The 277,848-nt window shown below is 39.2% G+C and overlaps 5 protein-coding genes, 1 long non-coding RNA gene and 1 pseudogene across 18 annotated transcripts; 4 read left to right on the forward strand and 3 right to left on the reverse strand.

The window, feature by feature from the left end:
- The first annotated feature begins 10,379 nt into the window (after positions 1 to 10,379).
- On the forward strand, positions 10,380 to 26,021 carry LOC127440831 (gastrula zinc finger protein XlCGF8.2DB-like). Its single transcript, XM_051697783.1, has 3 exons — positions 10,380 to 10,435; positions 24,319 to 24,453; positions 24,738 to 26,021. Exons 2-3 carry the CDS (start codon positions 24,369 to 24,371, stop codon positions 25,745 to 25,747), a joined length of 1,095 nt encoding a protein of 364 aa, XP_051553743.1. The 5' UTR covers positions 10,380 to 10,435; positions 24,319 to 24,368; the 3' UTR covers positions 25,748 to 26,021.
- Positions 26,022 to 32,391: 6,370 nt separating this feature from the next.
- Positions 32,392 to 113,040, reverse strand: LOC127440768 (gastrula zinc finger protein XlCGF57.1-like). Of its 10 annotated transcripts, XM_051697628.1 has the most exons (4): positions 69,923 to 69,964; positions 68,930 to 69,175; positions 47,203 to 47,371; positions 32,392 to 39,145 (listed from the first exon to the last, which is right to left on the reverse strand). In XM_051697628.1, the coding sequence occupies exons 3-4, from the start codon at positions 47,285 to 47,287 to the stop codon at positions 37,656 to 37,658; spliced, it is 1,575 nt and encodes a 524-aa protein (XP_051553588.1). In that variant the 5' UTR covers positions 47,288 to 47,371; positions 68,930 to 69,175; positions 69,923 to 69,964; the 3' UTR covers positions 32,392 to 37,655. The 10 variants fall into 10 exon arrangements, 8 of the variants coding, with proteins under 8 accessions (XP_051553588.1, XP_051553587.1, XP_051553589.1 ...); XM_051697627.1 differs by lacking the exons at positions 68,930 to 69,175; positions 69,923 to 69,964 and adding an exon at positions 112,946 to 113,028; XM_051697629.1 differs by lacking the exon at positions 47,203 to 47,371.
- Positions 113,041 to 124,615: 11,575 nt separating this feature from the next.
- Positions 124,616 to 153,756, reverse strand: LOC127440736 (oocyte zinc finger protein XlCOF6-like). Of its 2 annotated transcripts, none has more exons than XM_051697540.1 (3): positions 153,692 to 153,756; positions 148,374 to 148,619; positions 124,616 to 127,812 (listed from the first exon to the last, which is right to left on the reverse strand). In XM_051697540.1, the coding sequence occupies exons 2-3, from the start codon at positions 148,456 to 148,458 to the stop codon at positions 125,849 to 125,851; spliced, it is 2,049 nt and encodes a 682-aa protein (XP_051553500.1). In that variant the 5' UTR covers positions 148,459 to 148,619; positions 153,692 to 153,756; the 3' UTR covers positions 124,616 to 125,848. The 2 variants fall into 2 exon arrangements, with proteins under 2 accessions (XP_051553500.1, XP_051553501.1); XM_051697541.1 differs by having other exon boundaries at positions 153,603 to 153,740.
- A 5,270-nt stretch (positions 153,757 to 159,026) lies between these two features.
- On the reverse strand, positions 159,027 to 164,002 carry LOC127440729 (oocyte zinc finger protein XlCOF6-like; annotated as a pseudogene).
- A 27,911-nt stretch (positions 164,003 to 191,913) lies between these two features.
- LOC127440929 (uncharacterized) lies at positions 191,914 to 192,570 on the forward strand. The gene is made up of 3 exons (XR_007897239.1): positions 191,914 to 191,995; positions 192,149 to 192,216; positions 192,317 to 192,570. It is a non-coding gene; the product is annotated as an uncharacterized LOC127440929 (long non-coding RNA).
- Positions 192,571 to 220,015: 27,445 nt separating this feature from the next.
- LOC127440905 (gastrula zinc finger protein XlCGF49.1-like) lies at positions 220,016 to 223,060 on the forward strand. The gene is made up of 3 exons (XM_051698002.1): positions 220,016 to 220,088; positions 220,660 to 220,818; positions 221,083 to 223,060. Exons 2-3 carry the CDS (start codon positions 220,728 to 220,730, stop codon positions 221,667 to 221,669), a joined length of 678 nt encoding a protein of 225 aa, XP_051553962.1. The 5' UTR covers positions 220,016 to 220,088; positions 220,660 to 220,727; the 3' UTR covers positions 221,670 to 223,060.
- A 15,038-nt stretch (positions 223,061 to 238,098) lies between these two features.
- Positions 238,099 to 254,662, forward strand: LOC127440787 (gastrula zinc finger protein XlCGF57.1-like). 3 transcript variants are annotated; one of them, XM_051697686.1, is made up of 5 exons: positions 238,099 to 238,237; positions 240,157 to 240,349; positions 245,017 to 245,100; positions 247,297 to 247,465; positions 248,068 to 254,662. In XM_051697686.1, exons 4-5 carry the CDS (start codon positions 247,381 to 247,383, stop codon positions 249,357 to 249,359), a joined length of 1,377 nt encoding a protein of 458 aa, XP_051553646.1. In that variant the 5' UTR covers positions 238,099 to 238,237; positions 240,157 to 240,349; positions 245,017 to 245,100; positions 247,297 to 247,380; the 3' UTR covers positions 249,360 to 254,662. The 3 variants fall into 3 exon arrangements, with proteins under 3 accessions (XP_051553646.1, XP_051553645.1, XP_051553644.1); XM_051697685.1 differs by lacking the exon at positions 240,157 to 240,349 and having other exon boundaries at positions 238,108 to 238,237; XM_051697684.1 differs by lacking the exon at positions 238,099 to 238,237 and having other exon boundaries at positions 239,525 to 240,349; positions 245,020 to 245,100.
- Positions 254,663 to 277,848: the final 23,186 nt, after the last annotated feature.

The raw sequence follows: 277,848 nt of genomic DNA on the forward strand, positions 1-277,848 counted from the left end.
TACGTTTCAGCGTCTCATGGACCGAATCCTCAGGCCGCATTCAGCTTACGCCGCTGCCTATTTAGATGACATCATCATTTATAGCAATGATTGGCAACGGCATGTGCAACATCTGAGGGCGGTTCTGAGATCGCTGCATCGAGCGGGACTCACAGCGAACCCGAAGAAGTGCGCGATTGGACGGGTGGAGGTACGGTATCTGGGGTTCCACTTGGGCCACGGGCAGGTGTGTCCCCAAATTGACAAGACAGCAGCAATTGCAACCTGCCCAAGACCCAAGACCAAAAAGGGGGTGAGACAGTTCCTGGGGCTGGCTGGCTATTATAGAAGGTTTGTGCCTAATTATTCGGACGTCACCAGCCCGCTGACTGATCTCACTAAAAAGGGAGCTCCAGATCCGGTCCAGTGGACGGAGCAGTGTCAACGGGCGTTCACGCAAGTTAAAGCCGCACTTTGCGGGGGGCCGCTGTTACATTCACCTGACTTCTCTCTCCCTTTTGTTTTACAGACAGATGCTTCAGACAGGGGGCTGGGGGCCGTACTCTTGCAGGTGGTGGAGGGGGAGGAGCGCCCGGTGGTGTACATTAGCCGTAAGCTCTCGTTAAGGGAAACTAAGTACAGCACCGTGGAAAAGGAATGTCTCGCCATCAAGTGGGCGGTTCTCACTCTCCGATACTACCTGCTGGGGCGGGCCTTCACCCTCTGCTCGGATCACGCCCCACTCCAGTGGCTCCACCGCATGAAAGATACTAACACCCGGATCACCCGTTGGTATCTGGCTCTTCAGCCGTTTAAGTTCAAGGTGGTCCACAGACCGGGGGCGCAGATGGCTGTCGCCGACTTCCTTTCCAGGAATGGGGGGGGGAGTGGTAGGCAGGCCGGATGTCGCCCCGGCCTGAGTCGGGCGGTGGGGATATGTGGCAGCGGGGGCGTGGTCAAGCATCTCTCCGGAGAGAGAAAGCGGTAAGGGCGCTTACACCTGAGCTAAATTATGTCTAACACCTGTCTCTAATTTCAGTGAGCACGGGGAGAGCGGCATAAATAGAGCGACACAACACTCAGTCGAGAGAGAGACTGGATACAACAGAGCCGAGCCAGAGCAAGGATTTTTCTAGTAGTGAAAGTTTATTTATGAAAGCTGTGTGTGTTAGTGTCAGTTTAGTGTGTGAAGGTAAACTGTAAAGTGGTGTCGCCAAGAGGGGAAAATAAAGCCTCACCTGAAGAAGGAAAAACTGCTCCTCGCCTCATCTTTTACACCCTACTTGTATTAGAGGTATTATTCTCCAATAAAACTGATCATGGATAATTGCACATTATTATTTTTTTTCTTCCTGTGAGGGCTTCTGAGGAAGTTCATATAATACATCTTATAGATGAAGAGGCTTCAGGGAGTTCCACCAGTGCATCTGAGGCTTCAGGGAGTTTCATCAGTGCATCTCAGGCTTCAGGGAGTTTCATCAGTGCATGTCAAACTTCAGGGAGTTTCATCAGTGCATCTCAGGCTTTGTAACGTTGGGTATCTAGGAGTGGAAGAGGAAGAGAGGAGACGCAGGAGTAGATTCTTTAAATCCTTTAATAGCAATAGTTGGAGTAGGACAAATGCTGGAGTGGAAACAAACGCTGGATCTTGACATCAAAACTAAACACAAAGTATCATTTCAATAACTCAACATTACACTTCCAGGACTGACAAAGGAGTCTGGTAAAACTAGAGGATATTTATACAAAAGGAACTAATGAGGGAATGGAATACAGGTGAGGATAATAAGAAACAGATGGAAGTGATAAGGGCAGTGCACTATGGGAAATTAAGTCCAGGGGGAAACTTCAAAATAAGAGTCATTGAAGAATATGATGGAGACAGACTGTGACAGGCTTCAGGGAGTTTCATCAGTGCATCTCATGCTTCAGGGACAGGGAGGCAGATAGAGTTCAGGCATAGAAAATTGTTTCATAGAGTCAAAGTGGAGGCACATCTGAGATGGCTTCAGATACTGTTGAGGAGTTGGGATTATTTAATTTTATTGTTTGATATAGTAACTTGATATAAGTGGTTCTAATGCAGTTTAGCATTTTTCAGCATGGAAAATGGAACCAGATCCATTGGAAGCTGTGAAGTGTTTTAGAGAACATACCCTACACATGTACGAAACAGGAAAACCCCTTAGACTTCACATGGATGTCATAGATACAGAAGAGGATCGTGAGAAGTCACTTCTGTCCTTTTACAAAATTCCCATCAGGGAATGGGCTTGTCCTCTCGAGTGCTCACTTGAAGGTAAAGTGTGCAGTGTATTTTTTTTTTTTCCCTGATCAAATGGAGTGATGTTGGAGTGTTCCTTTTTTTTTTTTTTTTTGATTTTGAGTGTTACCTGTCTGATGAACAAAGTTTTTCTATTTCCCTTGTTTTATAGGTGATCCTGCAGTAGGTGAAGGAGTGAAAAGGCATTTCTTCACAACTATGTCTAAACTTCAGCATGGATTTCAACTGAATCTCTAAGTTCTACAACAGCTTTTGACACTTTATTGATCATTTTTATTAACTTTTCATTGACAAGTCCAAAGATGTAAACTATTACTACAAAATGTGAAAAGATTAAGGATCCCATGAAATAGTCTGATAAGTGTTCTCTCGTGTTTCAATGTGAACGCAAACTTGGGGCAGAGCTTATCAAACGATAAAAATAGCCTTTAGTTTTCCTCAGCCTGGCAAACCCAAACTTGACAGCTTATTCTATAATAAACTAAATTTTAAAATATTTCTATTTTTAATTTGAAAATAAATACAAAAACAAATAAAGACAGTTGAAGAGGATTTCGAGGCACAACCTTCATGCGTGCAGACCTGCCAGAATCAGAGGGTGATGAAAAAGAAAACAAAGTTGTATTTTTGGTCGATTCATTGTATTTAATTATATTAGTAATATGCATTAAATTCCCCCTCAATTACTTCCTGGAGGCTTCCTCTTTGAGGGTGAAGAGGGACATCTAGTCCCATCAACATCTTTGTTCCTCTTAGAAAGTGACCTGTTTGTTGTGGCCGGACGCATGATCGGCCACTCGTTCCTCCATGGTGGACCATGTTTAACTGGACTGAGTCCAGCTATTATACATGTGTTGTTTGGAGGTTCACCAGAGAATCCACAATTGATATTAAGGACTGTGTAGATAGTGATGTCCGAGAGACCATTCAGCTGGTCAGCTTTTATATTGTGCACAAGAATATTTTTTTTAAAACAATTGATGCATTTGCTACATTTTAGATGGTGTCTTTGTTGATATTTAGCTGCAAGGCACTGCTGAACTGATGGAGGAGGAGGAGAGAACCATCACACAACTGGCTGTCTTGGGATCTGCCAGGAGTGACTCGGGAAAACAGACAGAGGTTGATGGAAAAGATGCTTCTCCATGCTGTGATTCTCTTCTTTTTTTTCCCCCAACAGTGCCACATCTGTGTAAATTTAATTCTAATTAATGTATATGGTAATTGCTGTATTGGTTAGGTCATAGGAAGAACAGCCAAACCACTGAAGCAGCTGCGGCATGGTTTGAAAGAAACCCTCATTTGGCCTTTGTTTATTCCCCTGCTTTTTCCCAGATGCTCAGACATGCTGTGCACTCCAAAAGTATGTGTGTGTAAATGTATATATTTGCATATCTTTAATACATTTATTACAATAAATACATTAAGAAATTACTCTTTTCCCATTTTAGTAGATAAACATTTCATAAATGTTCTGAATGTCAACTTTGCTACACTTGTCTGCCTTGATGTAAGTGATGGCAGTTTTGTTTAAGATGATTCTGGACAAAATAGTCTGGCTGTCATTTGATGATTTGGATGATGACGAGGATGTCTCGCTTTAAGACATTTGTCAGACTGTCGGCTTCCTTCGTGATTACACAGGAAATGGAATGCATGAATGTGTTTTTGTTTTGTTTTTAATATGGAGCACATTATTTGTAATTGATTAAATGTCATTCTTTATAGCCCCTTCCAAAACTTTGGGACAGTTACTCAAATTCTGCACTAGGTGGGAAGTACCACCAAAATCCCTAGACATTGTAGTCGAGAGTGAAGCTGACTTGCCTAAAGCATCAACATGCTTCTGTCTCCTGAAGCTGCCCAAACAATACTATGAATATCAAAGATTTGAAGAAGACATGACCATGGCTATAGGCATGACTGATGCGGGGTTTGGGCTAATTTAAAGGCTATTTACAACAGACTACATTTGTTTTGGTGGTGTTTTCATGAGTTTTGTCACTTTGTTTTACAAAATAGTGGCTTTGTTTAAAGTATTTAAAATCTTGAAACAATGTTGTAGAAATGGCTATGCAGTTACATGTCATTAACTTCAACACTGTTTTTCAGGGTTTTTATTGTTTTAATGTTGTACAATGCTTCTGAGATGCTTCTGGGTTCAGCAACCTCTCAATTTCTCTTCTGTCAATGGCCGTTGAAGTTGCACTTCAGGGATGAGGACACCTTGTTGATGAGGACTGTATGGACCTGCCCAGTCAATGCCATAGACAGGGTCAACCTAATGGAACAAAAATTAAAAATATTACTGTATAAAATTGGGGCTCATGTCAGGCAGTGTGGTGAGTGGCTGATACAGTAAAAGAGGTGATTGGCAATTACAGTTCACTATAGCATGTCTGCCATACAGTATTTGTTGACATATAGATAATATAACAGTTTCCACTCCTTGCCCTTTAGTTTTAGATATCTATGCTGTAAGCAGATGTAGTAAGTACACAAGACAAGCTGTAGACAGACCCAAACATGAAATTGTTAATTCAAGTATATAAAAAAAACAATATTAGTAATGTAAACTGGAGAAAGGTCTTCCGCCAGTCGATGACGTGTACAGAGTTGGTAAGGTGATTGATTGCCCTCCGTTGATTTGAAGAAGTATAGGTGTCTCCGTATGTGTGGAAGAAAGCTCCAGTGCAATGCATACAGGTGAACTTCATCATCTGGGTGTAGTAGGCTCTCATGCTCCAGGTTGTAAAATGTGGTCTAGAAAAGATCAAGCACCCCTCCAAAAACATCTCTCCACAACCTCTCTATCCTGAAAAGAAGTATATTGAATACCTTTGGTTATGTACGCTTCTGCCAGTAATGTGGGAATTTCTGTTGGCCCCTCTGTTGTTCACCATATAGGTTGCCACCTCAATGCTTTCCCCTCCTTTGTCTGACCTGACTCGAGATGGCAACCCATAGAGAGTAACTGCTTCTCTAAAGCTGGTCAACACTGTTGAGGCACGGTTGTTGGTAGCAGCATTTAGGTAAACAATAAGACAGCTAAAGCCATCAATACCACCATGCACAACGATTCGCCATCTGTAACAAATGCATACATTTTACATTAGTTACCAAAATGATAGAAACAACATTGGTTCATTAATCGAAACTCAAACTCAAATTTCACTTTTTTTTTTTTTTTATTCAACCAGGAAGGATCATTTAGAGATGTTTGTTTCTAGTGATGGACTGGTTAGATGCAACTGGCTTCCTGAGATAAGGATAGGTAGCAGTAGTGCTGGGTAAGAGAAGCCATCAATAATTGGATTCTAACACACCAAGTAAATGAAGCAACAAATATTAACAAATTCACTTCTAATAGAAAGTGAACAAAGCTTATCACAAGAGGCCAGTGAACACATGACAAACATTTAAGCATAAATAGGCACAAAAACAGTATTAAAACTCTGAAGCAATATGTATTGTGAAAAGCACTATTTAATAAAACTGACTTGTGTGATCAAAGCAGTTTTACAGAAAACTGTGCCTTAAAGCAAGCAAGCAAGGAAATAAAATATATAGATGTTTAGGTAGGAGAGGGAGAAACAAAACTTTAAATTACTGACAGAAGTTCACAGTTTAAGAGCAAGGAACCCATTTAATTGTGACAATAACTAAAGGCATATATGCATGGTGTACATAATATAAATAAATGCAAATAATGTGCATTTGAAAAAATTAATTCAATGTAATTTGTTATTTTGCCTTTTATCTATCATTGTTTCTGAAACGCCAAAACCAATATCTGTATGTCCTAATATGCTGAGAAAGACTATGGTGCAGAGTCGGAACCAGGATGAATGACTTATTACTTAATGTTACATATGTATAACTATAAAAATAGACCAAACAGACCCAACGGTCTATTAACGATCAAAATAATTTCTAAAACTTTATATAATATTAGTAAATTGAATGAAATAAAATAATCATTCAATCAATTAAAACCAGAGAGATGAGATGCATTTTAAATTCAACTATAAAAACTGTTTGCAGCTGGTATGGAGTATCGTCTGTGCTTTGTTGTCTGCAACAAGACTGAGTGCACTGCAACACCATCCGGATCAACACGCTGCATCGATTCCTGCGCATGTTGTACTTTATATAAAGCTGAAACAACTGATTAAAATTTAGTTTTAAAGTTGTTGTTTTTTTGTTTTTGTTTTTAAATATGACTGAGATTGTGTTTAGTATGTCTCATTAGACATTAGATCAGGAGTTCTCACCCAGGGGTCCGAAACCCCCTAGGGGCCCCAGCAAACTTTCAAGGGGTTAAGTCTTAAAATTATTAAAAAATGTTTTGTTTTTTTTTTTTTTTTTTACATAATCTTAATTAAAATGCAAAAAACAAAAAAAAAACAACAACAACAAAAAAAAAAAAAACACTAAAAATAAAGATCTACAACATTAAACTCACATCATATTTGTAATTGTATTTATTTTCATTACAACAGAAGTACCAGAGGTACACGTCAGCCTACATAGGAGGGCCTTCCAATATTGTCTTGGACAAAGGGGGGTATAAATTCTCATCCTCTGAATCTGAATGCCTTGAGCATTGAGATGTCCCATCATCATTTTGTACCCAGTGTTTGGGTGTTGTCGTAGAATCCCTGTCACTATGGCATCTAACTCCTCATTGTCCATGGTTGTGCACAGGTCTGACACTCTGAAATATAACAAAGATGTCAGTATGATTATGATTTAACAAGAGAAGGTTGTTGCAGTGTTTGGTCCATGTATGTTCTGGCCATTCAATTTTCTTTCAGAAACAATATGTATTATAAAATGATTGCAATAAAGATAAAACAGAAACATAAAATAATCAGAGAATGTTCCCAAGACAGGGCCATACAACTCAAGCATACCAGCCTATATTTACAACCTTGATTTGTACCTTGCATTTGGAGATAAATGTCCTCAGTGGGTGGACACTATGTAAGTGTACTCTTGAGTGTGTTAATGTGAAAATAAATATGGAATTTTATTTTACAACATTAACATTTATATCAACCTGACATGAAAGTTTACAAAGTTTATTCATTACCACTGACAATGTGCTACTTGGGTGTATATGGATGCTGTTTTCTTTTCCCTACACAGTATACTCAACACTACAAAGGGGTAAACTCGTTAATATGTAGACAACAAAGACACAAAACTTGTTAATATCAAGTACTGTAAAGGGGCTCAACTTTAACTTATACCATTCTGTGCCATTCTATAACTAATTGTCCTCTCGCAAACTCCAAATAACTCAGCGATTTCAGGTGATGTTAAACCCGATAATAAATAAGACTCGATTGCACTTATGGGAACAGGGGCTAAAGCATGTCCAGTTACACCTCTGTTGACACCTGTATGTCTTATAAGTAGAGCAACATGTTCCAACTTTTCGAGGACAAATGGATCTACATCCACGTCAAATGTAGCTGCTAGCTGACCTAAGTCGTCTATACATGCATCCACTCTGAAGAGTATATAAACAGCAGATAATGTACTTCTATTTTCAACAGTGTTGGCGAGCCTTTGCAGGTCTCTGGTAATTACTAGCCTGACTTCGTCCATCTGTCCTAACGTTAATGCACAGGCGCAGGGCAGGCAAACAAGAATGAGCAGCACTTTTACAACGATCAGCCATAAATTCCGCCTACTGATGTTTGATTCACATCCTCTCATTAGCATGATGCATGAAGGAAAAATAAATACAGAAGTACATTCAGAAAGAAATGAACAATTAAGGGAAAAAGTCAACTTTCAGTTTTTTGATAAATGTACCTAATATTCTTACTCTCTTAAACTGTAATGGCTCTTATGGCTGCTCATCATCATCTTAAATTCTGGAAACTTGCACTGTAATATTCAATGTAGTGCTCACTGCCCACTTTATGTACACATTGTTGTTATAATTATTAACCCTTGTGCGACCTTCGGGACATTTTTGTCTTGTTCATTTTTGTTTTTTCGATCATTTTGGCTGTGGTAATGCCAATGGCATACATTTTGCCACGGGTGTGTATTTTTGGGGGGAATTTTGATATTTCAACCTCAGTTCCTACAATACATCTATAATACACTGTGTACACAAAATAGTTACTCTCAGGACCTTCAGGACAAAAATGCCCCCATTGAAACCCATTAAAACGGCAATATTTGATCCCAGTACCATAAAAGCATAAAATCATGAATTTATGATATTATACTTTCATTCCGGAGCACTGGCTTCAAAATTTTTTTTTTTTTTATATTTTCCACCAGATTGTTTTTTTTTTTTTCTATTTTCTGTTTGCTCTATTATAGAGCACTGCAGGCCAACTGAATACATGATGCAGCTAAAATTGTGTGGGTGTGTTGGTATGGATGTCAGAGTGTGTTTTGTATGTGTGTATTGAGAAATTTGTGTGTGTGTGTGTGTGTGTGTGTGTGTGTGTGGGCAGGTTTAAGTGGTTTACGAGGACTTTTTTTACAAACTGGTAATTACAAGGGTATTATGCTATAAATGTGGTTTATGAGGACATTTCTAGTATCCCCATGATTCAAATCGCTTAAAAAACATACTAAACGATGTTTTAATGAAAATGTAAAAATGCAGAAAGTTTTTTGTGAGGGTTAGGTTTAGGGGTAGGGTTAGGGTTAGGGGATAGAATCTATAGTTTGTACAGTATAAAAATCATTATGTCTATAGAGAGTCCTCATAATGATAGCTGTACCAAATATGCTGGGAGTATTTATACTTTTTATAATTTATTTTCTGTGATACGGTGATAAAAGGAGGAAAATAGTTGAATGAATAGATATGCTGAGACAGGGGCTGGTGAAGAAATCATCGCAGCACTACATTTGACCACATAAACTCAAAAGAGACTGCGGCCTGAATAGCCAAATCAGTTGGGAAAAGATTAATAATATTTTCTGTGTATATTATGTTGTGACTTGTTGGGAAACAGACTATACAGGGAAGGTAAGAAGCATACGGAAGCTCTGAACCACACGGTGGAAAAAAAAAAAAAGTCTTAATTTTTTTTCTCTCTTCCTAAATTTTTTTTTCTCTCTTCAAATGTTTTTTTTTTCTCTCTTGAAATTTTTTTTTTCTCTCTTCAAAACAATGCATGCGGTACCAACCTTGGCCACCAGGTGCCACTATCAGTACACATGTAATCTTATGTATGGGATGAGCATTTTACATTGGCCTAACTGTCTAGCTCATGTTTAGACAGACCAACAATATTTGGATATTTATTTGACATTCTTCTTCTGGAACTCTTCACTTCTGCAGTAGACAGTGTGTTTCAAAAGCATAGACAACTTGTTATATTAAAATATATTATTATAATTAAATTCCACCATGAGAGTCTGCACATGACATCCCCATTCAGGCGCGAGGATTTAATTTATAAATTATTTTTCGTTTAGAAATGAGATTACTTACAACAGTATTAACATGGTTTAGAAAGACCAACAATTTCAAACAAAAAAAAAAAAATAAAAATAACTCCAGTTGTTACAGTACAACGAATGCCATATCAAACATATGTAACCTGCTTTTGTCTTGATTAAGGTTTGCAAACCCTTAAATAAATAATAAATGTGTTATTCAGCTATATAGCAACAGAGAAAGCACCTGGTGGCCAAGGTTGGTACCGCAGTTTTTGAAGAGAGAAAAAATTATTTTTTTTGAAGAGAGAAAAAAAAATTATTATTTTTTTTAAGAGAGAAAGAAAAAAATTTTTTTTGAAGAGAGAAAAAATAATTTATTTTTTTGAAGCGAGAAAAAAAAATTTTGATGAGAGAAAAACATTTAAGACTTAGGCTCAGGAAGGAACTGAGACACTATTTTAATTTTTTTACCTTTTTTTTTAATTTCACCTTGCGGTTCAGAGCTTCCGTAGAAGCATAATTAGTGGCGAATGTAAACTAAAGCAATAGCTGCAAACCCGTAGCTGAAGTAGCTTTACCCCGCGGTGACGTAGTTTCCGCTTCTCCCCTCAACGTCAATACTCCATACTCCCCAGTAGGTGGCGGAAATAAACCAACCGCAACAAAGAATTCAAGAAGAAGAACTGTCACCGAGGAGAGTCGAGCCGGTGTCGTGTCGCTCTCGTCCGTTTTTCTTTCGTTTTACAGGTATGCCCTACACAAATAATGTGCAAAACATATCATATTATCTATGTAAATGTATGAAAGGGTGTAACTGATTTAATTGCAACACAAATTGGAAATATGCCGATTCCCTGTTGTTCTTAAGTGTTCAAATGTAATAACTGAAGACTCCAGTTTTCCCAAATATTATTTGTAATGCTGTTGCCTATTAAGTTCATTGTAATGTGAGGACGTGTTTATAAACAACTTATTTACCATATTGTCGCGTTTTAACCGTTGCATTATTTGGCATTCAAATGCTTCTCATTTTATCATGAGATGCTGAATGTATAATAGCCTACAAATGTGTTCAATATTGTGTAATATAACATTCCTGTAACGTTAGCATATGGTTCTCTTTTGGTTATTTTTTATTGGGAACCAGTTGCTAACGCTCTGGGAACGTTCTCTTTAGGTTCTATTTTTAAAAACATAAACATTCCCAGAATATTTTTGGGAGGTTTTTGTGTGACAACCTTAAAATAACTTATACAGAACGTTCTCTGATGGTTATTTTTGGTTGCATTTTCCCTTAACATTTTCTATATATTTTTATACTTGTATATTTTTCATAAACATACATTGCAGAGAGGTCGATAAACAACAATGACTGAAAGCAGTACAGCATACATTTTATAATGTAGAACATGCGGTTTGAACACATAAAAATGAACAGATGAGAAAAGCATACAAGGAACGTAGACCTCACCTTAATATCTAATAGGCTATACCTGCCTGCATCTGATCCAATACAAATAATATCTTAAATACAATTGTAAATAAAAATATAATAATAATAATAATAATTGAAAAATAAACCATGACATTTATTAGTTTAACCACTGATGTGTGTGTGTGTATATATATATATATATATATATAAAACTGGATTGCTCATGACGTCATAACAGTGAAGCCACTGTGCCGCCATGTTGCTATGCCCAAACATTCCAAATCTCTCTTGACTTAATAGAAAATCATCTAATTTCAGCGAGTAAACATTAGTCATTCAATCACAGATTTTATATCTGAAATCTGCATGTACATCCCTACAATGCAAACATCCTACACAAGTAATTATTTATTTATTTAAAGTCGGGAATTTGTCCTGTTTCTAGATATCCGAGCGAGTTATGTGTATCTATATCAAACAGTATCCATCAGGGAACAGATCAGCTGAATGTAAACAAGTTCACTGAAACTGAGGTATGATACAAACATACATTTACAGACTTGTTTATTGTGAACATCGAAGTGTGTGTTCAGAGTTACTTGTTTTACGTTTTCATCAAAAAGTGCCTTTTTCTCGCGGTCACTTGAATAAGAGCGCGCGCACTCTATCACACGTGCTGCTGGCGCTGAGATTGAAGGAGACAAGCAAAGCTGGTTAAGATTAAACTGATATGGGTTCGACTGGAGGACAATGAATTAAACTGACCACAGAGAGCACTTCAGTATGAAAACAAGCAAATCCAGAGTATTTAAGGTGATTTAGAAATCCCGATCTGACCTTTTAAAGTTATTTTCGGGGGTAAGGACGTATTGTTAACATAAGCAGATAATACAGCTTTTCCTACTTGCATTACAACTTGTGGACAGTTTTCCCGCTTCCTTCAGTGATTGTTGTGCTACACTGATAGACTGAACACGGGGGCAGGTGGATGCTCTGACATCGCGATCTGCATATATCTTCTCCCTCGTAACGAATATTATCCATAACAAGCTAATTAAACATGATTGTCACTAGAGGGCCAAATGCAACTGTCGTATCCGCAGGTCGGAGATGGTGAAATGGGGGTGTTTTCTCCTGTCAGTCATTGATGCTCTCTGAGAGGTTGGGCAAACTAAGATGGCCGCTCAAACACTTCCGGTGGCAGTTTAACATTGCATCAGTGATCCAGTTCTATTTATATATCAGTGGTCTGATCGCTGCAGTATGTGAATGCACATTTGATCCGCACACGCTCTATTTAGCCACAGAAATTCGTGCTCTTGCGCTATTTAAAAATGAATGGTCATTCTGGGACCGAATCACTGACATTCTTTTATCACTTTCTTGAATAAATAATTACTTCTAAATGCGAGATTAAATATAAATGTTATTGATTTGATAAAGATTTGACTCGTATAATCAAAAAGAACATGATGTGTAAGATTCACTGGGAAGTATTTTGTTTATTGACTACAAATGAAGAGAGAAAGAGATGTCTCCACTAAACTGTACAGTGGTAAGAAATTAATTAAATGTTAGATTAATTGAATGTTTTTTCAATTTTTAATATCTGTCAATAAAATTCTGATTAATAAAAACCTTGACAGTGTTGAAGTCATTGGTTATTTGAAATAATTTTCTTCAATATCTACATATTAATGTTCGCTGTACTTACGCATGTGTTTTGGGAAATGGAAAAACATAGGCTCAGTTTTTTTTAGTGAGGTATTGACTTACAGCAGGGTTACAGAAAGGATATATTAGTCTTGATAAATGTGTTGTGGCTGATTGTAATGATGGTTGTGGTTTATAGGTTATCTGAGATTCCGTAGCCTTTCTGTCAGCTCGAACCAGCCTGGTCATTCTCAGTTGACCTCTCACATCAACAAGGCATTTCTGTCCGCAGAACTGCCGCTCATTGGATGTTTTTTGTTTTTGGCACCATTCTCTATCCACCTTATTTTTCAGCGAAACTAGGGCACTGCTATTATCAGCCATGAATGTGGACCACTTCCGGTATCAGCTTTTCCAGCTAATTTAGCTATACAAAAATACTACATTATGCTGCTTTATATTACAGGCTGGTGATATGTGTCGTCATATTATTATTATCATTAATTATGATTTTCATAAACTCATTTGTTTGAACGCATATAGTTTTACCGTATATCGCATTTTGCCATTGTTTTATCACACTGTTGCACAGGCAGAATGAATGAAATCAGGCACTGACACAGACAGTCCTCCACGCCATCCTCCACAAACTTTAGAGAAGAAAGCTGCTGGGCAAATACTACTTTAACTTTCTATGCACCAAAATTGCATCTTGTTTCATCTTGGCAAATTAATAAACGCATTTTACTCTCCGTTCTTGTCAGAGAGCATTCTCTCGTATAGTAAACAGACACGCAGATCAAGTTTTCAGCATGGCTTATGAAACATTGCCTTTGGAAATAAACAAAGCATCATCGGAGGTTATGCAGGTACATATGAAGGGAGGTTTACACGGAGACAAGAAAGACTGCATCGTCACTATCTCGGTAAAGTAAGAAGCAGATTTTATTACCGTCTCTTCAATGCAACACACAGCAACAAGTGAATGATTTACTTACTCTTTTACTATAAATGCTGAAGTTAGATAATTATCCGACATTAGGCCCTCATTCTGCTGGACATCCTGTGGTTGTGTGATAGTTTATTAATTTATATCACTAAGTTCTGGTATTATTATCCTTCTATTTATTTACATTGTGGTCAATAACAGCAGAACTTGGCCACTGCTTACTTCCGCATTGCAAAATATGGTGGATACACTAGATACTGTTGTGTGTGAAAATCCCAGGAGATCAGCAGTTAATACTCAAACCAGCCCATCTGGCACCAACAATCATGCCACTGTCGAAATCACTGAGATCACATTTTTTCCCCATTCCGATGGTTGATGTGAACATTAACTGAAGCTTATGACCCGTATCTGCTGATTTTATGCATTGCACTGCTGCCACACGATTGGCTGATTAGATAATCGCATGAATAAGAAGGTGTACTGGTGTACTTAATAAAGTGCTCAGTGAGTGTAGATTATTTTACTCATTACCACAGTAATGAAGAGGCATCCATGGTCTTGTGGTTATGACATTTCAAATGTCATAAGAATTACGGTTAGTATAAAGGCAAGTAAATGTAGAATAAAAGGCTTTAAGGTCTGGACCTCTAAAATTATATGTTCTGATCTATGTAATATGTTATGAGTTTTGATACTGGGAAACAAACTGATCATGTCTGCCTTCTGATAGTCATAGAAACAACTTAAATCATTAAGATCCCATTGAAAAGAATGAATATCTGTTAAGGAGTAGGAACAGACATTTTTCACTAAAGCACAGTCTCCCCTCATAAAGGTGTTTATATTCATGTACAGTCAGATTATAACTAGACCTTTAAAAATAAGGAATTAAATTAGGTTAGTCTAGTTTGATTTCCAATAGCACATTGAAGTAAAAAAGTCATTCAAAATTCTTAAATGATCAAAGATAACTTGTATATTCAATGTATACATAAAATCCAACTACGTACATAATTACGTTAAATATTAATTAATTGCAAATCAACTTAGCGCATGTGGGTGACCATGTACGTCAGCCACCCCCAAAGACCATTTTTGACGCAGGAAAAACCCTGGATAGGCTTATAAATTGTAGACCACATAAGAAACACAACCAGATACAGTACACTTTTACAAGATTTGTAATGACTCATTAGGTTTATAGGTAGATGTTACTGTATGTTATGTTTGTGCTTTCTATTACATGTGTTGCAAACAGATTTAATAGCTGTGACAGGCCAGCTTTGTTTTCCATCGTCCTGAATAATACATTTCTCTGTTTTTCTTCTAAATATTTCTTTTATTTATAGCTGGTAGAAATCATGACAGTATCATGGGCAGAGCTTATGACTGTCAGCATCAAAGTTATCCAGCTTGATGAGATCTTCACTTGCAGCCAAAAGTTTGGAATAATGTACAAATTTTGCTCTTATGGAAAGAAATTGGTACTTTTATTCACCAAAGTGGCATTCAACTGATCACAATGTATAGTCAGATCATTAGTAACGTGAAAAATTACTATTACAATTTGAAAATACTTAAACTACTTTAAAGTGTTCTTATAAAATAATCCTCCACGTGCAGCAATGACAGCTTTGCAGATCCTTGGCATTCTAGCTGTCAGTTTGTCCAGATACTCGGGTGACATTTCACCCCACACTTCCTGTAGCATTTGCCATAGATGTGGCTGTCATGTCGGACACTTCTCATGCACCTTACAGTCTTGCTGATACCACAAAAGCTCAATGGGGTTAAAATCCATAACACTCTTTTCCAATTATCTGTTGTCCTGTTACAGACACAAGTCTGTTACCTGTTTGTATTCAGGCTGTAATACTATTCCACACCGCTAGGGGTGTTAGAGTGCCATAAAGTTTGTATAAAGCTAGGTGTGGAGTAGAGGAAGTTAGCATGGCTAGAGTTGTGGAAGCATGTCTCACCTGCACTGTGCTACAAACAAAAGTCCTTGAGTCCTTGTTGAAAAATTTGCTGTTTCAAGTTCAACTAAGGACTTTCTTTGTGTTCGCACTATATACTTAATACAACACTACGTTGACATTGTGGATCCTGTGTGTATAAGTCACAAGATGGATGTATGGATGTAACTTTATGAATGCTGGATTACTACACTCATGTGAAAGAGCACTTACCTGGAATTCACCTTAAATGGAACTATTAGAAGTTTGTTCAACGTGCAAAGGTTGACCTTTGAAAATGGTATGATATCTGTTAATGCAGCATTATGGAATTAAGATTGAAATCGCAATGTAGCCTTGCATGCCATATCTGCATTAAAAAACGGCCTGTGTTGACAGCTTCAGTTAGTACTTACATGTGCAGGAAAACACTGAGATGACAGCATCATTATGAGATGATCAAAGTCAGTCCACTGTCGGCCATCTTTTGAATGCTCTTGGGAGGCTATTTCCAGTCATGCCAGTGCAGCTCCTATCTACTTGGGGAAAAAAATCGGTTGGTCAAGATTACGATCAAATAACATATTTCAAATCAGCAATGTAATCTGACAATACTGGAATCATAAATGGTTATTCTTAACCTCATATTACACTAAAAAAACACAATTTTCCTGGCTTGTATAGTTAATGTGCATGTGCATTCTAGCGTTGATTGACAAGTGATGTCTGTATCTAAAAGGTGATTGGTCTTTTAACTGTAAGGCGGGACTTCCTTTCTACATCCGTTGACTGTTGGGCGCTCAGAGCTCCTTGGTTGAGCGTTCCAATTTCTCCCATTAATTTTAATAGAAGTGCCCCATCTCTGCTAAATAATCTCTGGAGATGATCCAATGTTTATCATATTACAATCCAAATTGCGAAGCTTGTCAAAATTATCCCTTCGCAAATGTTGGCTGTAGATTTCCTAACTTCTGCGCTCTGTTTGGGTGGTTTTGTGTTGATCAACTAATTCTATTTGTTAACATTAGGTATCATGAACTTACAATTAATGACTTCTTTTTATTTTTACAGCATTTATTAAATTTGTTAATGTTGGCTGGGTGATATGTAAAATCGTCAACCCCCTGCCGAGGGTCGGTTAATTTTTTTGCTTTGATTTTGCTTTAAAAATGTAAAAAAAAAATAAAAAACATTTCTCCCTCCACTGTCCCACACTAGGACCTCTCCAAATGAGACAAATAACTGCCCCATTTTCTGCCATAAATCGACAGGTTCCCCAGCCTTCTGGAAGTCATCTCCTCGAAAGCTGCCACTTTACCCAACTCGGTGCACCACTCACGAAATGAGGGTGCATCAGTTGACTTCCATCCCCTAAGGATTAGCTGTCAGCCAATCATCACGCTGGTTAGGACCCAGCTTTTCATGTATTTATCTCCTATATTCAGGACACCTCCATCACCAAAATACAAATTCTGGGGCAAAATGAAAACTGAGTGTCCAGTACGTCACACACAAATTGCTGGATCCTCAACCAAAATTCCTAAATCTTAATACAACCCCAAAAAACATGGGTTTTGACTGACTGGCATCGCCAGCAGGTGGGTGAGTCTTTAAGACCAAGCCTATACAATCTAGAGGGGGTCCAGTAGAACCGATGCAAAATCTTAAATTGCATCAGATGGATCCTTGCATCTCTAGATGCAGACCTGATGCTTTTTAGGATCCTAGCCCACTCTCCCTCCTAAAATACCAAGTTTAAGTCTTTCTCCCATAATCTCTTGAGAGAAGACGAAGCTCCATCCCCAAGACTCTGAATTAACAGAGTAATACACAGAAGCTTCATGGCCTTTCCCATAAGCAGTAATCACCATTTCCAAAGTATCTGCCGCTTTAGGGGGGTTTACACCACTCCCAAAAACAGTACAGAGCAGGTGGCGTGCTGTAAAAACCTAAAGAACTGGGATCTAGGAATCTTAAAATGTTGAACCAAATTATCAAAAGATCTCCGTACTCCACTCTCATATAGGTCACCGAGTGTAGTAACCCCTCTCCCAATCCACTCTGACCAACAGAAAAGGGACTTATTAATATGTAATTTAGGGTTCAGCCATATGCTTTAGGCAACATTTAAATAAATGTCCGAATTAAACACTCTGGACACTTTAGTCCAAACCATGTGCAAATGCGAAATAACAGGGTGTGACTTAACTTCTCCGGTTAGTTTGATCGAAAGGCTTTGCAATGGCAAAATAGGGGCAAGAACTTCTTGTTCAATAAGAAACCAGCGAGGGGCCCACTCAGGTGGAAGTAACCAATGAGCCAAATGTCTAAGACCGAACGCATAATAATAAAACAAAATCTTGGGTAGGCCTAGCCCACCCTTGTCAATCGGCCTATGTAACTTATTGAAATGTAACCTGGGACGTTTTCCATTCCAAATAAAGGACTTCGCTATGCTATCAAATTGTTTGAAATTAGAGAGGGGGACATCTACAGGGAGAGACTGTAGCAGGTAGTTGAATTTTTATAACATTTTAGTAACATTAACCTTCCCAATCATCAATAAATGTAATGAAGCCCACCTGCCCACATCGCTCGAAAACCTTTTAATGAAAGGGTCAAAATTAACTCTAACTAAATCATATAAATTTGCTGGGAATAAAATGCCCAAATACTTAATGCCCTGTTTGGGCCAATGAAAGTTGCCCAGTTGAAAAGCCATTACTGGACAGTACGCTGTCAGCGCCAAAGCTTCAGATTTAGACCAATTAACTGTGTATCCTGAAAATGTAGAAAAGGAATTAATAATTCTGTGGAGGCAAGGCATAGATCTAGTAGGGTCGGAGACGAATAATAAAATATCATCTACGTAAAGCAGAAGCTTATGTGCCACACCTGCCACCACCCCTGGAAAATCATCCTCCTTTCTTATCGTGGCTGCTAATGGTTCCAGGGCAAGACAGAACAATAATGGGGAAAGAGGGCAACCCTGCCGGGTGCCCCTATCCAGAGTAAAATAATCTGAAATTAATCCATTTGTTTGTACCACTGCTACAGGGTGTTTATAAAGTAACTTAATCCAACCAATAAATGTATTCCCGAACCCATATATTTCCAAAATTTTAAAAAGATAATCCCATTCTACCATATCAAATGTCTTTTCGTCATCAAGTGAGATGGCAGCGACCGGAGACTGATCATTCACTACTGACCACATGATATTGATTAGACGCCTGATGTTATCAGAAGAGCTGCGGGCCTGAATAAACCCCACCTGATCTATATGTATAAGAGATGTCATAACTTTACTTAATCGGTTAGCCAGAATTTTTGACAAAATTTTTACATCTAACTGGATCAGGGAAATTGGACGGTAACTCTTACACTTGCTTGGATCTTTGTCCTTTTTAAGAATCAGACTGATCCGGGCTTGTGTATGGTTGGGGGAAGCTTTCCATTCTTTAATGATTCTGGTATAAGCTTTTAGCATAAGTGGAGCCAATTCTGTAGCATAAGATCTAAAAAATTCAGCGGCAAAGCCATCTGTCCCCGGAGCCTTGCCTGTAGGTAAGGCCTTAATTACCTCGTCAATCTCCTCCAAGGTTATTTCAGAATCAAGAGAGTTTTTTTGCTCATTCATCAGTTTAGGGAGTTCTAATGGTTCCACAAAGTTTCTAATATCTTCATCAGTAGACGAAGACGTGGAACTATAGAGAGCAAGATAGAATTCTTTAAAAGCATTATTACTATCAGTGGCCGAAGTAAATATTTCACCACCAGCAGATTTCACTGAGGGAATGGTAGAAAAAGACTCTCTCTGTTTTATATATCTAGCTAAATGTTTTCCTGCTTTGTCCCCCGACTCAAAATATGACTGTCTTGCCCTGAATAACCAAAACTCAACTTTCTACAACAAAATAGTATTATATCTGTATTTCAAACGGGTCAGTTCTCTGAGGCCATTAGATGACATTTGCTGCTTCAGCTCTGCCTCGACACTTTTAATATTCTCTTCCAATTCCACGAGTTCTTGTGCTTTGGATTTTTTTATGAATGAGGCATACTTTAAGACCCATAAGAACCGCCTTAAGTGCCTCCCAAGCCATGCCTACAGAGGATACTGAGGACCAGTTGGTCTCCATATAAACATTGATTTCAGCCTTTAACATTTGTTAAAAATCAGGATTTTGCAAAAGGGATACATTAAAGCCGCAACTATATGATTTCTATTTCTCCGTATGTGGCAACACCTCTAAACTCACTAGGGTGTGATCTGAGACTAAAATGTTTCCAATTGAGCAATCAACAACAGATTAAATAAAAAAATCTATTCTAGAATAAATCTTATGGACTGATGAAAAAAAAATGTATAGTCCCTCCCAGATGGGTTCAAAGGTCTCCAAATATCTGTAAGACCAAGATTTTTACACATTCTGTGAAGCATCAATGTTGCTCTAGGGGGTTTACACACTTTTGCTTCACTATGATCAAGGACTGAGTCCATCAATAGATTAAAATCTCCTCCCAATATTATATCATGAGGGGTGCCAGCGGCTTGCAACATCCCTTCAAGATCTATAAAAAAGCCCTGATCATCAGCGTTAGGTGTGTAAATATTAGCCAAAATCAAACTTTGCCCCTGAATTTCTGCTAAAACAATATTGACTTTTCCTGATTTATCTTTAATCAGTTTGAGAAATTTGAATTGTAGATGTTTATCAATATAATGACCCCCCTGCTCTTACTTGAGCCAGCGCTAAAGTAATTTTTCAGCTTCCTGTGGGGAAAGATGCATTTCCTGAAGAAACACTATATCATATTTCTTACGTTTAAGAAAAGAAATAACTTTCCTTCTTTTTATGGGGTGCCCCAACCCATTCACATTCCATGTGGTGAGAGACAATCCACTCATATTAACATTTGACATTTTGATATAATAGAAAAAATAAATTGTGTCAAAAAAATCAAAAACAAAATTATACAGACCACATTCCAACATTATTGCAACAATCAAACCCCAAACTTCCCCCCGAACAAAACAAACAGAGAAAAGAAAAACGTGCGCATTAACCCCACGCACGACAGCACCAACTGGCGTCGATCCCTCTAAACTCAAAAGGTCCAAGTACGCCTACAAGAACCCCCGCAACAACTTTGCCGTCGGATTATTCAAGTCCGGTGCTTCTGCACAAATTTTGTAAGGCAACACCACATAACAGAAAATACTTTGTAAAACAGACCCCAGCCAATAGGCAGAATAAACACAAAGAACATGTAGATTAATTCACAGAACTGTCTCAAAGGTGTGTTCCTCCACATAATAAACTCCAGCTGATATAAAGCTGTTCAGTTTCCTCAGACAGACAGACAGACAGACAGACAGACAAGTGTTCAGTGAGCCAGCTGTTATGAGTTCAGCAGATGATGAAATCATTCTAATGTCCCTTAAAATTACTCCACATAACAAACTCCAGCCAACAGGAGGCATAACCACAAAGAACGCACAGATTAATCCACAACTGTCCTGAAAGAGTGTTATTCCACAGAACAAGCTCCAGCCGCCAGGCGGAACCAACACAAAAAAAACCACAAAAAACAAAAACAGACGCCCCGGTTTCTCGAATGGTCAAGTGTGTATTGAGCAAGTCAAATTCACTCGGAGGCTGCATAAAAAATAAAAAATAAAATTTTTTTAAAAAATACACCATGACTTACTCAGTCCGTCAACTTTATAAAAAACATCCTTTGTGTAGACATGAAAATATTTTGCAGTCATTCTTAGTCCATTCCATTTTCAATCTGGCCGGGAACTTCAGTGTAAAAGCGATCATCCGTCCATGCAAAAGTTTCTTGAAGGAGTCATTCCACAAAACAAACTCCAGCCGCTAGACGGAGCCAGCGCAAAAAGAAACAAAAATGCCGCCTAGCTTCCTCAGACAGCCAAGCGTGTTAATCCACTCTGGAGCTACATGAAACCAACACCAAATGGCTTACTCACCCATTGTTTTTATAAAAGACAGTGCTTGCTTTGGACACGTAAATACCCTGCGACCATCTTTTGTTTCTATTCTCAGTTTGGCCGGAAACATCAGTGCAAAAGCGATCTTCCATCGATGTAAGAGTTTCTTACATTCCTTGAATCGATCGCATTTCCCTCGTCGCATTCGCAAAGTCCAGGAACAAGAAAATATTGTGATTCTTCCAAGAAAGCTTTCCTTTGCTCCTCGCCTGGTGCAACACAAGATCTTTATCGGATGATCACAGAAATTTGGCCAGAATTGATCGGGGCCTGTCTCCCTCAGCAGATCTGCGAGCCGGGACTCCGTGAGCTCGCTCGATTTCCAGTTTATGGCCTGTTATGTTGAGCAGACTCGGGAAGAGCTCGTCAAGGAATTTCTCCATATCTCTGCCCTCTTCATGCTCAGGAATTCCAACAGTTCGTATGTTATTCCTCGGCTCCTATTTTCCAAATCTTCAAGTTTTTCCCAAAAATTTTCCACGACTATTTTGGATGTGGGCGGATTAGTGGATAATTCCCTTTCCGATAATTCCAGATAATCGATCCGTTTCTCAACTTCTGTCACTCTTGTGACCAACTCAGAAAATGTTGTTTCCATTGCCGTAATCGATCGACGTATTACAGCGAGATCCTCCAAGTCAGCAACAACCTTCGTCAGCATCGCCAAGATGTTGGACAGTTGACGCTGGATTTCTTCTCCCGTCACGCTTTCCAAATTGAGTCCCCAGTCTGCAGGCCCAGAGGTTTCATCTTGAGCACGTAAGTGTCTTTTAATACCTCCAGAGCCTGAGGATTTTGACTTCTTTGCCATGTTTACCTCAAAGAACAAATATGTACTGGGTGTATCGAATCTCACCAGATTATAACATGAAAATAATAAAAAAACAGCAAAGTGCGCAGAGCTCGTGATTCACATGTCTGCTTCTCGCATGGTGTCACGTGATCCCAAATCTGTGTTCTTATCGAATTTGTGTTTGTACTGTGTTTTGGTAATACAGTTAATGCTGTCTAAAGAAAATAAAATAGAACTCAATTTTAGGTTCAAGGTGAACGTGTCTTGCATTCTCACATTCTCATATTTTTCTTGCAAACAGTTTTCAGATGAATGAAACGGATAAAAAAAGAGTGAAAACTCTTTCCATTCACTTGTTCCAGGAGACAGGCTCATGTTGCACGCCTCTGAACAAACAGTGAATCAGACACAAGCATTGACGGCTTTTGTCTGTTCTTAAAAATATAATAAAGTGTGGTTCTTCAAGCACATGTTTTTGTCACTAACTGTATTTCTTGTTATGTGTCACTCAGAGACGTCTTAAAGGTTGCCCGCCTGTTGCGGCTAAATGAAAAAATTACCCATGCATGAAATACATTTGGTCGAGGAGCTTGCGAACTGGTTTCAGCCTCGTCATATTTAGCAGGTCACAACCTGGCCACTGTTTAATAGATTTGGCAACTTCCCAAATCTATGGTTTGCCATTTCTCGATATTGTCGATCATCATCTGTTCACAATCGGCATCAGGATCTTTGTAAGACATCGTCGATATCCGATTACATCATCATATCTCCCAGCCCTACTGTAGAAGTAGTTTTAACTGTTAGTTCATGTTAACTAATGTTGATAACTGATTGGGGGTACTGATCACTGTCCCCCACTTTGCTCGATACATATTCCTGCTTTTTTGTGCTTAGCCGATCACATGCCTGATTGGAGTGATACCAAGACCAGGGAGCTGCTCGTATCCATGCAGATGACAACGTCAATATGTGGTGCATTTGTTTACAAGATGATGAAAGAGTGTGGCTTCTTGAGACAGAAGACACAGGTTATCAGTTGGCTTAGGATTGATGCCTTTTTCATGCATCGATAATAAGAACATTTTCCAGATGATTATCGATATATATATCTGCATTTTTTTCAGATATAAATTGGGCTGTGTTGCACAATAGTCATTGTCTCTTCAAACATATTTCTCAACAAAACTTTGGTAAAGTGTGAGTGGCAGGGTAAATTAAAGGGGGCCGTGAACTGGATGTGTCTGGCAGACAACATGGTGAGTTCTAAAATTAGAAACAATTATTTTCTACGAGGGTACGCACACTGGTGCTCGTGATCTCCGGAGGGTGCTCAAAAATGTGCATTATTTGTATATTTCATAAACACAATGTATTTTCAGTTACACAAATGTCTTTTTGTGGTTTGACAGCTGGAATGAAACACCTTCAAGCCTAAATACAAAGAAATTGCATAATAATTTCTAATCATTCAGTTTGCGCAGTTAGATCAGTTTCATACACTAACCTGCAAACTCATCAATGTCACTTTTAATTGTGCTATTTTTCATTTGATTATAGTTTTAATGAATTCATTTATTTAGACGATAAACTGTTGATATGGAATTCAGAAAAAAAAAAACAGGTATCATATCGGCAAGTACCGAAAAGTAAGTATCGGTACTCGTACTCGCTCTCAAAAAAAATTTATTGGGACGCCCCTACTTAAAATAATTTTTACCGGGATCTATATGTGAAAGAGGGTAGTGATTCAATTATAAATGCTGGAAATATCCCCATCATCCAACAGGTGAAGTAAGAATAATAAGGTGTTGTGTAAATAGGAACAACTCCAAGCAAACCACTGAAGCCCACTACATACTATTGGGAAAAAATGATGTCTGCTAAAGAAGAGAGTGAAGACTTCAGTTATCCAGAGACATGGATAATGACATATGAAGATACTGAGGAACAAAGAGGTTTGTATCCATTCTTGATACTTTATAATGTCTGCTGAGGAACATTAAGGTAATGCTTCACACAGTTCACTGATAGCTGTAGTTGGCAGATGGCAGCTGTAGTTAGAAAATCATAGAAGCCGTAAAATTACAGTTAAATACCAGAATCTGCATGAGAATGACAGAAATAACCTTCACCATATCAAAGATAAAAATAGTAAACCTTTGCTGCTTACTGCCATTTATGTAGGGTATAATTGTATTTCTTGTTTTACATTTGTCTCAATTTACTATGTATGTTTTAGATTTGATGGAGGTAAAAGAGGAGAGTCAAGAACTGAAGGACTTTGAGGAGATACATCAGTATGATATATCTGATAATCTCAGAACTGTACAAAAATCCAGTTGCTCTCAGACTGAAAATGATTTCTCACAGAAAAGAACTCAAACAACAAAAGACCAAAATGATTTTGCCTGCTCTTTGTGCGGAAAGAGTTTCACACAAAAACAAAACCTTAACACTCACTTAAAACTTCACTCAGGAGAGAAGCTTGTCACCTGCCACCAATGTGGAAAGAGTTTCACAAAGAAACGATACCTTAGGTGTCACATGAGAATTCACACTGGAGAGAAGTCTTTCATCTGCCATCAGTGTGGAAAGAGTTTCACACTGAAAGGAGGTCTTGAGAAGCACCTGATAATTCACACTGGAGAGAAGCCTTTCACATGCCCTCAATGTGGAAAGAGTTTCACACAAAAAGGAAGCCTTAATAGGCACCTAAGTCTTCACTCTGGACAGAAGCCTTTCACATGCCATCAGTGTGGTAAGAGTTACATGAATAGAGGACTGCTTGAGGTTCACATGAGAATCCACACTGGAGAGAAGCCTTTTACATGCCATCAGTGTGGTAAGAGATTCACACAAGAAGTAAACCTTAAGAGTCACATGAGGATTCATACTGGAGACAGGCCTTTCACATGTCTTCAGTGTGGAAAGAGTTTCATCCAAGCAAGCCATCTCACAACTCATCTGCGGTTTCACTCTGGATTAAGGCCATTTAACTGTGATCAGTGTGGCAAAACATTTGTATTGGCATCATATCTAAAAGCACACCTTACAATTCATGCAAATGAGAAGACATACGTGTGTTCTTTGTGTGGAAAGAGTTTCATTAGTCAAGGAAACCTGAAAAGCCACGAGAGAGTGCATACTAGAGAAAAGCCACACCACTGCATATCATGTGGAAAGAGTTTCACCCGGTCAATCGGTTTACAGATGCATTTAGAAAAGCATTGTCCAAAGCTGTCAAAGTGAGCATAGTTTATCTTTAAGGTCATCACTTATTAAATGCAACACAACACTGTTTTAATGTAACATCTTGACAGCCTGATAACGGTTGTAGTTAAATCATAAAATCTAATATATATATATATAATTTTTTTTTATTTATAATATATGTATAACAATTGCCTACCAGACTTGATTGAATTGAACTTTAGCACTGGAGCAGATGCAGCTCACTGAACAAGTGGGAGGACAGAAGTGTGAAAGTGTAGGTGCATAGATTTTACTGATTGGTTAGCTATCCGATCATGAAAAGATGAATTTGAGATAGATATGAATCTGATCCTAGCTGTAGAGGTGGTTTGAGATGTATTACAGGTGAAACTCGGTCATGTACGGGTACAATTAGTGCAAAATGCTTTACATGAACAAGGTCTTCAAGTCATATTACTCCAGTTTTAGCCTCTTTGCACTGGTTACCTATCCTCTTTAGGGTTCATTTTTAAGATTTTATTAATTACATACTACACTACCGGTCAATAGTTTTGAAACACACTCATTCTTTATTATAATTTTTTTTCTTCACATTTTAGAATAATAGTAAAGTCATCAAAACTATGGAATAATATAAATGGAACTATGGGAATTATGTTGTGACTAAACAAAATCCAAAATAAATCAAAACTGTGTTATATTTTAGCATCTTCAAAGTAGTCACCCTTTGCCTAGAATTTGCAGACATGTACTCTTGACATTTTCTCAACCAACTTCTTGAGGTATCACCCTGGGATGCTTTTTAAACAGTATTGAACTCATCTATGTTGGGCACTTATTGGCTGCTTTTCTTTATTATTTGGTCCAAGTCATCAATTAAAAAAAAAACAACAAAAAACATTTTTTTTATTACATTTTAGTTTTATAATGAAATAAATGAATATGTTGGCACAATTATATTTTTGTCTACAAAACTAATTTCAAACATTTAAGCATACGCCTTCAGATCTAAAGATTTTTAAGATCATGAGAAACATTTCAGTCAAGTGTTTCAAAACTTTTGACCGGTAGTGTATAGAAAGCATTACATAACTTGGCACCTGAATATTTAGCAGAACTATTAAAACCTTACAAAAGAGTTAGACCTCTTAGATCTTGTCATGAACTGTTGGCTGTTCCAAGATCCAGATGTAAAACTAAAGGTGATAGAGCTTTTGTAGTGAAGGCCCTACGATTATGGGACAGACTGCCCTGGGATATTAGATCTGCTGAATCTGTGTCTGTTTTTACTGTAAGTTTAGTTTAAAAACTTATCTGGACAGACTTGCTATTACTATATATGTTAATATATACTATACTATTACACTACTACTACTACTATGAAAATGTATGTTTGTTTTATTATGTGTTTTTGATTTTATTTTATATTGTGAAGCAGTTTGTGCTAAGTTGCTAAAAGGTGCTATACAAATGAAGTTATTAATTATTATTAGGGCCCAAGCACTGTAAGTGCGGAAGTGTGGCACTTTTAACAGACTTTGAAATATCTCTCTTATGTTTACCTGAATTGCCTCAAATTTATTTACAATAATGTCAAGACAGTGCAGATTTAAAATTCTGAAGGGATTCTTGATATCTTGAATAGTGTTGCCATGGCAACGCATTAAATGTCATTATTCCTTTTTATGTATATTTGCGTGTTTTTAAGGTACTTGGCGTGCTTGAATTTTCATGATATTTTGCAAACACAGAGTTGTCGGCCATTAGGCCTGGGCAAAAAGTTAACACATGGGCATGGCTGGGGAGCTCTATAGCGCTACCTTTTGACAAAAGTGGTGGGGTCAGATTCTTCTACGGTCACCAGACTTGCTTCAAAATTACAGTCATTAGCTATGTCAGAATTCTTTAGAATAATGTCACGACACTGTTGATGTAAAATTGTAAAGGGATATTTGATATCTTAAATACTGTTGCCATGGCAGATTATTGTGCAAGTGAAAGTTGTTTTTAAAGTGAAAAAAGGTATATTTTATATAGTTTGTTTATTGTAATGAAAATGTACTGCACAAACTTTTTTTATATATAAATAAAATATAATAAAAATATAAACTGAAATTTAAAAATTCTACAAAATCAAAGCCATGTTTAACCCAGTTTTGTTCCAAATGTTAGCAGTACCAGAAATGCCCAATAGAGGACAGCCAAGCTCCATTGGTGAATGATTCCCAAAAGACCACATCTCATTCCCTCCAGAATTTTGCGATAGCAAGAATACTTGGAAATTCAATTATTTGCGGTAGCTTGCCATTTTTTAGAATTCCCGCAAATTTTCTGCAAAAAACGTAAATCTGAGGGAATCCCATCACTTCATGTAGACAGCGGCAATACAAATGCTTGAAAAGCTTGAAGCAGTCACGTCACATCCAAATGCACAGCTGCCATTGTATCATCTCCATAGTAACAGTGTAAGCGTCTCCGCATCATCTCCTCCACGTTGAGCGTTCACTATCAAAATCCTTGTCTAAACTTTAACGGGACCGCAGGCAGCACACATACATCATCACCCTGAGTGCTGCGAATGAGACGCAGAAACATTCGTTTATACAAATAATCCATAACATTCACTTAAAATCTCCATTAGTTGTGAAATATGTTATTAGTATTCGAAGTGCTTAATACAGTAGGCTACAAATCTGAAAATGGCAATTTATGCTGAACACTTATATGCTGAAAGTAAATGTTCATAAATGTTTTTACTGATGTTAAAAGGTCACATATGACAAAAATGGCAGTTTTCATGTAGCCTGTGTAACATATTTTTTTTGTATGTGTACATAAATGCTCAAATATATGAAGTCTAATTGTATTTGTTCTTATATGGCCATATAGCCTACCAGATTTAAATATCAGACAATGTAAAAATGGCAACAGGCCTAATTATTGAATCCTCATTTGTGTTTTTAGTTTACAGATTTATTGTACATATATTTTAACCTTAGATAAGTTTTCTTGCATTACCTAACTGCACCATAATTTTATGACCAAACTTTCATCATGGCAACATAACCGATTACGTTGTGACAACCGGAAAAGTGAAATTCCTGGATTTGTAGCAACAACGTAACTTTGGAACGGTAACAGTCAGTGATATACCACATGAGGGAGGAGGATTTCTTCCCTGTAACGCACAGCATTGAGATTGCCTGCAATGACAACAAGCTTAGTCCGATGATGCGGTGACACAGTGTCCCAGACCATGACCCTCATGCACCCTCCACCTCCAAATCGATCCCGCTCCAGAGTACAGGCCTCTGTATAATGCTTATTCCTTCGACGATAAACTCGAGTCCGACTATCACCCCTGGTGTGACAAAACCACAACTCGTCAGTGAAGAGCACTTTTTGCCAGTCCTGCCTGGTCCAGCGAAAGTGGGTTTGTGCCCATAGGCAACGTTGTTGCCGGTGATGTCTGGTAAGGACCTGCCTTACAACAAGGCCTACAAGCCCACAGTTCAGCCTCTCTCAGCTTATTGCGGACAGTCTGAGCACTGATGGAGGGAATATGCGTTCCTGGTGTAACTCGGGCAGTTGTTGTTGCCATCCTGTACCTGTCCCGCAGGTGTGATATTCGGATGTACAGATCCTGTGCAGGTGTTGTTACACGTGGTCTGCCACTGCGAGGACGATTAGCTGTCCTTCCTGTCTCCCTGCAGCGCTGTCTTAGGCATCTCACAGTATGGAAATTGCAATTTATTGCCCTGGCCACATCTGCAGTCCTCATGCCTCCATGCAGCATGCCTAAGGCACGTTCACGCAGATGAGCAGGGACCCTGGGCATCTTTCTCTTGGAGTCAGTAGAAAGGTCTCTTTAGTGTCCTAAGTTTTTATAACCGTGACCTTAATTGCAAACCGTCTGTAAGCTGTTAGTGTCTTAACGACCGTTCCACAGGTGTATGTTCATTAATTATGGTTGATTGAACAAGCATGGAAAACATTGTTTAAACCCTTTACAATAAAGATATGTAAAGTTATTTGGATTTTTACAAAATTATCTTTAAAATACAGTGTCCTGAAAAAGGGATGTTTCTTTTTTGCTGAGTTTATATACATGTATGTGACAGACTTTTGCCTTCCCTATGGAGGAGGAACTGGGAGCCAGGTGAACAATCCACGTAAGACTTTAATGCCACACTTTTCAGTGTACATCAAAACATAAACGTGCTTTTTAGCACAATAAACAAACACATACAACAACATGCAACAGCCTTGCTTTTCAAAAGTCACTGTGACACAGACACACACACAGCTTCAGGCATCTCTGTCTCCCTGTCTGCCGCAGTCTCCTCTCCTTAAATACTCTTGCCGCTCCTCCCTGGAACGCGAGACCGGTGTGGTGCACAGGTGGAACTCGTTTACCACTTATCTCTCCGGCCTTGCTCTGCCCCGACGCAGCTCGTCTATGCCCTGCTGGCCACATACCTCCATTGCCAAACTCAGGCCAGGGAGTTACCAGGCCTGTGATTTACCCCCCCCCCCCCATTTCTAGAGAGGGAGCGTTGGTGCCTCGGCCACAATAAACAAACACATTCAACAACACGCAACAGCCTTACTTTTCAGCAGTCACACACACAGCTCCATGCATCTCTCTCTCCCCGTCTGCCACTGTCTCCTCTCCTTAATACTCCCACCGCTCCTCCCTGGAATGTGAGACCGGTGTTCTCTGACCCGACTCTGCTTGGCCACACCTTGCATGCCACACACACACACACACACACACACACACACACACACACACACGAGAGAGAGAGAGACAGAGACAGACAGACAGACACACACACAGACAGAGAGAGAGAGACAGATTCAGACCTGAAGTGATGATTTCACGTTGGAGCTCGTCTATCAGTATTTTAAAGTTGACCACATTTATGTCCAAATCAGTGATTAAGGAAATTATCTGGTTAAGATTTTATTCCGAAAGAAAAGTTAAAATGCTCCATAAAGGTTTAAATGCTCCATAGAGTATTCAGTAGTCAGGTTGAAGGAATGGAGACTTCATCCTCAGACAGTTTAGAGAATTTGGGAGGTGTTCAAAAAATCGAAGGAGGACCTGTTTGCCTCCCTGGATATGACACACTGTCACCTCTGGTTATCAATGATGCAGGCTACGCTAGGCTTTTATTAAATGACATCAATCAATGAGTCAATGTTTCTACATTACAAGATATTAAAGCTTGTTAAACAAACGTTTGCAGAGACTGGTGTACAAAACACAGTCAATTAAACTCTCTTTTGATAATCATACACATGTAGCACAAATGCTAGTGTAGCAGCATTTTGTTTATCAGTTGGGTTGCTAGGAAACAGTCCAACCCTTGTTATGCTGATGGAAGTGTTGCAGTTTTGGTTGTTTAAACGTCACTTTCCAAGCACCTGGCAATGGAATTCCTTTATGGTCGGAGTTCGGAGAATTCAAATAGGAATATCCCACATCCAATTTGAAGGAAACACAGCACGAGTGTCTCGCTAAACTCCTCTTGTGAATTTGAATGCACCTCAATTCCCAGTTGACCTTCTTTGGCCCAAGGGTAATCGGCAGGCCAATGGCCTTGGCCCGACAATGGAAACACGGCTCATGACTCCTTGGTCTGTATCAGTTGGATGCCCCTCAGGGTGAGGAACCAGTGCATTGCCCTGTGCATATGGTGCTTCACTTCTTACAAGAGCATTTGACTGCAAGACTCACTTCATCCACACTTGGTGTATATCACTGCTAAAGTGGTAGACCATACCCGCTTGGGTGGTTTGTCTGTGGCCAAATATCTTTTGGTCATTACATTCTTGCATCGAGCGAGACGGCTTCTCGTGAGACTGACAGAGCAGCTCTTTGTTTGCTTTGAAGGCCATTCAAAGAGTTTCCTCCCTCTCTTCCCAGGTATTTGTTGTGGAGGAGGGTTGATTTCTCAACGTCCATTGTGTACTGCTTGATCTGACGACTGTGCCTTCCTCTTCTGTTAAAGAGTACTGTTTATTGTTCTACTACCCTGTTGGCTAGTGACATTATTTCCTTGTAGGTCTATGACTGTTTTGAATTTTCTCCCCATTGAGGTGTGGATATGTAAATATGCGATTATGTGCAATGTCTTACTAATCTATAGACTAATGTCACTGTTAGTTTCTAAGCCACACGTTGTTTTTGGTTCTCCTTCCTTACTCAATATGAAGAGGGGAATGTGTTTGCACTCTTACTACCCTTACGACTAGTGGGCGCACTAATTAGATGTTTAGTATAGATCAAACTTTATAAAGTGCGTAATTGAACACGGAATATAAATTAAATCTTTTGTAAAATACAAAATACAAAACAACAATAATAACAATAAAAAATAAAAATAGCTTGCATTGGTTTAAATGTCTATGTTATTGCACTTCTCTTTCAGTTACATGTAGCTAAATATCAACTGGTCAATAATTAAATGGTTCAGTCCTACATTGGCTGAAAACTTTTCAATTTTTAGATGTTATAAATTTTATAAAAAATTTTTTTTAAAAAAAATACATAATAAAAACCACCACCACCACCCAACAACTAAATTGTCCAGTTTGAGAGAACATCACTGGGGTTATGATGTTTCCAGCCACACTGAATACACGTTCTGTCAATGAAATTACTGACAAACATATGAGGTGTTTTTTTTATTTTTTATTCCATTAACAAAGACAACATGGAAATATGCATCATGAAGTAATTAAACAATTATACTTAAAACATAGGCTGCTGTTGACAAAAATATGATGATAAATATGTAACACTGCAAGATAATGCACTAACGAGGTTTCAGAAGAAAAATCGTATTAAATAAAACCTTGTCAAACGATACAGTCATAGTATATTGAGAATTGCCCCATCTGAGCTGCAGGAGCTGTAAGAACTTAACATGATAAACTGAAGCACTTAGCATGTTACTCACCTTTTTTTTTAAACACACCCTATATGTATGACATTAATCAGCTATAACAAAATTAATATAAGATTTCCACATACATCTGCACAGATAATGGAGTGCAGAGCGGAACTTGAACAAGTTCAAACAGTATAGGTGCTGCTGGCCTTGATTAACATACAGAATGCAAAGCAAGTGGAAAAGGACACATCCCTGTGGCGAATCTCTAATTGTTCAATTGTTTTGAGATATCTGAAAACTGCTGTTTCCTCCCATTTCTGTAATATAAAACATTCGCCCAAGTTAAAATTCACTGATTCTTTAGATAAGGGACAAAACATGTTTAAAATCTTATTTTTTAATTCTAAATTGAAATGTATATATTTGTAGACAAATGTGCAATGTGACGCAAGTGCTGTTCCCAGGAGTCACTAACAACGACATCATCCAAATAAACAGCCACTGCCTCTAACCCAAAACAACTCTGTTCATTAGCAGCTGAAATGTTGCAGGGACCTTGTGTAAATCAAAACTCATAACACTGTATGAAAAAGTATGAAAATAATCCTGTAGAAATATCTTGTGCACATGATGTTAAAGGGACTTTTAATTACATATACCCTTCAGTAGATCAAATTTACTTAGAATTTGGTAGCCCCAACTAGGTCGACACAATCCTCCAAGCGAGGAAGGGGAAAAGAGTCAGGTTTAGTAACTCTATTCACCTTTCTATATTCAGTACAAAAACAGGCACAAAAAAGTGCCTTCAGATTTATTCACCAACAAGCAGGGTGACGCCCAGCTTGAGACAAACGGCTGTGCAATACCATGGACACGCATATACTGAATTTCAGCATCAAGAAGCTTACATTTTTCTGGGAAAACACAATATAAATGCTGGCGGATTAGCTCAGCATCGCCAATGTCAATATCATGTTCCACCCAGTGTGTAGAAGATGGTACAGTGGCAAACAAAACAGAACACCGTTTAATAAGGCTAATCAGATCAGCACATCTTGCATCAGTCAAATGGGCTAAAAAAGCATCCAATAGTCTCAGAATTTTTTAAACACAGCCTCATCTGGAGGTGAAACTCGCTCATCCACTTCAAAGAAGTAGTGCATGAGACAATCTCAGCTACCAGAGCAGGTTTAACTTCAGTAGTCCCCTCATCCCAGATGAATGGCTGTAATACGGTTTTAACAAATTAATGAAAATCAATTGCGTATACTTCCTCCGCTTAGGAGTAACGATCAGATAATTCAAATCAGAAATCTTTTTCACTACAGTAAATGGGCCAGAATACTGGGCTTGAAAATGTGAACTATTAAGAGAAAAAGAGACTTCATTTTTTACTGAGATGTAAGCAGCTTTTCTTTTTCTAACTTACGCTTCATAAAGTCTGCACCTGAAATCATTCACATAGTTCATCAAATTTTGAAGAGGCACAGTCTCCGTCCAGTTGTGCTGCAACATTGTTAATGGACCACGAAAAGTATGCCCAAACACTAGGTCATTCGGACTGAAACCAGTGCTCTTCTGACAAACTTCTTGTGCCGCCAACATCAGCCACGGTAATCCCTCTTCCCAATCCATTTCAGTACAATAAGCATGCAGCAAGGAGTTTAACGTTTGTTAAAAACATTCCAAAATGCCTTGGCTTTGGGGATGATAGGTACTCACTTTATTATGCTTAATCCGCAATTGCAGCAACACCTGTGAAAACACATGTGAGGTGAAGTTAGACCCCTGATCACTCTGTATAATCTTTGGAATACCAAAGATTGATATAAACTGGGTCAAAGCTTTCACCGTTGATCTTGCCGTAATAGTACGGAGAGGATATGCTGCAGGGTACCGTGTAGAGGCACAGATAACAGTTAGCAGGTAAATACTGCCAGACTTCAATCAGGGCAGTGTGCCCACACAGTCAACCATCAAGTGCTCAAATGGTTGACTTGTCAGAGGAATAGGGGACAGTGAAGCATGTTTGGATTCGGTTTTCCAGGTAATTGACAATGACAAGTATGACATGTTTTGATGTACTGAGGATCATCCTTTTTTAGTTTCTGCCAAAAGAAATGTAAGATGTTGTCATAGGTTTTTTTAACATTCAAATGTCCAGAAGTAACATTATGGGAGGTCTGCAGTACTAAAGAACGAAACTTGGCTGGAACCACTTCCTGCATAATAGGGTCACCTGCAAAAATGCTACCATGAGGAATTCATTGCTTCATCAATAACCTGGCATGCAAAAAATAACCATGAACAACATCTCAAGCTTCGTCTAAATGTAAGGCCCCTTCAAATAAATCAGTCCATGTAACATCAGCTCGCTGTTCCTGAATCAAATCAGAGCAATGAACAGAGAAAGTCAGGCGAAGAAAACTTTTGTTCTTCAGTTTACCAGAACTGTATACAAGGGAAGAATCACGCTGCCTAGAACTCATGGCTCTAGTCACAGCACAAGCTGTAAATACCTCTGGGTACTTCTCAGCAAGCTCCCCAGATGACAATGGAACAGATGATACCACAAGAGGTGGAGGAACATCAGGCTAAACCAAGAGCCCTGCAGGCTTCACACGCATAGAAGTATTTTAAGATTTACCTTTAGCCTTCAGCACAGGACAATTATTTTTCCAATGTCCTTTACCATGGCAGTAGTTGAAAACAAATCAGCATTCTTCTGTGTCATACGATAAGTTTTAGTACTAGACAGCTCCTTGCTCTTACGAGACTCTCCAAAACTAAGCTTCAAAAGTCAAAGCATATTCATCAGCAAGCACAGCAGCTTCTGCAGCTGTGTTGACTTTATGCTTACTTATAGACTTGTACATGGCAATTCGAGCCGGTATGGAATTTTTAAATTGTTCAAGCACAACTAAATCACAAAAAGTGCTCAACTGTTTGTACTTCAGATGCAACATACCAGCGATTGAAAAGGGTGGTGAGCTCTCTGGCAACCTCAAAGTAAGCTCATTCACCTCTTTTGTCCCTATGCTTCTGGTACCAGTTCGTTAGCTTTTAGAACAGTGTCTTTACCCAGAGCGTAACTTCCACTCTCTGATACCAGCAGAGCGAAGTGAACCTTTTGAGACTTACCAGTAGAAACACATTGTAAAAGCAGTGTTCACTCTTTATCAGGCCAACTTTTTTCCATCAGCCACAGCTCATTGCACATTGCAGGGCAATGGAGAAAAATGGAATTTTGTATTTTAATATATCAGGATCTCCTTCTTGAAATTTTGGTAACAACTGCTCATTTCTGCTGATTACTGGTGTACTCAGCTTGTATTAGCACAGTACGAGGTTAAGCAATGTTTAGTATCTGCTTCTTACGAAGGCAACCTCACACTAGAGTCTGTTTCAGGATGAATGAGCACAGAAGCTGTATGAAGCCATAGTAATGAGTAAATTAAGTGAACAAAGGCGTTTACTGTTAGAAACACAGCAAAGAAAACCACATTAAACCACATTTAAACCACATAAAAACATAACAGCTTTTAACAGAGCTCTATTCAAAGTGGACTACTATCTCAATCTGACCACAATAAAACCTCAATAAAACAACAAAGCATTATAGTTTAATAAACATAGATGTCAAACATTTGCTTCTGTGCATGAAAAAAGCCTGAGGTTCATTCTAAAAATAAATCACTCATCATGCTGTCTGCTCACACATTCTTTAACTTATGTAACAACACTTCAATTCCTTTTGACTTCAAAGCTACAGGATGGGATTTGCAAATCTTTACATTTCAAACATCAATGCTTTAGTGTTTGGCATATACAGAGGCTGCTCCGTCAGTGGGGGGTTGTATGTGCGCGCTTCTCCATCGGAGGGGCGCCGCAGCAAAGAGGCAGAGCAATCTCTGTTGGAGGCTAAGGGGCACAGCGATCTCCCTCTGAGGGGCACCTCAGAAAAAGGGCAGGGGCTCGATACAGAGTCATATTGTTGATGAGCTGTGAGATGGCTTGCTTGAGTGAAACTCTTTTCACACCTAAGACATGTAAAAGGCTACTCTCCAGTGTGAATTCTGATGTGAACCTCAAGCTGTTCTTTCTCTGTGCAATTCTTTCTACACTGATCACATGTGAACAGGCTTCTCTCCAGTGTGAAGACTTTGGTGGCTCTTAAGGTGTTTGAGTGAAACTCTTTCCACACAGAGTGCATGTGAAAGGCTTCTCTCCAGTGTGAATTCTCAGGTGCTTCTCAAAATCTCCTTTTTGTGTGAAACTCTTTCCACACTGATGGCAGAGGAAAGAGTTCTCTCCATTGTGGATTCTCATGTGAGCCTCAAGCTGTTTTCTCTCTGTGTAACTCTTCTCACACTGAAGGCATGTGAATGGCTTCTCTCCAATGTGAAGTATCATGCGACTCTTTAGGTTTCCTTTAAGTCTGAAACTCATTCTGCATTGCCATATGAAAGAATTCTCTCCAGAGTGAAGTTTTAAGTGAGTCTTAAGGTTTCCTTTTTGTGTGAAACTCTTTCCACACTGAGGGCATCTGAAAGGCTTCTCTCCGGTGTGAGTTCTCAGGTGCCTCTCAAAATCTTGTTTTACTGCAAAACTCTTTCCACATTCAGGGCAGGTGAAAGGCTTCTCTCCAGTGTGAAGTATCATGTGATTCTTCAGGTTTCCTTTAAGAGAGAACTCTTTCCACATTTGGCATATGAAAGGCTTCTTTCCAGAGTGAAGCTTTAAGTGAGTGTTTATGGTTTCTTATGAAAAGGTTCTCTTCAGCGTGGATTCTCATGTGAACCTCAAGCTGTTTTCTTTCTGAGTAACTCTTTCCACACTGATGGCACAGCGATCTCCCTCTGAGGGGCACCTCAGAAGAGGGGCACGGGCTCGATACAGAGTGATACTGTTGATGAGCTGTGAGATGGCTTGCTTGAGTGAAACTTTTTCCACACCTAAGATATGTAAAAGGCTACTCTCCAGTGTGAATTCTCATGTGAACCTCAAGTTGTTCTCACTCTGTGTAATTCTTTCTACATTGCTCAAATGTGAACAGGCTTCTCTCCAGTGTGAAGACTTTGGTGGCTCTTAAGGTGTGTTTTTTGAGTGAAACTCTTTCCACACTGAGTGCATGTGAAAGGTTTCTCTCCAGTGTGAATTCTCAGGTGCTTTTCAAGATCTCCTTTTTGTGTGAAACTCTTTCCACACTGATGGCAGAGGAAAAGGTTCTCTCCAGTGTGGATTCTCATATGAACATCAAGCTGTCCTCTCTCTGTGTAATTCTTTCCACACTGAAAGCATGTGAAAGGCTTCTCTCCAGAGTGAAGGCTTAGGTGTCTCTTAAGGTGTCCTTTTTGAGTGAAACTCTTTCCACACTGAGGGCATGTGAAAGGCTTCTCTCCAGTGTGAATTCTCAGGTGTCTCTCAAGATCTCCTTTTTGTGTGAAACTCTTTTCACAATGATGGCAGGTAAAAGGGTTCTCTCCATTGTGGATTCTCATGTGAGCCTCAAGCTGTTTTCTCTCTGTGTAACTCTTTTCACACTGAAGGCATGTGAATGGCTTCTCTCCAGTGTGAAGTGTCATGTGACTCTTAAGGTTTCCTTTAAGTCTGAAACTCTTTCCGCATTGGCATATGAAAGGCTTCTCTCCAGAGTGAAGTTTTAAGTGAGTCTTAAGGTTTCCTTTTTGTGTGAAACTCTTTCCACACTGAGGGCATGTGAAAGGTTTCTCTCCGGTGTGAGTTCTCAGGTGCCTCTCAAGATGTGGTTTTATTGCAAAACTCTTTCCACATTCAGGGCAGGAGAAAGGCTTCTCTCCAGTGTGAAGTATCATGTGGTTCTTCAGGTTTCCTTTAAGTGAGAAACTCTTTCCACACTGGCATATGAAAGGCTTCTTTCCAGAATGAAGCTTTAAGTGAGTGTTAAGGTTTCCTTGTTGTGTGAAACTCTTTCCACACTGATGGCAGGTGAAAAGGTTCTCTCCAGTGTGGATTCTCATGTGAACCTCAAGCTGTTTTCTTTCTGTGTAACTCTTTCCACACTGATGGCATGTGCACGGCTTCTCTCCAGAGTGAAGACTCAGGTGCCTCTTGAGGCTTTCTTTTTGTGTGAAACTCTTTCCACACTGAGGGCATGTGAAAGGTTTCTCTCCGGTGTGAGTTCTCAGGTGCCTCTCAAGATCTTGTTTTAATGCAAAACTCTTTCCACATTCAGGGCAGGTAAAAGCCTTCTCTCCAGTGTGAAGTATCATGTGACTCTTTAGGTTTCCTTTAAGTGAGAAACTCTTTCCACATTGGCATATGAAAGGCTTCTTTCCAGTGTGAAGTTTTAAGTGAGTGTTAAGGTTTCCTTTTTTTGTAAAACTCTTTCCACACTGAGGGCATCTGAAGGTTTTTCTGGCTCTTGTTTTTCGAGTTCTTTTCCGTGAGCAACTAGAAGATTTTTCACTTGTCATGAAATTATCAGATTTATCATTCTGATGTTTCTCCTCGTCATTCAGTTCTTGAGTTTCCTTTTTCTCTTCCATTAAGTCTAAAATAAACAAATTGTGACAAATGTGAAACAAGAAATACAACAGAACCTCAATGTAATCAATTTAATCAATGTAATTTTAGGCAAAGTGTTTTTTTATTTTTTATTCTGATATGCTGAAGGTTAGATCTGTTATTGAGTACATTTACATGGGCAGTTATAATCGAGCTTCTGCACGTTTTTGCATTGTTGAGCTACAGTCTTCATTTCTCTGTCGAAGTATAAATGACACTGTGCGCAATCAAATAGGTGAAGAAAGGGCTTTAGCTGAGGATGTTACGTAGACGTTTTCCAGTTGACCTTTTACGTCATAGAAGCGTGCCTTTTCACACTCCGGGGTTTTGGAACACAGAAGTAAATGATTGCAGGCTAAACTTCGATAATGGTGAATGGGAGACCACGGCAAATATACATTTTGCTTTCCTATTTTCTCCAATATCAAAAGAAAAACACCACTATTACGTTTCCACAACTAGTGTTGTCACAGTACCAACATTTCAGTAGTCGGTACAGATACTAGTGAAATATCACAGATTTCTATACCAATTGTGGTACCACAGCATAAATATGCTAATATGACAATGTGCTATTGAATGTTTAGCCTATTTAAAAAGTTACATTTCAACGTAAATAATAAATTAAAAGAAATACATGTTTCCTTCAAGTGTTTCTCAAAGTGTTTTAAGTAGCACGCTACTGAAATCTGTTTTATTCTTTACCAAATCATATTTTCCTTTTGTTATTATTATTTTCCAGAACTCCATGTTTTAGAGTTTCATTTAATTTAATCATCAAAATGGTGTCTAATCAATTTCTTCTTAAACCTTATAACAAGTGAAAATAGAACATTTCAACATGTCATTGCATTTTTATTCAGCAGCAGTCCTGCTTGTGGTATATTGCTTTATTATTATTATTTATTATCATTACTATAAATAACTATAAATTATATTTTGAAGCATGCTTTTATTATGACGTGTACTTTTTTCCTTTTTGTGACTTTTATTTTTAAATTACTTACACATCATAGCGCATTTCCATATGTGCCATGTATTTTTTTCCTGAAGCTTCACTTTCCGAATAAACAGTTTGTGACACAGAGACTTTTAAGTCATGTCTGAAATCTCATCTCTTTACACTGGCCTTTGAGTCTGAGTGACAAATTAAATGTAGGACACAGTTTTGGAGTGTTTGCATTTTAGATTACTGGTGTTTGTGTGTGTGGTAATTTTTAAATGTTATGTTTTAAATGTTATTACTGTAAAACACTTTGGTGTAAATAAAGTTGAGAGATTAAAGCGCAAATGCTGTGATTTAATTATATAATACATAGTTTACATGTGCTGCGTGGTTCACAGTATATTAGTGCTCTGCTCTGTCATCTGATACAACGTGTCGTGAATGAGAATGTCTGTGGTATTTCCAGTGTTTGAGCGGTCATTTTTATACATTCATTCAAAGTACGCAGCTCTTCCACACTAAGATTGCAGCCTTTAGCGGTTTAATAAATCACACTAGGACATGTCACTGTTTTGATTTGATTAATTGTTCATTTCAGCGTAAGGTGTAACAGAGCACACGCTCAAAATGAGCATTTTAAAGCAGTCGTGTCTCAGTCATATTGCACGCTGGTACCGGATTGAATCGGTGCTCGGTACTACCGGTACTGCATAAACACTGGTATCGTTACATCATTTAGTATCAAGTACCGGTACTTTTGACAACACTATCCACAAATTTCCAAATGAAAGTTTGGAAAACAGAAGAGAGTGGTGGACTACAACTTAAAAAGAGAGATGTCAAATTTACGGTCACTCAGCACTGTATTAGAAACATCATTGCATCTGTGGTAACTGGTTCTTTTAAAACTAATTCCATGATAATATAATGCAAAGTATAATGTTATAAACTGACACTAAATAATTAAAAATTGCACATATAAAAACATTTGCTAGATTTATGCTACTAAATAAGGTGGAAATGTCGTCAGACTGTGAAAAGGGTCTACTGTATTGCTATTGACACGCAAGTGTCAGCTTTGCAGGTTTGAATTATCACTGTCAAATTTCAATCATGTTCTATTTCTATCAGTCATATTAGTTTAACCCTTATGCTGTGTTCCTCATTGGCTACCACTCCTTGTGTTCCTGGGTCAAAAATGACCGACCCATTTAAATGGTTTATGAATCTCGCATAATCAGAATAAGCTTTATTGCCAAGTATGCTTACACATACAAGGAATTTGTCTTGGTGACAAGAGCTTCCAGTGCACAACAATACAAAAACAGCAATAAGACAGATAATAAATTCTTAAAAAATAAAAATAGAATGAAATAAAAATTGAATAGAAAATAAAGTATATATATAGAATACACAATAAGACTATATGATACATTACAACAAGCATTAAAGAAAATCTTCATAAATATATTTACTTTATACTTTGTCTAAAAGAATTTGCAAGAAATTTGTTAGTCATCATTTATTTTAATTAAATATGTACATGTTAAAATGTACTTTTTTTTTGCAGACAGAGTTAATTAGACTCATTTTTACATGTATTAATCTTACAAGTATATGTATACATGCCATCAAATCAGTGGGCATGTTGTAATTACTATTTGGGCAAAATCTTCTGCTGTTTTCCAGTGGACTTTTTTTTAATAATAGGATCAAATGGGCAGATTAAATTCATATCAAACTTTATTGTCAAGAGAAACTAAAGTGTACATTGCCAATGCATTTTTAGACACTATACATATTTAAAACATTGAATGCTGAAGTTTAAAATCTCAAAACAATTATTTTCTCTGTTTGCCGTTCAGTCCCTACAACTCGCGACTCCAGGGGTGGTAGTCAGCACCAATACTCGGAGAGCTACTCAGGAGGAATTTAGTCTTTTGCCCTCTGGGAGATGATATAATTTCCCTATTAGTAGGACAAATCGTTTTAGGAATTCTTTTGTGCCTACCTCAATCTCAAACCAAAGACTTTTAAATAAGATCATTTGAAACTTATATTTGAATAATTTTTATATTTTATTTATATTGTATTGGGACATTGTTACTATTTAATATTTGTGTGGGTGTCTTAATTTGTGTGTGTGTTATGGCTGTGGTGTATTTGAGCATCTAAGGCTGAGTAGCCTGCCAGGAACAACTCAGGTTGCCTTTCTCTTATTGTGTGAATTTTCGGAAAGAAAAAAAAAAACCGGATACTGCATTAATTGTGTCTGAGCACACACACGCTCACCCACACATTCCCACATGCCCTTTGAATTCCCAGGCAACCTCTGAATCTTTGCCGCATTGGTAAAATTCCTACAAAATACCAGATCCTGCCTAGGAAACCAAAGGATGTGTGTGTGTGTGTGTGTATATGTACACATGTGTGCTCATCAGATGGTTGGACAGGTTCCTGAACACTCATTTTTCTTTTTCTTTTAGCCCTGACCATTAATTTCCAACGGCTGGTCATTTTTGACTGGGAACACAACAGGTATACCAAAGTTAAATAAAACGAAAAAAATGTAAAGAAAATACTCATATTGTTTTTTTTTTTTTGAGATACCGTATGTGAAAAAAATCAAGGATTTTTTTCCAATTGGATAAAAAAAAAACATAATGGTTAAATTTCCCATATATTCAGTATACTTGATATTCAATATTTTCAGTTAAAAATAACAATGCGTGGCAAGCGTGAGTGTGATGAAACAGGTGGTATATTTAATAATTCGCAGATTTGGGGAATGTACTTTAAAAATGTGTACTTGCGTTATTGATGTTTCTGGGTGAGAGTGACAGAGTCTGCCAGTCTTTTTCGCATGCACACGCAAACAGTGCGCAAAGAAGAGGAGTAGGCGAGCGAGCGAAAGTGAGTGGGTAAAAATAGTACTTTAAAAGCGTGTACGCTCTAAGCCACTCTCAGACAGAATAATCACATAAGGACATGTATACGCAGTATCAAATATACAGAATGTGTGATAGTCCTAACTAAAGAGAGCACATAAATATGAAGACAAAGCCAAATCCCAGACATTTGTAACCAATTTTAAAATCCGTCCGGATTTGTGATGTCACAATGGGTACTCACGAGCATGTGAGCGAAGCGGTGTGACACTCCATTCAATAACCCACTCCATGTGCTCCGCTCAACCACTCACTGCCCAAGCGAACGCTCCGCTCAAGTACCGCTCACGCTCAAATTTGTTTGCTCAAATTCCGCTCCGACATGAAATTTCTCTGTAGTATACTTGTTTCCAGTAACGAGAGAGAGAGAGAGAGAGAGAGAGAGAGAGAGAGAGAGAGCAAACCGTGTGGCCTAGTGTGGTCTAACTATTTCTAAACACCAAATGGGACCCATCTGGACTATTTTAAATTATTTTTGTATATAAACATGGACTACACAGATGTCTTTGACTGTTGTCATGTCTCTGGCTCCACCTTTAAAAGACCCGGTGTAAAACTGAAACTCCGTTTTAAGCCATTAGATTAGATTCAGCTGCTGCCACTTGTTGTGTGCACAAACTGCTCAACATACAGTTCTTTTGCCCATCTGTGCTTTATTTAATTGTTGGTGTATTTAAACACACACTAAATGGATGTCTTTAACTGTTCAGATGCATATCTGAAATGTGCACCTCAGTAGGGCTGTCTATTGGGCAGAGAAACTAAATTCAAATTTTTAACTTAAATATTTTCAAAATTTGAATAATCTTCGAATTTTACTCAACTGATTTTTAAATTGTTGTTTCCTTAGTCCACAAGAGGGCGCATTAAATACATAAACCATTCAGCACTGTTATATTATTGCAAAGAACATTCTTGGCTGTTAAAAAAAGAGCATTACATTTTTAACTAATCACAGATGGTATTCGGCTGAACTCGGTGATGAAGCGGCTCAAACTACAAGCACAGGCCAGGGGCTGTTCAAACAGATGGAACACAACAGACTGGAACCAAACGCAAGGATCTCGAGACACATTTCAAAGTTGAACATCCTTCCTGACAAAGCATTTAAAAAAACTCACTGTTTAATCTGAGAAATGCTTATAAGAGAGCAAGACACAACGGCCACAGACCTCCACCTACTGTAAGGGGCTGTTCACACCGAACAATTTTGCAACCATCCATTTGTTTTTCTATGTAAACACGTGCTAGACGAACGTCTTTGTTTCACTTTGTTTTTGTTTATTCAGCGTCTCGTGCAGGAGAGCTGTTTTTTAGATGCTGTGTCTAATTAAAAAAACTTTAAAAAGCATCTTGAGACACCTGCTTTCTGTTAAATTGTATTTGTTGCGCTGTGTCTAGCCTTTTTTAGCACAAGAATGCGATCAATCTTAAGTCATCATCAGTGCTTAGCACACATCCAAAATTCGAATGTACAGTTTTAGCATTCGAATGTGCATTTTTTTTTTTTCTTAAATTAGAAGAATATTAGAAATTCGAATTTTTATTTGACAGCCCTACACCTCAGTACAGGATGATTCTGGAAACTGGATGAATGTGTCTTCATTGTGCTTTGGACTATGTATGTGCATCATGTGGATGTGTCTTCAGCATATTTCAGCACGGATTGCTTGTGAACCATTCATAAAACGATTCAAGCTTTGCAAAGGAATTGTCATTGAAAGATGGGCAGTTAAAATCACAGTTGGACCCGACCAAAAATTTAAGTAAACAGTTTCATTCATGAATATTTGAAATGTCATGACTGTCTGATGGTTTATGGTGCTGACTAGGGATGTAATTGTATGAAATGTTCACGGTACGATAACCTTCACAAAAAAGTACCCTGGTATCATGGTATTAAGGTGCTTTGCTAAAATTATTAGAAAAATACTGCAACGAGTCGTCTGACTGGATGATGGCCCAGGATGTGATGTTGTGGCATTTTTCTGGATGAATAAATAAAAACATCTGAAATATTTATAGTTTGTTGATGCCTTCCCTAACTGATTTTTTCAAATGCAGGCAACATTATAAATTATAATACATAGACCTGTATTAAAATATTTTTCCCCAGGTATTTCCCATTAGGTGCATCTTGCGAATGAAGGAAAAACAATGCAACGTGAAATGGATAAAATTATGCATAATGTTTTATTTTTTGCTGTTTTGAAATATTATAATAATGGTAAGATTGGAAAAAATCCCCAATCATCTTGAACAAGAATCATCTTGTTCTCCCCCTTTATGATAACATTAAAACCACTTGTTTTTCTACTGTTTTGCACCTACATCTCTATGCTCTTTGCATATTTTCACAATATAAAGATTTTCATTCAAGATAAAAAAAATGAATTTCTATCATTTTCTGGAAAAGCCATTTGTCTCGCGCATCCACACGTGTCTGACTGACTTGTGTCTGACTGGCAAGTTTCTAAAAACTTTAGATGCAGTAGACCTACCACTTCACTGGTGTTCGTGTTTCATGCCGTTGTTGCAATCATTGGTGATCTTGTTGAGCTATGATGGTTATTAAATTCCACCTTACAAAGAGTGCAAAAGACATGTCATGTCCCGTGCGTCCACACACGCGTGCAACGAAGGCGGGAACTGGCTGAACAGTAAACAAACTTTAATGGTAAACTTAAAATCAACAAACAAACGTGCAGCGCGGCCGCCTGCATCTCTCTGATGCATCTGAAATGGCGTCTCCGGCCGCCCCTTTACCTCGCTCTCTCGCTGATCAGCTGATTCAGCGCCGGCCGTGCTCCATCACGGCCCAGCCACACACTCCTCCTCATCACACTCATCTCCCGCCCGATTCAGGCCGGGGCGCCACCGGTCTGACAAACTCCTCGGTTCAGTGAAACAGGAGATGTCCGTCGCAATTTAGAGATTTATTTTATCAGTTTATCTGATGCGGTGTAAATGTAGATGATTCTCTCTTAAATTAACTGACATTTCCAATGGAAACTTTCATTCCTTTACTCAGATTTTAAGTAATACCGTGAATGCAATACCATGAATTATAGATGTCAACAGTTTGATAACCGTCTCTTTTTAAAAACGTTTTATAACGTGAAACTGTGACACCGTTACATCCCTAGTGCTGACACACTGTCTACACTGGGCGACGGCTTCAGGCGGTCTACACCGGGCGCATTGACACAAACTTTCTAAACTGTTTATTCGTGTTGTTGTTGGCAGTAGTAGCACCAGCGCGTGCAGCACACAATGGAAACTGAGATCTGTTTACTGCAGCGGACACTTCCATGGTAGACCGCATCATTGATTATAATGGGTTCTATGGCTTTTGACGTGACGCGCCTCTTGCGTCCAGTTGTGCTTGAGATGAACAGTTTAAAAAATTTGGATGCAATGTGTTGGATCTGTGTTGTGTAAACCCTAAAATGTAGTTGTATAATATTGTGGGGATGTTCATTCTCTTCCGATTGAATTTCAAATATGGCTATGTTTGAGGGGCCACACGATGTTAGCCAATCAGAACAGTGGGCATTTACATTGATGTTTAAAGGAGGAGCTGAGGCCAAAATGGAGCGTTTAGTCAGAGGCCCGAAACAGGGTGGAAAACGATCATATATTACTAAATTATGACGTTTTGGTGAAAAAAAAAAAAAACATTCACCAGCATTATCAGTGGACCTCATTGAAGATAATAAAACTATTAAAAAAAGAGCATTTCATGACGCCATTAATGAAACGCACACGTGGTGGTGGTTTTGTCTTCTCTGCTTTATTGCATTTGACTTTTGGGTTAAATATACGTCACGCAGCACCGTCTCTGAGCATGTGCATAATGCAGAGGCCTATTGAGGTCTGACTGGAACTGATCAACAAACGCATTATCTAGGTCTGTTAGTTCGGTTTTTACACGACATGCTAAAAAACAAATTATTACTTTAATCTGATTTATATCAAACAAAAGTGCATGTAATTAGAATTTAGAAAATTCAAATTTGAACATTTAGAAAACTGTAATTTTATTGCTTTTATGGTTTGTAACTAAAGCTGCCACATCTGTTCGTTTCAATCTTTGTTACCTTAATGTTCCTCAAAAATAATTTTGAAGAATCAAGAATGGACACCAACCTCTTTGGTCCTCAGTATCTTCATTTTTATTAAGCTGCAGTTCTGGATCACTCAAGTCTCCACTCTTCTCTTTTACAGACTTCATTTTAGCAAGAGTATGTCAGTAGACTTCAGTGGTTTCAGTCAGAGTTGTTCCTCTTTATATACCACTTTATTCCTCTTTCTTCACCTGTAGGATGATGGGAATATTCACCGCATTTATAAGTAAAATTCAGTGGAAGCTGCTTCTCTTAAGATACAAATTGTGATTGCTCTGTGGATGTGAATAGGTGATGTTGTAGGTTTATTTAAAAAAAAAATGTCTTCTTTACTTTTTGTTCCCCTGTAAGCAACAAATAGGCTATCCATATCACATTAAGACTATTTTCTCATTAGCAGTTCGTACATTTACCTTGTTATTTAGATGAACTGTTTCAATTTTGGTTTACAAAATTGGTTGATTTTTTTTTAATATTTACATTTAAAACTGTATATTTTACTGTCCTCACAATGTGTTGCTTGGAAAAAATAGACAGCAAGCATTTTGAACGGGATTATTCCAGTAATCTCACAAGATGTGAATTAAATTTACTTAGAGTTATCATTCTTTGTTTTACTGCAAATACAGAACAAACCAAAATATACTAATAAATCTACATGCATTAACAACATGCTGCACTCAAATAAGACATCATTTGCAGACAGGCATTTTCTTCACAAAATAATACTTTTAAAATACTATAATGTTCATGCTCAAAGTTAAAACAAATTATCAACTTTATATTACTTACAGACAAACAGTATCTCAGGAGATACATGAAAGAAAATATTTGAGGCACAATAAGCAGCCCTGTGATCAGCACGCTACTTCCTGCTGGAACTGAACAAAATGGCGGCAAAACCGGTTAATAAAATGATTTCAAAATAAGAGTCCGCAAGCTAGCGAAAGCAGCACAGATATCAGGGGCTGTATGTATAAAGCTGCTTAGAGTAAAATTGTAGTCTTAAGTGTGTCGAAATTCTAAGAATTACGTAATTTTACTTTTATTCCTAGACTTAAGAATAAGTGTTAATACTCAAGCTCCTAAATTGTTTAAAGAGGTATACTAACCTAGTTAGGATGAGTAGCACAATGACTGTTCCACAGAGACAACAAACTCAGCAACAAAGATACAATGTGTTGGACTTATGAAAGTGGAATTTGGGCAAATGTGTTTTTGTAGTTGAGCAAAATGAAATCCATCAATATAATTTTTTAATTGCAGAACATTTTTTCATTTAATGAATAGGCCTACATTGAAACACATTGTTGTGAATTAAGCATTTGAAAAATGTGATGGGCTACATGCCTAAGCTTTCAGAGGGTTGCAACAAATTAATAAAATCTAAATATCACTAAACTTATAAAAATCAATGATGAAAATAATCAACAATGATTTCAGTTATGATTAGTTGAATCTTATCTTTACACTAGCACTGCAACCTCCATCAGAGATGCCACTTTACAGTAGAGAAAACTTGTTTCTATGGGGGGCCCAACCCAAACATATACAACGTTTAAAAAGCTCATAGTTTTGTGTGGGGTGTCAGATGCTTTGACAGATTTCTGAGAGCTTGAGAGATGTTTAATCTCAGCTCAGTTTAATCTCAAATGACATTTTACTGATTTATTCATATTTGTGCAACTTAAAAAAATAAAATAAATAAATAATAGGCTTACTTCATGAAGTAACCAAACAGCATGCCACAATAAAATAATGTTGAAATGTTGAACGTCAAATTTATGACTAAATTGAACTGTGTTTAACAGAAAACGTATATGTAACTGTAATTGAATTTTAGCAGTTTGGATTATTATCATTCATTTCGTGATCTATATTATTTTTTGTAGCCTTCAATTTGCACATTGTTTGAGGACAACATTTGGCAAGATGTGGAATGTTTTAAAATAAAATTTGGCTTTCTCCTTTGATTAATCGAAGAATGAATCAACAGAAAATAACCTATTATCAAAATATTGTTTTATAATGTGTTGTATTAAATCATGAGTGATTTACTGATGACATACCAGCTGGAACATATTACCTTTGCAGCCTCACTATTGACATCATTGTAGTCCTTATTTCACAACGCTTAAGCATCACCTCCATCAGCACATATCAATCAGTCTTAGACTTTGCTGAAAGTTGTTTTTAGCATCTTTATAAAAAGCTCCTACTCTTACACAAGTCCTACTCTTTGCTTTTTTTTCCCCCTCCCTTTTTACTCCCCAATTTGGAATGCCCAATTCCCAATGCGCTCTAGGTCCTCGTGGTGCCGTATTGACTCGCCTAAATCCGGATGTCGGAGGACGAATCTCGGTTGCCTTCACGTCTGAGACCGTCAACCCATGCATCGTGTGGCTGGTTGAGCGTGTTACCGTGGAGACATAGCGCGTGAGGAGGCTTCACGCTATTCTCCGCGGCATCCACGCACAACTCACCACGCGCCTTACCGAGAGCGAACCACATTATAACGACCACGAGGAGGTTACCCCATGTGACTCTACCCTCCCTAGCAACTGGGCCAATTTGGCTGCTTAGGAGACCTAGCTGGAGTCACACAGCATGCCCTGATTCGAACTCGCGACTCCAGGGGTGGTAGTCAGCGTCTTTACTCGCTGAGCTACCCAGACCCCCCAGGAGCTTTTTTAACAGAGATGGCCCTATTGTTTCTGTCAAGCAATTGAGTGGACTGACTGAAGTAAATTAAGTAAGAATAAGATTCTGAAATACAACAAAATAAATAAGTGAAGCTTTACACATTTAATCTTTAAGATAGCGTTGAGGAAAGTGACTTATTTCTCTGTTTGTTACTTGTAGACCAATAGTTGTTCTCACTCTGTGATTTTTTTTTTAAACACGATTAATTCATTTAACTATTTTCAGAAATATGCTTGTCATTTTGTTCTGTGTAGGCCTAATTGTTGAAAACAATGGGATCCTTGCAAGAACACCTGGGTGTCTGCTCAACACACATTTACATGATCTTAATGAAGACATAATGAAGACATAACATAGACTTTTATTTTTTTATATAAAGTTAATAACAAGGGCTACTGATTTACCTAATGCATAGTCTTACCTCTAAAGTAAAACCTTTTTTTAATATATATATATATATATATATATATATATATATATATATATATATATATATATATATATATATATATATATATACAGGTGCTGGTCATATAATTAGAATATCATCAAAAAGTTGATTTATTTCACTAATTCCATTCAAAAAGTGAAACTTGTATATTATATTCATTCATTACACACAGACTGATATATTTCAAATGTTTATTTCTTTTAATTTTGATGATTATAACTGACAACTAAGGAAAATCCCAAATTCAGTATCTCAGAAAATTAGAATATTGTGAAAAGGTTCAATATTGAAGACACCTGGTGCCACACTCTAATCAGCTAATTAACTCAAAACACCTGCAAAGGCCTTTAAATGGTCTCTCAGTCTAGTTCTGTACGCTACACAATCATGGGGAAGACTGCTGACTTGACAGTTGTCCAAAAGACGACCATTGACACGTTGCACAAGGAGGGCAAGACACAAAAGGTCATTGCAAAAGAGGCTGGCTGTTCACAGAGCTCTGTGTCCAAGCACATTAATAGAGAGGCGAAGGGAAGGAAAAGATGTGGTAGAAAAAAGTGTACAAGCAATAGGGATAACTGCACCCTGGAGAGGATTGTGAAACAAAACCCATTCAAAAATGTGGGGGAGAACCACTACGCACAGACGTATGCAAGACATGGGTTTCAGCTGTCGCATTCCTTGTGTCAAGCCACTCTTGAACAACAGACAGCGTCTGAAGCGTCTCGCCTGGGCTAAAGACAAAAAGGACTGGACTGCTGCTGAGTGGTCCAAAGTTATGTTCTCTGATGAAAGTAAATTTTGCATTTCCTTTGGAAATCAAGGTCCCGGAGTCTGGAGGAAGAGAGGAGAGGCACACAATCCACGTTGCTTGAGGTCCAGTGTAAAGTTTCCACAGTCAGTGATGGTTTGGGGTGCCATGTCATCTGCTGGTGTTGGTCCACTGTGTTTTCTGAGGTCCAAGGTCAACGCAGCCGTATACCAGGAAGTTTTAGAGCACTTCATGCTTCCTGCTGCTGACCAACTTTATGGAGATGCAGATTTCATTTTCCAACAGGACTTGGCACCTGCACACAGTGCCAAAGCAACCAGTATCTGGTTTAAGGACCATGGTATCCCTGTTCTTAATTGGCCAGCAAACTCGCCTGACCTTAACCCCATAGAAAATCTATGGAGTATTGTGAAGAGGAAGATGCGATATGCCAGACCCAACAATGCAGAAGAGCTGAAGGCCACTATCAGAGCAACCTGAGCTCTCATAACACCTGAGCAGTGCCACAGACTGATCGACTCCATGCCACGCCGCATTGCTGCAGTAATTCAGGCAAAAGGAGCCCCAACTAAGTATTGAGTGCTGTACATGCTCATACTTTTCATGTTCATACTTTTCAGTTGGCCAAGATTTCTAAAAATCCTTTCTTTGTATTGGTCTTAAGTAATATTCTAATTTTCTGAGATACTGAATTTGGGATTTTCCTTAGTTGTCAGTTATAATCATCAAAATTAAAAGAAATAAACATTTGAAATATATCAGTCTGTGTGTAATGAATGAATATAATATACAAGTTTCACTTTTTGAATGGAATTAGTGAAATAAATAAACTTTTTGATGATATTCTAATTATATGACCAGCACCTGTATATATATATATATAAAACTAAAAGTTATATAAAGTATAAGTTTTTACTTTATGAATCAGTTTACTTCATTACTTTTTATTATTATTGAAGAAAAAATGGAATATGGGAAAAATTGATTATTATATTTATTATATCGATTGTATGTATGGATTACATTTATGATGGCTTTATGTACTTTTTAGAGCTTCATTCACCCATTCACTTGCATTTTATGGACCAAAAGAGCTTAAATATTTTCTAAAAAATTGTCATTTGTGTTCTGCAGAACACAGTCATACACATCTGGGATGGGTAAGTAAATTATGAGAGATTTTTCATTTTTGGGTGAACTATTCCTTTAATGCCTTGCTGACACAATCTTTGTTTTATCTCCAATCTTAGTGTTTTGTACTTTTAATGTATGTGTTAGTATTTTACAGTATGTTGGACAAATGTCTTTAGTGGATGTGTTAACAGAGTGTACAATATAACAACTGGTGATCCTGCGGTGTGCCTGTGAATGCCAGTGAAATACTTTATGTGGCAATTTACACAAAAGCTTAAGCACCATAACGAAATGGGTGAAAACAGGAAACTGTTGGCATGAAATAAAGAGGCTTTTCAGCAGCTCTATTAACAGTGATCTTCAAGTTATATCGGTCATTGACATTAATGAAACAAGCCTTTCAGGGCAATCAGTTTGACATCAATCACTGGGGAGGGTCATTTATGTATAACGTATCCTTATTGCAACCATGAATATTGAATTTATGTAATACAATGGTTAATTGTATTGCATTTATAATCAATGAGATTAATAAAACTTTCAATGGCATCACATTTATTTAACTAATTTGACATTATTATGGTTTCATTAGACTTTAAACAATTTTTGCTTTAACCAATACTAAACTTTAAAATAATAAAATGAATAAAAATTATGTTATAATTTAATCATTCATTAAGCATTTCATTTTTAATTTGTTTGCAGCCAGAGCAGCAACTACCACACTGTTTTTAAAATTTAAAACTTCCACCTTGTAACAACTCATTATGTAATAACAAAGAATAATGTAATAATTTAAATGTAATAAATGTTCATAATGTAATAATTTCTTCAAACCGTAATACAATTGTGAGCGCGTAATGTAATTAAGTTTTTTTTTATGTAATAGGTTATTACATTACAATAAAAAGAACTCACCAAAAACATTTTGATGAAAAATGAAATCATTTTTTTCATATTATAATAATTTTCAAAACAAAATTGTCCTTTTTTAAGGCAATACATTTTTTAAAATCTAAATCTAGTCCTAAACTACCAACAAAATTCACTAAATTGAAATACTGATATATTTATACTATTATTATAGACTACAGGATACGAATACACAGTATTTCCTAGCATATACAACATAATTATAATAATCATACGTTATCTATTTATGTTTGTATTTATACATGAGCCAAAGAAACTTGTAGTCTTCAGTTTGAAGAGGATATTAAGTGTTTTTTCAATTGGATAACTAATGGTATACATACTGATAAATGACAAAGAGTGAGATTACAACACTGTGTACAAACTATAGTCTATGTAAAAAAATAAATAAAAAAACTACAGTGTATATATTACTGTATGCCTAAAATGCAATGTTCAACTAGCATGTTAATAAGTACATACACCGATTAGCCACAACATTAAAACCACCTGCCTAATATTTTGTAGGCCCCCCTCGTGCCGCCAAAACAGTGCCTTCATTGAAATGAAGATGTGATTGAAGTGCAGACTATCAGCTTTAATGTGAGGATATTTACATCCAAATTGGGTGAATAGTTTAGGAATTATAGCATTTTGTAGTCCCTCTTTTCAAGGGAACAAAATTAATTGGACAATTGACTGATAAGCTGTTTCATGGCCTGGTGTTGGCTGTTTACAAAAAAGTTAAAGTTCTAGAGTTGATTTCAAATGTGGAATTTGCATTTTGAAATGGTTGCTGTGAATTTTCAATATGAGGTCCAAAGAGATGTCAATTCAAGTGAAGCTGGCAATCATTAGGCTGTTAAAAAATAATAATAATAATCATCCACCAGAGACAGTAGAAACCAACATCTAGTCAAGTCAAGAACACTCTGGGAGGAGGACTATCACTGTCAAAGTCTACAATCAAAAGAAGACTTCATGAAAGTAAATACAGAAGTTTTTACCACAAGGTGCAAACCACTGGTAAGCCTAAAAAAAAAAAAAAGAAAGGCCAGATTAGACTGCCAGCATATAAAAAGACTGCCAAGTTCAAGAACACTTTTCTTTGGACAGATGAAACTCAGATCAACCTGTACCAGAATCATGGGAAGAGAATGGAGAAGGGAATGATCGGTTCATGGTCAATGCATACCACACCATCTGTTAAACATGGTGGGGGCAGTGTTGTGGCATGGGCATGTGAGGCTGCCAGTGGAACTGGGTCACTTATAAACTTGGGATCGATGCCTTTTTCACTCATTGATAATCAACAAACTGGTCAAGAACTCATTGAACAGACTGATCGGTTGTGTTCCCAGAGTATGGCAATTCTGCCTTGCACAATTTATACAGATTTTCATTTATCCAGGTATTGGTCAGCTCCATCAACCCAGAATCTGAAATGACCCTTTGCTTCTTTTGCCCTTTCCCAAACCTTTCCAATTCAAACTAATCTTAAACAATTTAAAATAATTTTATATATATATATATATATATATATATATAATTTTAAATGGTTTTAAAATATTACCTTAGTCTTTCTTTACTGTTAACAGATGGCCCAGACACAGAGACTACAAGAGTGCAAATTGAATGAAATCCCAGATACAGTTTATTGTGCTACTCCAATCCCAATCAATAATTACCAGAAGAAAAAAAGTGACACACAATATGGACCTTTTATTTATAAAGAAGCCCGAAATACACATGGGACTCTTATTTTGCAATGTCTGCACTCCCAGTTGTGAGCTCAGTGATGGCTGATTCGCTGAGGAAGTGAGATTCAACTGCTAACCTGATCTCCTGAGTTCAAACCCTTTTCAGGCGATTCATGAAAAAGACCCAGTTTAAAAGAGCAATGTGTTCACGACTCTCTCTTGCTGGGTTTGTTGTTGCGTGCGGTGCAATGAGCTCATTACAACAGAACGGGTGAAAAGTGGCGTGAGACACTGACGAAACCGCATATGAATGCACACAACCCGACTGTCGTCAATGGTGACTAGATTTTAAATTATTGTCGCAATCAATTATTTTTGGTCGCGTATCTGACCATTTTAGTCGCAGTCTGAAGCCCTGCATGTGTGACAAATTAACGTCAGTCAGAGCCTATATACTACAAATGTACTATATTTATACGTATAGTACAATGTATTGGTTGCTTGGTACTTAAACGGATAGTTCCACCCAAAAATGAAAATTCTCTCATGATTTGCTCACCCTCAAGCCATCCCAGATGTGTATGACTTTCTCTTTTCTGAAGAACACAAATTAAGATATTTAGAAGAATATTTAATCTCTTTAGGTCCACACAATGCAAGTGAATGGGTGCCAACATTTTTAAACTCCAAGATCCACATAAAGGCTGCATAAAAGTAATCCATATGACTCCAGTGGTTAAACCCATGTTTTCAGACACGATATGATGGGTGTGGGTGAGAAACAGATCAATATTTAAGTCCTTTTTTGTCATAAATTCTCCTCCCTGCCCATTAGGGGGTGATATGCAAGAAGGATGTGAATCACTAAAAACAGAAGAAGAATGAAAAAGTGAAAGTAAAGTGGAAATTGACTGAGCTGGAAGGAGAATTTATAGTAAAAAAAAAAAAAAAAAAAAAAGGACTTAAATACTGATCTGTGTCTCACCCACACCTCTCATATCACTTCAGAAGATATGGATTTAACCATCGTTTGGAGTTCTATTATGTTGCCCTTATGTGGATTTTGGAGCTTCAAAATTTTGGCACCCATTCACTTACACTGCATAGAACTAAAGAGCTGAGATATTTGTCTAAAAATCTTTCATTGTGTTAAGCAGAAGAAAGAAAATCATACACATCTGGGATGGCATGAGGGTGAGTAAATGATGTACAGCATGTCATCATTATACATTGACTGGGGCATGAAAACCTGGTTACACCATTAATTTCCATCCTCTGATTTTTCTGAATTTCATACTTGTCTTTGCAAGTGTAGGAGCTTTGGTTACTGTGACAACTTTCTGTGATGCCTTTTTAAATCGTGAAGTGTGTGCCGATTTTTCTAAAGCCTAAATCGGTGTTCATTGACCGAATTTTAAAACACTGGCCCCAGAGGATAAAGCGGTAAGTGTTTTAGAGCATAAAAAAAGTGTGACATCCATTTATATCCAGGAGAGGTCACCAGAGCCAGTTGTAAACAGAATTGTATTCAGCTGTACAGGATGTTTAACAGTGAAGGGAAATGCTTATTTTATTTAATCTACCCCCAACAAAAACCCAGATCTAACCCTAACCATTAGTAGAGTCAAAATGCATTGTAATGGATAAAAATGCAACCTCCTTATCATGCTTATGATTGTTTATACAAACATGATTTCCTCCTTGTTTGAATGGGGATCGAACTGCAACACACAACCAGTCGCGCCACGAGGGGAATGAACTGCTGTGGAGCTGTTGCAAATATGTCCGATGGGAGATAGGACATGTCAGTGAGTCGGCGTACTTTTGCCAATCCTAGGGTACCGGAACTTTCGGAAACAGCATGCCGACTTCCCATTTGATCAGGTTACTTTTTTAAAAAAAACAGCCAGTGACCTGATTGGCTAAAGCTCTTTCCACATGTATGGCAGTGGAATGGTTTCTGTCCAGTGTGCACTCTTTCATGTACTTGCAGGACTCCTGGTCAACTGAAACTCTTTCCACACTGCGAACACTTGTAAGGTTTTTCTCTAGTATGGATTATTTTATGCAGCTTGAAGTCACTGGCTCTAATAAAGGTTTTCCTACACTCAGAGCACACATGAACTGTCTCACCGGTATGCAATCTCTGATGCTCTTACAACAAATAGAACACGTATTAGGCTTCTCATTTGTATTAATTTTCATGTGTCTTTAGGTGTGATGTCAAAACTTTTTTCCACACGATCACAGTTCAATGAATTTACTCCAGTGTGCAGCGAGTGCAGATGATTTTTGAGACTTCTTGAACATGAGACACTCTTTCCACCCTTGAGGCTTGTGAAAGTTTTCTCTTCAGTGTGAATCCTTGCATGACTATTAAGATGAGCTTTACGTGTGAAACTCTTTCCACAATGAGGGCATATAAAAGGTTTCTCACCAGTGTGAATTCTCATGTGAGAATGAAGGCAACCTTTACGTGTGAAACTCTTTCCACACTGAAGGCATGTGAAAGGCTTCTCTCCAGTGTGAATTCTCATGTGCCTATTGAGGTATGCTTTATGTTTGAATCTTGTTCCACACTGGAGGCATGTAAAAAGCTTCTCACTAGTGTGAATTCTAATGTGCACATTTAGGTCACCTTTATAGGTGAAACTTTTTCCACACTGATGACATGAAAAAGGTTTCTCGCCACTGTGAATTCTCATGTGAACATTGAGGACATCTTTATAGGTGAAACTCTTTCCACACTCATGGCATGTGAAAGGCTTCTCTCCGGAGTGAGTGGCTATGTGCCTCTTTAGGTCTTGATTACAACAGTAACTCTTTTCACACAGAGGGCACTGGAAAGGCTTCTCTCCAGAGTGAATTAGTATGTGCTTTTTAAGAATGCCTGCACGAGTGAAACTCTTTCCACACTGAAGGCATATGAAAGGCTTCTCTCCTGTGTGAATTCTCATATGATTCTCAAGGTGTCCTTTTTGTGTGAAACTCTTTCCACACTGAGGGCAGGTTAAAGATTTCTTGGTTCTTGCCTTTTGACTTCTTTTTTGTGAGGAATTCTTTTTGGAATTATTAGGTGTCTGATACTGATGTTTCTCCTCCACTTCATCCAGTTCTTGACTTTCCTCCTTTATTTGCATCAAATCTAAAATAAAAATATTAAATAGTCAGAAATCAATTAACCCCTTACACACTGTAGGCAATGTCAAACAGACCTGCCTAAGGTCAAACAGAAAATAATTATAACTGTAAGAACATAACTTGGGTTTATTGCATAGATTTATTTGATAGAAAACCCTTTGAAATATGAAAACACTGCTGAGAAAAATTACCAAAAAGGTGTCCAAAGTAAACTTTTTTAAAAACATAATATACAGTTGCAATCAAAATTATTCAACCCCCCAAGACAGTAAGGACTTACAAAAGCGTTTCTGATAACCCAGAATTTTTAAACATTACATCTATATCAGCTGAGTGACACATTCAAAATCATAGTGTGAATATATAACCTAACATTTCTAAATAGCAGGATTTTAAAAAAATACAGCCATGTCATAATTATTCAACCCCTATTGCAAACAGCTATTTCTTAAATATGTAAGGCTACACAAGTACTTGTTTTAAAACAAAATGAAGCCATCAAACAACAATGGCACTAATTTAAGTTTTAAAATGTAAGTTTAGTGTCATAAGCAAAAATAAATTTCTATGCAAAAAATGCAATTAAAAATAAGCTGTCTCAAAAGCTAATAGAGGAGATTATTTCATTACACAAGAAACGACCATGGCTAAAAGTACATTTCCAAGGCACTTCAATTTCCAACAGACAAAGTAGGCATCACCATTCATACATCTTTAAAATATGGTACAACAGCAACCTACTTGGATGTGGAAGAACGCAAAACTTCGCCAAGGGAAATGTTGATTGAATATTCAAGCAGGAATTTGGAAAGAACTGTGGAGTCCTGGATGAAGGATTTATGGATGTATGATACTAAACTGAAAAGGAGTTTTAGACCCATGGGTCAGCAGTACGTCTGGAGTAAGAAAGGCAAGGTGATGATAAGAACGACACCATCGCCACTGTCAAGCATGGAGGTGGGTCAGTCCTGTTATGGGGGTGTTTTGCGGCTGCAGAAAATGGCTATCCTGACTATGTGACTGACGCCATGGATTCTTTCAGGTATCAGGCCATTATGGCAAAAATGTGATGCCTTTAATGTGTAATTGAAGCTCTGTGATCAATGGACTTTCTAGCAAGACAATAACACCAAGGATACATCCAAATTGTCCCAAATCCAGTTCAGAGATGGGTCATGGAATGTCACTGAATGGCCCTTTCAGTCCATCATTAAAATCCCATTGAAAATCTTTGTTAGGATTTCATGGAAGCAGTGGCAGCACAGAAACCAAAGAATGTCAATTACTCATGAGAAATGTGTAAAAATTCCAATAGAGAGGTGTCTGAAGCCTGAGAACACTTACCTGAAACATTTCTTTGATGTTATTAAGGGTAAAGGATGCTCCACAAATGATAGACTTTGGGGATGTAATATTTTTGACACGACATTTGTGGAGAGAATTAGATATTTTTTATTTAAAAATTTGGGTAAACTGAATTCTTTGTTCTCAAAATCACTCAAATGTGTTTCAAATGGGTTTTAGTTGATGTATTTTAATTCACATCACCAGAAAGTATTACTGGTCAGGGGGGTTGAATAATTTTGATTGCAACTGTATCTTATGATGCAAATAAGCGAGGTCAATGAAAAAACTTGTTCTGTTGTCCAATATGTCAACTGTACCAAGGTAAAAATTTGTGTTGATACTACAAAGGAATGAAAAGTTTCAGCATATGGAATGCTGGCCTTTTTCAATCCAAGTGTCCAATAAAACAGAATAACTAAAAACTATTAATTAAAACATATCAAAGTTCATAAAAAAAACTTTTGTGCTTTCATTTGATACTAATACTTATATTAAATGAAAAACAAAATCAAATGGGAATCTTATTCCATCACTCAACAAAATGTGCATGTGCGCTCTGGCTCTGCTCAACCACATGGGATATGCTTGTTCCCTTTCATGTCAGTCTCTTAACGCTTCATCAGTAGCTGACGCTATGGGAACTCCTCCCAGTGAAGCCTGTATAGAATCATGGCAATCTATTGCCGTTTGGCCCTCTGCCCCCAAGGAGCACATCATCACGGCATATAATGCGGAACACAGCGCCATTTTCTTCTTCAGGGTCACAATTATATCTCATGCTCTGAAAACCTGACTCATTGCTGCATCTTTGCAATTCATCACAGCGAGTTGGATTATTTCTCCTTAGTGTATATAAAGTTGAAGTCAGAAGTTTACATACACTTAGGTTGAAGTCATTAAAACTCATTTTTGAACCACTCCACAGATTTCATATTAGCAACCTATAGTTTTGGTAAGTCATTTAAGACATCTACCTTGTGCATAACACAAGTAATTTTTCCAACAATAGTTAATAGACAGATTGTTTCACTTTTAATAGACTTAGCTACTGATAGGCTAATTGGTGACAATTGGAGGTGTACCTGTGGATGTATTTTAAGGCCTACCTTCAAACTCAGTGCCTCTTTGCTTGACATCATGGGAAAATCTAAAGAAATCAGTCCAGACCTCAGAAAAAAAAATTGTGGACCTCCACAAGTCTGGATCATCCAAGGGAGCAATTCCCAAATGCCTGAAGGTACCACGTTCATCTGTACAAACAATAGAAAGCAAGTATAAACAACTTGGAACCACGCAGCCATGATACTGCTCAGGAAGGAGATGCATTCTGTCTCCTAGAGATGAACGTAGTTTGGTGCGAAAAGTATAAATCAATCCCAGAACAACAGCAAAGAACCTTGTGAAGATGCTGGAGGAAACAGGTAGACAAGTATCTATATCCACAGTAAAACGAGTCCTATATCGACATAATCTGAAAGGCTGCTCAGCAAGGAAGAAGCCACTGCTCCAAAACCACCATAAGAAGCCAGACTACAATTTGCAAGTGCACATGGGGACAAAGATATAACTTTTTGGAGAAATGTCCTCTGGTCTCATGAAACAAAAATTGAACTGTTTGGCCATAATGACCATTGTTATGTTTGGAGGAAAAAGGGTGAGGCTTGCAAGCAGGACAACACCATCCCAACCGTGAAGCATGGGGGTGGCAGCATCATGTTGTGGGGGTGCTTTGCTGCAGGAGGGACTGGTGCACTACACAAAATAGATGGCATCATGAGGAAGGAAAATTATGTGGATATATTGGAGCAACATCTCAAGACATCAGCCAGGAAGTTAAAGCTTGGTCGCAAATGGGTCTTCCAAATGAACAATGACCCCAAGCATACCTCCAATGTTGTGGGAAAATGGCTTAAGGACAACAAAGTCAAGGTATTGGAGTAGCCACTACAAATCCCTGACCTCAATCCAATAGAAAATTTGTGGGCAGAACTGAAAAAGTGTGTGTGAGCAAGGAGTCCTAAAAACCTGACTCAGTTACACCAGTTCTGTCTGGAGGAAGTGTATGTAAACTTCTTACCCACTGGGAATGTGATGAAAGAAATAAAAGCTGAAATAAATCATTCTCTCTAAAATTATCCTGATATTTCACATTCTTAAAATAAAGTAGTGATCCTAACTGACCTAAGACAGGTAATGCTTTCTGTGATTAAATGTCAGGACTTGTGAAAAACTGAGTTAAAATGTATTTGGCTAAGGTTTATGTAAACTTCTGACTTCAACTGTATGTATTGTGTGTGTTTCTTTACAGGGTTAAAGAAACTAATGGAGCCATTTGCATTTCGCATCTTTTTCAAGATGGTGTTTCGCAAGTGTATTTCTCCATGTCAGCGATGTATCCATCTCTCTGTGCGTAATACCTGGGCCAAAATTGGAATGCATGGGCCAGTCTCAGAGAAGCAGTGCTCAGAGACTTTGTGCATGAAACTCAAAATGTTTCACTCTAATATGACTTCCTTTAAGAAAGCTGGCGCTGATCCTCACCCCTCCAGTTATCCAACCTTTGCAGCACCCGAGGGACAGCAAAAGCAAGGGATGAGAGGGCAGGATAAAGAGCGCGGGGAGTTAGAGGATAAATTGCCACTGGCCCAGGCCTCAAGTCTCTCTTCCTCCCCCTCTCAAGTGGCTTTGCCTGTTTAGTTTCCCCGTGATGGTGCAGGAAATGCCGATAGTGAGCGTACCAATCTGCAATGAAAAGAAAGGCTTTTACAGCCGCTACTTCCTATTCGCCAAGAAAGACGAAGGGCTCTGGCCCATTCTGGACTTGAGGCGATCGAATCGGAAACTCAGGAAGTCTCTGTTGGTCAGTCATGTCCGTTCGTTCGTCGAGTTTGTGTTGGTTGACCTGAAATATGCATTAAAGGTCCTTCCCTTCAGCCTGTCCCTAGCTCCTTGCACATTTACCAAATGTGTACAGGGTAGCCCAAAAAAAAAAAATGGGGCCACTATGTTTGATTGCTCATATCTTAAAAATGCATAAAGGCGTTTGTATAATTTTTGGCATACTTCTACTGCTTTTTGTAACTGTTCTTGCCTCTATTTCACCATTGCAGAGCCTTTCAATCAAATTAATCGGAGAAGTTAAGTTACATCCCGTTATCTCGCATTTGAACTCGGTATGGACAAAGGTGTCCAGAGTGTTTAATTCAGACATTTATTTAAATGTTGCCTAGAGCATATCGCTGAACCCCAAATTCTGCATCAACAAGTCCCCTTTTTCCTGGTCAGAATGGATTGGGAGGGAGGTTACTACACTCGGTGACCTATATGAGAGTGGAGTGCTGAGATACTTTCAAAATTTGGTTCAACTTTTTGGGATTCCCAGATCTCAGTTCTATAAGTATTTACAGTTGTGCCACCTGATTTGTACTGTTTTTGGGAGTGGTTTACACCCCCCTAAAGCGGCAGATACTCTGGGAGTGGTGATTACTGCTTTCGGAAAAGGTCATGAGGCATCAGTGTATTACTCCCTGTTAATTCAGAGTCTGGGGGACGGAGCTTCAGCTTCTCTTAAGAGATTGTGGGAGAAGGATCTTGGCTTGGTACTGGAGGAGGGAGTGTGGGCTAGGATTCTAAAAAATGTAAAATCTGCATCTAGAGATGCAAGGGTTCACCTTATGCAATTCAAGATTTTACAGAGTCTATTGGACCCCCTCTAGATTGTATAGGCTTGGTCTTAAAGACACACCCACCTGCTGGCGATGTCAATCAGCAGATGGAGACACAACCCATGTTTTTTGGGGGTGTCGTAAGATTCAAGAATTTTGGCTGAAGGTGCAAAGTTTTGTGTGTGATGTGTTGGGCAATCAGGTCTAGTTCTGCCCCAGACTCTGTATTTTGGGAGATGGGAAGGTCATGGATTTTAAGTACTTGAAGGACTGGGTTTTGACCAGTGTGATGATTGGTAGGCAGGTTATTTTGAGGAGTTGGAAGTTGGATGGAGCACCCTCGTTCCCGGAGTGGTGCGCGGAGATGGGGAGGGCGGCTACCTTTGAGGAGGGGTCGAGCAGAAGGATGGGAGTTAGGGATTTTTATAATAAAAAATGGGGCAATTACCTAGCATTATTGGGGGAATCTCGAGGAGGGGTGGTGGAGGGAGTAATTTTGAGGGTTTTTTTTATTATACTTGATTATTGTATTTTCTTTTTTTGTTGTTGTTTTAGTTTTGTGTTTTTTTTTCTTGTGTGTGTGTGTGTTTGTGTCTATATTCTATTGACCACAGGGGTGTTCGTGGGGGGGTCAGTGTGGGGTGGGAGTTTGGTAGGGGGAGGGGATATGGAGGGGGTTTAATGTTTAAAGTGATTGATTCATTATATACATGTTGTTGTTTCTTTGTGTGTGTTAATTTCTGAATCAATAAAAATGTTAATAACAAAAAAAAAAAAAATAACAAAAAATAACGTAACTGTAACACCGTCATGAGCAACAACTTGCTTCAAATAAATAAATAAATCGTTTGGCCAAAAAAAAAAAAAAGAAACAGGGCCACATGATAAAAGAGAAGCACCTAAGTTTGCTGCCATTGATAAATTCGCTAAATTATTTACTTATTTATTGTAGCAAGTTGTTGCTCACGATGACATCATTTTGTTGTTTACAAAAAGTCGTAGAAGTACACCAAAAATCGTGCAAATGCCTTTATGCATTTTTAAGATATGAGCAATCATATCGTACATCCCGCCACAAGCCGACACAGACCGGGCACTCAAGGAACTGTATGGGATTATAAGCAAGCAGGAAACCGTGCACCCTGAGGCCGCGTTCATTGTGACCGGGGACTTTAATAAAGCCAATTTCAAATCAGTCGCACCAAAATACCACCAACACATTAGTTTTAACACATGAGGGGACCGGGTTTTGGACCATTGCTACTCTCCCTTCCGGGACAGCTACAAATCCCTCCCCCGCCCACCATTTGGCAAATCGGACCACTCTTCCATTCTGCTTCTGCCCGATTACAGGCAGAAACTGAAACAGGAAGCACCCACCCTCAGAACGATCCAGTGCTGGTCGTTCCAAGACTGTTTTGATCACATGCACTGGGAGATCACATCTGGTCCGCCTCTGATGACGACATCGAGCTTTACGCTGATAGCGTAATATGTTTCATCAGAAAGTGCGTAGAGGACGTTGTTCCGACCAGAACAATACGGATCTACCCGAACCAGAAACCTTGGATTAATAGCGATGTTCGCGCGGCACTTGATGCGCGGACCTCCGCTTTTAATTCCGGGAACGCGGAGGAGCATAAACAAGCCAGTTATGCCCTCCGAAAAACTATCAGAAGAGCAAAACATCAGTACAGAAACAAGATTGAAGGACAGTTCAACACCACCAACTCTAGGAGCATGTGGCAGGGAATTAACATCATCACAGACTTTAAAGGGAATAAAAACTCCGCCGTGAACACCGCTGCCTCTCTCCCGGATAAGCTAAATACTTTTTATGCTCGTTTCGAGGGAAATAACACTGCCCTCGCGGAGAGAGCTCTCACGGCCGAAGCTACAGAGGTTAGTTCACTCTCCGTCTTCTTAGCGGATGTAACCCGCTCCTTCCGACTGGTGAATATCCGCAAAGCCACGGGTCCAGACGGCATTCCGGGCCGCATCACCAGAGCGTGTGCGAACCAACTGGCTGGTGTTTTTACGGACATTTTCAACCTTTCCCTCTCTTTGTCTGTAGTCCCCACATGCTTTAAAACGTCCACCATTGGGCCTGTTCCAAAGCAATCTAAAATCACTTGCTTAAATGACTGGTGTCCTGTTGCTCTGACCCCCATCATCAGCAAATGCTTTGAGAGACTAATCACAGATTACTGCAACAACCGCTCCACTGATGATGCCATTGCATCTACAATACACACTGCTCTCTCCCACCTGGAAAAAAAGAACACTTATGTGAGAATGTTGTTTGTAGACTACAGCTCAGCATTCAACACCATAGTGCCCTCCAAGCATGATGAGAAACTCCGGGCTCTGGGCTTAAACAGCTCGCTGTGCAGCTGGATCCTGGACTTCCTGTCAAGCAGACGCCAGGTGGTTAGAATGGGCAGCAACATCTCATCACTGACCCTCAACACTGGAGCCCCGCAGGGCTGTGTTCTCAGCCCACTCCTGTATTCCCTGTACACACATGACTGTGTGGCAACACACAGCTCCAATGCCATCATTAAGTTTGCTGATGATACGACGGTGGTAGGTCTGATCACTGACAATGATGAAACAGCCTACAGAGAGGAGGTGCACACTCTGACACACTGGTGTCAGGAGCACAACCTCTCCCTCAACGTCAGTAAGACAAAGGAGCTTGTGGTGGACTTCAGGAGAAGAGAAAGACAACACAGCCCCATCACCATCAATGGAGCACCAGTGGAGAGAGTCAGCAGCTTCAAGTTCCTGGGTGTCCACATCACTGAGGAACTCACATGGTCGGTCCACACTGAGGCTCACCAGCGCCTCTTCTTCCTGAGACGGATGAGGAAGTTTGGAATGAACCGCCACATCCTCACACGATTCTACACCAGCACTGTAGAGAGCATCCTGACTGGCTGCATCTCCGCCTGGTACGGCAATAGCACAGCCCACAACCACAAAGCACTGCAAAGGGTGGTGCGAACTGCCAGACACATCATCGGAGGTGAGCTTCCCTCCCTCCAGAACATATATACCAGGCGGTGTGTGAAAAAAGCTCGGAGGATCATCAGAGACTCCAGCCACCCGAGCCATGGGCTGTTCTCACTGCTACCATCAGGCAGGCGGTATCGCAGCATCAGGACCCGCACCAGCCGACTACATGACAGCTTCTTCCCCCAAGCAATCAGACTTTTGAACTCTTGATCTCTCACGATCAAAATACATCAGCACTGCACTTTATTAATCTTATTATCTCACACCGGACTGTCATAAATTATATTCTCTCAACAACACACTGGCAACTTACTATCAACCAACAGCCTGAATGTCAATACAGTACAATACAACCTACTGTATATTTTATATATACTATATATAGTTTTTAATATTGCAAATTATTTGTAATATTAATTTGATAATAATAATAGTCTAATAATATTAATTTAATAGATTAATGGGAAAACGAGGCAAATATCATCTTGACATCATCAAAGGCATCAGCTATTGGCAAAACCCTAATGTGCATTTCTCTCTATAAATTAACAAAATGTTCAGACAGACTCCTTGCTGGTTTTTCCGACACATTCAGAATCATTACCGCTTTTGCCGGTGTCACTGCGGCTTGCTTCGTGTGCGCTTGTAAAATGTATATTTTAAAGGCTCATTTTTACGGTTTAGTATTTCTCTGTAATGTAGAACAGTGTTAGCAATGTTACTTATAACATTCTTTCTCAGCCCTGGAACTCAAACCATTTTCTGATACCCCCCAATATAAACGTGTGACTACTCGACTAATGGCTTACATTAACGACCACTAGTCGACTAGGAAAATCTTTGGTCGGGGGCAGCCCTATAAGGAACCCATGTGTAATTAGGCTACATTATGTCAATATTGTCCAAACAGACATGCTTCATAGGGATCTAGAGTATAGATGCTAAGATTAGCCATTTAACAGGGTAACTAACGGATATTCAACAAAACAATAGGCTAAATAACTATAAGCTCTTATCCCACAAAACTAATAAAAGTAAGAAATGTAAGCAACATGAAAATCTCCAATATAGAGCAGCATAAAACTGCTAATGCACATTCCCGGATGGAGAATGATGCGCTTCAATGTAACCAGAGCGCTTGAAGTCACAGGGTGATACTCACTCCACATTCAGCAGTACACAGCTGTAAATATTGTGCAGAGGCAACATGTAGTTCACAGCATCCAACAGTTTGGACTATTTATAAGAGCAGGCTCAGACAGAATGACTCCTGACAAATACTCTACACAACACCTCACAAATAATCCTGTGGATTATGAATAACAGAAACATTACCCACAGCAGAGGATTTGACGTCTGACAGTGAATTAAAAGACTTAACGTAAAGTATTAAAAAGACAAAACCCGTTCTTGTGGAACTCTGCAAAAATACAGCTTCCTATATTTTTCTATCAATAATTGTATTAGCTAGAGTTGGGGTACTTGAGTTCAGACAGTCCAATTTTAATGGACTTGGACTTGTCATGGACTCGGATGCATTTTTACTCTGACTTGACTCGGACTCGAGCCTTTGGAACCCGGGATTTGATTTGTGATTTGTGATGCAATGAACAAAATAAATAAATAAAAATAACGAAACAGAAATAAATGGACACTCTGTCTGCAAGCAGTTGTAGCACCCCCTGATGTCGTAGACGTAGCCAGAGTTTGTTTCTCTGTGTTGAGCAAACACACCTGCAGAGCGGCACACTCAGTCAACCAATACGTTGAATGTTACTACAGAGACTGCAATATAACATCGATTACCGAGTTGGCTGGCACGACAAACAGATAAAGACATGTAGCCAATGTACTTGAAACTACAAGGCAGTTTCGCACGGCACAGGACCTGACAACTGGTAAAATCGTACGTGGTGTTTGTGAAGCCAAGACGGTGTTTCATCGTGGTTAAGAACTTCATTAAGTCATGTCACTCACATCATGCCTCTCACAGTTTACTAAAACAACATATCAAAATAAAAATTCAGAAAAATATTATTAATATTGGGCTATTAAGTCTTTTTAGGTGTAATGTATCCACACATGTAGGCATCTGTAGTCTCTTGTGGTCCATGAAGTGTTGTCAAGTTAAAATGGTCCTTGATGAATTAACTGTAACTTTTTAAATAGTCGGGAAAAAAATTGTTATTGCTAAAGCAGACTGCAACTCTGAAAAACAGATAAACAGCACCTATTTATTTGTTATTTATTTTTTTTTTTATTCTTTATTTTGAAAGCATTGATGAGCTGCTTAAAATATGTTCTTTTACAGTTGTTTTCCACAAAAAAACGCACAATGAAATATGAAGTTATTTTGGGCAGCGAAATGTTTTGTTTATAATTTAATTATAGATTGGGTGATCAGATGTCCCGGTTTATTACACAGGACAGTCCCGGTTTTTGGTAGGGTCACTGATTTTTTCATTGTCCTTCTCCCTATTGTCTCTGGTATCGTTTGCAGAGAAGAAAATAAATTGTGTTGCGTCGCACGTTGATTTGACCATACATTCATTCTAGTCTTCAGCAAATCAGCTGAAATGTATCTGGTTACCATGGCAATGATGTCTTTGTCGCCCTGTCAGTCAGCGCAAATACCCAAAACAACGCAAAATTTTTTTTTCAATAACGAGCTGAAAGAAGCCCATCCATGTATTCTTGCAACATGTGGAATGTTCCTTTTCCCCGTGTGCTGTTTTTACAAAAATAAAATCTCTGTGGTTACTAGCTTATTTTTGTTTTTTTTTATCCAATCACAAAACTTTTCAGATTATCCCAAAACACATCTTACTATCAGGTATAAATAGGGTCTGAGATACTCAAATCACACATCAGCAGTCATTAATGAAGAATTAAGAATAGCCACAAACCTATTTGTTCCTCAGTTTCTTCATTTTTCACTCTGTGTGGTTCTGGATAACCCATGTCCTCTCTCTCCTCTTTAATAGAATCCATCTTTGCAGTAGTATGTCAGAAATTGTTGACACACTTGGAGTTTGTCCTGCTCTTCTGGAAACTCTTCTTCAATTCAAAGATGACAGGAATATTCAGAGCATTTATTGGTGAATTGCTTTGGGAGTGGATTCACAATCACTGTGTGGTAGCAACGACCAGACCTGCCAACATTAAAAATAAATATCAGAATTTAAAATGTTCTATATCAACACCTTTAAGCTCTCTTCTTTACATTTTACATGTCTGCATTCATCCTCACATTAACTGCTCCCTCATTATCACATGTTAAAGAAATTACAAATAGCAAATAAATGTAACCATAAAAAAAAGAAAGAAATATATAGAAAAATAAAAGGAACACAAGAAAAGAATTGGCAACTTATTCCATTTTCATGGGTCTAAGGTTACAGTAAATCACACTTGTGGTGTAAAAGCATCTGAAACATTTGTCATTTACTGTAATATTGTAAAAAAAATTAAATAATGGTTTGCATCTGTTTGTTAAATTGGCATGTATAACTGATTTAAAAAAAGGAACATCCGGTAGTTTGGAGATTACAGGAACAGTTATTTCCAGGGCTGCACAATTCATCGAATTGAAACCAAATCATTATACACAATTCAGCAGTTATTAAACCACGAAATGATGCGAGTAAATTAATAAATATGAGTAATCAGTAAATATCATGTCCATCCTATTAAGTAGGCAGAGTCATGGTGTAGAATGCCAGAGAGTGGGTAAAATTATCCACTACAACGTGGTCTGTGAATGATTTCATGCTAACATATTTGTAAACGTATAGTAATGACTTTGTTTTTATTTATATTATTATATAATGTTTTTTAATACATTACAAAAGACATTAAGCAATGCAAATTTTGTAGATGCGCTTAACACAAACACATACCTGCACCATAAACACCAATGAACCGCGGCGCAGCCTTCTGACGTCATAATAACGCACAACGAAGAATCAAAATAAAAGTCCGTTACCCTATATTTTAAATTACAAAATTGAACAATAAAACAATAAAATATTAAATGAAATGCATATATTTACTATTTATTAAATAATTAAACATATTTTTAAGACCTGGAATTGTATATTATTTCAAAATACATATGGACTTTTATGACTAAGTACTAATGTGTTATAAACTGTTTGTTTTTTTCTTTCTTATAAATGCTTAACTTTCTCAGTGTCTCAATTTCATCATGCAATTTTAAGCAAAACATAGAAATACAGCTTTCAAGTTGCTGTCTTCTCGGCAGAGAAGAGACTTTTCAATAGAAAGGGACTTTAATCATTACTTTTACACATTAAAATAAGCAGTATAAACACACTATCCAAAGCCTGCTCACTGAACTGTACTCTCGTTCACAGCCATTTACCTTTTAAATATAGATTTTATATGCCACCTACTACTTGCTACTTTATATGCATAAACACAACATGTTCCAATTTTATATTTTATTTTATTTATTTATTTTATTGCCCAAAATAAATGAAGAACAGTAATTAATCTTAAATCCCTTGATTATAAAGGAACCATTACAACAGCTAACAATACCAAATATGTATGGCATTTTTTTCTTCTTCAAAGAAACAACAGTCAACTGTCCCATATAATATGGAATCATCTCATTTTTAAGCTAACAAAATTGCTTAAAAATCTATACGGGACACCTTTTATCCCGTATTTTGGGCGTCTCCCTCCAAAATTGCTGTGAACATTTCACACATCAAGAGAAATAGACCTGAAACACAGACATCTTTCACGTGAGTTGTGTTAGATATCATCTGATGCTGACAGAAGCGGCTGGGGGAAAGACCAAGTATGATCTGTGACAATCAGAGTGATCAATTCGAGAGTATGATATTTGTTTTCCACCATTGTGATTCCAAAATACCATGCATCTATTCATGACATTAAATTGCAGTGCATATGTCAGTGTTTGCTTTGGAAGAGAGAGAAGGGACTCAGACAAATGATGATGAGGAAAACTGCAGCACTTTTAATACAAAAGTACAGTACATGTGCATTTAAAAAAACACTTCATGTGATTTTCTTACATTTCCCTTGTGATAAACACTATATGTTAAATCACTGTGATTGAAAGAGTTAAGCTTTTTCTCTACCATAAAAATCCATACATGGTTGCCTAAAACATTACAAAGACTTGTACTAAGACAGTGGCCGTGAAAGGCCAAATTTATGTTTTACAGATAAATGTTTTTAGCACATTAGTCATATACTGTTTACAGGAGCTCAATATTAAATATAAATCATGTTTTGTTGAGAGTTAAACACAGAAAAAGCTATTACGTGCAAGGACCAACTTTGCGCATGATATTGAGTGAAATTCTTGGCTGTGCTTAATTTGGAACATGCACTGGAATACGAATACACACAAGGTCTACCTTCTTGAAGTGAGGAGCGCAAGCTCCATGCATGGAATCAATGTAAATTTTAATTTTCCTTTGGTGAGAGGAAACTCTCTGACTCATGGCATGAGCATCCTTGCTCACTTTTGGAGGAGAGAGGATGTTAAGACGAGAAATTTTCTGCCATAAAAAAAAAAAGTAAAAAAAAAAAAAATACAGTTCTTTGGCAGATTGCGTGTGGCAGGGTTGACTTGAAGGAATTTCATGACCATATGTTTACACGGTTTCCCATCCAGAATAGCAGACTTTCCTAAGGTTTGCCCTAAGACCAGAGGTGAGAAGTATCGTAAATTCCCTAGGATTTCCAGGAGAACTAAATGAACCAAGCTTGGAATTTCCCATGTGGCAAAAGCTGAAACAAAAAAGCCACAAAGACAAATCTTTACACAAACTTTTACTCTTAAATTGGACACCAACTGACACACATCCGCACTTGTTCACAGAGATGTTTATGTAAATTGCAGTTGTTTTATTAGCACAATAGTTCACACAAATTGAACTATTAAGGTATAAATTAATGCATGGGTAATATTTCATCTTTTGGTATCATGTTTAGGCTATACGCATTCAGAATAATGCCAAAAATATTTTGAAAGTGGTTTGGAAAAGAAGTAATGCATAGATAAAACTTTAAGGGCACTGTGCACTTTAAAATATGCAAATGCTATCCACACAGAAAAGGGAGGGTGGACCACATTGTGTGCCCCCCTCTGATATTAGCAGCCAATCATGAACCTGAAACAGGAAGGCACCAAACTGGAATCTCGTCATCATCAGGAAGGTATAAAGCATCCTTACAATCAGCCACACCTTTATTCTGGGTTTTCGGCCGGTGAGTCAGGTGGCAATAGCAGTATATCCAACATTCTGAGTCTTCGCTTCACAGCGAGAGAGAGAACAACAGATCATGCAATGTCCTTAATCTCCATTCAAGAGAGACAGTAGAAGATCGACCAAGTACCAATTCTCACCAAATCTGGAATCATCATACCAGGGAGATAACTACAGCAACCAGATTTAGCTCTGGCAAGCAAACCTTCTCTTCAAGGTTCGTGCATCTGCGTGTTCCAGATAACAAGAACCCTCTCTGTGCTTCCAGGAGATCAGATTCTCGCCAGAGACCTTGGCATTAGTGTATACAATAAGTTTATGATATTCTTTTTCTTTTTAGTTTGCATAACCTGTATATCAAATGTCTAGCAAATAATCTTTGAATTATATGTTTAATTAGAAATAAGATTTTCACCATATTAATTAACAGAGAAACAGCAATTTCTCTTTTCATAAGATAACAGCCATACTTTGCCATTGCTACATCCAGTTCAACCACTTGCATCTTTCCACTTGTAATTGTACCTATCAATTGTACTTATTCATTTGTTTTATCTTTTAGCATATTAGTACCAGATAGTAGTTATTAGTTGTTGTTTTTCACTCTAAAGGGGCAGTGGTGGCTCAGTGGTGGCTCAGTGGTTAAAGGCTCTGGGTTACTGACCAGAAGGTTGGGGGTTCAAGCCCCACCACCACCAAAATGCCACTGTTGGGTCCTTGAGCAAGACCCTAGACCCTATCTGCTCCAGGGGTGCCATATCATGGCTGAATGAATGGTCCATTTGGATTATTCTCATACTGTCAAAATGAAATACTTTAGCTGAAGGATAGAGGGAGGGGCCATCTGAAATTCATATACACACCTTAAGTGACGTGATCAAAATTCAACACATGAAGTGGTGGGCCTGGGTAGCTCAGCAAGTATTGATGCTGACTACCACCCTGAAGTCACAAGTTTGAATCCAGGGTGTGCTGAGTGACTCCAGCCAGGTCTCCTAAGCAACCAAATTGGCCTGGTTGCTAGGGAGGGTAGAGTCACATGGGGTAACCTCCTCATGGTCACGATGAAGTGGCTCTCACTCTCAATGGGGTGTGTGGTAAGCTATGCATGGATTGCAAAGAATAGCATGAGCCTGAGGCAACTGAGACTTGTCCTCCACCACCTGGATTGAGGCAACCACACCATCACAAGGATTCCATATTGGGAGAAAACACTTAAGTGTTTTGTGTGAGGCCCAGTTCATTTCAATTGGTGCCCAGTTTGATTCACTACATCACACCAAACTCATAGCCTGATGGCACTTGGTGCTCTGCCCCTGATGCACGCGCCATCGCATAAATCAGAGAACAGTGTCATTTCATATATATATATACATATATATATAAAACTCTCTTCATAGTCATGATAATATCTCTCGTGCTCTGAGCGCCCCACTCCTTGCTTTGGCATTTGGATTTGCACACCTGAAGAGTGAGTGGACTATTTTCTTCTCCCTGCTTGTGCTCAGATGAGCAGCATATCCTTTGAACACTTCTCATTGGTGTCATTGAGATGTAGGTGCAAAACAGCAGAAAAACGAGTGGTTATAATAAAGTTTTGTTTTTTTTTTTTTTCTGTCTTACCATTATTATAATATTTCAAAACAGCATAAAAATAAACTTAATAATAAAATTTTATCCATTTCACTTGGCATTGTTTTTTCCTTTATTCACATGATGCATCTAATGGGAAATACCTGGAAAAAAAGAGGTCATCTTTTAATATAGGCCTATGTATAATAATTTATAATATTGTCTGCATTTAAAAAATCAGTTAGGGAAGGCATCAACGAACTATAAATATTTCAAATGTATTTATTTATTCATCCAGATAAATGCCCCAACATCACATCCTGGGCCATCATCTAATAATTTTAGCAAGGCACCTTAATACCATGATACCGGGGTACTTTTTTGTGAAGGTTATCATACAGTGAACATTTCATACCATCACACCCCTACAGTGAGCGAAATGAAACTCAAGTTTGGTTCACTTTCTTTCTAAAAGCAGATGCCGGTCCCCTCTTTACTCCAATACTCCTTCTGCGGCACCAGAGGGAGCACACGAGAGAGGTGCGAGGACGGGATATAGAGCATGGAGAGTTTAAGGAGGATTTTTCATCGGCTCAAGCCCTGTGTGCCTCCCTGCCTCCATATCATGAGCCTTTCCCCCTTATGCCCATGATTATCTGCACCCGACCATTGGCACGCATGGTACAATCACATTTGGCGGTTATGAGAAAGACGGAAATGCTATATTGCTCGAGGCCTCTGATGGCAAAACCTATTCATACTCAGCTGATGAGATTGCTAGTATTTACCCCATGTGAAAGCTGCTTCTGATGCTGAATTGACAGAGGTTCTCGTCAGGGTGGTCCAGAATCAGAGGTGGGTAGAGTAGTCAAAAACTGTACTCAAGTAAATGTACAATTACTTGAAGTAAAAGTACTAACATAAATAATTACTTGAGTAAGAGTAATAAAGTATCCAATTAAAAGAGTACTCAAGTAGTGAGTAACTCGTTACTTTCACAAATGACATAAGAGACGTTTACTCCCCTATATTCCATTACATAATACACATTGAACATGTATAACAGAATTATTATTATTATTAATGGAAATTCTGTCATCATTCACCATCATGTTGATCACTTTCTCTCTTCCATGCAACACAATAAGGAGATTTTAGACAGAATGTTTGCCTGAGTCACTATTTACTTTCAGTGAATGTTTATATATATATATATATATATATATATATATATATATATATATATATATATATATATTTTTTTTTTTTTTTTTAAAGTGAATGGAGACTGAGACTGACAGTCCCTAACATTCTGTCTAACATATTTTGTGTTCCACATAATACAAAGCGTCACACTGGTTTGGAACATCATGAGGGTAGAGAAATGATGACAGAATATTAAATTATGGCTGAGCTATCACTTTAAAGAGATAGTATACCCAAAAATGAAAATTCTCTCATCATTTACTCACCCTCATGCCATCCCAGATGTGTATGACTTAATTTCTTCTGCAGAACACAAATTCAGATTTTTCAAAGAATATTGTAGCTCTGTAGGCCAAAGTTTTTATGCTTCAAAAAGCACAAAAAGGCAGTATAAAAGTAATCCATAAGACTCCGGTGGTTAAATCCATATCTTCAGAAGTGATATGATAGGTGTGGGTGAGAAACTGGGGGCGATATGCAGAGAAGAATGTGAATCACAAAAACACAAGAAGACGAATGTGAAGGTGATCTGTTTTTCTGTTTTTCTGTTTCTAATCCTGTGCGGATTCCTATTTCAGTGTAGTTACAGTTTTCAGTGTCATAAGTATTTAGATCATTAGTTCTGTACAGCAGTACCGCCGCTCTCTAAATCAGAGTACGCAGCCTACGTAGGGCAGCAACTCCGGTCGCGGAACACTCGCTGTGTCTGAAACCGCCCCCATCCACTATATAGTGCACTATTTCGAGTGTCTGCTATTTTGTAGGAGTGTCTGAATTCAGAGTGAGCCACTCTTTCCTTACTTTTGTTCACTCATTCTTACACACAATGCACTCTAATTTCATGTGTACATTTGATGTACACTCGACAATGGTTAATTTTCCACAATCCACAATGGGAAAGACCTACAAGCTGGGAGTTTACTGCTTCCTTCACTCCTGCAATGTTTTATTTCATGCTGAATGTAGTAAATTACTTTTTGACAAATCATTACTTGATTAAAATAACATAATAACATATAGAGAGACAAAACATAGATACATTTTAAAATGTACTCTTTATTTGATAAAATGTGTTTACTCTTTATATTAACACACAGTATATATAAAAAATGACAAACAGAATGAAGATTTATTGTATTAATATATTATTTAATAAGAATAACAAGTAAGGCCCAAGTATTTTAAAATTTCATATGTGACGCTGTTTCTGCAACAGCCCCAGAGCTTGGACACTCACGTCTGAATTCACTCATTTTGTTCACTTACTGCTGAGATATAGTGCACTAACTGCAATTCACTATATAGGAAGTAGTGAATGAGTGAACGATTGCGGACACAGCCTCTCTCTTCGCCATGCGATTGCCTCGTGCCCGCACATCTCACACGCATGCCCCGTGCACCTAGCTGCGATAGTTTCCAGTACCCCTGCGAGGGTGCGGAGTAAATGCATAAATACTGCTTTTTACATGCGGGACGTGGGACAAAGCGCACTGATATATTGCTGCACTGATTTAAAAATGTACACTTAAAAACTGATATCATAAGAGCCCAGTTACAGAATCACCCTGAAAATGACCATCTCATTACACAGAAAAGCCCGCATTAGGATTAGAGCCAAATCTTGCCTCAGCGTGCTGCCTTAAGTTGGAGCTGTGATTTTAATCTTGAAATATCAGCTTGTCTTGGTGTTAAATGAAGGCACTGCATGACGAAACTATTCTTTTTTTAACTGTGCGGAGCGAAGAAAGTGTTTCACTTTGAAGAGTTTGATGCTGCAGCAGTGATTGAGTGACAGTCTGTGACAGTGGCTCAGCGTGCGCAGCTGAGTGAACTTCCACTCTCGTAAAAGTCCCATTCAATAATCTCTCAATAAATTACACATTAATTAAAATTAAACCCAGTAATGTAACGACAGTAACGCCACCCATTGTAAAGTAAAATTTACTTGAGTTACTCTAAAAGTAAATTTTTTCCCAAAAAGTTACTCAAGTAAATGTAACGGAGTAAATGTAGCGCGTTACTACCCACCTCTGCCCAGAAACCACTCGAAGATTGCATCCTACCGAGTGGCCACAACTCTGTGTCTTGCCTTCCGGTGCCATTCTTTCCAGAGCTGCACAACCAGTTGGTCTAGACATAGCATGCCTCCTCTTCACCAAGAAGGCATGTCTCCCATGCAGCAGTCTTCACATTGCTTGATAGCCGCGCAAAGAGGCTATACTGACATTTCCCCAGTCAAAGAGGAGGTCGCGGTCCTCTTGTTCTTCTCTGCACTGGTGTGGATATCCAAGCCAGTGTGTCCATTCAAGCCATGCAGGTTTAAGTCTTCACTTGTGGGTAAGGCTTATGCTGTGGTGGGCCATGCTGGTTTGGCCCTGCACACCATGGCATTCTTGCAGGCCTTCCAAGCTGACCAACCGAAGGACAGGGACAAAAGCAGCCCAGACCCGGAGTCCTTCAAAGAGCTGCTCCAGACTACCAAGATTACTACCCAAGCCACTGGCTGGTCTATCAGGCATTGTCTTGGTGTCAGTACTGATGCAGCATATAGTTCCCTCCTACAGCATACAGTCTTGTAGTGAGAACAAAATAAACCATTGTAGACACCTTCAGAAAGCAATACACCCCTGTAGATTCACCTATATGGAGAGCTGTAAAAATGACTGCAGGATAATCAGTGAAGAGAGCAGTGGAACATTTCAGTGAATTTGTTTGCCCCCTTAATTTTCTACATTGATTAAAAACCATTTAATGAATTTGTGTTTGATGTTTAGATTTCCATACCAGCAGCAAATAGAAAAACAAAGTACGACCTCAATATAACATTTGTAGAACATTGCTATAAGGAACCAACTAAAATTAAAGGAGTCAAGTCTCCTCAAACTGTAGTGGTGCAGCTGGCCTCACATTTGTTAATGTACAGAATGCAAAGCACAAATGGAACTGTACACATCCCTGTGGTGAATCTGTCAATGTTTTCGAGTTTTATGGATTTAAAAACACGAGATGTTCTGCAAGGAGGACTGATTTTTACTTCAAGTAAATTGGTAAGTGCTTTTTGCATTGTTATATCAACATCAGGAGTTTTCTAAGTGTAAATTAGGCTGCTTGAAAAAAATTAAGCAGATTAAAGGTGTGATTTTACCTTCATAATTTGATCAACCACTAATTCCTTCCCCGTCCAGCTCCCTGACTCACTTTGTACCAGTTTCATCAGCACAGTTAGCAGATGTATTCTCTAAGATGAAGTGTTCCAGTTACAAGCTGGATATTCTTTCTCCACACCTTCTAAAATAAGTTTTCATGACTATCAGTTCCAGTGTGACAGCTGTAATTAACAGCTTATTGGCAAGTGGAGTTGTTCCAAGTAGTTTTAAACATGCAATTCTACATCCTTTGTTAAAAAAACTTTTTTTGGATCCGGCAATACACAACAATTACAGAACAATCTCCGAAATGCCTTTTATTTCCAAGATTTTGGAGAGAGTTGTTTATTCACAACTCTACTCCTATCTAAATACATTTAACATTTTAGACACATTTCAGTCTGGTTTCAGACTTTTGCACAGCACTGAATCTGCATTTTTAAGGTCACTAATGATATTTTTCTCTCCATGGATTCACCTGTCGTCTTAGTTTTATTAGATCTCAGTGCCGCGTTCAACACTATCGACCATAATATTCTTACCAAGATTTTGTTTTATTATTATGCATTTGGTTTCAGACATTTGGCTCATTGGTCGCTTCTACCTGAGAGAGCCCCTCCCGGGTTTTGTATCGAACAGGAAGTTCTTGCCCATTTTTCGCCATTGCAAAGCCTTTCTATCAAACTAATCCGAGAAGTTAAGTTACACCCCGTTATCTCACATTTGCACTCGGTATGGACAAAAGTGTCCAGAGTGTTTAATTCAGACATTTATTTAAATGTTGCCTTGAACAAATGGCTGAACCCAAATTTATGTATTAATAAGTCCCCTTTCTGCTGGTCAGAGTGGATTGTGAGGGGGGTTACTACACTCGGTGACCTATATGAGACTGGAGAGTTGAGATCCTTTGAAAATTTGGTTCAACATTTTTGGATTCCCAGATCTCAGTTTTTTAGCTATTTACAGCTGTGCCACCTGCTCTGTATTATTTTTGGAGTAGCATACACCCCCTAAAGTGGCAGACACTCTGGGAGTGGTGATTACTGCTTTTGGAAAAGGTCATGAGGCATCATTGTATTACTCCCTGCTAATTCAGAGTCTTGGGGACGGAGCTTTTAGTTCTCTCAAGAGATTATGGGAGTAAGATTTAAACTTGGTTTTGGAGGAGGGAGTGTGGGCTAGGATTCTAAAAAAGGACATGTCTGCATCTAGAGATGCAAGGGGGTGTGCCTTATGCAATTCAAGATTTTACGTCGATTCTATTGGACCCCTTCTAGATTGTATAAGCTTGGTCTTAAAGACACAACCCATGTCTTTTGGTGGTGTGTTAAGATCCAGGAATTTTTGTTGAAGGTTCAGAGTTTTATGTGTGACGTACTGGGCACTCAAATTTCATTTTGCCCCAGACTCTGTATTTTAGGCGATGGGGCAGTCATCAATATAGAGAATAAACACATAAAAAATTGGGTCCTAACCAGTGTCATGATCGTAAGACAAATAGTTTTAAGTCAGCTGGAGCACCCCATTTCAGGAGTGGTGCTCGGAGATGAGGAGGGTGGCGGCTTTTGAAAAGGGGTCATCTGGTAGACTAGGGAATTTGGACTTGTTTGTGGGAAATGGGGCAAATATCTGGCATTTTTGGAGGGCTCTCGGAGAGGGGCTGTGGAGAGAGAGGTGTTGTCGTTAATGTGATTATTATATATATATATATATATATATATATATATATATATATATATATATATATATATACACAGTTGCAATCAAAATTATTCAACCCCCCAAGACAGTAAGGATTTACAAAGGTAAGCTTTTGTGATGACCCAGAATTTTTAAACTTTACATCTATATCAGTTGAGTGACACAAAGTCATGGTGTGAATATATAACCTAATATTTCTAAATAGCAGGAGTTTTTAAAAATACAGCCATGTCATAATTATTCAACCCCTATTGCATGTAGCTGTTTCTTAAATATGTAAGGCTACACAAGTAATTGTTTTAAAACTAAATTAAGTCATCAATCTGTAATGGCACTTATTTAAGTTTTAAAATGTAAGTTTAGCGTTGTAAGCAAAAATGTATTTCTATGCAAAAAATGCAATTAAAAAAAAGCTGTATCAAAAGCTAATAGAGGAGATTATTTCATTTTACAAGAAAGGTCATGGCTAAAAGTACATTTCCAAGGCACTTCAATTTCCAATAGACAAAGTTGGCAGCACCATTCATACATTTTTTAAATATGGTACAACAGCAACTTTCTTGGGGTGTGGAAGAAAGCAAAACTTCACCAAGGGAAATGTTGACTTGAATATTCAAGAAGTAATTAGGAAAGAAGTAGGAAAGACATGTGGAGTTCCGGAAGAAAGTTTTATAGACATATGACAATAAACTGAAAATGAGTTTTTGACCCATGGGTCAGCTGTTATGTAGCTACTAATGTGGTTTTCTTCTCTTGTGTTTCTAACAGCAAACACCTTTGTTCACTTAATTTACTCATATTAAAGTCAAACCTCTGCTGGAGTAAGATGACAAGGTGATGACAAGAACGATACCATCCCCACAGTCAAGCATGGAGGTGGGTGAGTCCTGTTATGGGGGTGTTTTGCGGCTGTAGGAAACGGATATCCTGACTATGTGACTGACACCATGGATTCTTTCAGGTATCAGGCCATTTTGGCATGAAAAATGTGATATATATATATATATATATATATATATATATATATATATATATATATATATATATATATATATATATATATATATTTTTTTTTTTTTTTTTTTTTTTGGTCGTGTGACAACTGGGATGTTGTTGGGGTTCAGGGTGGGATTGGGGATTGGGAGGGGTAGTAGTGGGGGTTAAATATTGATTCTGTGTATGTGTTTTGCTTTTCTTTGTTTAATATATGTATCAATAAATAATTGTTAATCACAAAAAAAGACAGAAGTTAGTTTAAAGAATAGAGCTCATAGAACTTCCTAAATTGACAAATGATCAAAAAAGACTTTCTTGACTCAGATATTACTTTGGCAGAGCTTGTTGAGGTAATTAAAGCCTTGCCTACAGGTAAGGCACCAGGGAAAGATAGTTTTTCTGCCGAATATTTTAGATCTTATGTCACAGAACTGGCTCCACTAATGTTAGAAATTTAAGCAGAGTCATTAAAGAAAGGTGAACTACCACCAACCCTGATCATTCTCTTTCTTAAAAAACATAAAGACACAAATGAATGTAAACGTTATCTTCTAATTTCGCTGATCCAGGTAGATGTAAAAATGTTGTCTAAAGGTCTGGCTAATCGATTAAGCAGAGTAATTACATCTCTAATACATATACAGTATATCAAGTGGCGTTTATTCATGGTGGTAGTAGTTTTTTTTTTTTGATAATATTAGACGTTTTATAAATACTATGTGGTCAGTAGCAAATTATCAGATCCTGATCACTGCAATCTCACTTGATGCCAGAAGGTGTTTGATATAGTGGAATGGGGCTATCTTTTTAAGATTTTGGAAATTTACGGGTTTGGGAACACTTTTATTGGGTGGATTAAGTAACTTTATAAACAACCGTTAGCAGCAATGCAAACTATTGGATTAATTTCAAGGCAAGGCTGTCCTGTCTTCCCTTTACTGTTCAGTCTTGCCCTGGAACCATTAGCAGCCGCAATAAGAAAAGAGGATGATTTTCCTGGTATTGTGGCAGGAGGTGTGGTGCATAAACTTCTACTCTACACAGATGATATATTATTATTTGTCTCTGACCCTAGAAGATCTATGCCTACCCTCCATAAAATTATTAATTCTTTCTCCAACTTTTCAGGATACAGGGTGAATTGGTCTAAACCAGAAGCTCTTGCTCTGACAGCATATTGCCCTACCACAGCTTTCCAACCTGGTGCCTTTTAATGGCCCAAGCAAGGCATTAGGTATTTAGGCATTTTATTTCCAGAACATTTGAGAGACTTCGAGTTAATTTTGTCCCATTAATGAAAATGTTCTCGTGTGATGTTGATAGGCAGGCCTCTTTCTTATTTTAAACAATTTGATGGAATATCTAGGTATTTTATTTGGAACGGTAAACGACCTCGGTTGCATTTCAGCAAGTTACATAGACCAATTGACAAAGGAGGTTTAGGCCTCCCCAAAATGTTGTTTTATTACTATGCTTTTAATCTTAGACACTTGGCCCACTGGTCTCTTCCACCAGAGAGAGCCCCTCCTTGTTACAACATTGAACAAGTGGTCCTTGTAAAGTAAAAATGCATCCTATTATTTCACACTTATATTCAGTATGGACAAAGGTTTCCCGGATGTTCAATTTTGATACTTACCTAAATGTTTCCTCGAGTATATGGCTGAACCCCAAATTATGTATTAACAAGGAAAAGAATGGATAGAGAGGGGTGTTGCTCCTCGGATTCTTCTAGGATTTCCTGATACTTCAATATATCCATCTTGCCTTCCACACGCTGCAGGCTTCCAGTGCCAGAGGATGCAAAGCAGCCCCAGAGCATCACCGAGCCACCACCATGTTTGACTGTGGGCAGAGTGTTCTTTTCAGCGTATGCTTCATTCTTCTTCCTCCAGACATACTGCTGATCCATCGTGCCGAAATGTTCCAGTTTTGTTTTATCGCTCCACAGAACAGAATCCCAAAACTTCTGTGACTTATTTATACGATTTTGAGCATATTGGAGCTGACTTTTCTAGTGGTGTACGTCTTGGAGTTCTGGCATGAAAACCTTCTGCGTTTAGTACGCACCTTACTGTGCTCACTGAAACCTCAATGCCTGTTGCCACCATGTCTTGCTGCAGGTCTTTTGCAGTCACTCAAGGGTTTTCCACAACCTGCCTTCTCAGAAATCTGGTTGCAGCCGTTGATAGCTTCCTTTTTCTGCCCCATCCAGGTAGTGTAACCACTGTTCCCTTAACTTTGAACATGTAAACTACGCTTCAGTGGTGTCTCTAGGAACATTCAGTGCCTTCACTATCTTTTTGTATCCTGTTCCTTGTTTGTGAAGGGCGATGATCTCTTCTCTGAATTTTTGGACCATTCTTTTGACATATTTCTAACATGCAGTCAAACGTGACACTCAACAAACCCCTAGCCAGTTCAGGTATTTCATGTGTTCCAGCTCAAGCACACCTGGTGCAACTAATGAAGCCCTTGATTAGTTGAATCAGGTGTGCTTGAGACAACACCTGTTTTGCATATTTGTGCTGTTGTGAGGGATTCTATTCAGGGGGTTGAATAATTTTGAGACTGGAGAAGTCATTATAAGTTGCATTTTCAGTTGAATTTGGGGAAACCACTAGAAGCATTCATTGTGTTGAGCTATTTCAATTGCTTTTGTTTGATTTGTTCATTGCAAACAGCTGAAAGTCTGTACATTTTGACAATAAACCTGATTTACAATGGGGTTTGAATAATTTTGATTACAGCTGTAGCTATTTGGGGTTTCTAAGTCTCAATTTTTCTGGTATTTACAGTTGTGCCATTTACTTTGAACTATTGTTGGTGGTAGTACAATGCCCCCTAAGGATGGAGACACTCTTTTTATGGTGCTCACAGCTTTTGGAAAGGGTCATTATTCCTTGTTGATTCAGAGTCTATGTGACGGGGCCTTAACAGCTCTTAAGAGTTTATGGGAAAGAGATTTGAAATTGGTATTGGAGGACGGGGAGTGGGAAAGTTTTTAAAACTATGTCTAGGGATGCAAGGGTACACCTTATTCAGTTTAATATTTTGCATAATTTCTACTTGACTCCCTCTAGATTGTTTAGGCTTGATTTAAAATACACACCTATCTGCTGGCGATGTCATTTGGAGGATGGAGACTTAGTCCATGCTCTGTGCTTCTGCAGTAAGATTCAAGAATTCTGGGTAAGAGTCCAGAATTTTATCTGTGATGCTTTAGAAACTCAAATTTCACTCTGCCCTAGACTATGTATATTGATTGATGGAGCAGTTATTAAAGTAGGTGACATATATATATATATATATATATATATATATATATATATATATATATATATATATATATATATATAAAAAACTAGGTCCAAACTAGTGTAATGATTGGCAGACAGATAATTCTTAGAAGATGGAAGCCAAAAGGTGCTCCCTCAATTCAAGAATGGTTCACCGACATTTGTTCACCGGCATTTGAAAAGATGTCATATAAATAGCTTGGCAGATTAGATGTGTATGTTAAGAAATTGGACAAATACTCAACCTTTCTGGGAGGCTCTCAGTGAGGACCATGTGGAGAGAAACATTTCTTATGGTAGAAATTGTAAATTGTATCCTATTTTTTCATTTCTCCTTTTCTCTCTTTATTTGCTGATTTTTATTTTCATAATTGTTTTTTTGTTTGTTCATATGTGTCTAACTCAGGCTTTCACCACAGGTATATCTGTTGAGGGTCAGGGTGGGGTGGTTGATTGGGAGGGGGAAAGGGAAATAATGGGGGTTAAAAGGGGATAATAGTTGATTCTGTACATATATTTTATGCTTTATTCTTTTTCATGTATAAGAATCAATAAAAAGTGTTAATCACAAAAAATAAAAAATACTATTGGAAATGGAAAAACTATTTGTGCAATAATGCTGTAATAAATAAAGTTTCATTATATTGATAGCTGATTGATCATTCTCTTTTAATTGAAAATACAATTCATTTTTATGGTGAAGCCTGTAATGAGTCTCTCTCTACTCCGCTGGTTTAAAATATTGCTTTTAAAATTACCAACAACATACGGCTTACAGAAAGAAGAATTGTCTGTGAGATTAAAATGCATTAAGTGTTTGTCTTGGACAGCGAGCGGAGTGAAAAGTCAAAACAATCGATAAAGTTAATCGGACGGACAGAAGCGCTTGTCACATGGTTTAATGAATAATCATTAGACAGCGTGTTTTCACAGGATAAGGCCATGCATTCTAGGACACTGATGGTGCGACGATGCACTGTAGTACAACGAAATGTCACATTGTGTGACAGTAACTTGATGTCGATTTTAAACCCTGAAGCCAATAATAGTGCAAAACAATCCCTAAATTAACCACTTTCCTCTTAGAATTAAAATTAATGGATGCTTACATTGTCTTCTATCATGTGTAACCCCTTCATATCTGGTAACACCTGAGAAAATTTATTTGACTGTTTCATGACCCTTTAAAAATAGTGAGCTGCTTCGGAAAACCCTAATAACTGCAATGGAGGAATTTTGGTGGATTAGTAAAGAGCTTCGAGCCAAGCAGAGGGACATACAGTGTGCAGCATGTAAGTGGGTGGGGCAACATGCAAAATAATTGTCACAGGACTGAGGTGAGCAGCTGCTTATTTGCGCTTACATTGTGATTGACAGGACTAACTTGTCAAGCTCCTCCAGAACCTAACTTTTTTGATACCTTTTTTATTTTAAAGTAGACATAAATACTGATTGTACTGTATTTTCCATAAAAAATGTGTTTTGTGTGACAATTTACAGGTAATCTTAAAATGTCACCATAATGAATTAGGTGAAAAGAGGGAACTATTGGCATGAAATTAAAAAGCTTTTCTGCAGATCTATTAACAGTGATGGTCCTGTTATTTCTGTCAGGCTATTAATATTAATGAAACAACCCCTAAAGGATAATCAGCAGAGGTTTGACTTTAATATGAGTAAATTAAGTGAACAAAGGTGTTTGCTGTTAGAAACACAAGAGAAGAAAACCACATTAGTAGCTACATAACAGCTTTTAAAAGAGCTCTATTCAAAGTGGACAACTATCTCAATCTGACACCAACAAATCATCAATAAAACAACTTCAATGATTTGCACATTTTTACATTTCAAACATCATTGCTTTAGGTGGATGTTTTATGTTTGGCATCCATAGAGGTCAGTTGGAGGTTGGATGGTTATGCTTCTCCATTGGAATGGCACCCCAGTGAAGGGACAGGCGCTTGATCCAGAGTGATATTGTTGATGAGCTGTGAGATGGCTTGCTTGTGTGAAACTCTTTTCACACTTAAGGCATGTAAAAGGCTACTCTCCAGTGTGAATTCTCATGTGAAACTCAAGCTGTTCTCTCTCCGTGTAATTATTTCCACACTGAATGCATGTAAAAGGCTTCTCTCAAGAGTAAAGACTTAAGTGGCTCTGAAGGTGTATTTTTTGTGCGAAACTCTTTCCACATTGAGGGCATGTGAAAGGCTTCTCTCCTGTGTGAATTCTTAGGTGCTTTTCAAGATCTCCTTTTTGTGTGAAACTCTTTCCACACTGATGGCAGAGGAAAAGGTTCTCTCCAGTGTGAATTCTCATGTGAACATCAAGCTGTCCTCTCTCTGTGTAATTCTTTCCACACTGAAAGCATGTGAAAGGCTTCTCTCCAGAGTGAAGGCTTAGATGTCTCTTAAGGTGTGTTTTTTGAGTGAAACTTTTTCCACACTGAGGGCATGTGAAAGGCTTCTCTCCAGTGTGAATTCTCAGGTGTCTCTCAAGATCTCCTTTTTGTGTGAAACTCTTTTCACACTGACGGCAGGTAAAAGGGTTATCTGCAGTGTGGATTCTCATGTGAGCCTCAAGCTGTTTTCTCTCTGTGTAACTCTTTTCACACTGAAGGCATGTGAATGGCTTCTCTCCAGTGTGAAGTATCATGTGACTCTTTAGGTTTCCTTTTTGTGTGAAACTCTTTCCACATGGGCATGTGAAAGGCTTCTCTCCAAAATGAAGTTTTAAGTGGGTCTTAAGGTTTCCTTTTTGTGTGAAACTCTTTCCACACTGAGGGCATGTGAAAGGTTTCTCTCCGGTGTGAGTTCTCAGGTGCTTCCCAAGATCTTGTTTTATTGCAAAACTCTTTCCACATTCAGGGCAGGTGAAAGGCTTCTCTCCAGTGTGAAGTATCATGTGGTTCTTCAGGTTTCCTTTAAGTGAGAAACTCTTTCCACATTGGCATATGAAAGGCTTCTTTCCAGAGTGAAGCTTTAAGTGAGTTTTAAGGTTTCCTTGTTGTGTAAAGCTCTTTTCACACTGATGGCAGGTGAAAAGGTTCTCCCCAGTGTGGATTTTCATGTGAACCTCAAGCCGTTTTCGCTGTGTGTAACTCTTTCCACACTGACGGCATGTGTAAGGTTTCTCTCCAGAGTGAAGACTCAGGTGCCTCTTGAGGCTTTCTTTTTGTGTGAAACTCTTTCCACACTGAGGGCATGTGAAAGGTTTCTCTCCGGTGTGAGTTCTCAGGTGCCTCTCAAGATCTTGTTTTAACACAAAACTCTTTCCACATTCAGGGCAGGTGAATGGCTTCTCTCCAGTGTGAAGTATCATGTGACTTTTTAGGTTTCCTTTAAGTCTGAAACTCTTTCCGCATTGGCATATGAAAGGCTTCTTTCCAGTGTGAAGTTTTAAGTGAGTGTTAAGGTTTCCTTTTTTTGTGAAACTCTTTCCACACTGAGGGCATGTGAAGGTTTTTCTGGCTCTTGTTTTTCGAGTTCTTTTCTGTGAGGAATTATTTTTAGTTTGTGAGCAACTAGAAGATTTTTCACCAATTATTAAATTATCAGATTTATCATTCTGATGTTTCTTCTCATCTTTCAGTTCTTGACTTTCCACTTTCTCTTCCATCAAGTCTAAAATGAACAGTAAATTGTGACATGTGAAACAAGAAATACAATTGAACCTCAATGCAATACATTTAATCAATTTAATTTTAGGCAAAGGGTATTTTATATCTGATATGCTGGAGATTAGTTCTGTCATTCTCTTGTAAATATAATAAAATCTGGTAGATTCCAATTTTGTTTGCTCAAAATTAGAATGTTTTTTAGAAAACTGTAATTTTACTGCTATGATTTTCTAACTAAAGCTGACAGATCTAGAGAACTGTTTCAAACTTTGTTACCTTAAAAGGGTCATGACATGAGAAATCAAATTTTCCTTGATATTTTAACATCCATTATAAGAGGTCATTGTACTATAAAAAAATAAAATACTATAACGTGTCAAAAAACAGCATTTATTGTTTCCACACTGCAAAAATGACTATTTGAAAACAGCTACACTGGGACGTCACAATGTAATGTCATTTGCATAGTCCCGCCTCCACAACATACAGGTGCATCTCAATAAATTAGAATGTCGTGGAAAAGTTCATTTATTTCAGTAATTCAACTCAAATTGTGAAACTCGTGTATTAAATAAATTCAATGCACACAGACTGAAGTAGTTTAAGTCTTTGGTTCTTTTAATTGTGATGATTTTGGCTCACATTTAACAAAAACCCACCAATTCACTATCTCAAAAAATTAGAATATGGTGACATGCCAATCAGCTAATCAACTCAAAACACCTGCAAAGGTTTCCTGAGCCTTCAAAATGGTCTCTCAGTTTGGTTCACTAGGCTACACAATCATGGGGAAGACTGCTGATCTGACAGTTGTCCAGAAGACAATCATTGACACCCTTCACAAGGAGGGTAAGCCACAAACATTCATTGCCAAAGAAGCTGACTGTTCACAGAGTGCTGTATCCAAGCATGTTAACAGAAAGTTGAGTGGAAGGAAAAAGTGTGGAAGAAAAAGATGCACAACCAACCGAGAGAACCGCAGCCTTATGAGGATTGTCAAGCAAAATCGATTCAAGAATTTGGGTGAACTTCACAAGGAATGGACTGAGGCTGGGGTCAAGGCATCAAGAGCCACCACACACAGACATGTCAAGGAATTTGGCTACAGTTGTTGTATTCCTCTTGTTAAGCCACTCCTGAACCACAGACAACGTCAGAGGCGTCTTACCTGGGCTAAGGAGAAGAAGAACTGGACTGTTGCCCAGTGGTCCAAAGTCCTCTTTTCAGATGAGAGCAAGTTTTGTATTTCATTTGGAAACCAAGGTCCTAGAGTCTGGAGGAAGGGTGGAGAAGCTCATAGCCCAAGTTGCTTGAAGTCCAGTGTTAAGTTTCCACAGTCTGTGATGATTTGGGGTGCAATGTCATCTGCTGGTGTTGGTCCATTATGTTTTTTGAAAACCAAATTCGCTGCACCCATTTACCAAGAAATTTTGGAGCACTTCATGCTTCCTTCTGCTGACTAGCTTTTTAAAGATGCTGATTTCATTTTCCAGCAGGATTTGGCACCTGCCCACACTGCCAAAAGCACCAAAAGTTGGTTAAATGACCATGGTGTTGGTGTGCTTGACTGGCCAGCAAACTCACCAGACCTGAACCCCATAGAGAATCTATGAATGGGGTATTGTCAAGAGGAAAATGAGAAACGAGAGACCAAAAAATGCAGATGAGCTGAAGGCCACTGTCAAAGAAACCTGGGCTTCCATATCACCTCAGCAGTGCCACAAACTGATCACCTCAATGCCACGCCGAACTGAGGCAGTAATTAAAGCAAAAGGAGCCCCTACCAAGTATTGAGTACATGTACAGTAAATGAACATACTTTCCAGAAGGCCAACAATTCACTAAAAATGTTTTTTTATTGGTCTTATGATGTATTCTAATTTGTTGAGATAGTGAATTGGTGGGTTTTTGTTAAATGTGAGCCAAAATCATCACAATTAAAAGAACCAAAGACTTAAACTACTTCAGTCTGTGTGCATTGAATTTATTTAATACACGAGTTTCACAATTTGAGTTGAATTACTGAAATAAATGAACTTTTCCACGACATTCTAATTTATTGAGATGCACCTGTACATAATTGTTGTGGCCAGTGTGTTGAAAGAGAGAAAGCAGCTGGGATACTGCATCACTGAAAGTGATAACTGTAACTAGTTTGCTTTTAACCAGTGAAGAGAGTAAAGTGTGGTCCCCAGACATTATTGTGTTCCTGGTTGAGGAAAAACTATCTCTGCATAGCTTTCTGAAGGATCCCAACATTAGGAAAAATGTTAGCTTATTCAAATGAAGTTCCTGAATTTGTAAATGTGGGAATAAATGTTTGGATTCTTTGGATTCATGGATGAATTCTTCTGAGAACCAAAGATTCAGGCTTTTCAAAGAAACTTGAATTTAAAGATGTAGCAGTGGCAACAATATTGGACACTACAGTAATGCCGGTGAGTAACAAGTGTAATTCTAATGTTGTGCCTGTGTTTGTTTTGTGAAAGTGCAACTCCTATCTACTTGAATGGGGAAAGACCAAAATCTCCAAAACAGTTGGTTAAGATTATGATAAAAGAACATATTTCAAATAAGCAGTAAAATCTGACAACACTGTGTGGTGGGGTGAGCAAGAGACGGACACAGAGGGTGTGGCGTCAGGCCTTGGAAAGGCATTTATTTAAAATGGCTATGTGAAGGATGAGTAGTGAAGACAGGGGAAGGTCCAGGTGATAGTGGGCGTGGTCCCGGCCGTCGCAACGCGCTCTCCTCCTTGGTCCGAGATGTGTGGGGTGGCGGCTTCACTTGAGCAGCCCGGCTTCCCTGGGCACTAGAGGGGAATAGCGGCCCGGCCCGTCGGCCGCTACGCATGCTCCAGTCCCTAACGTCGCATCTAACTCGCACCGGGGTTCTGGAGTGCGGGTCCGGCGATGCATGTAACTCACACCAGACCCTCCCCGCTAAGAGGGGCACACTCTGTGTTTAAAGGCAGCGGTGATGAGGCTCTTCATTGGGTTCAGGTGAGCCCCATCACACGCCGCCAAATGGGGAAAAGTCACCGCAGGCATCTAACTCAGATTACGCTAAAAAACACAATTGTACCGTCTTGTATAGCTAATGCATATGCGCGTTCTCAAGTTGATTGACAGTCAGTTTCTGTATCTAAAAGTGATTGGCTATTTTACCTGTAAGGCGGAAACTTCCTTTCTACATCCATTGACCATTTGCTGCCATTTGGCTTCCCAATTTCTCCCATTCATTTTTATAGAAGTGGCCCAACTCTGCTACATAGTCTCTGTTTTGACAAGCAGGAAATGTTCATGGAACAATGACATCACCAACAACAGTCCTTGAAATGGTCTATATTAAGCTGTTTTTTAATGCAAAATAAACCATGATCGTGACTCCAAAGGGGAGTAATACATGGTTTCTTACCAAAGAACAACATTATTCCACACGAAATATTGATTTGAGATTAAATAATTGAAATATGGCAGAAGAACGTGGAGCGCAATGGAAAACAATGGTGAAGTTTATGGTAGTAAGGCTGCCTGCTTTCTCATCTGTCTCGTTATAGCCATTTTGGCCAAAGTGAACACATCATGACACCCTTTACATAAATTATGTTCCACACTTGTAATGGTGCGAGGGCTTTTGCTCTTCAGTAATGTTAGCCAGTCATTACAGTGGCCGTGTCTGAAAGGAAAAGTCATTGGCATAGAATTGGGGGGGGGTCACCTAACTTTTCTGCAATCTATTCGAGTAGATAGCTTCACAACACGGTACCCATTACTTTTCTCAGCGCTGGCCAGGGAGTGCAAATCACAGTTTTATAATACTGCGATATAATAGGCGGATTTCCATTCACAGGAATGAATCCTTGCAATTATCAGTTTTTATTATAAAATACTTTCCGGGACTATGGCGCCCTGTTAAAAGGGATGCATGAGTTAGCTCTGCAACAATTTGTATGTAAATCTTTTCAATTTTACCCCTGTTTAAAAAGCAATTTTGACCATAGCTCGTATATAACGGTGTGCTGTTTAAGATGTCACCTAAGCCAGCAAAACAAGCCAAAATAAAACAAATGACAGAAGTTGGGTCTGACTCGGAAGGCCATGAGGAATGTCGCTCACCGCGCACGGTGGAGAGAGCTTGTCGCCGATCCTTAGAGAACAAACTAGTGGTTTCCATGCTGACATTAGTGATATCCTTCAAGCAATAAACTCAGTGAAAATTGACATGGCCTCAGTTTGAAACCATCCTTTCAGCTGTACAAGATGTCAAATATCAAGTTGCAGAATGCTTTGGAATATTGACACAGATAGAGGAACGTTTTTCCCAAACTGAAGATGCTGTTAACTCAATACTATCAACAACCAGCGCTCTTGAAAATTATAGCACTCACCTGGAAAATTGACAACTTGGAGAATTGTAGCCAATTCAAACCTGAGTCTCACAGATTTACTAGAAAAATTAGAGGGCAGTTGCACATGTGCATTCTTAGAAAGTTGGCTACCTGAGGCACTGGATATGGAGCCACTTTGTAAGCGGCTGGCCATAGAGAGGGCATACAGGATCTGAAGGGCGGCATTAGATATGAATATGAACTCGAGAGTGATGATCTCAGTTTTTGGATTTCAGAGATAAGGAGCGCATTATGAATGCGGCCAGAGCCACGAAAGAAGAGGTGTTCCAAAACCACCGGGTCATGTAGTTTCCAGACCTTTCTGCTGAGGTTAACAAACAATGGAGACAATTTGACAAAATCAAGAGGAAGCTGTGAGCTAAGTGATTACCGTAAATGTTTCCAGCTCATCTCCAGGTGAATGTCAACAGTCAAACTCGCGTGTTTCAAAGCCCATTGGAAGCTGACGACTTTCTAATGAACATGTGTGATGAAATTTTAGTCTTGTTCATACTTGAAACTATTTTGATAACAGATGATTAATCAATAAATCCTAAATAAAGGGGGGTAAATTACTAAGCAGTGCTCTGGTATGAAGTGAAATCATCGAATGGTTCCCTTTATTGGTTTAATATAAATGGACTAGTTTAGCCAGTGGAAGTTATTGGAGGAGGAATCAGTTTTGCTGGTAGTTCTCAGCAATTCTCAGTTGTCCAGCTTGAGTGTTTTTTTAAAGTTTGAATTGACTGATGCCTATAATTAGGCTGTTATTGTTTTCCCAAGGTAAAGGTGTTTTTAAGTTTCAAATTATGGAGTGTATTGAAATGCATCAGTTAGTACAAAGATATAGCAGTGATCATTATGGTCACATTTGTCTTGGAACTGTCAGGGGCTGCGTAGTATTACTCAAATCAACCAGGTGATGATTAGGTTAAAACAGCTTTAGTCTAAAATAGTATTCCCCCAAGAATCTAATTTAATGCCCAATGACATCTGTAAAATATGCAAAAGGTGGCATAGTCAGGTGTTTTCAGCATCATTTATTTCCCACGCAAGAGGGGTTATTACCATGATTCATAAATCAATATCCTTTCAAATGGCTCAAATAATAAAAGACAGGTAGATATTTATTTAAGGGACTTTATTAAGAAAAACGTTGATTCTTGTCAATATATGTGGCCTTAACGATGGAACCAAAATTATTTTGTAGATGACTTGAACCTTGTAGAAGTCTTGAACCTTGTAGAAGTATGCTTCTGCAGAACACATTAATCTTACTCAAGAAGAGACTATTTCCTTGTCTCAGCAAGCCTTATGTCAAATGCTGACTGATTTTATGACGCTATAGTTATATCAGATCATGCTCCCATATTATTTACTTAGTCTGACGCTAGATTTAAGTAAGCCTCCAAAATGGAGATGCCACTTAAAATGGCTCCTAAATGAAAAATGTAATAAACACATTACACAAACCTCAGCTAGTATCCGATGGGAAGCATTTAACGTTTCTATTAGAGGTGCTATCAAAAGTGTCGCAAGCAGTAAATCAAAGGGTTTCAAAAAAGAAATGAATACACTTGATTCAAAAATTAAACTCTTTGAAAATAATTTATCACATAAAAATGACTTGGCAATCCATCAAGAACTGTTGAATCTCAGAACTTAATACAACGAGCTGTCTTCCAACAAAGCAGCAGCTAGTCTAATGATGTTAAAGCAGAATTACTATGACCAAGGTGAAAAAGTTGGAAAATTGTTAGCTTGGAGAATCAAACATAACAATCTGAAAGAACAATAAACTCTATTGAAGATAGTGATGGCTACATAACAGTAAAGATAAATTATACCTTTAAACACTTATTTGAAACTTTACACAGTTCAAAATATATAGACATTACTGCACAAACAGCTTTTTTTGGATGGTCTGAACATACCCACTATCTCTGAAGTAACAAAAAGATCTCTGGATATACAGTAGATGTAACAGAAGAGGAAATTTCAGAGGCTATTGATAGTTTAAAGGCAGGTCGGACACCTGGGCCGGATGGCATTTGTAACAATGTTCACAGTTAGGAGAAAGGAGGAAGTGGGAGACGGCGAATCCAACTCAAACAGTATGTTTATTTTTAACTCAAAATTCACGCTTTTCAGCGGACACACTCAAAAACATGCTTTTCAGCGGACACAGTACAGTACAGTCTCTTCGGCTTGTGTCTCGTAACTCTCTCTCCCCCTCACTGGCAACCAGCTCGCACTTAAAGCCTGTCTCCACTCTCAACGCAATGACATTCTCATCTCATGATCTCGCTCTCCATTCACAAGCTGGCGCACAACTACACACCCACCCCCACATACCCCCATCGCCCGACTCATGTCAGGGAGCCATCTGTCCTGCCCAGTACCCCACCCTCACCGTTTCTGGAGAGAAAGTCCGCAACAGCCATCTGCGCCCCCGGTCTGTGGACCACATCGAACTTAAATGGCTGAAGAGCCAGATACCAATGGGTGATCCGCACGTTGGTATCCTTCATGGGATGGAGCCACTGGAGTGGGGTGTGGTCCGAACATAGATTGAAAGCCCGTCCCAGAAGTTAGTACCGAATGGTGAGGACCACCCACATGATGGCCAGATACTCCTTCTCAACGGTGCTCTACCTAGCCTCACTCGCCGAAAGCTTCCGGCTGATGTACAACACCGGGCGCTGCTCCCCCTCGACCACCTGGGACAACACGGCTCCCAACTCCCTGTCTGACGCATCGGCCTGTACAACACAAGGGAGAGAAAAATCAGGAGCATGTAACAACGGCCCACCACAAAGTGCAGCTTTCACCTGCATAAAAGCCTGTTGGCACGGCTCCGACCACTAGAAGGGCAGATACCAACGGGTGATCTGCACAAACCTCCTATAATAGCCAGCCAGCCCCAGCAACTGTCTCACATTCTTTTAGGGCTTGGGTCTCGGGCAGGCCACAACCGCTGCTGTCTTATCAATTTGTCAGCAACCTCAGAACCGCCCTCAGATGCTGCATATGCTGCTGCCAATCAATACTGTATATAATGATGTCATCCAGATAGGCAGCAGCGTAAGCAGAGTGCAGTCTGAGGACTCGGTCCATAAGGCGCTGAAACGTAGCCAGGGCCCCAAACAAACGGAACGGTCACGAATTGGTGTGAGTCAAAGGGTGTGGAGAAGGCCGTTTTCTCATGGGACATTGGTATCTGCCAATAACCCTTTGTTAAATCCAGTGTCGAATAAGAGCGAGCTGCGCCCAGCCAATCGAGCAGACTGTCAATACGAGACATTGGATACGCGTCAAATTTAGACACTGCATTGACCTTTCTACAATCCACACAGAACCAGACTGAGCTGTCGCTCTTCGGAACCAGCCGCACCGGGCTTGCCTAGTCACTGTGGGATTCTTCTATTACCCCTATATCGAGCATGGCCTTTAATTCTTCTCAAACCACTTTTTTTGTACTCGGGTAATCAGTAGGGATGACTGCGTACCATTACCCCTGGGGTTGTTTTGATATGGTGTTTTATGAGGTTAGTACGACCGGAGAGGAGCGAGAACATGTCCGAGAATTGTCTTTGCAACCAGGCCACATCCATAATTTGCGATGGTGAGAGGTGGTCTTCACAAGTGACGGGGTGCCGCGATTGGCTTTTAAGTTCACCTCCGGCCTGAGCTCCTTCCTCTCCAGTACCACCATATGCAAAGCCACGGGAACCACCTTTCTCTACGGTTTTAAGAGGTTGAGAAGGTAAATCTGACATGCTCCACCCCTATCCATGATTTTAACCTCATAATCGACTTCCCAGACTTGCCGTGTGACCTCAAAGGGCCCTTGCCACTTTGCGTGTAATTTAAAGCTTGATGTGGGTAGTAATACAAGGACTTTATCTCCCTGTGTAAATTCCCGTAGCCGAGCTCCCGTTATACAGCCGGAACTGATGTTCTTGAGCCTGTAGAAAATTCTCCTGTGATAGTTGCCCCAATGTGTGGAGTTTTGCTTTCAGGTCAAGAACTTATTGAATTTTGTTTTCGCTGTTTGAAGGTCCCTCCTCCCAATTTTCCCTCACGACATCTAAGACACCCACGAGGCTTAAGCCCATACAATAATTCAAATGGGGAGAACCCCGTGGAGGCTTGCAGGACCTCTCGAACAGTAAATAACGGGTTATTTACTGATAGAAAGCAGGGAGGACGAGGGGAGACAAGAGAACAAGAGAACGAGAGAGAGAGAGAGAGAGAGAGAGAGAAGGATCTCGGGGCTTGCCGGCGTCCGAATATGCCGCCATGTGGTCCTCTGCCAGCTGGATGGCCGTCTGGAGTGACACCGGGCAGTGGCACTGGACCCACTCCGCCGCCCCTCTTGGAAGTCGAGCGATAAACTGCTCAAGTACCACCAGATCGTTGACAGCTCTGACGTCACGTTGCTCAGTCAGCAACCACCTCCGGCAGGCAACCCGGGCTGTCAGGCAAAGGCAAATGGGTGGCCGTGCTCGCCAGTGGTCATAGATTGAAAGTTCTGGCGCTGCTGCTCGGGTGTCTGGCCGACCCGTTGCAGGACGGCTTTTCTCAAGTCGCCGTACACTCGGAGGTTACTGGTAACTGCTGCACCGCAAGTTGGGCTTCCCCTGACAGCAGTGGAATTAACCAACTCAAAAGGAATGTTTATTTTAAACTCAAAATTCATGCTTTTCAGTAGACACACTCAAAAACACGCTTTTCTGCGGACACAGTACAATCTCTTCGGCTTGTGTCTCGTAACCCTCTCTCCCCCTCACTGGCGTCCGGCTCGCTCTTAAAGCCCATCTCCACTCTCACTGCAATGACAAACAGCTGTTAGAGGCAATCATTGCCAGGTGATGATCCTTACCATTCTCATCTCCTGATCTCGCTCTCCATTCACAAACTCAATCACGCCCCCGCCACCAAAGCCTTGTAGTAGATTTCTACAAAAAAAATAAAAAAAATAAAGAAAAACTTCACCCACCACTTTTAGACATGTTTAAAGAATCATTTGCAAATGGTGTGCTCCCGGTCTCTCTAAGAAGCACTCTTATTACATTACACCCTAAATCTAAGAAAATAAATATCAAGTGCGAATCATTTCAACTAATTCCATGGCTTAACACTGACGTTAAAGTATTAAGCAAAATTTTGGTAAGGAAGCTTCAAAAGTAGGTTAATAGAGATCAAAATGGATTTATTAGGCACATTTATTACCATAATGTTAGGACAGTCCTTAATATATTACAATATAACAAATGGGCTCCAGATACATCCATTCTGTTCTTGGAGACTGAAAAGGCCTTTGACAGGGTGAAATGGCCTTACTTACATAAGGTCCTTAAAAGATTTGGAATTGGAGAATCTCTTTTATAAATGAATGAATATCCTTTAAACATCCAACAGCTTAAGTGTCGACTAACAATATAGTTTCCAATGCTTTTAATATTCAAAGGAGCACACATCAAGGATGTCCCCGAGTTGGTTACAAGATTGTCGGATGTCGGAAAATGGATCGATTATCTGGAGACATCGGAGAGGGAATTAGCTGTTAATCCGCTAGTGACCAAGACAGACTTGCAACAAGCTGCAATCCAAAAGGATTTGGCAAATCGTAATTGGCTAAACAACGTCCGAATTGTTGGAATTCCTGAGCATGAGGAAGTCGGAGATATGGTGAAATTCCTAGACGAGCTCTTCCCTAGTCTGCTCAACATAACAAGCCATAGGCTGGAAATCGAGCGAGCTCACAGTGTCCCGGCTCGCAGATCGGCTGAGGGAGACCCTGATCAATTCTGGCCAAATTCCTGAGATCATCCGATAAAGATCTTGTGTTATGCGAGGAGCAAAGAAAAGCTTTCTTGGAAGAATCACAACATTTTCTTGTTCCCAGACTTTGCAAATTCGACAAGAGAAACATGAACGATTCAGGGAATGCAAGAAACTCTTACATCAATGGAGGATCGCTTTTGCACTGATGTTTCCGGCCAAACTGAGAATAGATACTAAGGATGGATGTAGAGAATTTACAGTACATGCCCACAGCAAGCACTGTCCTTCATAAAAACATTGGAGTGAGTAAGCCATTTGGTGATTTTCATGCTGCTTAGTGAACTGACTCACTGAACATACACTTGACTGTTCGAGGAAGCTGGGTGCCTTTTTCGTTTCTTTTTGTGCTGGTTCCGCCTAGCGGCTGGAGTTTGTTTTGTGTAGTATCATTTCTTCGTGACAGCTTGTGGATGAATCTGCTTGTTTTGGGTGCTTATGCCTCCTGTTGGCTGGAGTTGGTTTTGTTGAATATTTCTTGCAGGACATTGGAGTGAGTTTGACTGCTGAAAGAACTGAATGTTTTTTTTTTTTTTTGTGCTGGTTCCTATAGCGGCTGGAGCTTGTTTTGTGGAGGAACACACCTTCGAGACAATTAAGTGGATGAATCTACATATTTTTTTTGTTTTTCCGCTTATGGGCTGGAGTTTGTTTTTTAGATTATCTTCTGTTGTGTAATTCTGTTTTACAATTCTGTCTTACAAATTTTTGTACAGAAACACCAGACTTATGAGTGGATTATCTCTCTCCACGTGGAATGTGAATGGGTTGGGGCACCCTATAAAAAGAAGGAAGGTAATTTCTTTTCTTAAACATAAGAAATATGATATTGTGCTTCTTCAAGAAACACATCTTTCCCTGCAGGAAGCTGAAAAATTTGGGAAGATATGGGGTGGACATGTTTTCTTTAGTGCTGGCTCAAGTAAGAACAGGGGAATCATTACATTGATAAGTAAACTATTATTTATTTATATATATATATATATATATATATATATATATATATATATATATATTTATTATATTTTTTAGCTGCGTGTACTCTGGCTTTGGCCACAGTGATGTTTGTTGGGGGTCGGGGTGGGGTTGGGAGTCGGGAGGGGGGAAGGGAAACAATGGAATTTAATGGTTGACTCTGTATGTGAATGTTTTGCTTTGTGTGTCATTTTGAGAAGCAACCAATAAAAATGTTAATCTGAGAAAAAAAAAATGCTTTTATTGATACTGCTGAGGTGGATTTACATTCACAAGTATGAAACCTTGCAATTATAAGTTTTTATTTAAAATAACTATCCAGTGTAAAAATGTCTTTAATGAGATAAAATGCTCTGAGATCTTAATGCGTATGCATGGTGGATTTGGTTTTCAGAGCGTCAAGCACCCCCTGCAGGAATAAAACACAGCCAATGGTTTACAAAATGCAATTTCGGACTCTAGGTATGTTGTACAACACAAAACTACCGTATGAATTTTGAAAACATGAAATATATCACGAGTCATATGTGGAGTCAATAGAGATGTTAAAGGCATCCACAGAAATGATCAGTTGGCAGGTATTTCAGATGAGCAGGTAATAATTGTAATTTTTTGAAAGGGTTAATGTATCTGAATGAAACCTTTTTCTCAATGGTTGATATGATACACAGTGTATAAATATTTATGAGTATGCTATGAATATGATTTATATTTTTCTGTGCATTAATTTGAATTGTTATTATACACTGTGCAATGTGTTGTAATTAAACTTTTGTTCATAAATGCTTGGGGACTCTTAGGCTATGTACACACAGCAGCTAAATTCGGTTGTCAGTTCCCCTTTTAGTGCTTAATTTTGTACACACACAGTTTGATACGGGAGTGACAACCGCATTTTACAACCGAATTAACTCCTGAAAAATTCAGGTAATGACAACCGCATTTTCAGAAATTCCACGTAGTGTACAACTAGTTGTTAATGACGTGATCAATGGTGCGTGTGAGATGTGTCCACCTTCTCCTGGTGTAAATCACCAGAGAAAGCGTGCGCACTGTTTTAACATCAGCCGTTCAGACGCGCATAAACATAACACAGTTATTCTGTCGAAAAACTAAACATTAGGGATGCACAATATTGGATTTTTGCCGATATTTTCCAACTTATTTTGGCCGATATTCATATCTTTTTTTTTTCTTTCTTTGGAAAGAACACCAAGTATCTCCTGTAGCAGAAATAACCATTTACTCTTATTGTAATAACCTACTTGTTGCAGATGAAGACAGAAAAAAACTCCTTTATAGGCTACTTTACTAATGTACACATTCACTGACTAAAACAAGGCATTGACTTCAATTTAGGCAAGATGTGAAACATGACATATTTATGTTATGTTTTCAAACAACACAAAATATGTTGTTCTTGAGAGCAACAAGCAAAAGCAGTTTAATTTAGACTTCAGCTAAAACATTTACTTAGAGAACAATGAACGAGGTTGGAAAAACATGAACAGTGAATGAGCTGACTTGACCAAGCTGCACAGCTTAAAGCTGGGTCACCAGCAGCACTGTAATTTTAATTTAAGAATATTAACTAAATGAATTCAAAAATAGGAGCATACTGTGGCTACTTTAAACTGTAAAAGGGAAACCAATGAACAATGTAAAAAAACAAACAAAAAGAACGGACTATTCCTTAAGCAGAGGTAAGTTTTTCTGAACAAAAATCAGCATCTCTGCTTTTTAAACTTCAATTTGATTCCTTTTTTCATCCATCACATGACTGCGCTAAACAGGCGTTCGCTTTCAATGCTTGTGCTGGGCGCACTGAGGTATTTGCGTGCTGCACGAGCAAGAGGAGGGAAACGGGCCTGGTTGGATTTCCAGTATTCCAACAGATTGTGTTTTCAGCCAGGTATGCGTGTACCTAACAAAGTAGCAAAAAAATAAATAAAATAAAAAATAAATTAAAAAAATATATATTTTTTTAATTCTTCAGGCATTGAAAGTGCCGTAACCGGCTCCCTTTTTCTTTTTTTTTTTTTTTAAGAAATCTTATTTGCCAGAAACATCTAATAATGCATGATGATTCAGTATGATTTTTAAAGGCTTATACCATGGCCTACATGTGATAAGGTTTCGGTGTTGATTTGCTCTTCAACAAGACACTCTCCTCCAAAATTTCTTCATACATGTCCAGCAGTGATCCTGTTCGGGTCTTCTTCTCTGGTGGATCCTCTGTGCTGGCATCCCTGCGCTGATCATCACTGCCCATCATTTCATCCAGGACTTTAAGCAGCAGCTCGCGGGTACTCCTCTTTTTATCGTCAAAATACCGGTCTTTGAATCGGGCATCGAGCATGGTTGCAACTAAATAAAGTGGTTCAGTTTGCACACCATTGAAACGATCACTGACTGCTTTCAGTAGGGTATTTTTGGCTGACTGCACTCCTCTGTCTGTGTCACTACTCTTGCCAAGCAGCCATGTCAGTGCCATAACAGCGGGAATCACATCAGCTGCAGACACCGCTGCAGAACTGATTTCTCTGGTCAACTGCTCAAAGGGGGCAAGTAGTGTGACCATGTTTTCTTGATTTCCCGTCAAAGATGCAGGAAGTTAAAATTCAGCAGCATATGCACCTAGTGCCCTTTTCTGCTCGACCAAGCTTTGCATCATGTAAAACATCGAATTCCACCTAGTTACGACATCTTGTTGAAGTCGTTTTGCTGGCATCCCGAGCTCTTTCTGTATCCCTTGTAGGCGACTGCATGCAAGTTGCAAATGCCTGAAATGCCCCACCATTCTCCTCCCTAAGGCCACAACATCTGCAATGCTGCATTGCGATAGGACACCTTCATGCACAGACAACTGCAGCGTGTGTGCCATGCATGGTAAACTTGGAACACCAAACTCCTCCACTGCTTTTGTCATGTTGCGTGCATTGTCTCGTAGCACTACATGCAAGTTCTCTTTGGGGATTTTCCACATCTCAATCATCCCTTCAAACGTGGACGCAATCGTTGCTGCTGTGTGAGAGCCCGGGCACTCTTGCGAGTGCAGAATAGCCTTTTTAAGGATGAAATCCTCGTCAATCCACTGGGCAGTGAAGCTCAACATACTGACAGGAGTTACACTTGATGTCCAGATATCCGTTGTAAAGCTCACAGAAGTAACATCAGCGAAGAGCTTCTCTATATGGACATTGCTGACACTATACAGTTCAGGTAAGTAGCAAGGGCTAGGCATTGCATACTGTGGCTCTAAGTAGTAAATCAATCTGCGAAAGCCTACATCTTCCACCACGCTAAAGGGCTGATTATCAAGAGCAATCATTTCAATTATTTTTTTGTTGAGAGCTTTCACCTTTGGGTGGTCGCTGCTGAGGTTATAATGATCGGGATGGCGATTCTTAAGATGCGTTATTAAATATGTGGTGTTGAAGGAGTGTGGATTGGCTCCTCACATGACTGATGCTTTGCAGTTATTGCAAATAGCAACTTTGCTGTAAGTCTCACTTACTGTAGAGTCCACACCGCTGACATGAACTTATCACTAACATTCCCTACAAACATTCGAGTTGTCGCCGGCACATAATGAAAACATCATCTTAAAATCTTTCATATCGGGCCGATGCCAATAATTAATTTTTAAGCCTTTATCGGCCGATTCCGAAGACGTGCCGATATTATTGTGCATCCCTAATTGCCAGATGAAAATATGTCTCTGGTGGTTAATCAGCGAACACAAAACAAGTTAAGCTGGTGGCATTCGTTTATTTTGTGCATAGAGACGCTGCAGCGTTGCTATGACTATACTTGTCAATCATCGCAATTGCAGAAGTCAGTTCTGTATTCCGTACACACATGGCATTCAAATTTAGGGGATTCACTCCTGCATTCACGGCACAAAGTTCAAACTCGCGTGAACTGTTTGAATTCTACTGAGATTGGAGTTTGTTTGTTTTTTACCTTAAAGCGCTATGGAGGAAGTCAAACATCTCAAATGGAGAGAGAGCCTGACATTCTAACCAACACTGACGAGGAAAACAGCAAATGTTTCATGTGCGAACAATTATGTGTCAACAGTCATGCAGATTTTTTAAACTACACATCATCAACCTTAATAAAATTCAGTTCTAATTATGTTAGATATTAGAAACAAACTGGACATGTTTGCTTTCAGATATTCAAATATTCTCAACAGTGATAAATAATTTAGAGCCAAATTACGTGTTTTTTAATATATATGTTTTTACTTATGGATTATTTCCTTTGTTGCCTTGCTTTCAGAAGATGTCAAGTTTTTTGAGGAAAGTTTATAAGAAAAATAAAAATATTAGTCAACATCAGACTGAAATGTGGCATAATGTGAAACTTAGCATTATGTTAAGGTTGATTTAAAACCAAATTAAATATACAGGTGCATCTCAATAAATTAGAATGTCGTGGAAAAGTTCATTTATTTCAGTAATTCAACTCAAATTGTGAAACTCGTGTATTAAATAAATTCAATGCACACAGACTGAAGTAGTTTAAGTCTTTGGTTCTTTTAATTGTGATGATTTTGGCTCACATTTAACAAAAACCCACCAATTCACTATCTCAAAAAATTAGAATATGGTGACATGCCAATCAGCTAATCAACTCAAAACACCTGCAAAGGTTTCCTGAGCCTTCAAAATGGTCTCTCAGTTTGGTTCACTAGGCTACACAATCATGGGGAAGACTGCTGATCTGACAGTTGTCCAGAAGACAATCACTGACACCCTTCACAAGGAGGGTAAGCCACAAACATTCATTGCCAAAGAAGCTGGCTGTTCACAGAGTGCTGTATCCAAGCATGTTAACAGAAAGTTGAGTGGAAGGAAAAAGTGTGGAAGAAAAAGATGCACAACCAACCAAGAGAACCGCAGCCTTATGATTGTCAAGCAAAATCGATTCAAGAATTTGGGTGAACTTCACAAGGAATGGACTGAGGCTGGGGTCAAGGCATCAAGAGCCACCACACACAGACATGTCAAGGAATTTGGCTACAGTTGTCGTATTCCTCTTGTTAAGCCACTCCTGAACCACAGACAACGTCAGAGGCGTCTTACCTGGGCTAAGGAGAAGAAGAACTGGACTGTTACCCAGTGGTCCAAAGTCCTCTTTTCAGATGAGAGCAAGTTTTGTATTTCATTTGGAAAACAAGGTCCTAGAGTCTGGAGGAAGGGTGGAGAAGCTCATAGCCCAAGTTGCTTGAAGTCCAATGTTAAGTTTCCACAGTCTGTGATGATTTGGGGTGCAATGTCATCTGCTGGTGTTGGTCCATTGTGTTTTTTGAAAACCAAAGTCACTGCACCCGTTTACCAAGAAATTTTGGAGCACTTCAGGCTTCCTTCTGCTGACCAGCTTTTTAAAGATGCTGATTTCATTTTCCAGCAGGATTTGGCACCTGCCCACACTGCCAAAAGCACCAAAAGTTGGTTAAATGACCATGGTGTTGGTGTGCTTGACTGGCCAGCAAACTCACCAGACCTGAACCCCATAGAGAATCTATGGGGTACTGTCAAGAGGAAAATGAGAAACAAGAGACCAAAAAATGCAGATGAGCTGAAGGCCACTGTCAAAAAAACCTGGGCTTCCATACCACCTCAGCAGTGCCACAAACTGATCACCTCCATGCCACACCGAATTGAGGCAGTAATTAAAGCAAAAGGAGCCCCTACCAAGTATTGAGTACATATACAGTAAATGAACATACTTTCCAGAAGGCCAACAATTCACTAAAAATGTTTTTTTTATTGGTCTTATGATGTATTCTAATTTTTTGAGATAGTGAATTGGTGGGTTTTTGTTAAATGTGAGCCAAAATCATCACAATTAAAAGAACCAAAGACTTAAACTACTTCAGTCTGTGTGCACTGAATTTATTTAATACACGAGTTTCACAATTTGAGTTGAATTACTGAAATAAATGAACTTTTCCACGACATTCTAATTTATTGAGATGCACCTGTATATATATATTTTTTCTATTCTGACTACATTCCAAGTTCCAAATAAAGAGATAATTATATAAGAGGAAGTCATTTCATTTATAAAGTAATTAATTAAATTACCATATTATTCAAAAATAGGCATTACAATATGGTTAATTAATATACAGTATAAACCAATTTGTATAGATTTAAATTTATATATTTATATATAAATACACAGTTGTGTTCAAAAGTTTGCATACCCTGGCAGAAATTGTGAAATTTTGGCATTGATTTTGAAAATATGACTGATCATGCAAAAACACTGTCTTTTATTTAAGGATAGTGATCATATGAAGCCATTTATTATCACATAGTTGTTTGGCTCCTTTTTAAATCATAATGATAACAGAAATCACCCAAATGGCCCTGATCAAAAGTTTACACACCCTTGAATGTTTGGCCTTGTTACAGACACACAAGGTGACACACACAGGTTTAAAAGGCAAGTAAAGGTTAATTTCTCACACCTGTAGCTTTTTAAATTGCAATTAGTGTCTGTGTATAAATAGTCAATGAGTTTGTTAGCGCTCACGTGGATACACTGAGCAGGCTAGATACTGAGCCATGGGGAGCAGAAAAGAACTGTCAAAAGACCTGTGTAACAAGGTAATGGAACTTTATAAAGATGGAAAAAGATATAAAAAGATAACCAAAGCCTTGAAAATGCCAGTCAGTACTGTTCAATCACTTATTAAGAAGTGGAAAATTCGGGGATCTCTTGATACCAAGCCATGGTCAGGTAGACCAAGAAAGATTTCAGCCACAACTGCCAGAAGAATTGTTCGGGATACAAAGAAAAACCCACAGGTAACCTCAGGAGAAATACAGGATGCTCTGGAAAAAGACGGTGTGGTTGTTTCAAAGAGCATAATATGATGATACTTGAACAAAAATGAGCTGCATGGTCGAGTTGCCAGAAAGAAGCCTTTACTGCGCCAATGCCACAAAAAAGCCCGGTTACAATATGCCCGACAACACCATGACACGCCTCACAGCTTCTGGCACACTGTAATTTGGAGTGACGAGACCAAAATAGAGCTTTATAGTCACAACCATAAGCACTATGTTTGGAGAGGGGTCAACAAGGCCTATAGAGAAAAGAATACCATCCCCACTGTGAAGCATGGTGGTGGCTCACTGATGTTTTGGGGGTGTGTGAGCTCTAAAGGCATGGGGAATCTTGTAAAAATTGATGGCAAGATGAATGCAGCATGTTATCAGAAAATACTGGCAGACAATTTGCATTCTTCTGCCAAGTTGACACTCCAGTGGTTACAGCAGAAAAGGGAAGGTTCTTGAGTGGCCATCACATTCTCCTGACCTTAATGTCATCGAGCCACTCTGGGGAGATCTCAAACGTGCGGTTCATGCAAGACGACCAAAGACTTTGCATGACCTGGAGGCATTTTGCCAAGACGAATGGGCAGCTATACCACCTGCAAGAATTTGGGGCCTCATAGACAACTATTACAAAAGACTGCATGCTGTCATTAATGCTAAAGGGGGCAATACACAGTATTAAGAACTAAGAGTATGCAGACTTTGAGCACAGCTGTATATATTAAAGCCCGACCGATATGGGATTTTTGAGACCGATACCGATTTTAGAGGGGGAAAATTCACCATTTATTGATATATTTAATTTTTGAGCTGGAATGAAAATAGACCTTTTCTATGTGGATTGTGCACCAATATGACTATGCAAAGGTACTCAGAAGGCTGCTTTCTTAAACAAATATTTTTAACAAAGAATATTTGACAATATTATACATTGTCAACAAATTCTAGAAATGAACACTTAGAAAATAAAGAATAAAAATACAATAAATAGCTAAATAAACATCAGTACTGTATGTTCAGTATCAGTCAGTTGCTGACCATTTAAATAAAGAATAAATTAAAATTATAGCTAAAAAAGAATCAGTACTGTATCAGGGTTTTTCCTGCATAGAGAATTATGAGGCTGCCACCTCTGTCAAATTTCATGCCACTTCCGACTGTCAACGAAACTCAGGCAGGCAGTCAGGTGCACAGATAGACCCTAAGTGGTGCTCAAGCACCCACCCTCTATCACTAGTTAAGTGCCCTTTTTTTTGCAAGTCATTTCTTATTTTTTAATTTATATTTTAGTTTTTATTTAAATTTGGCCCTTGGCCGTTTCCATCCAAGGATTTTTTGCAAAGTTTTAGCGCATTAAAGTAAAGCTGATAGAAACGCAAATTATCGCTAAAATTTCACAAGTGTCGACATAATATTTTTCTGTTTAACTCTAGTGCATAAACTCTATGTCGATACTTCAAATATCGCGAAAAACTGGTTTGGAAACACTTTTTGTCAAGAAAATTGTCAGTAACTCAAAAATGTAGTGTCACATGAAAGAATTTACCCCAATTGTTAGCCAGTGTTGACATCATGACAACAAGGTATACATCCTTAAAGCCAATTTACAGTACCTGATTATGGATTGATCTTAATGGCATATAGATCCAATGCTGCAAACATGACACTTCCAGGAGTGCCAACACAAATATCTTGTATCATGCACATCGACACGTGCACGGAAGAACAAATGAATGGCCACTGTTTGTGATTAATTTAATCATGGTAGACATCCATTTATTAAAGTTGCTTTTCCACACCATTCAAAATAATAGACGGCAGTCACGGAATTAGCCCACAATACAAAAAAACATATCATTTCTGTGCACAAAGATGTTTTAAATTAAAAATAAATTCACAATACTAGGAGAAAAGCTTCAGTGTGCTTTTTCAGAACACTATCAGCCAAATTCTATAAAATTATTGTTTAGATTACTTTTGAAAAATTGCCGGCAAAATTCCCTGTATTAAATTAAATAAATTACCAAACGAAAAAGCATTAAAAAAAAATTACCAAACGAAAAAAAAAAATATATATAATATATATATATATATATATATATATATATATATATATATATATATATATATATATTTTTTTTTTTTTAGACCTATAGACCTATTGCCTTTTCTTTACACAAACTTAAATTAGCCCTGTTCTGTAAATGAAAAAAGTCGGCTGAATGACATTCTTAGAATAGATTATAAACTATCAGAACTATTTGTCCAATGCTGAGTTCACTTTCAGAAAAATTTTGAAAATTTTAAATCTAACCCTCTTTACCTCGGATCGCATTTGCTGAGCTTCTTCAGAAAATTTAAATTACATTATGATGCTAAAATTAATTTTAGATGACAATGAATTTCAGTTGGTCATTAAAAGTTGCTGGACAAAGATGTGGGACATAATGAAGTTGTGATGGCAATGCTTTAGAATAGATGATTGTTCAAAATAGTCTATTGAATATCAGGAATGTATTATACTGAATATGTAAACCCTGATATTACACCGCATCAATGTTTCTTTAATAGCTGTGCACACAGCATATACACATCGATGGATGGTCCTTATACTAAGACTGAAAGTTTCCCCCACTGCTTGGTGCAGGTTGCCACCTTGAACAGGGCCATGATGGGTCGGAACTGGTGGCAACCTGCGATAGGTGCAACATCAGGACCAATATTACAGTCCTATCAGAAGGGCAACTGCTCCCTTTTGATTGCAATTCCTCGTCTTCTGATTGCATTTATTTGTGAAATTAAAATGACAGTAAGCTGGCTAATTTCAATGAATTGTCTCAATACCAAAACTTCGGAGGAAAACAAATTAGGGACATCTGGGAGGCGAATTAGCGATAAACACACATTTCTGTATGGAAACGGCTTAAGGGCAGATTTCTTTTGGGATAAACCAAAACGTATGCGACAAAGTGTTTTTTTAGGCATGATGTCTTCACGCACACCATTTTTATCGATAAAAGGCCATTTGATTGGAAACAGGCAGAAGACGGCAAATTTCGAAAAATGTGTTTTACGCATTTTCACTTTGTCGATAACAAAATAGCGTGAAAAGTGGATGGAAACTAGGCTACAGTTAACGCATGCAGAACGAGTGCCCCGAGGATCAACATCGAAGTCTACCTGACCAGCCTTCATTTGTGACAGCCAGGTAAGGATAATGTTTGCCCTAAACTTCGACATTGTTTGCCACTGCTGTGAAATTAAACCACTATAAAAAAAAATCTCCATAGAGCCAGCAGAACTTAGGCAATAGCCCTCCATTAAGCTTAACAACAAGCAAGCTAATCAGGCGCTGGCTCAAAACAGCATCGTGCAGGATCGGAAATGCTCCCAAAATTCAATATTTGAATTGCTCCTGTTTGACTCGTTTTTTATATTGATAACATAAAATAGTCAATCCTCTGTGGTCACCGGAGGCGCCGGTGCGATCAACTGACTTTTTCCCCTAATAACAGCAGAATTAAATACTCGAATGAAATAAAAATAAAGGGTTTACTTTTATTTGTGTACACTCACAATTACAGCAAAACGTTGTGGTTTTGTAAAATAAAGAAATCATACAGGATGCGCTTTCTGCCATCTAAGTCTCCGTTAACTTCTGTCTGGAGCGCGTCACGAAAATGAACCGAAACTCAGCGTATTCTTGCCTCGCAGACATGAGAAATATGTCTATAGAAAGCTTGAATCGTCTACTTTTAAATGAACCAATTTAAATTGAAAACAAATATTCTCCGATTGTGTAATCCGTATGAAACCAACGAGAGGTACAGTCTTTCCCGTTTGAGCTCATTATCGTTTTTGGAACAAGACACACTTTGAATTTACCTCAGAAGAAGAGCGTGATCCAATACGGCCTTTCTAACACAAAAAGTGTCTCACAAAAGTTAATTTTGTGAGCGAAAACGGGAGTCTACAAAATCTATTCTGTGTTTCATGGCCTTATTTCAGTGACTTAAAAATGACTAACCACGCATAATCTTGATTTTCTCAAAAAAAGCAAACGTACATCTCATGTTTGGAGGCTCTTATGTTACAACACTGCTGAGAAAGTGATGCAGTTTATTTATTCATTTTGTTAATTATTCATGCTTGACATGATGACTACAATCCTGTCAACTGTATCTGGGTAAAACATTTTATTTTCTCAAAGCAAGTTATGGCATTTGGAACCAAGGTAGCCTTTTTTATCAAAAGTCCAAAAAACTCTCCAAACAAGTGATCTGAGGGTTTTACTGAACCTAAGAACTACTTACATTTGTAAATGCCACAATAAACCAGAAACATAATTACACAGAATAAGTAACAAGTAATGAGATCCAGCACTGTTTCAGTTGCGCGCATGGTAAATCAAGACCTGCCGATCTAAGCGTTCAGTCCAATCCAAGCTGTAAAACAGTGGCCGATTGGTCTCTACACATCGTCCCTTCCCACCATACCCACCCACATACCTGAGATCAGAGATGATCATATTATCGGTTTAAGAGGTTAATCAAGTTTGCTGTTTGTTAACTATAAATGAACACATTAGCTGTTATGTTGTATTTAATGTTGAACATGTTAGCTTTTTTAATTAAATATGCTATAAGTTTATAATTGTCATTTTTTTCAATCATCTAATTATTAGAACACCTAAAATGTGTTGCTTGTGCTTGCTTCAGCCAGTGGAAGGCATGGTACAAGTGTATGTGTGCACATGATCAGGATGGTACCACCTCTGCCTCATTTTGAGCCAGGAAAAACCCTGTGTATGTTTAGTATCAGTCAATTGCTGAGCATTTAAATAAAGAATAAATAAAAATAAAATAAATAGCTAAATAAACATCAGTAGTACTGTTTAGTATCAGTCAACTGCTGACTATTTTAATACTACAAGTCAATTAGTGGCAGGTTGTAAAACAAGGAGCATTTACACCTGCCAAATCAAGAGATAAACAGCGACAGCGGTGCTACGCCGTATTCTGCTATACAAGTTAAGGGGAAACTTTCAATGGTGGAAAACCAGACTTTTAAATACTACATTTTGTAAATGCAACGACTGGAATTGCTCGGTTGAAGAGGGTACCAAACTGTGAATCCTGAACAAAACAGTTAGGTGAATACATGTTTACACATTAGCTTCCACTCAGCTGACAAGGTATGAAAGTAGCTATGTGGTTAGGTAGTTAGCTATAAGCTCGTTGTCATGGAGAGTAAAAGATGGACGTTGTTTATTTACTTTCCAGCATTGCGTCTCACCAACTAGATAACAACATAGCATGAAATCAACACTCAACAGATACAATCCACCACCACACCGTTGTCTGCTGAGCTGCAAAAAGATGCTCTTATGCTTACCTTTCAATCTGCTACGTTACTGACTACACTGACAAAATATAGCTGGCTAACATAGCAAACAGATGTGATAAACATGAGTGACATGGTTGTCAGGGACAGGGTTAACGTTATATTAGTTATACTGAAAAGAGAAAATGATGGGGTCATTGTTTATTAACTTGTATTTCACATACTAGTTAGCAACTTACCAGTAAGACACCGCTTAACTTCGCACTGTCTGCAGAACCATCGTCAGCTCAGCTCTGTAAACAATGGAGTCGGAGTGCGCTCTGCTGGACAAACTACGTTATGACACCAATTCTAAATCACCCCAAGCATTGCTTTCTGCATTATATGTTCTGAAAAAAAAGTTTTCACATCTGCGCATATCGGAAAACACATATGCCGATACCGATAAACCAAACTAATATATAATTATTCATATCGTGATGTAAGATTTTGGTCATATCGCCCACCCCTAGCTTATACTTTAAATGTTAATGATGCACTTCTAATTACAGCATGAGTATGCTTGCATTATTTCCCTTTGTCAGTACTAACTCAGATAGACAGACAGATAGATAGATGACAGACAGACAGATAAATAGATGATAGACAGACAGACAGACAGATAGAAAGAAAAGCATAGGGAAATTATGCAGTGAAATTTTTGATGTTAAAATATATATATATATATATATATATATATATTCACAAGGAAGCATGCCCGATACTAAATACGCATGTCATGACCCTTTTAATGCACCTCAACATAGATTTTGAAGAATCAAGAATGGACACCAACCTCTTTGATCCTCAGTATCTTCATTTTTATTAAGCTGCAGCTCTGGATCACTCAAGTCTCCACTCTTCTCTTTTACAGACTTCATTTTGTAATAGTATTAAAGTCAGAGTTGTTCCTCTTTATATGCCACCTTACTCCTCTTTCTTCACCTGTAGGATGATGGGAATATTTCCAGTATTTATAAGTTCATATAAATGTTTGTACATTTAACTTATTTAGCTGTTTAACTTTGGTTTACAAATTTACACGTTTGGTGGTCAAATATGAAAATTCATAACTCTACATACACAAACACATATAAGTGCAATGGACTAGGACAAACTGTTTTTTTTACACAAAAAATTGTGATATACTCTTTAGTGCTGAATGATACTATATTTTTTTATTACTCAATTCAGTTATATTTGTTGTTGGGAGTGGTGAGGCATACTGAAAAAAGGAAAATGTGCAGGTTCAGATAAACTCAGAAGTGGTCCAGGAGCTATGACCATTGTGTCCTTGCAGTGAACAAGACATCTAACCTCACGTTGCTCCATGAGGACTGTCCCTGTAACAGCTACAATGCACTTTAGATGTAAGCATAGGCTGAATGACATCATTCTATACTTGCATAATACACATACAGTAAATATAACTGTGAACATGGTATTTAACGCATTTAATTACATAACAAATGGAAACTGAAATAAATCAATGCCTTACACACATAATTACAGTGCTAAATGCACTGAATACCATAAGAAAACTTTTGGGTTAAATAGGAACACTTCACATGATAGAAGACACCTTAATTGAGGAATACCTGGAATGGCTTTGGTAATTACTTACAGTGTACCTTTACAGTACTTAATGGTAATTACTTACAGACAAACAGTATCTCAGGAGATACATGAAAGAAAATATTTGAGGCACAATAAGCAGCCCTGTGATCAGCACGCTACTTCCTGCTGGAACTGAACAAAATGGCGGCACAACCGGTTAATAAAATGATTTCAAAATAAGAGTCCGCAAGCTAGCGAATTGGTGGGAACAGGGAATATGTGCTAATACTTATGGGTCATTGACAAATAAGGTTGTCCAAGCTGTTAAAAATAAGAAATCTTTTAAAAATCTAGTTTAAACACGTGTGTCAAGTTCTTAGAAATGTAATCTTAGTGTCTAATTTGATTTCATGAATTTCTGAAAAACCTTTATAGCATTTTCTAAAAAAAAAAAAAATAATAATAATAATTTTTTTAAACTTTTATGTGGTGTAACCATCAAGTAAAAGTATAATAAAACTTTCCTTGCACCTTAAATACATGAGAGTATAAACAAATTAATAATAAAAAAAAATAAATAAAAATAAAAAAAAACGTTTTCAAACACACTTTTCAAGGTAAAACAAAAGGCATATATTTCTTTATAAATATATACATATATATATATAGAGAGAGAGAGAGAGAGAGAGAGAGCGAGAGAGAGAGAGAGAGAGAGAGAGAGAGAGAGAGAGAGAGAGAGAGTGCTTAGTGCCCTTTTCATAGAAATATCAGATGTTAAAAACAAAAAACAAAAACACACTAAGTCCTGGGGGTCTAAAGGTGCCCGCTTTGTTTTGTGCTTTTTGTCAACATTAACACTAGCTACCTACATGTTGGTTACACCACATGACTTTGATTTGGTGGACAAAAGCGTTTTTAAATATTAATCTTATTTTAAAACACAATTGTTTCACTGTTTTTTATTTTTTTATTTTAAAGAAATAACAAAAAAAGAGTATTCTGCACTAGTCATGCCAACAAAAGTTTTTTCAAGAATTACAGCTTTTAATCAGACTTTGACTTTTTTTTCTTTTTTCTTTTTTTTTTTTACTCTCTCTGTACACCAAATAACATATTTTACTTTAAGCCCCAGAATATATTCAGAAAATATTCAAGGAGTAAAGTGTATTAAAGTAAATGTTTTGTGTGGAAAACATTTTCTATGTATTTTAAATTTAATAGACCTGGACAAAAATTTTTTTTTTAAAAAATTGCATCACGTCATTGACCCTTAAACATGGCCATAATATTCATCTGTTACCCCCTATTATTTTGTTTTATGATGAGTGTGAAAAGAATCCACATTATGATCATGAAAATGGCTTTGCTCTAGATCGTTCTCTCACTGTCACACACAGATTTTTTCTACTCCTATAGCCGAACTTATGAATGTTTGGGCTGTTTCTATGAAGGATGCTCGACAGTGGTGTAAAAAAGGTTGTTCTGCACACAAAATTGTTTCATGGGCGAAACCCTGAAAATTTTACATGTTGTAACTGTACAATTGTCATAGCAATATTTTACTTTCTGATCTCTTTTTTTAGGTACAGGGGGTAGAATGAGGTCATGGTTCACTAAAGATCTGAGGGGGTTAAGTAGTCTTTGTTCTATTTAACCAAACCTATTAAAATTGTAATCAGGTGGAATTAAACATTGTAAATACTACAACTTGTACTGGGGTCTTAAATGTCACCAAATTGTAGGAATGACCCTTGCCTTACATTCAGGAGCGTGTTTGGTTATTAGCAATAATTAATAATTATCCAAGATAATTATTAATTATTAAAATCAATAGAATATTGATTAGAATTAATGTTAGCTTTTTAATCCTTTAAATCAATAATCATCACAGATAACCATCAATTATCAAATTCAATAGAATATTAATAAGGATTAATATCGCCGGGGCAATGCCCTGGAATAAGAGACTAATAATCAGACAGTATAGCAGTCTCATTATAGTATTGTTCTCTTAGGAATGTCAATGTCCGGAGAACATCGACATTCAAAATGAAAACAATGAAGGCTTGAATCCGAGCACTGACATCCCTTGCCAGCCCTTGACACAGGCGTATGCAAAACAAACCAAAACATTTCTCTTTAAAGTATAACAAAGTTTATTGATACAATAATATCAATTAATAATCAATACAATGTAGTCAATAAACTTCCGACTTCCAACTACAAACTAAACAGTAATATGATTAGATATGGTAACAAAATAAGCCTAAAATACATTAGAGAAAGGTATTGTGTGTGTGTGTGTGTGTGTGTGTGTGTGCGTGTAAGGAATGACGCGCACAAAATGGCAGACGTGGCTCTCGTGGAGTGTACGTCACGCGAGGTTTCCGGCCAGAGAATATGTCCACGAATGTGGGTGGAGAGAAAGCAAACGTTTAGTTTATCACTCAGAGATGCGGTGAAGGGGTCCTAAACCGTCCCGCAGTCTTTGGTTCTTTAATGGAAAACTCAGTGTGTCGGTCTCACCCACGATGGCGGAAATACACAACAGTCCAACGTGGCTGGACTACAACGCAGCAAATCTCATTCGTGGTAACAGTACGTTACAGTAATACCTTGAGTATTATTAGCAGCAATGAGCGGACTCGACGGTCCGTAAATTGTACAAGCAATAACCTTGATACACAAGAATAACATATCTAGGATAAATAATCTATCTCTGCCCAGACGTAAATCTCTTACTTGAATCGCATGAGGACGTGGGTAGAATGTGTGTTCATCCGTCGTTTGACTCCAACTCGGTTCCTCGAGGCTCAGGTGATGACGGGAGGCCGTTTCCTTGCTCTGTCGGCAGGCAGTACGGCTACCGATTCTCGGCGGGCTGGCGGAAAAATCATCGAAGTCGACTCGGTTGAAGAGGGAAGAGAAATCTTCTTTCTTCACTTCTGCAGGCAAACAGGTGAAGACGCGGTTTGCTCGGCAGTCTCCTTCGGATCCGTTAGCGTGTTTGGTGGAACACGGAGAAATCTCAACTCGTCCAGCAAGTGGAGATTGTATGGCCAGAGTTCCAAGTCATACGTTACTTCCTTTTGCAACGAGGCAACACCTGAGAGCAGCAGAGCTACGTCTAGGCATGGCACGCAATGTCGCTGTAAGCAACACCCAGAAGGATCTCGGAGGTTTTTCTACTCCCGATGACGTCATGGTTGAGGCTGCGTTCTGTCGTGCGCCTCATCCAATAGGAGTTGAGAGTTCGATCTTTCAGAATTTCATACATAGTGTAAAGTGAGCAAGGCTTCATGGGATTTGTAGTCTGTTTTGGACTCCCTTTGTTTGATTTTGGCATGGTTGTTATCAGTAAGGCTTTATGACTGTATGTAGACCTCAGTCATTCTATACGACTGCATGTAGGCCTGACTTTGTCTTATATCTGAATACATGAGGCCCAACACCCTGTTACAGTTGCTCCAGTCTCCCCAACATCTGTATCATCTATCAGTGTGTTTTAACTCCAATGTCATGTGAAATCTAGATAAATATACATTCATCCAAAGAACTCATTAAAACACCTGCAGTCATTAACATTTAAACATTTTCATGGTTACTCAAAGCCTGTTGAAATAAAAAGCAAATTTAATGTATAATTTTTTTTTAAATAATTCATTACATAGTGAGCATTTGCTCCCGGTCTAAATTGCACCTGCCACACAGTGAGGCTATTTGCACTCCAAAAGTCTGATGGAAATACACAACTTAAAGTACACCTCTACTTAAAGTAAAATAAAAACAGGAGTCACGTGACACCATGCGAGGATCGAATGTGTGAACGGCAAGCTCTGCGTACTTTGCAATTTTTTTTTTTTGTCCTTTTCCACCCAATTTAGAATGCCCAATTCCCAACACACTTTTAAGTCCTCGTGGTCACATAGTGATTTGTCTCAATCCGGGTGGCGGAAGACGAATGCCAGCTGCCTCCACGTCTGAGACCGCCAAACCACACATCTTATCACATGGCTTGTTGAGCACGTTGCCACGGAGACATAGCACGTGTGGAGGCTTCATGCCATCCACCGCTGCATCCACGCTCAACTCACCACGTGCCCCTCCGAGAACAAACCACATTATAGCGACCATGAGGAGGTTACCCCATGTGACTCTACCCTCCCTAGCAACTGGGACAATTTGGTTGCTTAGGAGACCTGGCTGGAGTCACTCAGCACGCCCTGGGATTCGAACTAGCGAACTAGCGAACTCCAGGGGTGGTAGCGAGCGTCTTTTACCACTGAGCTACCCAGGCCCCGCGCACTTTGCTAGTTTTAACACTTTTAATGACATAAACCGGTGAGATTCGATACACTCTGTTCCATAACTGTTCTAGGAGGACAATATGTCAAAGAATTCAAATGGAGGGAGTAAGTCATCTTGTGGTACTCACTTTGCAGCCGAGTAGACCGGCTCACTGAACATTTACTCTTTGAGGATACTGAGTGCTTTTTTTTTTTTTGTGCTGGTTCCACCTAGCGGCTGGAGCTTATTTTGTAGAATAGCACACCTTCAGGACAGTTTTATGGATGAATCTACATGCTCTTTGTGTTTATTCCACCTATTGGCTGGAGTTTGTTTTATAGATTATCTTTTGCTATGTAATTCTGTCTCACAAAATTTGTATAGAAACAGGGCGTAATCCGACGGCAAAGTTGTCACGGGGGGCTCTCGTTGGCGTACATGGACTGTTTGAGTTTGGAGGGATGGACGCCAGTTGGCACTGTCTTGCGCAGGGTTAATGCACACGTTTTTCTTTTTTCTGTTTGTTCTGTTCTGGGGGAAGTTCAGGTTTTGATGGTTACACCAATGTTGGAATGTGGTCTTTATAATCTTGTTTTTGACACATGATCTATTTTTTCTTACATGTCAAAATGTCAAATGTTAATATGAGTGGATTGTCTCTCTCCACGTGGAATGTGAATGGGTTGGAGCACCCCATAAAAAGAAGGAAGGTTATTTCTCTTCTTATGCGTAAGATATATGATATAGTGTTTCTTCAAGAAACGCACCTTTCTCCACAGGAAGCTGAAAAATTTGGAAAGATATGGGGTGGGCATTTTTTTTATAGTGCTGGCTTGAATAAGAGCAAGGGAGTCATTACGCTAAGTAAACATCTACAATTCAAATGTCTCAAAGAGAGTAAAGATAAATTAGGAAGAGTCATTATAGTTTTAGCTGAAATTCAGGGACAAAGTCTTATTCAGGCTAATATTTATGCACCTTACGTTGATGATCAGGATTTTTTATAGATCTTGACGGGATGTTGCAAGCCGCTAGCTTGCAACATTGGGAGGAGATTTTAATCTTTTGATGGACTCAGTCCTTGATCATAGTGAAGCAAAAGTGTGCAAGCCCCCTAGAGCAACATTGGCGCTTCACAGGATGTGTTAAAATCTTGGTCTTACAGATATTTGGAGACTTTTGAACCCATCTGGAAGGGACTATACAGTTTTTTCATCAGTCCATAAGATTTACTCTAGAATATTTATTTATTTATTTATTTTACATGTAAGTCCCTCATTTCATCTGTTGTTGATTGCTCAATTGGAAACGTTTTAGTCTCAGATCACGCCCTGGTGTGTTTAGAGGTGTTACCACATATGGAGAAAAAGAAATCATACAGTTGGCACTTAAATGTATCCCTTTTGCAAAATCCTGAATTCCAACAAATGCTAAAGACAGAAATCAATGTCTTTATGGAGACCAACTGGTCCTCAGTATCCTCTGTGGGCGTGGCTTGGGAGGCAATTAAGGCAGTTCTTAGGGGTCAGATCATATGCCTCATTCACCCAAAAATCCAAAGCACAAGAACTCGTGGAAGTGGAAGGGAATATTAAAAGTTCCAAGGCAGAGCTTAAGCACCGAATGTTGTCTAATAGCCTTAGGGAATTTACCTGATTGAAATACAGATATAATTCTATTTTGTCACGGAAGGTGGGTTTTGGCTATTCAGGGCAAGACAGTCATACTTTGAGTCGGGGGACAAAGCAGGGAAGCGTCTGGCTAGATATATAAAACAGAGAGAGTCTTTTTCTACCATTCTCTCAGTAAAATCTGCTGGTGGTGAAATATTTACCTCAGCCATTGATATTAATAATGCTTTTAAAGAATTCTATCTTGATCTCTATAGTTCCACGTCTTCGTCTACTAATGAGGATATTTGAAATTTTGTGAAACCATTAGAACTTCCTAAAATGACGACTGAGCAAAGGAATTCTCTTGATTCTGAGATAACCTTGGAGGAGCTTGGCGAGTTAATTAAGGCCTTGCCTAAAGGCAAGACTCTGGGGCAAGATGACTTTGCTGCTGAATATTTTAGATCTTATGCTACAGAACTGACTCTACTTTTGCTAGACGTTTATACGGAATCATTAAAGAATGGAACGCTTCCGCCAACCATGATGCAAGCCCGGATCAGTCAAAGGACAAAGATCCAAGTGAGTGTAAGAGTTACCATCCAATTTCCCTGATCCAGCTAGATGTTAAAATACTGTAAAAAATTCTGGCTAACCAATTAAGTAAAGTTATGACATCTTTTATACATATAGATCAGGTGGGGTTTATTCTGGGCTGTAACTCTTCTGATAACATTAGGCTTTTCATTAATGTCATGTGGGCAGTGGTGAACGATCAAACTCTGGTCGCTGCCATCTCACTTGATGTCGAAATGCATTTGATATGGTAGAATGGGATTATCTTTTTAAGAATTTGGAAATGTACGGGTTCGGGAATACCTTTATTGGGTGGATTAAGTTACTTTTTAGACACCCGGTAGCGGCAGTTCAAACAAATGGATTAATTTTAGATTATTTTACTCTGGATAGGGGCACCTGGTAGGGTTGCATTCTTTACCCCTGTAACAAGGTTAAAATGGGGGGGGGGGGGTTGCTGCTCTTCCGGCCCCACCTGCCGGCCACCTGGATGCAGAGGAATGGCTGCCATCTGCGAGGAGAGGAGGGGCTCACTGCTGGCCGCCTGGAGCGGTGGAGCCACTACCAGGGGCGGAGGGACTCTCTACCGGCCGCCAAAACGCAGAGGGGCGTTCTATTCGCCAGGGGTTGGAGGACTTGCTCCAATCTGCCCGGGGAGGAGCGGCTGTCATCCATCAGAGGATGGAGGAGTGATCGAGGACCAGGCAATGTCGTGTCTGGGAACTGGCGAGCAAGTTTTTTTCTCTCTCCTCTCTTTCTCACTGTCGCTCCGCCTTGCCTTTTCCCCAGAAGTTTCCAAGGATATATTAATGTTCCAATCTTAATTATTATTATTAAATTTGGTTTAACATTTGATCATCATATTTAACTCTATTTTATATTGTGCTCATTCATTCGGATTCCTGTTGCTTAGAGAGTCTCGAGCCGGCAGAGTACACGGATCTGACGGTCACAAATATGCCAGTATTGGTCATTAAAACAGTAATTAACTAAATACTAATTAGATGGCTGCTCATGCTTGCCCTTTTATCTAAAAGTATTTTGTTTAGTCCCCTTAGATAGTAAACACTTAATTAGAGTAACATTATTTCTACCCAGAGGTCATGACCACTAAATTTACAAAGATAGACCAACAATACCTAAGTTAAAATAGCTTTATATAATCATGCCATAGTTTCCTATGTACACTTAGCTAGAAAATATTACAATAACCAGAGGTTTAGACTTCACCCTATTTAGGCTTGGTCGACAACTTAAACCTTCAAGTACACTTGAACTAATGCCAATTTGTTAGTCAGAGCTCTAAAGTCTCAATCGGTGTGCCCCATGCTCCACTCAGAACTGAGCTTTAGTCCGCTACTAACCTGGTCGTATATTTGCAGAAACATGGACTTAACATAATCTACTAAAGACAATAATTTCAGAGCAAATCAGAATAAACTCAAATGTAACAATTTATTTACCAGGTAAAATAATACATTCATCAATTCCAATTAGACAATAATAAGTCAAATGTAAACATTTATCAAAACATATGGAATAAGAATTGCATACCTGGTAGAGAAAAACTACACACAGCAATTGTGCGGGAGATCTGACTACAGACTCCCCGATTCCTTTATCATCTCTCCTTAAGTACCAAACGATTCTATTGTTATTTCAGATGTGTGTGTTTGATGTTATTCAGGATTTGGTTTACAATTTGGGAGGCTGTAAAGTAGGCCTTTGAAACATGTGACTGAGTAGGTCGTTTGATGTTACAAAGAATGCACCTAATCTGCATACAGCATCTGGTCCCTGTGAGAGACCTGGGAGGGGCATGTCCCTGATAGCAAGCAGTATTTTACTAAGTTCTTAAATCTTACTTGTGATTTGACTTTGCTGAAAGGGAATGAGACTGTTTTACCAGTTGCACTGAGACCTCTTGAATGATTCCAAACATGTATGATCAGAAAACCTTTTACATTAAAGAACAGGATAAGTCATAACTTAGTTTTTGGTGACTCTAAAATGACCTGAGGTGAGTTTTGTAAGAGAAGGGGGGGGGGCAGATGTGAGTGAGATTTGCGTTTTATGGTCTTTACTCAGTAGGGTGTGTTGTCTCAGATGGAGAAGCTCTTCTGTGTGAGAGTTTTATGATGCTGATTCACGCAGAGTTCTTTGACTTTTACCGGAAATAGCGCCTTTTGGGCATAGACATTCTGGTGCCAGCCTTACAGTCTAAATCCGAAGCTTTGGCTCTGACAGCGTACTGCCTGGTAATGGCTTTTCAGCCAGGCACCTTCTAGTGGCCCAAACAGGGCATTAAGTATTTGGGTATTTTATTCCTAGCTAATTTGTGTGATTTATTTAATTTTGACCCTTTAATAAAAAGGTTTTCGAGCAATGTGGGTAGATGGGCTTCATTACATTTATCAGTGACTGGGAAGGTTAATGTTATTAAAATTAATTGTATTCCAAAATTCAACAACCTGCTAAAATCTCTCCCTATAGATGTCCCCCTCTCGTATTTCAAGTAGTTTGTTAGCATAGCAAAGTCCTTCATCTGGAATGGTAAATGTCCCAGATTACATTTCAGTAAGTTACATAGGCCGACTGACAAAGGTGGGCTAGGCCTACCCAAGATTTTGTTTTATTATTATGCATTCGGTCTAAGACATTTGGCTCATTGGTCACTTCTACCCGAGAGAGCCCCTCCCTGGTTTTGTATTGAAAAAGAAGTTCTTGCTCCTATTTCACCATTGCAAAGCTATCTTTCTATCAAACTAACCAGAGAAGTTAAGTTACACCCTGTTATCTCACATTTGCATTCAGTATGGACAAAAGTGTCCAGAGTGTTTAATTCAGACATTTATTTAAATGTTGCCTTGAGCATATGGCTGAACCCAAAATTATGTATTAATAAGTCCCCATTCTGCTGGTCAGAGTGGAATGTGAGGGAGGTTAATACACTCAGTGACCTATATGAGAGTGTTGAGATCCTTTGAAAATATGGTTCAACATTTTAGGATTCCCAGGTCTCAATTCTTTAGGTATTTACAGCTGTGCCACCTGCTATGTACTATTTTTGGGTAGCATACACACCTCCCTAAAGCGGCAGATACTCTGAGAGTGGTGATTACTGCTTTTGGAAAAGGTCATGAGGCATCAGTGTATTACTCCCTGTTAATTCAGTCTGGGGGATGGAGCTTCAACTTTTCTCAAGAGATTATGGGAGAAAGATTTAAACTTGGTATTGGAGGAGGGAATGTGGGCTAGGATTCTAAAAAACATCAAGTCTACATCTAGAGATGCAAGGGCGCACCTTGTGCAATTTAAGATTTTATTCTAGATTGTATAGGCTTGGTCTTAAAGACACACCCACCACCTGATGTCAATCAGAAGATGGGGACACAACCCATGTTTTTTGGTGGTGTGTTAAGATCCAATAATTTTGGTTTGGCGGTTTTATGTGTGACGTATTGGACACTCAAATTTCATTTTGCCCCAGACTCTGTATTTAAGGCGATGGGGCAGTCATAAATATAGGGGATAGATACATAAGAAGTTGGATCCTAGCCGGAGTTGTGATCGGCAGATGGATTATTCTTAGGGGATGGAAGTCGACTGGAGCAGAGATGTGGGTGGCAGCATTCGAGGAGGTAACATTTAGAAGGCTGGGAAACTTAGATTTGTTTAATAGGAAGTGGGGTAGATATTTGGCTTTTTTGGAGGGTTCTCTGGGAGGGGCAGTGGAGAGGGATTTGTAGTTTTAAATGTGTGTGTGCATTATTATTGTTTTTTGAAAGTATACCTTTTATGTTTTTTTTATGTTTCTAAATAATTATGACCACTGGGGTGCGTGTTTGTGTCAGGTGGGGGATGTTCGGGGGGAAGGGTTTTATTTTATATAAGTTGATTCCGTATTTTCTGTTATGTTCATTTAATTTGTTGAAGGGAATCAATAAAAATTGTTAATAAAAAAAGTTAAATAAAAACAATAAACATGCTGCAGTGATGCCACTATACTGTATGTTACTATTCAATTAGGAGTGCAAATAGACAATATTTGATAACATCATCGCCACACCCAGGGCTGGACTTGCACACGGACTAACCTGGGCTGCAGCCTAAAGCCCCAGTGTGAGTGGAAGCTGATCGAAGTGGGATTTAACCTGGAGGCAGGTTTTTTTTTTCTTCTGAAAGTCAGAGTGTCAGATGGTTTCGTTGTCTCAAAGAGATATAGAGATAAAATAGAAAAAAGAAAGAAAATTCTCTCATCATTTACTCACCTTCATGCCATCCCAGATGTGTTTGAATTTCTTTCTTCTGCAGAACACAAACGAAGATTTTAAGAAGAATATTTCAGCTCTTTAGGTCCATACAATGCAAATGAATGGAAGATCCAAATATCACATAAAGGCAGCACATAAGTAATCCATCAAACTCCAGTGGTTTAATCAATGTTTTCTGAAGTGAACCAGTTGGTTTGTTGTATGGATTACTTTTAGGATGCCTTAATGTGATATTTGGACCCAGATGATTATCGATCTTTCTTTATCAATCAATGTTTTCAGAAATAAATAGGGCTACTAGTTGCTACACCTAGTGTTGTCAAAACTTCACTACCAAGTCAATACTAAAATAAAAAAAGATGTAATGATACCTGTTTCTACATTAGCAGTAGTACCGAAGACTGACTTATGTGATTTAAATGCGAAAGGCTGCAATCTAAGTCAGCATTCAAGCTGCATTCATTAAGTGAACGTGTGAAGCAGACCGTTCATACACTGGAAACTCCACAGACTTTGAGAATCTTTCACTTTGTAGGAGATGAAAGAGCAGAGCACTATTCCACTGTGAAGCTCATATTACACGTAGACTATATATTTATTTAATTAGATCACAGCAATTGTGCTTTAACAATCACGCTGTTTATCCATTAGAAGTAAAACTTCCATCAAAACCAAACGTCAAAATAAAAGCACAATTAAAAACAGAAGCTAGATGCCTGAAATTGAAGAAATTGCAACAGAAATATATTACAATTGTATAGTAAAATGTAATATTCACTGTAGTAATATTCATAGTAATCATAAATAATGATTAATGAATAATGATAATACAAATGAAGCAATATATCACAAGCAAGAGTGCATTTATACTGAATGAATGTTTGTTAAAACACAATGGTATGTTAAAAAGTAATTCTATTTCATTTAATGTTCTATTTTTTACTTGTTAAAAGTTTTTAAAAGTTAAGTTGGATGTTAAGAGCGATGTAATAAAGAGACCTGAGAGGCAGCTTGAATGACTATTTATTACAATTACTATTTATAGACATATTCCATCTTATATAATATCTAATATAAAATCTTATTCATTTTTCATATCAGATGAGGACCCCAAATTCGAACTGTAATTTGGCTTGTGAAATACTATCGTCACCGGTAAAATACATTATCATTCCACTCAAATCTGGAGGGTGTAACTCAATATTTAAGACATTTAAATGGGTGGTGCCCGAATAATCCAACTCTGGGAAAATTATTTTATTTAATCAATTTAAAGGTGCACTACTTTTGAAAGTTTTACTTCAAAAGAAATTAATAGTAATTTGGAAACATACTTTATGTATAAAATCATGCACACTCACATTAGATAAAAACACCAGTCATATAACGTTATAAAAGCCATTTTATTACACGTGGTGTAATGCGTCTCAAGACACCTGCATTCTGTTCTCTTTGTCTAGCATTTTCTTAAGCACACAAACATCTAGAAGGCAGCTGTGCCACTCAGGAGCACCTAGACCAGGTAAGCAAAGACACACTGTTTGTGTGAAGTTTCTGTTGATCATGGCAGATTGAATGATAAAGTAAAACCTTTTAAAGAGCCAATTCAGGTGTCTGCAAAACTGTCATGACTCATTCTGTAAAGTCCTGGCCGGCAGAGCAAGTCAGACTGCGGTAATCATCGGCATCCTCCATAGCCTAGCAAACTAAACCGACCGGCAAGTTTGATCTGTTGTTTGATTTGCAAAATTTCTTTAATGAATCAGATGCTAAATCAGCATAGAAAGAATGTGTAAATAAACAACACTTTCAGTGGGTGCAATTAATTCTTAGTGAATTCCCTACTGAATGTGTGACAAATTAACGTCAGTCAGATTTAAAAATAATACATAGTACTATATATCTAGGAATAGCCTATGCATTGGTTGCTTGGCCATCAATATACAGTATGTCATCATTGTACACTGACTGGATTTTATCTTTGAATTCTATATTTGGACTTTTTTTTTTTTTTCATACTGTGACAATTTTCATGTCACCTTTTTTAATGAACCAGTCAATGACCTGATTGGCTAAAGCTATTTCCATATGCATGGCAGTGGAATGGCTTCTCTCCAGTATGCACTCTCTCGTGTACTTTCAGGGCTCCTGGCCGACTGAAGCTCTTTCCACACAGTGAACACTTGTAAGGTTTTTCTCCAGGGTGAATTCTTTGGTGCATCTTCAATGAGTTTTGACCTTCATTTACATGTGATGTCAAAACTTTTTCCCACACTGATCACAGTCTAACGACTTTACTCCAGTGTGTAGAGAGTGCAGATGACATTTGAGAGTTTTTGAACATGACACACTCTTTCCACACTTTAGGCCCATGAAAGGCTTCTCTTCAGTGTGAATCCTTGCATGACGCTTTAAATGATGACTACGATTAAAACTCTTTTTGCAGTGAAGGCATGTGTATGGCATCTCACCAGTGTGAATTCTCCTGTGAACAGTAAGGTCACCTTTACGAGTGAAACTATTTCCACACTGAAGGCATGTGTATGGCTTCTCACCAGTGTGAATTCCCATGTGCCTATTAAGGTTTGCTTTGTGTTTGAATCTCGTTCCACACTGGAGGCATGTGAAAGGCTTATCTTCAGTGTTTCCACACTTGAGGCTCATGAAAGGCTTCTCTTCAGTGTGAATCCTTGCATGACGCTTTAAATGATGATTACGATTAAAACTCTTATTGCAATGAAGGCATGTATACGGCATCTCACCAGTGTGAATTCTCCTGTGAACAGTAAGGTCACCTTTACGTGTGAAACTATTTCCACACTGAAGGCATGTGTATGGCTTCTCACCAGTGTGAATTCCCATGTGCCTATTAAGGTTTGCTTTGTGTTTGAATCTCGTTCCACACTGGAGGCATGTGAAAGGCTTATCTTCAGTGTTTCCACACTTGAGGCTCATGAAAGGCTTCTCTTCAGTGTGAATCCTTGCATGACGCTTTAAATGATGATTACGATTAAAACTCTTTTTGCAATGAAGGCATGTGTATGGCATCTCACCAGTGTGAATTCTCCTGTGAACAGTAAGGTCACCTTTACGTGTAAAACTATTTCCACACTGAAGGCATGTGTATGGCTTCTCACCAGTGTGAATTCCCATGTGTCTATTAAGGTTTGCTTTGTGTTTGAATCTCGTTCCACACTGGAGGCATGTGAAAAGCTTATCTTCAGTGTTTCCACACTTGAGGCTCATGAAAGGCTTCTCTTCAGTGTGAATCCTTGCATGACGCTTTAAATGATGATTACGATTAAAACTCTTTTTGCAGTGAAGGCATGTGTATGGCATCTCACCAGTGTGAATTCTCCTGTGAACAGTAAGGTCACCTTTACGTGTGAAACTATTTCCACACTGAAGGCATGTGTATGGCTTCTCACCAGTGTGAATTCCCATGTGCCTATTAAGGTTTGCTTTGTGTTTGAATCTCGTTCCACACTGAAGGCATGTGAAAGGCTTATCTTCAGTGTGAATCTTTGCATGACAATTAAGATAAGCTTTACATTTGAAACTCTTTCCACACTGAAGGCATATGAAATGCTTCTTTCTAGAGTGAGTGGTTATGTGCTTCTTAAGGTCTTGATTACAACAGTAACTCTTTTCACACATAGGGCACTGGAAAGGCCTCTCTCCAGAGTGAGTTAGTTTGTGCTTCTTAAGGCTGTATGCGCAAGTGAAACTCTTTCCACACTCATGGCATGTAAAAGGCTTCTCTCCGGAGTGAGTGGTTATGTGCCTCTTAAGGTCTCGATTACAACAGTAACTCTTTTCACAAATAGGGCACTGGAAAGGCTTCTCTTCAGAGTGAGTTAATTTGTGCTTCTTAAGGCTGTCTGCACAAGTGAAACTCTTTCCACACTGAAGGCATAGGAAAGGCTTCTCTCCAGTGTGAATACTCGTGTGATTATTAAGGTGTTCTTTTTGTGTGAAACTCTTTCCACACTGAAGGCATATGAAAGGCCTCTCTCCAGTGTGAATTCTCATGTGATTCTTAAGTTGTCCTTTTTGTGTGATACCCATTTTATACTGAAGGCAGGTTAAAGATCCTTTGCCTTTAGCCTTTTGACTTCTTTTTTGTGAGGAATATTTTTCTGAATTATTAGGTGTCCAGTACTGATGTTTCTCCTCCATTTCATCCAGTTCTTTACTTTCCTCTTTCACTTGCATCAAGTCTGAAATAAAAATATATGAAATAGTCAAAATCAATTAACCCCTTACATATTGAAGGCAAGATTTCCCTCCTAATGGGCCAACAGAAAATACTTATTACACCAAGAAAATAAAAAAGTTGGGTTAATTACATAAATGTCTTTTATAAAAATAAAAAAAACTTTTGAGATACAGTGCATTCATAAAGCATTCAAACCCCTTCATTGTTTTCACATTTTGTTATGTTGCAGCCTTATGCTAAAATGCTTTAAAAAAATTCACATCAATCTACACTTCATACCCCATGACGAGAAAGCAAAAAACATATTTTTGACAACTTTGCTAATTTATTAAAAAGGAAAACTGAAATATCTCACTGACATAAGTATTCAGACCCTTTGCTATGACACTTGAAATTTAGCTCAGGTGCATCCCATTTCTCTGGATCATCTTTGAGATGTTTCAACATTTTGATTGGAGTCCACCTGTGGCAAATTCAATTGATTGGACATGATTTGGAAAGGCACACACCTGTCTATATAAAGTCTCACAGCTGAAAATGCAAATCAGAGCAAAAACCAAGCAATGAGGTCAAAAAACTGCCTGCAGAGCTCAGAGACAGAAATGTGTCGAGGCACAGATCTGGGGAAGGCTACAAAAAATTTTTTGGCTGCATTGAAGGTTCCCAAGAGCACAATGGCCTCCATAATTCTGAAATGGAAGAAGTTTGGAACAACAAGGACTCTTCTAGAGCTGGCCACCTGGCTAAACTGAGCAATCAGGGAAGAAGGGCCTTGGTAAGAGAGATGACCAAGAACCCGATGGTCACTCTGGTTGAGCTCCAGAGATCATGTGTGGAGATGGAAGGAACTTGCAGAAGAACAATCATCACTGCAACACTCCACCGATCTGGGCTTTCTGGAAGAGTGGCCAGACAGAAGCCTCTCCTCAGTGCAAGACACATAAAAACCCGCTTGGACATTGCAAAAAAGCACCTAAAGGACTCTCATACTGTAAGAAACAAGATTCTCTTGTCTGATGAAACGAACACTGAACTGTTTGGCCTCAATTCCAAGCATCATGTCTGGAGAAAACCAGGCACCGTTCATCACCTGCACAATACCATCCCAATGAAGCATGGTGGTGGTAGGAATCATGCTGTGGGGGTGTTTTTCAGCATTAGGGACTGGGGGCTAGTCAGGATTGAAGGATAGCTGGACGCAGCAATATACAGAGGTATCCTTAATGAAAACCTGGTCCAGAGCGCTCAGGACCTCAGACTGGGCCGAAGGTTAACCTTCCAACAGGACATTGACCCTAAGCACTCCGCCAAGACAATGCAAGAGCGACTTAGGGACAACTCTGTGAATGTCCTTGAGTGGCCCAGCCAGAGCCCGGACTTGAGCCCAATCGAACATCTCTGGAGAGACCTGAAAATGGCTGCCCACCGATGGTCCCCATCCAACCTGACAGAGCTTGTGAGGATCTGCAGAAAAGAATGGCAGAAAATCCCCAAATCCAGGTGTGCAAAGCTTGTCGCATTATTCCCAAAAAGACTTGAAGCTCTAATCGCTGCCAAAGGTGCTTCAACTAAGTACTGAGTTAAGGGTCTAAATACTTATGTCAATGTGATATTTCAGTGTTTTCTTTTTAATATATTTGCAAAGTTATCAAAAATCTGGGTTTTGCTTTGACATTATGGGGTATAGAGTGTAGATTGATGTGAAAAAAATCATTTAAAACATTTTAGCATTAGGCTGCAACATAACAAAATGTTACTGTGGAGCGGGGCGTGGTCATGTGTCTGTCACTGGGGAGAGAGGAAGCGGTAAGGGCCATCACCTGGTGATTAATGATGCGTAACACCTGCGTCTCGTTACAGTGACGATGGAGATGGGCTTGAAAAGGCAGCTGAGAACGCCAGTGAGGGAGAGTCCCAGTCACACAGACCTGACATTCCGTGAAGCTAAACACTGCAAAGCTGCTGAACTTAGATATTTAGAAGTTTATGTTGTCCCTTATGACTAAAGCTTGATTTACCTGGACTGCCACCCTGCTTCCCACTTCCTTATTGTTGAATCTCTACACTGGTGCCAAAACCCAGGAATAAGGAAGAAGACTGGTCGCCATGGACACCTCATCGCTGGATGAAGTCATCCGTGCCCTGGCCAGCATCCACGAGACCCACCACCAAGCCCTACTCCTGCAAGAATGGCGCCTCCAGGAGCTCCTCCGAGCCCAAGCCGAGGATCGGCAGGCCTTGCGGAGCTGCTTAGCTCCAGCCGGTTCCTCAACCGCGGCCCCGGAAGCAATGACGAAACCACAGCTGCTGCTCCAAAAGACAGGCCCCCAGGACAAGCTGGAGGCATACCTGAATTTCTTTGAGCAGACCCAATGGGCCCTCCACCTGCTGCCACTGCTTTCCAGGGAGGCCCAGCTCGCGGCGCAGCAACTTCCAGCTGAGGACCGCCTGGACTACATCAAGCTAAAGACCGCTGTCCTGCAACGGGTTGGCCGTAGCCACGAATAACACCATCAGCGATTCCGCTCCTTCACCTTGAGTGACGCCGGCCACCCGTTCGTGTTTGCCCAGCAGCTCCGTGATGTCTGCCGAAGATGGGTGCTGGCCGAGGAAGGGCGTGGCATGGAGGATCTTATCGACCTGATGGTGCTGGAGCAACTAACCATTCGCCTGCCCTGAGGAACAGCGGTATGGGTCCAGTGGCATCGCCCCACGTCGGTGGATGACGCCGTCCAGCTGGCCGAAGCCCACATGGTGGCCTCAGTCCAGTTCTCTCTCTCTCCCTCTTGCTTCTCCTCCTCCTCTTGCCCTATACCCACTCCCCAGAAACGGGCTGCACTATGCGCCGCCCCCCTCCCCTACCCCTCTCCGTCATCCTTCCTAGGTTGATGTGTCTGCTGCCACGGGTGCAGCCTGGAAGCCTGCGCTGGTCTGTCGGGGTTGCGGGGAGCCGGATCACGTCCAAGACCAGCATCCAGTGATGGAGGTGGAGACGTGGATTCCGGTCTCCGACACGCCACAGTCTGCCCCCGGTCGAGCAGGGACGTACAGGATACTGGTAAAAATTAAGGAGCATACATACCAAGCCCTGGTGGATTTGGGTTGTAATAAAACCTCGATCCACAACGGCTTGGTTCATGACGGGGCTTTGAGTACAAAACACAAGGTGATGGTTTGGTGTGTGCATGGGGATGTTCACAAATACATGGTAGTGACTACCGTTATTCAATTTCGGGAGTAAAGTGTGCCAGATCATAACTCCTAAACTAGACTGTAGCATAAAGATTTATTTGACTTCATACAGATAATTTATACATTCAAGTGGTATAACTGTGCTTAGAATTAAAGTTCATATCAGAGTGACAAGAAAGAATATTGAAATTATAAAGAACTATAAAGTGATTGAATTCCATTTGGGAAATCACATTATCTTGACAAACAATAAAACTTTGAGTCCAGTGTATTGCATTAAACTAAAGTCAACTTAGTAATTGGATTTTAAACAAAGGTTGTATTTAAGATAAGTGTTGTTATATTACATAAGGTATAATTATGGCAAACACTCCAGTGGAAATACTAAAATCTAAAAAATCCACTGTCTAAATAATTGATTGATAAAATCTCAAAGAAATGAGAAAAGTGAAATAAATAAATAAAGGGACTTGTATGAACGTTGTGTATTAAAAGGTGAAAAAAATTAGAAAAATTGTTTCAATATATTGGATTTGCAGATTATAATAGTAGGAAATAAATTAAAATAGTAAAATATACATTTATCCTCTAATTGTAATGATTTATCTAAATGAAGGGTGATAATTTTTCATTATTGGTATGACAAGTAAAATAACAGTGAAAGAAATAAAGACTCAGCTTATCTAAGAAAAAGTAGCTGTTATTGTGGTTTGGCATTATTTGGAGTGATCCTAAAAGTAAATTGACAACACAGAAAATGTACATGTATGTGGTATAATAATTATAACAATTAAAGTGTATAAATAAATGAAAATAACTGAATTTCTTTGGAAGATCATATTATCTGAACAAATAAAAATTGTTACAAAAATTGATACCTTGATATATTTTCCTAAAGATAGGGTTTGTTGTATTATAAGAGAAATCATGGCAGCCACTCCTGTGGACATATTAGGATTAAAATATCCATTGCGTAAAGAACTTATAGATAAGCTTTCAAGCAAATGGCAAAAGGCAACCAAAGATATGATGACAAAATGGCCAAAGGAAGGGACATTTGATGTAGCGTTGTGCGAGGAAATGGAAACGTTGATAAAAAATTATAAAACTAAAGATAAGAGTAAAAAAAATTAAAAGAGAGAAACAAAGAGGGAAGAAGAGAGAGAAGTGCTAGCACTGTTCAAAAAGGAAGGAGAAAATTATCTGAAAAATATAAGACAGGCAAGAAAAATACTGAAGGATGCAGAAAAAGAGATAAGTAAAAAAGGAGAGGTCCTTGTTAAACCACCTCCATATGTAACCTCAGAAGGTCAGTTCCCAATACTCAAGGGAACTGTAGAAGTTTTAGGAGAAATGCAAATGGAGGGTCATGTGGAGTTGGAAAAAGAAAAACAAACAGGGGTGAGACCGAAGAAGAAACAGGATAGAAAAAGAGAGAAAAACTTGCCTTTAGATTGTTATAAACAGGCACGGACAGCGTTAGAAAAAATGAAAGCACAATTTGAAAAAGAAACAGTATGTGAAGAAGAACCGTTAGGGCAAGTGAGAAGAGGAGGAGATTGAAGCAGAAGCGCAAATACTAGAAACACAAATAAATAGGAAAGTTAGAGAAACAGAAAAATTAAAACAAGACACAGATAAGTTGGTGAGAAATAGAAGTAGACTATTGGAAAGTAGGGAGAGAGAAAGTGAAGAGGAGTCATAATTTGATGAAGGAAGGTGGGCACAGGGAAGAGAAGGAGGAAGGCTTAGACCATTGGCACAGCAACTCCCCATTTTAATTAAAGGTACGCAGGGACAGTATGTGCCTTGGGCTACACAGGACCTTGACAGGCTGGTCTCTCGCCTCCCTGATATCCAAGAGGGGGCTTGGAAGTGGATTAGAGGGTTTGAAGAACAAACAATAGGCAGACTTTTAGCTGTGGGGGACATTAAAGCACTCCTGGCAAAAATTGTAGGAGCAAAGATGGAAGAAATCCTTCAAACATCTAATCTTGGCAACAGCCATTTCGAGGTCCATCTCAAGGCCCAGTAAACCCTTAGGGAGGTCCAAATCAAGGATATTAGGGATGCACAGAGAATCCTACAGGGGAGAGTCAGCTTCCAATTTTAACAACCAATGCTGATCAAGAACCTATGTTGCAGGTTAAAATAGAGGGAAAAACCACACCGATGCTAGTAGACACAGGAGCAATTTATACGTGTGTAAATTCAAATTATGCCTCACATCTCCCCTTGTCTGGAAAATATGCAAAGACAGTAGGATTCTCAGGACAAATGCAGCTAATTCCTATGACCGCTCCAGTATGTCTACCAACTAAAAATAAGAGTACAACTATACCTATCCTGGTATCAAATCAGATAGAGATGCATTATGTAAATTGGGGCTTCAAATTTGGTGTTCTCCAGAGGGAGTGTACATAGACTTACAGGAAATAAGAACTCAGATGATGATTTCTGAGTCAAGAGCAAATGTGTACTGGATAGGACAGATAGAAAAGGATGTAAGACAGACAATTAATAAATGGGAAAAGTTTATTGAAGCACAGATTCCTGAAGCACAGTTGCCAAAATCAGAATTTCACTGTACAATGATATATGATCCTGAGAGAGATGCAAAAATAGAAAAGAAATGGCAGGAAAGAAGTGAAGAAAAAAAATTGAAATGACCTAGCAATATATCATAATAGGTAAACAAGGAGCAGCTTTCAATATAACTGGGAGTGAATTTGTAAAAGAATTAGTTTAATGTAACAGATTCTGCTCCACATGTACACTTATATATAAGGAAAAATTGGAAAGCAAAAGATTTAGGGCCAATGATGAAAAAGGCTAAACAGCGCCAATGGGAACCAACAGTAAATCTATTGATTTTTCATTCTGCTGACAAAAATTACATCAACATTTTGTGAGAGACTATATTGATGGGTACTCCTCAGGAAATATTCATTAATAAAAAAATACAAAAGCAGATGATAATAACACCCAAATTGGTAGAGACTATTGATGCTGAACTGTTTAAGGAAGTGGAGAGTCAGGTACCAACTGAGTTATGGTCTCAGCATGACACAGATGTAGGACTGGTAAATTCAGCCAGCCCAATAAGAATACAACTTACAGTTGTGCTCAAAAGTTTGCATACCCTGGGAGAATTGGTAATACAGTATATGTACCATTTTTAAAGAAAACATGAGTGAGCAGGCAAAACACATTTCTTTTATTTCTTATGGGATTCATATTCAACTGTAGGTTATAACAGAATGGCACAATCATAAAACAAAACATGGCAACAAAGAAAAAAATGAAATGACCCCTGTTCAAATGTCTGCATACCCTTAGTTCTTAATACTGTGTATTGCCCCCTTTAGCATCAATGACAGCATGCAGTCTTTTGTAATAGTTGTCTATGAGGCCCCAAATTCTTGCAGGTGGTATAGCTGCCCATTCGTCTTGGCAAAATGCCTCCAGGTCATGCAAAGTCTTTGGTCATCTTGCATGAACCGCAAGTTTGAGATCACCCCAGAGTGGCTCGATGATATTAAGGTCAGGAGACTGTGAGCGCTATGGGATGGTCCACTCCAGAACCTTCACCTTTTTCTGCTGTAACCACTGGAGGGTCAACTTGGCCTTGTGCTTAGGGTCAATGTCGTGCTGGAAAGTCCAAGTGCGTCCCACGTGCAGCTTTCGTGCAGAAGAATGCAAATGTCTGCCAGTATTTTCTGATAACATGCTGCATTCATCTTGCCATCAATTTTCACAAGATTCCCCGTGCCTTTAGAGCTCACACATCCCCAAAACATCAGTGAGCCACCATCATGCTTCACAGTGGGGATGGTATTTTTTTCACTATAGGCCTTGTTGACCCCTCTCCAAACATAGCGCTTATGGTTGTGACCATAAAGCTCTATTTTGGTCTCGTCACTCTACAGTGTGCCAGAAGCTGTGAGGCGTGTCAAGGTGTTGTCGGGCATATTGTAAATATTTTTGTGGCATTGGCGCAGTAAGGGCTTCTTTCTGGCAACTCGACCATGCAGTTCATTTGTGTTCAAGTATCGTCGTATTGTGCTCCTTGAAACAACCACACTGTTTTTTTCCAGAGCAGCCTGTATTTCTCCATGAGGTTACCTGTGGGTTTTTCTTTGTATCCCGAACAATTCTTCTGGCAGTTGTGGCTGAAATCTTTCTTGGTCTACCTGACCTTGGCTTGGTATCAAGAGATCCCCGAATTTTCCACTTCTTAATAAGTGATTGAACAGTACTGACTGGCATTTTCAAGGCTTTGGATATCTTTTTATATCCTTTTCCATCTTTATAAAGTTCCATTACCTTGTTACGCAGGTCTTTTGACAGTTCTTTTCTGCTCCTCATGGCTCAGTATCTAGCCTGCTCTGTGCATCCACGTGAGCGCTAACAAACTCATTGACTATTTATACACAGACACTAATTGCAATTTAAAAAGCCACAGGTGTGGGAAATTAACCTTTAACTGCCATTTAAACCTGTGTGTGTCACCTTGTGTGTCTGTAACAAGGTCAAACATTCAAGGGTATGTCAACTTTTGATAAGGGCCATTTGGGTGATTTCTGTTATGATTTAAAAAGGAGCCAAACATGTGATAATAAATGGCTTCATAAGATCACTATCCTTAAATAAAAGACTTTTATCATATTTTCAAAATCAATGCCAAAATTTCACAATTTCTGCCAGGGTATGCAAACTTTTGAGCACAACTGTATTTACTATAATCAACAGAGATTTATTAATTATACTGATGATGCTTTATCTGCATTAGGAGAACAAGTACATGAAAATAGAATGACATGGCAAAATAGGCAGGCTCTTAATTGGTTATTGGCAGACAAAGGGGGTGTATGTGTTATGTTTGGAGATCAATTTTGTACCAAATAATACTGCTCCGGGAGGAACATTTAGTGAAGTCATGATTAAATTAAAAAACTTAAGAACCAAAGTTAAAGCAAATGCTGGAAGAGATAATCAAATATGGGATTGGTTTGATCTGAAGTTTGGAGCATGGGGAGCATGGTTTGCTAAATTGGGAATGTTTTTGGGAATTGCAATAATGATAGGAGGGCTATTGTTTTGTTTTGTACTTCCTTTATTGAGGTCACTAGTTATCAAAGCCATGGTTAAGCAATTGGAAATGCTAAGATGTCAAGATAATGGAAAAGTGATTTTTAGAAGGTAACCAAAGTGTATATTATCAGGATTGGTTGTATAAACCAAACTGGGATTCACAAACAGTGGATGAGTATTCAAGTACCTCAAATGAAGACAAAGAAGATGAATAAAGATGAGCTACACCCTGGATGTAAGTGCTAGTCTAACCTCTCCCCAAAGGTTGACCCTCTACGATGCGCAAAGTATCTGGGTTGAAGATATCTACACACACACAGAAAGAACTCTTAATATTATGATGAATATTTTGTTTTATGTACTCTACATAACTGTGACAACCGCAGGCAAGGCTGAACCAATTGCACACTCATGCTTATAACATGTTTATATGTTTCATTTATTGAATGAAGGTATAAGGAGACAAAATCTTTTACTCTGTTCTTAATCAAACTTGAATGGAGACGTTTGGTTCTGCAATCTCCACCGGAGTGCGGTTGCATAATCTTGCAATAAAGCAAGAAATCTTGCATAAACAACAATAAAGGATGCATATAGCTCTGTCCCACATGCAGCTTTAGGACTCTCTGATTACTGTCTGGTTCATCTTCTACCGACCTACAGGCAGAATCTAAAATCAGCTATACCTGTAGTAAAGACCATAAAAAGATGGACCAATGAAGCAGAGCTGGAACTACAAGCCTGCTTTGACTGCACTGATTGGAGTGTTTTTGAAGCTGCAGCCACCGACCTGGACAAGCTCACAGATACTGTGACATCATATATCAGTTTCTGTGAGGACATGTGCATTCCTACTAGGACTTATTTAACATACAACAACGACAAACCATGGTTTACAGCAAAACTCAGGCAGCTTCATTAGGCCAAAGAGGATGCTTACAGACCTTCACATCACACAAACATTTACACCTCCTGCCACCACCCTCCTCCCCTCTCCTGCTACTCAACATGCACTTAAGATCTGTGAAAAGGATGTGTGCCGGGTCTTCCGGAAACAGAAGACAAGAAAAGAACAGGGCCCAGATGGGGTTTCACCCACTTGTCTAAAATCCTGTGCTGACCAGCTGGCCCCCATCTTCACACAGATCTTCAAAAGATCACTGGAGCAGTGCGAAGTGTCCTGCTGTTTCAAACACTCCACAGTCATCACCCTCCCTAAGGAACCCAAGATCAAAGGACTTAATGACTACAGACCTCTTGCTCTGACATCTGTGGTCATGATGTCATGTGAGACTGGTGTTGGCCCACCTGAAGGACATCACTGAACCCTTTCTGGATCCCCTTCAATTTGCTTATAGAGCAAACAGGTCTGTGGATGATGCAGTCAATATGGGACTGCATTACATACTTCAAATATCTAGATAGACCAGGGACTTATGCAAGGATACTATTTGTTGACTTCAGTTCAGCTTTTAACACCATCAACCCCGCTCTCCTATGGGCTAAATTAACCCAGCTCTCTGTTCCTTGCTCTTTCTGTACAGACAGGCAGCAACAAGTGAGAATGGGGAAATTCACCTCCAGCACATGTACAATCAGCACTGGTGCCCCCCAGGGATGTGTGCTTTCCCCACTACTCTTCACCCTCTACACATATGACTGCACTGCCAAGGACCCCTCCTGAAGTTCGCAGACAACACTACAGTCATCGGCCTCATCCAAGATGACGATGAGTCTGCATACAGAAGAGAGGTTGAACAGCTGGCCGTCTGGTGCAGTTAAAACAACCTGGAGCTGAACACACTCAAAACAGTGGAGATGATAGTGTACTTTAGTAGGAACGCCCCAACATTAACCCCGCTCACCATTCTGAAAAGCAGGTTCCTGGGCACTACCATCTCACAGAACCTGAACTGGTAGACCCACATAGACTCAATTTTGAAAAAGGCCCAGCAGAGGTTGTACTTTCTTTGCCAGTTGAGGAAGTTCAACCTGCCACAGGCGCTGCTGATACAGTTCTACTCAGCAGTCATTGAGTCTGTCCTCTGCACTTCTATAACTGTTTGGTTTGGTTCAGCTACCAAGTCAGACATCAGAAGACTTCAAAGGATAGTTCGGACAGCTGAGAGGATTACTGGCACTCCTCTACCCACCCTGCTAGAACTGTACAGATCCAGAGTGACAAAAAGGGCTCGCAAAATCACTCTTGATCCCATTCACCCAGCACACTTCCTCTTCGAACTCTTGCCCTCTGGCTGGTGCTACAGAGCACTGAGCACCAGAACAGCCAGGCACAGTAACAGTTTTTTCCCTCAGGCCATCCACCTCATGAAAAGTTAAAACTGCCCCCAAATACTTTCCTTTGATAAATACAACCATGTGCAATAGTCAGTCCATCCATTCCTACTTATATCCATATCTAATTTATATTCTTTAACATATCCTACCTCTTCTTCAATACATTACATCACCTGCACATAACTGTATATCTGTATATAAAAAATTCTAACAACATTATTGCGCTATTGCATATTTCCCTTTTTTCTGTTATATCTAATTTTTTTGTCACTATATGTATATATGTTTAAATGTATAGGTGTGTATGTATGAAAATTTAAATTAGGTTCTAATTTCCTTTTGGGGTAAGCTCCTCTTTCCTGCCATCGTCGCATTCCAGTAGGATCTGACGGTTCGAGCGAGAAACCTATCCCTTAACTATAGGACGGGGCTTGCGAAACTCATGTTATTCTTATACTCTCAAGTCCTTTGAGAGAAATGGAAGCCTATGTGATGGTTCTGGCAGAGGACTCGTAGTAAGCATTACTCAGTACAATTAATAATCTGATCAACCCTGTATCTAATGCTGCATTTTGTCAGATAAACTGTAACACATTTTTATCTTTTTTTGTTGTTGTTGTTGATAAGGTTGCTTAACATAAAGACATCAATTATTGCTACCATGTGTGGAAACATCGGGTTGTATGGAGATCTTGTTGGATTCTTTCTCTCCTAATTAAGAGCAGGATCTTTATAAAATTGTACATCAGTTCAAACCATCCAGTTGTCGTACAGATGTTGGTCCTTTAAGACTTTATGGAAGTTATTGGGACTTTAGGCCCTTCTTTGCTGTCTATAATAAATAGCTCACTCGTGTCAGGATGTGTCCCAGAGGAGTTAAATACTGTGAAGAAGCTCTCGTTAGATTCTAACCCTAACCAAACCCTAACCCTAATAGCTACTGACCAATCTCAAAATTATATTTTATCTAAAAAATTATAGGGAAAGCAGCAGCGAAGCAACTGTTGGAGGTACTGAAGGATAACTGTAAAAGATGAGGCGAGGAGCAGTTTTTCCTTCTTCAGGTGAGGCTTTATTTTCCCCTCTTGGCGACACCAATTTACAGTTACCTTCACACACTAAACTGAGACTAACACACACAGCTTTCATAAATAAACTTTCACTACTAGGAACATCCTTGCTCTGGCTCGGCTCTGTCGTATCCAGTCTCCCTCCACTGAATGTTGTGTCGCTCTATTTATGCCGCTCTCCCCGTGCTCACTGAAATTAGAGACAGGTGTTAGACATAATTTAGCTCAGGTGTAAGCGCCCTTACCGCTTTCTCTCTCCGGAGAGATGCTTGACCACGCCCCCGCTGCCACAATAACTATTTTTTTTAATTTTTTATTTTTTTTATTTCAGTCAGCTTTTAGAGAAAACCATCGTCCAGAAACCAATGATTTATTGATGGACGCTGGAGAGTGGTCTATTTTAGTGTCATTTGATTTAACTGCAGCATTTAATACAGTTGATCATCCGTTTTAATTGATACATTGAAGAGACAGGTGGGAATATCTGGGGTGGCTTTAGACCAGTTTGATTTATCGAATCTGAAATTTGTAGTATCTGATGTCCTCCTCTTCAACAATTAATTGTGGTGTTCCGCAAGGATCCTCTTAGGGCCAATATTGTTTTCTCTATAAATGTTACCTCTTGGTTCTGTGATTCAAAAATACAACATATATTTTCATTGCTATGCAGATGACCAACGTCACTGAATCCCAATGATCTGTCTAGTTTAAATGTTCTTCAAGAGTGTATAGCAGAAATTTAAAAACTGGATGGCATGTAATTTTCTGCAGATAAATTCTGATAAAACCGAGGTTGTTATAATCAGTCATGGTTTTAAAAAAAGTCAGATTGAGTCATTACTTAATCAAGTTGTGATTAAGGCTGTGATTACTTAATCAAGTTGTGATTAAGGCTGTGAGAAATCTGGGCGTCTATTTTGACACAAATGTAAATTTTGAATATCATGTCAGGAAGTTAGTTCAATCTTGTTTTTATCAGTTAAAGAACATTTCCAAGGTTTTGAGTTTTAGGAAAACAGAGAATCTTATTCATGCTTTTATTTCATCTCGCCTAGATTATTGTAGTGCACTTTTTTCAACTTTAAATAAATGCACTTTAGCATGACAACAATCAGTGCAAAATGTTGCAGCTAGACTTTTGACATGAAATAGGTCTTTTAATCATATTACTCCAGTTCTAGCTTCTTTCCATTGGTTATCAATTCATTTTAGTGCTGATTTTAAGATTTTATTAATTATATAAAAGTATTGCATGGTTTGGCACCAGATTATTTAGCAGAACTTTTAAGACCTTACAAAACAGTTAGACCTCTTAGATCTTCTTGTCACAAATTGTTGGCTGTTCGAAGAGCCAAAAAACAAAACAAAACATGATAAAACGTTAGTAGTGAAGGCCCCACGATTATGGAACAGCCTACCCTGGGACATAAGAACTGCTGAATCTTTGTCTGTTTTTAAGTCTCGTTTAAATACTCATTTGTATAAACTTGCTTTTACTACTTTGTACATTTTTGTTTTTACCTTGTGTTTTACTGAGTGTGTTTTGATTTTATGTTTTGTGAAGCACTTTGTGCTTGTTTACTAATTGTGTTTTATATTTTGTAAATATATATACGTTGTTTGTTACAACGTACGGATCACCCGGTGGTATCTGGCTCTCCAGCCCTTTAAATTCAAGGTGTTCCACAGACCGGGGGTGCAGATGACTGTCGCCGACTTCTTTTCCAGAAATGGGAGGGGAGTGGTAGACGGGTCGGATGGCTCCCCGGCCCGAGTCGGGCGGTGGGGATATGTGGCAGCGGGGGCGTGGTCGAGCGTCTTTCCGGAAAGAGGGAAAGCGGTAAGGGCGCTTAAACCTGAGCTAGATTATGTCTAACACCTGTCTCTAATTCCAGTAAGCATGGGGAGAGCGGCATATAAATGGCCACGCCACCAGCAGAGAGAGAGAGAGAGAGTCTGGCACAAGGGAACCTACAGTGTAAATTGCAAGTTTCATCACGATACAATCTTATATCGATTCTCTTAGCTAGCAATCTGATGTTTGCCAATACCTCAAAGTTTGCCGAGATGCAATTTTAATTAGATACAGGCATCTGCGATCTATATGAAATTATATTATGTGCCTGATTTACACAATCACATTTCTAATAACTAGCAAATGCAACCAACTTATAATTTGAAAATTTTACTGAGGTCTCTGAAGTGCAAATCCAGTAAACGCATTGGGACATGAACATATGTACAAATATGATGAAATCTCCAGCTTTTTAAGATTAATGCATCAAATGCAACTTGATATTAATTATTTTCTTTGTATTTAACAGCAATACTTTGTATTTGCAAAATATGGATTTCATGATTATCTGGAGCTAGTGCAGGACACTTTCTGAGTGATGGTCACAAAGATAGATGCAGGAAAAGAAAAATAAATAAATAAAAACTGCTGATAGCCACATTAAATAAAAATATTTAAGAAGCTTCTTGAGCTCAAACAAGATTTGGTGCTCCGTCTGTAATTATAATCCAAAAATATAACTTCTAAATCACGTTTTGAGGTAAAAGACAACATTAAAAGATCAAAGACTGATTTGGAATGGCCTGGTAAAACAGACGCATTCAGTAGTTGAACGGACCATTGAAAGACTGGTGGTCATCAAATTTTATAACAGTCTCATGGAGGAGGAGGATTGCTTTTCTTAAAGGAAAATTCAGGGTTTAATACAAGTTAAGCTCAAACGACAGCATCGAAAAATTTATTTCGAATCGTCCGTCCTTTTCTTTAAAAAAAGCAAAAATTGAGGTTACAGTGAGGCACTTACAATGGAAGTGGGGGCCAACTTTTGGAGGGTTTAAAGGTAGAAATTTGTTGCTTATAATTTTATAAAAGCAATTACATAAATTCTTCTATTAAAACTAATGTATTATTTGAGCTGTAAGGTTGTTTAAATTGTAATTTTTTTAGTAATTTAAGGGTTTCAGGGTTTGCTGACATTACATCGTCATGGCAACAAAGTTGTAAAATTAGCTATAACTTTACACAGAAAATGTTAGTAAGTGATTTTATCACAATAAAAGCATGGTAACACACAGATTGTTTATGTCTTATGGCTATACTTTTGAAACAGTGAGTATTTTAACGTTCAAAAATTGGCCCCCATTCACTTCCATTGTATGTGCATCACTGTAACCCAGATTTTTGCTTTTTTTTAAAGAAAAGGAGGGACAAGTCAAAATTTATAATATTATACAAAATCAATATTATGTCACAAATGCTGTCTATTTTAACTTCTATTGAACCCGGAATATTCCTTTAATTCCTACCTCGTTTTATTCAAATGGAATGACTTTTAAAGTATGTAGCCTACATACTTTAGACGTGATGCAATCATGTGCAGAATTACATTAATGTTGTTCTTGGCAGATACCTTTAACAAATACTTCAATAAAACAGGGAGTTAAAGGGCAGCTCACCCAAAAATGACATATCTGTCATTATTACTCCTCCTCAAGTCTGTATGAATTTCTCTTGGAACACAAAAAGAGATGTTAGACAGAATGTTAAGGCCAAAGTATACTTCGGTTGTCCGTGTTGCTGATCGGAACATGCACAGTACAGGTGTAAGTTTCATCATCAGCACAGTCTATGTGGACTGTCCGCATGCAGCCCAGATTTTCTTGACAAGCATAGTGTCTTCTTCTGTGCGCATCATCAGCGCATATGCCTGCTGTTGACTGTACTAAAACAGCATCACATAGCAGTTGTAGTGTGCATGTGTCGAACGCTTTCATATTCACTCACAGTCAGAAGAGAATACTTAGAAAGCTAATGTGGTTGACCGGGTGCGATCTGATCCAGAATGCTGAAAAACGAAGTATACCTGGGCCTTTAGTCTTTAGGCCCCTGCATACTTACTACGAAAACAAAAAACTAATGGGTGCATAGTCATTTAAAACAAAATCTGTTCAAAAAAAGAAGTTTTGTTTTGGTTTGTTTCGATGGTTCGTAACAGCTCGCCAGGGCGAATTCTTAGCAAATTCAAAATATTGGAGAGTTGTTTGCCCCTCCCCAGACTCGAAGCTCATGCGGGTTGCCAAAATGTTGACATGCAAATTAGCCAACTCAGCATCCATTTTAAAGGATTTCTGGACTTTAAGCTGTCTCCATCTTTCAAAGGCATCTCCAATATTTATCCTTGTTTTACTACGCCTCTGGTCAAGGTGGTTTTTAAACGGATGGCGAGGCTATTTATGTCGGGTGGAACCTGTTATCTCTGATCCAGTTAGTTTGCTGGCTTCCATGGCTGCAGCACGCAGTGTTGTTTGCCTGCAAACTTGTTCAAATCTGGAAACCCGGCAGTGTCGAAATAATATTGGTGAGTGGGCAGTGGGCGGGATCACACAGGCCAAAACATAAACAGAAATTCCAGCCCGGAATGGAAACTGCAAAGTAGAATATACTGGCTGTAGCTTTGTTATCGGAGAAGCCAGTATTTCAACTTAGCATGTTTCCTAATTCTCTAATGACATATAATGGTCATTTTATGATTTAATACAGTAAAAATATTACATATACCACCTTTAACACTCTTTTATACACTCATTTTTGCAGTAGTATCAGTGTCATCCTAAATTACAATAACAGTGTAATGGGCGTATATTATGGCCGCATATTGAATTAGTGCATCAGCTCCGTGAATTCAGAATGTAAACAAGACACATTATCAACTAGGGCTGCAATTAACGATTATTTTGATAATCGATTAATCTAATGATTATTAGAACGATTATTCGACTATTCTGCGATTATTGCAAATGATTAATCATTAGCTCTTAAATGACTATTCAGCTTATGTCTCGATTTTAAAGGTTGTATTAAACGTGCTGCTTACTAACAATAAAGAGGACTAAACCATCTTTTAAAAATACCTCTAAATGACACTCACTGAATTAAAGGGTAAAAATACTTTTTATTAAGTTTAATCCAGTAAAGAAATGCACTGCAAAAAATCCTATTGTTATCAAGTGTTTTTGTCTTATTTTCCATTTAAAATTGTCTAAAAATCCTTAAAACAAGATACATTTACTTGAGAAGCAACATATAAGATATTTAGACTTGCTTTAAGAGAATGTTAATCTTAAATATAAGTGTATTTTGTATATAATACTTCTGCGAGTGCAGTAAAGACAATATATACTTATATTCAAGATCTATTCTATAAAAGTAAGTCTAAATATCTTATATGCTGCTTCTCAGGTGAATGCATCTTTTTTTAGACATTTTAAAATATTTGTATATATTCAACATTCTCAGATTAAAAAAAATGTTCTGCTAAAGAAAATGTACGTTGTTTTAAAGGAGTTTTAGATATTTATATAGGAAAACAAGCCAAAACAATAACAAATTAAAAACTTATTTTGTTGCAGTGTATAATGGGGCGAGCACTACCCTCTCTCACCTTTTTGTTCACTTCAATCCATCTTTAACTCACAAAAAAACAAACTCTCTCTTATTAATAAAGCTGCGTATTGCCAATTCAATGATCAGAAATGCACACAGACATATATTATGATTCAATAAATTGCAAGCCATCACGTTATAATCTAGCTGCAGACTGCGGATATAAGCGTACATGCTCGAGGGGTGAGCGTCCCTGCGACAGAGTGTGCCTCAGCCGGGTGCAGTTTCAATCTCTCCCCCTTAGATCGGGACATTCGCGCAACTCATAGAAGAGGCGCTGACCGCACAGAGAAATGCCAGTTTCGGAGTTTGTAGTTATTTACATGATCTGCTTCCATATTATTTGAACTTTAATAAAGCTGTAACGCATTAAATATAACTGCATTTAAGATGTAATACCAGGGTGTTTCCTTTAAAGAAGCTCGACACACAAGTTTTGCTTCAGCAGAGCGGCAGCTCCAGCTCCACTTATTCCACAACGAGAGTGCTTCTGTATTTACTTATTTTGTATTTTTGCATTATAATTCCCTCATACTTTGCAGTGATCTTCATCACCTGAAGCTGTTTGGAAAGTTTAGAGTAAATCTGGACTGTGAGCTCAGTCAGGCACAAACTGCAGTGCTGCTCTCGCACGTCATCATTAGAGTTTAATGTGATCTCATGTATATATGGTCCTCAGCCAACTGGATCACCTCCTCCAGCGACGCTGGACGGTGGCACTGGACACACTCTGCCGTCCCCTTCTGCAGTTGGGAGACGAACTGCTCCAGCACCACGATGTTGATGACGTCGTCGCCCTCCTCCTCAGCCAGCAACCACTGCCGGCAGGCATTGCGGAGCTGTTGTGCGAAGGCAAACGGGTGACCGCCTTGCTCAGCGTCAGTGTGGGAATTGCTGTCGGTGCTGTTCCAGGCTGCAACCGACCCGTTGCAGGATGGCTTTCTTCAAATCGGAATACTCCAGGAGTTTGGCAACCGGGAGTTGCTGTGCCCTGAGCTTCCCCAGACAGCAGCGGTAGCAGACAGACAGCCCACTGTGAGCACGGACATTTCAGGGCTCTGGCCGTGTGCTCGAAGAGCTCCAGGAAGGCCTCCGGGTCATCCTGTGGTGTCATCTCGCAAGCGTCACTCGGAGCTGCTGCTGGGGTTACGGTTGAAGCCCCCTCCTGGGACAACAAGCTCCGCAACACCCGCCGGTCCTCCGCCTGGGCCTGGAGGAGCAACTCAAAACACTTCTCCTGTTCCTTCCGCAGCACCATGAGGGTCTGGTGTTGTGCTGTATCTCTTTCTACCAAAACGCTAATTGTAAATGACATTATTACAGATCATAGTTTGGATGTGCTCTGTTTGACTGAAACCTAGCTTGCTACAGTATATAGATCACCCGGGTCATACTTTTCTATCAGATCTAGTAGTTAATGTAGATAGAACTTTAATTGTTGGTGACTTCAACATTCACATAGATAATGAAAATGACACATTGGGATTATCATTTATCAATATTCTCAACTCTCTTGGAGTCAGATAAAATGTGATAGGACCAACTCATCACCATAATCATATGCTAGAATTGGAGTTGATGTTGATACTATATAAATTCTACCGCAGGGCGATGATATCTCAGATCATTACCTCATCTCCGCTGCGATCAGCTAATGTCACTCACTTTACACCAAGCTATCGTTCAGGTAGAACTATTCTTTCGACCACTAAAGATAGCTTCACTAATAATACTCCAGAATTGTCTCACATACTCAGTAAGCCAAAAAGTCTAGAAGAACTTGATGTAACATAAAATATATATACAGTATTCCCTAGCACTCTGGATAGTGTCGCCCCACTTCGATTAAGAAAATTAAAGAAAAAGCCCCGGACCATGGTATAATGATCACACTCATGCTCTCAAGAGAACAGCTCGGAAAATGGAGCGCAAGTGGAAGAATACAAAATTAGAGGTATTTCGTGGTGCATGGAATGATAGTGTCTGTAGCTACAGACAGGCACTAAAAGCTGCCAGGTCAGCATATTTAGCAAACTCATAGAAAATTACCACAACAATCCTAGGTGTTTATTCAGTACTGTGGTTAAATTAGTTAGGAATAAAGAATCGACTGAACCAGATATTGCATTGCAGTACAATAGTAATGACTTCATGAATTTATTTACTGACAAAATTTAAATAATCAGAAATAAAATTAGAACTATGCAATCAACTGTCACAGCACCTAAGAAAACAGGGTCTCATAATTTTCCTCATGAGCAACTTCAATCCTTCATGGTCATAGATCATGAAGAGCTAACAAAACCTATCAAAAAAATCAGAAGCCACGACATGTATGTTAGATCCGATACCAACTAAGCTCTTAAAAGAGGTGTTCCCTATAATCTCAGAACCTCTTCTTGATCCTGGAGAATTGGCTAATTACAGATCGATTAGGGGCACTTAGTCAAAGCCCCTAAAATCGAAATGCCATCGAGAATCTGTAGAATGACGTCCATAAATGTTCACCAGGCAATTTGCCTGAGCTCAAAGAAATCTGCAATGAACAATGGGGAAATACTACACAGTCCCAGTGTGAGACATATTCAAGAAGACTCATGGCTGTAATTCAAGCAAAAGGTGGTTCCTCCAAGTATTAGCTCAAGAGGGTGTTCACTTAACAGATAAGGGCATTTTATGGTTAAGGCCAAAGTATTTTTTTTTCACTCATATATTGTGGGTTACTGTGTTTAAATAAGACCGAAACAAGTCTAATTGTACATACGTTTTAGGCTGCAAGACAACAAATGGTGAATATTTAGAAAGGGGGTGGTGAATTTCTATATCCACGGTAAGAGTAAAGTCATGTCAATCTACCTCAGGGAATAACTTTGGGTATCGTGCTAGCTTGCAATAGCTGAAATTGGTTCGATTTAACTTTGACTGTTGTGTGCCTCCATGAACTTAAGCAAATTTTTCATCAACCAGCATTTACAGTAAATGAAATTATACTAGGATAATATCTCATGAACACTGCTCTTTCTCCATGTCAACTTTTTCAGTTACTTGAATTTAAAGTAATGGTTTCTGTTTAATTTTTGTTTTGTTTTTTCTTTTTACTTTCTGCCAAAAACTAAAATTGCTACTAAAATAACTAAAATAACATTTTCATCTTAACTATCAGTTGCCAAAAGTTCTGTGCATCCCTGTGTGCTATTGTTTTAAAAATGATGCCATGGCAAAACAGAGTTTCAAGGCTTAAAAATATGGAATTTGTCATTGCCTTCAACAATAGAGAAACCCATTTTGATTCATAATGAAAAAAGTGTTACTTAGTAAATTATAGCATTGCCCTTTATTGTAAATTCAACTGTAGAATTGAACTATTAAAACCATCTGTAGCCCCTAGTTACATTAATGCTACACAGATAGTAAGAAGTCATTAATGAAGAATCAAGAATAGACACAAACCTATTTGTTCCTCAGTTTCATCATTTTTCACTCTGTGTGGTTCTGGATAACCCATGTCCTCTCTCTCCTCTTTAATAAAATCCATCTTTGCAGTAGTGTGTCAGAAATTGTTGACACACTAAAAGTTTGTCCTGCACTTCTGGAAACTCTTCTTCAATTCAAAGATGACAGGAATATTCAGAGCATTTATTGGTGAATTGCTTCGAGGGGGACTTCACAATCACTGTGTTGTAGCGACGACTGGACCTGCCAAAAGTACAAATGTATAAATGTCAGAATTTCTGTATTGGTCCACACATTTACTTACATATATATATATATATATATATATATATATATATATATATATATATATATACACACTATATTGCCAAAAGTATTCGCTCATCTGCCTTTATACGCATATGAACTTAAGTGACATCCCATTCTTAATCCATAGGGTTTAATATGACGTCGGCCCACCCTTTGCAGCTATAACAGCTTCAACTCTTCTGGGAAGGCTTTCCACAATGTTTAGGAGTGTGTTTATGGGAATTTTTGACCATTCTTCCAGAAGCGCATTTGTGAGGTCAGACACTGATGTTGGACGAGAAGGCCTGGCTCACAGTCTTCGCTCTAATTCATCCCAAAGGTGCTCTGTCGGGTTGAGGTCAGGACTCTGTGCAGGCCAGTCAAGTTCTTCCACACCAAACTCGCTCATCCATGTCTTTATGGACCTTGCTTTGTGCACTGGTGCGCAGTCATGTTGGAACAGGAAGGGGCCATCCCCAAACTGTTCCCACAAAGTTGGGAGCATGGAATTGTCCAAAATCTCTTGGTATGCTGATGCATTCAGAGTTCCTTTCACTGGAACTAAGGGGCCAAGCCCAGCTCCTGAAAAACAACCCCACACCATAATCCCCCCTCCACCAAACTTCACAGTTGGCACAATGCAGTCAGACAAGTACCGTTCTCCTGGCAACCGCCAAACCCAGACTCGTCCATCAGATTGCCAGATGGAGAAGCGTGATTCGTCACTCCAGAGAACGCGTCTCCACTGCTCTAGAGTCCAGTGGCGGCGTGCTTTACACCACTGCATCCGACGCTTTGCATTGCACTTGGTGATGTATGGCTTGGATGCAGCTGCTCGGCCATGGAAACCCATTCCATGAAGCTCTCTACGCACTGTTCTTGAGCTAATCTGAAGGCCACATGAACTTTGGAGGTCTGTAGCGATTGACTCTGCAGAAAGTTGGCGACCTCTGCGCACTACACAATCGCTTCCACTTTGTTATAATACCACTGACAGTTGACTGTGGAATATTTAGTAGCGAGGAAATTTCACGACTGGACTTGTTGCACAGGTGGCATCCTATCACAGTACCACGCTGGAATTCACTGAGCTCCTGAAAGCGGCCCATTCTTTAACAAATGTTTGTAGAAGCAGTCTGCATGCCTAGGTGCTTCATTTTATACACCTGTGGCCATGGAAGTGATTGGAACACCTGAATTCAATTATTTGGATGGGTGAGAGAATACTTTTGGCAATATAGTGTATATATACACTACTGGACTAAAGTTTTGAAACACTTGACTGAAATGTTTCACATGATCTTAAAAGTCTTTTGATCTGAGTGTTTGAAATTAGTTTTGTAGACAAAAATATAATTGTGCCAACATATTAATTTATTTAATTACAAAACTAAAATTTAATAATAAAAAAAAAAAGTTTTTGAAATTGATGACTTGGACCAAATAATAAAGAAAAGCAGCCAATAAGTGCCCAACATAGATGGGAACTCCTTCAATACTGTTTAAAAATCATCCCAGGGTGATACCTCAAGAAGTTGGTTGAGAAAATGTCAAGAGTACATTTCTGAAAATTCTAGGCAAAGGGTGACTACTTTGAAGATGCTAAAATATAACACAGTTTTGATTTATTTTGGATTTTGTTTAGTCACAACATAATTCCCATAATTCCATTTGTTATTCCATAGTTTTGATGACTTTACTATTATTCTAAAATGTGAAGAAAAAAAAAATTATAATAAAGAATGAGTGTTTCAAAACTTTTGACCAGTAGTGTATATTTTTATTTTTCTGATTTACTGTTTTTTATCTTAACATTTCAGAACATACTTTCACCGTTCTCTCATTATCACTTGTTAAAGAAATTACAAATACCAAATAAATGTAACCAAAAAAAATAAAATAAAAAAAAAATGGGGGAAAAAAAGAAAAGAAAAATGGGGGAAAAAAAGAAAAAGAAATGAGAAAAATTAGAAACCTCCTCAACTCTCATGGGTCTGTGGCTACAGTCATTTGTAGAATAATGTTGATAACCACAAAAATGAACTTTGAACATCCAACATTTTCTTTACAAAAAGAAGCAAATATCGAGGTTACAGTGAGGCAGTTACAATGGATTAGATTAATGTGGACAATTTTTGGAGGGTTTAAAGGCAGCAACGAACTTGGAACTTTATAATTTTATAAAAGCACACAATAACTATGTTAAAACTCATGCATTACTTGAGCTTTAAAGTTGTTTAAATAATAGTCTTCCCAGTCGTTTCAGGGTTTTTTGACATTACATTGTCATGGCAAAAAAGTTGTAAAATTGTCTTGGTAAAATACATTTTACACAGAAAAGGTAAGCGATTTATCACACTAAAATCATGTTAACATATTGTTTATGTCTTGTGGCTGAACTTTTGAAAGAGTGAGTATTTTAATGTTTACAGATCGGCCACTTTCACTGGAACCCAGATTTTTTTTTTTTTTACTTATCAATCTGAGGTATTTCCTTTTTTGAATAATGGCAAAACCCAAGGATGGATATCTCCAACTGAGTTTGAACTCCTATAATGCCAGCATCCTGTCAGGCCTGTTTTCTATACCAAAGATTCACAAAAGACTCATTGATCCTCCAGGTCATCCAATTGTGGCTCAAACTAATGCTCTTCTATCTCCCTTATCTCAATATGTTGACTTTTTTTTTTATTAAACCTTTTGTTCATTCGTTACCAGCATATATTAAAGATTCTACGGATTTCATTAAAAAAATATAAGATGAACAAGGTTTACCTGAGACATCTTTGCTACTTACTTTGAACATAACTAGTTTATATACAAATATCTCTCATGAGGGGGGACTTTGTGCGCTAAATCATTATCATTCTGGCCGAGGAGATGTGATTCCACCTTCAGAATTTCTAATAGATATGGCTTCACATGTTTTGAAATATAATTATTTTAGTTTCAATGATGATTTTTATTTACAATTGAGTGGGACAGCAATGGGCTTGATTTTTGCCCCTAATTATGCTAATTTGTTTGTGTGTGTTTTTTTTTTAGCATTGTTATGTGTTTAACAGCAATGTTAATCCTTTCCTTTCACGCATCTTAAAATGGTATAGATACATTGGTGATGTATTTTGTATTTTTGTGGGGGATCTTAACAAAATTCCTGATTTTGTAAAACTTCTAAATGGTTTTGTGCAGAATTTGAAGTTTAATTTGGAAGTGAGTTCAGTACGTGTCCATTGTCTTGACATGTGGGTTCAGAAAAACTTAGGGAGTCTCATTACTACCTTATTTACAAAAGACACTGACTGAAATACTCTTTTGCTTGCCTCCAGTTTTCACCCTACTCTTCTAAAAAAGGGTCTTCCTAAAAGTCAGTTTGATAGATTGAAGAGGAGGATATGTCACTCTGATTCAGATTTCCCAGATAATGAAAAATACATTTCTGTCATCCGCGAACTGGTAAAAGGTATTCAATAAACTCTGTTATCACCTGTTCCTCTATCCATGTTGTGTATTTGATTCGTCGCCCTTTTGGTCTTGGATACGTGGAAAAAACATCACGTCAGTTAAAACAACGAATTAGTGAACATAAGTGTTCGATCAGGAGAAAAGATCTAAATTATCCTGTCACTGCTCATTTTGTTGAATTTAATCATGATGTCTCCTCTTTGCGCTTTTGTGGCATCAAGAGTGTTAAGATGCCACCAAGAGGAGGCAACGCTGAATTGATTTTGCAGAGACCTGAGATTTATTGGATCTACACACTCCAAACCTCATCACTGATGGGACTTAATGATGAAGCCTTGTTTAATGTGATGCTGTAGATATACTGTAGATAAAGTTTATTCCATGTATATGTATGTGTGTGTATACGTATGCATGTATCTGTATATACGCATATATATGTATATGGAATATAAATTAAAGAAAAGGATCTGTATGTAATGGTGTGGGTTACCTTACTTGAGCAATTTATTATATGTATTTGGGCTGCTGTATATGTGATGTTTTTCCCTTTTCTGTATTTATAGGCATTTTCTAGATGTTCTCTATTTTATTATTGTCATTGGTTGTGATGTCAAGGTCATCAGATGTGTTGATTGGTCATGACATATTTTAAATTTGGTGCTGCTGCACTCTGTTTGTAAATGCCTGATGAAAGTCAAGTGACCGAAACGTTGCTTAGTAAATTTTGATACTCTTTGCGAGCCAGGAGTGTGCAGATGTTTTCCATTTCATTGGCTTTGCTACAGCTTGTGTCCGATGCACCTATCAATTACTTCTCAGGTGTGTGCAGTTAGTTGTTTATTGATTGCTTTAAAAAAATAAAAAATAAAATAAAAAAAGGTCAAGTCAAAATTTTCATGGTAATCAATTTTATGCCACAAATTCTGTTGATTGAGCTTAACTTTATTTAACTTTTTATTTCGTATTAAACACAAAATATTACTTTAAAGCTTCTGAATCATTGCCCTTTGTCATTTACTGAGAACACCCTCCTCGGTAATATTGTAAAAAATCATTTTAAATAATGGTTTGCATCTGTTTGTTAAATTGGCACATATAACTACTAAGAAAGAAACATACATACATAAGAAAATACAGTTATTTCCAGGGCTGCACAATTCATCGAATTTAAATCAAAATCATGGCATGGACTTGTGCAATTATTAAACTGTAAAATGATGAGGCTAAATTAAATAAATAATTAAATTAAATAGACAGGCAGAACAATAGAGTGAATAACAGACATTCAGTGGGTAAAATTAGCCACTACATGGTCTGTGAATGATTTCAAGCTAAAATATTTGTAAACATATAGTAATGATTTTTATTGAAAAATAAAAAATAAAAAAACATTATGAAATACATTTAGCAATGCAAAATGTGTAGATGCGCTTAACACATTTATAAGGTAACAATTATCAGCACTTCACTTACTACAGCAAAATGATGTCCATAACATTTTGTTTGGAACACATCTGTAAAGCTCTGAAGCACTTTTGAACGTGCTGTATCGTTTTATTCACCTTAAATCCTGAAGAAAAAACTGCAACATAACCAGCAGATCAATGAATCTCGGCGCAGCTTTATGGCGTCACAACAACACAAAAACGACGAATCAAAATAAAAGTCATTCCAGACGCCCAAAATAAATAAATAAATAAATACAAATGAATAAATAAAAGTAATTTTACACTACCTATTTCTTCAATCACAAAATACAAATTTACTACCAATTCAATATTTGAACGCATTTTTAAGACCTGGAACAGTATTTTTTAAAATACACATGACAACAGAGAGGAGTGCATTATTTGTTATTAATAACAATAGTAGGCTAGATCTAAATTATATTCTCTTAACAACACACTGGCAACTGACTATCAACCGACAGCCTGAATGTCAATACAGTACAATACAATCTACTGTACATTTTATATATACTATATATACTATTTTTTTTTATTATATAATGTATTCTATATTGTGTGTATTGTATAATGTACACTGTATGTTATTATTTGTATATTGTGTTTTGTGTAATTATGTGTATATTAGATTTTAAATTGTGTTGTGTAAATTTGATGTTTATTGTAAATTGGTATATGTCTCATCACTGTCACGACTGCTATGTTGATCGGAACTGCACCAAAGAATTTCACACACTATTGCACTTGTGTATATGGCTGTGTGACAATAAAAGTGATTTGATTTGATTTGATTTGATTTTGACCTGTCTCATGGCATGAGCATCCTTGCTCACAGTTGGAGGAGAAAGAATGTTAAGACGAGTGCACATTTTTCTACCATGAAGCAACACGAAAGGAGACAGTCCTTTGGCAGAATGCGTGTGACATGGTAGACTTGAAGGAATTCCATGACCTTAGGTTTACAGTTTCCCGTCCAATAGAGCCAAATTTAAGGGCACAGTAAAAATGAAAAAAGAAAAGAAAAAGTTATGTTACTGTGTCACAACACAAAATGCTTAAGCAGGTGCTGAAAAACTGAATTAATAATTACTACAGAAATTAGAAAGATAATATATAAGCCTTCTTAATAAATGACAAAGCACATTAGACACCTTCACTTATAAACTTTTTCAAGTTTATATTATTAATAATTATAATTTAAATTTATGGAGCACTTTTCATTTGCATAGCAGTCTCAAGGTAAATGGACAAAGTAAATCTAAGACAGCAGAAAAGCTTGCTGGTAAAGATGGGTTTATAGATCTTTCTTGAAAGCTTCAAGACAACCTGTTTTACGGAAATGAGAAGTCAGAAGTCAGTTCCACAAGGACCATAGACTGAGAACCCATGGTACGGAGTCTAGTTCTGGGGACATGGAGGGCTGAGCATTGTTGGACATCCAAAAATGTATCTTCACAAAGCAGTTGTTTAGCTTTTGCTAATGCAGAGGAAGCATTAGGCATAGATTTTAAATATAGCTAAGTATCATCACCTATTTTGTGTTAAATTCCACCCAACAGGAGCATGTAGATCAAAAATAGGATGGGACCCAGAACTAACCCCTGAGGAGCACCGCAGGAGACAACCTAGGTCCTAGATCTGGTTACCTCAAGAGCAACAGACTGTAGGCGATCTGAGAGATCTGATGAGAACCACGTTAGAGCAGTTCCTTGCAGTCCACTGTCCTCTTGTCATCTGCACAGGAGGAGATTGTGATTCACTGTGTCAAAAACTGCGGTGAGACCTTACAGAACCAATAATAATGGGTTCAGCGAACCTCAGCGTATCGTTTTCACTTTGACCAGGGCAGTTTCTGTACTGAGGCAGGGTCTAAAACCAGACTGAAAAATCTTGTTAAAATTATGATGGTTCATATGGTTATGTAGTTGTGTTGCTACAACATTTTCAAGGGCTTTGGTTATGAACAGCAGATTAGAAATGGGTCAGTAATTTGACAGTGTATTCTGATCAAGTTTGGGATTTTCAGCAGAGGAGTGATAGCAGCTGTTTTGAGATGGGAGGAAACTGATTCAGATTTAAGAGAGCTGTTCACAATTAGTGTGATGCATGTAATAAAAGCTGGGCATAACTTGAGATGTGTCGGGATGGGATCAAAGATGCTGGTGATAAGTTTCATTTTCTTAATCTGGTCAGTTATGATTTTAGGGGATATGGTGTTAAATTCCTGGAGTTGAGGATGTTAGGCTCTCGATGCAGCAGCCTTTTGTTTTGCAATATTGTGTGCTGGATGGTTTTTATTTTGTCTTCAAAAAGTCCAAGAATGTATTGTATTGAATGTCAGTTGCAGGGAGAGAGTCTGAAGTGATGGATTTCAGGAGATGGTTTATGGTTGGAAAAAAGAGCTCTTTGGTTGCTATGGCCATTGTTGATCAATGTGTATTTGTGTTTTCTTCTTAATAGAGACAATAAAGATGAATATTCTCCCTAAGTTTATTTTACTTTTTCAAAATCTACCAGTTAGTATATCAAAGTGTTTTTAGACAATGGAATAAACTACTTTGTGTGTGTGTGTGTGTGTGTGTGTGTATGTATATGGGATAATAGGCAACCTAGAATTAGTCATACAGTTCTTAAATTGTCAAAGTCTTGGAGGACTAGAATTCCCAAATGTAATACATTACTATAAAGCTGGCCAAATTCAGCCTATATTGATTTGGATGAACGATGAATATAAAGTGAAATGGAGGAAGATGGAAATGTATCAAATGGGGGAACCTACTAGTATATCCCTGTTCCTACCCAAAAAAGCAACACATCTAAATCAATAGATAATATTTGTACTAATAGTACTTTTAGAATTTGGTTAGAAAAAAAAGAAAAATAGTAAAATGAAGAAAGATATAGTTAATTTACAAGAAATTGCTAAGGATCCTGATTTCATGCCAAATAGATTAGATAATACATTTGAGTTTTGGGCAGATAGAGGTCTGAAAATATATCACCTGTTCACTGATAAAGGAATAGATACCTTTTCAAACCTAGCAAAAAAGTATTATTAGCTTCCAAATTCACAAGTGTTTTTAATTATTTACAGAGAAGAAATTAATAAACAGAAGTTAAAGTAAAATAACTAAAGAAAATGCATCCATTTATAAATTATATAATTGGTACATACAACTAATCCGATAAAAATGTTAGGAATTTTAAAGTGCACTTGAAAGAAATATACAGGACACTCTGAATAAAATTATATGTAGGTGGGAGGATGAATTAAAAATACAAATGAATCAGCAAGACTGGGAAGAAATATCATACAATACATTCCATACTATTCAATCCAGTGTTTGCAGGGAATATACTTGGAAGATACAAATGAGATTTTTTTTTTTTTTTTTTTAACATCTGTTATTCACAGTAAATACAATAGCATGGTTAAAGGGTTGTTGGAGAAACTGTGGAGGAAAAAAAGGCTCATTACAGTCAAATTCTATACGAGTGCTCTAAACTGAGAACTTATTGGAATGAAGTGATTAGACAGGTTAATTTAATATTTAACTACACAACAGAAATACACCCAGAAAACGTTATTTTGGGTAAAACGCCACTGTCCTTAAGAAATAAAACTGAACAAAATATATTTAGGGTAATCAGAATAGCAGCTTTGAAACAGATTACAAAAAATTGGCTTAAACCTGAACCCCAACAATTTCAAAGATGGAGAGAAATGATTTCGGAAATATACCAAATGGAGAAAATAACATTTAAAATGAATGATAATAGTCTGGAATGTGAACATAAATGGGATTTGCTTAAAATATAAATGAATTTAGATTGATTGTTTCCTTCAGATTTTTGAACAAAATTTGTTAAAATATGAGGTATGATGTTCAATCTCATTTAATATTTAAAAACAGGAGGTGATGCCTTAACTTTACACTTAATTTGAAATAAAATATTGTTATTTATAGAATATGTTGTGAATGGTTATTTGATATGGTTATTCAAAATAACATCCTGTTTTATTTTTTTATTTCTCTTTCGTGATGTACAATTTGTACATAGTCTTTTGCAAAAAAAAAAAAAAAGCAAAAAAAAAAGAAAGGCTACTATTGATTAATTAAAAAGTGAGCACTTGGAATACTGTATGCAAAAAATGGGTAAGCAATAACAAGACGTATCTGTTCTTTTTGTAAAAGACGTATTTTGTGTACTGCTTATATTGCTCATTGCTTATATTATTTTAACTTCAAGTAAAATAATGTATGTTCATCTCAAGTCTATGAAAGAAAGAAGGGGTCTGGGTGATATTCACCCCATTCCATAGCAATCTTGAGCTATTGATATTTTAAAAACGATAATTTGTTGCAGGTATCATATTAATCCATCTTACTGGCTGTTTTATAGATAGCCTAATATGTTATGCTTATATTTTCAAAGATATTTTTGCTATGGCAGAAGAGGGTAAATAAAAAGCAATTACATTTTAAATAAAATATATTACTCTATCTGCTGAAAATCTACATTTAGATTATCAAATAAACAATATCATGAAGAGTCGATTTTGTGGATTTCTAAAATATTTCACATGGGGGAGTGACTTGATTGTGTCAGAGATGTCATTTTACTCACAGCTGATTGGTTCAGCATCTGTTAGCGATCTGTAATCCAGAACGAAAATTGCTACGAAACAGGTTAGCCGTGTAGCGCAAGTTACTATGGGGATTAGCACAGCCAAAAGCCAACCAACGTTCTTGGTACCTAAAACCTGGGGTTGAGGCAAACTAAACTAAAACTTACCTGGCTAGCCACTGAAATCGGCTTCATGGTACAGGCCTCAGAGATGTATTATCATCTGGCAAAGTTTAGTTAGCTGCTGTCAAAACTATCGCTGTGTTTTGTTTATGCACGTCTAAGTGGCTGTTGTTAAACAGCGCTGAGACTGCAGGGCTGATGAGAGAAACTACTGATGAGAGAGATACTGGAATTTATGAATGAAGACACATACCTCTCTTTGTGTGATTACACCAGGAGAAGACGGACACATCTCACACATGCTGCTGATGATGTCATTAAAAACTAGTTGTTCAGTTCAGTTCTGTACTCACTACAAGGAATTTTTGAAAATGCAGATGTCACTACCTGAGGGCTGGGTACAAATTGCAGCTAAATTTGGTTGTCAGTTCACCTTTTAATGCTTAATTCTGTTCTGTACATGCACAGTTCATTCATTTACGATAGTGACAACCACATTTTCAAAAAACAAGATGGAGGAATTGAAGCAAGACAGATTTGTAAAATGTAATGTCATTTTCACTCAAGGGCCATCTTTGCGCAGCTTCATCACCTCGGAACGCTTGCCGTTATGTTGTTGAAAGTTGATTTATCGATAGTTTTATAATAAAACCTAATAATTCAAGCTGCACTGTTGAAGTATTTGACAATTATAATTTATTTAAACCACAAAGGTGAAACATGAACTAAAACTGTTGTGTCAGATGTGAAATGGGTGAGTCAGGTGCTTCAACAAAAAAGATTTCTTCATTGGATGCTCCTTTTGCTTCTAAGCTCAAGTGTCCTCGGGGTGCTTCCTCCGTCTTCGCCTCCTCACGGTGCATTTAGAGAATTGATGTCCGTAATGATGGTGGACTTTAATCGGTTTCCGAGTCGCGGGCTCAAGGACAGAGGAGCAAGGAAACAAGGATGCACAATTTAATATATAAGAAGCACTCACAGTATCATATTATTTTGCTTTGTCTTTCCAGTCATATTTTTCTTGACTTTTTATCATTGACAGATTGTGACATCAATTAAAATGCCAGACTGTTCTGTTTATGTCTTCTAAGGGGGCTTTCACACTGGTGGTTACTTTCAAAACAGAGAACAGTTTGCGTGAAAAGTAGGCAATTTGAAAGCTGTTTTGCAGATCAAGGTACCAAACCCGAGACTACCTGTAGGAGGTGGTCGGCATACAACAGACAGAGGCGCAAGTTTCAATCACTCTGGTGTACATGACACCAAATTAATAAAAAACACAAATATAGTGACCCGCATTGTGTTTTCCATCATGTGCACATTTGTGATGATGCAAGTTGATGATGGAATAGCACCGGGGTTCGACAGAATTATATGCGAGTCTGAAACCAGACCAACACTGCGGGGGCACAGGGAACTATAGTGCTCGGATTCAGACCAAGCAGCAAATATGTCCAGTGTGAAAACCACCTAAGACACTTCTAAGATAACATACATGCATTCTGCATTCACTGCAACATTTTGACATTTTAACAGTAAATGTCAACCCTCTTCAATCAGGAAGAATATTAAAGTTAATCTCTTAAAGTTAGAGCTGTGTTTGCCAGGTCATATAAAGAACAGATATAAAGAGCAGAAGAAAGACTCTTCTTGCTGGCTATTGATGTGAGCTCCTCTCAGATAATATGATTAAAGCAATTAAAGGGTCAATTAAAATAACACATTTCTAAATCTCTGCACCTCCACTTACATGATTTGTCCTCTCACTTGTTCAGTGAGCTGAATCTTTTTTCTACTCAAGTTTAAGAACTGTAAGAAACTTTTGAAGAATATTATAAATTATTTCTTATGTTTTCAGAAATCACCAAAAATCTATTCAGTTGTGGAAAAAAATAAATAACTTAGTGAACACCAATTGAATTTTATCTTAAGTGAGGTGCTAAATTTGGTCATTCTAATTTAATTACATCAAACTTGGTAGATATCTGTTATATAAGGCCATTTATATGCATTTTTATGCCATTTTTCTGTCTCTATCTAATATTTATCTTTATGTTCCTTATTATTTTTTAACTACAGCCAGCAGATGTAGTGATATGACTGAAGTTTTATGACTGATGTTGCATTAAATAAGTGTTGACCCTGAAGATGAACTTTGCTCACTATGACAACATTGGACATTGCTTTTTTAAATGCATCTGTAAACCAACTGAATGGGTGAAACTCTTCCCACAACAAGTGCAGTGGTATGGCTTCTCTCCAATATGCACTCTCTAATGGGTTTCAAGGTGTCCTGATATAATGAAACTCTTTCCACAAAAAGAACACATGCAAGGCTTCTTGTTTGCATGAGCTGTCAGGTGTCCCTTTAGATGTGATTCCCACATACATTTTTTGCCACAATGATTACATATAATGGCTTTAATCCAGAGTGATTAGCGCATGTGAATTGCGAGATGGCTTGCTTGTGTGAAACTATTTCCAGACTGAGTGCATGTGAACGGCTTCTCTCCAGTATGAATTCTCATGTGACACTTAAAGCTTCCTTTTTTGGCAAAACTTTTTCCACATGGTGGCAGGTGAAAGGATTCTCTCCAGTGTGAATTCTCATGTGAACATCAAGCTGTCCTCTCCCAGTGTAATTCTTTCCACACTGAATGCATGTGAAAGGCTTCTCTCCAGAGTGAAGACTTATGTGCCTCTGAAGGTGTATTTTTTGAGTGAAACGCTTTCCACACTGTGTGCATGTGAAAGGCTTCTCTCCAGAGTGAATTCTTAGGTGCCTTTCAAGATCTCCTTTTTGCATGAAACTCTTTCCACACTGAAGGCATGAGAAAGGTTTCTCTCCAGTGTGAATTTTCAGGTGCCTCTCAAGATCTCGTTTTATTGCAAAACTTTTTCCACACTGAGTGCATGTGAAAGGCTTCTCTCCAGTGTGAATTCTCATGTGACACTTAAGGCTTCCTTTTTTGGCAAAACCTTTTCCACACTGATGGCAGGTGAAAGGCTTCTCTCCAGTGTGAATTCTCATGTGTACCTCAAGCTGTCCTCTCTCTGTGTAATTCTTTCCACACTGAACACACGTGAAAGGCTTCACTCCAGAGTGAAGACTTAGGTGCCTCTGAAGGTGTATTTTTTGTGTGAAACTCTTTCCACACTGTGTGCATGTGAAAGGCTTCTCTCCAGAGTGAATTCTCATGTGCCTTTCAAGATCTCCTTTTTGTGCGAAACTCTTTCCACACTGAAGGCATGTGAATGACTTCTCTCCAGAGTGAAGACTAAGGTGCCTACAGAGGCTTTCTTTTTGTTTAAAACTCTTTCCACACTGAGTGCATGTGAAAGGATTCTCTCCAGTGTGAATTCTCATGTGACACTTAAGGCTTCCTTTTTTGGCAAAACTCTTTCCACACTGGTGGCAGATGAAAGGCTTCTCTCCAGTGTGAATTCTCATGTGAACCTCAAGCTGTTCTCTCTCTGTGTAATTATTTCCACATTGAATGCATGTGAAAGGCTTCTCTCCAGAGTGAAGACTTATGTGCCTCTGAAGGTGTATTTTTTGAGTGAAACTCTTTCCACACTGAGTGCATGTGAAAGGCTTCTCACCAGAGTGAATTCTCAGGTGCCTTTCAAGATCTCCTTTTTGCGTGAAACTCTTTCCACACTGAAGGCATGTGAAAGGTTTCTCTCCGGTGTGAATTTTCAGGTGCCTCTCAAGATCTCGTTTTATTGCAAAACTCTTTCCACACTGAGTGCATGTGAAAGGCTTCTCTCCAGTGTGAATTCTCATGTGACATTTAAGGCTTCCTTTTTTGGCAAAACTTTTTCCACACTGATGGCAGGTGAAAGGCTTTTCTCCAGTGTGAATTCTCATGTGAACATCAAGCTGACCTCTCTCTGTGTAATTCTTTCCACAAAGAAAGCATGTGAAAGGCTTCTCTCCAGAGTGAAGACTTCGGTGCCTCTGAAGGTGTATTTTTTGTACGAAACTCTTTCCACACTGAGGGCATGTGAAAGGCTTCTCTCCAGAGTGAATTCTCAGGTGTCTTTCAAGATCTCCTTTTTGCGTAAATCTCTTTCCACACTGAAGGCATGTGAATGGCTTCTCTCCAGAGTGAAGACTAAGGTGTCTCTTGAGGCTTTCTTTTTGTTTGAAACTCTTTCCACACTGAGAGCATGTAAAAGGCCTCTCTCCAGTGTTAATTTTCAGGTGCCTCTCAAGATGTTGTTTTATTGCAAAACTCTTACCACATTGAGGGTATGTGAATAGCTTCTCTGCAGTGTATAGTATCATGTGACTCTTTAGGTTTCCTTTAAATGTGAAACTCTTTCCACATTGGCACGTGAATGGCTTCTCTCCAGAGTAAAGTTTTAAGTGAGTGTTAAGGTTCCCTTTTTGTGTGAAACTCTTTCCACACTGAGAACAAGTGCAATTTGTTTTGGCTCTTGTTCTTTGAGTTCTTTTTTTTTTAAAATTATTTTCAGTCTGTGAACCACTAGAAGATTTATAATACTGATGTTTCTCATCGTCATTCAGTTCTTGGCTTTCCTCTTTCACTTTCATCAAGTCTAAAATGAACAGTAAATTGTGATAAATGTGAAACAAGAAATACATTTGAACCTTATTTTAATCACTTTAATCAATTACATTTTAAGCCAAGTGTCTGTTTTTATGTTTTCTCTGATATGCTGAAATTTAGTTCGGTCACTCTCATATTAATATCATAAAATCTGGTAGATTCTTCTATTGTTCTATGATTTTCTAATTACAGCTGCCAGATCTAAAGAACTGTTTGAAATTTTGTTACCTTAATGTTCCTCAAGAATCATTGTGAAGAATCAAGAATGAACACCAACCTCTTTGTTCCTCAGGATCTTCATGTTTCACTATACATGGCTCTGGATCACTCAAGTCTTTAATCTCCTGTTTAACAGACTTCATTTTTGCAATTTTATGTCAGTAGACTTCAATGGCTACACTTGGAGTTGTTCCTCTTTGTAAGACATCTTATTCCTCTTTCTTCACCTGTAGGATGATGGGAATATTTCCAGAATTTATAAGTGAATTACAGTAGGAGGGGCTTCCCTGAAGGTTTGAATTGTGATTGCTGTGTGGGTGTGAACTGGCGATGTTGTAAGTTTCTTTTAATTATGTTCTTCTAATTTGCTTCAAATAAGCAACAAATACCCATTTATCTCAGTAAGGGCTGCATAATTAATCAAATAAATAATTGAGATTACAGTTACAGCTGTCGCAATTATATAATCGTGAAAAGTGTAAATTACAGCATTCCATTTAGGTGTGCTCCCATTGCACCAAAGTTTTGATTTCAAATTTTTATTCTAAAAATGTTTTCTAGAAATACATAACAAAATACACTAAATCTATATGTATTAGGAGCTTTACATTCAGCACTCAAATAAGACAGAATACACGACATTTTCTTCAGAATTACACTTTTAAAATACTAATTCTCATGGTCTATTGAATAAAATTGTGCTTAATGTTAAAATGATCATCTTTACATTACTTACAGACAAACAGTATCTCAGGGAAGGCATAAAAGAAAATATTTGATGCACAGAAATGCAGCCCTGTGCTCAGCGTTCTTTTTCCTGCTGTAGTTGAACAAAATGGCAGATGGCAGTACAACTGGTCAGACATTGTTTTCAAAATAAGAGTCCTGTTGCACACTTTCCACCTGGCAGCATTACTTGTGACAATATTGATGAATATTAACTGTAACACAATCCTGTAATTGACAATACCTTTTCCTCAAATCTTTTCCTCAGACAAAGAACTACAATCTCTGTCACTGATCTCAAGAAGGTTTTGACAGACCAACTTTCAGTTCCACATTGCTTACTTTTGTATCTTGGCTTAACCCTTGTGTGTCAGTAAAAAAAGTTACTCCGAGGTCTTTAGAGGACAAAAATGTCAGCGTTAAAAAAACACCATAATAATATTATATTTTAATATTATTTTCCACTTTCAATGAGTCATATTTGTTTTTTTTAGCAACATCAGTCCTGATCATAACTACCAAATATTCATTCATTTTCAGGATTTTAACCCTTTAAATGCCAGTTTGTTTAAATAATACCACTGTTATTTTTCACACACACACACACACACACACACACATGATTTTTATACTGTCCGAACTATAGATTCTATCCCCTAACCTAACCCTACCCCTACCCCTAAACCTAACCCTCACAAAAACTTTCTGCATTTTTACATTTTCAATAAAACATTGTTTAGTATGTTTTTTTAAGCGATTTGAATTATGGGGACACTAGAAATGTCCTCATAAACCACATTTATAGCATAATACCCTTGTAATTACCAGTTTGTAACCTAAAAAAAGTCCTCGTATACCACTTAAACCTGCCCACACACACACACACACACACACACACACACACACACACACACACACACATTTCTCAATACACACATACAAAACACACTCTGACATCCATACCAACACACCCACACAATTGTAGCTGCATCATTTATTCAAATGGCCTGCAGAGCTCTATAATACACCAAACAGATTTTTTGCTTTAATGGCACTGGTATCAAATACTGCAATTTTAATAGGTTTCAATGGGGACATTTTTGTCCTTAAGTTCCTGAGTGTAACTATTTTGTGTACACAGTGTATTATAGATGTATTATAGAAACTGAGGTTGAAATATCAAAATTCCCCCAAAAATACACACCTTTGCAAAAATTTATGCCGTTGGCATTAACACAGCCAAAATGATCGAAAAAAACAAAAATGGAAAAGACAAATGACCTGAAGGTCGCACAAGGGTTAAAAAGAGAAACTTGCATCATTGTTTACAAGAGAAACTTGTGCAGTTCACAAACCAAAACTGTCCAAAACAATTTCAAAACAATATAATATAAAATAAAAATAATTTCCAAATAATAATAAATAAATAAAAAAACTATGTAAACCATGACGCGCTTCCTGACTCCTCCTCCACGTGACGCATGACCTTACCAACGAGCTTACATCATCCCTCTCATGAGCGCAGTCACAGAGATGTACGGAAGCGAACATTTGTAGTTAGAAGTATATAAGTATTGTTTTGTTTCTAAAAATAATCAATCATTTGCATTCAGAAGAACTTTATTTGTTGACTGGAGTCGTGTGGATTATTTTGCAAGGAACACATCACTCCATAAGATGTTGGTTAATGGAGAAAAATAACCTTGGGAGACACCAGGCTCACTGTGGGGGCCAGTTCACCTCTGGCTAAACAGCATGAATATAATGCCAGTTTTAGTTATTTGTGTGCAGTGCAAGTCATGGTTTAAAATGTGTAAACTAAGTAAGTGTTAAAGGCCAGTGTTTAAACAAAGATTTTGTATTAACTGTAAGATTAATGACTAATGTCTTTGAAGTCGATCCTGGAATAACATAGATTCACATAGATTCAGAATCATTGTCCTTTGTTAGTTGGCTGATGAAGGCTTTTGTTGGCAATTAATTGATAGTCTATATATTCTATTTCAAGAGTGTAGTCCATCAATAAACAAAAGGAAAATGCTAACAGCGAAGCCACTACAACCATTGCTCAACCCAGGCTGAGAATACTAAAATGCACCATCAGAGCATAAAACAGTCGGCCAGAGCATACAACAGTTGAACAGTGATGGCTAAGAACTGCTCCAAGTTTCAGCATCCAAGGACACCTCCCTCCCGGGTTTCGGCACCAATGTAAAGGGGTTATAAGGGAAAGGAGGAGGTGGGAACCGATTTGAAGGTGCAACTCATAATTTAATAGTGAATTAAAGCAAAAGCCAAATAACAACCAAACATGCAGGACAGCTGCCTAAAGCTCTCTCTCTCGAACTGTCGTCTCCGGTCGCCTGTATCCCTCGCTCGCCTCATCAGGGGGATTGGGGTCCGGGCGTGCGTCATTCCGGCCCGGCCCTTCCGTCCTCCGCGTCCCCCGTGCCGACAACCAGGCGTGAACTACGCAGGTTTCTTGGCATGGCTGGTTATTATAGGGGTTTCTGCCGAAATTTGTTCCTCTGTAGCCACGCCACTTACCAGTTTGCTTAGTCCTACAGGGTCCTTTGTATGGTCACCCGAGTGCCAGTATGCTTTTGACAGCATTAAGGCCCTGTTATGCAGTGCTTCAATGTTGGCCGCTCCAAACTTGTCCGTACAGTTCAAGTTGGAAATAGACGCAAGTAATGTAGAAGCAGGTGCTGTTCTCTTACAGGAAGGGACCGATGGGATTGATCACCCAGTTTGTTATTATTCAAAGAAGTTTACTAAGCACCAACGTAACTATTCTATTATTGAGAAAGAAGCCTTAGCTTTGTTGTTAGCACTTCAATATTTTTATGTGTACATTTTATGGCTCCACCATTCTTCCTGTAACTGTCTACACAGATCATAACCCACTTACCTTCCTACAGCGCATGTATAATCAAAACCAGAGACTGATGAGATGGTCCCTCATCCTTCAAAATTAAAATATTGACATAAGGTACAAAACGGGTATGGATAATATAGTAGCTGACGCTTTGTCTTGAATCTAATGTGAGGCGTTTTTTTTTTTATGTTCGAATTCAAGTCTATTGTCAAACACTATATCTAGATATTTGTTCTTAAGGGTGCAGGTGTTACAACCCGAGAGCTGTGTTTTGTTCGTTGTATCTTTTCTCCACTTTCACTCTCTCTGCTGCCACAACTCTCAGGCTTTCAATTGGTTGATTATCACGTCAATCATAATCAGTCAACTTTACGTCACTACCCGAAGAACCAGAGTTCTTTTTATGCCACTTTCGCATAAGTAAGTCATCTTTAATAATGTATGAAGCATCTTTCTGTTCACAGCTATCTGCATTTCTGAAACACGTAGATAGGGAAGAATCATCTTTCTGAGCTTCAGTGAGTTTCTCTCTAGTTACAGTTAATTTCAGTGAATCGCATACTGTAATTTCTTTCACTTGAGCATTGTCCCTAGATTCAATTTCTGCAATCTCCTCAGTCTCTACATCTGTGCATAAAAAAGAATCAGACAAAGATATGTCATTCCCTTTCTTTGACTGAGCACGTGTGACAGTACACGCAGGAAATACACTCGGAAATTCCTGAGCCAACTCATCTACATTAGGCTGAGTCAATGGAGTATCTAATACTTCCAATTCAGGTAATACTTTTCACCTGGCTAAATTGTTGCCCAAGATGAAAGATACGCTTTTCACTGGCAAAGACGGGCGTATTCCTACCTCCACAAAGTCTTTCACTAATTCAGATTGCAGATGAATGCGATGCAAAGGTACCTTCATAACCTCCATGCTAAAGCTTTGTACGAGCCTACTGGAGCCTACTGAAGTCTGATCTGAAAAAGGTAATACATCAGAACATACAAAAGACTGTGCAGCTCCTGTGTCACGTAACATCTGAACTTCTACCTGATCCTCCTTCTTGCCGGTTAGTGAGATAAATCCTTTCAGTAGGAATGGTGCTTAAGTAGGATCTGGTGTTTCAACCATCTGTGTAGGAATCAGACATGAATTAACAGTGCTCACAAATGCAATCTCTTTCCACTGCGGATTCTGCTGGGACTTGCACTTCAATGTCATACAATCAGCTATCACATGTCCTGTTTAATGACAATAGAAACATTCGCATGACTCTGAATTTTTCACTGTTCAGTTTAGGCTGCTGAATATTTACCGATGACTTAACCGAGGACTTGTTTCAATACCTGCTATCTGAAAAATGTTCTTATGCATAAGGACAAATTCGTCAGCCAGTATGGCAGCTTAAGCAAGTGTCGCCACCTTCTGCTTATTAAAATACAGCACCACTCTTTCAGGAAGACACTGTTTAAAATCCTCCAGTAACATAAGTTCTCAAAGAGATGCAAAATCATCAGCCTTACTTGCAATGTACCACTTCCCCTTCTCTCGTGCGAATTCTACAAACTTTTGACTAGTGTTTTTCTTTCGATTATGACATTTCTGCCTGTAAGCTTCTGGAACTAATTTGTATGCTCTATGTATGGCCAGTTTAACTTCGTCATACTTCAGACCATCTTCCAAAGATAAGGTAAAGCATACTTCCAAAGCTTTATCTACTAACTTACATTGTAGCAACAATGACCAAACATATCTAGGTCAACCTAAGGAAATCGCTATCCTTTCGAAAGTGTTAAATAACTATCCACTTCCGTTCTCTAAAATGAGGCGCTAAAGCAATGTTTTTCCTACATCAAAAGTAGGAGAAGCCGAACTAGCCGAATTATCAACATTCTCCGAAGAGAGGTTTTGCTGAACAGCGGAGACTGATGCAATCTTACTCGCCTCTATCTCCAGCTGACGAAGCTTCACCTCTTTCTCGGCTTCAATCTCAAGCCTGCGGATCTCAAGACGCAAATACATTTCCGCTTGGCGTGATTGTGCTCGCTCATAAGCTTCCATACGGATACGTGTCATCCGCACTCGCACCAGTACCTCCCCTCTTGGGCTGGGAGTGCCTGGTGAAAAAGATTCAAAGGGTGGCAAGACTGCCGTGACTTCGGCCTCTACCTCCGTCACAGCTGACTCTACCTCCTCTTTCCCCGTCTCTACATTTTCAACAGCTTGCGCACCACCAAGAGGATTTGTCTTATTGTCAACGCATGGCAATTTCAAAATTTCCAGCTCAAACAGCCGGTCTAGCACCTCAGCTTTAATTTGCTTTTTTAGTGATTGCTTTGCAGCTGGAATATGGAAGTATGTAGCTATTATTAATAATTCATCCTTCCGCTGTCATGTTCAAAACAGCACGTCGACCAGTTATCTAGTGGTGAAAACAACAAACCATGTTAGATACGTTTTTTGGATTCGCCTCGGCTACTCGATCCAGTTCGTCAGACGCCCGCCCCGGTTCAGTGGCGTCCTCTCCATTATGGTGCAGGACGAGGGTGCCTTTGTCCTTCGGGCGGAAATTTCCACCCTTCTGGCAAAGGGAGCAATAGAGCCCATCCCCGTAGCCGAGTTGCGCAAGGGCTTCTACAGCCCTTATTTTATCGTGCCCAAGAGAGGGGGAGTGTTGCACCCAATCTTGGACCTGCGTGCCCTGAACAAGGCCTTACACAGGCTTCTGTTCAGGATGTTAACGTAGAAGCGCATCCTGGCGTCAGTACGACATCAGGATTGTTTCGCGGTCATCGACCTGAAGGACGCTTACTTTCACGTATCAATCCTTCCTCGAAACAGACCCTTCCTTCGGTTTGCTTTCGAGGGATGAGCATACCAGTACAAGGCCCTCCTTCGGTTTGTCCCTGTCCCCTCGCATCTTTACCAAGGTCACATAGGCTGCCCTGACCCCGCTAAGGGAGAAGGGCATACGAATTCTCAATTATCTCGATGACTGTCTAATCCTAGCTCACTCGCGAGATCTATTGTGTGCACACAGTGATCTTGTGCTTCAGCACTTCGACCAACTCTGGCTTCAGGTCAAATGGGAGAAGAGCAAGCTCTCCCCTGTGCAGAGCATCTCTTTTCTCGGTATGGAGTTGGACGCGGTCGCTCTCAGGGCACGTCTTATGACCAAATGTGCCCAGTCAGTGCTGACCTGCCTGAAGACCTTCAGGCAGAAGGTAGTGGAGCCAGTGAAACAATTTCAGAGGCTCCTGGGGCATATGGCATCCTCGGTGGCGGTTCTCCCCCTCGGGTTGATGCATATGAGACCGCTTCAGCACTGGCTACAGACTCGAGTCCCGAGGTGGGCATGGCACCACGGCACCCGGTGTGTGACCATCATGCCACAGTGCTGTCAGACTTTCAGCCCTTGGTCGGACCTGGCGTTTCTATGGGCAGGTGTTCCCCTAGAGCAGGTCTTAAGGCACGTCGTGGTCACGACGGCGCCTCGAACTCGGGCCGGGGCACCGTGTGCAATGGGCAGGCAGTGTCGGGGCTCTGGATGGGGCCCTGACTCCATTGGCACATCAACTGTTTAGAGTTGCTGGCAGTATCACTGGCCCTGAGGAGGCTCCGGCCGTTGATTCAGTGCAAGCATGTGTTGGACCGAACCAACAACACAGCGACCATAGCATACATAAACCACCGAGGCGGCATACGCTTGCGTCGCATGTCGCAACTTGCCAACCTTCAGCCCCTTAAAATTATCTGCATGGCGATCATGACACTGGTTAAGACCCAACTCTTTATGTGTCTATTTTCAATGTTGATGACTGCCCCATCACCCAAAATACAGAGTCTGGGGCAAAATGATGCCCAAGTGCTTAATACATCGCATACCAGCCTCTGAACCTTCAACCAAAACTCCTGGATCTCAACACACCCCCAAAAGACATGGGTTATGTCTTCTTCCTCTGATTGGCATCGCCAGCAGGTGGGTGTGCCTTTAAGACCAAGCCTATACAATCTAGAGGGGGGTCCAATAAAACCGATGTAAAATCTTGAATTGCATAAGGCGCACCCTTGTGTCTCTAGATGCAGTCTTGACATTTTTTAGAATCCTAGCCCACTCTCCCTCCTTCATTTCCAAGTTTAAATCTTTCTCCCATAATCTCTTGAGAGTGGTCGAGGTTCCATCCCCCAGACTTTGAATTAACAGGGAGTAATACACTGATGCTTCGTGACTTTTTCCAAAAGCAGTAATCACCACTCTCATAGTATCTGCCGCTTTAGGGGGGTGAATGCTATTTCCAAAAATAGTACAGAGCAAGTGTCACAGCTGTAGATACCTAAACAACTGAGATCTAGGGATCCCAAAATGTTGTACCAAATTTTCAAAGGATCTCAACACACTATTCACCGAGCGTAGTAATCCCCCTCACAATCCACTCTGACCAGCAGAAAGGGGACTTAATACGTAGTTTAGGGTTCAGCCATAAGCTCGAGGCAACATTTAGATAAATATCCAAATTAAACACTCTGGACAATTTTGTCCATACTGAGTGCAAATGCAAGATAACGGGGTCTAATTAAACTTCTCTTGTTAGATTGATAGAAAGGCTTTGCAATGGCAAAATATGGGCAAGAACTTCCTGTTCAATACAAAACCAGTGAGGGGCTCTTTCAGTTGGAAGCGACCAATGAGACTGAACGCATAATAATATAATAACAATTTTTTTGGGTAGGCCTAGCCCACCTTTGTCAGTCGGCCAGTGCAGTTTACTGAAATGTAATCTGGGACACTTACCATTCCAAATGAAACATCTATAGGGAGTGACTGTAGCAGGTAGTTGAATTTTGGAATACAGTTCATTTTAATAACATTAACCTTCCCATTCCTCAAAGTACGACCATCTTGCACTGAATAACCAAAACTCCACTTTCCGTGACAGAATAGTATTATATCTGTATTTCAATCGGATCAATTCTCTAAGGCCATCAGACAACATTCGGCGCTTCAGCTCTGCCTCAGCACTTTTAATATTCCCTTCATACTCCTTGAGTTCTTGTGCTTTGGATTATTTGATGAATGAGGCATACTGTTTGATCTGACCCCTAAGAATCAGCGTTAGGTGCGTAAATATTAGCAAAAATCAACCTTTGCCCCTGAATTTCTGCTAAAACTATAATAACTCTTCCTAATTTATCTTTAATCTGTTTGAGACATTTGAATTGTAGATGCTTACTTATCAATGTAATGACTCCCTTGCTCTTACATGAGCCAGCACTAAAGAAACATACCCACCCCATATCTTTCCAAATTTTTCAGCTTCCTGTGAGGAAAGATGTGTTTTTTGAAGAAACACTATATCATATTTCTTACACTTAAGAAAATAAATTACCTTCCTTCTTTTTATGGGGTGCCCCAACCCATTCACATCCACTCATATTAACATTTGACATTTTGACATATTAGAAAAAATAGATTGTGTGTCAAAAATAAGATTATAAAGACCACATTCCCCATTAGTGTAACAATCAAACCCTGAACTTCCCCCAAAACCAAACAAACAGAAAAAAGAAAAACGTGTGCATTAACCCCGCGCATGACAGCGCCAACCGGCGTCCATCCCTCTAAACTCAAACAGTCCATGTATGCCTACGAGAGACCCTGCAACAACTTTGCCGTCAGATTGTCTGGTGCTTCTGTACAAATTTTGTGAGGCATAATTACATAACAGAAAATACTCTGTAAAACAAACTCCAGCCAATATGCAGAATAAACACAAAGAACATGTAGATTCATTCACAGAACTGTCTAGAAGGTGTGTTCCTCTACAAAACAAGCTCCAGCCTCTAGCGGAACCTGCACAAAAAAAAAAAAAAAAAATCTGTTCAGTTTCCTCAGACAGACAAACGAATGTTCAGTTAGCTATCCCGAAGGGGTGTTATTCCACAAAACAAACTCCAGCCGCTTGGCGGAACCAGCATGAAAAGAAACGAAACAGGCGTCTAGCTTACTCAGACGGTCAAGTGTATGTTCAGCAAGACAAGCTCACTTGGAGGCAACATGAGAAACACACCATGACTTCCTTAGTCCATCAACTTTATGAAAGACGTCGCTTGCTGTGGGCATGCAAATACCCTGCAGCCATCTTTAGTATCCATTCTCAGTTTGGCTGGGAACTTCAGTGTAAAAGCGATCCTCTGTCAATGCAAAAGTTTTTCCACAAAACAAACTCCAGCTGCTAGGCGAAAGCAACACAAAAAGAACCAAAAAAAGGTGCCCAGCTTCCTCAGACACTCCAGTGTATGTACAGTGAGACGAGCTCACTTGGGGGCCACATGAGAAACATGAAATGGCTTACTCACCCCATTGTCTTTATGAAAGACAATGCTTGCTGGGGACATGTAAATACTTTGCGGCCATCCTTAGTATCTATTCTCAGCTTGGCCAGAAACATCTGTGCAAAAGCTATCTTCCATTGATGTAAGAGTTTCTTGCATTCCTTGAATCGATCACGTTCCTCTCGTCGAATTAGAAAAGTCCGGGAACAAGAAAATGTTGTGATTCTTCCAAGAAAGCCTTTCTTTGCTCCTCGCCTCACATAACACGAGATCTTTATCGGATGATCTCAGATTTGGCCAGAATTGATTGGGGCCTGTCTCCCTCAGCTGATCTCCGAGCCGGCACTCTGTGAGCTTGCTGGATTTCCAGCTTATGGCCTGTTATGTCGAGCAGACTCGGGAAGAGCTTGTCCAGGAATTTCACCATATCTCAGCCTTCTTCATGCTCAGGAATTCCAACAGTTCGGATGTTGTTTCGCCGGCTACGATTCTCAAGGTCTTCCAATTTTTCCAAAACATGTTCCAAGTCTATCTTGGTCGCTAGCAGATTAGCAGCTAATTCCCTCTCTGATGACTCCAAATAATCGATCTGCCTCTCGACGTTCGACAATCTTGTAACCAACTCAGAGAATTTCACCTCCATCACCGCAATCGATCGACGTATTACAGCAAGATCCTCCAGGTCAGCAACAACCTTCGTCAGCATCACAGACATGCTCACCAGTTGCCGCTGGATTTCTCCTGCCGCACCGTCCAAACCGAGTCCCTGGTCTGCGGCCTATCTGAGTTATCAGCTTGAGCATGTAAATGTCTTTTAAAATCTCCAGAGCCCGAGGATTTTTAATTCTTTGCCATGTTATGTAGCAGGGTGTATTGAATCTCACCAGTTTATGACATAAAAATTATAAAAAAATAGCAAAGTGCGCAGAGCTCGCCGCTTACACGTCCGACCCCTGCATGGTGTCACGGTATATTAATACCAAGCCTGTTTTTCATTTTATACCCTCTGCAATGCTTTTCCTTTGTTCCATAGTCACCTTCCATTCTTTTTGCTCTCTCATCTATTTCACTCACCCCACAAAAGTCCGCCATCTCCAGTTCTCTCAAGTCCTTTTTCCCCAATCCCCTCTGTATCTCAGTCTCTTGGTCTTCTTTTGTGTCCTTTTCTCTACTTTCCCTTTTTCCTTCTTCCAGTATATTTTCACTGTCCATGCTTTCATCCACAATCATTAACTCCTCTTCCTTTCCTTTCTCATCCTCCTATCTTCCTTCCTCATTCTGATTTTTATCCACATCCATCTCCTCCTCCAGGACCCCTTCTTCTCTAACAATCCTTAATTGTTCAGTCTCTCTTTTATCTTGCATGACTTTTAAGGATGATTTTGATTCTTTCTATACTCATCCTGTGATTCCAAATCCAGTTCCTCTGAAGACTGCTCCTCTTCTTCACAACTACATCTTGCCCATGTCTTTTGACAGCTTTCACATCTGGGTGCCTTATCATTTCTGCAATAATGTCCATGTTCATCTCACTCCCTGCAAATAAATTGAGGGCAGTCGTTCATGCTCTGGACTTGAGCATAATCTACATATTTTCAATTGGTGATCATGAATCACTTCTGAAAAATTTTGGACCTTCCTCAGTGTTATCTTGACACTATATGGCAAAGATGCCACTTCCTTTGGAAATTTCACTCTGATAAAACGTGTTCCATCTGCAACTGTGGTGCCTGGATAATATCTACTTTTAATTGGAAGAATAGGAATCACTCTCCACTTTTTCAACATATCCATTATTTCCTCATCAATTATATACATTAGCAAGTTCATGAATGAGACCATTCTTTCTATTGCACATGACTTCTTCACTTCACACAAATCTCCTTCAATAAAAACTCCATCCATTAATCCATCGCAATATTCCTCTTTTTCCAGTGTAATTTCAGAATCAGAATCAGAATGAGCTTTATTGCCAAGTGTTCTCACGTACACAATGTTGGGCCTCATGTATTCAGATAGAAGACAAAGGCAGGCCTAACACAGTCGTAAAACTTAACTCAGGCCCCCACATACCAGGTCATAAATTATACTGATAAAAATCGTGCCAAAATCAAACAAAGGGAGTCCAAAACAGACTACAAATCCCATGAAGCCTTGCTCATTAAAGGATTGAACTCTCAACTCCTATTGGATGAGGCACACAACAGAACGCACCTCAACCATGACATCATCAGGAGTAGAAATACCTCTGAAATGCTTCCGGGATTTGCTTCCAGCAACTTTGCTCGCCGTGTGTAGACGCAGCTCATCGCTGCTCTCAGGTGCAGCCTCGTGGCACAAGGAAGTAACGTCTGACTTGAAACTGTGGCCATACAATCTCCATCTCGCTGGACGAGTTGAGATTACTCTGTGTTCCACCGAACACTCTAACGGATCCGAAGGAGACCGCCGAGCAATCCGCATCTTCATCCGTTTGCCTGCAGAAGTGAAGAGATAAAAGATTTCTCTTCCATCTTCAATCAAGTCGACGTCACTGATTTCTCCGCCAGCCCGCCGAGAATCAGCAGCCGTACCGCCCACCGACAGAGCGGGGAAACGGCCTCCCGTCATCACCCGAGCCTCGAGGAACCGAGTCAAAGTTAAAGGACGGATGAACACACATTCTGCATCCTCATGCGATTCAAGTAAGAGGTTTATGTCTGGGTAGAGATAGAATATTATAGTGTGTTATTCTTGTGTACCAAGGTTATTGCTTGTACAGTTTACGGACCGCCATGTCCGCTCATTATTAATACTCAGGGTATTAATTATCACAAATTTCATTTGCTGTATTGTGGTCCAACCACATTGGACTGTTGTGCATTTCCACCATCGCGGGTGAGACCGGCAAACTGAGTTTATCCATTAAAGAATCAAAGACCGGGACAGTTTACGAGCCATCCACCACGTCTCTGAGTGATAAACTAACAGCTGCTTCCTCTCCCACGATTGCGAAACCGGCTTTGGAGCTGTCACTTTATTCTCTCTCTCTCTCTCTCTCTCGTACTAACCACACACACGCGCGTGCGACCCCTCACAAACATTCTCGGACACATTTTTGGCTAGTAGATAGCTTCGTGATAAAGCTCAGCTTTGTCCCTAAGCTATCGTACAAGCGGATACACGCGGTAACTGGTAGACGCCATTGACTGGTTACTCTCCGCCCACATTTGCGACCATATTCTCTGGCCGGAAATCTCGCGTGACACATTCTCCACGAGAGTCACGTCCACCATTCTGTGCGCGTCCCTCCATACACACACACATACACACACACACACACACCCTCATGTGTTATAGGATTATTTTAGTTTCCATATCTAATCATATCACTGTTTAGTTTGTAGTTGTAAGTCGGAAGTTTATTGACTGCATTGTATTAATTATTAATTGATATTACTGCATAAATAAACTTTGTTATATTACAAAGAGAAGTGTTTTGGTTTGTTTTGCATACACCTGTGTCATGCTGATGGGATGTCAGTGTTTGGAATCAAGCCTTCATTCATTGTTTTTTTCCCGAAAATAGATATTCTTCGGATGTCGATTTTCCTAAGAAAACAATCTAATATTGAGACCATTATACTATCTGGTTATTAGTCCCTGATTCCAGGGTGGTGCCCCGTCAATGTTAATCCTTATTAATATTCTACTGATTTTTGATAATTGATAATTACCTTTGATGATTGTTGAATTTGAATGATCAATAAGCTAGTGTTAATTTTAATTAATGTTTCATCGATGTTAACAATTAACGATTATCTTTGATAATTGTTGATTTAAAGGATTAGAAAAGCTAACATTGATTCTCATCAATGTTCTATTGATTTGAATAATTAATAATTATCTTTGATAATTATTAATTATTGCTAATAACCAAACCCGCTCCTAAACGTAGTGCACTACATTTACTGGAGCCCCATATGAGGTTTTAATGAGTTAGATTCAATTAATTAATTTAAATATTAATTAATAACTAAAGAAATAATTATTAATTATTTCTGATAGTAACACTGATCTAAACAACCAGTAAAGCCCTACAACAAGGATTTATTTATTTTTTTTGGTGATAGGAGAAACAAGTACACACAGAACATTACAGTGAGACACAGAATATAAAACAAGGTAAGAGTATAAATACACATAAAAATATTAGGACAAATAACAGAATGGTGTATGTACATGCGCAAGTGGTAATATATGTGCAAGGTAGGAGTATGTACAGTTATTGAATAAAATATGTGAATTTACATATGTACATGAGATATGTATTTACATTATTGCACTATGTGGGAGTCCTGAGGCAGTTTAATTGTTCATGAGGAAAATGGCCTGAGGGTAAAAACTATTCTTGTGCCTGGCTGTCCTGGCACTCAGTGCTCTGTAGCGCCAGCCAGAGGGCAACAGTTCAAAGAGGGACTAACTGCACATTTCCTCACTCTGGAGATGTACAGGTCTTGGAGGGTGGGCAGGCTGAACCAAACCAGACAGTTATAGATGTACACAGGACAGACTCAATGATGGCCGAGTAGAACTGTGCCAGCAGCTCCTGTGTCAGGTTGAACTTCCTCAGCTGGCGAAGGAAGTACAACCTCTGCTGAGCCTTTTTGACAAAGGAGTCTATGTGGGTGTCCCTCTTCAGGTCCTGAGAGATGGTAGAGCCCAGGAACCTGAATGACACCACTGCTGCCACAGTGCTGTTCAAGATGGTGAGGGGGGAGTGCAGGGGGATTTCTCCTGAAGTCCACTATCATCTCCACTGTTTTGAGCATATTCAGCTCAATGTTGTTGTGACTGCACCAGACAGACAGCTGATCAACCTCCCATCTGTATGCAGACTCCTCATTGTCGTGGATGAGGCAGATGACCGTGGTGTCATCTGCAAACTTCAGTAGCTTGACAGTGGGGTCTTTTGCATTGCAGTCATTTGTGTACAGGGCGAAGAGCAGTGGAGAGAGAACACATCCCTGAGGAGCACCAGTGCTAATAGTGAGAGTCCCGGATGTGAGTTTACCCAGTCTCACTAGCTGCTGCCTATCTGTCAGAAAGATGGTGATCCATCTACAGATTGGGGTGGGCACGGAGAGCTGGGTCAGTTTGGTTGAGAGAAGATCAGGCATGATGGTATTAAAGGCTGAATTGAAGTCCACAAATATGATTCTTGCATAAGTCCCAGGTCTGTCGAGGTGTTGCAGGATATAATGCAGTCCCATACTGACAGCATCATCCACAGACCTGTTTGCTTGGTAAGCAAACTGAAGGGGGTCTAGCAGGGGTCCAATGATGTCCTTCAGGTAGGCCAAAACCAGTCTTTCAAATGACTTCATGACCACAGATGTAAGAGCAACAGGTCTGTAGTCATTAAGTCCTGTGATTTGGTTTAGTTTTTTGTGACCTGAATGATGGTGGAGCATTTGAAGCAGCAGGGAACTTCACACTGCTCCAGTAATCTATTGAGGATCTGTGTGAAGATGGGTGTCAGTTGGTCAGCGCAGACTTTCAGACAGGCAGGTGAAACACCATCTGGGCCTGAAGCTTTCCTAGTCTTTTGTTTCTGAAAGACCCGGCACACATCCTCCTCACAGATCATAAGTGCAGACTGAGTAGCAGGAGGTGGGAGAGGGGGGATCCAGGAGGTGTTGGTCTGTGTGTGAAATGAAGATCAGAGCGGGGGAGGGGTGTGAGACTGGGCTTTTCAAACCTGCAGTAAAACACACTCAGTTCATCAGCCATTAGTTAACTCTCTACAGAGCGAGGGGGAGGTGTCTTGTACTTGGTGATGCTTTTTAGGCCTTTCCACACAGATGCAGGATCGTTGGCTGAAAACTGTTTTTTCAGCTTTTCAGAGTAGCTTCTTTTAGCCACTCTGATTTCCTTAGTAAGTGTGTTCCTGGCCTGTTCCAAAGCATCCTCTTTGGCATGACGAAGCTGTCTGAGTTTTCCTGTAAACCATGGTTTATTGTTATTGAATGATAAAAATGTTCTAGTAAGAATGCACATATCCTCACAGAAACTGATATATGATGTCACAGTATCTGTGAGCTCATCCAGGTCTGTGGCTATAGCCTCAAAAACACTCCAATCAGTGCAGTAAAAGAAGGCTTGTAGTTCCAGCTCTGCTTCATTGTTCCATCCCTTTACAGTCCTTACTACAGGCTTAGCTGATTTTAGTTTCTGCTTGTAGGTCGGGAGAAGATGAACCAGACAGTGATCAGAGAGTCCTAAAGCTGCACGTGGGACAGAGAGATATGCATCCTTTACAGTGGCGTAGCAGTGGTCCAATATATTTCTTTCTCTGGTGGGGCATGTGATGTTTTTTCATCACGGATGAGGTTAGCTTTATTAAAATCTCCCAGAATAACGATAAGAGAGTCATGGTGTTGTTGCTCCGTGTCTGTGATGTGATCAGTCAGCTGTTGCAATGCTACATTCACGCATGCTTGTGGCGGGATATAAACACTCACCAGAATAAACGAGGAAAACTCCAACGTCGAGTAGAAAGGCTTACATTTGAGGAAGAGCACCTCTAAACAGGACAGCACATCTTCTTCAGCGCTGTTACATCTGTACACCAACTATCGCTGATGTAAAAGCATGTTCCACCGCCTCTCATTTTCCCTGATAACTCCCTTTTCCCAATTTTTTATAATTATTTGCTTCAAATAATGTTTTTTTTTTTTTTGTTTTTTTTTTTTTCAGGCAATAAAAGGCCAGTAAGATTGAAGATGATTTGTTTTTGTACTGTAAGTATTAGAAACTTATTATTTAAATGAGTAAAACTAAATCTCTTTTAAAAGTTTATTTTATTATTTTTTTGCATTATAATATTCCTTTGTGCCTGTAATTACACTGCAAAATAGATTTAGAAATAACATTTCTAAAATGTATTTATTGTTCCAAAAACCAAAAAGTAACACCAGTGACAAAAAGATGGCACAAGCTTTCTTTGTCAATATTAAAAATAAAAAATAAATCTGTTAAGCTGCAATTTATGTGGATTCATACAGCCTAGGGTCCAAGTTTAAATGTTTAAAAATAAAAAAAAAATTCAGAAATGTTGGTACCCCAAAAGTGTACATTTCTGTAGAATGACCCATAAATGTTTACTTGGATATATGTTGAATGTGTATTTTTGCGGCTAAAACAAGCCTTGTTTTATTGTTTCGGTAACACTGTACAATATGTTTCCATTTGTTAACATTAGTTAACAACATTAGTTAACATGAACTAACAATTAACAATATATTTTTTACAGCATTTATTAATCTTTGTTAATGTTAGTTAATAAAAATACAATTGTTCATTGTTAGTTCATAGTACATTAACTAATGTTTACAATGTATATACATGTATTAGTATATGTTTAATTAACATTAAGATTAATAAATGCTGTAAAAGTATTGTTCATTGTTAATTCATGTTAACAACTGGAAGCATTGTTTCACTATTATTGTTTCTGAACCATGATGATCAGTGGAAAAAGTGTACTGTACTAGTTTTACTTGACGCTACACGTTTCAATATTATTTATGCTGGATACAGTGACTTATTGTTAAAGTGTTAGACTTTGCATTGTGAATAGTCTATCACACAACATGGAGGTGTTGGCAACACATTAAAAACACCTTGACCTACCTTTAAATGTATCTGATTTCATTAAGTCTGCATTCAGTTAGACCATGTTGCTTTTATTAATAATTTCTTGTACTTTATTATTCACTCTTTACAGGTACAGTATAGAAAAACTCCCAAACAAAAAATTTACAGGATGAAGATGTGGAAAGACATGTTGCACAATGACCATGAAAAGCTCCCAATAGAGGTGGTGGAAGGAGAAAATGAGCATAGGCTAACACACAGTAATTTACTTTAAAAAAGTATTCCTGATCAGTTTAATTCAAACAAATTAAGTTATTTAAATACTGTATGTTTAAGTTTTCTCAGTATTAAATGAGGTCAATTAATACCAAAGATAAAAGCTGCTTTGCCTTTTACCAAACTGTATTTTTGAAACATATTCATTTTGTTTAGACCTACTGAATTTTTATGTTCATACACCTTAAGTTTAATTAAATATTTCACATATATTCTGAAGTCATAATATGTAATTTATTTTTAAGAATACTCAATTCAGTGAATTTATTTAATTATTATTCAATTTAGAGATTACTTAATTGCAACAATGTGTTGAAAATTTGTCTTTCATGCAAATTTATATGGGCCTACTTGCTGTTTGTAACATTTTTTATTTCTTCATGTTCACATGTAAACACACTTATATGTTTGTAAAATGTTGTAAATAAATGTTATTCATGCATTCAAGTGATGTCAAGAGGGTGAGGGGAGAAAAAGGGACCCAAGTGCAGAGGAAAACAGTCAATGAGTTTATTAACAACTAAGGCTTTTGCAAATAATGACAGTCACACCCGGCACCAGCTGCAGTGGTGAAAAGAGTCGATGCAAAAGCCACTCAGCAGGCTAAGGGAGGAGTGCGTTCGTAGGATGAGTGTGTGCATTGTGGAAGTCAGGAGCAATCCAAAGAAAGTCAGTTGAAGCTGGTGTGGTGCGAAGCAAAGCCCAGGCAAGATTTCTCCCCCAACACGTGGGCAGAGACTGAGGAATCCTCCTCCAAGGGAACTGGGCGACAATACAGGTGAAGGCGAACTAGAAGGTAACCACACCTCTAGAGACAGGCAACCAACAGACACATGAGAGATCTCAAACTAAACAAGAGAGCATGATTAACACTTGACAGTGCAAACAATAAACTGGCAAAGAAAGAGAGGAAACACAAGGAATAAGTAGGGAGAGCAATCAGTGTGAAGTAGGTGGAATGGGTGAGTAAATCATTGGCATGAACAGTGCCAGCCCGGGAGCCATCAGCGTTCCCATGGAAACGCTGATCATGCGTGCCGGCTCGTGCCGGGAGAAAGAAAAACAAACAACAGTATGAGCTGGCAACAGATGCCGGAACCGTGACAAGAGAGTTCTTGTACATTTATTATAATGGGATGGTTATATAGATTTGTAAAATTTATTATTTTAAAATGCAAGAGAACTTTAGGCTGAATATCAATTTTAAAAGGTAACATTTATTAACCGTACATACAGTAGTTACATAATTCGGACCAGCTCTGCTGCGCTGGCACTTATAGTTTTGGGCTGATTCTGTCACTGGCTGCCACATCTGTGCCGATTGATTCGGGCCCAAATAGCGGAGACAGAAGTGGGTCAAAGGGATAGGCTCCGGCAGGTGAGATTCTAAACGGAACTGGCCAGAGTGTATTGTGCTACCTGGGATGTGTTTTCCTGATTCTCCTAAAGACTTTCCTTTTCTTTTTAATGGCATTCTCACAGACCTCATTCCACCATGGCACAATCTTCTCCTTCCTCCGTCCTTTACTCCTTGGAATACTGTGTTCTGCAGCAGATTGGATGGCAGAAATGATCTTACTGCTGTAACGTTGGGGTCTAGGAGTGGAAGAGGAAGAGATGCAGGAGCAGATTCTTTAAATCCTTTAATAATAATCGCTGGAGTGGAAACAAACACTGGAGTGGAAACACACAATAAATCTTAACACTAGTAATCGCTGGAGTGGAACAAATGCTGGAGTGGAACTAACACTAAATCGTAACATAACACTTCACTAACTCAAAGTAACACTTCATAAACACAAAGTAGCACTTCATTAACACAACATGACACTTCAAGGACTGACAATGGATGAACAGAACTAGAGGGTATTTATACAAACAGTGACTAATGATGGAATGGAGGACAGGTGAGGAGGACTGGAAACAGTTGGGAGTGATGAGGGCAGTGCACTATGGGAAATTAAGTCTGGGGGAAAACTTCAAAATAAGAGTCCTTGAAGAGAATAAGGGAGACAGACTGTGACATTACCCCCCGCCCCCCCCCTTTAAAGGGCGACTCCTGGCGGCCAACGACGGATGAGGAGGGTATGATGATGCAGAAGGTGAAGGATCCACGTAAGATGATCAGGAGGCCTAGGGGGCAGCTTCAGGGCTGGGAAAGGATCAGGGGGCCTGGGGGGCGGCTTCAGAGCTGGGAGTGGTTCAGCAGGCCTGGGAGGCGGCCACAGGGCAAAGACTGGGTCAGGAAGCCCGGGAGATGGCCACATGGCATGGACTGGGCCAGGAGGCCTGGGAGGCGGCCACAGGGCAAGGACTGGGTCAGGAGGTGGAACCACTGGAGGAGGAGACTCTGGGGAAGCGGGCGGAGCCGAGGTAGAGTCTGAGGGTGGAGCCGTGGAAGAATATGAGGGCGGAGCCGTGGAAGAGTCTGAGGGTGGAGCCGAGGGAGGCGAAGCCATGGAAGGCAGAGCCGTGAAAGGCTCGAGGGGCAAAGCTGTGGAAGGCGGACCCGTGAGAGGCTCGAGGGCAAGGCCGTGGAAGGCGGAGTCATGAGAGGCTCGAGGGGCAAAGCCATGGAGGGCAGAGCTGCGGAAGGCGGAGCCATGGGAGGCTCAAGGGACAGAGCCATGGAAGGCAGAGCCATGGAAGGCTCGAGGGACAGAGCCATGGAAGGCGGAGCCATGGAAGGCTCGAGGGGCAAGGCTGTAGAAGGCGGAGTTATGGGAGATGGACCCAGGGAAGGCGGAGCCATGGGAGGCTTGAGGGATAGAGCCATGGAAGGTGGAGCCATGGGAGGCTCAAGGGACAGAGTCAAGGAAGGCGGAGCCATAGGAGGCTCAGGGCTGAGAGCCGTCAAAGGCTCGGGGGTGAGAGCCATGGAAGAGAGTATAGGCCGAGACTGGGGATCGACCTCCAGGATCATGAGCATGGGCAGAGACTGGGGAACGACCTCCATGGTCGTGGAAATGGGCAGAGACTGGGGAACGACCTCCGTGGTCGTGGACATGTGGTAGAGACTGGGGAGGAGTCCTTTTCCTTCTCCTCTTCCGGCCAGCAGGGAGCATAGATACAGGGACGGTAGAGGCTACAGGCACTGACTCTGGGATGGTCGGGGCTACAGGCACTGGGACAGTTGAGGCTACAGGCACTGGGTCATTAACCGTGGCAGGCTTGGGCACTGGTTGTGGCCCCGGGTTACCACCATAATTCACCAAATATGGGGGAAATGCAACCTCCGTGGTCGCTACCGCTGACTGCGGCAGGGAATCGACCACCGGAGCTTGGAGAGGATGAGCCCCCCCAAAAAATTATTTAGGGGAATAGAATGGAGAAGAGTTACAGTGGAGATAGGGGCCAATATTTCTATTAAACTTGATGATAGTGAAGGGTAATGGATATTCAAGGTGGCTAGGATGTAATTTGCCAAAGAAAGGTTTTCTGCCTCTGGAAGTACTGTGGGTCTGTGATAGTTTAATCCCAGACTGCTCCTGTGTCCTCGTCTGCTCAATTGACTTCCTGACTCCTCCTCCTCTTCTTCTGCTTTTGGTTAAATGTCAATTTGATGCAGTAAGCACATACCACCACCTACTATGCAATTACTACATAAACAATATAACATACAGAAAACAGAGAACTAGAAACGATGTCTTACTGAAAAAAACATTGGCCCAGAAAACATTGATTATTACTCTTATTTTATTTTAGGTCCACTTATAATGTTAGTAAGATTTTTTCATCAAAAATAGTCATAATTTAGAAATAATTGTCCATTTTCTATCATGTTTTTGGCCTCTGATCGTGTCTCCTTTAAGACTTCAGTGTAAATGCCCACTGCTATGACTGGGTAACATCTTTGCATATGAAATAAGTGTCAACACCCTGCTCATTTCAGATTCTGATCCCTAATCTGAAAAAAATGAACCCCCTCCACAAACACCACGGATACTGCAGTCTGTGACAGCGTGGTGTAAGTTATCACTCTAATTTATATTTATTACTTTTCTATTTGTGTAATAGGTATTCCTTTTTATTATCGCTGAAACAAAGAATCAACATAATGGTGTCTATCTTGTTACATAGTTGGGGCATTTTACAATGGTGAAACGTTTCTGTGTTTTACAAATGCTTTGTAATGCATGTGAGTGCCAACTAAAGTTTAAATACTTGGTGCTAGCACATTTATAACTGTCCAAGGATATATTTACGGTGCAACGTGTAAACATATATAGGACAAAACTTACTGGTGTTTGTCGCACTGTCGTTCTTCATATATTCATCTCTGGAGAAGAGGTGGCCTACCCGGCAAGTATAAGGCCTGGGGATACCAACATGGGGTGTTTCCTAGATTGCTCTGGCCACTGCTCATTTACGAGGTTCCCGTCTCCATTGTAGAGGGGTTGGAGAGGAAGATGAACACCTACCTGAGGAGATAGCTGGGTGTCCAGAGAACCCTCTGCTCCATTGGCCTGTACAGCACATGCAGCAAGTTGCAACTGCCAGTAACATCAGTGGTTGAGGAGTACAAGGCAACAAAAACATGCCAGGCTATGATGCTGTGAGACAGCAAAGATGCAAGTGTACGTCAGGCAGACACTGAAGCGGAACAGGTCACAAGTGGTCAGCCAGTAGAGCACTGAGGGAGATGGAGGATTGCCTGCATCATGCTGACAACGTCCGGTCAGTGGCCCAGGGCAGGCAAGGTCTAGGTTGCACTATTAGGGCAAGCTTGAATAAGGCTAATCCTAAGGACCAGCGTGACATGGTGCAGAGTGAGGTCCACAAGGCAGATGAGGAAAATCGACATGTCAAGGCTGTAGCCATGAACAAGCAGGGCAGCTGGATGAGGTGGGAGAGCATGCGAGAGAGGGCACTGACCTGGCAGGACATCTGGAGCATGGAAGGACACCGGATTACGTTTCTGTTGTGTTCCATGTATGATGTCCTGCCTACTCCATCAAACCTCCATATATGGGGGCTGGCAGAGAGCCCCAGCTGCATGCTCTGCAGAAGACCAACCAATCTTGAGCATGTTCTCTCCTCGTATCAGTCAAGTTTGTCGGATGGGAAATTTCGGTGGCGACATGACCAGATTCTAACACAGTTGGCTGCCGATGTGGAGCAGGCTAGAAAGAAGCCAAAACAACTTTCTAAGGGGCCCTGTTTCATTCATTTCCTTAGGTCTGGGGAGAGTGCAGCAGCAGAGATGAGGAGTAAAGGGGTCCTGGCCACGGCAAGCGACTGGGAGATGCGGGCGGACCTTAAGAAGCAGCTCAAATTCCCAGAGGAGATAACCCACACTAGCAGGTGGTACTTATCGAGCTTACAGTATCCTGGGAAGAGAGGATGGAGGAGGCACATGAGCATAGGCTAAAGAAATATCAGGCCCTCATCCTCGAGAGCCAATGGAATGGATGGAAGGTAAGTGGATGTCCATCAGAGGTAAGTGGATGTACATCAAACATACAAATATACAATGTATTTAATGAATATTTGTAATAACTATTATTGATTAAACCACCTGTTTAGCACTCAGGGCATACAAATAAACATATATACATGAGTTTTAAGTCAAAACAATGTCCAATTTGCATAAAAAATGAGTGTCCACAGACCATGTATTTGGCGGCCATTACATACATTGCAGGTGGGATCTTCCTGCATGACAGAGTGAAAACACCCTTAAATGTGGATCAAAACATTAGGGGCTTCGAATGCTCACTCACTGAAGCCCCGTGAACAAAATATTGCAGTTTTATTTCGATTGGTACAGGGCAAGTGCTTGAATAAAATAAGGAAATATATTCAGGAAAAATAATTGTCACTTTTTACTCAAAAGTCAGCCAATTTAGCATTTAGCCAACTCATTCAGTCTTCAAACTTTACACACTGTCTAGGGGACCCCTGAGAAGATATAGATCTTGGCTCCGAAGAAAAAATCTGTCATTTGGAGGTTTCTGAGTGGTGTACATAAACAGAGTATAGAAATTAATGGTATACATTGTACGTGTACGAAGGCGTGGTATCGTGTCGGTAGGTCCGACAGACCCCAAATTGCACATGGTGATACATCCAGTGCCCCTCAACAACATACTAAGGGGACTAAGGCCTAGGATGCAGAAAATTATTTTTCATTATTTTCAATAGATCTCCCTGCCTGCCATAGGAATCAGTGAGACAGCCTGCCCTGTAGGCCCGTGTGCAGCAGAACATTCATCAGAGGCTTTAATGTGACATATATACAGATATTTTTGAATGTAACCACTTTAAGGGTACTTATGCATCTAGCTAGAACCCATTTATGTAACTTACAACTCATTAATATGTATAATTTGCATAAAAAATGAGTGGGCACAGACCATGTATTTGGTGGCCATTACATACAGTTGTGCTCAAAAGTTTGCATACCCTGGCAGAAATTGTGAAATTTTGGCATTGATTTTGAAAATATGATTGATCATGCAAAAAAACGTCTCGGTTACTGTCGTAACCTCCATTCCCTGATGGAGGGAACGAGACGTTGTGTCGATGTAGTGACACTAGGGGTCGCCCTTGGGAGCCCCAAATACCTCTAATCTTTGAGAAAAGAACAATGAGAATTGGCGAGTGGAATTTGCATGCCACTCCCCCGGACATACGGGTATAAAAGGAGCTGGCTCGCAACCACTCATTCAGGTTATGTGCTGAGGAGCCGAGACAAGGTCCTGGCCATCAGCGGATAGTACCGCGTTGTGGCAAGAGGAACACAACGTCTCGTTCCCTCCATCAGGGAACGGAGGTTACAACAGTAACTGGTTGGCCCATTGGAGTCCCCAAATTGCCTCCAGTGCCAGCCGGGCTGGCCTCATACCCGTAGGTAGAAGGCCCAGCGTGGGGGGCGGCTGAAGTGGCTTTCCCTCCGTGACCGCAACGTTACCATGGTCATGTTCTCGCAATGAGAACACGAACCATCCACGAACGCTGCCTCAGTGTGAGCGTGGCCCAGACACGTGGGGCAGCGCCCGTAGCCGTCAGAGGCAGAGAGATAACGACCGCATCCAGCAATTACACAAAGACGGAACGGCATCTTTAAAAAGACGCGTCTTTAAAAAGACGTTCACGTCAATGTGCTGCTCTAATAGAGGAAAATATACTCTTTGCAGAGATATATACTCTCTTAGTAGCGCTGTCGAAGCGCCCAGGGGCGTAGTCTGCACAAAGCGTGCAGAAGGAGAGAAAGTCGCTGGAATGCGCCGTATATCCAACAGCATATGCATCTTTCAAGGTGAATGGACCGGCAGTGGAATTCAGCTCGCTGACACACAACCGCTCGGCTCCAAAGAAAGAATCTGAATGAGTGGTTGCGAGCCAGTTCCATTTATACCCGTATGTCTGGGGGAGTGGCATGCAAATTCCATTCGCCAATTCTCATTGGCCTTTTCTCAAAGATAAGAGATGTTTGGAGCTCCCAAGGGTGACCCCTAGTGTCACTACATCGACACAACTTCGAGAGAACTGTCGTTTATTTAAGGATAGTGATCATATGAAGCCATTTATTATCACATAGTTTTTTGGCTCCTTTTTAAATCATAATGATAACAGAAATCACCCAAATGGCCCTGATCAAAAGTTTACATACTCTTGAATGTTTGGCCTTGTTACAGACACACAAGGTGACACACACAGGTTTAAATGGCAATTAAATTTAATTTCCCACACCTGTGGCTTTTTAAATTGCAATTAGTGTGTGTGTAAATAGTCAATGAGTTTGTTAGCTCTCACGTGGATGCACTGAGCAGGCTAGATACTGAGCCATGGGGAGCAGAAAAGAACTGTCAAAAGACCTGTGTAACAAGGTAATGGAACTTTATAAAGATGGAAAAAGAAATAAAAAGACATCCAAAGCCTTGAAAATGCCAGTCAGTACTGTTCAATCACTTATTAAGAAGTGGAAAATTCGGGGATCTCTTGATACCAAGCCAAGGTCAGGTAGACCAAGAGAGATTTCAGCCACAACTGCCAGAAGAATTGTTCAGGATACAAAGAAAAACCCACAGGTAACCTCAGGAGAAATACAGGCTGCTCTGGAAAAAGACGGTGTGGTTGCTTCAAGGAGCACAATATGACGATACTTGAACAAAAATGAGCTGCATGGTCGAGTTGCCAGAAAGAAGCCTTTACATCACCAATGCCACAAAAAAGCCCAGTTACAATATGCCCGATGACACCTTGACACGCCTCACAGCTTCTGGCACACTGTCATTTGGAGTGACAAGACCAAAAGTGCTATGTTTGGAGAGGGGTCAACAAGGCCTATAGTGAAAAGAATACCATCCCACTGTGAAGCATGGTGGTGGCTCACTGATGTTTTGGGGGTGTGTGAGCTCTAAAAGGCACAGGGAATCTTGTGAAAATTGATGGCAAGATGAATGCAGCATGTTATCAGAAAATACTGGCAGACAATTTGCATTCTTCTGCACGAAAGCTGCGCGTGGGATGCTCTTGGACTTTCCAGCATGACAATGACCCTAAGCACAAGGCCAAGTTGACCCTCCAGTGGCTACAGCAGAAAAAGGTGAAGGTGAAGTGGCCATCACAGTCTCCTGACCTTAATATCATCGAGCCGCTCTGGGGAGATCTCAAACGAGCGGTTCATGCAAGACGACCAAAGACTTTGCATGACCTGGAGGCATTTTGCCAAGACGAATGGGCAGCTATACCACCTGCAAGAATTTGGGGCCTCATAGACAACTATTACAAAAGACTGCACGCTGTCATTGATGCTAAAGGGGGCAATACACAGTAATAAGAACTAAGGGTATGCAGACTTTTAAACAGGTTTCATTTCATTTTTTTCTTTGTTGCCATGTTTTGTTTTATGATTGTGCCATTCTGTTATAACCTACAGTTGAATATGAATAAAAGAAATGTGTTTTGGCTGCTCACTCATGTTTTCTTTAAAAATGGTACATATATTACCAATTCTCCAAAGGTATGCAAACTTTTGGGCACAACTGTACATTGCAGCTGGGCCTTCCTGTATGACAGGGTCAAAATAGCCTTAAATGTGGTGCAAACACCTAGGGGCTTTGACTGTTTATTCACTGAGCCCTCATGAACAACATATTGAAGTTTTATTTCGATTGGTGCAGGGCAAGTACTTGAAAGAAAATCAGGAAAGATATTCAGGAAAAATAATTGTCACTTTTCACTCGAAAGTCAGCCAATTTAGCACTTAACCAACTCATTCAGACTTCAAACTTTGCACACTGTCTAGGGGACCCCTGAGAAGATATAGATTTCAAATTGGAGTCATTTGGAGGTTTCTGAGTGGTGTCCAAAAACCAAGTATAGAAATGAATGGTATACATTGCACGTGGACGAAGGCATGGCATCGCGTCAGTAGGTCCGACAGACCCCAAATTTCACCTTTTGATCCCTCTTTTCTAGACATCCCACTTGCAATGTAAACAAATGTAATTTTCATACTTGGGTTTTGACGCCGTCCCTAAAGGGGCAAATTTTGTGTCAAAAGAGGTCAAAGGGTCACGTAACTCTGGACACTGTCTGAGGGCACCCCCACGAGACATATATGTCGATTTTGGGACATTTTGAGCTTTCTGAGCACTATCCACCAAACTAGTATAAAAAATTAATGGAATACATTGCAGGTGAAAGGTCCCACAGGCCCCAAATTTCACACGGTGATAGCCTGATGTCCCCCAAACAACATATTAAGAGGACAAGGCTCTAGAAAAAAGAAAACAAAATTGGCCATTTATGCAATAATCTCTCACACAGCCCTCTTCCACTTATGCCCAGACAGAGCCTTTTGAATGATCAGAGTCAGCTAGGTTAGGGTTTGAAAATTCACTCTGGAAGCTTCTAGAGCCACCAAATTTGGGGGCTCGATCGGGGGCCCCCAGGAATACGAAGATCTAGAATTTCAAATTCCTGTGACCTTTTGACCCCTCTTTTCTAGACATCCCACTCGCCATGTAAACCAATATAATATAGTCTTTTGGACCCCTTCCCTAAAGGGTCAAATTTAGTATCAAAAGAGGTCAAATTGTCACATAACTATGGACACTGTCTGAGAACACCCCTACGAGACACATATGTTGATTTCGGGACTTTTGGAGCTTTGAGCACCCGTCCACCAAACCAGTATTAAAATGAATGGAATACATTGCACCCAGAGGTCCCAGAGACCCCAAATTTGACAGGGTGGTACCCCGAGGGGCCCTCGATAAGATACTAGAAGGGCAAATGATTCTGGTAACTTTTTGGTCGATGATCAAAAAAATGCCTTTAAAGGGCACTCGGCAGGCACAGCGAGCACCCACTTTGTGCTCCGAGGCAAATTCAAGTTAAAGAGAGCAAAAAAATGCCAAGTGCCATGAAGGTCCATAAAAGCACTCGGGATGACCTTGTGGGATGCCCGGGTGCTGCCCGGTACCAATCGTGGTGATGTATGGCATCAGGGGGCACTCTGGGGCCAAAGGCATGTAAAAGCACTTTTTACTGGGTAAGGGGCCAAATATTGTGTCTGTGGATGTGAGGAAGACTACGGAGGATGAATACTGGGTAAGTGGGCACTATATAGGATTCATAGACATGAGGAAGAGTTTGGCGAGACTATACAGTAAGGGGACACAATACTAGCCCTGTGGACGCTTAATATGGGAACTATGTCCCCATGGATGATACATGGAAAGGGGGATGCCTGGGGTAGAGCGTGTAGCCCCCTACATGTGTCCATACAGAGAGTTTGGGCCCTGACTCTGGTAAGGGCATATACATGGTTTCTGGACAAACAGCCATTCAAATACATTGCCATCGGGCACATACATGGTGTGTGGGATCGTATCACGATTTTGGATCCCGTTTGCCTAGTAGCTATATGACGAATTGGATGTTCTCACCTTACCTGTAGAAGCCTCTCAACTGGAGGAAGGTGCCTTGAGGGAGGAAAAGAAGAATGTGATGCCACGTGCTCACAGATGGTGCAGTGGCGAGTACCTGAAAAGGTGAGCTGGTTGCAATAACCCTATCGTATTTTGCAGATTTTTGCGTTCATCATATATTCAGTGTCATGACAAACATATACGTTGTTCATAACAATGAGTCATGTTTTCATTAAAAAGAGACTTTCTAAATAGATTGCTATCAATAATCTATAGGTGATCTATGGTGATTGTGCCATCATGCCCACAGAACAAGTAAATATATGCTGCTTGAGATTCCTGTGGTAGGTACACAGTGGATAATGTCTGTGTTTACTTACATGTATCCCAGAAATTAATCTACATTGTCGAATTAAAGTTTGACCACATTGGTCTTCTCTGTAGATTGTTAAAAGGATTATCCAGGCACCAGTCACTCCCACCTGTATGACCCATCACCCTGACTTTGAACCTGTTTGCCTGAATGTGTTTTCACTGCAGAATGCACTTCATGTTTACAGAGCTGACTATGGCACTTTGAGGCTCAGAGGAATAGAACAGTAAGATTTATATTACATCACTATTGTACATGTGATTCCATTTATAATGTAAGACAAATGATTTTGTATCTGTATATGACTTATATAATCAGATTTGTTAAAGTTATAACAACAATACTGTGTGCAACTGGAAAACTTTTATTTTAGTACAAAGTGCAACATAATTATTTGAAATCATTTGCATTACAAATTTACAACAAACCCTACATAAAAATAATTAGCATTTTTATTAAAAACCTTTGTTTCTCTGTCTTTTACAATGTCTTTCTTTTTACAATGGTGTTTCTGGCATTTGGCATACCGGAGCTTTGTCAACTGGTGCTGGGTCTATCTGGGCAGGAGGGTCAGGGTGGTCATCCCATCATGTGTTGTTCTACGTATACGGCAAGAGTTTCCCGATGCTGCAGGCAGCTACGTTGGATTTAGACCCCCCCTTGACTGAACCGTGACACATGTTCAGCATGGCTTCCTCCATGGAGGGTCTGTTATTCTGGGCAGAGAGAGTCTCAGGGACATTAATTTTGTGCAGCTCCTCCATGTAGGGAAAGGGATCAGGGAAAACATTTTCAAAAAGGAACGTCATCAGATTGGTGACGTAGCCTGGAAAAATATAATTGCACAAGTGTGACGAAAACATATTTTGTATATTGCTTTTACATTGTTTATTATTTATTTGTAAAGAATAATTATTATTAAAACTTACAGTATGTTGCCTCTGATTTCAGCAGTCTTGTTGAGTATAAACCCTTTTTGGCACTGGGGAACAAAAGCCTGTACTGGGCCTTCCCAGTAGATGTTGTAGCTTGAGGAAGATTTGAATTTCCTTTAAATGCATACCTGCCAAATAAAGCCTAAAAATAACGAAACGAAACAGTTTGCTGTAAATGTTGTAATACATATGTGCAACATATGGTTTTTCTAGGCCCACAAATACATTAACAAAAGTAAAAGAAGGAAAAAGAAAAGAAATTCTGACAGCAGTTACAGATTTGGTAGACAACAATTTCTACTAATTCTAGCACACACACACACACACACACATACATATATATATATATATATATATATATATATATATATATATATATATATATATATATATATATATATTGTGATGAGGAGGAGTCGGGAGTGCTGGAGAGAGAGAGAAAGAGACACACACGGAGCTGAGGATCAAATGGCGGCATGGTCAGGAACCGGAGTTTTTTTTTCTTTCTCTCCTTCCCTGTCTCTACTGCCCCCTTTTCCTCTCCCCTCCCCTCATCCTACCCATGTACCCAGGAGAATACCAGCTGGCGACAAGGCTGAAGGGGCAACTCCTCCCCTACAGAAAGGAGTGTGGGGGGAAGTCAGTCTGGAGCTTTACCTGGCCTGAATCGGGAGGTGGGGATATGTAACGAGGAGGAGGGCATGGCCGGGCTTATGTTAAGCGAATACATTGGGGCAAAATATAATGTGCACACCTGGTTGGAACCACTTGCTGTGATCCTTAGATTCTCGGAGTGGATGTTCACATTTTGGTATGCTGGGTTGTCATGTTTGTGAACATCCTGGATGTGGTTAATGAGTGACTTCCTATTTTGTCTTCTCCTGTTTTGGAAGATGATGCCGTCCAGTAGACATGATTCTTTATGCTCCGTTGCCACTTTTTCACCAACTGACAGTCCTTGTCCCTGGCAATTTGGTTGCACAACCATGCAAAAAAAAAATAAAAAAAAATGGAAATATATGAAATGGGATGGCAGCAAAAAAACACTTAATTACAAGTTAACAAGGGGATTACAGTTTACAAGGAAAAGTTATAAGTAAAAAGCAAAAGTTTACCTTTCTCTAGATGTCAGACATCATAGAACTGTGTGATGTTACATTCCTTTAAAAATGTCTGGATCTCTTCACACCATATGCCTCCAAATGTTCCAGGCTTCTTTGTAATCACTCCTTTTCCATATGGTAACTACCACCAACCTCATTGCTCTGGTTTAAGATATTTACAAAGACAGCAATAAAAAAGTCCAGTTAGACACAAGCAGCCTGTAGAGGTATTACAGAGGTATTACTGTCAGGGAAAATGTATGTTGTGGTATAATCTCTCCACATGGGAAACATAAACGACACTGAGAGGCACTTCATGTTGTTTTTCTCTAGCAAGTGCTGGTGAATTGGTGTGATTTATATATTATCACTCACCTGCACTAGCTGAATGCCTAATATGACATTGCTACCAAGATGCATTACAGTGTAGCTCCCATACTTTGCTGAATGACCTAAACATGTTATAACATTTAGGTTGTCTAAAGGGGTGCTACCAACAATAGGTTGGCTCTTCCATTGTTTAAAAAATTGACAATGTGGGCAGACTTGGTCAGTGGCAACAAAAGTCCCCTTTCTTCGAGGCCGACATCACAGTCTTTTGAACACACTGGGCACGTATCAAAATGTTGGAGGAGGCACTTTTCAAACACAATGTACTTCGCATCATCATGGGTTGCCTTAGATCTGTACGTACTAACATGTAAAAAGAAAAATAATATTTTAATCATGTACATCTATTTCAACCAAATGATGTGATCTCTCCAAAAACAATATTATAGTATCATAAATAAAATAAAATTCACTCACGAATGTGCAGGCTCATATGTTGTGTCCTGAGGAATTCAGACCTCAAAAGAAACATTTTCCTCCCCCTCCTCCTCCAGTTCAAGACAAGCTCTTTTTGTTGGTCTTGAATCCTTCAAAGGAGTTGAAGTCAAAGGTAGAAAAGTGTTCCAGGGAGTAGTGGTACCAACACCCACACTTTCACATGACACCACTGACAGTGTTCCTAGCACAAAAACAGGCCAGAGTAATTTTCTTTTAAATATATTTAAGTATAATTTGTTGACACATCTGATGTGATGTAAATACTACAATTCACCAACTTGAATTGTTGGAAAACAGCATAAATTGAGCACATGCGTAACCATTAAAGTATAACACCCAAATGGCCCATCACATTACAATGAATGTGCAGCTACTGTATATTGGGACGTTATCAATAGTGATAGGCATATTCATGTAAACAGAAAAGCAAATAAGTTGGGTTTGAAGAAATACCAGTACACAAAACATGAGTAAACATATCTGATACTTGTGTGCACAAATTATTTTTAAATTAAAGTGTATGTTATAGCATGCATGCGCACACACACGCACACACACACACACACACACACACATAATTCTAAAAATGAAAACCTTTGCTTCTGAAATGAGGTCCCAAATTTCCTAAGGACAGCTGTGTGCCCACCGATGTTTTATTTTGCAGGTCTGTGTGGCAGCCTACATCTTTTATAGAGGGATGCTGAAGTGATGTAATCTGAAAGCCATATTATAAAGTAAAACAATGACAACATGCTAGGAGCAATTATTATTAAAAGCTGGATGCGACAAGATATGCAAAGCACACATTAAAAATAATACACATTCGACTGAAATCACTAGAATCAAATCAAAAGTAAACTAAACATAAATTCAGCGAATAGTTTCTCATGAATAGTTCTAATATTAAGCTTGGAAATTTTGGTGAAAACATTTACATTTTCAGTACATATCTAACAGTCTGTAACATATGAAGCAATAGAATTAACATAGAATTAACTTGTCTGTTGCGACATTACTGTTGGGCCCAATATGGTTGACACTGCATCACCTTTTAATTGAAGTCTCTTGCAAAGCCTGCGTTGAACTGTGTCTTGTTTGAAAAAGAATCCACAGTAAAATGAAGCGAACAAAGAAATACTGTCTTACTGACGTGGTCTAGGACTTCATTCAAAATAAACGTCAGCCACTTTTTCCTAATGTTAGGATCATTAGGAATCAAATGCAAAGAGTCTATTTTTCCACAACCTGGCACTGCACAAAGTTTTAAAAACTTCACAGGCATCTTGAACCTCTTGTTGCTTCAATAATCCTTGTTTATTCCTGCCGTGCTGACTCTCATCACCACTCTAACCGTGAACCTGTGGGCAGGCCAAAGAGGTGATGATGAAGAAGTAGACATTGATCTGTTTATGCAGAGGCAGACTTGTGCTGATGTATTCATCTCTATTATGTAATACAGACAAGGAAGTATAAAATGAGTCATTTTGGAATATTGGTTTCTATAAAGACTTTTTTTGGACTAATGAATAAGTTTTGAGTTCTGAAACTTACAATATGTTTTTATAGTACTATGACCTCTTATTTGTCAAAACATCAAGGAAAATTTGATTTCTCAATTCATGACCCCTTTAAATCAAGAAGAGAAACAAATCTGACCAACTGGAGTAACAACTGTATCTATAGAGTGTCAAGGAAGCTGAGAAAAAGAAAACAGTCTCTGAGATGCATTTTAATCCCAGAAGTAAAAACAGCAAATTTGTCCAGAGTTATTATTAGAAATATTAATTTTGATAAAAAATCAGAATAATTCAACAAAAGCCCTTCATGGATGAAAAGTTGACTTGCTAAAATTATATTATTAGAGAACCATTTATCAAAAAGGACTTAGATTTGAAAAAAATATAGCCTACTTTATTTTCCAAATATAACATTTATGTGGGGAAAAGTTGTGCTTATAAATGAAAGACCAAGATATTAGTTTATAAAAACTAAATAATTTAATCAAAAGTTTGGTGATGCTGTAGTTACAGTGCAGAAGAAATTGTTGAAATAATATAAAATGGGATATAATATTCCAAATAGATGTTGGTTTCCTCAAAAATTGCTTGATCCAGTTTATTTAAAAAGGATAATTGAGAGTAGTGCTATTGCTATCAGGACTTTTTCCATCAGAGATACTGTATGTCTCTAAGTAAACACTGATTTAATTTTTTCTTGTCTTTAAAAATTAAGCAAACACCTCTCCTCTTCATTCTTCACTCTTCACTGTCTTTATACCCAAAGATGTGACTTCTTCTTTTAAGGGAATACCACAAATTGATACAAGATTAAAGTTTTTAAAAGGTATTAATTCACATTTCTTGAAATTTAGGCAAAGTCCTGAAGCTGAATGACAGAAAGTATTGGAAAGCTCATGAATGATACAAGTGGCTTCTATACTACAGCATACCTACACTCTAGGGATTTTACCAGACCGCAACCTATTACATTGGACAAAATTGCATGGAGAATGTATGGATGATATTTATAGCTGAACATATTTCACCTGCATCTTTTAGGAAAAGAGTTGTATCATCTGCTAATTAGCTAATGATGACTTCTCTACCTGCAACTGTTTCCTTTGAATGTACTCTGTTTTATAAAATCTGCAATTAACTTCAAGCAAAGTAGAAATAAATATGGAGAAATAGGGCATCCCTGTCTGATACAATCAATTTATCATATCATCAGACCTGCAACTGTATGTTTTGGACACTCAGTTAAAGAGAGAATCAGAACTCTCACTGATCACCACTGCTGGACAGACCTGGCAAACCTAAGAGGATTGTGAAGGTGAACTGGGAATGTTTGGCGGAGACCCATGTCTGTAGGATTTTTGAGCACCACCTCCGGAGTAGCTTCTCCCACATCCTGGAGGAGGCTGGAGACATGGAGTCCGAGTGGACCCTGTTTAAGGCCTCCTTCACGGAGGTGGTTGCCTTGAGCTGTGGTTGGAAGGTTGTTGGTGCCTGTCGGGACGGCAACTCAAGAACCCGCTGGTGGTGAAAGAAGCCTTCAGGCTGAAGAAAGAGGCTTTTGGGGACTGGTTAGCCAGTGGAACTCCAGACTCAGCTGACAGGTACCGGAAGGCCAGAAGGACCGCAGGTGCTGCGGTTGTGGAAGCGATAACCCGGGTGTGGGAGGGTTTGGGGAGGCCATGGAGAAGGAATTTTGGTCAGCCTCAAAGAGGTTCTGTTAAACCGTAAGACAGCTCAGGCATATATAGCAGGAAACTGCTGACCTCGCCTGGCTATACAGTTGAGTGGTGGAAGGAGCACTTTGAGAAACTCCTAAACCCAAATGACATGCACTCTGTGGAGGAGGCAGGGATGGAGGACTTGGGGGGTATTAATGCCCATTTCCCTGGCAGAGGTCACTGAAATGGTCAAAGAGCTCCGAAGTGGCTAGGCGCGAGGGGTGGATGAGATTCGTCCTGAGATGCTGAATGCCCTGGATGTTGTTGGGCTGTCATAACTGACACGCCTTTTCAGCACTGCATGATAGTTGGGGGCAGTACCTGGGGATTGGCAGACAGGTCTTGTGGTTTCCATTTTTAAAAGGGGGGACTGGAGAGTCTGTTCCAACTATCGAGGGATCACACTTCTCAGCCTACCTGGGAAAGCTTATGCCAGGGTGCTGGAAATGAGACTCCAGCCTGTTGTTGAACCTTGGATTGAGGAGGAATAATGCAGATTGTTCATGGGACAGTGGATCAGTTCTTCACCTTAGCATGGGTCCTAGAGGGGTGTAGGAGTTTGCCCATCCAGTTTACCATGTGTAAACTTCATCCATGTGTTTTGTGGACTTGGAGAAGGCATACAACCAAATCCCTCGGGTTGTCCTGTGGGGGACGCTGCAGGAGTATGGGGTACTGGGGCCACTAGTGCATGCCATTCAGTCACTGTATAACCATTTTGAGAGCTGTGTCTGCATCCTCTGCATTAAGTCAAGCTTGTTCCCTGTGGCTGTTGGACTCTGACAGGGCTGTCCCTTGTCATGATCCTGTTCTTGATATTCATGGACAGGATTTCAAGGCCCAGCCGAGGTGTGGAGTGTATCCAGCTTGGGGGCCTCAGGAATGCATCCCTGCTATTTGCAGACGATGTGGTCCTAATGACATCATCATGCTATGACCTCCAGCGCGCACTGGGGTGGTTCATGGCACAGTGTTAAACGGTTGAGGTGAGGGTCAGCACCTCCAAATCTGAAGCCATGGTTCTCTGCCAGAAAAGGGTGGATTGTCCTCTTCAGTTAGAGAATGAGCAGCTGCCCCAAGTGGAGGATCACAGGGTCTTGTTCACGAGTGAGGGAAAGTTGGAGCATGAAATCAACGGGCGGATCGGTGCAGCGGCTGCAGTAATGTGGTCGCTACCAGACCGTGGTGGTGAAGGAGCAGAGTTTGAAGGTAAAGCTTCAATTTACCAGGCGGTCCATGATCCAGCCCTCACCTGCCATCATGAGCTTTGGGTAGTATTCAAAAGAATAAGATTGCAGATACAAGTGGCTGAAATTAGCTTTCTTCGCAAGGTGGCAGTGCAAAGCTCTGACATCTGGAAGGGGCTTGGAGTAGTGCCGTTGCTCCTCCGCATTGAAAGGAGCCAGTTGAGGTGGGCCGGGCATCTGATTAGGATGCCTCTTGGATGCCTTCCTATAAAGGTGTTCCGGGCATCTCCAACTGGGCGGAGGCCCTGGGGAAGACAGAGAACTTGCTGAAAGTGTTATATGTCTTGGTTGGCCGGGGAACGAGCTGGAGGATGTGGCCAGTGAAAAGGACGTATAGGCTGCTTTGCTCAGTCTGCTGCCACCGTGACACGGTCCCGGATAAGCGGTTGAAGATGAATGGATGGATGTCTGATACGACATCTAAGATTGAATCTAGGGGAGGTGCCAGAATGTACGAATGGCCAGGTTAGGGCTGCACGATAATGGTGAAAATGATAATCACGATTATTTTGCTTAAATTGTTATCACGATTATTGTTATTTGAAAACTTTTTTTAAATTACAGGGCTGCACAATTTGAAACAAAAAAAAATACTGTTGCCACTGCTTAGATCTTGATTCTAAAAGAACAAAAAAACATCTCTCATGTTAAACAAGTTGTTAGAACTGCAAACTAGTAAATGATTCTTTTTGACCAAAATTAAGGCATTTTTTTCAATTAAGGCAGGTTACCCTTCTGGTTGCGCCTGCAGGCAGGCTTTTCCCCACCTCTCTAGAGCTGGTGAAGGGGACAAGCAGAGGGAAAAAAAAGAGGAGAGGGAAGGATCAAGATGGGGCGGCAGCGAGAAAGAGAGAGGAGAGAGGGGAAATACCTGGTTCGCCGGTGCCCAGATACGCTGTCGCCCGGCCCTCAGCCACTCCCTGACCTCTGGCGGACAACAGCTCGCTCCTCCCCCTGTGCACGGTAGTGGGTCCTTCGGCCCCGGGCAGACAGTCATGCTCCTACCCCTCTTTTCTCTCTCTTTTCTTTTTTCTCTATTCTTTTTTCCTATGGGGTGATGCCAGCGTGCCTCAGATCCTCGGTGGCCGGCAGTGATGCCTCTGTCCCCGGGCAGACGGCCGTGGCTGCTCTTTGGTCGGCTGGTAATGGTGATGACTCCATGACAGCGCATCCCTCCTCTTCCCAGGCTTCAGCACCAATGTAACAGAGGGGTTAAAATGGGAAAAGAGGAGGAGGGAACCAGACGAACCATCAAAGTAATGTTTTAAATTAAAACATAAAGACAAAACACAAACGCACACACAGCAGCTGTGTGTGGCTCTCTCTCTCCCGAACTGCTGCATCCGGCTGTCTTTATCCCACTCCTCAGCTGATTAGCCTGATTGGGGGCCGGGCATTCATACTCACGGCCCGGCCCAGCCCCGCCCTCCTCCTCATCACAGAAAGCAATTTGCTACATTTCTACAGTAATACCGAATTGCAATATATTCCAAATCTAAAAAATGAAATACTATCAAAACAATTAGACCAAGCTGACAACAGCTGATTCCCATTGTTAGCATAACAACTATTTGTAAAGTCCTGAAACAGCATCAAGTCAGGAGGAAGCAGTTGTACACTGTCCCTTTTGAGAGGAACTCTGAACAAGTCAAGCAACTCAGGAACCAATATGTCCAGGTAAGATGACTATAAAATACAGAACTGGATTTGAACAAAACCAAACAGGGCAGAGGCACACAAAGGCATGTTTTTAAGTATAATGTAAACTACCGTAATAGCCTAACTCTTATGTTGCCTTGTAGATTTATTTTAGAGAGTCGTGGAGATTGAAGCCAGGCAAACAACCAACATATTCATCTTTGTGGATGAGGCTGGTTTCAACCAACTTGGCCAAAACACGGTGGCGAGGAAGGAATGTGATTGGGAATAGAGCCACAGTGGATGTTCTGGGCCAGAGGGGTGCCAACATCACAATCTGCGGATGACCTCTATGGAAGGGTTGTGCCAGGTGAGGAAAGGGTTGCAGTGAGGCAAAATCAGCCAACGTTTGTAATTGTATGGGACAATGTGGCATTTAACACAGTGGAATGCACAGAGTGGTTTGCAGCCCATTCCAGGATGGTGTCACTTTTCCTCCCACCTTACTCTCCATTTCTCAACCCCATAGAGGAATTATTTTCCTCATTGAGTTGGAAGTTTATGACCACCATCCACATGATCAAATATCCCTCCTGGATGCAATGAATGCTGGATGCCTGGACATATCTGCAGAAGATTGCCAGGGTTGGATCAGGCATGCCAAAAGATTATTTCCTAGGTGTATACCCCAAGATGACATAAGATGTGATGTGGATGAGAACCTGTGGCCAGATGCAGAAGACAGGGGTTGACTAGTATTGCTACTGTATCTGTATTGGTAGATGGTGTGTATATACAAATTATTGTATTTTGGAATCACTCAATGCCAAAAAATGACATAAAGCATATTGAAGCATATTGCATCATGTCTGATTAATTCCTGTAACATGTACTGCTGTAGGGCTTTACTGGTTGTTTAGATCAGTGTTACTATCAGAAATAATAATTATTTCTGTAGTTATTAATCAATATTTAAATTAATTAATTAGATCTAACTCATTAAAACCTCATATAGGACTCCAGTAAATGTAGTGTGCTACGTTTAGGAGCAAGTTTGGTTATTAGCAATAATTAATAATTATCAAAGATAATTATTAATTATTAAAATCAATAGAACATTGATGAGAATCAATGTTAGCTTTTTTTTTAATCCTTTAAAATCAACACTTATCAATTGTTAACATCGATGAAACATTAAAATTAACACTAGCTTATTGATCATTCTAATTCAATCAAAGATAATTATCAATTATCAAAAATCAATAGAATATTAATAAGGATTAACATTGACGGGGCACCACCCTGAAATCAGGGACTAATAACCGAATATTAAAACAGTCTCAATATTAGATTGTTTTCTTAGGAAAATCGACATCCGAAGAATATCGATTTTCGAATAAAAAAACAATGAATGAAAGTTTGAATCCGAGCACTGACATCCCGTCAGCACGACACAGGCGTATGCAAAACAAACCAAAACATTTCTCTTTGTAATATAAACAAAGTTTATTTATGCAGTAATATCAATTAATAATTAATACAATGCAGTCAATAAACTTCCGACTTACAACTACAAACTAAACAGTGATATGATTAGATATGGAAATCAAAATAATCCTATAACACATAAGGTGTGTGTGTGACAGTGTGTGTGTCAGTGTGGTTAGTGAGAGAGAGAGAGAGAGAGAGAGAGAGAGATGATTAAGTGACAGCCCGAAAGCTGATTTCGCGATAGCTGGAGATAAAGCAGCCGTGTTCATCACTCAGAGACGCGGTTTTACGAGCGGGGCTCGTAAAAGTCCCTTGTTATTTGACTCTTTAATGGATGAACTCAGTTGCTGTCTCACCCGCGATGGCGAAAATGCACAACAGTCCAATTTGGTTGGACCACAATATAGCAAAACAAATTCGTGATAATTAATACCCTGAGTATTAATAATGAGCGGACATGGCGGTCCTTAACTGTACAAGCAAAAACCTTGAAACACAAGAATAACACACTATAATATTCTATCTCTGCCCAGACGTAAACTCTTACTTGAATCGCATGAGGACACAGGTAGAATGTGTTTTCCTCCGTCCTTTAACTCTGACCTGGTTTCTTGAGGCTCGTGTGATGACGAGAGCCGTTTCCTCGCGCTGTCGGCGGCCGGTACGGCTGTTGATTCTCGGCGGGCTGGCGGAGAACTCCGAAATGTCGACTTGATTGAAGATGGAAGAGAAATCTTTAATCTCTTCACTTCTGTAGGCCAACGGATGAAGATGCGAATTGCTCGGCGGTCTCCTTCGGATCCGTTAGAGTGTTCGGTTGAACACAGAGTAATCTCAACTCGTCCAGCGAGATGGAGATTGTATGGCTACAGTTTCAAGTCGGACATTACTTCCTTATGCCACGAGGTTACACCGGAGAGCAGCAAAAAGCTACGTCCGTATTCGGTGAACGATGTCATGTTTGAGGGGCGTTCTGTTGTGTGCCTCATCCAATAGGAGTTGAGAGCTCGATCCTTTAGAGGGCAAGGCTTCATGGATCTGTAGTCTGTTTTGGACTCCCTTTGTTTGATTTTGGCGCGATTTTTATCAGTAAGATTTACGACTTAGAAGGTGGGGGCTTGAGGAATGTTTTTGACTGTTAGGCCTGCCTTTGTCTTCTATCTGAATACATGAGGCCCAACACTGCAGTGAATTCAAAACAGTAGAGAGGTGTCATTCTTGTTTTGTAGAGAAATTTTACAAAAGAAAATATTATGTAATGCTATCTGTTGTAAGTGTCAGAGCCGGGAATCAAACTTGGTCTCTGGCACAAGAGTCTTAATTTCTACCACTGAGCCACAGAAGGGAGTTGAACCCAATAGTCAGATGCGCTCTTAAAAGAACTCAGAAGAGTTTATTAACAAAAATAGCAAAAAAGTACAAAAGCAATTTCTTACTGACAAACACAAAAAAAACAGTACAATCTTTAGTCCAGAAAAGGATCTGAAATGAGGAAAAAAATAATCTCCAAAAAACTCAGGAAAAAGACAGCAAAAAATAAACACGGGGAAAGAACAAACCAAAAGGCTTACAAAGTTTAGTACTTTGAACTAGAGCAGACCTACGGCAGTAACTGGTTAGGAACATCAATAACCAAGCAAAGAAACAAAGGAAGTGATCAACTTAAATACACAGTCCAGAACGAGGCACAGGTGAAAACAATAACACATGATAAAATGGTGGGAAACTGAACTGAAACACAATGAGGGCCTCTAGTGGCCAAAATAAAACATTAAAGCAAAAAACTCTGACAGGACCCCTCCCTCTAGGAACGGCTCCTGATGTTCCCTCCTGGACGACTGGACTTGCGAGCATGAAATTCTTGAATTAGTTTGGGGTCCAAGATGTCCTTGGCAGGAACCCAGGAGCACTCCTCAGGGCCATATCCTTCCCAGTCCACAAGATACTTCCGGGACCCATGTACTCGACGGGCATCCAGTATTCTGTGGACTGTGTAAGCTGGATGGTCACCAATGATACGAGGAGGGGGAGGTTTACCTGTCGCAAGAAAAGGAGAAGACAAAACAGGTTTAAATATAAAAGGTAAGTAACTGGGTTTACTTTCCTGGCAACCCTGAAGGGGCCAATGAACCTCTGGGAAAGTTTACGGGATTCCACCCGCAAGGGAATGTTCTTGGTGGAGAGCCAGACTCTTTGGCCGGGGCGCAGAGTGGGGGCAGATCTGCATCTACGATTGGCCTGGTGCTGAAACTGCTGAGAGACCTTCAAGAGCTTGAGTCGGGCTTTTTTCCATGTCTGGCGGCAACATTTAACGAACTGTTGAGCAGAGGGAACTGCAACCTCCACTTCTTGCTCAGGGAATAGAGGAGGGGTGTATCCCAACTGGCACTCAAAGGGGACATGCCTGTAGCGGAGGAGCGAAGGGTATTGTGAGCGTATTCTGCCCACATGACGAAGGAAGCCCAAGAGGATGGGTTGTTAGCTGCCATACACCTCAGTGTAGTCTCAAGATCTTGGTTAAGCCTCTCCGTTTGTCCATTGGACTCTGGGTGGAACCCAGAAGATAGACTTACTGTAGCCCCCAGAGATTGACAAAAGGCCCGCCAGAATCGGGAGGAAAATTGGGGTCCTCGATCAGAGACGATGTCTTGTGGGATGCCAAAGACTCGGAAGACGTGGTTTATAACCAATTCAGCAGTTTCTTTATCGGTGGGTAGTTTGGGCAGAGGAATAAATCGGGTGGCCTTGGAGAATCTATCAACTATGACCATGATAGTAGTGTTGCCTCGTGATAGCGGAAATCCAGTGATAAAATCCATAGAAAGATGAGACTAAGGTCTATGAGGTATGGAGAGAGGATGCAATAGCCCCTGTGTAGAGCGGTGAGGGACCTTATTTTGTTTGCACGTGGGACATGCGTTTACAAATGTTGTCACATCCTCCTTGATAGTTGGCCACCAAAATCGTCTTTGGAGGAACTCAAGAGTGTGAGAGGTACCAGGATGACAAGTGAGATGAGAGGAGTGTCCCCACTGGAGGATCTGGGAGCGGACAGCTTTAGGGACAAACAGGCAGTGGGTTGGCCCCCCTCCTGGGTCAGGTTCTCGGACTTGGGCTTGTTTTACAGTATTTTCCAGATCCCACCTGATCCCACATATACTCAGGACAAAGCATCAGGTTTTAGGTTTGTAGAGCCGGGGCGGTAGGATAAGATGAACTGGAAACAGTTGAAGAATAAGGACCAACGTGCCTGGCGGGGGTTGAGTCGCTTTGCCTGCTGAATGTATTCCAGATTTTTGTGGTCCGTGAATACTTGGAATGGGTGTTTGTCCCCCTCAAGCCAATGCCTCCACTCTTCAAGCGCTAGCTTAACTGCCAGTAACTCTCGATCCCCTACATGATAGTTCGTCTCAGTCGGTGTAAGGCGGTGGGAAAGGAATGCACATGGATGCAACTTGTTGTCCTCCCCTCTTTGGGACAGCACAGCTCCAACCCCTACGTCCAAAGCATCGAACTCCATGATGAAGGGTTTATCTGGGTTAGGGAGAATGAGAATAGGTGCAGAGGTAAAATGGCTTTTGAGTTTGCTGAAGGCCAACTCTGCTTCATGTCCCCAATTAAAGCTGGTTGTGTTCCCCTTGGTGAGGGCAGATAAAGGAGCTGCCACAGTACTGAAGTTCCGGATGAACTTGCGATAAAAATTGGTGAAACCAAGGAAACGCTGTACTTCCTTTACCGACGAGGGGGAGGGCCAATCCATAACTGCTTGAACCTTTTGAGGGTCCATTTGTATCTGGCCAGGCTTGATAATGAACCCCAGGAACTGAACTTTGGTCACATGGAACTCGCATTTCTCAGGTTTAACATAAAGATGGTTATCAAGAAGACGTCTGAGAACCTTACTGACGTGTTTTACATGTTCTTGGGGGGAACTCGAGAAGATGAGGATATCGTCCAAGTAGACAAACACAAATTGGTTGAGCATGTCTCTGAGAACATCATTAATGAGAGCTTGAAATACTGCAGGAGCATTGGTGAGACCGAAGGGCATAACTAAATATTCATAGTGCCCAGTGGGCGTGTTGAAGGCGGTCTTCCATTCATCTCCTTGCCTGATGCGCACAAGATGGTAGGCATTGCGCAAGTCAAGCTTAGTGAAGATGCAGGCTTCTTGCAGAATTTCGAAAGCAGTGGTCATTAGTGGAAAGGGATAGCAGTTTCGAATAGTGATCTTATTAAGGCCTCTGTAATCAATACATGGCCGGAGTCCGCCATCCTTCTTCCCAATGATAAAGAATCCAGCTCCAGCAGGGGAAGTGGATGGTTGGATGATACCTGCCGCAAGGGATTCGTCAATGTATTTGTCCATAGCAGTTCGTTCGGGGGGAGACAAAGAGAATATATGACCTCTGGGGGGGCAGGTTCCTGGGAGCAGCTCAATGGCGCAATCATAGGGGCGATGAGGAGGTAAGGAGGTGGCCTTCCTTTTGCTGAACACTGCTTTGAGGTGGTGGTACTGAGCAGGGACTTTAGGCAGATCGAGGGTTTCTTGGGACTCGAGAACAAGATCAGGGGAATTCTGGGCCAATCATGTAGTCTGGCAGGTGGGACCCCAACTGAGAACAGCGCCAGTGGACCAATCAATGTGTGATTTATGCTGGAGGAGCCAGGGGTGACCGAGGATAATAGGAAACTCTGGAGTCTGTATAAGGTGAAAGCACATTCTCTCCTGGTGCTGATAAGTGATGAGACCAAGGAGAGAGGTGAGGTGGGTTATCTTCCCTGGAGCTAATGGTCTTCCATCCAAGGCTGTCACAGTTAGGGGAGCAGGAAGGGAATTAATAGGAATCTGGAGACTTTTGGCAAAGGAAATATCCATGAAATTCCCGGCAGCACCAGAATCAATCAATGCCTGGAGTTGGTGTTTTTGATCTCCCCAAGTGAGTGTGATGGGAAGGAACAATCCAGAGTTGGAAGGTGAAGCTGTGCGTGTAACTCCCATTACAGTCCTTCCTTGCCTGTATGGGACTGGGCGTTTCCAGAAAGCTCGGGGCAGGCGGAGCGAAAATGACCATACAATCCACAATATAAACAACAGCTCTTTCTCATACGATGGTCTCGTTCTGATGGGGAAAGCGTAGTTCTTCCCAATTGCATGGGTTCCGAGGACTCGTGGGGCACTGGTAGCATTTGAGCAAGTGCTGGACTGGCAGACAATGTGGAAACAGATGGCCGGTTCAGTCTTCTCTCCCTCAGGTGATTATCCAGCCGGATTGCTTGATCCATGAGGGTCTCGAGATCACGAGCAGGTTCTCTGGTAGCCATATCATCCTGGATTGCCTCAGACAGACCATTCAGGAAACACACCATGAGGGCCTCGTCGTTCCAGCCGCTCCCTGCTGCAACTGTCCAAAAATGTATGGCATATTCAGCCGCACTGCCGTTACCTTGTCGGAGGGTGAGAAGTCTCTTAGAAGCTTGCCGGCCACTGAGGGGGTGGTCAAAGACTCACTTGAACTCCTTTTCAAACACAGAATAACTTGAACAGAAGGGTGCCTGTGCCTTCCAGGCCGCTGTTGCCCAAGAAAGAGCCTTGCCAAAAAGGAGGGTGATAACATATGCAATCTTGGCCCGATCTGAGGGGAAGGAAGATGGTTGTAATTCAAATGTGAGAGAGCATTGAGTCAGGAACTCATCACATGCACTGGGATCACCTGAGAAATGTTGTGGTGGAGGTAGGCGAGGTACAATCAGAGGAGAGAGTACTCGAGAATCCGGAAGGGGTACCAAGGCAGCAGTAGAAGCAGTAGCTGAGGTAGAGGGCAGCCGGTCCAGGATCTGACAAAAAGAAATCATGAGATCCGACAGCACTTGTGAGTGTTTAGCCATCACAGTCTCCTGCTAGACTAGAGCTGACTCATGGCATTGGATTGTGGACTCCTGCTGAGCAATTGTGGCCAGGAGTTCTTGAGCATTAGGCATCTCTGGGTTCATGATGTGGCTTGGTTATTCTGTCAGAGCCAAGAATCAAACTTGGGTCTCTGGCACAAGAGTCTTAAGTTCTACCACTGAGCCACAGAAGGGAGTTGAACCCAATAGTCAGACACGCTCTTAAAAGAACTCAGAAGAGTTTATTAACAAAAATAGCAAAAGAGTACAAAAGCAATTTCTTACTGACAAACACAAAAAAAAACAGAAAAATCTTTAGTCCAGAAAAGGATCCGAAAGGAGGAAAAAATAATCTCCAAAAAACTCAGGAAAAAGACACCAAAAAACAGCAAAAAATAAACACGGGGAAAGAACAAACCAAAAGGCTTACAAAGTTTAGTACTTTGAACTAGAGCAGACTTACGGCAGTAACTGGCTAGGAACATCAATAACCAAGCAAAGAAACAAAGGAAGTGATCAACTTAAATACACAGTCCAGAACGAGGCACAGGTGAAAACAATAACACATGATAAAATGGCGGGAAACTGAACTGAAACACAATGAGGGCCTCTAGTGGCCAAAATAAAACATTAAAGCAAAAAACTCTGACAGTTTTTTTAGGTCATTGTTTTATGAGTGACAGTGTGATTGTTGGGTGACAACCTTTGCTAGTGTTATGGAAGAATGGGTTGATTTGAGACATGTATGTGTTTTGGTAGTTTTAGTGCATTTTGAATGTGAAATTAACTGCTGTGCCAACCTGAAAGTTGGTTAGAAGAACTGTTTTGAATAGAAGAGTTTTGAATAAGTGACCTAAGTATTGAGAAATGGGTCCTTGTGCGCCACACATACGAGACTCGTAAACATCTGTGGTGCAGTTCTGTATTTCAGCACGTGCTCGAAAGAGAAACAGTGATTGGTCAGTAGCGGACTTCTGAATAAAGCGTGATTTGTCAGGTGAGGAGAAAACGGACTTGGAAAGAGCTTGTGATTTGGTCTATCATCCGTCGACACAGCCTATAATGAAAATGAACAACAATTTGCAACTTCACCTGGCTGATAACTTCTGTTTTTTTTTTTTTTTTTTTTTCTCATCTTTTCTCTCCAATTTGGAATGCCCAATTCCCAATGCGCTCTTAAGTCCTCGTGGTGGCATAGTGACTCGCTGGGTGGTGGAGGACAAATCTCAGTTGCCTCCGCATCTGAGACCGTCAATCTTATCATGTGGCTTGTTGAGCGCATTACCGTGGAGACCCTGAGTGGCGGCTTCACGCTATTCTCCGTGGCATCCACGCACAACTCACCACGTGCCCCACCGAGAGCGAGAACCACATTATAGGGACCGCAAGGAGGTTAACCCAACATAACTCTACCCACCAGGCCAATTGGTTGCTTAGGAAGCCTGACTGGAGTCACTCAGCACACCCTGGATTCAAACTTGTGAAGTGTGGTAGTTGGTGTATTTACTTGCTGAGCTACCCAGGCCCCACTGATAACTTCTGTTTGCTAGCTCACTAATATTGCAGATGATTATGAAAACCATGTCAGATCCTTCGCATCCTGGTCACTTTCTGTTAGGGATGGGCGATACCACTTATTTTCTTTTCGATCCGATCCAATACCAAGTACTTTTAGGCCAATATTGCCAATATCGATACCAATAATGATACCTCTATTAAATTGAATTTTTATTCTTTGAATAAAAGGAGTAACTTTATTATTACTTACATTTTGTATATATTTATGGACCGAAACAGAAAATTATTAGGCTGCTTTGTTTACCCTTTAAAAATGTGTTATTATAAGCCACATATAAAACCTCAAAATTAACCATAGATATGGTTACTATTACTAAAACCAAATTACCATATGGATACTACAGTAATGCTGTAGTAAAACCATGGTTAATAGTATCAAAACCTTGGTTACTGCCAAAAAGAAAAAGAAAAAACCTGGTTACTACAGTCGTTGTTACTATGGTTAGTACAATATTACTACAGTAAATCCATGGTAAGTTTTCATAAGGGTATAATTTATTAATGAGGTTTAAAGATCGTTATCAATGTTTAAACAACTCTGAATTTAAATAAACATGTAGAAATTGTCAAACAAGCAATTATAATGCATGTCACATCTTGGTTTGTCATTACTTAGTGTGAATAACTCCAGATGCGTTTTTCTGTCATTACCTCAAGAAAGCACTGCTCCCTCTTTGGATGAGTGCTATGACTGAAAGGGTGAGCGCTGTCTGACTGCTAGTGTATTTTAGCATTTCTACGCATCAAGATGAGGAGAAGAAAAATATTTCATGCAACAATTCGCTCATACATTTATTTTTTTCCACTTTGAAGCTTATGAGATTCATTAATATTCATGTCATCTAATCTAATAGTCAGATCACTTGTTAAATAAAAACTTCAGAATCGATACTTTTATGTGAAGATCAATATTCTTGATACCACATCAGTATCGGAAGTATCAATGCTTTAGTATCGATCCGCCCATCCCTGCTTTCTGTTACAACATCTACCCTCTCAGCGGATACCATGACTGAGAGCGCTAAAAACTAGAGCTGATCGTCACCAACTCCACCCCCACCCTCTCCATTTTGTTGCGTTGGTTATAGTTATTGTGTTTGTTGTTGCTGGTGACTGCACTGTTTCTCCAACTGCAACAAGATACATTTCTTGTATATTTTATAATTAGAAAATAAAAGTTACGTTTATGCTGTCTTTTAAATTGCCACATAAAGCATTTAACTGGTATCCATAGGCAAACCACAGGATCACCACCTGTTATATTTTACCACATTCATGTCTCATAACTCACTATAACTTACTAACATGTAAAATAAAGCTAGAAAAAAAGATGCTGGCAACACAGCATTAATTTTAAATTATTGTTGTATTTGTTGATTTAAACTTATTGTTTCATTGATGTTTTTTGCTGTCAACAAGCCAACATAATCAGACAGGACATTTGTTTATATGAAAACAGAGTTTCATCTCTGTATTTCAAACCTTTATGCTCATTTAATTTAAAATCAGACCACTGTGTCAATACCCTGACAAAAATAATAGGGCCATCACTGTTAACAAAGCTGCTGAAAAGCCTTTTTTCACCGCTATTGATATCTATGCTGCTCCCCAGCAAACATGCCCCTTTGGGGCCCATGTGGGGCCACTGTGTGCAAAAAATGTGGGCCCACAGTGAAATGTGGGGCACGTGTAGGGCCCCAGTGGGCCAGCCCAAATGTGTGGGATGAGTGTGGGCTGCCCACACTAAGCAAAGTGGGCCCCCAGTGGGGCCCATTGTGGGCCCGCAACATGCCCACAGTATGCCCACACTTTGGGCTGGGTCTGGGCTGTCCCACTGCGGGTTCAAAGTTTGGGCATACTGTGGGCATGTTGCGGGCTCACAATGGGCCCCACTGGGGGCCTACTCTGCTTAACCCTAACCCCAAAGTGCAGCCGGGTGTGCCCACAAGTTGTGTAGGCATACTGTGGGCATGGCATCTGGGCCACAGTACACCCTGTGGAAGTAGCAGTTATAAACTAACAGTCATATGTTTCAAATACTTTTTTCAAATACTTTTTTAAGAAAATATATATTTAAAATTGAGATCTGGATTAAACTGGTCATGGATTAAAAACTAAGTAAAATGCATTTTATAAAACAGAACAATAACCACTTAGAACCACATTAGAAAACATTAAGTATAAATCAGTCCCCTCAGGGGCACCAGTGGATCTCTGCCATTTATCTTCTGGTCCTTCTGCTCCTTCCCCCTTCCCTGTCTCTAGCATTGTGGAGCCACATTTTAATCACAGCTTCCACTTCAGATGCTGTGGCCCAGTTACTTATTTTCACAGCATCTAAGTGAGAAAGAAAACAACAATTGAAAAGTAAATGTAAATGACGGACACTTTTCCGTTAATGCAACCTCTGGTTATAATATGTCGGCTAACTTTTAGTTCGTAGTAGTACCTCAGTTTAGTTCATCTTGTTTTTTGGTCAAAACTAAACAAATGTCAGCTGTAAAAAAAGTATAGCCTGGTTGAGCCACAGCCAAAAATATTCTGTAATTTTCTTCCCCTTCTAAGGTCTTATCGCATATGTACATTACATACTGTACCTATGACTGCTCTGCAGACCAGCATATCCCCAAAGGCCAGTTTCTGGCCAGAGCCATGCCGACACAATTTTTGAGCAAGTGGGGTGGTTAGCATGTGCACAAGGATGCCTCTTGTGTTGGTGGATGGGTTGGGACCCCCAACTGTTGCCAGATACTTTGCCTAAATTAAGGTAATAATATATTAGTGTATTCATAAGACAGAAAAAAACTGTAATGGGAAATGTAATAAATGTTTCCCGTATGATGTCGTTTAAGTAGGCTATCAGCTGCTTTTTGTGTCACTCCAGAAACTGGAACAATTTTATTCTAAAATATATTTTTGCTTTGTATTTGCTTAGTTTATATCCTCCCAGCCATTACAGGTATGTGTGAATGAAAAGGTCCAACCTGATTAGGTCAGTTTTTGAGTGTTAAAGTAACACCCATACTAATTTTAAACAGTGATGTTAATTTTAACTGACCTAGTCCCAAATATTTGATGCTATAGATTAATACTTAAAATTTGAAACCTATTTTTCAGGTCCTTAAAATCTGAGCTATTGTGTTGCTACCTTTCATTGTCCATGTTTTATAAGTGATGCAAAACACATCCTCTTTCAGAGTAATATTGAGTAATACTTACTCTTCAGCCAGTGGAAGACAACAGAACACACCAAGAAAAAGATCTGAAAAAAGACAAATATAATTATATTATAAAACAGTTACTTATATGTTTTGAGATGAATAGAAATGTGAAATGATTGAAAAAAATGAAGTGATCCTTTTAAATATGAAACTAAAACCGCCAGTAGGTGGCGGCAATGAGTGAGTCATTGAATCTTCTTGGTTACTGTCGTAACCTCCATTCCCTGATGGAGGGAATGAGACGTTGTGTCGATGTAGTGACACTAGGGGTTGCTCTTGGGAGCCTCAAACACCTCTGATCTTTGAGAAAAGGCCAATGAGAATTGGCGAGTGGAATTTGCATGACACTCCCCCGGACATACGGGTATAAAAGGAGCTGGCTCGCAACCACTCATTCAGGTTTTGTGCTGAGGAGCCAAGACAGGGTCCCGGACATTTCAGCGGGTAGTACAGCATTGTGGCACAATGTCACAACATCTTGTTCCCTCCATCAAGGAACGGAGGTTACGACAGTAAACAAGACGTTCCCTATCTGTCACTCACTCGAAGTTGTGTTGATGTAGTGACACTAGGGGTCCCTATACAAAACGCCACAACTAGCTAAACTGTGTTACGTGGACTGCTGATGCAGGTGCAAGCAAGCTTCTGCGTGCATAATAGCAGGTGCACCGGTCCGCACGTAGCCTCCCCCAACGCCCCAAAAGACGTCATGTAGTTCCCCACATCCCTGGGGGGGGGGGGGAGAGATGTAACTAGTATGGGAGCAGGCCGCACCAGCCATCTAACGCTATTATTTGCGCCGGGGAAGGCGTTCTTTTCCCCTCCTATTCTTTCAGGGGGAAAAGACGCATTTGTAGTGCCCTGGCTGCAAATGCTCGGTGTCCAGTTGCCGTGATAACATCGGCCGTGAACTCCGGCTGAACTCCGTGACCCAATGAGAGAGGAAACTCTCTTTTCTTGACAATGTGGGTATCGCAGCCCGGGGAACAGAGTGGTCTGGACACCAGCTCCAGGGTTCTGGTAGACGTTTTCATCCTCGGGTCATCCATCTCAGGGGCACTTTGGAGCCTTAGTGCCAGACCGTGAGGTGGGGGGCGTCAGTTTCCTGCGAGGGGCTCTACACCGGGGCTGAGAAATTGGCTCGGGCTGAGGTGGAGCTGTGTGGGCTTTCGCCGCTGCAGGGGGACACCCTCTGCGAGCAGACAGGGTACGAGATCTTGAGCCGTGCTGGGACAAGATGTGCTGTATCACCTCAGTCTGCTTCTTCATCGCCGAGAACTGCTGGGCAAAGTCCTCGATGGTGTCGCCGAATAGGCCGATCTGGGAGATGGGCACATTCAGGAAATGAACCTTGTCGACATCCCTCATCTCGACCAGATTCAGCCATAGGTGGCGCTCCTGGACAACCAAGGTGGACATCGCCTGCCCAAGTGCTTGCGCCGTGACCTTCATTGCACGGAGGGCAAGGTCGGTCTCAGAGCGCAGCTCCTGCATCACATCGGGATCAGAACTACCCTCGTGCAGCTCTTTCAGTGCCTTGGCCTTGTGTACTTGCAGGAGGGCCATGGCAATCAGGGAAGAGGCGGCCTGTCCAGCAACACTGTAGGCTTTGGCCGCCAGAGACGACGTAGTCCTACAGGCCCTGGAGGGGAGTGCCGGACGATTCCGCCAGGTGGTGGCGTTTTGCGGGCATAGGTGCACCGCAACCGCCTTGTCCACCTGAGGGATCCCCGTATATCCTTCGGCCGCTCCGCCATTGAGTGTAGTGAGAGCGGATGAACTGGAAAGTTGGGTTCGGACAGAAAATGTTGTCCCCCATGACCTTGTCAGTTCGTCATGCACTTCCGGGAAGAAAGGGACCGGGGGAGCCGGACCAATTGTCAAGCCGCAAGGGCTCAGGGATGGGTGGAGGGTTCCACTCCAGCCCGACACTCGTGGCAGCCTGGGCAAGCATGGCGATCAGCTCCTCGTCGGCCGAAGGTGGCAGCCCAGTCGAGTCCTCGGCGTCCAACATCACCAACGCACTCACCGATGCTGCTATCGAAACCTCATCCACCTCCGAAAGAGACATTAGACTGGCACTGAGGCGAGCTGCCTGTCTCATCCTGGAACTGGACCGTGCAAACGAGCATGCTGGGGAATGGGTGGTCTGTGGGGGATTACCCGGTGGAGCCGTATCCATTAGAGCCCCCAAATCGCCTCCAGCGTCAACCGAGCTGGCCTCGTACTCGTAGGTAGAAGGCCTGGCGTGGGGGGCAGCTGGAGTGGCCTTCCCCTGGAAGAAGGAAAGCCGCAACCGCAACGTTGCCATGGTCATGTTCTCGCAATGAGAACATGAACCAACCACGAACGCTGCCTCAACGTGGCCGTCGGAGGCGGAGAGATAATGACCACACCCAGGAATTACACAGAAAGATGCTGTCCGTCAATGCGTGCTCTTTTAGAGGAAAATATACTCTTTGTTTAGAATATATACTCTTTTAAAGCTGTCAAAGCACCCAGGGGCGTACTCTGCACTGATCACGCAGAGGGAGAGAAAGCCGCTGAAATGCGGCGTGTATCCAACAGCATACGCTTCTTAAGAGGTGAATGGACCGGCAGTGAAATTCAGCTCGTTAGAATCAACCACTCGGCTCCGAAGAAAAAATCTGAATGAGTGGTTGCGAGCCAGCTCCTTTTATACCCGTATGTCCGGGGGAGTGGCATGCACATTCCACTCGCCAATTCTCATTGGCCTTTTCTCAAAGATCAGAGGTGTTTGGGGCTCCCAAGGGCAACCCCTAGTGTCACTACATCGACACAACGTCGAGTAAGTGACAGATAGGGAACATTAATTCAACCGATTCATTCAAACGCTGATTCATTCAGTAGTTATTAGGAACATTGTTTTATTTGTAAGAAGATGAATAATCCAGCCGTGACACTGCTGTAGCATCTGTTGTTTTTGATGTGAAAATGGTTGAGAGGTAAACATTTATTTTATTATTACGGTTTAGTGTTTATTGTATTATTAGATGGATGATGTCTAGTTATGTAACCCTTCTACTGCGACTGGTGGGTGTAGGTGTTGAGGTTCTCCCAACTAACCATGATAAACAGTGTATAAAATCACGACACTTTTCGCATTAAGACGGTTACAAACAGATGAGAACCGAAGTGTCTAGTGAAACCTAGTGAATGTCAATTTAATTCCATCAAACATTTAGAGTTTATAGTATGACTTGTATAATACAAACATTAAACATATATACACTACCGTTCAAAAGTTTAGGGTCACTTACTCATTCTTTATTTTATTTTTTTTTTCACATTTTAGAATAATAGTAAAGTCATCACAACTATGGAATAATAGAAATGGAAATATGGGAATTATGTTGTGACTAAATAAATCCAAAATAAATCAAAACTATGTAATATTTTGCAGAAATGTACTCTTGGCATTTTCTCAACCAACTTCTGGAGGTATCACCCTGGGATGCTTTTTAAACAGTATTGAAGGAGTTCCCATCTGTATGCTGGGCACTTATTGGCTGCTTTTCTTAATTATTCAGTCCAAGTCATCCATTTCAAAAAACATTTTTTTTTTTTCATAAAATTTTAGTTTTGTAATTAAATATATTAATATGGTGGCACAATTATATTTTTGTCTACAAAACTAATTTCAGACATTTAAGCATACACCTTCAGATCAAAAGGTTTTTAAGATCATGAGAAACTTTTCAAGCAAGTGACCCCAAACTTTTGAACGGAAGTGTACGTTCCTTGAATTTTTCCACAAGTAATGGTCAATGACCGATGGTCAGTTTATATTTTCCTAATATACAAATACAACCCTAACACTTAATAACTATTACTAATACTAACACATTAACATTAATTACTCTACTAAAGCGAATTGCACACTAAATATTAAAAACGTATAACTAAAAACTAACAAATTATTATCAGTAAAGCACAATGGATTTCCAGTCAGCTGTTTAATGGATTTAACAATAGGTCACGAGACACTCACTTTGAAATTCGCACCACAAGCTCATTGAGTGACAGTTTGGCTCGTGGCCAGTTCTGTATATTTTGTAATGGACCTTTTTCATAGACTGTGACGCATTTCCGCAATTAACATAAATCTGGCGAAGTTTTATATTTTTATTGTTAAAGAAAATGTACATTTATAATTGTACTTATATTACCCTTGTATTACATTACAAAAAACACTGCTGTTGCTGAGGGAGTGACTGTAAATTTGACATCTTTATCTCTTCTGACTGCCTTAATCCATCTCTTTATATATTGAGATTATTATTTCTGTTTTATTCTGAAATCAGTAGATTAATCACTATTATTTTATTGTATTGTATGTACATCCATAGTAAGAAAGAAAAACAGAAAAATAAATAAATTGCCATATAATTGAATATATTTTTCTCTTAGCTTTTGGAGTAAATTGCAGTGCAAAATTAATATTTGCTGTGGTCTTCCATGTACCCCTATGGAATACTTTACTATACTTGTGCTTTCCAAACCTAGACATTTTAAAAGGGTCTGTGGTCTCCAACAGCAAAAACAAAAAAATAAATCCACTATTGTGTTTACATGACTTTCCAAAAGAGGAGAAAAATATAGAGAGATGGATTACATCAGTCAGAAGAGAGAAAGATGTCAAATTTACAATCACTCCCTCGGCAGCTGTATTAGAAACCTCTTTGCAGCAGTGTTGACTTTATATACATATATATCATTGTTTTGACTAGAATAGTAATATAACTTTACATTCAATAGAAGTAAATAAAGTATAAAATCAAATGAAAAAAATTACAAAATATATAAATTAAGTATAAAAAACCTTCATGGTTTTTACAAACTTTATTAGATTTGTTCATTGTTTACAATCTCATACATTAAAATGTCTTACCTCTTTCCCAATCTTTTCTAGTGGCAAATTGGAGAGGCACTTCAGTTCAGCAAGATCTGTTCTCTGCGGTCTGCAGACGTCGACATATATTGCAGCATTAATAAAACTATTTGCCCAGTTATTTCTCTCATTGTTCCTGTTGTAATATAATGGTTTGTTCTGTTATTCCATATATTCCTGCAGCTCAGTCAGTAGAGTAAGGCACTAGCAAAGCTGATATGGGTTCAGTTCCCAGGGAATGCATGAACTTGATCAAATGTATACCTTGAATGCAATGTCAGTTGCTTTTGATAGAAGTGTCTGCCAAATGCATAAATGTTAATGTAATAAAATAGTTTGTCCTGTTATTTATTCCACTGGTTCCTGTTTTGATAAAACTGTTTGCCCTGTTGTATAATGGAAGTAGTATTTTTTTTGTCTTGCCCAAAAGATTACAGGCCAACAATGCTTAAAGATTTTTTGTTGTTTACCATTGCATATTTATATAATGTCTTACCTGACTGCCTATCATCTTTTCCAGTGAGCAGAGTACATGACTGTTTCACTACTCCATTCATGTAGTGCAACTGTTTGGCCACTATTATGTTGTCCCAATTTTCATAGTGATTATCACTGTCTTATGCAGTGTTTGCTCACCACTGTTACTTTCAGATATAGGGCAGTACAGTGTTTGGTACTAAACATACAGTCTTACAACTGATCCTGCTCATACTACAATTATCAGATAACAAAATTCATGATTGTGCACTGTAAAATTTTGTCAAGTGTAAAATACTGCTTAAACACAGCATGATTGAGCATATGTGGGTACAGACATTTGTCAGGTGATATCTTTGTGTGATATTGATAATGCGCTTAAACATGCTTGTAAATGCTGTTTGAAAGTGGTTCCACCACTACATATTCCCTAATCTAACAGACCTGATTCAACTCATTAGCTGACTAGTAAATTGCTTCAAGACCTGAAATGGGTGTTTAATTAAATGTAGACACTGCAGTGTTGGGGGGCCTTCCAGGAAAATGGTAAGGATACACTAAAAACATTGCATGAGTGTCCTCTACTGCCTGATTATGGCAATATTTTTTCAGGCTTGTGGAACTAACTGATCACAATTTGAATGAATTAAATTGAACACAATTTGAATTATTAAATTGTGCATTGTGTGTTCCACTATAATTGTAAAATAATTTTGTTTTAAATATTATTAAAAATCATATGTTTGCAAATATTCTGCAAAATCACAACAGAAAAATGGCAGAGAAACGTAAAAGCAGTAATTCTTCTTCTTTTTTTTTTTTCTCGGATTTTCTTACATTTAAGTGGAGGGGCTTCAAGGAAAAAAGGTTGGAAACCATTGCCCTAGAGCAGCTATAATCTAAAAACAAAGTTTTAACTGTCCTGTGTTGTTGACACAGGGGGTTGCCAACAGAGGGCCCCCAAAGGGCAAAACTGCTATGGGCCCCGCATGGGCTAACCCACATGGGGCCCACGTGGGATTAGTGTGGGTTTGCCCTACCCATACTGTCCCACAGTAAACCCACAATTGCCCATGGTGGGCCCGCACGGGCATATTTGCTGGGGCTCCATTCAAGGACTCTTATTTTGAAGAAAACAAATTGACCAGTTGTACTGCCATCTATTGGTTGTTCCATTTGTGTTGTACCATTTTGTTCAGTTCCAGCAGAGAGAAGTATGCAGAGCACATGGCTGCATCTATGTGCAATAGATATTTCCTTTCACGTATTTCCTGTGATTCTGTTCACATGTAAGTAATATAAAGTTGATAATTTTGACATTTAAGCACAATTTTATTCTATAGAGCCCAACAATTAGTATTTTTAAAGAGTTATTTTGTTAAGAAAATTGCAAGAGCACTCTGCCTGCAAATGATGTCTTATTTGAGTTCTGCATGTTGCTCTTTATGCATGTGGATTGATAGTGTATTTTGTTTAGTTCTGTATATGCAGTTTTGCAAAAACAAGTTCAAGATAAATCATGCCTTGAGAGACTGATTTCTAGCTTTACAAAATAGATAGTAAGGACAGTAAAATATCTTTAAAAAAAAAAAAAAGGATTGTAAATTTAAAACAAATTCAAACAGTTAAGCAAAATAAGTTAAAACTAAAAACGGCTATTGAAAAAAATGGATTTTTATCAGATAAATGGGCAAATGTTGCTTACAGTGAACTAAGGAGCAAAAAAGTAGCACATTTCAAAAATAAGTCTACAACATCACCCATTCACACCAACAGAGCAATCACAATTCACACCTTCAGTGAAGCCCCTCCCAAAGAAATTCACTTATAAACACTGGAAATATTCCCATCGTTTTACAGATGACATAAAGTGAAACAACTTCTGCAAAGTGCAACAACTGAAGTCTACTGACAAACTATTGGAGATTATGAACTCTGTTAAAGAGGAGATTGAAGACTTGAGTTATCAAGAGCCACAGATAATGAAAGATGAAGATACTGAGGAACAAAAGTGTCCAGGTTTGTTTCCATTTTTAATTCTCCATAATGACTATTGAGAAAAATTAAGGTAAGTAGATCTGGCAGCTGTAGTTGGATAATCATAGCAGTAAAACTGCAGTTAAAAAAAATACTAGAATCTACATGAGAATAACAGAATTAATCTTTAGCATATCAGAGGTCACATAAAATAGATACTTGGCCTGAGCTGCGTACTGCCATTAAATTGATGTTCAGTTGTATATCTTGTTTCATGTTGGTCACAGTTCACTATTTTCATTTTAGACCTGTTGGAAGTGAAAGAGGAAAGTCGAGAACTGAATGTGGATCAGAACCACCATCAGTATCATAAATCTGATTATTTCAGAACTGGTGAAAAGTCTTCAAATTGCTCACAGACTGAAAATAATTTATCTCAAAGAACAAGAGCTAAAAATGATTACACATGCCCTCAGTGTGGAAAGAGTTTTGCACTAAAAGGAGATCTACAGAGGCACCTGAGAATTCACACCGGAGAGAGACCTTTCACATGCACTCAGTGTGGAAAGAGTTTCAAAAATAAAGGAAATCTTAAAAGTCACATGTTAATTCACACTGGAGAGAAGCCTTTCACATGCCCTCACTGTGGAAAGAGTTTCACAAAAAAAGGAGATCTAAAGAGGCACCTGAGAATTCACTCTGGAGAGAGACCTTTCACATGCACTCTGTGTGGAAAGAGTTTCACACAAAAAGTACACCTTAATAGACACCAACAACGTCACTTCGGAGAGCATTTCACCTGCCCTCAGTGTGGAATGAGTTTCACAAAAAAAGGAAACTTTGAGTGTCACCTGAGAATTCACACTGGAGAAAAGCCTTACGCATATCTTTAGCGTGGAAAGAGTTTCGCACAAGCAAACCATCTCACAACGCATCTGCACTCTGGATTAAAGGGATAGTTCACCCAAAAATGAATATTCTCTCATCATTTACCCGCCCTCAATCCATCCTAGGGAGCAAGCAACCATTGAAACAATGCTAAGTCAACATTGATGAGTCAGCGTAAATGGCATTGAATTAATGTTGCAAGGTGATATTGGTTCAATATCACTTTTGCACCAATAGTTAATGTTGAAACAATGTTAAAATTTAAACAAAAAATCAATGTTAATGTGATTGAATCAATGTTACGGTATGATGTTGATTCTACATCACTTGTTCAATCAGTGTTGAAATCTCAACAAGAAATCAATGGTATTGTTGTTGAATCAATGTTACAATCAATGTTATCACTTTTTTTAAATGTTTAATCACTTTTGCACCCTCAGTTAAAGGGATAGTACACCCAAAAAATGAAAATTCCCTCATCATTTATTCATCCTCCTGGCATCCCAGATGTGTATGACTTTCTTCTGCAGAATACAAATGAATATTTTTAGAAGAATATTTCAGCTCTGTACGCCCATACAATGGAAGTAACTGGGTACCAACATTTTGAAGCTCCAAAATCCACTTAAAAAAAGCATTAGAGTAATCCATATGACTCCAGTGGTTAAATCCATGTCTTCAGACACAATATTATAGGTGTGAGTGAGAAACAGATCAATATTTAAGTCATTTTTTGTCATATGCTCTCCTCGCCTAGTAGGGAGCAAAATGCACAAAGACTGTGAATCACCAAAAACAGAAGAAGGAGAAAGTGAAGGAAAAAGGACTTAAATATTTATCTGTTTTTCGCCCACACCTATCATATCACTTCAGAAGATATGGTTTTAACCACCAAAGTCGTCTGGAGTACTTTTATGTTGCCCTTATGTGCATTTTGGAGCTTCAAAATTTTGGCACCCATTCACTTGCATTGTATGGACCTACAGAGTTGAGATATTCTTTTGAAAATCTTCATTTGAGTTCAGCAGATGAAAGAAAGTCATACACATCTGGGGTGGCATGAGGGTGAGAATTTACATTTTTGGGTGAACTAACCCTTTAATGTTGAAATAATGTTGAAATTTCAACAAAAATAATCAATGTTAATGTCACTGAAGTGTTGATTCTGCATCACTTTTGTTGAATCAACATTGAAATTTTAACATAAAATCAATGTTAATGTTGTTGAATCAATATTACATTCTGATGTTGAGTCTACATCACCTTTGCACCTTCAGTTAATGTATACGTTGAACATTTTTTTATTGTTTAAAGTCATTGTTAGAATGTGCACACTTTTGCATCCTGCATTTGACTCAAGACATTTGGTGAAAAACAATTATAGAAATAAAAAAAATAAAAATTCACAAAGTATGTAGAGTTTATTTATGTTCATCACAAAAGTAATAAAAAAAAAGTACAAAAAAAAAAAAAAAAAAGGTTGTTGCTGGAGGCACCAGAGAAACTGCTCCCATACTCATTTGCTAAATCAAGGCATCTAAAACAGAATAGATCAAAGAGGAAAAAAAAACAGTAAGATTAAGATCACTGGAACAAAATGGAAATTTAGTTTGAAAAGACCAGTAGTGATACTTTTGACAATTGATCTTGTAGGCTAGTCTGCACCTAGGACCCAAAGTCCTGCGCATTTTGGGTGTCTCCCTTATTGAACACACCAGATGCCACTGATCTTGTTAATAGAGGCTCCATGACCTGAACTGGTGTCATAAAAGAAAAAATATCCAAAATGTGCAGTGTGGCAACAGACAATAATGAAAATACACCGATCATCCACAACATTAAAACCATCTGGCTAATATTATGTAGGTCTCCATCGTGCCACCAAAACAGCGCAAACCCGCATCTTATTCTTCTCACCACAGTTGTACAAAGTGGTTATCTGAGGTACCGTAGACTGTCAGTTCGAGCCAGTCTGGCAATCCAGTGAGCGGCAGTTCTTTGGACGGAAATGCCTTGTTGATGAGAGAGATCGAACTGTCAAAGTCAACAGTAACTCATAACCACTCTGTACAATTGTGGGTTGATGCTGTTTTGGCGGCACAAGGGGGACCTAAACAATATTAGGCAGGTGGTTTTATTGTTATGGCTGATCGGTGTATGTTTTTTCTAGATTCTTTTTAAAATTGAGAATTCAGTTTAATGCATTGCTTTTCCCTCTTAATCTATAAAAAACAAGATGTTATATATTTACACTGTAATAATACAGTTCTGTTTTGATGCAGAAGATCAATAAAATATGTTTTTTTGAACAAAGATACCTATACTAATGCTGATTATTCATTTTAATTAAACATGTTTAATAATCTCATAAAGTTAATATGTTGAGCTAATTGTACTCTTAACATTTAATATAGCCATAATTATAATAATTATTATTAATTTTGTCTTGGGCCCACTTTCAAGGTCACAAATAGTGTGAATGCAAAGAGAACTGGGTCCTTTTTCACTCGGTTCATTTTTTGGTCCACTTAAAGGGGTCTGAGTTTGGTTCTTTTAAAGAGGACCCAAGTGTGAAAACACCCTTAGGGGGCTTTCACACTGGGCACATTTGCTGCAGTCTGATTCTAAGTGCGATTGTACCTGGTGCCCCCCGCAGCTTTGGTCTGGTTTCACACTCACTTGATTCTATCGAACCCCAGTCCATTTGCGTTCATCTTACGTCATCACAAACACGCATGGTGAACACAACGCGACTCATCATACTTCTTGTTTTTATTGTTATTTTGGTGCCATTATGCACAGCAGAGTGAACGACAACTGCGTATATGTGCGCTTCATGGCTTAACTCATCAGATGTCCAGGGGAAGGCGGCTTGCTGCTGCTCGCAAACGGCGTTTTTTGAGGATACAGCTGATTGCAAGGAATTAATTTGCAGCTTTGTTTACACTGCACGCTTATCGCCACTGTCATCTCCTATTATACCCTATATTTATAACCTATAATAGTATTTATATATAGTATTTATAAGGTGTATAGATAGATAGACTGACAGACAGATAGACAGACAGTATTTATAGTGTTGATTGTACTTGTATGTTATTGTGGTGTCATTACTTTTTTGGGACTTTCAGGAATGTGTGGATCCACGTGTGTTGTTGAAACTAATGATGTGATCATCAGCTAAAACGCATGCGTAGTTTACTTTACTTCCTGAACGAGTGTGCACCTGAGTCCGAGTTGCTTTCACATTCACTCAAATCATGCTACAGTTCCATTGTAACCAAACTCAGACCACCTCCTACAGGTAGTCTTGGGTTCGGTACCACGATGCGCTCCCCGGTCCGCATGACAGCTTTCACATTACCAATTTTTTGTGCGAACCGTGCTCTGTTTCGAACTAAACTGCCAGTGTGAAAGCACCCTTAATCTCTTTGGGTTTACCACCAAAATGGCAATTATGTTTGTCTGCCACGGATGCATTGAATGTGCAATGATGTGAAGAATATTAGTGTTTGTCTACAGCAAGCCCGCAGATATGTTGCAAGAGATGTGAAGAATGTGAGCTGCTCTCTGAAGATGATTTATTTGGACACAAGCAGGTATGAGAAATGCATTAAACCATAATAATTACGATCGCGAGCCTGCAAAGACATGAATTGTATGTCATAAATAGCGGTTAACAATTTGGTACGATTGCATTCATATTAGCAGCGAACCGCACCGGAGTTCACATGAACTGTACCCCACCTTTTCAAGCTGACTCAGGTGCGGTTTGCGGGTGCACCTGAGTTCAGAAAACAGCATTCACACCACCCAAATGAACTGAACTCTGGCGTCATTCGAAATTGGTTGCGCACCAAAAGTGCTAGTGTGAAAGCACTCTAAGGCATCTGCCATAATGTTGTTTGAACTTTTTTTTAATGAAGACATTTCTAATAAATCTTAAAACAAGAAGCACTTATTAAGTGGCCTATGTGGAAATGTTTCATTAAAGTATTTACACTTTTTAAAATGAATGTATTTAACAACTGTCAGTAATAGAATGCAAGACCAAAAAAAATAAATAAAATGCCATGTAGAAAGTCTTGATGTCTCTGCTCTAATTGAAGCCCCACCCACTATCAACAGCTGCAACTCACTGGCTTTAATGAGATAGCAGCCTTTAAAAGTGAGTGTGAGGTTGCTCCCAAAACCAGAAAAATGCTGCCTCTGGAGGCTGTATACGGAGGTAGGAAGGGACCAAGGCACGTCCGAATCCAGTGTTCATGTCACATCCTGTCTACTGAAAGACCTTCATCTGATCAATTTTTGAAGGCAGCATAGATGTATCCTTCGCTGCCTATCAAATCCCACAATCCTGTGCGCACCATTGTTCCACAGCGGTGGAGGTGAAGAAAAGAAATGGCGGCAGATGAGACAGTTGATAGACAATTTGTGTATAAATGTACGTTTTTATTAACTTTTCCAACTTTTGATTAATTTCTAGTGAGAAATTAGTATTGTAGTTATTAAATATGAACTTGGTTGTCGCCACAACTCTTTATTTTGTTAGATTATTACTCCATTGTGGTTCGGATGGATGAATGAAGCAGACATGTTAACTTTAGTGGACACCAGATGGCGTTAATCAGTTGCTGGTGTACTTGCAACAATGTGACATTATGCTGTCTTAGTAGCCTGTCCGAAATCAGTTTCTGGAGGTACCTTCATATGCAAATGTCTGTTGAGTCACTGACTGATAGGGCAGCGAGGCAACAAGACAGCTACCTTCTGGTTTTGTTTTAAACCATGGCAGAGAACTTGTGAGTGCATCAGGTGGTTCAACAAACAAGACTTCGGTATAGGATGCACCTGTGCTTTCTCATTTACAAAACAAAGCATCAGAGTATTGAGAAGCACACATAATCTCATGGTCATCAACAACAAATCAATGTTAGTTCAGTGTCACTGTCACCACCCATGTGTGCTGTTGACTTTCATCAAAATTACAATGTTGATATAACATACGTTTAACATACGTTCTCAGCCAAACTGAAAAATCAACATTGTATCAACGGTACCTTGCTATCTGGGTAAGACTTCTGTATAGCTCTACATCTAGAGATGCAAGGGTGCATCTTATGCAATTTAATATTTTATATAGATTTTATTGGACCCCCTTTAGATTGTATAGGCTTGTTCTGAAAGACGCACCCACCCATGTTTTTTGGTGGTGTGTTAAGATCCAAGAATTTTGGTTGAGGATTCAAGAGTTTTATGTGTGATGTATTGGGCACTCAAATGTTATTTTGCCCCAGACTCTGTATTTTAAGCGATGGGGCGGTCATTATTATAGGGGATAAACACATAAAAAATTGGGTCCTAGCCAGTGTTATGATCGGCAGACAGATTGTTCTAAGGGGATGGAAGTCGGCTGGAGTGCCCTCATTTCAAGAGTAGTGCACAGAGATGGGGAGGGTGATGGCATTCAAGGAAATGTCATGTAGAAGGCTGGGAAACTTAGATTTATTTGATAGGAAATGGGGCAGCTATTTGGCCTTCTTGGAGGGCTCTCAGGGATGGCAGTGGAGAGAGAAGTATAGTTTTAAATGTGTGTGATTATTATTTATATATATATATATATTTCATTCCTTTTTTTTTTTTTTTTTTTGTGTGTGTGTGCACACTCATGTGTGACCACAGGGATGTTTGTTGAGGGTCAGGGTGGGGTTGGGGATTGGGAGGGGTAATAGTGGGGGTTAAATTTTGATTCTGTGAAAATACAGTGGATATAAAAAGTCTACACACCCCTGTTAAAACAGCAGGTTTTTGTGATATAAACAATTAAACAAAGGTAAATCATATCAGACTTTTTTCAACTTTAATGTAAAAATGACAACCTATGCAATGCCACTGAAAACCAAAGTGACACATTTCAGAGAAAAAAAAAAAAAACTTAGAATAACCTAACTGCATAAGTGTGCACATCTCTGAACTAATACTTAGTTGAAGCACCTTTGATTTTATTACAGCACTCAGTCTGTTTGGATAAGAGTCTATTAGCTTGGCACATCTTGACTTGGGAATATATTCCCACTCTTCTTTGCAAAAACATTCCAGATCTGTCAAATTGCGAGGGTATCATCTGTGTATGGCCCTCTTCAGGTCCCCTCACAGATTTTCTATAGGATTCAGGTCTGGGCTCTGGCTGGACCATTCCAAAACATTGCTGAAGCCATTCTTTTGTTGATTTGGATATGTGCTTTGGATCATTGTCATGCTGAAAGGTGAAAGATCTCTTCATTTTCAGCTTTCTAGCATATGCCAGAAGGTTCTGTGCCAAAATTGATTGGTACTTGGAGCTATTCATGATTCCCTCCACCTTCACTAAAGCCCCAGTTCCAGCTGAAGAAAGCCCCAAAGCATGATGCTGCCACCACCATGCTTCACCACGGGTATGGTGTTCTTTTGCTGATGTGCTGTGTTGTTTTTGCGCCAAACACACCTTTTACAATTTTGGGCAAAATGTTAATGTTAAATTATAAAAGGGTGTGCACAGTTAAGTTATTCTAATTTTTTTTTCCTTTTTTTTCTGAAAGGTGTCACTTTGGGTTTCAGTGGCATTGCATAGGTTGTAATTTTTAAATTAAAGGTGCAAAAAGTCTAATATGATTTATCTTTGTTTCATTTTTTACATCACAAAAACCTGCTGTTTTAACTGGGGTGTGTAGACTTTTTATATCCACTGTATGTTTTGCTTTTCTTTGTCAAATTTGTGAATCAATGAAAAGTGTTAATCAGAAAATAGTTCAATGTTACTGTCACCACCCATGTGTGCTGTTGACTTTAATCAAAATTTCAATGTTGATCCAACATTGAAATTTAAATCACAACCGTACTGAAAAATCAACATTGTATCAATGTCACCTATCTGGGATCCCAGATGTGTATGACTTTCTTTCTTCTGCTGAAGACAAACAAAGATTTTTAGAAGAATATCTCAGTTCTGTAGGTACATACAATGCAAGTGAATAGTGACCAAAACTTTGAGGGTCCAAAAGGCAGCATAAAAGTAATCCATACGACTCCAGTAGTTAAATCCATGTCTTCTGAGGCAACATGATAGATGTGGGTGATAAACAGATCAATATTTAAGTCCATGATTAATTGTAAATCTAAATTTACTTTTACTTTTACATTCATCCACCTACTGGTTGGGGCTGGTCAAAGGTGCAGATTGAAAGGACTTAAATATTGATCTGTTTCTCACCCCCATCTATCATATTACTTCAGAAGATATGGATTTAACCACTGGAGTCTTACGGATTACTTTTATACCTACTTTATGTCATTTATGCCTACTTTATGAGTTCTGATCACCATTCACTTGGACCAACAGAGCTGAGATATTCTTCTAAAAATCTTCATTTGTGTTCTGCAGAAGAAAGAAAGTCACACACAACTGGGACGGCATGAGGGTGAGTAAATGAGAGAACTTTCATTTTTGGGTCAACTATCCCTTTAAAGCCATTTAACTGTGATAAGTGTGGGAAAAAATTATGTTAGCATCAGAGCTAAAGGTACACCTGAAAAATCATGGAAATGAGAAGCCTTGGGTGTGTTCATTTTGTGGAAAGAGTTTCATGTCAGGAAACCCCTAAACAATACAAGTGAGTGCATACAGGAGAGGAGCCATCTCCCTACACATCATGTGAAAAGAGTTTCACCGAATCAAGTAGTCTACAGACACATTTTAAAAAGCATTGTCCAAAGTTGTTATAGTGGGCAAAATTAATCTTCAAGGGGTCTTGATATCACAAGAAAAAGGGCACCACTGCCAGAAGTAAAAGGCAGACAAAATTAAATTTCATATAAACTTAACCAGCACCTGCGAAGAGCACCAGAATTAGGGATGGGTGGATTGATCCTTGAAACCATAGTTTTAGTACAGTAATATTGTAGTAGTAACCATGGTTAATTGTGTGGCAACTATGGTTTACTGTAGTGAAACCATGGTTAATTTTTGCAAGGGTAAACAAAACAGAAGTCTAATAATTTCCTGTTTAGGCTCACAAATTGAATTACAACTAAAAATAACATTTTACATTGCCCATTTTATCCCAAGAAATCGCAAAACAATCAATTTAATTGAAGTATCGGTATTGGTATCGGTATCGACGATATTGGACTTGAAATTATTGTTATCGGATTGAAAGGAAAATATGTGGTATCGCCGATCCCTGACCACAATATAGCATGGGTGCAGTCGATATTTTCACTAAGTAAAAAATAAGTTATTTTCAAATTCATAAACATATTCACGTATAGCATTGAAGTAAATTTACAGTGAAAGTATGACTAATCTATTGCTGTAAATGCTAGAAATGTCCCACCCCTTCCTGAAATGGAAATTTGATTAGGTTGAAAATATCCCATCTCGGCTGAGTCCGACTGTTTATCTTGCTTATGCTTTTATCCTCCCATTCCTCTGTGCGCTTTCAGAGAGAATCTGTACACTTGAAAAAAATCACAATTCACTTAACTGTGCTGCGGCAGTGCTTCAGTTGATTGAAAATGTACGCGTCAAAAGTCTATACTCATTGCAGGTGAGCATACGCAAAATCTTTACAAAGACAGGTGGCTTTGCCCTAGACTACACTATTGCTTTTAAGACATTTTCTCAAGTATTTTATCAAGTGCGAGGAAGTGTAATCGACCTTGAGACAGTATGAGTAAATGATAGGAGAATTATCATTTTTGGGGGAACTGCCCCTTTAATATTGGAATGCTGAAACTCAGATGGGGCCTGCACAAGATTTTAAAAATAGAACAGTATTTAGCCTGCTATGGAGATATAATATGAAATTCGTCTTCTGGACACTGGATGTCGCCAAGGCTGTAGCTAATGGGGTGAAAGGTGGTAACGATTCTAGGGGCCCACAGGTCCAGGGGGCCCACAACAAATTTTAAACTGTATTTTTTTATACAAAAGGGGCCCAGAATTCCTTGCTACGGCTCTGGATGTTGCTATCACATACGTTCACTATTCACAGCACATCGTATCCACTAGTGAGTTCCGTTCTGTCGTCACCAGTGTGAAATACTCCTTATTTCCAAGGAGTGAGCAGCTGCACGGAGCACGAACAGAGATGCTCGAACCGAGCATACTCTCGTCAACTGCACTGGGAAGTATGATGTAATTAACTTGTTTGTTCTGATGTTTAATTGAAACAATGAAAAATATTCACAGGCCTCCCTGCGCCATTACAGTGAGGACATGCTGTAAGAGAGAGCACTTAAACACTTGCACAACAGAACGAAAACTATAATTGTATAGTTGAAAAATAAAATAGTTCCTTGCATCACTTCATAACAGGAACATGTAATCTGATTCTGATTACTGATATGGGTCCCAACCAACACTGCTCAGTAGCAGCACTAAATGGGTCATTATGAAAATATGGTGACAAACATGTTCCTTGACATTTCAGTCAAGAAAAAGATTTTAAATAGTTAAGAAACCCCATTGAAAAGCCATCATTCTATAACCTAACCTTTTATTAAATAATATGAAATGGTTTGACTATATTGTTTTACACATTTTTTAGAAAATATATTTGGTTAAATATGCCTGAAAAAGCCCTTGTCCCCTTCATCTGGTACACCACTTCTATGACATTTACCGTTATTCATTTTAATTTTTTACTCATTTTCTCAGGTCAAGCATTAGTTCAAGGTGCAACTAACTAGTGTGCAAAAAAGCAAAACAAAATAAGTAATTAATAATTTAAAAAAGAATGCGCGTCCTTTGATTTCATAGTGTTATCAATGTTGAAAACTCCAAACAAAACAAAAAGTTGTGGAAAAGAACTTCCAAGGTCATAGTTCAGAGACAGAAGAGGCTGCTCAAACAGGGATATAGTGATTTTCCCACCTTGTTGAAAAAATTACTAATTGACATTTTAACTGTATTTTTTGTTTTTTTACATGGTTCATTTAAATGGCATATGTTTAATTAAAATACTCAGTGGAAATACATTTTCTTTGATGGTTTCCTTCTTTTTATCAGGATTTTGCTGATTAAAATACAGTCATCTGAAGACAAACAAAGTCTTTTTCTACAATCAAGAGAATGTTAGAAAAGATTTTACAAAGAAGGAAAGTTTCATTGTATCCATAGTTTTAACTGTGGTATTTGCAAAAAGATAATGGTAACCAAATGTAAAAGTAAAACCATGATTAGCAGTAACCATAAAACAAATTATGGCATTTTTCCTAAGAAAAACACATCCAGAAATTAAATTGTATTCCCTCACTACCCCGATATATTGATATATTGAAATAAGTTCATGGTAAATACTTTTTAATATCTGTGATGTGTGGATTGAAAGCCTACTGTCTGTCTGTTCATAGTGCAGATTTCTCCTTTACTCTGAGAGCTCGAGAATGGTCCACATGTAAACACACATGCTCTGCGCTGATCTGTCCATTGAGCCATGAGCTGCACTGACTGATCCGGGTAGAGCTGTTTCCTTTCACGTTTGGAACATTTGCCATTTGATATTTCTCATACACAACAAAAAACGACAGCACACAATCAAAGAGTCGGCCAACTTCGTAGTCGCATCAGTGCGACCTCTTGCAAAGTTCTGTAGCACTGTTAGGAAAAACTGTCATTTAGTCGCAGTCTGGAGCCCTGATTTATTTTGTGGAATTCTATCATTTTCCACGGCACACCTGACAATCTTTCACTGCAGAGTAGTGTGCCACGGCACAGTGGTTGGGAAACACTGGCCTACACAATCCCTGCTAACACACAACGTACCAGTTACATAATGTATTTGTCCTTTTTGGTAATTTCATGACTTAATAACAGGCAACGTAGCTGCAACATCACAGGCCCGTAATTTCATTACCATTATATGACCAATTCACAATATCATCTTTACGTCCAACTAATGTTGCAAGCTTACCCAGAATGGTCCAGTTATGTAATATATATGTATTCCATGACTTACTGACAACGTAACTGCAATGTCATGGGCCCATAATTTCATTACCATTAAATTACTAATTGACAACGTCGTCTTTACGTTCTCCTAATGTCTCAAGCTTACCCAGAATGGTCCAGTTACGTAATGTATTCGTAATATTTGGGTAATCCTGTGATTTATTGGCAATGTAACTGCAATATTATATGTCTGTAATATAGTTACCACTTCACCTTCCACAATTCAATTCAATTCCACAATTCAATTCCACTCTTTTACGTTCTCGTATTTGATCCCCCCCCCCCCAAAATGATTATTTGATTATTTGTGCCAGTTTGTGTTGTAGCAGTTTAATAATGGCTATCATTCAAGTTTTGTACGATTTATTTGGATGATTGAGTGGACATGAAATCTTACAGAATGTGTCATTATAAAACAAAATGTTTACATACTAATTAGTATTTCATGCATAATTTGCTTTTGTATCTGTTTGCTTTACAGTCTCAGATTATTAATTATTTGTACATTAAATATTCTGAATCCTCTGCACAATATAAGAGCCTGCATGTCAAATTCAAGTAAAAAAAATAAAAAGTTCTTTGAATTAGATCTGTTGGGAGACATCCACAAAATGTGCATAAATCAAGTGCCTACATATTTACACAATAACAAATTGAAACCACAGTAACTTTGCAATGTGTTATGATGCCCAGAATTAGCTATTTTAAATGTATAACATGTCTCCAGTCACAACATAGAAAAAGAAAATCGCTCTGAAGGTATGTTGCTTTTTGCAAAGTTAAAACATGATACGCATAAACAATTATCTTTGAATATAGTGATGGATGGGAACTACACAATACATACTGTAATATAATAGCACACGTGCATATAAAAAATATGATCGTGCCTGGTAACATGTACATGTAAAATGGCTAGAAATAGCATTTTAGCTTAGTGTAAAGCTGACAATTTACACAAGGTTCATTTCTATTTCTTCTGCTCCAAACTTACTTCAAACTTACTTCTCTGTCTGCTCGTATGAATGTAACACATTGACATCATTTATATGTATAAATGTTTTCCATCTGAAAGGACTAAATATTATATGAAACAAATGACAATAAAATGCAAAGTATAATGAACATTTTTACAGCACAAACCAGCACAAACGGAGCACCAACGATTGAGACTATTTTGCAGACGTTTTGCGTTGGGTGGGGGGCCAACTTCTCGCAGGTGCATAAGTGGGCCACTACTACCACTAACACCGGGGGAAACTTAGTGCAACCCATTTGCTTAGCTCAGTCAAGCTTTGTGAAGGCTGTGGCACCAGAAACAAGTGTTTGCACAGAGTAGGATGAAAGCCATTTTTTCGTGAGCTGGTCATGCAGCTTGGGGAAGAATGGTACCAGCCAGCAGGACACGGAGTCGCGGCAACTCTGTAAGGACCAAATGCTTGGGCACACTAAAAATGGGCCACTCAAGCTGGAGCTTCTTGACTGCCTGAGAGTGAATGCTCGTCGGTTCGCTGACATAACAGGAAGCAGAAAATAATCCTCTTGCTGCAGATGCGCAGTCTCATTGGCAGAAGGTTTTTCTGTTTATTGTTGCACAATAGGGAAGCAGAAAACAATCCACTTACTGTGAAGGTGTGTAGGATGAATGACGAAGCGAAGATTCCAGCATCCAGAGTAAGAGAGATTTTATTGTGACTCTGAAGGAGAAAATTCTGATGAAATAGCGCCGTGCTCCACCTTATATTCTTGCGATAATGTACGCATCAGGGGCGGAGTGTTGAGCTATCTGCCAATGAATTGGCATTAATTTAAGGACCTCATAGAATGTCACTCCTTTGCGGAGCTTCCCATAGCATTGGAAACAGCATCGACTTGAAAGGGAACTTTGTTTTCTATGTCCCTCCACAAGTTACTTGCAATTATAGGCAGGGTTGGGGAGTAACGGAATACATGTAACGGGATTACGTATTTAAAATACAAAATATAACTGTATAAAGTAACTGTATTCCACTACAGTTATAATTTAAATCATTGGTAATTAGAATATAGTTACATTCAAAAAGTATTTTGATTACTTTGCATTTTATTGTCACTTGTTTAATTTAATATTTAGTCCTTTCAGATGAAAAACATTTATACATATAAATGATGTGATCCAAAGTGCATTTGACCAGCTGTGAAACACTTTCTTATGATGTGTTACATTCATACGAGCAGACAGAGAAGTAAGTTTGAAGTAAGTTTGGAGCAGAAGAAATAGAAATAAACCTTGTGTAAATTGTCAGCTTTACGCTAAGATAAAATTTCTAGCCATTTTACATGGACATGTTACCAGGCACAATCATATTTTTTTATCAAGAAAATTCACGTTAGATCATAATTTCTTTTTTTCTAGTAAGACCTTTGATATTAGGGCAAAAATCATGTTCTTGATAATAATTTTTTTTATTGTTTTCCAGTCAATGAACTGCTTGAGTCCAAAGAAAGTCCTTTGTAAGGGCACAATTCAGATTATCCACATGTATATTAAAATCCCCTAACAGTATTACATTAGGAAACAGAGAACATAAAAATGTTAAAAATGAAGAGAATTCACTTAAGAAATTAGTATCCAGCTTAGGAGGATGATACACAGTGGCTAAAATAGTAGGTGTTGACCCATTTATTTGTAAAGCGATGGACTCAAATGAATTATGGAAAGGCAACGTTATTGAGGATACCTTCCACTTTTCATTATAGAGAATCGCAAGACCCGGGTTTGTTGACAAGCGTAAACAAACCCGGGGGGATTGCTTGATTCAGTTGTGTAAAGTCATTTTGTTATTGCCATGTCTCTGTTAAACAGAAAAGTCAAACTTATGATCATTCACAAGGTCGTATACTAAAGGTCCTTTGTTGGTGAGTGAACGGATGTTAAATAGACCAAACGTCAGGTTGTTTTTACCGGTTTGGTGCTAGCCGACATGGCTAGGTTAGCAAGCACGCTATGATCAACAGACCGGTGATGTTTGCTTGAAGGACGAGCAGATGACAACCAAAATGATCTCACAGAACCTGAGTAGCTGATATTGTAGTTTTGTCGAGACCCACGATGTATGTATTTCCGACGTGCTTGGCGGAAAACATCCAGGTGAAGATGCAGGATCAGAGGTGGTGGAAAGAAACAGTCTTGTAGCTGGAAAAGTTCTGCTGCTGAGTAGTGAAGCAATGATGCCACTGGATGACATGTGTAACAGAACATAATCCAGATGAGCATAATCCATGTGAGCAGCCTGTGGATCCACATTGTATTTGATCGGAGACTCTTAGATAAAAACAGCAGCTAGCAGGTAAACTAGCAGGTGAACACATAAATTGGCAAGCCAAAGAGTCCAGGAACAATAACGCGATGATTTCCCAGGTCCCATACAACTATTCACAGTTGAATATTGTTCACTTAGATTGAAAAATAGCTGATAGATAAGAAAGTCAACTGATAAATCGAATATTAACCGGAGAGCAGGGGCAGCTAAGACGCACCAGCGTTCACTCTACTGAATACAGCTCTACAGCGTACACTTTTACATGTAATAACCAGAAACACTATTCATTTGACTAGGTTACTTGCTCCTTAGATGTACCAATAAAAAGTCAGATATAAGCCTATGTTATTTTAATACTAAATAAGGAGTCACTATTTTTTTTAATAATTTTTAATTGCTTTATGGATAAATGTGACATATAAGATTAAGATTACACGAAAAGAGTATTGAACCGTTATAAAAAATGGCAAAAGTGTGTAAAGTGGAAGTGAAAGTTGCAAAACAAGGGTCTGTCAAAACCTTCTTCAGACCAGTGACAGAAACTGTGGTTCTTCTGTCTGAGGAAAAGACTTCTTAAAAGGACTGTCAATTAAAGGATTGTGTTACAGTTATTCTGCATCAATAGTGGCACAAGTAATGCTGCCAGGTGGGAAGTGTGCTGCTGTCTTATACAGGACTCTTATTTTGAAATCATTGTCTTGACCAGTTGTACTGCCATCTGCCATTTTGTTCAGTTGCAGCAGGAAGTAGTCTGCAGAGCAAAAGGCTGCATTTCTGTGCATCAAATATTTTCTTTTACACCATTCCTGAGGTACTGTTTGTCTGTAAGTAATATAAAGTTGATCATTTTAACAATAAACACAATTTTATTCACTAGGCCAGGAAAATTTGTATTTACCTTAGTAATTATCTTATTTGAGTGCTGCATGTAGTTCCTACATGTAGACTGATTAGAATATTTTGATTTGTTGTCTTGGTTTAGTTTTACAAATATATATGTGTGTGTGTGTGTGTGTGTGTGTGTGTGTGTGTGTGTGTGTGTGTGTGTATACACCGATCAGCCACACTATTTAAACCACCTGCCTAATATTGTGTAGGGTTGCCAAAACAGCATCAACCCGCATCTCAGAATAGCATTCTGAGATGATATTCTTCTCACCACAATTGTACAGGGTGGTTATCTGAGTTACCGTAGACATTGTCCATTCAAACCAGTCTGGCCATTCTCTGTTGACCTCTCTCATCATGTATGTTTTTTTGTTTTTGGCACCATTCTGAGTAAACTCTAAAGACTGTTGTGTTGGAAAGTCCCAGGAGATCAGTAATTACAGAAATACTCAAACCAGCCTGTCTGGCACCAATAATCATCCATGTGTTTATCTAATCAGCCAATCATGTGGCAGCAGTGCATAAAATCATGCAGATACAGGTCAGGAGCTTCAGTTAATGTTCACATCAACCATCAGAATGGGGAAAAATGTGAACTCAGTGATTTGGACGGTGGCATGATTGTTGGAGCCAGACTGGCTGGTTCTCCTGGGATATTCATGCACAACCGTCTCTAGAATTTAATCAGAATGGTGGCAAAAACAAAAAACATCCAGTGAGTGGCAGTTCTGCGGATGGAAATGCCTTGTTGATGACAGAGGTCAACAGAGAATGGCCAGGCTAGTTCGAAATGACAAAGTCTACGGTAACTCAGATAACTGCTCTGTACAACTGTAGTGAGAAGAATGTCAGGTTAAGAAAAGTAATGTCTTGGGTGATTATTGGAATACCATTCAAAATGTTAGCTTGCTGTCTAGCTCTGCAAAGCAATGCATAGTGAGGACAGTAAAATCTTTTTTAAAATCTGAATATTAGGGTTAGGGTTTAAACCAAATGTAAAAAACAATATTTAACCACAGTTCAGCTAAATAACAAATTAAATGTAGAAACTACTATTTGTATGATTGTGTAAAGAGATAGATACAAGGTATTTGTTGCTTATTTGAAGCAAATAGAAAAACATTTTAAAAATAAACTTACAACATCACCAACACCTTCAGTGAACCCCCTCCGATTGTAAATTCCTTTGTAAATACTGGAAATATTCCCATCATCATACAGGTGAAGAAAGAGGAATAAGGTGGCATATAAAGAGGAACAACTACAAGTGTAACAACAACTGAAGTCTACTGACATACTGTTGCAAAAATGAAGTCCATTAAAGAGGAGAAAGAAGACTTGAGTTATCCAGAGCCATTGATAGTGAAACTTGAAGATTCTGAGGAAAAAAGAGGTTGGTGTCCACCCGTAATTATTTACAATGATTAATAAGGAACCTTAAGGTGGCAAAGTTTCAAACAGTCCTTTAGATCTGGCAGCTTTAGTTAGAAGATTATAGAAGCTGTAAAATTATAGTTGAGAAAACAAAACCAGAATCTACCAGATTTTATGATATTAACAAGAGAATGATAGCGCTAACCTTCAAATGAGAGATTAAAAAAAAATGGACACTTTTATTAAATTAAAGTGAAAATATATTTATTGTTTCACATTTGTCACAATTTACTATGTTCATTTTAGAATTGATGGAAGTGAAAGAGGAAAGCCAAGAACTGAATGACGAGGTGGAGAAAAATCAGAATGATAAATCTGATTTAATTTTTGATGAAAAATCTTCTAGTTGCTCTCAGAATTTCTCACAAAAAAGAACCAAAAAAGCCAAAAAATCCTTTACATGCTCTCAGTGTGGAAAGAGTTTCATATGCAGAAGAAATCTTAACACTCACTTAAAACTTCACTCTGGAGAGAAGCCATTCACATGCCTTCAATGTGGGACGAGTTTTGCACGAAAAGCCCACCTTATGAGTCATATGAGAATTCACACTGGAGAGAAGCCATTTATATGCTCTCAGTGTGGAAAGAGTTTTGCACGAAAAGCACACCTTAGGAGTCATATGAGAATTCACACGGGAGAGAAGCCTTTTTTATGCTCTCAGTGTGGAAAGAGTTTTGCACAGAAAGCACACCTTAGGAGTCATATGACAATTCACACTGGAGAGAAGCCTTTTATATGTTCTCAATGTGGAAAGACTTTTGCACGAAAAGCAGTTCTTAAGAAGCACCTGAGAGTTCACACTGGAGAGAAGCCTTTCACATGCCTTCGGTGTGGAAAGAGTTTCACTCAAAAAGGATACCTGAAGAGTCACATGATGATTCACACTGGAGAGAGGCCTTTTACATGCTCTCAATGTGGAATGAGTTTTGCACTTAAAAGAGAACTTGAGGTGCACCTGAGAATTCACACTGGAGAAAAGCCATTCACATGCCTTCAGTGTGGAAAGAGTTTTGCACGAAAAGCAGTTCTTAAGAGGCACCTGAGCTTTCACACTAGAGAGAAGCCTTTCGCATGCACTCAGTGTGGAAAATGTTTTGCAATAAAAGGAGATCTTAAAAGGCACCTGAGAATTCACTCTAGAGAGAAGCCTTTCACGTGTCTTCAGTGTGGAAAGAGTTTCAAACATGCTGGCTATCTCATAATTCATCAGCACTCTCACTCTGGATTAAAGCCATAACTGTCATCAGTGCAGCAAAAATAAAATAAAAAAATATGTGGGAATCACATCTAAAAGGTACACCTAACGACTCATGCAACTCAGAAGCATTACGTGTGTTCTTTTTGTGGAAAGAGTTTTACAGCCTCAGGAACCCTGAAAGCACATGAGAGAGTGCATGCTGGAGAGAAGCCACGCCACTGCACTTCATGTGGGACAAGTTTCACATTATCAAGTAGTGTACAGAAGCATTTAAAAACATTGTCCAAAGTTGTCATAGGGAGCAACGTTCATCTTCAGGGACAACACTTGAATGCAACACAACACTATTTAGTAAATGTAACAAATTTCAGTCACATCACTAGATGGCTGATGGCTGTAGTCAGCAAATAATAACACCAGTTAAAGAACATAAAGACACACATCATATAGCTACAGAAAAATGCCACGAAATGGATTGAAATTACCTTGTATACCAATTATGTAACAGATTTAATGTCATTGATGTTAGAGTGATGGAATTAACCTTTAGCACATCACATTAAATTAAATTGTGGTTCACTTTAGTGTATTATTTCTTTAACATTATTGCAAAAATGTTGGCGATTTCTGATAATGTTACAAGCAACTATGTTCTTAAAAGTTCCTACTCTATACACAGCTCTGGTACTTGAAGAGAAACAGATTCAGCTAATTAAACATGTGAGAAGACAGAGGTATTGTACAGGTCATATGCACTGACACCCTGCTCTGTACATGACCTGGCAAAAACAAAGATCTACCTTTAAGACCTAAATTCTTTTTGAATGAAGAGGGTGAAAGTCAACAGAAATTCCACAAAACCTAAATAATGTGTGAGTATGAGTGATTGAGTATGCAACCAGTGGTCTTTTTATACACAATTATATGCATACAGAAGCAAACACACATATTAAACTATGAAGCGCAAGAGAGACAAGTGTTCAGCAGAAAAACAGTGTAATAATGAGCAGGTTATTAGTATTCGCTTTTGTTTTATTGATGTTAGATTAATAGAAATAGTGGAGTAAGCCTTCAATAACTGATGGAAAGGCTATTTAAATGTAGTTTCTTCTCTTATTTTCTACAAACTAGCACTTATGTTTGATAAATTTACTCTTAATAAAGTCAAACCTCAGCTGATTATTCTGAAAGGCTTGTTTTATTAATGTCAGTAGCCTGACAGAAATAACAGGACCATCACAGTTAATAGATCTACTTATATCTATTTTGAAGCACAACACACACACACACACACACAGGATATAAAACGTCTAAACATCCCTGTTAAAACAGCAGGTTTTTGTGATGTAAAAAATTTAAGATAAATCATAGAATTTTTGCACCTTTAATGGAAAAATTACAACCTATGCAATGTCACTAAAACCAAAGTGACACATTTCAGAGAAATAAATACAAATAAATAACTTAGAATAACCTAACTGCATAAGTGTGCACATCTCTGAACTAATACTTAGTTGAAGCACCTTTGATTTTATTACAGCACTCAGTCTGTTTGGATAAGAGTCTATTAGCTTGGCACATCTTGACTTGGGAATATTTTCCCACTCTTCATTGCAAAAATGTTCCAGAACTGTCAAATTGTGAGGGCATCTCCTGTGTATGGCCCTCTTCAGGTCCCCTCACAGATTTTCTATAGGATTCAGGTCTGGGCTCTGGCTGGACCATTCCAAAACATTGCTGAAGCCATTCTTTTGTTGATTTGGATATGTGCTTTGGATCATTGTCATGCTGAAAGGTGAAAGATCTCTTCATTTTCAGCTTTCTAGCAGATGCCAGAAGGTTCTGTGCCAAAATTGACTGGTACATGGAGCTATTCATTATTCCCTCCACCTTCACTAAAGCCCCAGTTCCAGCTGAAGAAAAGCAGCCCCAAAGCATGATGCCGCCACCACCATGCATCACCATGGGTATGGTGTTCTTTTGCTGATGTGCTGTGTTGTTTTTGCGCCAAACACTCCTTTTACAATTTTAGGCAAAAAGTTCAATCTTGGTCTCATCAGACCATAACACATTTTTCTGCATGGTTTTTGGAGACTGGATATTGGTTTTTGCGGGCTTGTTGTGCCATACTTTCTCCACTTGTTGGTGACTGTCTTCACTGTGTCCATGGTATAACTAATACCTTGGACATACCTTTCAACAATGAGATCCCATTGATGCTTTGTAAGCTCTTTGTGCCCATGGCTCTTGTAGTAGCATGCAACCAAGAAGATGTCAGAAAATGTCACTTTGGTTTTCAGTTGCATTGCATAGGTTGTAATTTTTACATTAAAGGTGCAAAAAGTCTGATATGATTTTTCTTTGTTTCATTTTTTACATCACAAAAACCTGCTGTTTTAACAGGTGTGTGTAGACTTTTTATATCCACTGTGTGTGTGTGTGTGTGTGTGTGTGTGTGTGTGTGTGTGTGTGTGTGTGTGTGTGTGTGTGTGTATATATATATATATATATATATATATATACACACATATACACACACACACTATATGGCCAAAAGTTTGTGGACACCATTTGATTTCAAAACCTTAGGCATCAATTTCCCCCTTTGCTGTAATAACAGCTTCCACTCTTTTGGGAAGGCTTTCCACTATACTGTATGTAGTAACATGGCTGCAGGGTTTTGCTCTCATTCAGACACAAGGCTATCAGTGAGGTCAGGAACTGATGTTGGTCGACGGAGCCTGACTTACAGTTGCTGTTCCAGTTCACCCCAAAATTGATCAGTGTGGTTCAGGTCTGGGCTTTGTGCAGGCCAGTCGATTTCTTCCACGCCAGACATAGTAAACCATTTCTTTATGGACCTCACTTTGTTCACAGGGGCATTGTCATTGGCTATCCCCAAACAGCTGCCACAAATTTGGAAGCACACAAATCCCAAGCCATTACATAAAGATACATTAAGATTTTTCTTTACTGGATTTAATGGAGTAACCAAAATTGTTAATTAGAAGGGGTTTCCACAAACTTTTGGCCATATAGTGTATATGTATGTATATATATCTATATGTCACACGTGTGTGAGGAGGTCAGGACATACTGTATTTGCATTTGAATATCTTGAGTCTGAAGGAATATAAAGACTTCTTTATGTGTCTAAACTCCTGAAGAGAAATGGTCCATTATCTCATAGCAGTCGTAGCATGCATGCCCCAGATGCCTGACTATGCGCACAATCAAATGAACTAGGCTACTTTGAAAGGTGTACATAGGTGCTCAGCGTTTGCGTCTTTAAGGCTGTAGCAAACACTAATAGGAATAGTCTTTGAATCTGTTAGGGAAAGTGTAGGGAGGAGATCCCATTTGGAAATGAGCAGGAACAGTTGACTCGCATGGAGGACATCATTCTCAATATGCAAACTTGTGTAGTTTTGTGTATCTGTATACAAATAAAATGTTCATAATTGTTTGAATGAAACAGGCTACTAATACAGAGAAAAAGAACTAATAAATAAATCTGAATATTTATGTTGTAACAATAAAAAAACAATAGTCATAAAAGTAATAATAATAATAGCAGCACAAACACTTTGCAACATTGAGGGCGGTGGCCCTTGGCTTTGTATTGTTGACAGAATTTGGCCCTTGGTGACAACTATTTGAGGAACCCTGTTTTAGGGGGGAAAACTCTGGCACCACGCTCTGGCACCACGTTAACTCAGCTGAACCGCCAGAATCATGTCAGACACGTTCAGGTAGTTTCACTATTTGCTAAATTCTCATTTTCTTCAGTGTGTTTTAGCAAAAGATGTTGTGTCCATCTATATTGCTGCTCACTGTGTGTCTCCGCTACAGTCTGTTATTCAAATAATTGCATCTGCAGCGCTTCTTATGCGGTGCCTAATGTCTAGTCACATGTATGCAGGGAAGAGAGGCAACAACGTGGAGTGGGAAAGGACATAAATTAAGTGTGTTTGGTGTTAGAGAGAATAGTCGAGGATTTAGCACCGAAAGATCAGCACTATCTAAACCCCTGAACACTTGCGGTGTATACAGCGCCATTGCTCAAAACAGTGAGATGGGCAACCGTTGTCATGATGTCTCGCGGTCCGGATGGAACTAATCCGGGGTCCGGACTCGGACCGCTGTCCGTTACTTGGTCACTGATGTACTAGATGCTACTCATCTCTGCCATGCTGAATACGCCTATATATAGAAAGCACGTCACCATAAACATCACGTGACTCATCGAAACATCAGGGTAGGGTTGCACCAGCTGTGCGTAAATTCTCACGTAAGTTAGGACGTAAAGTTCACACTAAAGGCTTAGTAACTACTAGATAGTTTGTAACTAAGTCAGTGCTTAATGTGGTTGCACCACCTGTTCTTAAGGCAAGACTTAACTAGTAGGTCGTAAGCTCTACGTAAAGTAATGCGTAGTCGCATATTATGACGTTTACCTGCATTTATCCAATAAGCAGCCTTAACATTTATACACAGAAGTGTTAAAAAGCCATGAACTTCAATTTGATCTTGTTACGGTTGATGTTCAAACCTTGTTTGCTCGCTTACTGTCAGCTGTAATAAATTATATCCCCATTAAAATATGATATGTAATAAAAGTAGATTTAATAAATAGTATATTTGCCCTGTGTAAATAACAATATTATAGGAACTGTATCTAAAATATATGAGGGGTGATAAATAAATACTAATACAACAGGCTGGAAAAACAGACATTTTTTATTTTAATATCATATATATATATTGAATGTGTCGAAACTTGACACTGGGTGACACACCCTGAAAAATGCACCGTTAGATCGGTTTCATGCTGAAGAACCGCTTAAAAGTACGTTTTTTTTTTCTCTCTCTCTCTCTCGTAAATGTCAACATCATAATGTATGTCAAAATTATTGATGCCTGTCATGCAAAACATGAGCTCATTGATGTCATAAAATATCAGTCTACTTTTTTATTCCATCCGTTACGCTTGGTGGCTTACGTAAATATTTAGTTTATATGTAGGGTTACGTTCTACCTAACTTTAATGGTGCAACTATGAAATATTTAGTAAAAATTGCGTAAATTGTGACTTAGTGCCCATTTACGCCACAACTAGGCTAAGTTTCAACTTACGTACAGCTGGTGCGACCGGCCCCAGGTGACTTAACGACACACCAGATGCATCACAATGTTGGTGATATTGTATTGCTCAAAGACTAAGGATTGAGTGGCCTGTGGGAATCATTGTCAACACTTCACAGATGCAAACATGTGCAAAGTGAAAGTTGCAAAACAAGGGTATGTCAAAACCTTCTTGAGACCAGTGACAGTAATTGTAGTTCTTCTGTCTGAGAAAAAGACTTCTTAAAGGGTTTGTCAAATACAGAGTTGTATTACAGTAAATCTGCATCAATAGTGATACAAGTAATGTTGCCAGGTGGTAAGTGTGCTGCTCGCTCATACAGGACTCTTATTTTGAAATACTTGTCTTTACCAGTTGTACTGCCGTCTGCCATTTTTTTTTCTTCTGTTCCAGCAGGAAGAAGTCTGCAGAGAAAAGGGCTGCATTTCTGTGCAACAAACATTTTCTTTTATGCCTTTCCTGAGATACTGTTTGTCTGTAAGTAATATAAAGTTGATAATTTTAACATTAAGCACAATTTCATTTAATAGGCCATGAGAATTAGTATTTTAAGTAATCTTAAGTAATCTGCCTGTAAACAATGTCTTATTTGAGTGCTGAATGAAGCTCCTAATGCATGTACATTGAGTGTATTTTGTTTTGTTGTTTGCCTTAAAAAAAAAACAAAAACAAAAAAACAAAACAAAACGAAAGTAAAAAGATGAATGATAACTTCCAGTAAATTTAAGTGAAGATTGTCTTGAGTAATCTTTTTAAAAAAACGTTTAGCTTGCTATCTAGCTTTGGAAAAGCAACACATTGTGAGGACAGTAAAATATTTATTTTAAAATCTGAATGTTTAAAAAAAGGTAAATTTAATCCAAATGTGCATACTACAGTATATTTAAACACAATTCACCTAAATAACAAGTTAAATGTAGAAATTACTATTGAGATAATGTTTTAATGATATTAATAGGCCACTGATTCTTGAGATAAGGGACAAAACATGTCCTACTTACAAATATAAACTTCATTATAAAAATACTGGAAAAGTTAAGTCTAAAGGAAATGTGTATACTTTGGGCATTTATTTCTCATATTTATAAATAATTTCATTAGATTCTTTTTTAAATGCTTGGAAGCACATGTAACTTAACCTGTCCTCAGGAAGAGGTCACAGTGTTAAACTGCCAAACAAAGTGTTTAGACATGCAACAAATTCATAAATATAAATGTCAAATAAAAGGTTAGGATCTGTACGATATCTAACATTACATAAAGTAAACTTTATATTTTCCATAAAAAAAACTGTCCATCAAAGTTGTGTCCTCACTTTGCATCAACAAGTTTTTATTTTTTTGTTATATTTGTGAAGAAATCAAACAATGTCATGGTCAGCTATAACTCTGAGGACCCCTTTTTTACTTCTTGCTCATGGTGGATGCAACAGTAGGTCTGGCAAGTTTTATATATATTTACATTTTTTATTTTAAACAATGTTGAAGTCTCTGGGGTCACAGCTTCAACATGTCAACTCTGTCATTTCAGTTTTCCCATTGTGATAATCTCTGTTAGAAATGTGGGGAAAATGTGGGCGTTTAGGTTATAGAGGCAGCTTCAACTGAGGAAAAAAACAAAATGGCTCCAGTGTACAACACATGTGCTGCGTCCGAATATCCATACTTCCCTACTATATAGTATGCCAATGGAGTAGTATGTCCGAATCCACAGTATTCTTGAAGCAGTAAGCGAGAAGAACCCGGATGACCTACTATTTCCGGTGAGATTCTGAAGTGCGGATCGACTGGACGCTTTACGATCCCATAATCCCTCTGGAGCTGAGGTGATGTCATGTTCAAAATGCTGAATTTAAAAGAACAGCGGTGAATCGCAAGTTGGACGGCTCTTCTCAACTTAAGTGCTATATATACACACCAAGATAATTGTTCCCTGAGCTTAAATGGTACTTGTTTAACAAAACCTGAGCAGATAGTTTTTGCAGTTGTTGTTCTTAAGTCATATATTCGGGTCATGAGTCAATGCCCATGTACCCGGATGAAGTATATCCAAAATCTACTACTCACATGCATACCTAAGAGAACGTGCTGTTTTCTTCGTTCTTCATCAAATACAGTACATACTGTGACAGTTTGCTGTTTCGGACGCAGCAATGGTTAAGATGGAAAAAATAAAATTTTGTCAACTAATTTTCACAATAGTGTGAAAACAGAAAAATAAAAAAAATAAAAATATATATATATATATATAAAATGTATTTTATCTCATAACACCTTTACGGAACACCATTATTAGATAATTAAAGACTTTACACTCTTGTTGGGTGGATCAAATTAAAATAGCATGCTTTTTGTGTGTCTGATGTAGTTGACACAAATGACAGTAAGATGTAAGTTATGAAGTGAATAATTGTCAATTTTCATATTTATCCATTTCAAATTAATTATTAAAAAATAAAAACTCTTAAAAAATAAAAAATGCTAAACATGTTTTGTCCCTTATCTCAAGAATCAGTGAGGCATTTGTTTTTTATGAAGCATTTAAACATTTAAAAAATAAGCCTACAACATCACCAGTTAACACCCACAAAGCGATCCAAATTTGCATTTTCATTGAAGCCCCTCCCACTGTATTTCACTTATAAATGCTGGAAATATTCCCATCATCCAACAGGTGAAGAAAGAGGAATAAGTTGGCATATAAAGAGGAACAACTCCAAGTGTAACCACTGAAGTCAACTGACATACTATTGCAAAAATGAAGTCTGTTAAAGAGGAGAAAGAAGACTTGAGTTATCCAGAGACACGGATAATGAAACATGAAGATACTGAGGAACAAAGAGGTTGGTGTCCACCCTTAATTATTTACAATGACTGTTAAAGTAAATTGAGGTAATAAAGCTTCAGACAGTTTGCTAGATCTGGCAGCTGTAGTTAGAAAATCATAGAACAAGTAAAATTACAGTTGAGCGCCCTTACGAAAATCGAGAGTTCATGGCAAATTTGCCGCAAACTTGCTGTAAATTCGCCACTGATCATATTCACATGCAACTGAGCTTTGCGAAAAACTTGCAGCAAATTGTCCATTGTTGCCAAAGGTTTGCTGGAGGTTCACCACTACCTGCGAAGAGCTGCAAACTTCTGGCAAACATTTGCAGCCAATCAAAAGCTCATTTGCATGTGAAAATAACAAGCGGCAAGTTTGCTGCAAATTTGCAGCAAGTTTGCGGCTAATTTCAATTTTTTTGTAAGGGCAAACAAATAAAACTATTATTATATATTACCATAATTAGTATTATATGAACGTAAGAATGACTGAACTATACTTCTGCATATCAAAGAAAACGTAAAAATAGACACTTGGCCTCAGCTGCTTACTGTCATTAAAGGGGAGTTCAACTCTATTTCATGTTTCACGTTTGTTTCTATATTCTTTGCATTTCAGACCTGATGGAAGTAAAAGAGGAAAGTCAAGAACTGAATGATGTGGAGGAGAAACATCAGAATGACATATGTGATTTCAGTTTTGGTGAAAAATCTTCTAGTTGCTCACAGATGAAAAGTAATTTCTCACAAAAAAGTACTCTAAGAACAAGAGCCAAAAATACCTTCACATGCCCTCAATGTGGAAAGAGTTTTGCACTCAAATCAGTTCTTAAAAAGCACCTGAGAATTCACACTGGAGAGAAGCCTTTCACATGCACTCAGTGTGGAAAGAGTTTCACACAAAAAGGACACCTTAAGGGTCATGTGATATTTCACACTGGAGAGAAGCCATTTACATGCGCTCAATGTGGAAAGAGTTTTGCACTCAAAGCAGTTCTTAAAAAGCACCTGAGAATTCACACTGGAGAGAAGCCTTTCACATGCACTCAGTGTGGAAAGAGTTTCACTCACAAAGGACTTCTTAAGAGTCATGTGATAATTCACACTGGAGAGAAGCCATTTACATGCTCTCAGTGTGGAAAGGGTTTTGCAGTAAAAGGAGTTCTTAAGAAGCACCTGAGAATTCACACCGGAGAGAGGCCTTTTACATGCCCTCAGTGTGGAAAGAGTTTCACAAATAAAGAACACCTTAAGAGTCACATGATGATTCACACTGGAGAGAGGCCTTTTACATGCTCTCAATGTGGAAAGAGTTTTGCACTCAAAGCAGTTCTAAAAAAGCACCTGAGAATTCACACCGGAGAGAGGCCTTTTACATGCACTCAGTGTGGAAAGAGTTTCACACAAAAAGGACACCTTAAGAGTCACATGATTATTCACACTGGAGAGAGGCATTTTACATGCGCTCAGTGTGGAAAGAGTTTTGCACTCAAAGCAGTTTTAAAAAAGCACCTGAGGATTCACACTGGAGAGAAGCCTTTCACATGCACTCAGTGTGGAAAGAGTTTCACACAAAAAGGACACCTTAAGAGTCACATGATGATTCACACTGGAGAGAGGCGTTTTACATGCGCTCAATGTGGAAAGAAGTTTATAAGAAATGGAGATCTTATAAAGCACTTGAGAATTCACACTGGAGAGAAGCCTTTTATATGCCATCTGTGTGGAAAGAGTTTTGCACGAAAATCAGTTCTTGAGAGGCACCTGAGAATGCACACCGGAGAGAGGCTTTTCACATGCCCCCAGTGTAGAAAAAGTTTCACACGCAAAGTACACCTTAAGAGTCACATGATGATTCACGCTAGAGAGAAGCCTTTAACATCCCTTCAGTGTGGAAAGAGTTTTGTATGAAAAGCATTTCTAAAAAAGCACCTGAAAATTCACACGGGAGAGAAGCCTTTCACGTGCCTTCCGTGTGAAAAGAGTTTAAAAAATGCTGGCTATCTTACACTTCTTCAGCGCTATCACTCTGGATTAAAGCTATTTAACTGTGATTATTTTGGCAAAAAAATTATGTGGGAATCACATCTAAAGTTACACCTGTCAACTCATGCTATTGAGAAGCCTTATGTGTGCACTTCATGTGGGAAGAGTTTTGCCCATTTAATTGGTATACAGAAGCATTTAAAAAAGCATTGTCCAAAGTAGTCATAGTGAGCAAAGTTTGTCTTCATGGTCAACACTTACTTAAAGCAGTATAACACAATTTTAATGTAACAACATATACATCAGATCATGAGATCCAACCCAATCTCATGAAAAGTCATATATAATTTACGAGTTGGCTATTTTGTATGGTCTTGCATGATGTCGTTTGCATAAACTCGTACAACTTCATCACGTGCAAATTCCCGGATGTCTAATGTGGAAGCGTGAGTTCCGCGCACGAGGCATTAAGGATATACTTATTAATATTATGCCCTAACCCAAACCCCTTATCTTTTTTTATTTGTTTTATTTTATCCCCTTTTCTCCCAATTTGGAATGCCCAATTCCCACTACTTAGTAGGTCCTCGTGGTGGTGCGGTTATTCACCTCAATCCGGGTGGCGGTGGACAAGTCCCAGTTGCCTCCGCTTCTGAGACAGTCAGTCCGTGCATTTTATCACGTGGCTCGTTGTACATGACACTGCAGAGACTCGCAGCACGGGAGGCTCATGATAATCTCCGCGATCCACTCACAACTTACCACGTGCCCCAATGAGAGCGAGAACCCCTAATCGCTACCACGAGGAGGTTACCCCATGTGATTCTACCCTCCCTAGCAACCGGGCCAATTTGGTTGCTTAGGAGACCTGGCTGGAGTCACTCAGCATGCCCCGGATTCGAACTCGCGACTCCTGGCGTGGTAGTCACCATCAATACTCGCTGAGCTACCCAGGCACCCACCCAAACCCCTTATCTAAACCTAACCAATCAGTAGAGTGTGTAAACATGATAGGAAGTTGTTTTTGTGTTCCAGAAGCAAGTAATTGTCACATATTAGATGGAAACGATGTCCAGTGACATCATTAGCTCTAGTGAAAGTCATAGGAATTCAAACTAGTGCAGTCGCACGATATCATACGAATTAGCCAAATTTAGAAAAGTCGTACGATTCCTGACGATTTCGCTGTGAGAGTGTCGCGAGATCTGATTGCTCTAGTTAGAAAATAATATCAGCATAAGAACATTTGATAGGGAAAGAAAAATACCATAAAATGCGTTTAAATGGCCACTTTATATGACCAGATTTAATGTCATAAATATTAGAATGACCAAATTAACCTTTAGCACATCACATAAAAAGAGATTAAAATTAATTGTTCATTTTAGTGTATTATTTCTTTATCTCCATTGAATTGATCTTGACTATTTCTAATAATGTGATCAAAAACTATATTTTTAGAATTTCTGCTGTATGCACACAGTTCTGGTACTTGAAGAGAAACAGATTCAGCTCTTTGAACAAGAGAGAAGACTGTCTCAAAAAGTGGAGCTGCAGCGATTTAGAAACAGTTTGTTTTATTTGACAGCAAGCTTTTAAGTATGAAAACACTAATTGAACTACTGTATCAAGTGCAAGATGGACATATTTTAAGCAGAGACAATGGTGTAAAGATGAGTGGGTTATTTATATTTGCCTTGTTGTTTATTGATGTTTAATTCATGTAATTTTGAGAGAAATATTAGTCATCTTCAATAGAGCTGTTTTAAAGGTAACTAAAATGTAGTTTTCTTTGCACTGTTCAAACAGCAAACTGTAGGTCTTATTATACTCCTGTATCATAATAAAGTCAAACCTCTGCTTATTATCCTGAAAAGCTTGTTTCATTATTGTAAAAAGCCTGAGAGAAATAACAGAACCATCACTGTTAATAGAGCTACTGAAAAGCCTCATTATTTCATGCCAGTTGTCCCCTTATTTCACCTAAATCGTTAAGGTGATGTCTTACGGTGATTACTTATAAACATCCACTTAAAGCACATTTTGTTGACGCAAAGTACAAAATCACCACTGTTGATCTTTATTTTAAAATCTGAAAGAAAAGCTGCCAAATAAAAACCAACCACTTGATATGTTGAAGTTAAAAGTTAAAGCTAAAATTAGTCAACTATTGGGAAATGTTCTAAGAGGCAAAATGTTTGATCAATTGTTTGGGGAACAAAGAGCAAATAAATAAAACACTAAAAAGTCTGAAACAGATGGCCATAGTAGTATTCATAAATCAAATGATAAAAAATAATTCAAGTATCTGTACTTTATAATTTTTTAATGTGTTCTACACTACATTTCATAAGCATTCTATTTAACTTTTTAATCCATTACATTTCAGAAAAGAAAAAAAATATGTGTCTATTACGACTGTAAGATTTGTTCCCTGAAAGGAGGGAATGAAACGCTGCGTCGGTAGCTGATGCTATGGGCAGGGGCGCATTAATGCATGGGCTTACACGGGCTGAAACCAAGGGGCCCACAACTCCAAGGGGGGGCCTTTTTGCCTGGCACCCCATTCTCCCCCGCTGACATTCGCGGGAGGAGCGCGTCTTAACGCTTTCAGTAGGAGAGGCTGTTGTGAACACGGAGATGGTTTTCAACCGTAAAAGCCGTCCATGTAGCGCAGGAGTCCCCAAACTAGGGCCCGCGGGCCGAATATGGCCCTCAAAAATGTATTGACCGGCCTGCGGAACCATGCCTGTCACACGTTTTGACAGGCCCGCACTGGAAACGTGAGACTGCTTTGGTGGCTTTTCATGTCTGTAAGACTGACTATAGTGTGAGCCAATAGCATTCTAGTGCACGCTGTTAAGGAGCATATCATTGGTTTCACCCGCAAACGAATATGCCACTTAACTGATGTTTGAGTCGGTCATTTGAGTCTGAACAAGATAAGACCTCTCATTCATAAAGAAACTGAACTGGTACACTTGTTCACGAACGAAATGCATGAATCATCATTAACAAGGATCTGCTGAGCAATTAAACGAGAGGAGGCAGCATGTTGTTTGTTCAACTCTGCAAACTCATTCAACACGAAAATGTGCCGGATTTATTATGAATAAATAAATGAATATACTTATTACAGACGTACAGACTTTATTGAACTATTTTGTTAGGCTAGTATTGTCTTTTTTTTATAGTCATGCTCAGCAGTTTACAGTAATAGATACTGTATGCTTTGTTGTCATTTGTGAGGTGATGATGCTTAAAGACTTTGCAGTGATTAAGTCACTTAGTAGAACTGTTGAGATGCAAATTTTTATAAATGATAATTAGACTGTTTCCGATTGTAAATAACTCTGATTATTCCTCGTTCAAAGCATAAAAGTCATTTGGTGCCATCTACTGGTGCAACAGTTTTTATATTATTATTATTTTTAATAATCTCCCCAATTTGGAATGCCCAATTCCCAATGCACTCTAAGTCCTCATGGTGGTGTAGTGACTCGCCTCAATCCGGGTGGCGGAGGATGAATCTCAGTTGCCTCTGCATCTGAGACCATCAATCTGCACGTCTTATCACGTGGCTTGTTGAGCACATTACCACAGAGACATATCGCGCGTGGAGGCTTCACGCTATTCTCCGTGGCATCCACACACAACTCACCACGCACCCCATCGAGAGCAAACCACATTATAGCGACCAAGAGGAGGTTACCCCATGTGACTCTACCCTCCCTAGCAACCGGGCCAGTTTGGTTGCTTAGGAGACCTGGCTGGAGTCACTCAGCCAGCCCTGGATTGGAACTCGCGACTCTAGGGGTGGTAGACAGTGTCTTTACTCGCTGAGCTACCCAGGCACCCGCAAAAATGGACAATGAATGAATCTATTAACTAATCTGAACAAATCTTTTTGTTGAACATATTAAAAAGACTTGTCACTGAGATTAATCAAAATCATCACCACTACTGGATAGAGTACTTGTTACAAATTCGTTAAGCCAATGGTTGGATCCACTGATGTAAGACTATGACTGGATCTTCCCCCCCCTCTTCATGTCTTGACATGCACACATCTTCCTTAAAGCAAGTTGCTAAGAAATATATACATACAATAAAGTTACCAATATTAACATAATGTTCTGTGAATGGATTTTAATTGTAGAATTAATCCCTGAAATAAAACCAGAAGAATAATCTCTGTGACAAAAATACCGTAGGCTCACTCTGACCCCCCTTGAAAACATAACAGTGTGACCTGACCCTGGCAGCAAAAATTTAGGAGACCCCTGTTATAGCGCATCTTTATAGATCCACAGGAAAAAGGGAACAATTAACACATTAATGGTAAATATAGTAACAATTATACTAGCTAACGGAGTAGTTAAACATTGTGTAGAAACTCATCTTCACACAGTAGAAAGAGAATGGCAAAACGGTCAAAGGGCACTAGCTGATAGGGTAGTGAAATATTTAATATAAATACTCAATGCAAACATGGTGCGAAAGAGCTTCATTTTTTACAAAATGGTCAAGAGACCATTTCGATAACATAAGCAGTTACACTTGCCAAGCAGGGTTTTGTGACACATTGACATATCAACCTTCCTTTACAGTGAAAACTTGGGATAAGAAGAAGGAGATATCCAAGATATAAAACCTGCCAAAGTGTTAGGGGATGCCCAGCTTGCAGCCTGACAGATGTCCTCCAAGGACATACCCTTTGCCCATGCTTAGGAGGCATCCAACAGCTCTATCATCTCCAGGAACCAAGGGCTGTTGGACCACTTCAGTGCAACTAGCTGCACATTTCCCTATCCTCCTCAACCTTGCAAAGCACTTGGTGTAGCAAGCGGACAGGAGGTAATGCATATTTGCATTTCACTGGCCATTTGTGAGCTAGGGCATCCAAGTCTCGTGGTCGGGCAATTTATTTGTAACATGATGATGCACATAAGTTGCTTGATGCAGCTGAGTCCAGCACAGTATAACATCATACTGGCATAGCTTGTGCCCCATAAAACTCTACAATGTTAACTGCTGTGTGTGGTTGTACTGTGGGCTGGCCTAAATGTGGATAGGTAAGTCTTTGTATAGATTTTTGGTCTCTTGCAGATCTTCTTAAATTAGTTAAAGGGTCAGCAGTTGGGGAAATCAATGTAGGTGTGTGTATTAAGTGGTGGATTGCTGAGTTCACCTTCAATGATTCTTTGTTACTTCTGATACTTTCTCCATCTTCAGGTAAGTAGTTCTCCTCCATTTCTCTTTCTTTAGGTTGCTCCACTTGTTCGCTTGGTCTCTTTTCTCTTACATGCTTGCTTGAGTTGGAAGGTGTGGGTTCTTCAGATGATTTTCTGTGAGTTGGATCTCTCTCCCAGGTAGGCTGTACACTTTCAACCCCTCTCCCAGGTCTCTCTGGAATCTTAACCAGTAATGTGCATCTTCATTCTCAAAATCAGTTGTTTCACTGCTTGATGATGTCTATGTCTCTGTTTTAGGTCTCATCTTTCTGTTCTATCTTTTTTTCTGCAGGTGACATATCAGATGCCTTCATGGGAACATGTGTTCCAGATAAGTCGACAGTTTATTCATTCACTAAATGCCTAGATTTCTATGCAGAACACTGTTTTTTTCTGCATTGTTCTCTGGACTGACTCTGTAAATTGGGTTGTCATCTAGTTGTTCTCTGAAGACAGAGATTTGTTTATCCCAATAAATACTCAGTTTTTCTCTTCTGCCTTTTCTGACTATGTTCTGGACAAGAAATCTGTCACCCGGACACAAGCTGACTCCTTTTATCTTATGATCATAATATCCTTTTCCCCATTCACTGGACAATTTACTGTTTTCAGTAGCAAAAATATATGCTTCCTTGTGTGTGGCCCTCATCATCATAAATTGTTTGAGACTCATCTGTCGTTTCTGAGTTCACCCCAAAGAACAGGTCAACTGGCAAACAAGGAGAGTGGCCAAACATTAAGAAGTGTGAGAATCCAGTCGCCTCATGTCTTGTGAAGTTGTATGCATGAACAATACTTGCTAGATGGTCTTTCCAGTTCTCCCTTTCCTTCTCTTGAAGCATTCTCAACATTTGTAGGAGGGTTCTGTAAAATCTCTCAGCAGGGTTACTTTTTTTGTTATTAACATTTTTTTATTGATTCCATCACAAGACAAATAAACACAACATAAAATACGGAATCAGTTATATAAATTAAACCCCTCCCCCTGAACATTCCCCCACCCCAACCCAAACATGCACTACAGTTGTCACTTACAATTATAACATATATATATATATATATATATATATATATATATATATATATATATATTTTAAACAAAAAAATATATTTTCAAAAAACAAAAATGCACATACTAAAATTTAAAAATCCCTCTCCACTGCCCCTCCCCGAGAACCCTCCAAAAAAGCCAAATATCCACCCCACTTCCTATTAAACAAATCCCATTTTCCCAACCTTCTAAAAATTGCCTCCTCAAATGCTGAGACGCTTACCATTCCAAATGATGGACTTCGCTATGCTATCAAATTACTTGAAATAAGAGAGGGGGACACCTACAGGGAGAGACTGTGGCAGGTAGTTGAATTTTGGAATACAATTCATTTTAATAACATTAACCTTCCCAATCATAGATAAATGTAATGAAGCCCACATCGCTCGAAAACCTTTTTATTAAGGGGTCAAAATGAACTCTAACTATATCACACCAACTGAATCTGTATCATGAGAATTTAGAAAAGGAATGAATAATTCTGTGGAGGCAAGGCATAGATCTAGTTGGGTTGGAGATGAATAATAAAATATCATCTGTGTAAAGCAAAAGCTTATGTGCCATACCTCCTGCCATCACCCCTGGAAAATCCCCTTCCCTTCTTATCGCAGCTGCTAATGGTTCCAGGGCAAGACAGAACAATAATTTGCCACTGACCACATGATATTAATTTGACGCCTGATGTTATCAGAAGAGCTCCGGCCCGAATAAACCCCACCTGATCTATATGTATAAGAGATGTCATAACTTTACTTAATCGGTTAGCCAATATTTTTGACAAAATTTTAACGTCTAGCTGGATCAGGGAAATTGGACAGTAACTCTTACACTCACTTGGATCTTTGTCCTTTTTATGAATCAGACTGATCCGGGCTTGCGTCATGGTTGGCGGAAGCTTTCCATCCTTTAATGATTCCGTTTAAACTTCTAACAAAAGTGGAGCCAGTTCTGAAGCATAAGATCTAAAAAACTCAGCAGTAATGCCATCTGGCCCCGGAGCCTTGCCTGTAGGCAAGGCCTTGATTACCTCACCAAGCTCTTCCAAGGTTATCTCAAAATCAAGAGAATTCTTTTGCTCAGTCATCAGTTTAGGGAGTTCTAATGGTTCCACAAAGTTTCTAATATCTTAATCGATGGATGAAGTTGTGGAATTATAAAGATCAAGATAGAATTCTTTAAAAGTATTATTAATATCAATGGCTGAGGTAAATATTTCACCACCAGCAGATTTCACTGAGGGAATGGTAGAAAAAGACTCTCTCTGCTTTATATATCTAGCCAACAGTTTCCCTGCTTTGTCCCCCGACTCAAAGTATGACTGTCTTGCCCTGAATAGCCAAAACTCCACCTTCCATGACAAAATAGTATTATATCTGTATTTCAGTCGGGTCAATTCTCGGAGCCCATCAGACGACATTTGGCACTTCAGCTCTGCCTCGGCATTTTTAATATTCCCTTCTCAATCCACGAGTTCTCGTGTTTTGGATTTTTTGATCTGACCCCTAAGAACCGCCTTAAGCACCTCCCAAGCCATGCCCACAGAGGATACTGAGGACCAGTTGGTCTCCATATAAACATTGATTTCAGCCTTTAACATTTGTTGAAAATCAGGATTTTGCAAAAGGGATACATTAAAGTGGAAACTATGTAATTTCTTTTTCTCTGTATATGGCAACACCTCTAAACTCACCAGGGTGTGATCTGAGATTAAGATGTTTCCAATTGAGCAATCAACAACAGATGAAATGAGGGACTTAGAAATCAAGAAAAAATCTATTCTAGAATAAATCTTATGGACTGATGAAAAAAATGTATAGTCCCTCCCAGATGGGTTTAAAAGTCTCCAAATATCTGTAAGACCAAGATTTTTACACATCCTGTGAAGCATCAATGTTGCTCTAGAAGGCTTACACACTTTTGCTTCACTATGATCATGGACTGAGTCCATCAATAGATTAAAGTCTCCTCCCAATATTATAGAGTTTCTTGAAGGAGTGTTGTTCCACAAAACAAACTCCAGCCGCTAGGCGGAACCAACACAAAAAGAAACAAAATGGTGCTCAGCTTCCTCAGACAGTCAAGTGTATGCTCAGTGAGACGAGCTCACTCGGGGCCACATGAGAAACATCAAATGGTTTACTCTCCCCATTGTCTCTATGAAAGGCAATGTTTGCTATGGGCATGTAAATATTCTCAGTTTGGCCGGAAACATCAGTGCAAAAGCGGTCTTACATTGATCTAAGAGTTTCTTGCATTCCTTGTATTGATCACATTTTTCTCTTGTCAAATTCGCAAAGTCTGGGAACAAGAAAATGCTGTGATTCTTCCAAGAAAGCTTTACTTTGCTCCTCGCCTTGCGCAACACGAGATCTTTATCGGATGATCTCAGAAATTTGGCCAGAATTGATCGGGGCCTGTCTCCCTCAGCGGATCTGCGAGCTTGCTCTATTTCCAGCTTATGGCCTGTTATGTCAAGCAGACTCGGGAAGAGCTCATCTAGGATTTCACCATATCTCTGCCTTCTTCATGCTCAGGAATTCCAACAATTCGGACGTTGTTTTGCCGATTATGATTCTCGAAATCCTCCAGTTTTTCCCAAATGTGTCCCAAACCTGACTCTAGCGGATAAGCAGCTTATTTCCTCCAGTTAATCGATCCTTCTCTCGATGTCCCTGATTCTTGTAACCAACTCAGAGAATTTAGTTTCCATCGCAGTAATCGATCTACGTATTACCGCAAGATCCTCTAAGTCAGCAACAACTTTCGTCAGCATCACAGACATGCTCGCCAGTTGCCATTGAATTTCTACCGTTGCACCGTCCAAACCGAGTCCCTGGTCTGCAGGCCTATCTGAGGTGTCAGCTTGAGCACGTAAGTGTCCTTTAAAATCTCCAGAGCCCGAAGATTTTGAATTCTTTGCCATGTTGATTTCTAAGAACAGATACAGTATGTAGCAGGGTGTATTGAATCTCACCAGTTTGTGGAATTGTGGAATTGAGGGACCAAATTTTTGTGTGAGGTATTTCTCTTTCCAGTTGTAGTCCATAATGCTCACTTGGGCTCCTGTGTCTTATAAGACACTGACAGGATAGCCGTTCATATTATATTTCAAAAGGCACTTGTCCCCTACAAGCTGTGCAACTCTCTTTTGGGTGAATTGAATATGGTCAGATAGTTGTGGGGAGGTAATACTTTGAATATGATTTTGAAAAGTTGGAGTTGATGTTGCCACATGTAGTTTCTTATAATGGGACTGTGACTTTGCTTTGGTCACTGGTTGTCCCCCTGCAATGACCAATCCCCATTTCCCCGTACTTTTGGTTTTCTAAGATAACCAACGGCTTTGTGTCCCTCTTCACTGCACACAAAACAATGGCTAAATGTGGTCACATTTTGCTCTGTACACGCTAGACACCATAACTGCCTTTCTCTTTGATAAAACTGTCTACTAAATGTAGATTGTATCTGTGATTTTGGTCTATGTTGATATTGTGGGCCCAGCTGATGTTGTGGCTGATATTGGCTCTGAGTCAGCACCTGTGTGTTTGTCTAGAACAGAGGCATGGCAGGTGGTGAAAACTGTGTCAGAGGCTGAAACTGTAACATAGGCTGTTGGAACAATGGCTGGAATTGTGAAGGTGTTTGAGGCTGTTGCTCACCATAATCGTGCCATGAATGTGGATGCTCTGTCTTTCTGGACAGAGTTTTTATAGCATCAACCACAGTAGTTCAAACCTCTATTTGGGCTTTGAGCTGCTAAATGGTCTTGTCTTTCATCATTTCATCTGCTCCATTCACTTCTTTGGACCTACAGTCAGGCTCCAGTTGGACGCTATGTGCATGTGCTATCTTTTTGACGAAAAGATTGACCCAGCTGCCGTTAACTCTCACTTTCATCACTTGTAATCGTAATAACATCCCTCAGCAGGGTTTTATCAGAAACAATGTTATCTGAGAGGAGGTGTCTCAATTCTCGGCGAATGTCACTGTGCTTCAAGCCGATGCCTTGTGAAACAGTATGTAGAAACACATTCTGAACAGTATGGGAGTCATATCTGATGCCTGTGTTTGCCTGTCTTGACGAGACCAATATCTTTTGCTTTAGACCAATCATTCGGTACAGGAACTGCTTAGGTATTTCATTGTCATGCTGCTTGGCACTCATTAGTTCCTGGAAAAGTTTTGTACTTCTCCTCTCACCTAGATGAGACTGGAGAAACTCCTTAGTTCTATAGCACTCATGTCATCCTTAGTTATTAGTATATACTTTGATGAACCGGAACACCCCTCTGATTATCATTTTCACTATAGCCCTCCATCATGCCTTCCTCTGTTTATTTGCACAGGTTGCCAAAACGTCTCCTATTTTTCCTCCATCAACCTTGAATTCTAAAGACGATTATAATAATCATAATAACTAAACCTAATAAATTCCCTTGTGTTCCCAAAATAATGCTGCCAAATGAGTGTTCTTATCGAATTTGTGTTTGTATTGCATTTTGGTAATACAGTCAGTCAGATTACATCATCATATTGCCCAGCCCAACTGTTGTCTGTGTGTGACTGATTTAAAATTTTGGAATTCACTGTGTACTGTTTGGATTGTGCATGATGCGTGTGTGGGAATAGGTTGTGTGGTTGGTGTGATCCTACTCGCTAGGAGTTTTCTGCCTAGCTCCTCATAATTTGCCAACATTCTCTGGTACTCAGCTTCTGATGTGACTGTACAATGAGATACATTGGATGGCTGTGCAAGCAATTCAACCCTGGTAGCACGTTGTTCTAAGATTTTCAGAATCAGAATGCACTTTATTGCCAAGTATGCTTACACATACAAGGAATTTGTCTTGATAACAGAAGCTTCCAGTGCACAAACAATACATGAACAAGACAGAGATAATAAAAAAATAGAATACATAATAAGTATATATAGAAATACACAATAAGACAAAAAATATATATACGTATGTACTAATACAAATACAAATCTATTATATACAGATGCAAGGGAATGTATGGCAGTAGAGTTAGGATATGTTAAATAAATATAATTGACTAAGCTGTGTATTGCACATAATTATTGCTCAATGGGGCAGTTTTAACTGTTCATGAGATGGATGGCCTAAGGGAAAAAACTGTTCCTGTGCCTGACGGTTCTGGTGCTCAGTGCTCTGTAGCGCCAGCCAGAAGGCAACAGTTCAAAAAGGTAGTGGGCTGGGTGAGTGGGGTCCACAGTGATTTTTCCAGCCCTTTTCCTCACTCTGGAAGTGTACAGTTCTTGAAGGGAGGGTAGGGGGCTAACAACAGTAACGCTGATCCCATGAGAATGCTATGAAAATTATACTATCAATAAATATAAGTATAAAACACATACTAAGTGATTAACCAGAGACAAATGAATACATTTCACTTATTCATATATATATATATATATATATATATATATATATACACAAAAATAAATAATGGAGAGAGATACAGAGTTGTCAGTTGAAAGGAAGCTTTCCCAGTTGGCTGGACTGCCACTTCTAGTAAAAGTAGGCACAGTACTAAATTGTCTCCATTTATGGATAACTGTGAACAGATGTATATCTAAGCTCTTTGAGATAACTTGTAACCCTTTCCAGCTTCTTGCAAAGCAAAAATTCTTGATCGTATGTCTTCTGAGATCTCTTTTTTGCAAGGCATGTTCCACATCAGCAGATGCTTCTTGTGAATAGCAAACTCAAAATGTTTGAGTGCTTTTTATAAGTAAAAGTAGCTCTAACCCACACCTCCAAGCTCGTTTCATTAATTGGATGCCAGGTTTGCCAACTCCTGACTCTATTTAGCTTTTGTGATGTCATTAGCCTAGGGGTTCAGATACTTTTTCCAACCTACACTGTGAATGTTTGAATGATGGATTCAATATTTACAAGAACAATACAATAATTTGTGTGTTATTAGTTAAATAGATTGTGTTTGTTCATTATTGTAACTTAGATGAAGATCAAACTAGATTTTAAGACAAATTTATGCACAAATGTAGGTAATTCCAGAGAGTTCACATACTTTTCTTGCCAGTGTATACTAAAAGCTGCGAGTAAGACTGTTATGGCTCAATTAAACAGATATAGGGGCCCCCCTTGTGGCCTGGGAGGGAAGGGAGATTGTAACTGCAAGGAGAGAGTTATAGCTAGATGTACGAGGCACGCACGTGCTCATAGGGTTTTTCGCCATCGTGAAGTGCACCTACAAGTCAGACCGCTTTTAAAAAATTAATTTAAGCCAGCTACCTGGTTTGTTCATTGTCATGCATTAAATTGCAACAGTTAGGCTAGTTAGCTAACGTTTTGAAGTTTTGTCCTGTTTTTCAAAGGTACATGCTTTCAGCCATGTCTGCTAGTTATATAACTAAGGTGTAGACAATATTCATAGTGTAGCAAGCCAAGATTGGCTAACAGACTCTGCAATCTTCGTTTCAGTTAGTTAGCTACTGTAGCTAGCTGATGGTATTTGCAGCACTGGAGATGATTCAAACAACCAAAGTTATCTTGTCTGCATTATTTTCTGCCACAGTCTGGCCTGACTGTGCCTCTTCTGACTGTCTGTTTGTCTTGTCTGAGTGTTTTCCTATGTTGGTTTTGTCTCTTATGCCCTCTTGTGCCTTGCAGGTGCCATGTTAAGCTTGCCAGCTCCAATTGCCTTGGCAACTATCATTACTCCAATCAGCTGATCTTCCGCAGCACCTGCTCTCCCAATTACCTCTCCCTATATAACCTGTCCTCGTGTTGAGTCCTTTGTCAAATCTTATTGTAGTGTGTTTGTATCTAGTCGGTTTTGTCCTGTTCCTGTTATTCACTTGGTTGGTTTCTTGTTTTTGTGAGTTTGTCTAGTTTATCTTTCTGTTTCTGTTTTTTCCCCCTCACAGGAGTTTTGGTTTGTACTTTTGTTTTTGTAAATAAAGACCTTATCATTGCTTCACTACATTTGGGTCCTGCCTCTATCTCTCTATTATCGTGACAGTTTTCAGGTCAAAATGCAATATAAATTATATACAAAATGGCTAATGTAAGACCCTGCCATATAACTAGAGTTTTCTCACCGTTCACTGTAATTAATGTTAATTTAAACAGGTAATGTTCATATCAACTGTATGGTATTTTAAGCTTCTGTGAGCAATGGGGTTAATTACTTGTAATTACTACTGTGTTTAGATTTAAAAGAAATAAGCTGTAAAGTTTATGGCGTCGTAGAGAACAGAGATTCACTACTGATACCAGCTATTTTATAGCTATTTACCTGTATATATCGTATGAAGACATCATTGATGACTTTGCTTCCAAGAAGGCAAGGAAGCAGTATCACTAAATGCTTTAATACTCTCCCCTGTACCTTCTGGTGCTCTTCCTTGTGGTTGTTAAAACCAACATCTTTATGCATGATTGTTGGTGCCAGATGGGCTGTTTTGAGTATTTCTGTAACTGCTGATCTCCTAGGATTTTCATGCCCAACAGTTTCTAGAACTTACTCAGAATGGTGCCAAAAACAAAAAACATCTACTGAGGGGCAGTTCTGCGGATAAAAATACCTTGTTGATGAGAGAGGTCAACAGAGAATGGCCAGACTGGTTCGAACTGACAAAGTCTATGGTAACTCAGATAACTGCTCTGTACAATTGTGGTGAGAAGAATAGCATCTCAGAATGCCATTCAGAGATGCGGGTTGGCGTTGTTTTGGATGACACGAGGGGGGACCTACACAATATTAGGCAGGTGATTTTAATGTTGTGGCTGAATGTGCTAGACATGCTCTCATTCAATGCAAAGTTGTGCATCACATTTACTACACAAAGGTTAGGCTATCCAATTTTTTTGATGACATATAGCTAACATGTGACAAATGTCAGCCGGCTCTAGCAAATCTTATTTATATGTTTTGACAGTGCCCAGCCCTATATCCCTACTGGAACTACATTTTTAATTCATTATCAGTAGTTGTTGGGGAGAAAATTGAGCCAAACCCCTTTGGTGAATTCTTTGGCATTATCACCTCAATACCTAATCTTACTGCTTCTGAAAAATATTTTATTGCATTTGTTACATTACTGACCAGACATCTGACACTAATTGTTTGGAAGTCCCCAAGGTTTCATACTCGATGGATAAAAGATATTCTTTATTTTCTGAAACTGGAAGAAATTAGGTGGACTTTAAGAGGTTAAGCACTGACCAGTGGTCAAAGTCTGCTGTAAAGAGAGATTTTTAATTCTTTACCTTTTCTTAATATGCCTGTTTTTGACCTGTTAGACTGGAGAGCTATGGAGAGGGGTTCAGTAAAAATTGCAAAAAGAAGGGGACTCAGAGGACACCCTTGCCTTATCAAGCTTTGAATATATAAATAATCTGAATAGACCTTATTTGTTCTCAAGCTTGGGGCAATGAATAAAGCAGTTTAACCCAAGATATGAATGTGGTGCCAAATCCAAATTTCTCTAAAGTATAAAAAAGATATTTCCACTCAATGCTGTCAGATGCCATTTCAGCATTTAAAGAGATCAGGGCTTCTTTGGTATTTGGAACTGAGGGATGCAGATTTGATTAAATAAACATCTTAGAATGGAAAACAAATGTCTTTTGCGAAAAAACCTGTTTGATCTTGAGATATAATCAAAGGGAGAACAGATTCTGTATTGTTTGTACAACTATTTATAATCTGCATTTAACAACTTATTAGACAGTATGAGGAGCAGGAAATGTGATTTTGTTTTTCCAACAGCAAATAAATAGACACTTGTAAGAGTTTGAGGTAGGCAACCAAAGTTAAATAATTCTTCAAACATATTAATGAGGAGTGAGGCTAATTTGTGAAAATGTTTTACGATATACATGGGAGAAAAAGTAATACATTCTTTTATTTGGATTTAAGTGTTCAGGGGCTCAAGCAAAAGTGCACCCGGTGCCTTTACTTGGAAAGCAGCAAATATGACAACACAATTCTGGTCACACAGTTCCAGTACAATCGCAGAGGAAACACTTGTAAGAAGTGGGATTCGAGCTCATGCCTCCAGGGAAGACTGCGACCTGAATGCAGTGCTTTAGACCGTTTTTTATTTTTAGTTTTATTTCACATTACACCCATTATTGCGGACAATTTTACATATTTACGAACAATTTAAAAGATTACTTACAACCGGCACCTTCTTTCCTTTTTGCTTCATAACATTTCTTCTTTCCCATACTGAATACCTTGCCACAGCCAATATTAAATTTAAAACATATTTGTTTTTTGCTTTTCTATTATAACCAAATAAAAAAAGAGTTTCCCATCTTTGTTTACCATATCATCATTAAACAATAAATTAGCATCCATCTTTTTCATTTTTTCTTATAAAGCATTTCAATTTGTTACACTTGAAAAAAAGATGCAAAATACCTTCATTTTCTGCAAGACATACTTTACAAATAGCGTCTGGGGCTATGTTAATCTTGTGCAAAAGCATTTCAGTAAAAAGGTAATTGTGTCTTAACAAAAAAAAATCAAAGTTCTCCAAAACCGGATTTTCCAACTCATTTTCACATTTTTCCAATAACTTTTCTATATTAAAATTAGGAAATTGTTTTTTCCAATATTGCTCTGTTCTTGGTCTTACAAATGCATCATTACATGTTCTTAAAACCAGGTTTATAGAGGGAACATTTTCATCATTCATTTTTAAAAACACATTCATTTTCTCATTAGCATTTCCACACTCTTTCATATCTTACCTTTGTAACCCAGTCTTTTGGTAATGCTTCCTTCAACATTTTGTATTGATTTTCAATTGTCACTTTACTTTCTTCATCATCAGACTCTTCAGTTGTATCTAGTATTGCTTGCAGTGGCAAAAATCCTAGTTTATCTTCATACAAGATATCTTTAACTTGTCTAATACCAGGATAAAACAACTTTTATTACAAAAAATCTCTTGTTCCTTCATTTTCACCTCTGGATTTAAAAACAAAGGCTGTCCTAAAATTTTCTCTCTACTCACATTCTCAATATGTACATGCATTCTAAAATCCCGCCATGCTCTTAACACTTCTTTTTAAAAAGCTTGCCATAGCCCCGTGTCTGCAGAGCTGCCCTCCACTCTGCAAGTGGTTCTGTAGCTCTCCTCACAGTACCAGTTTCCAAAATACTGGAGATGAGATGGTGGTTTCCTTTCATTGTTACACTTCTTGCAAAGGATGACTTTAGTCTTATGCACATATTTCCTTGTTAGTGATCCCTTCAGCTCCCTTTCCTGCTTTTTCCTCCTATCGTACTGAGTGGTGTACGGTACAGAAGGCTGTGGTTCTGCCGGTGATGTTTTGGTACTTTGTGCAGGTAGTGCTACAAATAGCATCATTGGTTGGCATGCAGCAGTGGATGGAAGGATAACTGGGAGAGCCTTAGATGATGGACCTGGTTGAGGAGGTGTAGGTGGATGTGGCAGCCCTGGTTGAGGATGTGCAGGTGCTGCTGCTTGTTGCAGTACTATTCATGGTATTTGTGGCCCAGATCTGGTTTTGGCCATCCCAGCTGTGTTTGGCAGCAAGCTGAAAATGTGAGTCTTCATCACAACCACTCTGCAGACTCACTTCTTTTTGGAGGACTGGTGGAAGCCTGTCTGGTGCTGTCATTGGTGCATCTTTTGCAGGGATTCCTTGAGTCAAAATATCCCTCTCCTTAGATTTGGCACGTCTGCTGTACCTAGAATTTATAGAAATTAACATGCATTCATAAATAATGTGATAAGTATTGAACAGAAACTCATATGCATAGGTTTCATAACTAATAAAGGGAATTTGCTATTTCTCAATCAAATTAAAATGACCTGTCTCCCGATCATGACACCAGCCACAACCCAATTAATTATGAACCCATCCCCTATATTAATAACGGTTCCATCGCCTAGAATACAGAGTCTGGGGCAAAATGAAATTTGAATACCCAATACATCACACGTAATATTCTGAACCCTCAACCAAAATTCTTGGATCTTAACACACCACCAAAAAACATGGGTTGTGTCCCCGTCTTCTGATTGGCATTGAGACCAAGTCTATACTATCTAGAGGGGGTCCAATAGAATCGATGTCAAATCTTAAACTACATCAGCTGCACCGTTGCATCTCTAGATTGACGTTTTTTAGAATACTAGCCCACACTCCCTCCTACAATACCAAGTTTAAATCTTTCTCCCATAATCTCTTGAGAGAAGTTGAAGCTCCGTCCCCCCAGACTCTGAATTAACAGGAAGTAATACACTAATGCCTCATGACCTTTTCCAAAGGCAGTAATCACCACTTCCAGAGTATCTGCCGCTTTAGGGGGGTGTATACTACTCCCAAAAATAGTACAGAGCAGGTGGCGCAGCAGTAAATACCTAAAGAACTGATATCTGGGAATCCTAAAATGTTGAACCATATTTTCAAAAGATCTCAACACTTCACTCTCATATAGGTCACCGAGCATATTAACCTCCCTCATAATCCACTCTGACCAGCAAAAAGGGAACTTATTAATACACAATTTCGGGTTCATCCATATGCTCGAGGCAACATTTAAATAAAAGACACTTTTGTCCATACCGCGTGCAAATGCGAGATAACGGGGTGTGACTTTACTACTCTGGTTAGTTTAATAGAAAGGCTTTGCAATGGAAAAATAGGGGCAAGAAATTCCTGTTCAATACAAAACCAGGGAGGAGCTCTCTCAGGTGGAAGTGACTAATGAGCCAAATATCTGAGACCGAATGCATAATAATAAAACAAAATCTTGGGTAGGCCTAGCCCACCTTTGTCAATCGGCCTATGTAACTTATTGATATGTAATCTGGGACGCTTACTATTCCAAATGATGGACTTCGCTATGCTATCAAATTGCTTGAAATAAGAAGGGGGACATCTACAGGGAGAGATTGTAACAGGTAGTAAAATTTTGGAATACAATTAATTTTAATAACATTAACCTTCCCAATCATAGATAAATGTAATGAAGCCCACCTGCCCACATCGCTCGGAAACCTTTTTATTAAGGGGTCAAAATGAACTCTAACTAAATCATACAAATTTGCTGGGAATAAAATACCCAAATATTTAATGCCCTGTTTAGGCCACTGGAAGGCGCCCAGCTGAAAAGCCGTTACTTGGCAGTACGCTGTCAGATCCAAAGCTTCAGATTTAGACCAATTGACTCTGTATCCTTAGAACTTAGAAAAGGAATTAATAATTCTGTGGAGGCAAGGCATAGATCTAGTGGGGTCGGATACGAATAATAAAATATCATCTGCGTAAAGCAAAAGCTTATGCGCCATAACTCCCGCCACCACCCCTGGAAAATCATCTTCCTTTCTTATCGCAGCTGATAATGGTTCCAGGGCAAGATAGAACAATAATGGGGAAAGAGGGCAACCCTGCAGGGTGCCCCTATCCAGAGTAAAATAATCTGAAATTAATCCATTTGTTTGTACCTCTGCTTGGGTGTTATTAATAGGTGTATTCACAAGTATTCCTGAACCCATATATTTCTAAAATCTTAAAAAGGGAATCCCATTCTACCATATCAAACGCCTTTTCGGCGTCAAATGAGATGGCAGCGACCAGAGTCTGATCGTTCGCCACTGACCACATGATATTGATGAGACGCCTGATGTTATCAGAAGAGCTGCACCCTGAATAAACCCCACTTGATCTATATGTATAAGAGATGTCATAACTTTACTTAATCAGTAAGTAATTTTTGACAATATTTGTACATCAAGCTGGATCAGGGAAATTGGACGGTAACTCTTATACTCGCTTGGATCTTTGTCCTTTTTAAGAATCAGACTGATCTGGGCTTGTGTCGTGGTTGGCGGAAGCTTTCCATTCTTTAATGATTCTGTATAAACTTCTAACAAAAGTGGAGCCAGTTCTGTAGCATAAGACCTAAAAAAATTCAGCGGCAAAGCCATCAGGCCCCGGAGACTTGCCTGTAGGCAAGGTCTTAATTACCTCGCCAAGCTCCTTTAAGGTTATCTCAGAATCAAGATAATTTTTTTGCTCAGTCATCAGTTTAGAGAGATCTAATGGTTCCACAAAGTTTCTAATATCTTCATCAGTAGATGAAGACATGGAACTATAGAGATCAAGATAGAATTCGTTAAAAGCATTATTAATATCAATGGCCAAGGTAAATATTTCACCACCAGCAGATGACTGAGGGAATGGTAGAAAAAGACTATCTCTGCTTTATATATCTAGCCAAAAGCTTCCCTGCCTTGTCCCCTGATTCAAAGTATGACTGTCTTGCCCTGAATAGCCAAAACTCCATCTTCCATGACAAAATAGTATTATATCTCTATTTCAATTGGGTCAATTCTCTGAGACCATCAGATGACATTCGGAGCTTCACCTCTGCCTCTGCATCTTTAATATTCCCTTCCAGTTCCACGAGTTCTCGTGCTTTGGATTTTTTGGAGAATGAGGCATACTGTATGATCCGACCCCTAAGAACTGCCTTAAGTGTCTCCCAAGCCACACCCACAGAGGATACTGAGGACCAATTGGTTTGCATTTCAACATTGATTTCAGCCTTAACATTTGTTGGAATTCAGAATTTTGCAAAAGGGATACATTAAAGCGCCAACTATATGATTTATTTTTTTCCGTATGTGACAACACCTCTAAACTCACCAGGGCGTGATCTAAGATGTTTCCAATTGAGCAATCAACAACAGATGAAATGAGGGACTTAAATATAAAAAAAAAAAAAATCTATTCTAGAATAAATCTTATGGACTGATGAAAAAAATGTATAGTCCCTACCAGATTGGTTCAAAAGCCTTCAAATATCTGTCAGACCAAGATTTTTACACATCCTTTGAAGTGTCAATATTGCTCTAGGGGGCTTACACACTTTTGCTTCACTATGATCAAGTCCGTCAAAAGATTGAAGTCTCCTCCCAATAATATATCATGAGGGGTGCCAGTGGCTTGCAACATCCCTTCAAAATCTATAAAAAGCCCTGATCATCAGCGTTAGGTGCGTAAATATTAGCCAAAATCAACCTTTGCCCCTGAATTTCTGCTAAAACAATAATGACTCTTCTTAATTTATCATTAATCTGTTTGAGACATTTGAATTGTAGATGCCTACTTATCAATGTAATGACTCCCTTGGTGTAATAAGGGAAATAATTTAATATACTAATCAAATTAATGAAGTAAGGATAGTTAGTCAATATAAAATATGTAACCATATGAAGTGATTACAGTGTATTTTTTACATAGAAAATGAAATAGTCATGCTTTTGCCATCATTGAAGCACTTTGGGGTCAAGGGTGGACAACTAGAAGGGAGACAGCAAAGATGAAACAAGGGAGGCATAAGACAGTTTCATTGGATGAAGAGGCCATCACTCAAAGAGATAAGGGGGAACAGAAACTGTAAAAAATGCATGATTCTGAAGTGTAATTTTAGGTGCTCCATGGACCACCTCGGCTTTGTTACTCTGTAATAAAAGTCTGTTTTTGGAATCAGAACTTTGCGCCTCCGAGAAATCTTTGCTTCGATGGCTGTTTTGGGGAATCTGCCATGACATAATTACTTGGTGCCGGAGAAGTGGGATTGGAACAGGAGCAGAGTGCAGGCTGCTGCATTGTGCTGCACAAACTGGTGGCCACTTGAGGTAAGCAACTTTGCTTTTAGTATAAATTGTTTGTGTAGTTCACCACAGGTCTGCCTGTAGTGGTAAGAGCATTTTTAAAAAAGCTTCTCCTAATTAAAGAACAGACAAATTTCTGATTCCAAAAGAATTTACTTGCATGCAAAAATTTGTGTTTTACTGTTAAGTGGGCCTTGATGGATAAATTGAAGATAAATTAATGTGTAGAAAGTTCTATGGATACCACTCTATTGCGTAGCGATAAGAGGTCTGCACGGGTAGGCAGGAAAAAAAAGTCCTATGGATACCGCTCTGCTATATTAATAAGAGGTCTGCATGGGTAGGCAGGAAAAAAAAAAGTCCTACGGATACCGCTCTGCTATATTAGCGATAAAGAGGTCTGCACGGGTAGGCAGGAAAAAAAAGTCCTACGGATACCGCTCTGCTATATTAGCGATAAAGAGGTCTGCACGGGTAGGTAGGAAAAGAAAGTCCTACGGATACCACTCTATTTTATAGCGATAAGAGGTCTGCACGGTTAGGCAGGAAAAGAAAGTCCTATGGATACCGCTCTGCTATATTAGCAAGAGGGCTGCACGGGTAGGCAAAAATTCTACTAATACCGCTTTTCGTTGTGTCGAGGAAGTGAATCGGCAAGAAGGGCTGCTTGGTAGGTCGCCTAAGAGAGGTGGTAGAATAGTTGTGTTTTAGAATTGTATTGTATTTTTTGAGAGCTCTGTGTTTATAAAGGCCTTGTGTAACCCAGGTTAAAAAAAAAAAAAAAAAAAAAAAGCTCAGTAAATAACATTCTAAATGAGCCCTAAATGAGGAATAAATAGGTGTGGAAAATAAATTATTGTATTTTTGTCAAAACTGATCAAAAGTTATTAGAATATGTATTAAAATTGATATACAACTAAGCAAGAATTAAGAAAATAAATAAAACACTGAAATAAAAGATTGTGATGTAGATACGGATACGACGCAACCTACGTATGACGTAGTCACGCAGAGAATGCGGAAGCGGAGAGTGAAATGTTTCGGTGAACACGAGATGAAGCACGAGAGAGAGTTGAGGGATCATTCAACTTGGAGACAGGGACCGCGGAAGGCTTGGAGACAGGGGCCGCGGGAGGTTTGGAGACGGGCTGTGGGAGGCTTGGAGCAAGGAGCCGCGGAAGGCTGGGCTGTGACATGGCGTGGAGCAGACTTAGACTTGGCTGTGACCTGGCGTGGAGCAGACTCAGACTTGGCTGTGACCTGGTGTGGAGCAGACTCAGGCGTAGCTGTGACCTGGCATGGAGCAGACTCAGGCGACTTCTGCTAATTTTCAATTAGCAGAAGTCGTGCTCCTAATATATGTTCTCCTGATCTTTATGTGTGGCAGCCTTGCCAACATTGTGATGCTTTTTCCTTGGGTTTGATCTGTGACCAATCATACCAGATAAAATGGAAAATAAAGTCCCAACCTCCAATAAGGAGGCAGAACTAAGCAAGCGTTGTGAACAGTTTTGCTCAGATGCTCTAATATTTAATAAAATAGAGGTTTTCTTCTTTTAAAAGTGCATAAAACTGAAAATGTTATTCATGCTAGAAGTTCTGATTTGAAGATTTAAGAAATATCTTTGACGTATTTGATTGTAAAAAAATAAAATATTGATAATGCTAAGGAAAAATTGGTCATTGGTAGTAAGTGAAACCCATGGAGAAACATTAAGATTAAATTGAACATTGTAACTTCCTCAACTATGAATGTTAATAACTTCATATTCATGCATCTATTCTGTGTGTGTCTTGGATACTAACTATGTTTTACCCTTTCTTTTGTCATCATTATGTGTATGTTGTTCACTAACTCATTCTGGAATCAGTCTCTCACTATTGCAGATGGCTAGGCCAGATGATTTATTGAAGCTGCTAATACTGCAGGAGGAAGTCTGGAGAAAAAGAAGAATGAAAATGAGGTGGGCTTTTATCCGATTGGTCCTCCCGCTCTCATGACTGCTGGTAATCATTACTGATTTGCCATTTCTAATGTGGATTCAAATTTCTCTGGATAAGTTGATTTCAGTCTTATACCACCAATTGGATTGATTTTCCAGACTGACATCCAGGGGTTCAATACCCAGGTCTAAATTTAAATCCAGCATCTAACCACTGATTTATTGATATGAAGAGTAAATATTACAAGTTAGAGTTACCTATTGGATTGGTTACTCCCCCAAATTTTCCAGAGAGTTCCCTCACTTTAAAAAAAGGTTAGTGGGTGCTACAAAGAAGGATTGGGTATATTTTTGTAGTACTACTATTTCTATTTTGAGATTAATCCATAAAAGTCTCACTTTAGAGGCATACAGTTTCTGCACTCTGACATTTGGTTCAGCTATTTAACTGAATAATTTGTCAGGAAATGCTGATAAGTATAAGAGAATAATAACTGAAAAATATTATTGTTAAATGATGCTGAAACATTAGGATATAACAAATTAGAGAGGAGAATAAAAGTTTCAAGTAACTGTTCTAACAAAAAGATGACTCTTCTCATCATATAAGAGACATGAGAAATTAAAAGGACGTAGTGTATTTTACTGATCAATTATTTCACAACACAAGAAAAGAGATTTGTTTGAATTTCCATTGTGCCTCTTTTCTACTTTATTCTGTTTAAACTTTTACTTACTTTTCTGATAGTTTGAAAAGGTGATTTATGTTGTTTCATTATATAGAATGCAAGTTCCTTCTGAGAAAGAGTAAGGAAAGGGAGAAAGTTATCATAAGAGTTAAAAAAAAAAGAAAAAAAGAGGGGATTATATTAGTAATAAGATGACAGGACTACAAGATAGGTGTTGTAAATTTAAAGCTCTGCTTGAACAGAAGGCTAAAGTAAGTTGTATTGAATGTAAAGAGAATGTGAGGGAAAAGAAAGGCAAAGTTTGTGTTTTATTAAAGATTTGAAGGTTCTACAGTTTTTTATGTATGCTGTTTAAATGGACAAAATAAAGTAAGGGATCATAGAAGTAGGTTGAAAGTTCTGGAAGAGGTTTTCTTGAAGATGGTTTAAGATGGGAAAGTTTGAAAGAAACCTTTGGAGATGCTTTGTGAGAAAAGCAGTTAATATAATGAATTATTATAATTATCACTAGTTTCACTGTTGAATAATAACTTAAATGTATTATTGTGAGATTCTAAATGAAAAAAGGAACAACTGTAACAAGATTAGAAACAGTGTGAGGGAGTGGAATGTCCCCCTCCGAATTTCTCCCCCACCCTACTCTCTCTCTCTCTCTCTCTCTCTCTCTCTCTCAGTTTCAAGTTTACTAAGCATCTGTTTAAAACACATGAGCAGTGAAGGTCAAGAAAAATTTGAAGTGTGCTAAAGGCACATCTCTAAATTGTTTTATTTTATTTTTATTTTATTTTATTTTATATGGAAAATGATGTGACTTGACAGTAATGTTAGATACAGTGATATGAAGGAGAGGTTCAAACAGCTTTCCTCATCATGACTAAAGATTTTATATATTCAGAGGGCAATTTGAAGTTAAGTGTTTTTGCTAAAGACAAGAGATTCAGTTGAAAGTTGATCTGACACATTTAATGTAGGTTCAAAACAATCTAGAGACTATTATTGAATTAAGGTGATGTTAAGAAATTAAGCTTTCTAGAATTTTGACATAGGCTACCCTTTTTTGTTTTTTTGTTCTGATGTTAGTCCCCACCGTGATACATGGTCTTTTGTGTTTGCTAAAGTAGCAGAAATACAACGTGAATGGAAATTAATGATCTGTAAATGAGTTCAATTTTAGCATTCTTACTTTTAATTTGGAAAATTTTAATAGATTGTTGAATTTTGAATAATGCTTTGTGAATTGAACAATGTTTTGAACTTTCTTCATATTTAAGCAGTTGTAGATGGTTCCATTGGCTGTGATGGTTCTCAGGTAATACTCCCTGAAACAAAAGAAAATATCTGTTTACTGATACCAAGTTATTAGGGATTGGCTATTAGGACTGAGCGGTATCGTGACCAGTGGCAAGAGGTGATGACCCAGTGACGGGTAAGCTCTCCAATGGCAAAAAGAGGGGGGCAACCTAAGGCAGGGCATCACTGCCCTGGAAATTTGCCTCAGAAGGAAGGTGTGATGTGGGTGTAAGGAAGTGAATGGATGCTCTTAGGCTGGAAGCATCAAAAGGGAGGTCTAGAGGAAACCTGCCCGAAAATGATGAGTTCCACTTAACCTGACTGCATTTTAATAACCGCTTTACTAAAACAGCTTATCACAGTGTTAAATACCAGGCATTCTGTCACTGTGCCATCAGAGGATCACACCCTGTGTAGAAGATTATTTATAGATTGGTTTTGGGGGTAAAGTTTTGAGAACCGTTGCAGACAAATGGAGTGCCTGACTTATTAAAGAAGTATTAAACAAACCTGGGAATGCTTGTAAATTGAATAATTAAGATTGAAAGATGATTTATTACTTTTACTTATGCTTTTATTGAACTCATGTACGTTTTAATAGTAATGAAGAATGGGGGGAAAAACATGGTGGTGACTAAAGATTAAGATTGCTTATTTTGTTTGTTTATAACAATTTAAATAGAATTGTTTAAGAAATGGGGTGCATGGTTGGCTAAAATTGGTATAATGATTGGAATAACAATCCTTGTGGGAGGAATAATATTCTGTTGTGTGTTACCATTGATCAAATCATTCTTGATCCGAGAAACAACGAAGCAGATGACAGCGATCAATGTGAATGGTCCAATGCAATACAAGGACATCTACCCTGGATGGACAGAAAGACCAAACTGGGAGGAAATTGATTCCTCTGATGAAGATATGTATGAGGAGACGAATAATGGGCCATGCCATGGGATGTAAGTGCTAGCCTAACCTCTCCCTAGTGGTGGCCCAATACGTTACACAAAGTAACTGGGTAGAAGATCTTTTGTCAATGGGATCTTTGAAAGAAAAATAACTTTTTAGTGTTGGGTTATTTCTACTATTTTTGATGTTTTTATATATTTACTGATTTTGATCTTTATGCTGTTATATCTAATGTGCTGTTATGCTACTCTAATAAAAAATATTATGATTTTGAATGGTGTTTCCTGTTATATTCTACATAACCGTGAAACCACGGGCAAGTGCTGAACCATTACATGATCATGCTTATAACACAATATTCTCTCTCTTGCGTGTAGGGTTGAGGGAGACAGGCTCATTTACTCCTCTTTTGTTAAGTGTGGGGGAAGACGTTTGGTCCTGATGCTCCACAGGAGTGCTGTTCCATGATCTGGTCATTGATAAGAGAGACTCTGTGACCTAAAATTGGTCAACAGAAAGTGATAGGTAAAGGGACTGGATTGTAAAGTAGCACTCTTGAATTAGGCTAAATTAGTGGGACTATATAACTCCCAATGGGTGGAATATATGGTATATTTTCATTTAATCATTCAGTTAGTCCATTTTGATAATTGAATTAACATGTATAAAATATGCAATGATCTAAAAATGATAATGTGTAATCAATGTACTATGAATAACTGCATTATGAATATTATTCAATATGTTAGATATTTAATCATTCATTTATTGATTTAATTATCATTTACTCAGTTTAATAATCAAGGTGCAAATCAATGGATAAATGCAGCTTGGCCTCTCTAGGGAGAATTACAGCCTCTTTTTGTTCAACTTTGTATGACTCAAAGGGAGATGTGTGTAATGATGATTTTATGTTTTAATAGAAGCAGAACTGGTGTCCAAAAAAAGGCAGATGATATATGCGCATTAATTAGTGTTAGAAATTAGATGAAATGTATGTGGGTGGACATAAAAAAAATCTCAATTTTTAGGAATATGTGTAACGAACGACTGTAATAAGGGAAATCATTTAATATACTAATCAAATTAATGCAGGAAGTAAGGATAGTTAGTCAATATAAAATATGTAACCATATGAAGTGATTACAGTGTGTTTTATACATAGAAAATGAAATAGTCATGCTTTTGCCATCATTGATGCACGTTGGGGTCAAGGGTGACCAGCTATAATGAAGACGGCGAAGATGAAACTAGGGACGCATAAGACGATTTCATTGGATCTGAGGTGGCTGTAGGATGGTGCAGGATGCTCTTCTTCAACCATGGTGGAAATAGTCAAATCCTCAAAGTGCATGGGTTCCACATAACCCTCATCCTCTGCAACAGAGACATCAGTGGTCTCTAATTCCTGAATTGCAGACTTGTAGACCTACCTGTCTGCTGGTAAAGGTAGTCCACTCCAATCAGTTCCCCTGAAACACAAAGAAAAAGAAAAACATTGTGTTAGACATCAATAAACCAAATGATATACAGTTTGTGAACTGTCTGTCATTAAAGACTTTGTGAAGACTCTACTGATTCGTGACACAGTTCTAATTTTAGACAAATTAGCAATTTACTTTAACAGAAAATATAATGAACGTACCAGTATATTTACGTGGACTAACAAAGGACATAATCTTCTTTCTAAGAACATCCTCTGCCAGCACGTTAACACCATGATGAAGGAGGCCACTGTAAGAGTGGGATCGTGCATGCCTTCAAAGGTTGCAGCAGCTGCTCTGTCTGCATTCCACCTGGCCAATCCATCCAACAAGTATGCCTGGAAAAATATATCGCTGGCCAGAGTGCCTGAAATTACATTGACAGAACACAATGTTACTTTAAATCCTTAATTTAACAACTTTAAATGCTGTCTGTTGGATAAACAATGCATTTACTACATGGAATGAGCCGGTTCAGGTGCAAGTGAAAAGATTCAAGTGAAATGGAACCTTTAGCACACCTATAAGTTGGCAACATATGCCCTCCCTTCTTCAATGTCCCAGTCTGCACATAGAGCTGTACACCAGCAGGATCTTGAATGCAGGCCACATGTTTCCTCTGAGACTTCCATATCTCAGCCATTCATGCAGAAATAATGAGAGGCACACCCATAGTGTCACATCCCCTCTCACCTTCAAAGGACTGGATGAGTTGGGTGATGAGATGGACAGTCTCACTTGTTCCACGTGTGCTTCTGCATCAGCCACTGGTGCTTGGCTACAGGAAGCATGGCAGGTGGAACTTGGAAAGACACAGGCTTCACAAGTCCTGAGGTGACTGCATTGCAAAAACTCTGGCAATCTGCAGATACTGAGTAGTCTTTTGCAGCCACACCTCAGAGTGCTGCTCCTCCAACATATTCTGTACTTGACTGCTACTGTTCCCCAGAAGTCGGACCACTGCCATGTCACATGCCAGCTTAAATGTAAGGATGCAAGGGAACTGGAGCCTGTGACTAATGTCAAGCTGTGACACTATGTCAAAGCTCTAGCTAATCACTCTCCTCTTGCATTTCCTGCATGACAAATACTCAGAGGCCATGAAGTAAGATGTTTTAACATCACTGACCTGTCTGATTTTCTGATGCAGGCCGGCTGATGTAA

The sequence above is a fragment of the Myxocyprinus asiaticus genome, chromosome 5 (assembly GCF_019703515.2).
Source record: "Myxocyprinus asiaticus isolate MX2 ecotype Aquarium Trade chromosome 5, UBuf_Myxa_2, whole genome shotgun sequence".
Lineage (NCBI taxonomy): Eukaryota > Metazoa > Chordata > Actinopteri > Cypriniformes > Catostomidae > Myxocyprinus > Myxocyprinus asiaticus.

Coding starts and splice junctions, on each gene's coding strand:
- LOC127440831 (XM_051697783.1), top strand. CDS start 24,369: ATGATGTCTGCTAAAGAAGAGAGTGAAGACTTCAGTTATCCAGAGACA. Junction 24,454..24,737: donor AGATACTGAGGAACAAAGAG/GTTTGTATCCAT, acceptor TGTATGTTTTAG/ATTTGATGGAGGTAAAAGAG.
- LOC127440905 (XM_051698002.1), top strand. CDS start 220,728: ATGAACTCTGTTAAAGAGGAGATTGAAGACTTGAGTTATCAAGAGCCA. Junction 220,819..221,082: donor TGAGGAACAAAAGTGTCCAG/GTTTGTTTCCAT, acceptor TTTTCATTTTAG/ACCTGTTGGAAGTGAAAGAG.
- LOC127440787 (XM_051697686.1), top strand. CDS start 247,381: ATGAAGTCTGTTAAAGAGGAGAAAGAAGACTTGAGTTATCCAGAGACA. Junction 247,466..248,067: donor AGATACTGAGGAACAAAGAG/GTTGGTGTCCAC, acceptor TTTGCATTTCAG/ACCTGATGGAAGTAAAAGAG.
- LOC127440736 (XM_051697540.1), bottom strand. CDS start 148,458: ATGGATTTTATTAAAGAGGAGAGAGAGGACATGGGTTATCCAGAACCA. Junction 127,813..148,373: donor TGAAACTGAGGAACAAATAG/GTTTGTGTCTAT, acceptor TTTTTATTTCAG/ACTTGATGCAAGTGAAAGAG.
- LOC127440768 (XM_051697627.1), bottom strand. CDS start 47,287: ATGAAGTCTGTAAAAGAGAAGAGTGGAGACTTGAGTGATCCAGAACTG. Junction 39,146..47,202: donor AGATACTGAGGACCAAAGAG/GTTGGTGTCCAT, acceptor TGTTTATTTTAG/ACTTAATGGAAGAGAAAAAG.